This window comes from Actinia tenebrosa, unplaced genomic scaffold (genome assembly GCF_029948245.1).
Source record: "Actinia tenebrosa isolate PJP-AT-01 unplaced genomic scaffold, QUT_ActTen_1.0 PGA_scaffold7__59_contigs__length_16204524, whole genome shotgun sequence".
Taxonomy (NCBI): domain Eukaryota; kingdom Metazoa; phylum Cnidaria; class Anthozoa; order Actiniaria; family Actiniidae; genus Actinia; species Actinia tenebrosa.
In genome coordinates this window covers 13,823,666-14,079,203 of record NW_028292584.1, presented here as the reverse complement: position 1 = coordinate 14,079,203, position 255,538 = coordinate 13,823,666, and the positions used below count along the sequence as shown (strand labels likewise).

At 39.7% G+C, this 255,538-nt stretch overlaps 19 protein-coding genes, 1 long non-coding RNA gene, 1 other non-coding gene and 1 pseudogene across 22 annotated transcripts; 6 read left to right on the top strand and 16 right to left on the bottom strand.

Annotated features, from left to right (window-relative positions):
* Positions 1-12,115: 12,115 nt before the first annotated feature.
* Positions 12,116-18,092, bottom strand: LOC148905724 (cation channel sperm-associated protein 4-like). Its single transcript, XM_089040613.1, has 10 exons — positions 17,879-18,092; positions 17,283-17,400; positions 17,120-17,208; positions 16,433-16,475; positions 15,407-15,607; positions 14,936-15,098; positions 14,174-14,249; positions 13,683-13,741; positions 12,911-13,018; positions 12,116-12,288 (listed from the first exon to the last, which is right to left on the bottom strand). Coding segments are annotated over exons 1-10 (1,032 nt in total). The 5' UTR covers positions 17,881-18,092.
* A 444-nt stretch (positions 18,093-18,536) lies between these two features.
* On the top strand, positions 18,537-22,613 carry LOC148905723 (membrane progestin receptor gamma-like). Its single transcript, XM_089039970.1, has 3 exons — positions 18,537-18,610; positions 20,107-20,305; positions 20,742-22,613. The coding sequence occupies exons 2-3, from the start codon at positions 20,180-20,182 to the stop codon at positions 21,669-21,671; spliced, it is 1,056 nt and encodes a 351-aa protein (XP_088896096.1). The 5' UTR covers positions 18,537-18,610; positions 20,107-20,179; the 3' UTR covers positions 21,672-22,613.
* An 18,671-nt stretch (positions 22,614-41,284) lies between these two features.
* Positions 41,285-50,885, top strand: LOC116288065 (uncharacterized). Its single transcript, XM_031694777.2, has 10 exons — positions 41,285-41,739; positions 41,828-42,121; positions 43,530-43,775; positions 44,225-44,638; positions 44,835-45,008; positions 45,545-46,328; positions 46,812-47,131; positions 47,485-47,651; positions 47,936-48,331; positions 48,873-50,885. The coding sequence occupies exons 1-10, from the start codon at positions 41,679-41,681 to the stop codon at positions 50,166-50,168; spliced, it is 4,152 nt and encodes a 1,383-aa protein (XP_031550637.1). The 5' UTR covers positions 41,285-41,678; the 3' UTR covers positions 50,169-50,885.
* On the bottom strand, positions 46,473-46,554 carry Trnas-gcu (transfer RNA serine (anticodon GCU)). Its single transcript has one exon. It is a non-coding gene; the product is annotated as a tRNA-Ser (tRNA).
* Positions 50,886-52,040: 1,155 nt separating the features above from the next.
* Positions 52,041-54,223, bottom strand: LOC116288062 (cannabinoid receptor 1). The gene is made up of 2 exons (XM_031694773.2): positions 54,006-54,223; positions 52,041-53,519 (listed from the first exon to the last, which is right to left on the bottom strand). The coding sequence occupies exon 2, from the start codon at positions 53,512-53,514 to the stop codon at positions 52,486-52,488; it is 1,029 nt and encodes a 342-aa protein (XP_031550633.1). The 5' UTR covers positions 53,515-53,519; positions 54,006-54,223; the 3' UTR covers positions 52,041-52,485.
* Positions 54,224-58,107: 3,884 nt separating this feature from the next.
* LOC116288063 (galanin receptor 2a-like) lies at positions 58,108-59,513 on the bottom strand. Its single transcript, XM_031694775.2, has one exon. It carries the CDS (start codon positions 59,474-59,476, stop codon positions 58,211-58,213), a length of 1,266 nt encoding a protein of 421 aa, XP_031550635.1. The 5' UTR covers positions 59,477-59,513; the 3' UTR covers positions 58,108-58,210.
* A 4,287-nt stretch (positions 59,514-63,800) lies between these two features.
* On the bottom strand, positions 63,801-108,012 carry LOC148905716 (uncharacterized). Its single transcript, XR_016121706.1, has 2 exons — positions 107,983-108,012; positions 63,801-64,362 (listed from the first exon to the last, which is right to left on the bottom strand). It is a non-coding gene; the product is annotated as an uncharacterized LOC148905716 (long non-coding RNA).
* Positions 66,023-67,005, bottom strand: LOC116288064 (uncharacterized; annotated as a pseudogene).
* On the bottom strand, positions 69,941-70,918 carry LOC148905722 (neuromedin-U receptor 2-like). Its single transcript, XM_089040249.1, has one exon. It carries the CDS (start codon positions 70,916-70,918, stop codon positions 70,037-70,039), a length of 882 nt encoding a protein of 293 aa, XP_088896375.1. The 3' UTR covers positions 69,941-70,036.
* On the bottom strand, positions 71,901-72,779 carry LOC148905721 (melatonin receptor type 1B-like). Its single transcript, XM_089040247.1, has one exon. The coding sequence runs from the start codon at positions 72,777-72,779 to the stop codon at positions 71,901-71,903; it is 879 nt and encodes a 292-aa protein (XP_088896373.1).
* On the bottom strand, positions 75,240-75,830 carry LOC148905720 (melatonin receptor type 1B-like). Its single transcript, XM_089040246.1, has one exon. It carries the CDS (start codon positions 75,828-75,830, stop codon positions 75,240-75,242), a length of 591 nt encoding a protein of 196 aa, XP_088896372.1.
* LOC148905719 (uncharacterized) lies at positions 81,074-82,213 on the bottom strand. Its single transcript, XM_089039971.1, has one exon. The coding sequence runs from the start codon at positions 82,100-82,102 to the stop codon at positions 81,074-81,076; it is 1,029 nt and encodes a 342-aa protein (XP_088896097.1). The 5' UTR covers positions 82,103-82,213.
* LOC148905718 (neuromedin-U receptor 2-like) lies at positions 83,857-85,229 on the bottom strand. The gene has a single exon (XM_089039974.1). It carries the CDS (start codon positions 84,832-84,834, stop codon positions 83,953-83,955), a length of 882 nt encoding a protein of 293 aa, XP_088896100.1. The 5' UTR covers positions 84,835-85,229; the 3' UTR covers positions 83,857-83,952.
* Positions 105,486-106,361, bottom strand: LOC148905717 (melatonin receptor type 1B-like). The gene has a single exon (XM_089040245.1). It carries the CDS (start codon positions 106,359-106,361, stop codon positions 105,486-105,488), a length of 876 nt encoding a protein of 291 aa, XP_088896371.1.
* Positions 108,013-111,210: 3,198 nt separating the features above from the next.
* Positions 111,211-112,685, top strand: LOC116301392 (cannabinoid receptor 1-like). Its single transcript, XM_031710445.2, has one exon. The coding sequence runs from the start codon at positions 111,372-111,374 to the stop codon at positions 112,392-112,394; it is 1,023 nt and encodes a 340-aa protein (XP_031566305.2). The 5' UTR covers positions 111,211-111,371; the 3' UTR covers positions 112,395-112,685.
* Positions 112,686-115,991: 3,306 nt separating this feature from the next.
* Positions 115,992-134,236, bottom strand: LOC116301396 (beta-1,4-N-acetylgalactosaminyltransferase 3). 2 transcript variants are annotated; one of them, XM_089039961.1, is made up of 18 exons: positions 133,866-134,236; positions 133,666-133,748; positions 127,921-128,032; positions 126,753-126,910; positions 125,772-125,958; positions 123,718-125,405; positions 122,946-123,296; positions 122,381-122,436; positions 122,105-122,183; positions 121,570-121,591; positions 121,358-121,471; positions 120,994-121,043; positions 120,485-120,588; positions 120,285-120,357; positions 120,129-120,203; positions 119,589-119,667; positions 118,760-118,886; positions 115,992-117,529 (listed from the first exon to the last, which is right to left on the bottom strand). In XM_089039961.1, the coding sequence occupies exons 1-18, from the start codon at positions 133,993-133,995 to the stop codon at positions 117,178-117,180; spliced, it is 3,840 nt and encodes a 1,279-aa protein (XP_088896087.1). In that variant the 5' UTR covers positions 133,996-134,236; the 3' UTR covers positions 115,992-117,177. The 2 variants fall into 2 exon arrangements, with proteins under 2 accessions (XP_088896087.1, XP_088896088.1); XM_089039962.1 differs by lacking the exons at positions 133,666-133,748; positions 133,866-134,236 and adding an exon at positions 128,609-128,703.
* Positions 134,237-138,647: 4,411 nt separating this feature from the next.
* Positions 138,648-152,132, bottom strand: LOC116301398 (CCR4-NOT transcription complex subunit 11). The gene is made up of 16 exons (XM_031710453.2): positions 150,787-152,132; positions 150,519-150,624; positions 149,387-149,521; positions 148,317-148,430; positions 147,295-147,351; positions 145,975-146,087; positions 145,342-145,394; positions 144,917-144,996; positions 144,113-144,188; positions 143,292-143,356; positions 142,459-142,524; positions 142,228-142,307; positions 141,644-141,713; positions 140,753-140,857; positions 140,183-140,233; positions 138,648-139,120 (listed from the first exon to the last, which is right to left on the bottom strand). The coding sequence occupies exons 1-16, from the start codon at positions 150,822-150,824 to the stop codon at positions 138,998-139,000; spliced, it is 1,332 nt and encodes a 443-aa protein (XP_031566313.2). The 5' UTR covers positions 150,825-152,132; the 3' UTR covers positions 138,648-138,997.
* Positions 152,133-171,312: 19,180 nt separating this feature from the next.
* Positions 171,313-187,503, bottom strand: LOC116301397 (uncharacterized). Its single transcript, XM_089039963.1, has 17 exons — positions 187,439-187,503; positions 185,153-185,232; positions 184,539-184,782; positions 183,831-184,015; positions 183,190-183,333; positions 182,285-182,426; positions 181,822-182,132; positions 181,163-181,304; positions 179,548-179,854; positions 178,885-179,027; positions 178,217-178,398; positions 177,883-178,029; positions 176,859-177,000; positions 175,921-176,102; positions 175,123-175,266; positions 174,270-174,413; positions 171,313-173,261 (listed from the first exon to the last, which is right to left on the bottom strand). The coding sequence occupies exons 2-17, from the start codon at positions 185,222-185,224 to the stop codon at positions 173,229-173,231; spliced, it is 2,664 nt and encodes an 887-aa protein (XP_088896089.1). The 5' UTR covers positions 185,225-185,232; positions 187,439-187,503; the 3' UTR covers positions 171,313-173,228.
* Positions 187,504-193,004: 5,501 nt separating this feature from the next.
* Positions 193,005-196,366, top strand: LOC148905715 (uncharacterized). Its single transcript, XM_089039969.1, has 2 exons — positions 193,005-193,543; positions 193,627-196,366. Exons 1-2 carry the CDS (start codon positions 193,404-193,406, stop codon positions 194,684-194,686), a joined length of 1,200 nt encoding a protein of 399 aa, XP_088896095.1. The 5' UTR covers positions 193,005-193,403; the 3' UTR covers positions 194,687-196,366.
* A 26,516-nt stretch (positions 196,367-222,882) lies between these two features.
* LOC116301401 (nematocyst expressed protein 6) lies at positions 222,883-226,846 on the top strand. Its single transcript, XM_031710455.2, has 8 exons — positions 222,883-223,016; positions 223,268-223,441; positions 224,133-224,256; positions 224,824-224,915; positions 225,132-225,215; positions 225,713-225,855; positions 226,413-226,569; positions 226,709-226,846. Exons 1-8 carry the CDS (start codon positions 222,947-222,949, stop codon positions 226,810-226,812), a joined length of 948 nt encoding a protein of 315 aa, XP_031566315.1. The 5' UTR covers positions 222,883-222,946; the 3' UTR covers positions 226,813-226,846.
* A 3,776-nt stretch (positions 226,847-230,622) lies between these two features.
* LOC116301391 (lactadherin-like) lies at positions 230,623-236,389 on the top strand. Its single transcript, XM_089040612.1, has 5 exons — positions 230,623-230,641; positions 231,012-231,262; positions 234,360-234,459; positions 235,340-235,674; positions 236,249-236,389. The coding sequence occupies exons 1-5, from the start codon at positions 230,623-230,625 to the stop codon at positions 236,387-236,389; spliced, it is 846 nt and encodes a 281-aa protein (XP_088896738.1).
* LOC148905714 (cleavage and polyadenylation specificity factor subunit 3-like) lies at positions 235,298-243,855 on the bottom strand. Its single transcript, XM_089039973.1, has 11 exons — positions 243,786-243,855; positions 243,159-243,235; positions 242,404-242,478; positions 242,070-242,147; positions 241,218-241,326; positions 240,963-240,997; positions 240,035-240,193; positions 239,099-239,186; positions 238,748-238,793; positions 238,136-238,253; positions 235,298-237,857 (listed from the first exon to the last, which is right to left on the bottom strand). The coding sequence occupies exons 1-11, from the start codon at positions 243,847-243,849 to the stop codon at positions 237,768-237,770; spliced, it is 939 nt and encodes a 312-aa protein (XP_088896099.1). The 5' UTR covers positions 243,850-243,855; the 3' UTR covers positions 235,298-237,767.
* Between the last annotated feature and the right edge of the window lie 11,683 nt (positions 243,856-255,538).

Below are 255,538 nucleotides of genomic sequence, written 5' to 3'. Positions count from 1 at the left end.
CTGGTCCCATGGAGTAAGTCCTTTTGAGTTTGTCCTCCCATACGCGCCCCGTTATGAAATAATGCCAAAACAAGATGATCTTACGTCGTTAAAATCCACCGTCTTTCCGTCCACTTTGCGGTGATTGTTTAGGCTTTCTCCAAAATGAGACAAGTCTAGCTCAAAGAAAATGAGTGATTCTACTGGTAAATTGGATTACCTTTGGGCAGAAACTTGGACATAAGAGAAGACTTTCTCCATTGTTGTAACTATGAACTAAATCGCATAGACTTCGTAAGAGGAATGCGACTTTCCATTTCACGTCATATGTACTGCCGCTATTTATCGTGGTTATAGTAAGGCCCAGGAGTTCTACCAATGAACCTGTCCTTTAGATTGGCGCTCCCATTATTTTTCTTGAATGTCATTTCATGGGGCAATCCTGTGGTAAGAGTGTATCCATGCTTCGCTAGCATCCTTAGCCATGTTATTGGGGTGTAATGGGAATCTGGTTATTTTTGGTTTGGTGCCGGAAGTTCCGATGACAAAGCCATTAATTAAATTATACCAAGAATTATACAAAGAGCAACTAACCAACCGAACCTTACAGGCTTTGATGGGAGGATTCAAATACGTGGTAAAGTCATTCTTGTCGCTTTCCAAAAAGACGATCATTATATTAGATACGCCAAAGCCACGCCTCCGGCCAGCCCTGCGACTCCTACAAAGACCAATTCATGTCTTTTTGTTTCTTAGAAGGCTGGTAGTAATTCTTGAACTGAGGCTTTTTTCATTCTAAAGTCGGGGTGTGCTTGCGCATAAAGTTTGAAGGCGTAGTCTGTGTTTCGAAGTTCTTGTCTGCCTGCATTTTGTCTTGGTAGTTCTTATCCAACCAATCCCTGTAAGCTTGTCTTTTTTCATTCCAAGCTGCAACGTCCCTTTGATATTTCTCCAGCGCTAAGTCGTGTCTCTTTCTTTCGGCGGCACCGCTTTTGTCGCCTCTGACTAATCTATCCAAATATTGACCCGCCATAATTAGCTCCTGTAAATGCTAAAGCTGCAATGACTCCACCTGCGACTAAGCTAACCATTATACATTAGGTAGGTACTTTTCCTTCCGTAGATAATCCTTTACCATGATAGCCCCGCCAACGGCAGCGGTCATCTTAGCAAAATTAGCGAAGCTCTTGCTTGGGTCTTCAGTAAAGTCTTCTTTGAGCACTTTCTTACCTACCCAACCAATACCCGCAACAATAGAAGTAATGATAGCTGCTTCTTCAACAGTTTTCAACAACGCGGTCGACATTATATTACAAAGCGAGAAGGTTATTACTCCATTTCAGGGATATTGCTTTTTCTAACCTCCACAGGTGCGTAATGCGCTGGCTCCAACTTTACTTTTGGCTTTGCTGCCCGCCATTGTAAGTAAAGGCTGCCTGCCTGCTATAGCGACTCCTAACGCGCCAATGACGTACCCAGGATTAATGAAGGATTCCTCTTCCTCCACCTTTTCTTCTTTCTTTGCTTTGTTCTTCCTGTTCATCTCCGCGAGCTTCTTTCCGGCAGCAACTCTGCCTGGAGATTTAGCCTTGGTGATTCGTTGCTCCTCTTGGGGCTGCTCTACCTTCGATTCAGCTTCACTCATTTATATCTAAGGACTTGAAGGAATTGATAAGTAACTTAAGACGACTTGACTAAGTACTTAAGGATGACTTAACTAGGTACTTGAGGCGGTCTGGGTAATTCCCGCGAATGACTTGACTAAGTACTTGAGGCGACTTGATCATCAGCAAGTGCCGCCTGGAAGACCTTTTCAACGTCTCTGTCCTTCTTGAAGTCCTTCCAAGATGTTCCAAAGGAACCTAGTACCTCCTTCAAGTCGACATGCTGAGCTACGTGAAGTGCCGCAGAGGCGACTGCCATTAAACTTACCGCACTTCAAAGACAACCACCCGCAGGTTATCTTAAGTTCTTGGGCGATGACATAGTCATCGCTTATGTCCTTCCGTAGTTGCTCCACGTCGTCTATAGGCAGCGCAAGTCCAAGGAGTTTGGTGGCAAGTCGGATGGCGGAGTCTGCGACGGCGTCCGTGGTCTTACTTGCAAGGGCGGCCTCGTATCTCTTATGGAACTTCTTAACTTCCTCTTCTGACAGCTTATTAACCTGCTCATGGGTAAGTTCCTTACCTATCATTTCTTTACACTTCCCAGAAGACACAAGGATGTTGAGTTGTTCACTTAACTGCGTGGGGACTTCATCTATCAACTGCTCAATCTCCATATACATTAACGTCATAAGGAAACCTCAAAGAGAAGATCATCTTGGAATGTTGGTGCGTCTTTAGATGCCGCATGTATTCATGCAACTGTTCCTTGCTTATCTCACCGCCGTAGTCGCTTAAGATGGTTTCCAGGTCTGACTTGCTCGGAGTATAAAATACGACCAGGGAGCCTATGTTTTCCCTAAAGGGTTTAGAGACGCTGGTAAGCTGCTGCGAGAGTAACCAAACGCTGATATTGTCATGCCTACCGCTGAAAGCAAGCTTCACCAATTCGGAGGTGCGCTTTTTTACGTCATCCCCACAGGCAATGTCATCCAATATGAATAAAGTCTGTGTATCTTTAGGGAATTGCTTGTGCCAGAACTTAAGATGGCTGGATAACTCGTTGGGGTCTAAGATGTCCACAAAGAAGTCGTCGTCTTTCACTCCTATGCCTTCCCAGGTAACATTATTCCTGTAGGTGGGACATAATAGCACGATGTAGTCGAAGCGGTATCTAAAGGGTCCTAATAGCTGCTCCACGACAAATTGTGTCTTTCCACAGCTGGTGGGTCCTACTATCAGAGTGTTACAAGGTATGTGATCTGGGTTCATATATATATATATGGAACCAGTGGAAGCAATGCAAAGAATCGTAGCCGACGCAAAAGATAAAAAAGACACCATAGATCTGCAAAGAGAGGAAATAAATCGGTTAAAAGAGCGCGTGCAGGAATTGTACGACGAAATGTGTAGTCTGAAGCGCACAGAAAGGCTTGCTGCACTCTGGACGATGATAGGCTGGACTAGGGATTCCCTTAAGGATTTCATGCGATACCCTCTGTGATTATATATATGGACTGCATTACATCTGAATTAGCCGCTGACTGCATTACGCCTAAAGTACCTACTGAACCATCCGATGACTGCATAGTCGCTACCCCTCCAACGCCAAAGCCTCGTAAGAAACACAGCTGCCGTCACTGTAATGAGGTATTCTCTGAAGGAGACTTCGTTGGACATTGGTGTCCTGCGGATACTAAAGCACAAAGGACTTTAGAAGATGCTCGATGAAAAGGTCGTAAAGAAGGTCTTACTGATTTCCACCAAAGGAATTAGCATAGACCTCATTTTTTATTGTTATTTTGTTAAATGCTGCAAAGATGACATTGAAGGATAGTCTATTTTTTTATTGTTAAATTGTTAAATGCTGCACAGATGATGTCAAAGAATGGTCTATATCTTTCATCGTTAAGTTCCTACAAAGAATGAAATCTACATTCGTCTCTTACCGTATTTTAACAATTTAACAATTAAAAAAAAAATAAGATCTACGTAATTGTCTCTTGCTGACATTTAACAATTTAACAATAAAAAATGAGGTATATATAATGAAGTGCGTGCAATGTGATAGAGCTTTTAGTAGCAAGCAGCGACTGCAATACCACCTTTCCAAGAAAGTCTGTCAAAAGACCATCAGCACTGTTTGTGGCGACTGCGGTAAGGAATTGTCCACCGTACAGGCCCTACGATATCACCGCGAGCATAGAGTCTGCCTTAAAGGCCATTGCCACCGATGCGATGAGCCCCTCTTTGAAGAGAACTGGCATAAATACCACTGCCGACGTTACCACCTCGAAGAAGTCGTCTGTGAAACCCACGGCGATTTAGCAGAGCGATGTTGCCCCCTTGAAACCAGCCGGGCTTTAGTGCTGCGTAAAAAAGAAATAGACCAAGATTTCGTATGCTTTGACGACTACGAAGGAGTAAGATGGGAGAACCGAGAACACTGGGACGGCATCTGCGATAAATGTGGTTGTCAACGCAGCGGTCAACATATTTGGTGTTGCCTGTACGAAGGTCCCAAGCCTTTAGACCATTACCTTGCAATACGAAAAGAATGGTCTAATATATGATGTTACCTTACGTCGCAGCGTTCGCAGGAGGAGCCTTGATTACGATATCGATCGATTTCATGTCGGAAAAAATGAGGTCCGACGTAGCAGACCAATACCTAGAAGCCCATGAGGACGACTAATCACACAATGGATTAGCCTCCGCCTTTCTTTCAACGTCGAACTTCCATCGACCGTTGACTTTACCATAGCTACGTATGTGAGTGTACTCTTCGCCTTGCAGTACGTACCGTACGCAGTCAGGAGCCCATAAACTGTACTCTTGGCTGCCGTCTAAGAGGACCAACCTTAAACGGTTAATGTCCTCGAAGACGACGTAATTTTTTATTTTGTATGAAATGCCTTGTATTAATTCGCGCCAGTGAGTTTGTTCAACTATCATTATATTTATGAAATATCTTTCGGTGCGTTTGTAGCGTCTCCTGTGACTTGAAAGCCTTAACGCAGCCAGGACAAGGTATGCGAATGCCGTCGACGTAACGGTCGATTTCCCTGCAGATCAGATCGTAATCGTTGCAAACCATCGTAAGATAACCATTCATTTCATATTGCGTCAATACCGCTTTTTGTTTGTCGGACAATACGCCGTTACCCTTTGGCGTCTTCAGTTCCAGACATAACCCATTGTATTTTTTATGGGAGTTAAGAATTAGGATGTCGGGTTGACCTGCCTGGTAGCCCTTTTGCCAGCACGTTATCCTTTTACTGGTGGTATCTTGCAATTCCCCGAGTCCAGGTGCTAATAACAGCGTAGGGTGAAACCGGCGTATGTAATCGATGACCTTCTTATGTAAGTCAAACTCATTCTCGATCTTGAAGACCAACTTATTTGGACCATCCAACGAGTACTTTCCCGTCTTCCTTAACGTAGGTAGGACATCCTCGAAGACCCAATCTTGAAATGCCTCTGCTGTCGGTAGCTTGGAGCTAAATATTAACTGATACAAACCAGATTCCGTCACGTACAGGGATTGTGGGTGTGAACCAGAAGGGAGGCGATTCACCTCTATTCTAAATTCACTAAGCCTCTTCTTATGCTTATCCCGCACGTGGACTTTAATAGCATCTTTGGTGTCTGCGTAACCTAATGCCTTTGCTACCTCTTTCGCCTTAAAGTACAGCTTGTCGCTTTGCACTAGGCATTGCAGTTTAGTTTCGTTGTTTTCAAATACGCGGAGCATATTATACGTAAGGGATATTTTTATCCTTTCTTGGATGAGGGAGCGCAGCGCATTAATATGCAACACTCTTTAGCTGATTCATTTCTACACTCAACTGGGCGTCAGACACCACAAAGATGTATGCGTTGATCTTATCTGAGTCGCTCGCACTGGCGTTTAAGTCACGCTTGATTTCCAGGGTAATGCCGTCCTGGGTATTTACCAAACGCAATCCCTGTCCATGTAAATCCTCGTCGTTGGTGGTTCGCATGTCAATCCACAGCGCATACTTATTGGTAAAGAACTCTCCGGGTGCAACTTGATCCCCAAACTTTCTTTTTACTTCCCTGTAGATGTCTGTGGGCTTCATTCCCTGCGAATACACCTTATTTGGAACCCCATTAATGCTAATCCCGACGTTGGTAATGCCGGGGTTATGAAAGGCTTCAGAATCGCGCTTACCGGCTTCATAAGGCTTAATAAATACCAACATCAGCCCCGTAAGACTACGACGTGGTAAATTAATGCTCTGAGTAATTACCGCGTCTGTCTTATCCAGGAAACTAAAGGTTTTGTACATTACCGCGTGGTCGTACAAGAAAGCCTTTCCAGCACTGTATTCCATGCCAGCGCTGCGTGCTAGATCTTCGGAATGTATGGTTTCATACTGCAATTCCAGGTTGGTAATGGCATATGGAGGAATACTTCCCGACAACGCAGTGCTTAACCCGCCAATGATGTTAGTTATGTTGGCTAAGGTCACTTCAAACTGCAACTCACTCAACTGTCTAGGATAATAAACCCCGTGGCTGGTAATAGCCTCAAAGTCCAATGGTATTACGTATTTAGTACCATAGGCTGTCTTAATGGCCTTTGCATCTGCCACTGCGGTTTCTCCGCTGCCGTCAGTAGGTTGTGTCTTGGTAGGAGTCCTAACCTTACGTAAGATTGTGCTACCAATACCCTGCTCTATCTTTTGTGCCCTTTCGAATGCAGTCAACCACAGATCTTTGTAAGTGGTGTAAAGGTCATAGTTGTTTAAGTCTAAGAGGGATTCCCCGGCAAACTTTACTCGCATCTTTGAGACGATGTTGCGACCAAGGTTGTTAACGATAATCCTTTCATCTGCGACGGTAGGTTGCACCGTCAAATCAAACCTTAAAGCTAAGGTGCCAGGAACTAAGACTAGGTTATCTGTTAGTCGAGGCACACCTACGTACAGCGTTTCTCCAGGTCTAGCGCTGCTGGGGGTAAAGGTGACTCGGTGAAAGGTGCGTTCTGCTTTCAGTCCGCCGACCTGCTTAGGTAATATGTTGGGGTTTAACTTTGAGCTTATCATATATAATGGAAGTAGAAGGAACGGATTTTGATCCCCTTACCGAAGACGGTCAAGTTGATATCAATGACGAAGAATACGGCGCATGGACTAAAGGCGCGGATACCGACCCCCTAATCTACGACATGGCTTTAGAAAACAAGTATGGTAATAGATGGAAAAGCTTCAAGGCAGCCTTGAATCGCATGTGGCAATCAAAAAACCACGGCAGCCCCGTCCCTGAGTACTTGGAGCTTCAAAACATAGAGCGGCCTGAGGCAGCCGCGCGGGAAACCGTAGAGTGGGCAATGGAAGAGCTAACGCAGCGCTATTCCCACTTCGATGCTGACGACGTAAGGCTCACAGAACGCGGAAACAAAGTCCTCATAAGCGTTCAAGACCTGAGATTTCCTGATAAAGACCGCTGGACAAAACCGCAGCCCCTCTTCGACGAAAATGGCGAAGTTAGGGGTGACGTAGCAAGATTAAAAGGCTTCCAGCGTGCCACTAGAAGCATGTTAGAAAGGTTGGAAACCCTAAATGAAAGGGTTGCGTTAGAAAAACGCGCTGAGGGGCTGCAAGAAACGTTGGAGGAAAGGGAAGCAGAATACATGCGACAAAACCAACTACTCCTTGATGCTCAAAAGAGAGAACTTAACGATAAAAACCAAAGAATAACAGAAATGAGAGAACAAAAAGAAAATGCCTTACGTGAAAGAGATCAAGCCCAAAAGGCTTTCGAGCTCGCCCTGCAAGACCTAGACATGAGCAAGGAAGAAGCTAAAAACTTGCATATCACCATAACCGGCTCTTTGGAGGAACGGCGGCAGTTGGTTGCCGAAATCAACACTAAAGAGGAGCAAATCCGACAAAGAGATCAGGCCATTGAAGACCTGGAGGGGCAAATAGAGCGGCAGCAGGAAATAATCAATGACCAAACTCGTACTGAAGAGGAAAGGGAGGCAGCTCAAAAGGAAGTAGAAACCCTTCAGGAAAGAGTCGCGGAATTACAGGCGCAAAAGGACAACCTGGAAAAGGAGCTGGGGCTTACTACCAAGGAAAAGGTAAAAAGAGCCCTTTTGAAGTATGGCGTTCCGCTGGCATTTGCAGTCGCTATTAGCACCGTAGTAGGAGTTATCCTATCCGCGCTTAAGGCTACGGGCGCGGGCGTAAAGAAATTAGGCAGTGGGCTGACGGACTTAGGAAAAAAGATGGCAGCCGGTCTTCCTGGGCTGCTGGGTTCGGTTGTTTCCTTGGCACTTAGGACCGGCGGAGAATTGTTAAAGTTCGTGGGGAATAACATTTGGATATTAGTCGTCGCTATTGGGGTGGTCCTCCTGAAGAAGATGAAGGCTTGATCTTATCCTTCTCATCGGACGGTGTCCTGCTTTGAGGATAATGAAAGACGGTATTAGCACCGCCCTGGTAATTTGGAACCAGCGGCAACACACTCATGGTAGAAATGGGCTTATGACTCCAGGCTGCATTAGCGGGCCTGCGACCTATGCGATTTATCCCAAACTTGCCGTCATCAGAAGTGACTTGCAACTTAGCATATTTACAATTGGCTAGCATATGAAAAGTCACTGGCGTTAGGTCTTCAGTGGATCCAGTGTAGGGCTCCATCGAAAAATGGGTAACTTTCCTGGTGTTCGTTGAAGTTCGATAAGGAAGCAGGGGCTTATTATTCTCATCGATAAGCCTAAACCCCACATTCGCATGCGTATTTGCATTAATGCTAATAGTGCAAATGACCAATGCAGTGCCCCCAACCTCAACCCACAGTCCAACGTCATGCCAAGCGCCGTTGTCATATCCCTCTTCATCTAAGCGGTGGGTATAACGCGTTTCCCTCACGTATGGATTCATATATTACAGGGAACAAGTTCCCTTCTAGAGGCTCATTACCGTCAAAGTGCTGATGGTCATGTGGTTATAGACAGTATTCCTTTGATTTTCTATGCTATTTATGCAAACACTCCCGGTGTCATCTACTCTTATCTGCAGCTTTACCTTCCCGTGGCAATCAGCAACCATGTGGAAAGTCCAAACGGAAAGATTCTCAGAGCTATTCGTTGGCGGCTCTACTGAGAAATGCGTAGGCTCCCTGTTGTTTGTCTTCGCGCGCATGGGCTGTAATACTCCATTGTCGTCACAGAAACGAAATCCTACATTCGCACTGCTAACGGCCCCCAAAGAAATGCTGCATAATATCAACTTCTTTCCGGAGTAGTTCAAATCCACGGACATCCCCGTGACATCAACCCAAGATGCTTGGGTGTATTTTTTCTCGCCTGTGTAAGTCGTATAAACGCAATCTACTCCAGCTATGTAGGGGTTGTTCATCGCCATATATAATAGCTCAGACCAATGCTTGCAGCTGCTAGACCGGCTTTTAATAAGTTATGGTCATATTCCTCAGGTATCGCAGGTAGGACCTTCTTTGATGGTTTCTTAACTACGGGTAGCTTCGTTTCGTGTGACTTTTTTGGCTTCTCTACGAAGTGAGGAATGTTCCTAAGAGTGTCAGAGTTCACGTCATTCACCCCAAACTTCATATCTGCGGTTGCTTTCTGGAGTTTATTGTTATACCCCGCCACGGAACCAGTATTTATAGATAAATTACTAGGCATTAACCAACAACCCGGGGCTACTGCATAGTCCAACCTCGCCTTAGAATTTTGTATGGCTAGTTGGTAACGCTGTACGCCCTTGCTAATGTCGCCCTCCAAGATTGAACTTTCAAATAAGATCAAGGCTTCGGCTCGCGTCTCTTCTGCGGCGCCGGTATTTCCGATTATACTTGATCGGGTGTTTACCTGAGCTCCAAGGATAGAATACACGTAAGCTTCTATGCTGCGGTTTAAACGGGCAAGGCCGGCTTTGGTTAGTCCTTTACCTTCTGGGGGTATGAAATTAAGATATTGCTTTGTTTGCTCGTCGTTGGTAATTTTGATAATCAGTGGATTAGCCCCTGCATACTTACCGCCCTCGTCTTTGAACAGAGGTCCGTCTCTGACTTCCTTAGTGGTCTTAGCGTTTGGTTCAAAGAAGGTGCTACTGTCGTGAGTTTCTTTGTGATACCCAGTGTTCCATCGTAGATTCAACGCATGAACTTCCTTATCACTTAGCACATGTCCACCAATCCCCCAATAAGCCCAAATATGCCCCAGACCATTGTTAGCGCCGGCAGTGCATCGGAAATCCTTCCCTACAACGTCAAACTCCTTACAAAGTCTGTCATAAGCCGGCACGCTGTATTTATTATCTCTTGGATAAAACGTGGCATCTCCCGGCAGCGCAGTAACACCCATCTCATGTAGTATTCTTCTAACCGTGAAGTGAAAATGAAACATAAATATCGAATTATTCATCAAGCTTGCGCTTACACCACAGCCGCTAGTGGCACACCAAACCGCAAAGTTCAACTGCTGCGGCCAATAACGCATATTAGGACCACTTAACCATTCATGAGATTCCTTAGCGGTGGTATGAATAATGGGTACGTCTTTGAAGATATCCCGCACCTTTAACGGAAAGGAATGCTTGTTAGAAATCCGCATGTTCAGCGTTAGGTCCAAGCTTGGGTGTTTATCAAATGAAACTGCGGGTATCGGATAAGTACTGGTACCAAGCAATAATTCCTTTGACCAACTGGGTTCAACATGCGTTGGCGCTGGCGTTGGCTTATGCATTGGCGAATGCTTCAGTTGATCGTCTATTTGATTAACCAGCGTAGGCTTCAAATCCTCGTTGCTGTACATCCTAGAGCCGTTATAGTAAATACCATCGGGTCTTCTTTCGAACTTACTGGGGTCTGCATGTGGAAACATCTTCCTAAATGCTCTCCAATTCCAGTAATCCCGGTTGTCGTGATGTGGCTGCTCCTCAATATCATTCCCAAAAGCGTCGTACATTAGTATATATAATGGATGTTATACCATCAGCGCCTCCACTCTATCCTGATTTACCTACAAAACCCAATGAATTGAATGCCGAGAACTTCCGCTTGAATAAGGCAAATCTAATCCTCGCTTACTTAGAGGGTCAAACGAAGCACTATGAGGAGGTCAGGAAAAAGTATGCTAGAGCCCGAAGCATATTACATAAGATTGCGATAACTTCAGGATCCATATCTGTTGTGTTAACGGGCTCCGGCGTTGCTACTTCGCTTACTGGGCCGGGAATAATTGTTGGCGTTCCTTTGGCCGGCGTTGGGGCAGCCTGTGGTATCATTTCGGCTGTTGCTACGGGCATTATGAAACAGTTGTCAAGCAAAATATCCAAGCATGACACGACAATAGCTCTGTCAAGGGCTAAAGTAAATACGATCACTGACCTTGCCTCAAAGGCTTTGCGTGACAGAAAGATAGACGACGTAGAATTCTCGCTTATCTTAGCCGAAGAGGAAAAGTACGAGAAATTAAAGTCGGGCATAAGGAATAAAAAAACAGTCGTAAAAGATCTTTCCGAGGAATCTCGCAAAAAGATCTACCAAGAAGCGAAAGAAGAGCTTCAAAGAAAGCTTGCTCAGTAAACATCTGCTTTGAAAAGAGCGTGACAGGATTTCGTTTACATATCGAACGACAGTCTGGAAATTACGCGTAATCTTATGGCATAAGATTTATACCATAATACACGGCATGACCTTATTTAGTAAATTATTACGCGTAATATAAATTATTTAGCGAATTATTACGCGTAATATAAATTATTTGCATGACCTTATTTGGCGAATTATTACGCGTAATTTCTCATCTTATGCCATAAGATTCACTATCTTCTTGGAATCCATCCTAAGAGGGGGTGGTTGGGGTCGATTTCGTGAAATATTTCGTAGATTACGTCAGGGTAATAAGGAATATCCTTATCCAGCCGACAAAACATCCACTCGGCTTTTGTCATATCAGAAACCTCGGGAATAGACTTACCGGTAATTTCAGACAAAAGATAGGGAATAGCTTTGTAATATTTCCCTAGTTTTAATTTTTTCAGCGTTTTCCGTAGACTTTGTGGGGTTGGCTCTTCTAAGTGGTTCATAATTCTTTCCATTACTTCGTCGTCTAAATATACCGGCCGATGACCTTGAATGTGACTCATCCAGTCTCTGAAGTATTTTATTCTTTTGTATGGGGTCTTCTTACGGCCTCCATTAGCGTAATACTGCTCTTTGGTAGCATTTGGTACGGCATTACGAATATTCTTACCACATTCGTAACACTGTGCTGACGTGTCGTCTTCTATTTGCATTTTCTTGTCACAACAAATATACTTATTTGGTTTAGTAGGTACAAACTTGGGTTTCAAGCACTTTACACAGAAATCATAAACAAACTCTTTACATTCTTCGCACTCCATATATAGACTAACATATTTGCGCTGTTGCCCCCAACCACACTTGGAGTGGGTTGTTTCCGTAGGTGGATTTTTGACACGGGTCTTGCCCGTGTTGAGATTGCGCTGGAACCCCCATTCCCTATACTACTAAGGAATAACACGTGGCATGAAATGGGAAGACATTACGCCCAAGATAAGAGGCCTATTGCACTCGTTATAGTTCCTGTTTCTGTAAGCTTTTAAGCACATTACCTGGAATGCTCCAAATATCTCCATCCATCCATCTTGAGTTAGGCAAACAAATAAAGTAAACATGGCAAGTAATAGTCAAGGAAAATAAGCGGGCACTTTTCATTAAACGGGCAGTACCTCGGATGATGTACGAAATTTTCTTCCCATATTTACTCAGTATAACGAACCTTTATATAACGGACACCTCTATTAAGCAGGCACTTTTCATTAAACGGGCAGTACCTCGGATGATGTACGAAATTTTCTTCCCATATTTACTCAGTAAAACGAACATTTATTTAACGGACACCTCTATTAAGCGGACACTTTTCATTAAACCGCGGGCAGTACCTCGGATAATGTACGAAATATATAACGGACACATATTAAGCGGACACCAGACAAAGCCCCGAAAGTGCCTGCTTAATTTAGGGTTTCCAATGGTTATTTTCGGCCAAGAGGTCGTTTCTTTAGTCATGTTCGTCGATAACCATCTAAAAACGATAGCCACTACATAAATAACATCGCGTTTTTAGATCCTCATTTTCGCATCGCGATAGTTTGCACCACAAACGTAGCGCGCGCGCTTTCAAACGTATTGCGGGGGATTTCTTCAGAGGAAGTAAAACCAAAGAACCCCCTACCCCCCCCCCCCCCCCACCCCCAAATAGAATCACTGAAATCGTTATCAGGTTGGTAAAAGGATACCAGTTGATAGGCTACCGAAGTATTTAGGCACAGTGTCTCTGAATAGAGTAATGCCGATCACTGAAAACACCAACATGATGATGACAAGAAGAAGAACGATATTGGCCATGTCTGTAGGTACAATAAAAGGATTAAACCAACCACGGTGAACATCTGACTTCCCAGTATTGTTTAGATGAAGGGTAAAACAAGGCGGAAATATTGCAACATCACGAACCGGCGGCCATGTTGGATGTAAAACAATAAAATTCCTTTACTCTCGAAAAATGAATTCTTTGTAATAATGATAATAATAATGATAATATTTATAATGATGATGATGATGATGATGATAATAATAATAATATTAATTTAATACTTATATGGCGCAAATTCGCTTGTGAATATGATCAAATTTTTTGTCATGTTAAACATTAGTCCTGCCATCCAGCATGGCCGCTGTCACGTGATGGTGCCTCAGTAACCTCTAGATAAATATAGCTGCTGTACACCAGTCCTCCTCCTCCTTGTCTCCGATCACAACCAATTCAAAGAACAACCATTGTCTATTAAATGCTACCCTTGTAAAACAATCAAGGACGATGTATAGCATCCTGTTTTATCTCTGGTACTAATGTAATTACCGTCTGTATGTCAAAGAGCTAGTCTGCGTTGCTTTGCGAGCACAACCGCAGACCGCTAAGCAACGCATGCTAAGAAAGCCGCTTTGAATTAATAAAGAAACATTGATTAAAAATGGAATTAATTTTATTCCGTAAAAACGAACGCAACTTACCGGGAATGGACTGTAAGATTGTCTGTACCACAATCTGTAACCCAGGTAACGAACTAATACTGAAACAATACAAAAAAGGGTAATCAGTTTCAGTCCATCACCGAATGCGTGTGCATCATCAGATCCATAGAACACCAGCTTTACCTGAAGGAACACTGACGAAGATGTGGCTATTTATTCCTAACAATAAATCAAACTAGTGCGGTAGCTGCGTCAAGATAGATCACACTATTTGCCGTCGCGAAGAAATGGGGTTTAGGTGGACGCCTATCAATCATTCAAAGTGTTTCCATAACATTGTCGTAAAACAAAAATTTTTCAATGGCACGTGACTATGGAATGTTATGGAAACACCTTGATTGACGTCCAGCAAAACTGACCTAATTTGTTGCAAAGTCGCGAAGAAGATTCCTATTGAGAACGGTAAAACGAGATGTGGTTCTGATGCCAAGTATTACTTAACATATGTATATACTGTTAACCTATTCTACCTTCTCAGACTCCTGAACGCTCGGAGAACCCTGAGGATCCTAAGCACACCTCGACTTCCTGAATCTTTACTAAGCACTAATAACAACAGTCAATATTGTACAGTAAGTAATATCTATTCTTGATTGGAGAGAATGAACAACTTTTGGGGGTGTAGGGGTGTGTGTGTGTGTGTGTGTGGGAGGAGGGAATAAACTATATTAAGCTAAGCTTAAATTAACCGAATTTCTCTGGATTTCATGTTTATGGCAAAATGTCAATTGAATTTCTATATCATTCTCTTCTTACTATAAATTTGTGCACATTTACTAGTTCAGTCAAGATCACTCACTTGATGACAAAATCATCATTCAATAAGCCTGAAGCGAGATGACGTTTTACCCCCGTCTCTAGACCATAATCCTTTTCACACTGCTTTTGTTGTTTAATTATGACTATTGTTCCTGTATTCTCTAAGGAATCAAAAATTTTAATATGAAAGAATTTTAAAAACTATTATGGTATAGAGTTGGGGGTAAAACGTCATCTCGATCGCTTCAGGCTTATTCACAAAGATTTGTATTTATGTAAATTAGAAACAAATAGTCTATCGTATGCAATCTATATCATAAGTAAATGAGAATGAATGAATAGAAAATGAATAAAATGAATGAATGAATGAATGAATGAACGAATGAAAATATAAATAGAACAGTTTCATTACTATAAAATAGTTGAACCAAATCATATATCATAAAATAGATTTATTTAATAATGACACTCACAAGGTCCCAGCAGTAAGGAAGCCACAATAAAGAAGTCCAACACATTCCATCCCATTTTCCAGAACATGAAAAATCCATGGTACCACTTGAGTAGGATTTCACACACGAATATTGTCATTAGACACTGATCAAGCACAGAAAACAAATGATTGTACTCCTTTTCCTGCAAAACAAAAAACTTCAGTCATAAGGGACTGTTTGTTTTATTTCAGGGGGAGGTGGAATGGGATTTGATTGGTGACCTATTCCTATTCCTTGTTGCGTAGAAAAAAATTGCCCTTTCTTGCTTTCTTTTTCTCTATTGTAAATGTGGTGTGTGAATTGAATTTGACGTGGGGAGTACCCTCTTGTGGAAGATATCTTTGACCCCCCTCCAACGAATCCCAATGGCTTCCCCCCCCCCCTTCCATAGTAAAAAAAAAATGTCCTTTTTATGATAAATAAGTGACCCCAAGGTGAATATATACTCACCAATTCTTCATTTGTTTCCACAACAATCAGCAGACTGTTAAACAAAATGATCCCCAGAATTCCTGTCCTGAACAATTTGTTAGACAGGAATTGACCCACTAGTTCATTGGACACATACTCTTCAATAGCCTCTTCATCCATGTCTACTATGTCCCACATGTTTTCTTCATCATTTTCATTCTGCAGCAAAGGGTCTTCTTCCTGTATAATTTGAAAAATTATTATTATTATTAATAATATTATTAGTAGCAGTAGCAGTATAAGCAGCAGTATCAGTAGCAGCAGTAGCAGTAGCAGTAGCAGTAGCAGTAGCAGTAGCAGTAGCAGTAGCAGTAGCAGTAGCAGTAGCAGTAGCAGTAGTGTAATATAGTGCATACCATATCCCACAGGAAAAAAAAATGGATTCCCAAATTGGGAATTATTGGGAATTTCCTTGAATTTCCAATTCGAACACCAACGTTGGGATTTTTTGTTGGGAATTTTCTTCTAATACCCAATAGAAAAACAAAATTCCCAACCAACTAACATTGGGAATCAGTGCCACGTTCCCAATTTCGTTCTCAGGGAATTGGATGGGAATTCGTTGGGAATTCGTTGGGAATTCAAGGAAATTCTCAACAAATTCCCAATTTGGCAATATGGTTTTTTTCCTGTGTTCGTGAAAACCTTTGTAAGAAATTGCACAGCTTAGTAGCACAACTTAGACCCTAGACCTAAAAAACTTTGAACTGATTTGTACAATTTCGTCAGTTAACTTTTTTTTATACATGTAGATATAATTATGGTATGCACTCTATTAGTAGCAGTATGACTATTATTATTTCTTTTATTGTCCAAGATATTATAACGCATGGCAAGAAGAATAAGGACATCAGGGGTAGCATACTTGGCTCTCCAACACCTGGGGTCTGATTGATCATGCATCTTTACAGTGAGGATACTTGAACCATTAACCCTTAAAGGTTTTTTTTTAATATTCAAAATTGTTCAATGTGTCTTCACTAATATTTTTTTACCCAATAGTACCTGATTTTGTTTAGCATGAAACACTGCATGAAATTCTTTCTCTCTGGATGGCAAGAAAGAAAGCATCATTATCATTATCATCATCATCATCACTATCACTATCACTATCACTATCACTATCACTATCACTATCACTATCACTATCACTATATAAATCATATAAATCATAATCATATATATAATATATATATATATAATTTATTAGGTAGCAGCTGTAGTAGTAAGTGGTAGTGGTGGTGGTGGCCGTGGGGCCCGGGGGTACTCTTGCCCGTTTAGGGTAGGGATGTGCCGCTGAGCTCTCTGAACCCTGACCCTGTTCCAGAGTAAAATCACTGAAATTCATACCCTGTTCCAGAGCAAGATCACTGAAAACCATAACCTTTTCCGGTAGTGCGAAAATAGATACCCTGTTCCAGAGAGGAGAAAGCATGATTTCATATACCCTGTCCCAGAATGAGCGCGATTTTATATACCCCATTTTCAGAGTAGAATCGCTGAAAACCATACCCTGTTTGGCGGCACCTACCCGTATAGCAAATAAATAAAAATAAATAAATAAATATTGGCTTGGGTATGTTGGGTTGGGGGTAGTCGTTGTAGTAGCACTAATAGAAAAGATATTGAAATACTTTCGATATTGAATTTTATTTACAATAAAATGCCTTTCCAAAATGATTTTGTCAGTACCTGGCAATATCCTTGTCATCCTCTTCCTTTTGTAATGCTCCACCAAGAACACTTGCTACCTTGAGTCTAAGCCGTACTCTATCAACCGTCTGAAAAGATATCAATTTGCATAGAAAACTAGCCATGTTTATGGTATATTTTAAAGTTTGGGAAACAAACTTACACTTTTAAGTGATTTTCCAGCAGGCTGGGTTTTTTCACTCTCTTGAACTGTCGATGCCTCAGTCTCATTCTCATTTAATCCTTTTGAGGCTTTATTCATTATCACTACTTTTCCTTCCCTAACAAACAAAAGAAAACATTAATTAATTAACAGGCCTTTTTAGACTACATGTCATTCCCTTGAATATCATTACTTTGGTTAACAGTTGAACATGGAAAGACACATGAATATGGAAAAAATTCAAATAAAGAATCAATCTTTCTTCCTTTCTTCCTTCCTTTCGTCTTTCTTTCTTTGGAAAACAAATATTAATTTTGAAGCACTAGAATTTTGGATAATTTGAACTGTTTCTAAATTCCCAAATAACCAAAATCCCCTCTATTAAATAAGTCTTTATGTCATTTAGGAAATATTTTTTTAAGAAGTTGTTGTCGACATCGACGAAGGAAGGTGAGGAAAACTTCAAACTTTGAACTCGTGTTCCACGTTTTTTTCTGAAGACAGAACCTAGAATTATTGCAGGAAGTATGAAGATATAGTGTAGGGTAAGATATTATACCTCTTAAGATAAAGCAGGCTATTAATGGAGTACTTACATCTCGTATAAAAGTATTGAAGTCTTGTTTTGTTGTTGTTGTTTTGATGGAAAGACGACAATGAAAAATCAAAATGGCGCCTTTGGTAAGTCTGGCCAATCACAGGACTCGACACAGGGAGCCCGCTATAGATGGTTGAGTTGTGACGTATTTCCGGTTCCAACTGCTCACAAAAACTGCCAAAACAACGCCAAAACTGTTCTCAATAATTTAACCTCACCTAATAAAAAGAAAAAAAAAGAAAAAAAATAGGCAACAAATCCTGTCAAGAAAAAGTAAAAGCGATTCTTATTATTTTGCAAGACTAGGCAATGAAAAGATCAAAATGGAAAGATTGGCCAATTACAATATGCTTGGAAAAGTGATAGTTTGGAGATATATAATGATGTTTAGTCCCACTGCCGATAGCTTTATTATCTCCCTTCCGCCCAGCTATCTGTATTTTCAGGGTAGTTGGATTTTGCTGTATTATTAGTCCTTTAAGGAAGACACTTACTATGATAATACCAGTATTTTCTATGAATTTGATTGATCCTGATAATCAAAATAAGATTCATCTTGGGTGAAGTCAGCTGTCACAGGTACTTATAGACGCTAAATAAATTATGCATCGCTGTCAAAACCATGGAATTTAAACACCAAATTGTATGAAGAGATCTGTTGTCTCCTCTGCCGGCGTATATATCATCTTAAACGACAAAGGAAAGCTTTAAGTAATACTGTATTTCTAAGGTAAGGTTGAATTCAATTAATACCTTTGACGTTAAAAGAAAGGGGGATTATTTGCGCGGGAAAGTGTAGAGTATTTATGCACAGGTTCATTGGCTCATTATATTACCCGTAAACATGCCTCTTCGATGCTCTCCGCCGATCACTGTCAAGATCAGTTCGCCGGTTTTAAGATGACGACTCTTTAGAATAACATTAAAACTATATTTCTATTAATTTTGCTGATTTGTAAGGTTCTAACATCTCAGTTTTATCCACATATACAAACCAAAAATCTCAATCTTAAAAATATATAAATTTTGAGCGATAATTATTTTGTAAATGTAAAACAAGATCTTGAGTATATCGAGGGAAAAACAAGATACTTAACGTTCTTAACATTATAAAAAATACTCCTAAATATATAAATCCACTACTCATCATTATACATCATTATTTCACAAAGAAGTACCATTTTCTTTAATTTTTTTACCGAATAAAAGACTGAAATATAATGATGTAAATATTTTTTCGCTTTGTCCTCTAAATTTTAAAACACGGAGAGCCACGGGTAACGCATATATTTTTCTGCATCCATGTCGTGATAGGTCAGCATTTTCGACAATTTGTCACGCAATTCACTCTTCAGCAATCGTGCTCATTCGCTTCAAGAGTAAAATAGGATCTTTACTAATATTAATTTATATTAGTAAATTATTATTTCTTCAATGAATAGAAAACAAGTGATACCGAACGAAAGAATGTAAAAAAAATCTGAGCCTTGATTTGTTTCCAGGCCGGCCTTTAGAAGCTTCCAGAAACAAAGACTTTTAAAGATAGCATAGCAAATGAAGGGGAAAAGCGATCAAATAAAACATTCAAATCATTCAAATCAGCATGATGCTGTCGAGAAAGGATATGCTTTACTAGCTTTGTCGCTACTGATTCTTTTCTATTTACAAGATTTTTCTTCTTTAAATGTTGATTGTTTTTAATGCTCATTGCTTTTACTAACGTGAACGAAAGAAGGAAAATCTCGTTAATCAATTAAATAAATGACGCGAACAAGAAAATCTCATACCATTAAGCACTTTAAAAATGGAATTAATTAAGTTATATTTAATTTTTATAGCCTAAAGCTCATGATTTATCAAAATCGCAGTCAAGCTGTCACTTTCGCATTTCGTACCCAAACCCTCCTCAGCTTTCTAACAAAAAATAAATTTTTCGCTGAAAAGGGTCTGGGTAGGAGAATGTTGTACTCCCCCCTCCCCCTCCCCCCTTCCTCCCATTACCTTTGGGAAATTTAATCAAAGCATTAGTTAGTTTTACGCACTTGCATACGCTCTATGAACGTGCGCAGCCATTGTAATAGAGCAATGATTTCGTACGACTGTGAAAAGCTCATTACCATATGCGTGCTTTGCCGTGACGCAACCCTAGCGTTTTCTAGAATTTTGATTGGCAAGAAATAAATACCAGCAAGTTTTACATATATATTTCTGGAATTCCTCTTTCAGGCGCAGAACGACCCACACAACCTAAGCCGGCCTTTTATTCAGCGTTGGGTTAGATGATTCGTTGCTGAATAAAATGAATTTTCATGAAGATGCATATGGTCTCTTTATCTCGAAGGCTTTTCAGAGCTTCAGTGAATTGTTTCGATATGGTAGTCGAATGAAAAGCTTTTCAAAACAGATCACCTTCAAAATTTCTGAGGTAATCCTTGCATAGAATCCACTTTTAAAGTTTTGAACATTTTGAGGTAATATCACGTGATCCAGAAAAGAGGCTCAGTATTACGCCCAATACAATTGAAGAAATAGAAAACGCGCGTGCGTGCTGTGTGGAGTTATATAGCACTTGCGAATGAAGTGCTTCTCGACACTTCTCGAGTGATCTGCCAATCTCCAAGTGCTTTATGACTCCACACAGTACAGCAAGCAAGTTTTTTATTTCTTTTATAAAATACAAATTACAATAACGGTTATTTTACATAGGAATGACGCAACTGAAAGTGCGCGCGAGTGGTGTGTTTACTCATAAAGCATGCGCTCCCAATCAATCAAAACGCGAAATATATTTTAGAAAAACAATTATTGGTTCCCACAGATTAATCGTATTCTATTCAATCATATTTTTCTCTCTTTCTTAGGTTCCGTCTGACTACCACGATGACTACATCAGAACAGGGTACCGTCGACCAGGAATGTCCTTCCTGGAATGTATTCAAAGTCTTTTCCAGTGGAACAACGAAATGCTTAATGTCTGGACTCACTGCTTCACCTTATTTTTCTTTATTTGGAAATTCAGTACTTTGGAAGTGGATTTCTTGTTTGACAGTCGGTATTGGCCGTTATGTGCCATCGCTATTGGTGCGTGCATGTATCCTTCTCTTAGCTGTATAGCCCACACGTTCAGTAGTATGACCGTCCGTGTTCGTCATATATGCTTCTTCTGTGACTACGCGGGGATCAGTGTCTACAGCATAGGATCATCCGTAGCATATTTCGCCTACAGCATTCCCGACCATGTCAGAGGATCATTCCTAGGGATGCTTTACCGACCTATCAACGTTACCATGGCAATCTTCTGTTGCTATGTATGCTGCGTATCCAGGGACAAAAAATGGCAGTCGATCCAATCAACTATGAGGGCTCTCTCATTCGCTGTCCCTTATATATTCACCAGCTCGTTTGTTGTCTATGGCATTTTAATATCGTTTTATTCTCATTCCCTTTCGTTTCACTACTCCCAGTTTTTCTGGTGTACCCTTATGGCCGCAACGATGACGACGAAAATCCCAGAAAAATATATTACGGAGTACTTCGACGTGGTTGGTCACAGTCACCAGTGGTTTCACATATTTGTGTTCATAGCAACAAATAATCAAATTAATGCAGTTATCCTAGATATGACAGAATTGAGAAAAAATGATGCCATATGTGAGTGGTCTTTTGGGGGGAGTGTTGGACTTGTTTTGATGGTGATTCTAGCAAATGCTTTAATAGTGTGCTTTTTTTCTTATAGCATTGTAGCACTAGACTCTGAACCACTGCACGTTGAAGAAGACAAATCTTTATAACATAATTTCATAATATACAATCTAGTAATTTTACACTTTCTGAGGTGGTGCATTGGTACGTATGGGCATCTCGTCTCAAATCAGGTTTATTTGGATTGCAATTCTTAGTCCCAATCTCAATAAAGCATGAAAGAAAGGCCGGCACTGATGTAACGATTGCAGTCTCTAAATGAAGAACTGCAGCTCGAAATATCAGTTGATTACTTCCTTTACCTTTCCTTTGCTGTTGCTGCCATAGTGAGCCCAGCACGGACGGACAAATGCATTTACCTGATTTTTTTATTATTTTTATTTCATTTTTATGTAGAAATATCGCTACGACTGCTCTCAGTCGGTTGCTTGCAATTTCATAACAAGTTTTAAACATGTATAAAATAAATACCTATATGGAAAAAATATACAATTAAAAAGCAATGCTAATTTTGCAAGCAAATGTCTATTCTCTATACAGCATCGGCCTAATTCGCTGCACACGTTAGCCTTGCCATGATCTTCGTCCTGTAACGAGTCAAGTTAAAGCTAATTCTGGTAGAATTGAATGACAAAAAGGAAAAAACTGTTTTGCAAGCAAATGTCCATTCCAATGCGCAAAATCAGACGCCTTGCCATGATCTTCTTCTCGTAACATGAGCCACATCAAAGCTAATTCTCGTAGGATAAGATGGCAACATTTTGCACAGGTTTTCATCGAAACACGCAACTGCGTAACATTGTTTACTTGCATAAGACATCATAGCTAGGTCACACGATTTAATATCACAGCAGTGGTCGATACAATTTTTCATGTTCTTCACTCGTCCTAGCTTTCGAAAGTGATCTGATTTCAATTCAGCTTGGATTGAAGGTATAGAAGTTGTGGTATTACACTGATGACTTGGAACTGCTCCTTTATGAACAAACTCTCGCTCCCCAAGAGTAAACCAATGAACCAAAACTATCCGTAGGACGAAGAAAGACAACAGACATTCAATATAGTTTATAGTGGCTTCATCTTCTTTGATATTTGATATTAGTTTTATACATTTCTTAAGCCGACTAGTGCACGTGCGTATTTTAAACGAGTATGTGAAAGGCGTTATGTGGATAAATAAACTATTATTATCATCATTATCATCATCATCAACATCATCAACATCATCAACATCATCAACATCATCATCACCAATCATCAATCATCATCATCATCATCATCATCATCACCATCACCATCACCATCACCATCACCATCACCATCACCACCACCATCACCATCACCATCACCATCACCATCACCATCACCATCACCATCACCATCACCATCACCATCACCATCACCATCATCATCATCATCACCATCATCATTGTTATCATCATCATCATCATCATCATCGTTATCATCTTGGTCGATATTTAAAATTGAACCGAGTTTTATACTGTCATTGTAAGTACGTGAAATCTTAAATATAGTATTTTATATTGCTCAAAATGAAGGTAAAAGAAAAAAATAGAAAATGGGGATTGATATTCCTTGTGCCTCTTGCTGAGTAATAATTATCACTAGTAAACTTGTGGGCGTAGATTATACTTATAGGAACCTGTATTTTAGTAATAGTATTGCGGGGGGAAAATGCTTGATGATAATGGCTTATGAATGTTAGAGTGCAAACACTAGCTATATCTGTGAAACAGTACTTTGTGTGAACACTCTGTAATAAATGCCACTGATGGAACAATAGAACTTGCCCTGTTTTGAAATATTTACTACAAATTTAGTACTGTTTCACTGTGTATGTGTGAGCTCTGTATTGCATGGATGGCAATTTTTGATCGTCTAGATGGGTGGGGATACCCGGTTCGCTCTATTTTTATCACAACCAAATGTCAGATTATCGATGCCTACTTACAGCTATGGGATCAATTGGAAGATAAAATAAAGAAACAACACTAACCATGAACGAGAATAACTCGAAGATAGCAAGGCAACATTGGTTGGCTTCCTTATCAAGTCTCTGCTGTTGCTTTAGCCACAGGTTCACTGAATCGATACAAATATGTACTAAACTGGTCGTAACCAGTAGTATAGGGAATGGGGGTTCCAGCGCAATCTCAACACGGGCAAGACCCGTGTCAAAAATCCACCTACGGAAACAACCCACTCCAAGTGTGGTTGGGGGCAACAGCGCAAATATGTTAGTCTATATATGGAGTGCGAAGATTGTAAGAGAACTTTTAAGAAAGAAGTGGACTTGAAGAAGCATTTGAAGATGAAGACGAAATGTATGAGCAGTTATAATTGTGGATGTGGTAAGAAGTTTGAGACTAAGGTTAAATTGTTTTGGCATTGTCAGGATTGTGAGTATGACTACGACGATCTGAAAAGGGTCTGGAATTAGGTATAAGATATTTCCTATTATATAGATGGAATCCCAAAGCAATTTCGAAACGGTGTCAATACCCGGTAACGGTGAGATTGATGTTAGACAGTTTTGGCGTCAGTCAGAAAGGAAGGTCAAGAGAACGCTTCGAAAAGGCATAGAAGAATTAGGAGCCCTGAAAGCGAGTATAATGGTAGAAGTAAGTTTGTCAAAAGATGAGGCAACGACGACAGCAATGCTGCGATCAAAGTCACTGGTTATATTAGAGTCCACGAATCTGAATAGGTCACTCAGCGAAGCCTTAGAAGCAATAATGGAGTCGCTGTCTAACTACACGAAAGAAGGATCAGGTTGGACAGTGGAGGAGGTAGAAGGTATGGAGGTTAGCATGGCAAGGTACGTGCCAATACGAGGAGGAAGTTACGTGCCCCTACCGGTGTGGGTAGAAAGGAAGAAGGCTATTGTAAACGTGAAGAATGAAGACAATCGATGCTTTATGTGGGCAATACGATCCGCACTGTATCCAGCAGAGAAGGATCCCTGTAGGACAAGTAAGTATCCCACAGACGATTTAGAGTGGGATGGTGTGGAATTTCCCATGCAGTTGATAGACATCCCCATATTTGAGGAAATAAACGATTTAGCAATTAACGTTTACGGAGTCAGAGACCAAACGATAGTACCACTAGTGTTGTCAAAGAGTAAAGGAGAACGAATACACCTTTTCTACCACGGCGGACACTACTCATGGGTTAAACACATTAGCAGACTATTTTACAGACACACCAAACACAAAGGTAAGAAATACTTCTGCGATTGCTGCTTATTATCCTTTACCAGCGTTAAAGCTCTAAAGGATCACGACAAAATATGTCGCGGAGTCGAAGAAGTGGCGCAACGGATCCAGATGCCTACAGATAAGAACCTATCCTACTCAGACCATCAAAAGCAGATGCAGGTGCCTTACGTGATATATGCAGACTTTGAAGCATTGATAACTAAGGAAGAGCAGAAAAGTGGTGCTACGAATAAGGTGAGATTACACGAGATCTGCTCCTTTGGTTACATAGTAGTCAGATCAGACGGTAAAGCAAACCCTCCTGTGATTTACCGAGGTAAGAACGCAGCTAATAAGTTCCTAGAAGCATTGCGAGAAGAGGAGGGGGAGATAAGAGAACAATTAAGACGTCCAAAGAAGATGGAATTTACCAAAGAGAACCAGGAGGCTTTTACCAAGGCAAAGAAATGCCACATTTGTCAACATACGCTTCTCCAGTTTGGAAGACGAGCCAAGAAAGCGTGGGATGAAGATGGAAAGTATCTAGGAGAAGCTCATTTTAAATGCGGGAAGTATGCTAAGAAAGGTGAGAAGCCGGGAAAGCCCTCCACGCACTGCATTCACTGCCACAAAGCATTTGTTGAGGATTTCTATGTGGATAAGGTTAGGGATCACTGCCACATCACTGGTAAATACAGAGGAGCGGCTCATTGGAAATGCAATATAAACTTCAAAGTAAATCCAGACATGGAGATTCCGGTGTTCTTTCACAACCTCCGCGGTTACGACTCCCATTTGCTACTACAAGGAACAGACGGCTCCGACGTCAAATGCATACCCAACAACAAAGAGCGCTACATGTCCGTAACTGTGGGTAAGCTAAAGTTCTTAGACTCGCAGCAGTTCATGGCGGACTCCTTAGCAAACCTCGTAAAGCATAACACCAACTTTCCCATTTCCAGTCAATATGGCGCGGAAAGGAAAGGAGTCTACCCATATGAATACATGGATTCCTGGGATCGATTCAAAGAGTCCCTACCACCCAAAGATCGCTTCTACAGCACCCTAAACGAGTCCGGTATAAAGGATGAGGAGTACCAGCATGCGTTAGACGTGTGGGAAAAGTACTCCTGTGAGAACATGGGGGACTACCACGACATCTACCTAAGGTCTGACGTAGTGCTGCTTGCAGATGTTTTCCAAAGCTTCAGAAAGATGGCTATGGAATATTACGGATCGGATCCCGCTAATTTCTACACGGCTCCTGGGCTCAGCTGGAGTGCTTTGTTAAAGAAGACAAATGCGCAGTTGGATCTCCTAACGGAATACGACATGTATCGGTTTATGGAAGACGGTATTCGTGGCGGCGTATGCGGGCCCAGCCGACGTTACGCCCGCGCAAACAACCCCTTAGTAGAGCACGACCCAGAGAAACCAACCACATACATTTACTACCTGGATGCGAATAACCTTTATGGTTGGGCAATGTCACAGTACCTACCTGTGAGAGACTTCGAATGGGATCCAGTGAAGCCGATAGACTTCTACATGCAGGTAGGAAAGGAGGAAGACAAGGGTTACGTTTTAGAAGTGGATCTGGAGTACCCAGAGCGCCTGCACGACGAACACAATGAGTTCCCCTTAGCACCAGAAGCGATAGAGATACCATTTAAGCAGCTAAGTCCGCTGCAAAAGCAAATGTGCCCTGGTTACAAACCGTACAGGAAACTAACTATGAACCTGATGGACAAGAAGAAGTATGTGGTACATTACCGCAACCTGCAGTTCTACGTGCGACACGGAATGCGCGTAGAGAAGATCCACAGAGTCCTAAAATTCACGCAGGAACCCTGGATGCGCCCCTACATTGACTTTAACACGCAAAAGCGTACCGCAGCGAAAAATGACTTCGAGAAAAACCTCTTCAAACTGATGAACAACAGCGTGTTCGGAAAGACAATGGAGAACATCCGCAAGCGCGTAAGCGTAAAAATAGTCAGCACCAAAGAGGAAGCAGAAGCATACGTGTCACAGCCAGGCTTCGTTAGATACGTAGAAATGCTGAACTTCTACGTGATTCACATGAAAAGGGTAAACCTCTTACTAAACAAGCCCGTATACACGGGGTTTACAGTGTTAGACCTATCAAAGCTGCTCATGTATGAGTTTTACTACGACAAGCTAAAACCGAAATACGGTGATAAGTGCCGCCTCTTATACACCGACACCGATTCCTTGATACTAGAGGTGCAGACGGAAGACATTTACGAAGACTGTGTTCCCGACATCGATGAATACGACACCAGCGATTACCCACGCGACCACTTTCTTTACTCCCCTAAAAACAAGAAAGTAATCGGGAAAATGAAGGACGAGATGAAAGGAAAACCCATCGTGGAATACGTGGGGCTGAAACCCAAGATGTACAGCGTGCTAAAGCTGGACGGTGTAGAAAAGAAAGCTAAAGGCGTAAAAAGATACGTGGTTAAGAAGGACATAACCCACGATTCCTACTTAAAGGTCCTGCGTACGCGTAAGGAACAGCGACATAAAATGAACAGCCTGCGCAGCTATGGTCATCAGATACATAACGTCACGCAGGAGAAGGTGTCGCTGTCTGCATTTGACGGTAAGCGATGGATGTGTGATGACGGAGTGCATACGATAGCATTCGGACATCACACGATAAGCAGTTCTTCTTTGACGAACCCACGCGTGGGACCATCGTGAAGATGATACAAGATGGGCTGACCCTTCTTAGCTATTACGCTTCGGATCTGGTAAGTTTCCAAAGACCAATTAGGATCCGTAGCTCTTTTGGATCCTCCTTCTAATTCACCCGGCTCATAGAGATATCGGACTGTGACATCACCTAATCTCTTTTCCTGGGGGAAGACCGCCCTCGAACTTCTGACGAAGGACTTGTGTTCCACGTGTTTCTTTTTTATGACATCCTTGGGTTTCATTCCCGTAGCCCTGGCCGCCTCGTTGTTCAAAGCCGCGACGACCTGGGGGAGCCTCTGAGTCCATTCCCTGTTGCGTTTGGAGGGATCTTCCAGCTCTTTCCAATACTGGTACCCAAAGAGGCGCTCGGCCAGAGTCTTATTGAATCTTTCGACGATGCTCTGACCCCTGTGGTACTCTGCCTCAGCTCTCCTAATCTTGGTGTCGTGGTCTTTCAGGGTCTTAGTAACCACGCCCATAAACTCTGTCCCCGCATCCACTTGCAGCAGCTTGGGCCATTTCAAGACGCGCTTATAAATCCTACCTAGGGCTTCTGCGACTTCCCCAGAATCCTTGCTGGTTATGGGTTCGGCGTCCTTGTATCTGCTTGCGACATCAACTACGGTCAAAGCGTACCTATAGGTCTTTTTTCTTACCTTGTCGTGCAGGTAAGAAAAGCAAATCCGCCTGATGAACTTCATTGGGGGTATTTACGGTGAAGCTGGGCCTGGGAATGTACTTAGGCACGGGAAGATAAACCTGCCAGAGGGTTTGTTTTTTCAACCAGTTCTTAGCTGTTTCGTCTGATACCCTGGCCGCGGTCGCGAGTTTCTTGATAGCTGACGCTCCTCTCCAATAGCCTTCCGGCCCATAGTAAATCCTTTTGAGTTTGTCCTCTACGCGGCCCATTATATGAATTCCAGGACAAGATTGATCTTACGTCCGTTAAAATCCACCGTCTCTCCGTCCACCTTAATGGTGATGTTTATGCTTTCTACCAAATTAGACAAATCATAGCTTAAAGAAATGGGAGTGTATTCTACCAGGTCAAATGGATTACCTTTGGGCAGAAACTTGGACATAAGAGAAGACTTTTCTCCATTGTTGTAACTATGGACCAAGTCGCAATAGACTTCGTAAGAGGATGCGACTTTCCATTTCACAGGTATGGCTGTGTTGGTAATCGCCTTGCCTGAGACACCTAGTAAAGATCCCAATGCGTCGTATTTTCCTAGGGTTACCGAGAAATTGTTAGGAATATTATGTTTGAAGGTCATTTCATGTGGCAATCCTGTGGTGAGAGTATAACCGCGCTTGGCGAGCTCCTTAGCAAGGGTGATTGGTGTGTAATGTCCATCGGGTAGCATTACGCCTTGGTATTTGTTAGACCCCTTATGCACGGTGACCATACCATTAACTAAATTATACCAAGAATTGTACAAAGAGCAACTAACCAGCCGAACCTTATAGGCTTTGATGGGGGGATTCAAATAAGTGGTAAAGTTATTCTTGTCGCTTTCCAAAAAGACGATCATTATATATTAGACGCTCATGCTTCGCGTCAAGCAAAATACGCCAAAGCTACGCCTCCTGCCAGCCCTGCGACTCCTACAAATACCAGCTCATTGTCTTTTTGTTTCTTAGAAGGCTGGTAGTAATTCTTAAACTGGGGCTTTCTCATTCTAAAGTCGGGGTGCACCTGTGCATAGAGTTTAAAGGCGTAGTCTGTATTTTCAAAGTTCTTATCCGCCTGTATCTTATCTTGGTAGTTCTTGTCCAACCAATCCCTGTAGGCTTGTCTTTTTTCATTCCAAGCTGCAACGTCTCGCTGATATTTCTCCAGCGCTAAGTCGTGTCTTTTCCTCTCAGCGGTTAATTCTCCGCTTTTGTCACCTCTAACTAATCTATCCAAATACTGACCACCATAATTAGCCCCTGTAAATGCTAAAGCTGCAATGACTCCGCCTGCGACTAAGCTAACCATTATATGTTAGGTAGGTACTTTTCCTTTCGTAGGTAATCCTTTAGCATGATAGCCCCGCCTACGGCAGCGGTCATCTTAGCAAAATTAGCGAAGCTCTTGCTTGGGTCTTCAGTAAAGTCTTCTTTGAGCACTTTCTTACCTACCCAACCAATACCCGCAACAATAGAAGTAATAATAGCTGCTTCTTCAACAGTTTTCAGCAACGCGGTCGACATTATATTACAAAGCGAGAAGGAAAATCTAGGTCGCCACGGTACGTGGTGATAAATCTACTCCATTTCAGGGATCTTACTTTTTCTAACCTCCACAGGTGCGCGATACGTTGGCGGTTCTACCTTTTTCGTTGCCCGCCATTGTAAGTAGAGGCTGCCTGCAGCTATAGCAACTCCTAACGCGCCAATGAAGTACCCAGGATTAATGAAGGATTCTTCTTCCTCCACCTTTTCTTCTTTTTTGGCTTTGTTCTTTTTATTCATCTCCGCGAGCTTCTTTCCGGCAGCGACTCTGCCCGGAGATTTAGCCTTGGTAATCTTGGTATCTTCTACGGGTGGTTGTTCTTCGGTGCCACTCATCTTATATTAAGGACTTGACAAGTAACTTGATGACGACTTGACAATGACTTGACAATGACTTGACAACGACTTGACTAAGTACTTGAGGTGACTTGACAACGACTTGACTAAGTACTTGACAATGACTTGACAATGACTTGACAACGACTTGACTAAGTACTTGAGGTGACTTGACAACGACTTGACTAAGTACTTGAGGTGACTTGACAATGACTTGACAACGACTTGACTAAGTACTTGAGGTGACTTGACAACGACTTGACTAAGTACTTGAGGTGACTTGATCATCAGCAAGTGCTGCCTGGAAGACCTTTTCGACTTCTCTGTCCTTCTTGAAGTCCTTCCAAGATGTTCCAAAGGAACCTAGTACCTCCTTCAAGTCGACGTGCTGAGCTACGTGAAGTGCCGCAGAGGCGACTGCCATTAACTTACCGCACTTCAAAGACAACCACCCACAGGTTATCTTAAGTTCTTGGGCGATAACATAGTCCTCGCTTATGTCCTTCCGCAGTTGCTCCACGTCGTCTATGGGCAGCGCAAGTCCAAGCAATTTAGTCGCAAGTCGGATAGCGGAGTCTGCTACGGCGTCCGTGGTCTTACTTGCAAGGGCGGCCTCGTACCTCTTATGGAACTTCTTAACCTCCTCTTCTGACAGCTTATTAACCTGCTCATGGGTAAGTTCCTTACCTATCATTTCTTTACACTTCCCAGAAGACACAAGGATGTTGAGTTGTTCCTTAAGGTTACTTTCATCTAACTGTGTGGGGACTTCATCTAAGAGCTGCTCAATCTCCATATATGTTAATGGAATACGGAAACCTCAAAGAGAAGATCATCTTGGAATGTTGGTGCGTCTTTAAATGCCGCATGTATTCGTGTAACTGTTCCTTGGATATCTCACCCCCATAGTCGCTTAAGATGGTTTCCAGGTCAGACTTACTGGGTGTATAAAATACTACGAGAGAGCCTATGTTTTCCCTAAAGGGTTTAGAGACACTGGTAAGCTGCTGGGAAAGCAACCAAACGCTGATATTGTCGTGTCTGCCGCTGAAAGCGAGCTTCACTAATTCGGAGGTGCGCTTTTTTACGTCGTCCCCACAGGCAATGTCATCCAGTATGAGTAAAGTCTGCGTATCTTTAGGGAATTGCTTGTGCCAGAACTTCAAATGGCTGGATAACTCGTTAGGGTCTAAAATATCTACGAAGAAGTCGTCGTCTTTCACTCCTATGCCCGTCCAGGTGCGGTTGTTCACGTAGGTGGGGCATAATAGCACTATGTAGTCAAAGCGGTATCTAAAGGGTCCTAATAGCTGCTCTACCACGAACTGCGTTTTACCGCAGCCGGTGGGTCCTACTATCAGAGCATTGCAGGGAATATGGTTCATTATATATACGATGGACCCAGTGGAAGCAGTAAGAAGGATTACCGCCGACGCAAAAGATAAAAGAGACACCATAGAAATGCAAAGGGAGGAGATAGACCGGTTAAAAGAGCGCGTGCAGGAATTGTACGATGAAATGTGCGGTCTGAAGCGCGCGGAGAGGTTTGGTGCGTTGTTGACAATGGCGGGCTGGGCTAAGGAGTCCATTAAGGATTTCATGCGATACCCTCCATAGAATACAGTTCTCATTTTAATATATGGACTGTATTACGTGCGAACTACCTGCCGACTGCATTACGACCCCCAAACCATGTAAAAAATACACCTGCCTTCATTGTGACAAGGTATTCCCTGAAGGATCCTTCGTTGGGCATTGGTGCCCCGCAGATCCTAAAGCACAGAGAACCTTAGCTGATGCCTACAAATAAGTTCCAAATTACCCCTTATTATTTCTTTTATAATTTATATAAGAATAAAGACTCTATATAGCATGCAATGCGAAACCTGTCAGCGTACTTTCAGTAGCAAGCAAGGATTGACCTACCACCTCAAAAATAAGGTCTGCCTTAAGGAAGAGAAAACCCTAACGTGTTCCCTTTGTAATAAGATCATGAGTACCACGCAAGCATTAGATTACCATACCCAACATCGTGTCTGCCTCAAGGATCGATGCATTCGATGTCAACGGAGCATCACCGACGACTGGCATATTCACCGTTGTTTATCTTACGATCTCTCTGATGTCAGCTGCGAAGACCACGGCAATGTAGCCAGCCGCTGCTGCCCCATAGGTACCGCGGCTAGGTTAACAGCGTAAAAAAGGGTGATTGACGTTCACTTTATGAACTTTGACAAATACGAAGGCGTTCCTTGGGAAAACAGGGATTACTGGGATGATACTTGCAGTCGCTGCGGCTGTTGCCGGTCAGACCAACATATTTGGCAATGCCTGTATGACCCCACGGCAGCCAGGACCTTCTTACATTACATAGGCGTCTTTAAGAAGGCCGCCGAACAAAATGCAAAGGACAAAGCCACCCAAAAATGGTTTAATTAGTTAATATATATGTCATCTGAAACGATTGTGAACGCTATCCTTATAGGTCTACCTGTGCTCATGGCTGCTAGTATCGCGTATAATTACGCAATAGGCAAGCATGGTATAATCATGTGCCCCGTTTGCGAAGAGGTTTTCCCAGCAAGTGAGGAATTTCCTCTTATCAACGCCTATGACATTGATAGCTCATACGTCAAGAAAAGATCGAAATGAACATTGCAGGTGAGAAAAAATAGTTAATATCCCTTAATATATGTCGAACTTGTTAATCGTAGCACGTTATTCCCTTGGAGCGCTGGGTCTATGTCAAGCTACCGGTCTCGTGCGCGAATACGTAACAGGTAAATGCTCGTACTGTGCGAGGGACTTGCCTGAAATATCGATCAAGCATAGCGGAGAAAAAAAGTCGTCGCTCACACCTGCGCATTCGTAGGCGGAGCATTAATTTATTGGTCGCTTAATCACATAATGAATTAGCGTCGGTGCGGCGTTCGATGTCAAACTTCCATTGACCGTTCACTTTACCATAACTTCTTATGTGTGTGTATTCCTCACCTTGAAGGACATACCGCACGCAGTCAGGTGCCCATAAAGTGCTCTCTTCATTGTCATGCGTCAAGATTAACCTCAATCGGTTGATATCTTCAAACATGACATAATTTTTTATTTTGTAAGTTTGACCCACGGTCAGATTACGCCAGTGCGTTTGTTCAATGATCATTATACCTATGAAATATTCTTTGGTGGGTCTGCAGCGTCTCCTGCGTCTTAAAAGCCTTAACACACCAAGGACAAGGTACCCGAATGCCTTCCGCGTAATAGTCAATTTCCCTGCAGATAAGGTCGTAATCGTTGCACACCATAGTTAGGTAACCATTTACCTCGTATTGCGTTAATAACGCCTCTTGTTTAGGGGATAATACGCCGTTACCCTTAGGTGTCTTCAACTCCAAGCATAACCCATTATATTTTTTATGTGCATTAAGAACTAAGATGTCAGGCTGACCTGCCTGGTAACCTTTCTGCCAACATACTATCCTTTTGGAGGCCGAGTCCTGTAATTCTCCAAGACCTGGTGCAAGCAATAGGATAGGGTGGAACCGACGTATGTAGTCCACGACTTTCTTATGCAGGTCAAACTCATTCTCGATCTTAAAGACTAACTTGTTAGGACTATCGAACCGCCTTCCTATTTCATACTTACCTGTCTTTCTCAATGCGGGAAGAACGTCCTCGAGGACCCAATCCTGGAATGTCTCTGCCGTTGGCATCTTAGAGCTAAATATTAGTTGATACAACCCAGATTCGGTTACGTACAGGGAATTAGGCTGTGAATACGAGGGGAGGCGATTCACCTCCACTCTAAGTTCGCTAAGCTTTACCTTATATTTTTCACGAACATGCACCTTAATTGCATCTTTTGGACGTTCGTAACCCAACGCCAGCGCTACTTCCTTTGCTTTGAAGTATAGTTTATCGCCTTGCACTATGCATTGCAGTTTGGTTTCGTTGTTTTCGAATACGCGAAGCATATTATACGTAAGGGATATTTTTTTTTTATCAATAGGCAACGCTCTTTAGCTGATTCATTTCTACGCTCAGTTGCGCGTCAGACACGACGAAGACGTAGCAGTTTATTTTGTCACCGTCGCCAGCGGAGGCATTCTTGGTGCGCTTGATTTCCAATGTTATACCATCCTGCGTATTTACTAGACGTAAACCCTGACCATGTAGGTCTTCGTCGTTAATGGTGCGCATGTCAATCCATAACGCATACTTATCATTAAAGAATTCCTCGGGACTAATTTGGTCGCCAAACTTGCGCATTGCCTCCCTGTACACGTCTGCGGGCTTTATTCCCTGCGAGTAGACCTTGTTTGGAACTCCGTTGATATTCACACCGACGTTAGTAATGTTGGGGTTGTGAAAGGCTTCGGAGTCGCGCTTACCAGCCTCGTAGGGTTTGGCAAACACCAGCATCAACCCCGTGAGACTTCTTCGGGGGAGGTTAATACTTTGGTTAATAACCTCATCCGTCTTATCCAGGAAGCTAAACGTCTTATACATCACTACGTGGTCGTAAAGGAATGCCTTTCCGGAGCTGTATTCCATACCAGCGCTACGTGCCAGATCTTCGCTGTACACGGTCTCATACTGCAGCTCTAAGTTGGTAATAGAATAGGGCTCAACAGTCCCGCTAATTGCGATGTCCATTCCTCCTATGACGTTCGTAGTGTCCGCCAAGGTTACTTCAAACTGTAACTCGGATAACTGCCTGGGGTAGTACACACCATGACTCGTAATTACTTCGAAATCCAAAGGGATAACGTACTTGCTACCATAGGCGGTCTTTACCCTCGTCGCGTCTTCTACTGCGGTTGCTCCGCTGGAGTCCGTAGGCGCCGGGTCGGTATCGCTGCGAAGCTTACGAAGAATAACGCTTCCAATTCCCTGCTCTATCTTTTGTGCACGGTTAAAGGTCGTCAACCACAGATCCTTATACGTGGTGAACAGGTCGTACCTATTTAAGTCCAAAAGGGATTCCCCGGCGAACTTGATTCTCATCTTAGAGACAAGGTTCCTGCCCACGTTATTGACGGTATAGCGCTTGTCTGCGGTACTTGGTTGCACCGCTAGGTCAAACCTTAGCGCCAAGGTACCGGGAACCAATACTAGGTTATCCGTTAGACGGGGCACGCCCACATACAGCGTCTCCCCTGGCTTTGCGCTAGAAGGCGTGAATGTAACCCGGTGAAAGGTGCGTTCTGCTTTCAGTCCGCCAACCTGCTTAGGTAATACGTTGGGATTTAACTTTGAGCTTATCATATATAATGGAAGTAGAAGGAACGGATTTCGATCCCACCACTGAAGAAGGTCAAGTCGACATTAACGACGAAGAATACGACGCATGGACTAAAGGCGCGGAAACCGACCCCCTAATCTACGACATGGCTCTAGAAGACGCGTACGGTAGTAGGTGGAAAAGCTTCAAGGCTGCCTTGAATCGCATGTGGCACAAAAAAAACCCCGGTGAGTCCCCTCCTGAGCACATAGAACTTCGAAACATGGGTGAGCAGGGAGCAACCGCGCGGGAAACCGTAGAGTGGGTAACGCAAGAGCTACGAATGCGCTATTCCCACTTCGAGGTCGACGACGTAAGGCTCACAGAACGCGGAAACAAAGTCCTCATAAGCGTCAGAGACATGAGATATCCCAACGAAAACCGCTGGACCAAACCACAAATCCTCTTCGACGAAAATGGCTCGGTCAAGGTTAACGTGGCAAGATTAAGAGGCTTTCAACTAGCTACCAGAAGTGCGTTAGAAAGGTTGGGAGCCCTGAATGAAAGGGTCGCACTAGAAAAACACGCCGAGGAACTACAAGAAACGTTGAAGGAAAAGGAAGCAAAGTACGAAAGACAAATACGGCAGCTAACCGATGCTCAAAAGAAAGAAATCAAGGGCAAGAACGAAGTCATACTGCAATTCAAGCGAGAAGCTGAAACGGCTTTAGACGAAAGAGACCGAGTCAGACACGCCTTCAATCGTACTCTAAAAGACCTGGATATGAGCAAGGAAGAAGCTAAAAACTTGCATATCACCATAACCGGCTCTTTGGAGGAACGGCGGCAGTTGGTTGCCGAAATTAACACTAAGGAAGAACAAATCCGGCAAAGAGATCAGGCTATCGAAGACCTGGAGGGGCAAATAGAGCGGCAGCAGGAAATAATCGAGGACCAGGCTCGTCCCGAAGAGGAAAGGGAAGCAGCTCTAAAGGAAGTAGAAACCCTTCAGGAAAGAGTTGCGGAATTACAGGCGCAAAAGGAAAACCTGGAAAGGGAGTTGGGTCTTACCACCAAGGAAAAGGTAAAAAGAGCCCTTTTGAAGTATGGCGTTCCGCTGGCATTTGCGGTCGCTATTTCGAGTGTAGTAGGCGTGATCTTGTCCGCGCTTAAGGCTACAGGCGCGGGCGTAAAGAAATTAGGCAATGGGCTGACGGACTTGGGAAAAAAGATGGCAGCCGGTCTTCCTGGGCTGCTGGGTTCGGTTGTTTCCTTGGCACTTAGGGCCGGCGGAGAACTGTTAAAGTTTGTAGGGAATAACATTTGGATCTTGGTCGTCGCTATTGGGGTGGTACTCCTGAAGAAGATGAAGGGTTGATCTTATCCTTGTGTATTATGTCGGGCTTATCGTCGTCAGACCTTCGAGGCGTTCTCGACTGGGAATAAGTAAAGATAGTATTCACACCGCCTTGATAATGCGGTATCAGGGGTAGGACACTCATAGTATAAATGGGCTTATGATTCCAGGGTCTGTCGGGGGTGGCAGCGCCGCCGGCGTAATTTATCCTTACGTTGCCATCGTGGGGGAGAATTTGCAGCTTGGCATATTGGCAGTTGGCTATCATATGAAAAGTAACCGGCGTTAAGTCTTCTCCGCTTAGCGGAGGGGGCTCCGACGAAAAATGGGTCGGGCTTCTATTGTTAACTTTTTTTCTGTATGGTGGCAATGGGTGGTTATTCTCGTCGACGAGCCTAAACCCCACGTTTGCACCATTACCCGTGTTAATGCTAATAGTGCATATTATTAATCCCAAGCCACCGACTTCAACCCACATTCCGATGTCAATCCACTCATTCTTTTCGTCATATTCCTTTTGGTCTAAATGGAAAACATGATGGGTTTCCTTTACATGTGGATTCATATATTACAAGCTTAATACCGTAAGAGTGCTAATGGTAGCGTGATTATAGGGCTGGTCTCTTTGGTCATGTATGCTATTCACGGTGACGATTCCCGTATCGTCTACACGCATTTGTAATTTTACCATCCCATGGCAGTCGGCGACCATATGGAAAGTCCAAACGGAGAGATTCTCGGTGCTGTTAGGGTTGGGTTCTACGGAAAAATGCGTGGGCTCTCTATTGTTCGTTTTTGCGCGCATAGGCTGTAGTATGCCATTATCATCCAGGAACCTAAAGCCCGCGTTAGCATGACTGTTCGTACCAATGCAAATACTACAAAGGATTAACTTCTTTCCTGAGTAGTTCAAATTCACGGACATCCCCGTGACATCAACCCAAGATGCCTGGGTGTATTTTTTCTCGCCTGTGTAAGTCGTATAAACGCAATCTACTCCAGCTACGTAGGGGTTGTTCATCGCCATATATAATAGCTCAGACCAATGCTTGCAGCTGCTAAGCCGGCTTTTAATAAGTTATGGTCATATTCCTCAGGTATCGCAGGTAGGACCTTCTTTGATGGTTTTTTTGGCGGCACGTGCACCTTTTTTAATGGGTTTTCTACCTCTTTTTTTGGTTTCTCTACGAAGTGAGTAATGCCCTTGACCATGTCAGAGTTCACGTCATTCACCCCAAACTTCATATCCTTAGTAGCTCGCTGCAGCTTGTTGTTATAACCCACAACGGAATTAGTGTTGATGACCAAATTACTTGGCATTAACCAACAACCAGGCGACAAAGCGTAATCCAGTCGCACTTTAGACTGCTGCACCGCTAATTGATATCTCTGCACCGATTTAGATATGTCATTTTCTATTATTGCAGACTCAAATAAAGTTAGGAATTCTTGTTGCGTTTCCTGTGAAGCGCCTTGGGATCCAACAATGGGGTTGCGGGTATTTACCTGCGCTCCCAGGATGCAGTACACGAATGCTTCAATGCTACGATTAATCCTGGCTAGGTTCCTTAAACCTTTTCCTTTCATTAGCACGAACGGATCCCAAGTGCCGGGGTAGTTTGTTTGAATTCTAGTAATTAATGAATTATTACCCTTATCACCACCCATATCACCGAACTCTAACTCATTACTTGGGTATTCCTGATGCCCGTAGTCAGCCGGCTTCTCACCATTGGTACCCCAAACATAAACTATACCCAGCCCATGCGTCTTACCCTCCTTATAACGAAAGTCTTTTTGCTGTGGTTTGAACTCATTAATTAACCTTTCCAGGGCTGCGGCGTCATATCGGTTATTCATTGGATTAAATGCTCCATCTCCTGGTAGGGGTGCGTTAAGCTCCTTCAACAACCTCCTTACCGTAAAGGCAATGTGAAACTGCATAATTGGAATATGAAACATGTCCGCGGCAACACCACAACCTTTAGTGGCAGCCCAAATAGCAAAGTCTAACTGCTGTGGCCAATACCGCATGTTGGGTCCTGCTAACCATTCCCTGGCCTCTTTACCTGACATATGCTTCAACATTGTATTCTTATAGATATTTCTTAGTATTACGTTAAATGATTGTTTACCCACTGAAATCTTTAGGTGCGTTACCAGCTTTTCGAAGTTGTTTACACCACCTTCAGCATCGTAAAATGGGTAATCTTCCGTGGTTAACAATAAGTTTCTAGGAAAATTAGGTGCTTTATGCTCGGGTTTTGGTGGCCTTTCTTTATGAACGGGGTGTACAATCGTCAATTGCTGCACCTGATCACCTACTTGCTCCAGCTTTGAATGTTCCAAGTCTGCATTGCTGTACATCCTGGAGCCATTGAAGTAAATCCCATCAGGTCTCCTTTCGAACTTACTAGCATCCGCGTGCGGAAACATCTTCCTAAATGCTCTCCAGTTCCAGTAATCCCTATTGTCATGACGTGGCTGCTCCTCAATATCATTCCCAAAAGCGTCGTACATTAGTATATATAATGGATGTTATACCATCAGCACCTAAGTTGTACCCAGATATTCCCTATACTACACCTAACGAATTAAACGCCGAAAACTTTCGTCTGAATAAAGCGAACTTGATACTGGCTTACTTGGAAGGGCAGACAAAACACTACGAAAAAGTCCGAAAAAAGTACGTCAGAGCCCGGAGTACGCTACATAAGATTGCGATAACTTCAGGATCCATATCTGTTGTGTTAACGGGCTCCGGCGTTGCTACTTCGCTTACTGGACCGGGAATAATCGTTGGAGTTCCTTTGGCCGGCGTTGGGGCAGCCTGTGGTATTATTTCGGCTGTTGCTACGGGTATTATGAAACAGTTGTCAAGCAAAATATCCAAGCATGACACGACAATAGCTCTGTCAAGGGCTAAAGTAAATACTATTACCGATCTTGTCTCAAAAGCTTTGCGTGACAGAAAGATAGACGACGTAGAATTCTCGCTTATTCTGGCCGAAGAAGACAAATACGAGTACTTAAAGTCGGACATAAGGAATAAAAAAACAGTCGTAAAAGATCTTTCCGAGGAATCTCGCAAAAAGATCTACCAAGAAGCAAAAGAAGAGCTTCAAAGAAAACTCGCTCAGTAAACATCTGCTTTGAAAAGAGCGTGACAGGATTCTATTTACATATTGAACGCCGGCTGTCTGGTCCATATGCAAATTAATTTCACAAATTTATTTCACAAATGTGAAAGAAAATTGTGAAGGTTTTGATTGGCTGAAAACATATGACGTAATCGTTCACTATCTTCTTGGAATCCATCCTAACAGGGGGTGGTTGGGGTCAATTTTGTAAAATATTTCATAGATTACGTCAGGGTAATAAGGAATATCCTTATCCAGCCGACAAAACATCCACTCGGCTTTTGTCATATCAGAAACCTCAGGAATAGACTTGCCGGTAATTTCAGACAAAAGATAGGGAATAGCTTTGTAATATTTCTCTAGTTTTAATTTTTTCAATGTCTTCCGTAGACTTTGTGGGGTTGGCTCTTCTAAGTGGTCTATGATTTTCTTCTTTACTTCGTTGTCTAAATATACCGGTCGATAACCTTGGATATGACTCATCCAGTCTCGGAAGTATTTTATTCTTTTGTATGGGGTCTTCTTACGACCTCCATTGGCGTAATATTGATCTTTGGTAGCACAAGGCACGGCATTACGAATATTTTTACCGCACTCGTAACACTGTGCTGACGTGTCGTCTTCTATTTGCATTTTCTTACCACAACAAACATACTTATTTGGTGGTGGGGTAACAAACTTGGGTTTCAAGCACTTTACACAGAAATCATAAACAAACTCTTTACAATCTTCGCACTCCATATATAGACTAACATATTTGCGCTGTTGCCCCCAACCACACTTGGAGTGGGTTGTTTCCGTAGGTGGATTTTTGACACGGGTCTTGCCCGTGTTGAGATTGCGCTGGAACCCCCATTCTCTATACTACTTAACCTTATCACGTAGCTATTCTGAAGCCATAAGCAACACACAAGCTTATTCACTTGACTGGTTTATGACTTTGGTTTCATTTACGGCTGTCGAAGCACCATCTCAAGTGTGGTGTTTCTCTCTCCTCCCTCCCTCCCCCCAATCATTTTATCTTGTTTGTAGATCTTTATTAGGTTTAAATATAGTCAATCGGTTCTCAACGGCACGAACGGAATTATCGTCACGACGAAGTAGATCAGTTTAGATGGACGTCAATCAAGGCATTTCCACGACATTCCATAGACACGTTCTCTTTAAAACCTTTTTTTTTTTTTACTTTTTTGAACAATGTCTAGCGTACGATGAATCTATCTATAGTTTTCCATATACCTCGAGATGTTCAACCCACGACAAATCAGCACAGGTTAAGACTAAAAATGCGCTCTTCTCAAACACATACACACACAAAAATCTAATTTTCGAATATTTACGATCTTTTTTAATGAAACTCCTTCAGCGAAAAAATGAAAATGTACCTTGTAATGACACAGAACGTTAGACGGTTTAAATTTTGATCTCCATGGCAACTGGTTGTAAATCTTTGGTTCATGAGATTCTCAGCTTGACTTCTGTAAGATCACTGATGAATGACTTTTAAACTTAAACATGCAGGTGCTTCTTTGACCCGAAAAAAATAAACCTCTTGTTTTTGTTATGGTTCATAGAATCGAAGAATATTTTCCCTCTTGGATAGGCATCGATTATTTGCCACAAATTGTTGGTCATAAGTCCCAAATTTTGGTCTAGATTTTAGCACTTTTTTGGGAAATTATGTAGTATATGAAAATGCGCTATACCACACTGAGATATTTTTTCATTAAGGAGCTCAATTTTGCTAGAGATGAACTCTAGTTCTGAGTTCCGAATTGGTCTCAAAATGGGACTTTTCAACGTCCAAAAAAAGATCCAGAGCTTAGTATTGTTTATCTTTAAAATAACGATTTTTCTTGGAAAAAAATTGAAGCAAAATGCGTAGACAATGTCGACTCATTTTTATATTTGTTTTCGCTGTACTCGTACTCTTACCAGGTGAGTAGGATGAATCCACTTTTCTTTCACAGCTCATTAGCTTCCTTTTCCATCATGTGATGTCGTATAATATTCCCTTTATTTTAAGTCGATGGAATCATCTTGGACAACTGTTCGAGGTACATCACTATCTCCAAGCTATTCCTACCGAGTAAAGACATAGATAATTTCAAGAAAGGCTCTACAGAGATTCAGGCTTCTGACTGGAAAAGCTGTTTCTTGTCATGTTGTTATTTGTCCAGTTGCCGTGAGGTAGTTTATGGTGTACGGACTGGTTGTCTTCACGTCGAGTGTAGTGGGCCGTTTGGGTTTTGTAAATATCGACCTAATGAACTTATGGACGTCAGTATTCATGGGATAATTATCCGAGAACGACGTCTTGGTGAGTACGATCAGCACTCATGATGAGGGACATATCTCTTAATAGAGTGCATACTATAAATACGTGAAAAAGTTAATTAGCAAAATTGTACAAATTAGTGCAAAGTTTGGTAGGTCTACGGTCTACTGAGGTCTACTGAACTTACTATTGTGTGCAAAGTTTTTTCACGAATATATGGTATACACTCTACTGCATATATCTACCAATATAACTGTGCAAATTACAAAGTCACATTTACAACGCATTAAATCATATATATAATGTATTTTGCGCTATAGAAATATTTAAAAATGTCATTATTATTAATTTGAGTTTCTAAGCGTCAAACGACCCGCTTACCCAAAGAAATATTTAAATATTATCTAATTATTATGATTTAAATTAGTATAAAAGCACGAGTTATCAATATTTCGAATGCAGATGGGAAGACCACAATCAATGACAACAATATATATCGTACATGCAAGTTATAGACTCTTTACTTGAAATCTAACTGCAAGCAGTCTTTCTTTTTTTCCTCCGGTTGGTTTCTGAGCGATGATTATTAACTTGTCCGATATCCCCGGGGGAGGGGTGAGGGAAGGTAAAAAACGAAAAGAATTCTTCCCTCGGGCATATTCCAAGGGAAATGTTGCTACATGTTCCATACTTGATTCTTTTCTAAACTCATAAGCATAGCGTAAAGTAAAGGCTACAAATAGATAGATGCGTTTACCACTCCTGGGTGGACGGCTTAATGCCTAACAGGCCTTGCGACCCAATTGATAAGGCAGCCGGTTAGCACGGGCACTAAAGATGGTCGTCACCAGCGCCTTCAGCGGATCTTTTACGTCCGCCTTATACAAGGTTATATAGTGAAGACAGATGGGGCCTACGCTTTTAAGTTCTTGTCCGAGCTTAGTTTGTGCAAAGTGAAACAAAAAATATGAAAAACTACAATGACAATAAACTGTAAAATCGACCAAGAAATAAGGAAAAACGAAGAACTTACTTTTATGTGTGACGGGACTGACTGCGAGCACCAACTGACTAAGGATTAACATAAAGGGCGTATATAAATGCATTATAAACTCCTGTGGGACTACACTAACAATGACAAACTAAATACTTAGTGTTTGGCCAGCATTTGGAGCAGATAATGAGATTCAAATTTTTTATCAGCTGAGTGAAAGCCAGCAATAACGAAGAATAAAACAAAATCTATCGAGCATTTAGAAAAAGAATAAAAGAAAATTATGCAAACAAAAAAAAAAAACAACAACAAAAACACACACACACACACACAAAAGCGCGTAAATCAACTATCCAGACATAACAGGAAATAGAGGAATCAGAATTTTAATCTCGGCTGAACATGGTCAATATCTCTTTTTTTAGTTTAGCTGATAATTCTTCATTCTACCTTCAGATATTCCCCTTAGTGAACAACTCGACCAGCTTCAGTTCCGTAATGGTCCTTCACTTGTCACATCAGACATGAGGTTCACGCATGTGCAGCAGTGTGCTCAGTATGTTGAGCCGGTGAATGTTACAGGAGTCGCCGAATCCTGGGCAACCAAGCGATTCTCGCCGTTTTCATACCTGTATGGGATACCTCGTGCTGTTCCACCATTGGGAATGCGCTCGGCTGTGCCTCTTGGTGGACTGGGAACAGGTAAGGCGAAGAAGATTAATGTGCTTGTCTTAATATAATAGGCCATTTCACAGATCCCGTTACTCAACCTCAGCCTCGTCAGTGTGTAATTATTCTTTAGAATTTGACTACAGTCCGCAGTAATTAAAGGAATTTACACATCAATGAACAATTGAAACACTTAAAAATTTCACAGGTTGTAGGCAATTTCTAAAGAATATATTACACGCTGACGAGGCTGAGGTCGAGTAACGGGATTCGTGAAATGGTCTATATATTGTTGTAGTAGATGCTTAGAGATAAAGTCTAAACGTTTGTTATCTTACGGGACCCGATTTAGAGGAGAGGGGTGGTGATGCACGGTACCCACCTCCTCTGGGAGTGACACATTGGATTTTTGGCACAAATGTCAAATCGTCGAAAACTAGCTTGCTTTTTACTAGTAATATTTAACCTCGCTTTCTCAACAGGTTCTTTTGAGCTTCGGGCAGATGGATCCTTCACAGAGTGGACCTTAGAGAACCAGTCCCCTGGTGGTTCGGCCAAATTAAGTCAAGGAGCACTGGATCTAGCATTCATAGGAGTTCGAGTACAAACTGCTAAAGGCGTGAAAGCGTCTCTACTGCGGACGCATCCAGCTCATGGTCTTCCTAGTGTGGATGGACTTTCTTACTCTGGGGCATTCCCAGTGTCTAAGCTCGTTGTTGAGGATAAGGGGTTTTTTGGAGTACAAATGGATCTGTACGCGTATGGAAGCCTTCGTGCGAGAAATGCAACAGCGTCAGCACTTCCTGCAGTCTTCTTCACGTTGCGAGTTCGAAACCCAACCACAAACTCAGCAAATGTTTCTTTGCTTCTTAATCTTCCTTTAGGCGAGCAACCAGGCAAGTCAGTCCCATGCAATGAGTTATCAGTCACGTGTCATCCTCTAGAGTATCCTTCCTTTGTTTAACAGTTGCGCATGTGAAGACACATGTAGATACAACTCAAGCAAAGAATCTTATTCTCAAGAAAATGACACGTGGTATGAAATAGTGAAAATTTTAAAAATTTTGTTAACGTTTTGTTTCGTGGTCTCAGACACGTCAAGAGAAGGACATGCTTTCAAGGTAGTGAAAGACGTCAGCACATCTTCAATCTGTGCAGAGCTGTGCCAAGAACACTTACGCTGTAAAGCATGGTCACTAGAAAATGGATCTTGTGAACTCAAGGATATTATGCCGCTTCACGCATATAAGAGGGCGACAACATCAGGTAATCTTTATCATTATCTAAACAGTAATGCACTAAATTGAAAATAATATGATATAGCTAGAGTAAATGATTTAACAGTTAAACAATGTTTAATAGAGTTATCTACCTTGGACGTAATGTTCTTTTCCTTTGAGGACCACGTGTCATTCTCTTGAGAATAAGAATCTTTGTTTGAGTTGTATCGATATTCATATACATTTCTGTCTTCTGGCGTGCACCTGTCAAACAGAAAATTTACTCTAGGAAATGACACAGGAAAACACTACGCCCAAGCTGAAGAGGACTATAGACTCCTTGCATGTGACTTCAAAACAGCCCAACATTTGGGGGACAAAAAAGAAAAAGAAAAAGAAAAAGAATTTTAATCTCTGGAGAAATGCAAAAAACATTTTTTTATGTCCTCCAAATTGAACTGCGTCTAAATGTATTGCAAGACGTCTATACTATGGTTGATACAAAAACCATTAGGCAAATGGGGTGTCGGGTGTACGATTTTACACCCTATAAATACGGATTGTTTGTTTCTTTGATATAAGGGGTCAAAGGTTTTTGGGGATCTAGTCATGACAGATTAACGTGTGGGAGACCTGGACGATACCCTAACAGTGGTAGCACGACAATTATGTTGGTTAAAAAAGACAAAAACGACAACAAATACCGACGAGACAGTGTATACGAAAACCATGAGGACAGTAACAACAGCAATAACAGCAAAGAAGGTCGATATGGCAACACAGGGAACGAGGTAACTCAACACAACAGTAGCAACAAAAAACGACATGACGGTGATAACATGGTCAATACCCAGAGAAAATACTACAAAAGCGACAAAAGAAGAAAGAAAAACAACAGCAAAAATGACAAGGACAAAGACAGCAGCAACAACAACAAAAATGACAAGGACAAAGACAGCAGCAACAACAATAACAAAAATGGCAAAAACAACAGCGGCAACACTAACAACAACGTTGAACGGGAAAACACACACGGAGCACATAAAGAAACTAATAACAAAGATGAATACGAGTCAGAAAATATACAAAAGAAAAAACTAAATACTAAGAAGAGTAAGAAAGGAAAGACTAACATCGAAGATATAACATTTTCGTCCGCCGTTTCTAATGATATAAACGACATATGGAAACATTTTGAAAAATATGGTCATTTACACAACATGGTTGTCAAGGATACAGGTTTCCATGGTAGCGGAGTAGGTAGAATGATTTTGAGGCCTGGTGAAGAAGCTACCATAACACTAGTGATGGCATGGTACTACCCGTTTAGGGACCATGCGGGGGAGATTGTTGGTCAGTATTACGGGTACGTATGTATGCGAATATTTTTTCTTAAGTCAGATTCTTTTTGATTTATAGTTCACAATTCAAAGAAAGGAAAAAAAGATAACCCTAACATTGATTACACTAATACTTTTTTCCAAAACAAGAAGAAAAAAATGAAACAACGCGACGAGGATGGGATTCGAACCCACGCGGGAAAACCCCATTGGATTAGCAGTCCAACGCCTTAACCACTCGGCCACCTCGTCATCTTCTGTTTAAACTAACGTGAATATTAACGCCTATAAGTGTTGCATCTTACTTACTTCTATCTTTGAAAGTTTGATCATTTGCAAGCATAAAAAAGAGAGTCAAATAAAAAAGCCATGGCGGCCATGTTGGAGGGTTCAATCAGCTGATACAAGTCTCTTAACTGTATCCTCTTCTAGCTTCTTTACTAATTTAATTTAATTTTCATTTAATTTTCCTTTTCCCCCTTTTTTTTTTCCGTCATGGATCTTAAAAGGAATATTTTCAAGTCCAGTGAAGAGGTTGCCTCACATGCAAGACAGAATATAAAAAATGTTCTAAGCGAGCTGATTAGTTATCGTGAAAACATGATGCCTCCAAGAGCACCAAACTGGGATCCACAAGAAATATTTCACATAGATTCCTCGCTTCCTGATTGGCTGCAAGACATGCTTGTCAATAGTCTTAGTTACTGGCGAACAGGATTCTGGGTAGCTGATGGAAGATGGCGCCAGTGGGAGACATTTGATTGTAATGACGTTGATTCTGTTCACAATGATTTTCAGAGAGAACTGCCTTATGTTCTTTTCTTTCCGGGTAAGTAATGCCGAGCTAAACACCATATTGACACAACTGCATGTTCTGATAATGTAGTTTTCAAGTTCTATGTTGACTAGGAAGAACCTCGATTTTGTGTAGAATATTCTTGTGTTCCAATGAAGGTCTGTTAAGTTTCAGAGTGCTTGTATTTTTGAAGTTGTGTCTTCTTTAATTTACTGTTGGTATTTGTCAATATATTGACACTGAAAGAAGGTCAACCCTGAGTAAATGAGCCGTAAATTACGTATAATAATTTTTGTACATTTTACCTGAAGAGGGACCATTTTATGAGCCCATAAGCCTATGATTGTATCACTGCTTTGATGCATTCACATTCATGTCATATAAAGGTCTGTTAGAAAATGTGGTTCGCGCCTGGGCAAAGTCTCAGCTACCAAATGGAATCATCCCTGAAGCTCTTCAAGGACAGTTCGGTTGCTGGGCTAAAACGAATAAGCTGGACGCCGTGGGTGGTAGATTGAACATGGCTGATGTACACCCTGCATTTATTGCACAGGTTGGTCTGTTGTCTAAATTACCCTGCTGTAATAGTTCCTCGTTTAACCCGCGGGCTTGACTCAGTATCTAAGAGGCTCTTCGAAATTAGCACATCAATAGCCATGAAAACAAAGGAACAGATAAAGCACTAGGTTTTTTCTATTCCCAATGAGAGTGAGTGACAGGTGGTACAAGGGAGTAATTGCAGGTACGGTCTGGGGACCGACCTCTCCTCTGCTGCCTTCGAGCTAGAAAATTTCATATAGAATTGTTATGTCAATCTTATCATGGTGTACATGTTAGGTATATCACCTCTATATCTGGGCTGGTAAAGAACAACTCCTTCGGGATCTATGGCCAACAGTACGCAAGGCAACCCAATGGATGATAGACGAAGGAACGGATGGAACAGGGCTGCCATTGCGCATGACCAACACCTATGATATCTTACAGCTACAACAATACGATCATTCCTTCTACAACAGCGTTATGTTCTTGCTCGGGCTGAGAGCAGCAGAAGAGATTGCTGAGGTACAAAAAGATGTCGACATGTACTTTCTTATCAGGGAAGCTATTGCTAAAGCCTTGAAGAAAGTTGATCAGTTGTTTTGGGATGATGAGCGAGGATATTATCATGCTTGGTGGGACAGCAAGAAAGGCTCACCACCATGGATGATGGCAGATTCCTTATATGGACAAGTAAGTCAAATAAGTAAATGATTGTCAAATCGCTAATCAAAGTCGAGGCACGCCTGATACACAGATCGGATTGGCTTTCTAGCGCGTTGGGATAGACGAAGAAAACCGGAGAATTCGAAGAAAATCCTTGAATCAAGGTAGATAACTAACAAACTCCACTCCCATGAGATACGAAGTACTGGAATCGAATCTGAGGCCACAGAAGTGAGAGGCGAGTACACGCGCAACTGTGGACGACACCCTTGATTTCCAACGTTATGCTTGCCTCGGATTTAAGGTTATTCAAAAATTAACCCGAGTTATTTGAAATTACATGATTGTTCGAAAATTAACCCGAGTTATTCGAATTGCCCGATTATTCGAAATTGAACATGAGTTATTCGAATTTTCATGATTATTCGAAATTTAACCCGAGTTATTCGAATTTTCAGAACACGAGAGAAGTGTTAATTAAAAGAAGCACGACGCGTACCGTTATTTTGGATCGGAATGAATATTATTTTATAATAAACAAAATTTATCTGTGTTCTTTTACCTCTAGGTGTGGGCGTATACCTTAGGTCTGGGTAATCTTCTCGATCCTGAAAAGATGAAGTCTCATATGAACAAAGAAAATCTGCTAAACGACACCCCATATGGACTACGTGTAATGACAAATAACAGAGCGAACAAAGAAGATGACACAAACAAAACACGGCGCAAAAGGGATGTCACTGAGGAACAAAAACGAATCTTAGAATTCAACCAGTACTATGAGAATCTAAACCAAAATAGCTATAGGCCAACTAGCGAAGACTTAAGTTATGGAACTGAAGACTATCAAAGAACGTTAAATTCTATTAACAATGGGTATGGAAGGACGATGCATATTTATCAAAACTCGCAGTCACCAAATGTGTATCCAGTTTACCAATATCAAGATGGGTATGCAGTTGATCAAAGACGGGGCTTTCGTGCAATGACCGACTGGGACAAGTATTATCATTATATGGAAGAAGAAAATAGGCCGAGCATGAATGAATATTTGAGTACTAGTGGTAGTCCAGTTAGAGGAGAAAAAGAATCTGTTGCGCTTCAGTACGAGAACTTGGAATCTGTATCCTCAACGAACTTGGAAAGGAATTTGTATGCTTCGTATGTCTTCAGTAACGACGCTAAAGATAGTAACAAGGAGCTACCTTCGAGAAAGGTGAAGGTGAAAGAGGACGAAGAGTACGATAGCTCTTCACCCAGAAATATCATCAAAACTGCAGCAACACAAAAGCACGCGGAGGGAAAACCGTTTCAAAAACCTAACAATTCAAGCAACTGTTCGTTGCTAAGAAAACATTCAATCTATAAATCCATATGGATGGGAGCCAGTCCAGATTGGACATCTATGCAAATTCATTTAGGAATAGACCCATATAAAGCTTTAGAACAAACTAAAAAATCCTTATTACACTACCGTGATCATCTTAACGACCTATGGAATATCCATGGGCTGACTGCGGGCTCAGGGTATGGTTTGGACGGCCAGCCATGGTGTACATCGCACTATACATTTCATATGGTACTCTGGCACATCCCTTTTGCTCTTTCAGGACAGCAGTATTCAATTATTGAGAGGAGTCTTGTTTTTAATCCTAGAGTCAAAGTCCCATATGCATTACCATTTTTCTTGCCATATGCGAGTGGGACAATCGAGGCTGTCTATAGCCCTAACCGTAGGGCAGTATTATTTAAGGTATCAGTAACCCATGGTTACCTTATCCTCAAGTCGTTAGTAATTTCAGGTACTGTATGGCCTGGGAAGGTTCTTAAACTAGAAAAAGGAGAATTTGTAATTTGGTCATAGGAATGCATTCCGCTATCGCAATTGTATGGGAGAACAGTTTTCATACAGGAATCGGTTATCCCATATTTCAGCTTGCCAGCGGGAAAAAAAGGGGTTTGAAATTTATTCAAAATCTAGAAAGTAAATAGTTGCGAATCTAATTTTTCCCGTCATGGCTGTTTTAGCAGTTAACAAAACAACTTTACTGATGATTTTCTAACTCTTCAGCTTTGTAAACGACCGTTTTTCAGCTACAGTTAAGTGTCGTTCTCAAAATTAATTTCTTTAACAAATATTTGCAAAATAAATGATTTTTCCAATTGGAAAAAACTGAATTGAGTCTACAACCCGCTACGTTTTGAAGTGCACTAGAGGTACAGGGCAAAGGTACAAACCGGATACGTTTACCACTCCTTGCTGGACGGCTTGATGCCTAACAATGTAAACAATGCTGTATTCAGTAAGGTTGACTAGTTATCATGTCAACGGCTAAGATACACCTGCTGCCGCAGATCAATAGCTTTCTATGAAGTTCTTGTAAGCTTTAAGACCACTTATAATCCTAGCCACAACCATTGTTGGTTATAGCGGTTTCAAGATAGCCGCTTCATCAATTTACATTAAGTTACATTTTAGAATAGGAAGACTAGAAATAGGATCGACTTCCCAGCAAGATACGATGCAATAAGAAATGATGTTCTCGCAACGATCCGCTCGGATTATTCATGTCTAATTTAATTGAGAAATGTAAGTAAATAAATAAATAAATAAATAAATAAATAAATAAATAAATAAATAAATAAATAAATAAATAAATAAATAAATAAATAAATAAATAAATAAATAAATAAATGAATAAATAAATAAATACATAGATAAATACATAGATAAATAAATGGAATGAATGACTGACTGACTGAATTAATATTTATATTTTTTTGCCGAGCATAATTCGTATATAAATCAATACGTTAATTCAAAGCAAACTTTGTTTGCGCGCAATCCAAGCATGGATATATTTGTTATGTGCAACGTTTATTTGTATAAAGTAAACTACGAATAAAAACATTTAATCATGTAGCTTTATTCAGCAAGCCTTAATTCACCTAAGAACTAATCTAGCGCTATAAATATATATATGTAATATATGCATAAGTGGCCCACTTTATTTGCACAGATGATTTTACAATGTCAAATGTTTTTTTTTTAACGTCGAATGTATTTATTACAGCTGGCCATGGACTATTCGTGAGAAAGAAGAAAACTTCTACCACGCTCTATAAACAGTTATATTGCATGAAGTTAGCCGTGCCCTGACTTCAGCCAAGAGACTAAACACACTTCACATCGTATCGCAAAAATACCATATTTTTTCTCTTCTTGGTTAGTTAATAGCAAAAATCTACTTTAGATATCTACTAAGAATATATTTCTTGCAAGAAAAGGGGATTTTTATAGTCATTTAGTGCGTTAACTTACCTTTTCTCATCAAAAAAACTACCCGAATCCGCCATCTTTTTTCACATTCTCGCAGAGCGAAAATCCTGTAGAATACCAGCCACAATGGCGGATTTGATCGCGTGACCTAGCCTCTTAGTTCAAGTCGTCTATTCACCCTCATTAGGTCGTGATGGAAACTGTTACTATCTCAGAGGGTCACTCCGTTATTTCTCCCTTCGCAGGGTTCGAACTGTTAGTTAGCCATGCCCTGACTTAGATCAGCCCAGAGGTTGTTTCAGGGTTCTATCTGTGAGTTAGCCATGCCCTGACTTAAATCAGCCCAGAGGTTGTTTCAGGGTTCAATCTGTTAGTTAGCCATGTCCTGGCTTAGATCAGACTAGAGGTTGTTCTCAAGGGTTTCAATAAAAAGTTCAAGTTTTGTAAAACCTTTTCTTCATTTATTCATCTACATACTTTTTTACAAACGGTTGTTTGTTAGAGCCCTCTTTGTACTAAAGGGATACTGTTGATTACTGTACCACACAAAACCACGTCATACAAGAAGTTTTCTTAAGATGACATGTAAATCCCAAGCTACAAAAATTGCACTGAATAGCATAACACAGCCTTGCGATAATCAAAGTGGGGGAAAAAAGAATGTATACCCTTTTACGATCCTAAACACGACTATTTACAACCAGTGTAATCATTATTTATACATATATCTTTATACATATCTTAGAGTAAAATATAGGTGACTGGTGCTGATTTCTTTCAATATTGATGTGTGAAAATTGGCGAAATAACAAAATGGAAATGTAAGTTAAAGACCAAGTGATAAAGTGCTGCAAAGACAAGACACTGTTCGCTGTCCAAGTGAGGAACTGCAAGGAAGTCTTCAAGGATTTTCTCGTGTGCTTTGGGTCACAGCAACGATCTGCTTTGTATAAGTGTGGCTTGGTAATGACATTACTGGAGATGGTGAATCAATAATTATAGCACGAAATGAGTTTTTGTAATGTTGCAGCCTGTGGGCATATATTAGCGGATTAACCGCGCTGTTAATGAAGAGAAATGGAACGCACAGGCGTCTGCCTGCAAAGAACCATTCAGTATCGATGCAGCTGGGACATTCAATTTCTACGTACACAAAAACTAGATACGGAATCAAAGCTACGATCATGCACAATAATATAATAAAAGCAGTTGAAACGAGCTGCTGTTCAATCTTGAGATTCCGGATTTGACGCCTTACATCTGAGCTTTCAACAACGACTGATGCGTTCCTTTGGGTAACATTTTCTCCTGATTTGTTGGCATCGATTCTTAGGCGTCTTTTTCGGAAAATCACATAAATGGCCCCGTAGGTAATAGATACTGTTGCTACTGGGAAACTGATGTGAATGTTAAGGTCAAGGTTGTGGTAAATTTGGTCAGGGATTTTCGCCAGTTGTAGCATTGCGAAGACAAAGGAGTGGGTATAGATAACTGCTACCACGATGAAGATCTTTCTTTTTGTAACAGAATTTCGGTAGTAGTGTGGGTAGGCTACCGCGATTAATCTTTCCACGGACAAAGCAGCGACAAGAAGGAGGGCACTGTTAACAGTGAAAAAGTAGGCGATTCCAGAAAAGTTCCCAACCGCTCCTGGATGATTATTTGCGCCCATGGCGCACTCAAACTCATGAGCAGCGAAGGCGAAGTCTGAAAAAGCCCCTGTTAAAAAGTCAACGACAGCTAGTGCTCCAATGAAGACAGTCACTGGTCTACGAAGCACTTTTAGTGGATCTTTATACAGTACGTAGAGAAGAAAACCATTCCCGGCGCTTGTGAAGATGGCTAGAAAAAGAGATATCACTCCTGTTGATATACAAGTAGCCCGACGAAAAGTCTCCCCTACTTGGCTTGTTTGGTTGTTTGATACCATTCTCCCTAAAACAAGATTATCGAGCGACGTTATACCAAGGCTTTAATCGCAGATTTTTGATTTTGGTTGAATGATACAAGATGCATGCACAATCAAAAGGCTTAAATACTGAAGAAAAAGCTCTTGTTCAGATACTGGACTTCGAATGACCTCGAAATCCCTCTTCACTTGCAGCCAGTGTTATATAGTGCAGTTGATTGACAAGGACCAATATCTAGTTTATTAATGTTAATCTTCATTAAATATTTACTTGCAGAAATTAGTTGAATATACATGTACAGTCACTAATAGTTTGACATGCTACTGAAATTAATCTGAATCGGTTTATGAGTTTAATTGGAATTTTCACCTGCTCTTCTGTTTCAAAAACACTGTGGATCCGAATAACTGCGATCTAATTCTAGTTGGATTTACCAGGGTGGAAGGAGATTATGACACAACGTTATATTTTTACAACCCATTAGTCTAACTAATGCATTTACCACTCCTACCTGTAAATGGCGTAATATGTCTAAGAGGCTCTCCAACGTAATCGATAAGGCAGCCAGTATATCGAATTAGAATTAAGAGTTAGAACTTCAGTTGATAAATGAAGGGCATCAATTCATAGAATGAACTGGAATCGGTTTATTTTTCTGGAGGAAGGAAAAACCGGAGAACTTTTAGAGAAACTCTCGAAACACAGGAGAGAACCAACAAAGAACCTACTCTCTTCACATACGAAACCGAAACTCGAGCCCAGGTCTCCTTGGTGAGAGGCGGCGCATTAGGAGCGCACGGCACCTGTGCTTAAAAAACTGTTGCCACTTGAAGCTCTTTCAATTCATTGACTAATTACTATTGAATAAAGTATTATTTTTATCAATGCACTTTTAGAGCTTAGAATGAGTAATCAGTAAAACTTAGAATAAAACAAGAGGCTTCAATCAAGTACGCTATCGATAGACAACCAAACTTGAAGACCTAAGTGATGAGCGAAAATTTCGAATATTCCAGATATACAAAAAAGAAACTTATTCAGAAAAAATTATTTAAAAAAACTATCACTAGGGATAAAAAGTTAATGCTAAATAAATTTCAAATAATTTCGTAGAACTTTGTGTTGTGTATTTTTCTTCTTTTCAAACGGTTCAAACTAAATCCATAAAAATGCGAAACTGAAGAAAAAGGAATGACAATTCCGGCTAGGGAAAAAATAAGCGATAAAAATAGTTCGTTCGTTTTTCTTTCGCCTTTCTTTTCTTTTTTCTTTTTCTTTTTTTGTTTGGTTAAGTGACTTAATCGTTCAGTATAACAACCAGCAATTAATTATATTGCTTTCCGGCTATTATTCTTTTGCTCGTCAAATTTTAAAAATCCAATTTTAGATAGAGTTTATATTTAGCTTGAGTTAGGTTTTGAGGAGATTTTTGAGGAGGTTTTGAGGAGGCCGGAAATCGATCACCGAAAATATAGCGAGGTCAGGGCCACGTTTTGGCAATACAGTCAATTCAAAAAACGTTGTCGTCGACCGGCTCAAGCCTACGCGACTGGACCGAAAGGAATATGGGTAAAAATCACTGAAGCGGTTTAAATATTCGTTCTGAATAAATTGTGCCCGCTAGTAATAAGATAATAATGGCGAGAAACAATCCATCAAATGTCTTTGGGGTTAAGGAAACAAAAACAAAGAACTTATGATTCAGTTCACAATTTCGAATATATGAAGGCATTTAAAAAACGTCTCCTTCAACACTTCCCGCTCGCTTACGAAGGTTCGTGCTGTAAACAAGGCATAACTAGTCAGATAAAATTATGGAGTCATCTCGGCTTCAATGATTGCTACCCAGATTTCCTTTCGGTCCAGTCGCGTAGGCTTGAGTTGGTCGACGACAACATTTTTTGAATTGACTGTATACTTGTGGCATGCTAGAAGTTTGACACGTTAATAAAGTTTATGTATGTATCGTTAGACTGGTAGAAAGCATGACATTTGGCTAAGAGTCAACTTGTAGAACTTATTTAAATGTAAATGTAAACTTTATTTAGGTAGGTTGGCCCTTTCAGATAACTTGGCTGGAATTATCAATAATATTTGTTCCAATATCGAATCCTAACTCGAATCCCAACTCGAATCCTTACTCTGTGGTTGGTTTGTCTCAGACATCCCCATCGTAAGTTAATCACCCATCCCCTGATATGGAATTCACTGGCACATCTTCTGAATCTGTTTCAATTGACATAAGGAAGCTTCCTACCAATATTGGTGTTTTAATTCTTGTGGTTAGTAACGATCTTTGCATTAAATCCTAGCCAAAAACCTCTAATCAAGGAAGAGACCTAACAAGCTCTACTCTCATGAGAAGAATTATTGTATCAAGGAAAAAAAAGTAAATTATGCACGTATTAGTGGCAGCGATTGATATACAATCTTTCGTGCTTTTCTCCAGGTTCTACGGTCTCCCCCCCTCTACAAACATTTACTTCAAAATCCAAATTTAAACATGAACGAGGGCCACGGGTTTGTTTGCTACTGCCTATAAAGTGTTGTTATCCTCGCAAAAACAATTCAAGGGCAATTTACTGCAATAGGGGAATTGGTAGGCAAAAATAAAACCCCTTTTATTTAAGTGTCTAGTCGTCCTAGCGCTTTTTTGAGATAAAAATATGTGCCCAAGTAATTTTGATAATTCATTTAAAGTACACCTTACCCCTACAGGATGTCTTCCTAATTTGAACTCATAAAATGAATAAGAATGGAATAAGAATACTAATTTTTTAATATCTAGAGAATATCTAGCCTCCTCGAGAATTCGCTCAAAATGGTTGCTTATAGTGTAAGGTAAAACAATCGGTTGAAACAATTTTGGGCCTCATGATGGGCTATTGACTCATAGCCCATTCGAGCTCGAGCACTAATTGACATGAAACAAGAACTCAAGTCATACAGTTTCTTTCCCCTCTATTCCCAGCAAGATTCTTATTTGGTTAGCCATTACAAAAGGATCCGATCATCACGATAGTTTTTTCTTGCACTATTATAGATATACTAAACAAATAGTAATAATATAAGTTAACAATTTTAGAATTTGAATTACAGTCTATTTGTCAAATAGGTTTGAAGGTAATAGCGTATTTGCACTGCGCATTCCATCTGCGCATAACGTACTAAATAATAGAGTGCACTCTAATATTATTACAAAAAAAAAAAAAACATTAGTAAAGCGCAATACGTGTAACAATAACGATTTTAAATGATCAAACGGCAAGTACGTTGTACTAACTAGCCTATTAAAACAGAATTCTTAAAACGTTCGGTATTTGTTTAGTAGACGATTGGCTACTCGGTGTTCTAAACAGCAGAGAAGCTGGTTTTATCTTAGGTAAAAGAGATGATTAGGATATAAGTATATATGAGGAATTGAGGTGTGGTTGCTTATTTTAACGAAGACCTCTCAGCAGTAGCTCTATATGTATTTAGCATAAACCTAGTAGCATACTATCACGAATCCTGCAATCTGATTGGCTAAAGTAGATAAACAAATGCATGCTCAAGTTTCGTCGAAATCTCTGCTTGTTCTCTAAAAAATCTTTAAAAATCGATTGTAGAAAAGACAAGACTGTATGAAGGAAAGGAGTTGAGGTCTTGAACGGTACAGATAGGTAAAAACTGAAGAATTATGGCAACCTTAACACGAAAAAGCGGCTGTCAAATTTCACTGAGATTTTCATGTGCAAACTTACGACGGACAAACAACTGACTACTGAGATAATGATGGCATTTCAAAAGGATTTCCTCAAAGAAAAGAAAAAAAATCCAAAAGATAATTTATTCACATGTATTCAAGAAGAATTTTAAACGGTAAGAACAGACGAGACAATTAAGAAAGTGGAAATTAACTGACAAAAATCTTATATTAAACAAATTGTAAACATGGCACGGCTTTGAATGATCTGACAGTATTTGTAAATAAATTATTTCAGTTTATCACTCATTGATTAGAAAATGATCCCAAGAACTGATAAGGTAAAAAATATTGGAAAGAAAGTTTAATTTGACAGTAATGATAGAGACAAAAAGCTATAGAAATCATAGAGCAAGTTTAAGCTTTACGTTAATACTTCGGGTCGAGTTCACAAATATGAATGAAAACAGTGTCGCTGGTTGACCGTCGTTTTGTTCAGTAAAGTTTTCAGTGTCATTCTTAGTTTTCAATACTATATTATTAGCTAGTAGGTTTATGCTAAAACAATTAGACTACGAGGTCGAGTTTTCTATGAGTCAAATAGTCTATCATCGGACTATCTATGGACTCATAGAAAACTCGACCTCGTAGTCTAATTGTTAAATATGTATATATGTATATATGTATATATGTATATATGTATATATGTATATATGTATATATGTATATATGTATATATGTATATATGTATATATGTATATATGTATATATGTATATATGTATATATGTATATATGTATATATGTATATATGTATATATGTATATATGTATATATGTATATATGTATATATGTATATATGTATATATGTCCACTAAAGTACGTATTCATTAAACTTCGTCGATCGGGAAGACGATTTTGTTCGAGCATTGGAGTGGTGCGTCGAGGGGTTTTGAGAAGCACTGCAATTGACGTGACTTCATTATGAGAGACGGCTTTATGCATTCATGTCGTGTTGGTCAAAAAATATAGTTCAGGAATTCTTAGCTTGTCGCTTTGAATAGCTGGACGTTGTGACTTGCGCGGAGTGCGTGTTGTAGTGGACTGACACATCATTCCCCATCGGTATTACAACATTCGTTCTTCCTAATCCTATCCCGTTGCGCCTTGAACGGTTTTTCCATGCCATTGGATGCAATGTGGCCACAGGCGTCTGCCTCTTGTGTTCTATAGCTCTACACGGAGAGCTGTCAGTATTGTCTTTACGAACAACTACATTGCCTCTAAAGTGACCAGTAATGTAGTAACGAAAACGGCTGTCTCTAAGCATCTTCCTCAATCCGCCCATGTTAGAATAGAAAATAATGGGATTGACCACGGTATTCGAGAAGGATAAGAGAGCACTGCAGCGTCTAATAACAAAGTCATCATAATGTTTTAACTCTCCATCAGTAGCCATATAGATAATTACATAAATAACGTAAAGAAAATACGGAATAACATACGAGAAAATTAGCTTTACAAACATGCTAGTCTTCTTCAACCGCCATGATGTTCTGATATTCTTCTTTCTAAATAATTTTCTTTGAGATAAAAATCGTATGATGCGAATGCTAGTGACGACCAGAACTAGGCTCGGAATTATATATACTATTAAAGTGAAGCCCATAATTAGACTTTTATACAAGAGAACTCGTCGATCGTATTTACAAATTAAAGTATAAGTGTCAGCTCCGAGATCTTGTCTTATTACCTTGTATGTAGCGGTTGGGATTAAAGTCACGAATCCTCCGAAAATCCACGCAATAAATATCCCTTTTTTCGCATTTCCTTTAGTTATGGAAAAGAATGGATAGAATACAGCAATATATCTTTCAACCCCAATGACCATCAAGTTGGCGAGTGTTACCGTAGGGAAAAAAATCGTTAAGTATCTAAGTAATTTGCAACTCCATTCCTTTAGAGCCATTTGAGTAAATAATTGCCCTATAAAAATGGCTGGAATGGTAATAGCACACAAGAAGTCCGTCCACGCTAAACTTTGAACAAAATGGTCTGTCAATGATCTTTTAAATGTACCTCTTCTTTGTCTAATTTGACGCCTTCCTTGTCGCTTGCTGTAGTACAGAATTGTTGCGTTTGCGACGATCGCAAAACAACACAATAGGGACATGACAAGTGAAAATATGATTTTTTCACTACGATCAATGGGTGAAAATATGAATTTTTGGCGTGCTTTATCGGTGCTTGAGTTTGATGAGGAAAAAATTAGCGAGAAGTTGTTTTCCAAAGCCATCATTTTCTTGTCAAGGATGATTATTTAACGCCACGCTCGATCCAGCAGATTGATTGATATCTGTTAAAAAACGTAAAGTTCAGGAAGATCTTTTAAAAACAGATACTTTATTTACATGAAAATAAAAACAAGCGTTGTATCATTGTCTTTATGCAGAAGAAAATGGTGGCGAGGATATTCGGTGAATCTTAAACCGATATCCTCCTAATGCTGTTAAAACATGGGCAAAAAAGAGGGCGGGGGGAAAAAGGAAAAAAAACAAACACGTGAGAATCAAGCGGTAGTGTACTTGCCTCTATATTGTCTCAAGCTTTGATAAATAATATGATGAGAATTAGGATAAAGATGAAGGCTTCATGTCGTAAGATAGCTTCTTGTAAATATTGGTTTGTCTCTTGCATCACCTGCAACTATATCACTCACGAATGTTCACATCAGTTAATGATTGTGTTTACACGAAATATTATTGGCTAACTCATCTATATTTCACGATTTCGAATTAAGAAAGATCCGATTTAACAAGAAAGCCCTCAAGAAGTTAATAATTGGTTTTCTCTTAGTAAAAGCTTGTATAGTTTCGTTTGTTATATCCAAAGGTGAAAATATATCCGATGTCAGAAGTGATCTGGTATTATACTACATTAAGTTTTGCACACCACACAGCATTAGATAAGATACTAAATAATGTTTGAAATTCAAGGCAGATGGCCAATTAGCTGACTTTCTTGGCAAAACAACAAGACTTGCTATTATCCAGGTCCAAATTGCAAAGGAAATACAAAATGGAAAAGAAAAAAGCAAGCGGGAAAAGCACAATTTTAATATGAAAGGAAGAACCAATTAAAAAAAATTTTTTTTTAGTTTTATAGTGTTTGACTCGATCCTGTTAACATTGTTTTCATAATATTGGCTTGTAGATTTATATTTTGAATGTCTTTCTTGTTCAAGCTTTGCAGTTTTTTATTTTCATTTGATAAAGCTTTATTTAAAATTTTATTTTTATTCAAGTCTTATAAAGACCTGAAAGAACACGCTAGCTCTGTGCAGTGAGCAATGGCACGACTAACTGAGACATCGATTTCCTGAAACGGCCTCTAGGTTAATCTTAGAATTAGACGGTACGATTTTCGCCTACAACCATCGCATGCAACCTGTTCACGTCATACTTACGACATGAGTTCTGTCGTGTAATTCTGTCCTACAACTCACTCAAGTCTGATGTGTGCGACTACAAAAAAGTTGTAGAGTTTTAAAACGTGTTTTACAATCCTGCGATAGTCGTAGCGAAATTTGCACAAATTACCCTACCGTGAGGGAGTCTGTGGGGAAATTTGTGGGGGAGTCCGTGGGGCGATAAAAATGTCGGACAAAACAACAACAACAACACCGATTTTGCCAATAAAAACAAACCCACCAAGTGAGACGAAGACAAAATGAGATAAAGTTAATTTTACTGATGAAGAAGTTGATCTTTTAATCGGTCTCTGGAGTAAAGAGAGTGTTTTATTTAACTGTAAACACGCCGATTACTTCAAAAAAGATACAAGACACGTAGCGAGTTGTAGGTAAAATGTGGTAGGCGTGTGGATCTAATCTAAGTCATGTCGTAAGTATGACGTGAGCAGGTTGTATGCAATGGTTGTAGGCGAAAATCGTACTTTCTAATTTGGCCTTAAGACAGGGCACAGCTAACCCACAGATCGACTTGGAATTTATCTTGTCAGGTTTTGCGGATGGAGGAAAACCGGAAAACTCAGATAAAAACCCTCTAATCAAGAAGTACGAGTTGATTCTTTCATATTGTCTTAATAACTAATACATCAATTAATGCATCTTGGTCTCACAAAAGTATAATTGCTGATTTTTTTGCATACTCGGAAAAAAAACGAACATTTATTTTCTCACTTAAATTCTTCTAGAAAACGGACTGAAAGACGTGTATACGTAAAGGTTTTTTACTTGTGTCACGTAACACATCGAATATGCTCGTGACAAGTCTAGTCCTGTAAGACTAACACCAGGTCGAGGATGGCTACGCACATTACAGTGAATACAGGCACATAAGATATAAGCATATTTGTAAATATGTCTAGATAAAGCTTGTTGTGGGAGCCGTTCCCGTTCGTAAACACCATTACCAGGAATGGCTCCACTGACTACAGTGAGAAGCACATAAGATATTTAGCAATTATTCGCCGAAGGTGAAGTGAATAGCCTATACCAACTTGTGTATAACTTCTGTAACAAACAAGCAGAAACTTGCAGTTTGCATGACAAATTCACTCAAACCTTTTAGCAAACCTTTTAGGCCATACTTCGTTGCCTTTTTAGTATTGATAGGAATGGCAGTTACTTTCATTTTTTCAATTTCCTCATCGGAAATTGTAGCAAACCGATTGCCGGCAGATGCCATTTTGTTGCTGATTCAATATTCCGAGATTCAGAGGTGAATATCGTACAATATTCACCTCCAATTAACCAATGAGCGCACGCGTTCTTAGGAAGTACACAAGTTGGTATATGCTATAAGTCTATATACATGTAAACACATATATATACACCGAATCAACACATATATATATACACCGAATCCCTATAACTTTGACAATTTAGGGATATATAGTGTATCACCCTTTTTCCTATTGTCTTACCTGAATTTTCAAGGAAAGACAATATGAGGGGGATACATATACATGTATTTAGTATTTTTACACAAGTGAATATAGTAAATCCGGCTCGCTCATTGGTTACAATTTACGTCTTATGCTGTTATATTCACCTACAGGTGATATATACACCTACAGGTGAATATAACGCGCACGCGCAAGCGCACACTCGTTTGTCGATTTGTGCCGTGCTCAGAGATGAATAACATTTGAAATCAAAGGTAAAACCATGGTAAGCTCGTGAAGCTTTTTGAGTACCAATGAACTAAGATGATAACAGAGAGAATAAGAGAAAAATATCAAATGCCCTTGGCGGGAAACGATGATAACAAATGACACTTGATAACAAATGACTCTTGGTGACTCATTTGATTGAGGGTATTGGTATTGTGACCCGAGTAAGATGATAGTCGGATGTTTTGTGCAACCAAACTGTTGTCTTTATCAGTTAAATTATTGGCGACTGATTGGCTAGAATCCTTTCTTTTCCGATTTCTGGTTACGACATTTTTCTACGATTGAGCCGATTATCTGGACCGAGTCTAATCGATCCAATATAAGACAAACCAGGCTGTTTTCGAATTCTTCTTCCAACGTAATGATAAATAGAAATCTCATATCTCAAGGTCCAATAAAAAGAGCATAAAGTAAACTAAGAATACTCAAAATATGCTGCTGATTATGAAGTGATCAAAAATCCAAAATGGCTTCCTCTTCAAACAACGTGCGTGGATTCTTCCAGTGACGTCACTAGGCGAATACAATGGATTCCATGGTTACGGGAATTACCCAAAACGATTGGCTGAGAAGTGTTATCCGAAAAATGCGAAATCTAGCCACCACGATAGCTCTTTACAAACTAAAAACGTTACAAAACTCTCTCTCCGTTATTAATTAAATTCACTTGTGTTAAAGAAACTAAAACGACTCGCGTCTCGGTAAATATTCTCCGATATTCACTTCGCCTTCGGCGAATAATTGCTAAATATATCGCTAAATTGTCATCCTTATATACACATATGTGAAATACAAAATACTATATTTGTATTGTAAAATTAATGAATAATTACTTTAGAAGTCAGCTCACATGAATATCATGTAAACCCGATACAAACCTTACAATGAAAACGGTAATTAGATACAACGAATAGTGGATGTATACTGTAAATTGTTCACATCCATTTGTGTTCCCTCGAGGACAACACACATGAATCTTTTGAATTTTGGAAGGCACATGTCTCTGCATGTTTTGTGTGGGGTGGGAAGGTTGATGGAAGGCAACACGATTTGGGGCAAGTATGACAAGTATCGTCCTTCAAGAAAAAGAATAGGAAAAACGTTACTGGAATAAATACAAGCAGAAACGCAATGATGATAATTGTTTATAATTTAGATAGCTAAATCTAATAAACATCTTATCAACATACAGTCTTTAAGCAATAGAAAACTTTTTCCGTGTTTACATAGCCTGATAGCAACACGAGGGGAGGTTGGGAGAATTCGAGACAGTTATACAAACCCGAGACGTAGTCGAGGGTTTGCATAACTGTCGAGAATTCTCCCAACCCCCCGAGTGTTGCTATCAGGCTATGTAAACACAGAGAAAAAAGTTTTCTATTGCTTTTATAAAATAAATACTAAGGGAAAACATTACCACTTGCAAGAAAATAAATCTTTATTTGAATTTGATTCTCATATCAAAATACAAATTCTCCATACATCATGAACTTCGATCGTTAGCCAATCAAATTTTGTGTAATAAACGCCAAGGAGGCAAATGTGAAGCGAGAAAGAATCGCTAGCTATTTTAAACATTTATCATTCTAAAACTTTAAAACAAATACAAAGAAATGTCCAAAGATTGAATAGAAACCTTAATAAAAGATTTCAGAATTGATTATCTTTACGAAAGTGATCAAAAGTGGATAACAAGTGTCACTGTGAATGGAATTCTCGGTTGAAAGAAACGTGGTTTTGCTCAATTTGACAGCGAGAAAACATGGCAGCGAAGTTGATTGTTTCGTCTTGCCTCGAGAAGATATTTTGTGGAGCTGAAGAGCTATCGCTGGAAAAAGTTTGAAGCTGCTGACTGTTTCCTTGAAATACTTGTATTCTTTATTGGCGGTGCATTTAAATCATGAGAAAGCACGTCGCTGAACAACCGCAGCTGTCCTGACGGAGGACGTGTGTTGTAGCTCCTGAGGGAATTCTCTTTGCGGTGACCTACGAGAGATTTTTATGATATTACGATCAGAAAGACCTGCATTAGACCATAGGGTTATGCCTGTGGCCCTGACACAAGTCAAAATTTGGAACTTTGTCTTCAAAATACATTTTTGGGGGCGTTTTTTTCCTCGAAAGAAACTGTAAATTTTTAATTTTTGAACTTGTACCGGGAAAACACGAAAGTTGTGAGGTCACAACTGTGTTTACATATCCTCATGCAAACATGGCTATCAACCAATCACAGCGTGCGTACTATTTAATTTATTTTATAATATACTATATGACATGCTGTACGAACTTCCACATTTCAATAAAGTTGAATTAAGGGTGCTTAAAATGAGACAAAATCGTGCTGGATCCAGCAAAGTGATCGATGGCCTATGTCCCTGATAAATTGTTATTTTATGAGGGCTAAAACTATGATAGTCGTCATGACAGTTCATATACTGATTACCTAGTGGTTCTCAATGTTAAACTACACCTGATTTTTTCCAGACCACCTGACATGTTGGGGTGTATTTATTTTTAATTTCGACTATTTCTTAGTATTTCGATTGAATTGGATTCTTTTGATCCGTGAACATTAAATTATTTTTTAATATTTCTTGTTTCATTAAATACTGACATCAACACGAAGCTTGTCTTAATATGTTTGCCTTTAATGTACTTCAATGTGGTTTTCAATGCTAAATTACACCTGTTGTTTTTTTAATTTTAACTTCTTCTATATTCGATTGAATTGTATTCTTTTGATCTGTGAACATTAATTTAAAATTATTTTTTAATATTTCTTGTTTCATTAAATGCTGCCATCAAGATGAAGCTGGTCTTAAATGTACTTCATAATAACCAAGTCAAGAAAATCATCAAATCAATATAAAGATCAGGCGTCGCCTACTTGACTCAAGAATCATCAACCCGAGTAGCCTGTAGCATTGGTTCATTAATCAATCAGCTAAGGGTGACGTAAGATGATATTGGTGCAGTGGAAGAACAGCCACTCTGTGTAATCCACTGTTAATCCCATTAAATAAATAAATAAATAAATAAGTAGATAAATAAATAAATAAATAAATAAATAAATAAATAATAAATAAATGAATAAATAAATAAATAAATGAATAAATAAATAAATAAATAAATAAATATATATATATATATATCTATATATAGATATATCTATATATAGATATATATATATATATATACATATATATATATATACATACATATATATATACATACATATATATATACATACATATATATATACATACATATATATATACATACATATATATATATGCATATATATATATACATATATATATATATATATATGCCTTAGATCAGCTCAGTGTCAGTTGCCCCAGCGCTCGATGTGAAAGTTAGCCGAGCGCTCTTTCAGGGTATCGACAACGATGTACATATTATATCAATATTAAATTTAAAAAATCCTTTCTAGATTCCAGCTTTTAAATGAATACACGATTATATTTAAGATGGAGAGTTGCGTATCCATTAAATATAAAAATAACTTTTAAATTCCACTTGGAATTCAGTGGATGTAGAGCCACACTGTAAAAATGCCACCTTATTTTAAAATCCCTTTTATTTATTTTAATATAACGTAAATTTTCTTCGCATTGTACATTCCCTTGCTTTCCTTTATCATCAGCTACATTTATAAAACATATCCTTTAGTTCTTTTCTGAATTCAGGCATTCTCAACAAATATACAATTACATTCAAAAGAGAGTTCATGAGAAACAGGAATGATAAAGCTACATAAAGACCTGCGTCTTCATAAATGAATAACTTTTCATCTGTATTTATGATATTATAAATACTATCTGCTATAGTTTTTGGCAACCAAGTGGCTAGTGAAACGACAGTCACTATAAAGAGCGTTTTGCTTAATTTACTGTTCTCTTGGATTGTTCTGCAGTGACGAAACTTGGTGAAGAATTTCAGTTTAACCCAAATAGAGAGATATGAGAAGACAATACTGGCAAGTGACGCCGCGGGAAGAAGTATTATGCAACCACGTATATAGGGCAAAAATTGTTTGATATCGAAAAATTGGGGAAAATGATGAATAAGAAATATAGGTATTACTTGAGTGACTGTAAAAAACCACACAACTGCTATGACAAGGAAATAATGAGCTGACTTAGCAAGGCGATGATGAAATGGCCAGAAGACTGCAACCACTCTTTCAAGAGATATAACAGTTAGAGAAAGAATTCATGCAAAAGAAAACAATGCAGTTACGGCCATTAAAGTCAAGCTATCTGGTTGAGAAGAGGACAATATGAAAGCACCATGAACAATGCCAGAAATTCCAACCAGTAAATCTGCGACGGTCAAGTTCACCAGGAGGTAACTGGACTTCTTGACAAGAAATGTCTTCTTTACGAAAACTGCAAGTGCGATGGAGTTTGCAACTGTAATAGCAAACGCTAGAGGAAAGCCTGTTCGTACCCATAAATAATCCCATTCGTTATATATTTCCAAGTTTTCACTGGTATTCTTCAGTACTCCACTCAAAGACATTTTGACCTCGAAGATACGTCGTCAATACGCTCCTGGCTCAGTAGAGAAAATGGTCCTTTAAAGTCGAACAACATTGGTTTTTATTAAATCTTTACCTCTTACAGTGCTTCTCAATTACACGTGTGAAATCTCATTTTAGTCCGATGAAAATCTAATAAACATCTTATAAACATACTGTCTTATACTATATGACATACATTAATGAACTTCAAACTGACATCTCAACACAGTTATGATAATAATAATAATAACTTTATTTTGTATTGCGCAAATTCTACATAAATATTCAAATGCGCATCACAAACAACTGATAAACTAAATCATTATAAATTCAAATACATACGTGATTAGTAAAAGAACTCAATAAAAATATACATACAAATAAGAAAAATATCAATGCAAATAATTTCTAAATGAAAATGTCTTAAGCTTAGATTTAAAAGATGAAATAGAATTGAAACATCTAACTTCAAGGGGAAGATTGTTCCATAATTTAGGCCACCGAAAGTTTTCTTAGAATAAGATGGAGGATAACTGAGGAGAATGTCATGGTCATTTCCCCTAAGATTATCAGTTGAAGACGGCATCACATAGATAAGATCGATTAAGTAGCTCGCTGCCAATTGGTTGAGTACCTTAAAAACCAACAATAAGATCTTAAACACAATTCGTTGGTTCACTGGCAGCCAGTTTAATTCAAAGAGAAGTGGAGTGATGTGACAGTATTTAGGCATTGAAAATATCACACGAGAAGAAAGATTCTGGACTCCCTGAAGCTTTTGAATCTGATATTGTGGGATACCAAACAGTAGGCTATTGCCATAGTCTAGTCTGCTAGAAATAAAAGCATGCACCAAGGTCTCAGTACTTTTCCTAGATAAGTACTTTCTAATACGCCTGTTATAAATATAGAAGAAAGCAGAGCTACGTAACTTAGTTATGTGCTCACTTATATTTCGGCAGGAATCAAACAATACGCCAAGATTTCTAACGCTGGAAGTTGGAGATATCTCAACGCAACCAATTTTGATACCTCTAAGACATACCTTAGACCATTGATGCTTCGTACCAACTAAAAGCAATTCAGTCTTATCATCGTCGAGTTTAAGTTTATCCTCAGACATCCAAGACCTAATTGCAGCTATGCAATTTTCGACAGCAGAAAGAGCATCCATTTGTTCATCAATATCATTTGGAGAGAAAGAGAGATAAAGCTGAGTATCATCAGCATAAACATGGACATCTGGAAGATAACGATCAGTAATTTCAAAAAGTTTACTAGCATATAAAACAAAAAGCAGCGGACCTAAACAAAAGCCCTGAGGAACACCCCATTTCAGATCAAAAGTTTCAGACAAGACATCATTCACAAGTACTTTAAATGATCTTCCAGATAAATAAGATTTAAACCAACAGAGTACAGATCCATCAAGTCCAAACTTATACTGCAGTCTTGATATCAAAATACTAGCTATGATCAATAGTATCAAAAGCCGAGCTATACTAAGGTCAAGAAGCACTAATAAAGTGACATTGAAAGTTGAGGTAATGGTGCATAAAAAAAGACAAAATCGTACTGGTTGGTCGAGATGGCCTATGTCCCTGATAAAATTTTATTTTATGAGGGCTAGCACTATGGTAGTCGTCATGACAGTTCATATACTGATTAACTAGTGGTTCTCAATACTGACATCTCCTGCCGTTAGATCTAATTATGGAAAATTTAATTTAAGCTATATTGTTCCAAACATTTGGAACAACATTGATGAAAAAATCAAATCATTATCTTTCAAATCTTTCAAAGTAAAAATGAAAATTTCTTGTTTACAAAGATATTAATTTCCTCCAGAATCCCTAATAAGCATCATGTATATTTATAATTTATTCCATGATTATCTGTTAACTTTGTCATATTTTTTTCTGTATTGTATTTACAATATATATCTATATCTAATATAAAAAGATTCAATCATTTTTCATTAAAGATCGATAACAATTATATTACATCCATATTATATACCTATAATTATAAAATTACATTGAATAAGTATTTCTATCATTCTCTCAATTATCAATAATACATCTATATATTTTTTCATTATCTGTATGATCATATACTACTATATATGATTTGTACCTTATTATCATTTATAACTACGGCCTACTATATCTTAATTAATCTTAGCAGCTCCTCAGCTCGATTAGTCTAGCTATCCTGAGTAGCTATTACCAGTACCTGTTTTAATATTATCTTGTAAGTAAGCTTATGATAACAAAGCTCAATCATTCAGTATTAAACTACAGCTGTTTTTTTGTTGTTTTTTTTAAATTTTAACTTCTTCTATTTTTGATTGAATTGTATTCTTTTCATCTGTGAACATTAATTCAAAATTATTTTTTAATATTTCTTGTTTCATTATATACTGACATCAAGACGAAGCTTGTATTAATATGTTTGTTTTTAATGTACTTCAATGTGGTTCTCAATCCTAAACTACACCTGCTTTTTTTTTTTTTTTTTTTTTAAATTTCAAACTTCTCCTATTTTCGATTGAGTCGTATTCTTTTAATCTGTGAACATTAAATCATTTTTTAATATTCCTTGTTTCATTAAATACTGACATCAAGATGAAGCAGGTCTTAAATGTACTTCATAATAACCAAGGCAAGAAAATCATCAAATCAATATAAGGATCAGGCGTCGCTTACTTGACTCAAGAATCATCAACCCGAGTAGCCTGTAGCACTGTTCATTAATCAATCAGCTAAGGATGATTTTGGTGCAGTGGAAGAAGAGCCACTCTGTGGAATCCACTGTACATATTATATCAATATTGAATTTTTTTAAAAAACAGCAACTAGAAGTCACACTAGTAAATAGAGATGTTCCTTATTTCCTTTCTGGATTCTAGCTTTTAAATGACTACACGCATATATTTAAGATGGAAAGTTGCGTATCCATTAAATATAAAAATCAACTTTTAAATTCCACTTGGAATTCAGTGGATGTAGAGCCACACTGTAATAATGCCACCTTATTTTAAAACCCCATTTATTTATTTTAATATAACGTAAATTTTCTTCGCATTGTACATTCCCTTGCTTTTCTTTATCATCAGCTACATTTATAAAACATATCCTTTAGTTCTTTTCTGAATTCAGGCATTCTCAACGAATATACGATTACATTCAAAAGAGAGTTCATGAGAAACAGGAATGATAAGGCTACATAAAGACCTACATCTTTATAAAAATACAAAGTTTCATGCATATGTATGATATTATAAATACTATCTGCTATAGTCTTTGGCAACCAAGTGGCTAGTGAAACGACAGTCACTATAAAGAGCGTTTTGCTTAAATTACTGTTCTCTTGGATTGTTCTGCAGTGACGAAACTTGGTGAAGAATTTCAGTTTAACCCAAATAGAGAGATATGAGAAGACAATTGTGGCAAGTGACGCCGCGGGAAGAAGTATTATCCAACCTCGTAAATAGGGCCAAAATTGTTTGAACTCGAAAAAATGGGGAAAATGTTGAATAAGAAAGATAGGTATTACTTGAGTGACTGTAAAAAACCACACAACTACTATGACAAGGAAGTAATGGGATGACTTAGCAAGGCGATGTTGGAATGGCCAAAAAATGGCAACCACTCTTTCAAGAGATATAACAGTTAGAGAAAGAATTGATGCAAAAGAAAATAATGCTGTTACGGCCATTAAAGTGAATAAATTTGGTTGGGAAGAGGACATTATGAAAGCACCATGGACAATGCCAGAAATTCCAACCAGTAAATCTGCGATGGTCAAGTTCACCAGAAGGTAACTAGACTTCTTGACAAGAAATGTCTTCTTTAGGAAAACTGCAAGTACAATGGAGTTTGCAACTGTAATAGCAAACGCTAGAGGAAAGCTTGTTCGAACCCATAAATAATTCCATTGGTTATATATTTTCAAGTTTTCACTGGTATTCTTCAGTACTCCACTAAAAGACATTTTGACCTCGAAGATACACCGTCAATACGCTCCTGGCTCAGTAGAGAAAATGGTCCTTTAGAGCCGAACAACATAGGTTTTTAATACATTTGAGAAAACATCTTTACCTCTTAAAGCGCTTCTCAATTACACGCGTGAAATCTCATTTTAGTCCGATGAAAATCTAATAAACATCTGATCAACATGCTGTCTTATACTTTATGACATGCTTTACTGAACTTCGAACTGCCATCTCAATAAAGTTGAGTTAATGCTGCTTAAAAAAAGGCAAAATCGTTCTGGTTGGTCCATGGCCTATGTCCCTGATAAATTGTTATTTTATGAGGGCTAGCACTATGGTAGTCGTCATGACAGTTCATACACTGATTACCTAGTGGTTCTCAATGCTAAACTACACCTGATGTTTTGCCAGACCACCTGACATGTTGAGGTGTATTTATTTTTAATTTCGACTATTTCTTAGTATTTCGATTAAATTGGATTCTTTTGATCCGTGAACATTAAATTATTTTTTTAATATTTCTTGTTTCATTATATACTGACATCCACACGAAGCTTGTCTTAATATGTTTGTCTTTAATGTCCTTTAATGTGGTTCTCAATGCTAAACTACACCCGCTGTTTTACTTTATTTCAACTTGTCCTATTTTCGATTGATTGGTATTCTTTTGATCTGTGAACATTAAATATTTTTTTAAACATTTCTTGTTTCATTAAATACTGACATCAAGATGAAGCTGGTCTCAAATGTACTTCATAATAACCAAGTCAAGAAAATCATCAAATCAATATAACGATCAGGCGGCGCCTACTTGACTCAAGAATCATCAACTTTTAAAAATCAACTTTTAAATTCCACTTGGAATTCAGTGGATGTAGAGCCACACTGTAAAAATGCCACCTTCTTTTAAAACCCTATTTATTTATTTTAATATAACGTAAATTTTCTTCGCATTATACATTCCCTTGCTTTCCTTTATCATCAGCTACATTTATAAAACATATCCTTTAGTTCTTTTCTGAATTCAGGCATTCTCAACGAATATACAATCACATTCAAAAGACAGTTCATGAGAGACAGGAATGATAAGGCTACAAAAATACCTGCATCTTTATAAATATAAAAACTATGTATATGTATGATATTATAAATACTATCTGCTATAGTTTTTGGCAACCAAGTGGCTAGTGACACGACAGTCACTATGAAGAGCGTTTTGCTTAATTTACTGTTTTCTTGGATTGTTCTGCAGTGACGAAACTTGGTGAAGAATTTCAGTTTAACCCAAATAGAGAGATATGAGAAGACAATAATGGCAAGTGACGCCGCGGGAAGAAGTATTATGCAACCACATATATAGGACAACAATTGTTTGATATCGAAAAAATGGGGAAAATGATGAATAAGAAATATAGGTATTACTTGAGTGACTGTAAAACACCACATAACTGTTATGACTAGGAAGTAATGGGCTGACTTAGCAATGCGATGTCGAAATGGCCAAAAAACTGCAACCACTCTTTCAAGAGATATAAGAGTCAGAGAAAGAATTGATGCAAAAGAAAACAATGCAGTTACGTTCGCTAAAGCGAAGCTATTTGGTTGGGAAGAGGACACTATGTAAGCACCATGAACGATGCCAGAAATTCCAACCAGTAAATCTGCGATGGTCAAGTTCACCAGAAGGTAACTAGACTTCTTGACAAGAAATGTCTTCTTTAGGAAAACTGCAAGTACAATGGAGTTTGCAACTGCAATAGCAAACGCTTGAGGAAAGCCTGTTCGGACCCACAAATAATTCCATTCGTTATATATTTTCAAGTTTTCACTGGTATTCTTCAGTACTCCACTGAAAGACATTTTGACCTCGAAGATACGCGGTCAATACGCTTTAACAGAAGCTCAGTAGAGAATATGGTCCTTTAGAACCGAACAACAGTGGTTTTTAATACATTTCAGAAAACATCCTTACCTCTTAAAGCGCTTCTCAATTACACGCGTGAAATCTCATTTTAGTCCGATGAAAATCTAATAAACATCTTATAAACATGCTGTCTTATACTATATGACATGCTTTATAATTACTGAACTTCGAACTGCCATCTCAATAAAGTTGAGATAATGGTGCTTAAAAAAAAGACAAAATCGTGCTGGTTGGTCGATGGCCTATGTCCCTGATAAAATTTCATTTTATGAGGGCTAACACTACGGTAGTCGTCATGACATTTCATATACTGATTACCTAGTGGTTCTCAATGCTAAACTACAACCTTTTCAATATTATACTACAGCTGTGTGTTTTTTTTTTTCTTTTTTTTTTTTTTTTTTTTGTTAATTTAAATTTCAACTTCTTCTATTTTTGATTGAATCGTATTCTTTTGATCTGTGAACATTAAATTATTTGTTAATATTTCTTGTTTCATTAAATACTGACATCAAGATGAAGCTGGTCTTAAATGTACTTCATAATAACCAAGGCAAGAAAATCATCAAATCAATATAACGATCAGGCGGCGCCTACTTGACTCAAGAATCATCAACCCTGATTAGCCTATAGCACTGTTCATTGATCAATCAGCTAAGGGTGAAGTAAGATGATATAGACAAAGGGATGTGAAGGTTGTTGAAGAGAGGCTTCTGGACTTACTTATAGACGAACATGTCTCAAACTGTAAAGAGAACACACTGGGACCTTACTTTACCATTTCCATCAGATAAAAAGGAGGGAGCAATGAATAAAATGAAATTTAATACACCAAGCCAATAAGCCGTTTGGAGGTTGTTTGTGTAGGGGTAACACTGACTTTTCTCCGAATTTCTTGTAAGTAGATCGAGTGGTTTAGAATTGAGACCTGGCTTGGAAGACTGACCAAGTTAATTTTTGCATATTGCATGATCGAAAAATTTTCTTTTTATTTTACTTTACTCTTTTTTAAGGACGTACGAGCTCAACCCCACCCGCCTAACGGTCGGTCCTAAACTTTTTCAGTACTGTGAATCATTCTGTGACTTATTCGCGCTCTGGTTAAAGAAACCTAGAGGATGTTTCAGAGTTCGATGTATTAATTAGATGCCTTAGATCAGCTAAGAGTCAGTTGCCCAAGCGCTCGATCTGAGAGTTAGCCGTGCACTGTTTCAGGGTATCGACAACATTCGAAATTTTATTGTTTTATTTAGTCGACAAGCAATGGATGCAGCAAGATACAATCTGTACAAATTAATGCATCCATAAATCATCCATAATACTGTCGTACGAGGCAGGTATTGACATAACATATGGATTCAAAATGTACCAGCCAGTTCAACGAGTAGATGGTTAAGTTCACAAGAAGGTAGGTGGACTTCTTGACAAGGAAAGACTTCTTCAGGAAAACTGTAAACGCGATGGAGTTTGCTATTGTAATACTTTTTTTGAATAAAAAATGCTTTTTCCCCTGTTGTTCAAAGGTTCTTTTTTGGACTTGCTTTATTTCAGACATCTTTGTGAGCAGATTAATCTTGCATCGCATCGCGAATAGCGCGCCTAAAGTGAAAAGCCTGCTTATAGACAGAAAAAGTTTAATTTACTTCATTAGGCTTCAGTCAATTGAAGTACTAAAAGGTCATCGGTGCGAAATTTTATTAACTAGATGAAATTCGTTCATTTTCTGTGATGGATGTCTGCCATTTGATGACAGTTTTGATTAGAGTTTTGACAATCGCTTTATTTTAAGATAAATCAACGCTTGATTATATTTTGCTCATTATTGGTTTAATAATTCTAAATGATTAAACTTTGTCAATAGTCGTATTATTAAATTGTACATAATATATAAATATTATATTACGAAAAATATATGCCTTAGATCAGCTCAGGACCAGTTGCTCCAGCGCTTGATTTGAAAGTTTGGCGAGCGCTCTTTCAGAGTATGGACAACGATGTACATACTATATTAATATTAAATTAAAAAAAAAATTAAAATTAAAAAAAACCAAAAAACCAGCAACTTAAAGTCACACTAGTAAATAGAGAGACTATATTCACTAAGTTCATATTCCTCATTTCTTTCCTGGATTCGAGCTTCTAAATGAATACACTATTATATTTAAATGGGAGATCATGAAAGTAAAGCTATAGATCAAAGTACAATGTCCTGACCAGCGTCTTTATGTGTAAACAGAGTTTCGCATATGCATTAAATATAAAAATCAACTTTTAAATTCCACTTAGAATTCAGTGGACGAAGAGCCACACTGTGGAAATGCCACTTTATTTTAAAGCCTTTTTTTTTAATTCAATGCAAACCATTTTCTTCACATTGTGCTGTCCCTTGCTTTCCTTTACCATAAGCTACATCTATAAAACATATCCTTTAGTTCTTTCCTGAATTCAGGCATTCTCAACGAATATACGATTACATTCAAAAGAGAGTTCATGAGAAACAGGAATGATAAGGCTACATAAAGACCTGCGTCTTTATAAATAAACCAAGTTTCGTGTATATTTATAAAATATATATTATCTGCTATAGTTTTTGGCAACCAAGTGGCTAGTGAAACGACAGTCACTATGAAGAGTGTTTTGGTTAGTTTGCTGTTCTCTTGGATTGTTCTGCAGCGACGAAACTTGGTGAAGAATTTCAGTTTAACCCAAATAGAGAGATATGAGAAGACAATTGTGGCAAGCGACACCGTGGGAAGAAGTATTATCCAAATTATATAGGGCCAAAATTGTTTGGAATCGAAAAATTGAGGGAAATGCTGGATGAAAAAGATAGGTATTGCTTGACCAATTATAAAAAACCACACAACTGCTATGACAAGGAAGTAATGGGCTGACTTAACAAGGCGATGTTGAAATGGCCAAAAAACTGCAACCACTCTTTCAAGAGATATAAGAGTCAGAGAAAGAATTGATGCAACAGAGAACATTTCAGTTACGCCTATTAAAGTCAAGCTATCTGGTTGAGAAGAGGACAATATGAAAGCACCATGAACAATGCCAGAAATTCCAACCAGTAAATCTGCGATGGTCAAGTTCACCAGAAGGTAACTGGACTTCTTGACAAGAAATGTCTTCTTTAGGAAAACTGCTAGTGCGATGGAGTTTGCAACTGTAATAGCAAAGGCTAGAGGAAAGCCTGTTCGTACCCATAAATAATTCCATTCGGTATATATTTCAAAGTCTTCACTGGTATTCTTCAGTACTCCACTAAAAGACATTTTGACCTCGAAGATACGCGGTCAATACGCTTTAACAGAAGCTCAGTAGAGAAAATGGTCCTTTAGAGCCGAACAACATAGGTTTTTAATACATTTGAGAAAACATCTTTACCTCTTAAAGCGCTTCTCAATTACACACGTGAAATCTCATTTTAGTCCGATGAAAATCTAATAAACATCTGATCAACATACTGTCTTATACTATATGACATACATTAATGAACTTCAAACTGACATCTCAACACAGTTATGATAATAATAATAATAACTTTATTTTGTATTGCGCAAATTCTACATAAATACTCAAATGCGCATCACAAGTAACTGATAAACTAAATCATTATAAATTCAAATACATACGTGATTAGTAAAAGAAATCAATAAAAAATATACATACAAATATGAGAAAAATATCAATGAAAATAATTCCTAAATAAGAATGTCTTAAGCTTAGATTTAAAAGATGAAATAGAATTGAAACATCTAACTTCAAGAGGAAAATTGTTCCATAATTTAGGCCACCCAAAGTTTTCTTAGAATAAGATGGAGGATAACTGAGGAGAATGTCATGGTCATTTCCCCTAAGATTATCAGTTGAAGACGGCATCACATAGATAAGATCAATGAAGTAACTCGCTGCCAATTGGTTAGATTTAAAAGATGAAATAGAATTGAAACATCTAACTTCAAGAGGAAGATTGTTCCATAATTTAGGCCACCGAAAGTTTTCTTAGAATAAGATGGAGGATAACTGAGGAGAATGTCATGGCCATTTCCCCTAAGATTATCAGTTGAAGACGGCATCACATAGATAAGATCAATTAAGTAACTCGCTGCCAATTGGTAGAGTACCTTAAAAACCAACAATAAGATCTTAAACACAATTCGTTGGTTCACTGGCAGCCAGTGTAATTCAAAGAGAAGTGGAGTGATGTGACAGTATTTAGGCATTGAAAATATCACACGAGAAGAAAGATTCTGGACTCCCTGAAGCTTTTGAATCTGATATTGTGGGATACCAAACAGTAGGTTATTGCCATAGTCTAGTCTGCTAGAAATAAAAGCATGCACCAAGGTCTCAGTACTTTTCCTAGATAAGTACTTTCTAATACGCCTGTTATAAATATAGAAGAAAGCAGAGCTACATAACTTAGTTATGTGCTCACTTATATTTCGGCAGGAATCAAACAATACGCCAAGATTTCTAACGCTGGAAGTTGGAGATATCTCAACGCAACCAATTTTGATACCTCTAAGACATACCTTAGACCATTGATGCTTCGTACCAACTAAAAGCAATTCAGTCTTATCATCGTTGAGTTTAAGTTTATCCTCAGACATCCAAGACCTAATTGCAGCTATGCAATTTTCGACAGCAGAAAGAGCATCCATTTGTTCATCAATATCATTTGGAGAGAAAGAGAGATAAAGCTGAGTATCATCAGCATAAACATGGACATCTGGAAGATAACGATCAGTAATTTCAAAAAGTTTACTAGCATATAAAACAAAAAGCAGCGGACCTAAACAAAAGCCCTGAGGAACACCCCATTTCAGATCAAAAGTTTCAGACAAGACATCATTCACAAGTACTTTAAATGATCTTCCAGATAAATTAGAAAATTAAACGAGACTTACCTGTAAGGTGAAGTTTGATTGAAATTCTACGAGTTATTGGTCAGGAGCGGAGAAGTCACGTGAGATAGCACGCGGCAAGCAAGCAGTCAGTTTTTAAAAAATGCGAATAGACATTTCTACTCGTATTAGGGTAGGGTAGAAGCTGGAAATTATTATTGTCAAAGAAGGGTTGGGCACGTGACTTCTCCGCTCCTGACCAATAACTCGTAGAATTTCAATCAAACTTCACCTTACAGGTAAGTCTCGTTTAATTTTCTAATTCTACTTCGTCATTGGTCTAAGTCGCTACGAAGTCACGTGAGATTTTAAAGCAAATGGCTATGAGCATATTGTTATGCATACGAACCACACGTTTGCTATTACGAACATAAACGAAATTGGTTTAATTAACGTTAACTGATTTTAAAAGATTATCACCAAAGTTGTCTGATTTACGACTTGTAACTGGCTTACAGTAAAACTTCCTAAAAGTTTCAGCATTTGACCAACCGGCAGCCTCCATGATGGTGTGTATTGAGACATTGGCTGCTGTTGCTGCTGATGTTGAGGCTGACCTTGTGCTGTGTCCACTAAATTTAGAAGTGTCAATGCCAGAGTTCTTTAACACCTCTCTTAGCCAGCGACTGATGGTCTCAGAGGAAACAGGCTTAAATGGTTTACAATAACTAATTAACAATTGGTCGTGAGCGCCCCTTAGCAACTTAGTGCGCTCAACATACTCTCGTAAGAAAGTTATAACACACAGTTGGTTGTCCTCATCAAAAGCTTTGAGTTCCAGGCGACCAAAGTGTTTTCCTGGTTTAGAGGTTTTCAATAGTTCTCGTATGTGGAATATACATGTTGTTCCTGAAAGTGTCATCTGTGAGATATTAAGAGCATGTAGAGTTTGGCATCTTTGCCCAGACAGGAGTGCAATAAGCATTGTTATCTTGAGTGTCAGATCCTTCAAGTTAAGCAAGTGTGGAGGTGACAAGGTTTTTAAGTATTTCAGTACTGTAGATACATCCCAAATTTCTTTATATCGTGGAAAGGATGGTCGTATGTTGTAAACTCCTTTTAGAAACTTGGTTACCAATGGATGGTCACCAAAGGTACAGCCCTCGGGTGGTGAGATGACTGTCGACAGTGCAGAGCGTGCAGTATTAATGGCACTGTAGGAGAGCCCCTTTTCGTAAAGTTCGCCCAAGAAGTTTATCCCGTTCGTTACAGAGGACGAAATTGGATCAATTTGTTGTTCACTACAGTACTGTTCCCATCGTGAGAGGTATGATTTATATTGTTTCTGAGTTCCCGTTCGCCAGGCTTGAAGGATAATGTTGGATGCTGTGTCTGAAAGTCCCTGATGAGTGAGTCGTGTCCCGATAAGTGGCATAACAGAAGAGTCAGTGTCTTGTGTAATGGATGAAGCAGTTGTGGTTGTGCCGGTAACCAAAGAGTGTCTTTTTCCCTAGGTAAGATGACAGGAGATGCAATAAGCATATTAGCTAAGTATGGCCACCATGGTTGAGTTGGCCAGTGAGGTACAATTACAAGGCCTGTAGCTTTGTCCTCGTGTATTTTGCTTAGTACTTTTTGGATTATGCAGAAAGGGGGGAAGGCATAAAAACATAGCTTTTCCAATGATATATGAAATGCATTCACTGCCCATGCCCCTGGATCTGGGTGGTAGGAAACATATTTGTTGCATTTAGAATTTATTCTGGATGCAAATAAATCAATATCTGGGGTAATGCCCATTTTATCAAAAACCTTGGTGGTGATTCTGGGGTTTAAACTCCATTCAGTTTCCCTTCGTGTTTTTCTTGATTCTGCATCAGCAGATATGTTATCCTTTCCTGGGATATGGGATACAGTTAGCCAGATATTGTGTGATATGCACCACTCCCAGATTTCAATAACTAATCTGTTTATATCTATAGAGTGGCAAGTTCCCATTTGGTTTATGCAAGCAACTGCTGTTGTGTTGTCAGCCAACACTTTGATTGTTTTCCCTGTTGTTGTTTTTTCAAAGGACTTCAAGGCAAAAAAGACTGCCCTTGTTTCTAGATAGTTTATATGGCTTTCTGCCTCATCTGAGGTCCAGCTGCCACCTGTTGAAGTGCCCCCTTGTGTGCAGCCCCACCCCTTTTTTGAAGCATCAGTGGTCATTGTGAGCTGGGGTGCTTCATGGTTGACTGCATTATAGGCTGTCTCAACTGATTTAACCCACCATTCAAGTTCTCTTAAAGCTTCAGGTGAAAGAGACATTGGCCCATCAAAGTTTCCCCTATTATTTTTCAGGGCTTGTATTTTGTCTAACTCTAGCCACCTATAGTGTAACGGCCCAAACATTACACCTGGAAAGCTGGAGGTAATGAGACCCAAAACCTTAGCTACTGTTCTGATGGTTGGCTGGCTAGTGTCTAGAAGCCTTTGACATGCACTCTTAACGTTTAGTGCTTTTTCAGGTGTGAGGGAAATTTTCATGCAGGAGGAGTCTAACAGGAATCCCAAGAAAACAAGCCTTTGAGTTGGGACTAAAATAGATTTTTCTGGGTGTATAACAAAGCCTAAGCTGTTGAGTAGTGTAACTGTGTCAATAATGTTCTGGGCACATGAGTCATAAGAGTCAGCCTGTAGGTATGAGTCATCAATATAACCCACAGATAAATGTCCCATTTTTCTCAATGTGGAGTATGCAGGTTTAAGCAATTTAGTAAATTTTCGTGGGCAGGGCGCAAGGCCATTAGGGAAACATGTGAATTGATATAAATCACCTCTCCATTTAAATTTGAGGTATTTCTGGTATTGTTTAGCGATGGCAACAGAGTAATAGGCATCCTTCAGGTCTATAGATGCCATATAACAATTTGGTTTCATCATTTGAACAGCAGTCCATACTGTGTCCATCTTAAAGTGGTGATAAACAACATATTGGTTTAAGGATTTTAAGTTTAAAATCATACGCCATGAGCCATCCTTTTTTGGACGGAGGAATATAGGGGAAATAAATTCCCCTTTTTCATGAAAAGACTGCTGAATCACACCTTTCTGAAGTAACTTTTTAATTTCAGAATCAATAAATTGCCCTTCCTCAAAAGACCAGTTCGGTTGGAATGGAGGTGTAATGCGTATCGGAGTTTGTATAAACTCGATTCGTTGACCGGATACGGTCTCAAGAATTTCTGGATCAGATGTCAAGGTTCTCCATTTGTGGAGATGGCGTGAAAGCTGCCCTGCCTGAAAATTTTCTGTCTTTTTCCTGCAGTAATCCACAAGATCTGGTATCATCAAGTCGTATTCGCTTACCTGAAGTTGTGGTAATTCAACAGTGTCTACTTTTTGTGCTGTTGTTCGGCACTTTTCGTGCGGGGGTAGTTGTTGTGGCTGTATCGCCTCTTGTATCCCCGACTGGGTGTCGGGTTCCCTCGGCCTAAAAAAGGCTTGCCTGACTTTGTTTCATGCTGATAATTTCGCCTCTGGTTAGGGTTCGAGCTTGTGGTATTCCCAATCTTGTTTGCAGCTCTAATGTGAGTCAACTGTGTCTGCAGTTCATCTCCGAACAGCAGATCAGTCATCGGCACGTTGGCCGAGCAAAGGTCACTGTAATCCTTGTGTAAGTTTGGTTTTATTTCTTCGCGACGAAGTTGTGAGATTTCGAAGCTCGAGTGACCTAACAGTGCGACGGCATCAGTCGTCATGATCACTAGATCATTAAGCTCCTTGCCTGATTCAGAATTTTTCTTTAAATTGAGGAGAGATTCTGTTAATTTGACAGCTATGTGGCCGACCTTGGTCACGTTCGTTTGTAGGCGGGAAAGTTTGAGGTCTTTACCTCGGGCTGGCCTTGGGAGTTTGCTCCAGATTTCTTCGTTCACTTTTGGAACGATGACCTTACTACAATTAGAAGGTCTGTGATATTTATCACATTTTTCTTTCAGATGATCGTCGCTGAGCTTGTGGAGCCAGCTTGTATTAGCGACCTTTGCTAATTTTTCTGAGACCGGTTCGGCGGTTCGCTCGGTCTCATTTAGAGATTGCACAATGTCATCAAGCAGGCTGTCCTCGCCTTCGGTTTTCGTACTACTATTCTCCGAGTTGTTGTGCCCATCATTTAGTAGGGCTGCGACACTGGCTTCAACACCTGATTCAGGTGAATTTCGTGGCTTTTTTGCGGCAGTTTCTGCCTCATTTAGGCCATCTTTGTTGTGAAGTCGTTTGAGCGATTCGCCCATTTCTGTCATGTTGTCGTTCATTCTTGCTAATAAAGCCATAAGGGTACTTCCTTTTGGTGTTTCTTCTGTTCCATCAGATAGTTCGTCTTGTAGTGCAAGTATTTCTTCATCTGTTGAATTTTGTGCCATAATGATAAATATTCGCTAGAGGTTTGCTTTCGCAAACCTGACTGCTCGATCACCAAGCGCAACTGACTGCTTGCTTGCCGCGTGCTATCTCACGTGACTTCGTAGCGACTTAGACCAATGACGAAGTAGAATAAGATTTAAACCAACAGAGTACAGATCCATCAAGTCCAAACTTATACTGCAGTCTTGATATCAAAATACTAGCTATGATCAATAGTATCAAAAGCCGAGCTATACTAAGGTCAAGAAGCACTAATAAAGTGACATTGAAAGTTGAGGTAATGGTGCATAAAAAAAGACAAAATCGTACTGGTTGGTCGAGATGGCCTATGTCCCTGATAAAATTTTATTTTATGAGGGCTAGTACTATGGTAGTCGTCATGACAGTTCATATACTGATTAACTAGTGGTTCTCAATACTGACATCTCCTGCCGTTAGATCTAATTATGGAAAATTTAATTTAAGCTATATTGTTCCAAACATTTGGAACAACATTGATGAAAAAATCAAATCATTATCTTTCAAATCTTTCAAAGTAAAAATGAAAATTTCTTGTTTACAAAGATATTAATTTCCTCCAGAATCCCTAATAAGCATCATGTATATTTATAGTTTATTCCATGATTATCTGTTAACTTTGTCATATTTTTTTCTGTATTGTATTTACAATATATATCTATATCTAATATAAAAAGATTCAATCATTTTTCATTAAAGATCGATAACAATTATATTACATCCATATTATATACCTATAATTATAAAATTACATTGAATAAGTATTTCTATCATTCTCTCAATTATCAATAATACATCTATATATTTTTTCATTATCTGTATGATCATATACTACTATATATGATTTGTACCTTATTATCATTTATAACTACGGCCTACTATATCTTAATTAATCTTAGCAGCTCCTCAGCTCGATTAGTCTAGCTATCCTGAGTAGCTATTACCAGTACCTGTTTTAATATTATCTTGTAAGTAAGCTTATGATAATAAAGCTCAATCATTCAGTATTAAACTACAGCTGTTTTTTTTTTTTTGTTTTTTTTAATTTTAACTTCTTCTATTTTCGATTGAATTGTATTCTTTTCATCTGTGAACATTAATTCAAAATTATTTTTTAATATTTCTTGTTTCATTATATACTGACATCAAGACGAAGCTTGTATTAATATGTTTGTTTTTAATGTACTTCAATGTGGTTCTCAATCCTAAACTACACCTGCTTTTTTTTTTTTTTTTTTTTTTAATTTCAAACTTCTCCTATTTTCGATTGAGTCGTATTCTTTTAATCTGTGAACATTAAATCATTTTTTAATATTCCTTGTTTCATTAAATACTGACATCAAGATGAAGCAGGTCTTAAATGTACTTCATAATAACCAAGGCAAGAAAATCATCAAATCAATATAAGGATCAGGCGTCGCTTACTTGACTCAAGAATCATCAACCCGAGTAGCCTGTAGCACTGTTCATTAATCAATCAGCTAAGGATGATTTTGGTGCAGTGGAAGAAGAGCCACTCTGTGGAATCCACTGTACATATTATATCAATATTAAATTTTTTTAAAAAACAGCAACTAGAAGTCACACTAGTAAATAGAGATGTTCCTTATTTCCTTTCTGGATTCTAGCTTTTAAATGACTACACGCATATATTTAAGATGGAAAGTTGCGTATCCATTAAATATAAAAATCAACTTTTAAATTCCACTTGGAATTCAGTGGATGAAGAGCCACACTGTAATAATGCCACCTTATTTTAAAACCCCATTTATTTATTTTAATATAACGTAAATTTTCTTCGCATTGTACATTCCCTTGCTTTTCTTTATCATCAGCTACATTTATAAAACATATCCTTTAGTTCTTTTCTGAATTCAGGCATTCTCAACGAATATACGATTACATTCAAAAGAGAGTTCATGAGAAACAGGAATGATAAGGCTACATAAAGACCTACATCTTTATAAAAATACAAAGTTTCATGCATATGTATGATATTATAAATACTATCTGCTATAGTCTTTGGCAACCAAGTGGCTAGTGAAACGACAGTCACTATAAAGAGCGTTTTGCTTAAATTACTGTTCTCTTGGATTGTTCTGCAGTGACGAAACTTGGTGAAGAATTTCAGTTTAACCCAAATAGAGAGATATGAGAAGACAATTGTGGCAAGTGACGCCGCGGGAAGAAGTATTATCCAACCTCGTAAATAGGGCCAAAATTGTTTGAACTCGAAAAAATGGGGAAAATGTTGAATAAGAAAGATAGGTATTACTTGAGTGACTGTAAAAAACCACACAACTGCTATGACAAGGAAGTAATGGGATGACTTAGCAAGGCGATGTTGGAATGGCCAAAAAATTGCAACCACTCGTTCAAGAGACATAACAGTTAGAGAAAGAATTGATGCAAAAGAAAACAATGCCGTTACGGCCATTAAAGTGAATAAATTTGGTTGGGAAGAGGACATTATGAAAGCACCATGGACAATGCCAGATATTCCAACCAGTAAATCTGCGATGGTCAAGTTCACCAGAAGGTAACTGGACTTCTTGACAAGAAATGTCTTCTTTAGGAAAACTGCAAGTACAATGGAGTTTGCAACTGTAATAGCAAACGCTAGAGGAAAGCCTGTTCGTACCCATAAATAATTCCATTCCGTATATATTTTCAAGTTTTCACTGGTATTCTTCAGTACTCCACTGAAAGACATGTTGACCTCGAAGATACGTCGTCAATACGCTCCTGGCTCAGTAGAGAAAATGGTCCTTTAGAGCCGAACAACATAGGTTTTCAATACATTTGAGAAAACATCTTTACCTCTTAAAGCGCTTCTCAATTACACGCGTGAAATCTCATTTTAGTCCGATGAAAATCTAATAAACATCTGATCAACATACTGTCTTATACTATATGACATGCTTTACTGAACTTCGAACTGCCATCTCAATAAAGTTGAATTAATGGTGCTTAAAAAAGACAAAATCGTGCTGGTTGGTCGATCGCGATGGCCTATGTCCCTGATAAAATTATATTTTATGAGGGCTAGCACTATGGTAGTCGTCATGACAGTTCATACACTGAATAACTAGTTGTTCTCAATGCTAAAGCAGCAGTAAGGGGGACTCGCGGTCAATGTCAAAGATTTACCGGTTTTACAGGCGGTTTAAGGAAGGCGCCGGCAGCGGGAATAAGCCGCGCGATAAGTCCTTACTGCTGCTGTGTTGGGAATCAAAGATAAGTGTTTATAAAAATGTACGATATATATACGATGCATGAATATAAAAAGTTCACCAATGACTTCTGTATAATTTGCCTAAGATCCAAAGTTAACATACCTAAGCCCAAGGGTTTATGGTGTTGTGGTAAGCAAATGCAAATAGAAGACGACACGTCAGCACAGTGTTACGAGTGTGGTAAGAATATTCGTAATGCCGTACCAAATGCTACCAGAGAGCAGTATTACGCCAATGGAGGTCGTAAGAAAACGCCATATAAGAGAATAAAATACTTCAGGGACTGGATGAGTCATATCCAAGGTTTACATCCGATATATTTAAGCGACGAAGTAAAGAAGAAAATCATAGACCATTTAGAAGAGCCAACCCCACAAAGTCTACGAAAAACGTTGAAAAAATTAAAGCTAGGGAAATATTACAAAGCTATTCCCTATCTTTTGTCTGAAATTACCGGTAAGTCTATTCCTGAGGTTTCTGATATGACAAAAGCCGAGTGGATGTTTTGTCGGCTGGATAAGGATATTCCTTATTACCCTGACGTAATCTATGAAATATTTTACAAAATTGACCCCAACCACCCCCTCTTGGGATGGATTCCAAGAAGATAGTGGATCTTATGGCATAAGATGAGTAATTAGCATAAATCTTATGGCATAAGATTACGCGTAATTTCCAGACTGTCGTTCGATATGTAAACGAAATCCTGTCACGCTCTTTTCAAAGTAAATATTTACTGAGCAAGCTTTCTTTGAAGCTCTTCTTTCGCTTCCTGGTAGATCTTTTTGCGAGATTCCTCGGAAAGATCTTTTACGACTGTTTTTTTATTCCTTATGTCCGACTTTAATTTCTCGTATTTGTCTTCTTCGGCCAGAATAAGCGAGAATTCTACGTCGTCTATCTTTCTGTCACGCAAACCCTTTGAGACAAGATCGGTAATTGTATTTACTTTAGCCCTTGACAGAGCTATTGTCGTGTCATGCTTGGATATTTTGCTTGACAACTGTTTCATAATACCCGTAGCAACAGCAGAAATAATACCACAGGCTGCCCCAACGCCGGCCAAAGGAACTCCAACGATTATTCCCGGCCCAGTAAGCGAAGTAGCAACGCCGGAGCCCGTTAACACGACAGATATGGATCCTGAAGTTATCGCAATCTTATGTAGCGTACTCCGGGCTCTGACGTACTTTTTTCGGACTTTTTCGTAGTGTTTTGCCTGCCCTTCCAAGTAAGCCAAGATTAAGTTCGCTTTATTCAGACGAAAGTTTTCGGCGTTTAGTTCGTTAGGTGTAGTATAGGGAACATCTGGGTACAACTGAGGTGCTGATGGTATAACATCCATTATATATACTAATGTACGACGCTTTTGGGAATGATATTGAGGAGCAGCCACATCACGACAACCGGGATTACTGGAACTGGAGGGCCTTTAGGAAGATGTTTCCGCATGCAGACCCTAGTAAGTTCGAAAGGAGACCCGATGGGATTTACTATAACGGCTCTAGGATGTACAGCAACGAGGATTTGAAACCTACGCTGGTCGATCAGATAGACAATCAACTGAAGAATTCTGGTTATATCGAACATAAGCCCTTGCATGTCGAACCTAAACCTAGTTGGTCAAAGGAATTATTGCTTGGTACCGGTACTTATCCGATACCCGCGGTTTCATTTGATGAACATCCAAGTTTGGATTTGACATTGAACATGCGGATCTCTAACAACCATTCCTTTCCGTTAAAGGTGCGAGATATCTTCAAAAACGTGCCCATTAATCATACCACCGCTAAGGAATCTCATGAATGGTTAAGTGGTCCTAACATGCGTTATTGGCCGCAGCAACTAAACTTTGCGGTTTGGTGTGCCACTAGCGGCTGCGGTGTAAGTGCAAACTTGATGAAGAATTCAATATTCATGTTTCACTTCCACTTCACGGTTAGAAGAATACTGCATGAGATGGGCGTTACTGCATTACCGGGAGATGCTGCGTTCTATCCAAGGGATAATAAATACAGCGTGCCGGCTTATGATAGACTTTGTAAGGAGTTCGGTGTTGTAGGGAAGGATTTCCGATGCACTACCGGTGCTAACAATGGTTTGGGGCACATTTGGGCTTATTGGGGGATTGGTGGGCACGAGCTAAGCAACAGGGAAGTTCATGCGCTGCAGTTGCGATGGAACACGGGATATCATAAGGAAACTCACGACAGTAGCACCTTCTTTGAACCAAACGCTAAGACCACTAAGGAAGTTAGAGACGGGCCTCTGTTTAAAGACGAGGGCGGTAAGTATGCAGGGGCTAACCCGCTGATTATTAAGATTACCAACGACGAGCAAACGAAGCAATATCTTAATTTCATACCCCCAGAAGGTAAAGGACTAACCAAAGCCGGCCTTGCCCGTTTGAACCGCAGCATAGAAGCTTACGTGTATTCTATCCTTGGAGCCCAAGTAAATACCCGATCAAGCATAGTGGGAAATACCGGCGCCGCAGAAGAAACGCGAGCCGAAGCCTTGATCTTATTCGAAAGTGCAATCTTGGAGGGCGACATTAGCAAGGGCGTACAGCGTTACCAACTAGCTATACAAAATTCTAAAGCGAGGTTGGACTATGCCGTAGCCCCTGGTTGTTGGTTAATGCCCAGTAATTTATCTATAAATACTGGCTCTGTAGTAGGATACAACAATAAACTGCAGCGAGCTACTAAGGACATGAAGTTTGGGGTGAATGACGTGAACTCTGACACTATTAGAAGGCACTTTGTTGAACAGCCTAAAAAAGTGCACCATACGCGACCACCTAAGAAAGTGCAGCTAACAAAAGAAGTATACCGAGCGCCTAAAAAAGAAGAGGAATATGACCATAACTTATTAAAAGCCGGCTTAGCAGCTGCAAGCATTGGTCTGAGTTATTATATATGGCGATGAACAACCCCTACGTAGCTGGAGTAGATTGTGTCTATACGACTTACACAGGCGAGAAAAAATACACCCAGGCATCTTGGGTTGATGTCACGGGCATGTCCGTGAATTTGAACTACTCGGGAAAGAAGTTAATCCTTTGTAGTATTTGCATTGGCACGAGCAGTCACGCCAACGTGGGCTTTAGGTTCCTGGATGACAACGGCATACTGCAGCCTATGCGCGCGAAGACAAACAACAGGGAGCCTGTACATTTCTCCGTAGAACCAAATGCTAGTAGCGCCGAGAATTTATCGGTTTGGACTTTTCATATGGTTACCGATTGCCATGGGAAGGTAAAATTACAAATACGCGTAGATGACACCGGGAGCGTTTGCGTAAATAGTATAGAAAATCAAAGGGATGAAAGATATAATCACGCAACTATTAGCACCTTATCGGTAATGAGTCTCTAGTATATATGAACCCACACGCGAAGGAAGATTGGTTTCTTTATTATTTGAAGGAAAAGGTGTACTTACACAATGACGATTGGGTTGACACTGGATTGTGGGTGGAGGCTGGAGGTTTAGCATTGATTATATGTAATATTCACGTTAGCGTGAAGGAGGAACACGCCATTGGATTTAGAATCGTAGATGAGAATAATTATACGTTACCACCTTACAGGGAAAAAAAGAATAATAGAGATCCAGTTCATTTTTCATACGAACCCGGAGATACTCTAGATGATATGGCGTTGATAACTTTTCATATGATAGTTAATTGTCGATACGCAAAGCTTCAGATTAATACTTACGCGGAAAGCAATTTTAACATTTACATTTTGATAAATGCTGTTGCATCACAATCCTCTATACCGGGTAATTCTGCTTATAATCATAAGACCATTTCTACTATGACTGCCATACCGCTAGTTCCGCATTATCAAGGCGGTGCGAATACTATCTTTACTTATCCCCAGTCGAGGACGCCTCGGACACCCGACGACGATAAGCCTGACATAATACATAAGGATAAGATTAACCCTGCATCTTCTTCAGGAGGACCACCCCAATAGCGACAACCAAGATCCAAATGTTGTTACCCACGAACTTCAACAGTTCTCCGCCGGCCCTAAGTGGCAAGGAAACAACCGAACCCAGCAGCCCAGGAAGACCGGCTGCCATCTTTTTTCCCAAGTCCGTCAGCCCACTGCCTAATTTCTTTACGCCTGCGCCCGTAGCCTTAAGCGTGGATAGGATAACTCCTACTACGCTCGAAATAGCAACCGCAAATGCCAGCGGAATACCATACTTCACCAGAGCTCTTTTTACCTTTTCCTTGGTGGTAAGCCCCAGCTCCTTTTCCAGCTTCTCCTTTTGCGCCTGTAATTCCGCAAGGCGTACCTGAAGGGTTTCTGATTCCCTTTGAGCTGCCTCCCTTTCCTCTTCGGGACGAGTCTGGTCCGCAACTACTTCTCGCTGCCGCTCTATTTGCCCCTCCAGGTCTTCAATAGCCTGACTCATTTGCCGGATTTGCTCTTCTTTGGTGTTGATTTCGGCAACCAACTGCCGCCGTTCCTCCAAAGAGCCGGCTATGGTGATATGCAAGTTTTTAGCTTCTTCCTTGCTCATATCCAGGTCTTGCAGGGCGAGCTCGAAGGCCTTTTGGGCTTGGTCTCTATCGCGTAGGACATTGTCTCTTTGTTCTCTCATTTCCATCATATTTTGATTTTTGTCGTCAAGTTCTCTCTTTTGAGCATCGAGAAGTAGTCGGTTCTGTCTCATGTAATCTGCTTCCCTTTCCGCCAGTGTTTCTTGTAGTTCCTCGACGCGTTTTTCTAGCGCAACCTTTTCATTCAGGGTTTGCAACCTTTCTAACATGCTCCTAGTAGCCTGCTGAAAGCCTTTTAATCTTGAGACGTCGCCCCTAACGTCACCATTCTCATCAAAGAGGGGTTGTGGTTTCGTCCAGCGGTCTTTGTCAGGAAATCTTAGGTCTTGAACGCTTATGAGAACTTTGTTTCCGCGTTCTGTGAGTTTTACGTCGTCAGCATCAAAGTGGGAATAACGTTGCCTTAGCTCTTGCGTTGCCCACTCTACGGTTTCCCGCGCGGCTGCTTCCGGCTCGCCCATGTTTTGAAGCTCTATGTGCTCACGCGGAAACGTGTACTCGCGTGCTTTGGGATGTCTTAGGGCCTTTTCAATCCTATCCCTTAGGGAATCGTCGACTTGTTGGGTGGGAAGCAGCGGTTCTTCATCACCGTCGTTAATGTCAGCCTGACCTTCCTCAGTGGTGGGATCGAAGTCGGGGTCTGTTCCTTCTACTTCCATTATATATGATAAGCTCAAAGTTAAACCCCAACGTATTACCTAAGCAGGTTGGCGGACTAAAGGCAGAACGCACCTTTCATCGGGTCACATTCACACCTTCTAGCGCAAAGCCAGGGGAAACCTTGTACGTAGGCGTACCCCGCCTAACAGATAACCTAGTCTTAGTACCCGGCACCTTGGCTTTAAGGTTCGACTTAGCGGTGCAGTCAAGCCCCACAGATGAAAGGATTATCGTTAACAACGTGGGTCGCAACATCGTTTCTAAGATGCGCGTAAAGTTCGCCGGGGAATCCTTGCTGGACTTAAATAGGTACGATCTGTATACCACCTATAAGGATCTATGGTTGACAGCCTTTGACCGCGCGCAAAGGATAGAACAAGGAATTGGTAGTGTCATTCTACGTAAGGTCCGCACACCTACGAAAACGCAACCTACTGACGGCAGCGGAGAAACCGCAGTGGCAGACGCAAAGCGAATAAAGACCGCCTATGGTAGCAAGTATGTCATACCACTGGACTTTGAAGTAATCACGAATCACGGTGTGTATTACCCAAGACAGTTATCCGAGCTACAGTTTGAAGTAACTTTAGCAGATGCTAATAACATCATTGGTGGGCTGACCACTGCACTTACCACAACAACCCCATACTCTATTACCAACTTAGAGCTACAGTACGAAACGGTGTACAGCGAAGAGCTGGCCCGTAGCGCTGGCATGGAATACAGCTCCGGGAAGGCATTCTTATACGACCACGTAGTAATGTATAAGACGTTTAGCTTCTTGGATAAGACGGATGAGGTTATCAACCAAAGCATTAACCTCCCCCGAAGAAGTCTCACGGGGCTAATGCTGGTGTTTGCCAAACCCTACGAGGCTGGTAAGCGCGACTCCGAAGCCTTTCACAACCCCAACATTACCAACGTTGGCGTGAATATCAACGGCGTTCCAAACAAGGTGTACTCCCAGGGAATAAAGCCCGCAGACGTGTACAGGGAGGCAAAGCGCAAGTTTGGCGACCAAATTAGCCCCGAGGAATTCTTTAAGGATAAGTATGCGCTGTGGATTGACATGCGCACCATTAACGACGAAGACCTACATGGCCAGGGTTTACGTCTAGTAAATACGCAGGATGGCATAACATTGGAGATCAAGCGCACCAAGAATGCCTCCGCGGGCGACGGCGACAAAATAAACTGCTACGTCTTCGTCGTGTCTGACGCGCAACTGAGCGTAGAAATGAATCAGCTAAAGAGCGTTGCCTATTGATCCACTCGCTCATCCTTTTGATAAAAAAATATCGTTGGTATATAATGCTTCGCGTATTCGAAAACAACGAAACCAAACTGCAATGCATAGTGCAAGGCGATAAACTATACTTCAAAGCAAAGGAAGTGGCGCTGGCGTTGGGTTACGAACGCCCAAAAGATGCAATTAAGGTGCATGTTCGTGAAAAGTATAAGGTAAAGCTTAGCAAACTTAGAGTGGAGGTGAATCGCCTCCCCTCGTATTCACAGCCTAATTCCCTGTACGTAACCGAATCTGGGTTGTATCAACTAATATTTAGCTCTAAGATGCCAACGGCAGAGGCATTCCAGGATTGGGTCCTCGAGGACGTTCTTCCCTCATTGAGAAAGACAGGTAAGTATGAAATAGAAGGGCGGTTCGATAGTCCTAACAAGTTAGTCTTCAAAATGGAAAATGAGTTCGACCTGCATAAGAAAGTCGTGGACTACATACGCCGCTTCTACCCACAGATGCTCATAGCGCCCGGCTTAGGGGAATTGCAGGATTCTGACAGCAAACGCATAAAATGCTGGCAGAAGGGTTATCAAAGGGGTCAACCCGACCTCTTAATACTGAACGCGCATTTAAGGTATGAAGGGCTTTGCATCGAATTAAAGACGCCGAAAGGAAATGGCATACTCTCCGCAGACCAACGCAAGATAATTTCGCAGTATGACGCGAATGGTTACCTGACCATGGTTAGCAACGATTATGACGTCATCTGTCGTGCCCTTAGCAACTACGCGGAAGGCATCCGTATTCCCTGTCGGTGGTGCTGCAAACGCTTCAAGACTACGGAGACAAGGGCAACGCATTTAAGAATATTTCATAGATATAATGATCGTCAACCAAATACACTGGCGTGACCTGATTTGCGGTAAAGCATACGAAATAAAAAATTACGTCGTCTTCGAAGACATCGACCGTTTACGGTTAGTCCTCAAAGACTTAGAAGGCAAGGAATATTCCCTTTGGGCGCCGGATTGCGTGCGGTACGTAATTCAGGGCGAGGAATTCACACACTTACGCAGCTATGGTAAGGTAAATGGCCGATGGAAGTTTGACATTGAAAGAAGAGTCACTCCATCTCCTCTTTGTAGTTAAGCGCGTCTGCTAAAGTCCGCAGCGCTTTAGGATCCGCGGAGCACCAATGCCCCACAAAGGATCCTTCGGAGAATACCCTGTCGCAATGAAGGCAGGTGTATTTTTTACGCGGTTTGGGTATCGGTGGCTTACGAGGGGTAATGCAGTCGGCAGGTAGTTCGCAAGTAATACAGTCCATATATTGAAAGGGTAATTAGAATGCCTCCCAGAATGCCGTGAAGTAGGCTACCATATACTTAGGGGACTCTGCAAGGCCCCTTTAAAGGGGTCTTTATTTTTATTTATTATTATTCATTATCCTTAATAATAATAAATAAAAATAAGGATGGGATTTGAGACTCTTTGCGCAAACCCTACCTTACTATTAAAGGCCCCAAGAAATGCTATTTCAAAAGTGTCTCAGAATGTTAACAATAAGGTTAAATCTTTGTTAAGTATATGTGGAAACTATTTCAAAGAGTGTCTCAGAATGTTGACGTTTAGGTTAAATCTTTGTTAAGACACCCCGGAAACTATTTCAAAGAGTGTCTCAGAATGTTGACGTTTAGGTTAAATCTTTGTTAAGGCAGTTGAAGATATGTTCCTCTTCTCTAACACAACCACAACGATCGCACTCCTGCCTCCAATACTCCCTTTTAGTCCACGGAACGCCTTCGGCGCGTTCAAAAGAGGGGAAAGTACGGACTATCTTCTTATGGTAATCTATGCGATTCCTTAAGTAGTCCTCTTTATGCGGGCAGCGACACATCAAATCCGCACATTGGTAGCAATCCACGCCTTCCAAGTCGTAAGCGCGGGAGAGAAACCTATAATTCACTTCATGTGTTTTCCGGTGCGTCTGTAAACGTTGACGACTACTAAGTATCTTATTACAGAAACTACACTGTCTGGTTCGATTACAGACGCCCCTTTTCAGATGCTGCTGCATTTCAAAGGGGTTGGGGAATTCCTTATTACAGTCCTTACAAAGCCCACAAATGCGTTTATCCTGATGTTGTTGCATCTTTTGAACGGTGCTGAATTCCTTACCGCAATCCTTACAAGCGCGGCTAAGGGGTTTCTTTGTACAAACGCCGCGACGAACGTGGTATTGAAGTCTTTGTTTGGTGCTGAACACCTTCTTACACAACAAGCAGTCCATATATACTTAACAGTATCTTAGCCTCCATTTAACATCCTTAACAAAGATTTAACCTTATTGTCAACATTCTGAGACGCTTTTTAAATAGTTTCCACATATACTTAACAAAGATTTAACCTTATTGTCAATATTCTGAGGCATTTTTTGGAATAGCTTATGGGCGACTTAACAAAGATTTAACCTTATTGTTAACATTCTAAGACACTTTTTAAATAGTTTCCAGGCATCCTTAACAAAGATTTAACCTTATTGTTAACATTCTACAGGGGATATCGCATGAAGTCCTTAACGGACTCTTTAGCCCACGTTGCCATAGTTATCAGCGCGCCAAACCGTTCTGCACGCTTCAGGCCGCACATTTCATCGTACAACTCCTGCACGCGCTCTTTAAGGCGATCAATTTCCTCCCTTTGCATTTCAATGGTGTCTCTCTTATCTTTTGCGTCGGCGACAATTCTTTGCACTGCTTCCACTGGCTCCATATATTTTAGCGAATAAGTTTAAATATAAATGAACCCAGATCACATGCCTTGTAACGCTCTGATAGTAGGACCACCGGCTGCGGAAAGACCCAATTCGTAGTGGAGCAGCTATTAGGACCCTTTAGATACCGTTTCGACTACGTCGTGCTATTATGCCCCACCTACGTGAATAACCGCACCTGGACGGGCATAGGAGTGAAAGATGACGACTTCTTTGTAGATATCTTAGATCCTAACGAGTTATCCGGCCATTTTAAGTTTTGGCACAAACAATTCCCTAAGGATACACAGACTTTACTCATACTGGATGACATTGCCTGTGGGGACGACGTAAAAAGACGCACTTCCGAGCTCGTTAAACTCGCCTTCAGCGGTAGACACGACAATATCAGCGTTTGGTTGCTCTCGCAGCAGCTTACCAGCGTCTCTAAGCCCTTCAGGGAAAACATAGGTTCACTTGTCGTATTTTATACTCCGAGCAAGTCAGACCTGGAAACCATCTTAAGCGACTACGGCGGTGAGATATCCAAGGAACAGTTACACGAATACATGCGGCACCTAAAAACGCACCAACATTCCAAGATGATCTTCTCTTTGAGGTTTCCGTATTCCATAAAGATATATGGACATTGAGCAGCTCTTAGATGAAGTCCCCACACAGCTAGATGAAAGTAGCCTCAAGGAACAACTCAACATCCTTGTGTCTTCTGGGAAGTGTAAAGAAATGATAGGCAAGGAACTTACCCATGAGCAGGTTAATAAGTTGCCAGAAGAAGAAGTCAAGAAGTTCCATAAGAGATACGAGGCCGCCCTTGCAAGTAAGACCACGGACGCCGTAGCAGACTCCGCTATCCGACTTGCCACTAAATTGCTTGGACTTGCGCTGCCCATAGACGACGTGGAGCAACTGCGGAAGGACATAAGCGAGGACTACGTTATCGCCCAAGAACTTAAGATAACCTGTGGGTGGTTGTCTTTGAAGTGCGGTAAGTTAATGGCAGTCGCCTCTGCGGCTTTGCACGTAGCTCAGCACGTCGACTTGAAGGAACTTACGATGTCTTGGAAGGACTTCAAAAAGGACAGAGAAGTCGAAAAGGTCTTCCAGGCAGCACTTGCTGAGGTACCTGATCAAGTCGCCTCAAGTACTTAGTCAAGTCGTCCTTAAGTACTTGGTCAGGTTGCGCCCAGGTTATTTCCAAGTCGTCCTTAAGTACTTAGTCAAGTACTTATCAAGTCCTTCAAGTCCTTAGATATAAATGAGTGAACCAGAGTCGAAGGTAGAGCAGCCCCAAGAGGAGCAAAAGATTACCAAGGCTAAATCTCCGGGCAGAGTCGCTGCCGGTAAGAAGCTCGCGGAGATGAATAAAAAGAACAAAGCCAAAAAAGAAGAAAAGGTGGAGGAAAAAGAAGAGGAATCCTTCATTAATCCTGGGTACGTCATTGGCGCGTTAGGAGTTGCTATAGCAGCAGGCAGCCTTTACTTACAATGGCGGGCTACGAAGCCAAAAGTAGAACCACCAACATATCACGCGCCCGTGCACGCACCTGTGGAGCCGGCTGTTAGAAAAAGTAAGATCCCTGAAATGGAGTAGATTTATCACCACGTGCCGTGGCGACCTAGATTTTCCTTCTCGCTTTGTAATATAATGTCGACCGCGTTATTGAAAACTGTTGAAGAAGCAGCTATCATTACTTCCATCGTTGCGGGTATTGGTTGGGTAGGTAAGAAAGTGCTCAAAGAAGACTTTACTGAAGACCCAAGCAAGAGCTTCGCTAATTTTGCTAAGATGACCGCTGCCGTAGGCGGGGCTATCATGGCAAAGAATTACCTACAGAAGGAAAAGTACATTCCTAATGTATAAATGGCTAGCGTGGTCGCAGGTGGAGTTATTGCAGCTTTAGCATTCACTGGAGCTAATTATGGTGGTCAGTATTTGGATAGATTAGTCAGAGGCGACAAAAGCGGAGGTTTAGCCGCCGAAAGAAAGAGACACGACTTAGCGCTGGAGAAATATCAGCGAGACGTGGCAGCTTGGAATGAAAAAAGACAAGCTTACAGGGATTGGTTGGATAAGAACTACCAAGACAAGATGCAGGCAGACAAGAACTTCGAAAATACAGACTACGCCTTTAAGCTCTATGCGCAAGCACACCCCGCGGCATTAACGGGGTTAAGAAAGCCTCAGTTCAAGAATTACTACCAGCCTTCTAAGAAACAAAAAGACAATGAATTGGTCTTTGTAGGAGTCGCAGGGCTGGCGGGAGGCGTAGCTTTGGCGTATCTGCTCTAACGAAGGGGACTTGTCCCCTGTAATATATGATCGTCTTTTTGGAAAGCGACAAGAATAACTTTACCACTTATTTGAATCCCCCCATCAAAGCCCATAAGGTTAGGCTGGTTAGTTGCTCTTTGTACAATTCTTGGTATAATTTAGTCAATGGTATGGTCACCGTGCATAAGGGATCTAACAATTATCAAAGCGTAATGCTACCCGATGGACATTACACGCCAATCACCCTTGCTAAGGAGCTCGCCAAGCGCGGTTATACTCTCACCACAGGGCTGCCGCACGAAATGACCTTCAAACATAATCTTCCTAACAATTTCTCGGTAACCCTAGGAAAAGCTGATGCATTAGGATCTTTACTAGGTGTCTCAGGCAAGGAAATTACCAACACAGCCATACCTGTGAAATGGAAAGTCGCATCCTCTTACGAAGTCTATTGCGACTTGGTTCATAGTTACAACAATGGAGGAAAGTCTTCTCTTATGTCCAAGTTTCTACCTCAGGGTAATCCATTTGACCTGGTAGAATACGCGCCCATTTCTTTAAGCTATGACTTGTCTAATTTGGTAGAAAGCATAAACATCACCATCAAAGTGGACGGAAAGACGGTGGATTTCAACGGACGCAAGATCAATCTCGTTTTGGAATTCATATAATGGGCCGCGTAGAGGACAAACTCAAGAGGATTTACTATAGGCCTGAAGGCTATTGGAAAGGAGCGTCAGCTATCAAGAAACTCGCGACCGCGGCCAGGGTATCAGAAGAAACGGCTAAGAACTGGTTAAGAAAACAAACCCTCTGGCAGGTTTATCTTCCCGTGCCGAAGTACATTCCGAGGCCCAGCTTCACCGTAAATACCCCCAATGAAGTTCATCAGGCGGATTTGCTTTTCTTACCGCACGACAAGGTGAGAAAGAAGACCTATAGATACGCTTTGACCGTAGTTGATATCGCAAGTAGATACAAGGACGCCGAACCCATAACCAGCAAGGATTCTGGAGAAGTCGCAGAAGCCCTAGGTAGGATTTATAAGCGCGTCTTGAAATGGCCTAAGCTGCTGCAAGTGGATGCGGGGACGGAGTTCATGGGCGTGGTTACTAAGACCCTGAAAGACCACGACACTAAGATTAGGAGAGCCGAAGCTGAGTACCACAGGGGTCAGAGCATCGTCGAAAGATTCAATAAGACCCTGGCCGAGCGTCTCTTTGGGTACCAGTATTGGAAAGAGCTGGAAGATCCCTCCAAACGCAACAGGGAATGGACTCAGAGGCTCCCCCAGGTCGTCGCGGCTTTGAACAACGAGGCGGTCAGGGCTACGGGAATGAAACCCAGGGATGCCATAAAAAAGAAACACGTGGAACACAAGTCCTACGTCAGAAGTTCGAGGGCGGTCGGACTAAAGGAAAAAAAGCTACCCCGCGACATAGTGGTCAGATACCTCTATCAGCCGGGGGAACTCGAAGGTGGCAGTAAGAGAGCCACGGATCCTAACTGGTCCCTGGAAACGTATGAGATTTCGAAGTCCGTCACCAAGGAAGGGCAACCCGTGTTGTATTACCTAAATGGCCCAAGTCGCGGATTTGTCATGGAAGAGCTGCTCATAGTCCCCAAAGACTCAGAGTAGCGCAGCACCACGCGCCCGATTGCACTCTAGGCATGTCAGTCTTACATTGCCTCTACAATGGCCGCGTTTATTATTTATGCGATCCACGGAGAACTGCTGATCGTCATTTGGGTCAAACCTCCATAGTAGAGGTATGTTACATTTGGCACACCTTGCCCCTTTCTTATAGACGTCGTCCGCGCATAGGTCGAACGTCATATTTTTTTCTTCGTCGTGTCTTTTGTAGCGAAGGAGTTTCTTAGCAATGTTCTCTTTGGCTACGTCCTCTGGGGTGCGGTCGTAGCGCAGTTGCGGACCCCAGGCTCTTTTTAACTGCTTGGCATATTCTACGCGGCTTACGGCAGTGTAGATAAGGTTGCTCCAACACAGCCGCTGGTCTATGATCCATAAGGTTTCTTTTATGGTAAGCCCTTGCGCGCTGTGGACTGTCATGCAATAGCCTAAGCGCCAATCTGGATGGGAGGTTATTTTTTCCACCTTTTCTATGGGTACCCAGGCTTTATCGTGCGTTACAGCGTTCTGCAGTTGAACGTCGGTACCAGGTACCCAGACGTCTCTTTTTTGCATGCGGGTATCGTGGGGTTTGTAGCAAACAGGCACCAAATGACTAGGAAAGCGCTCCTGGTGTATTTCGAACAGGTCTTTCTGTATGCGAGACTGTGCCGCGCGCTTACTACTTAGCACCAAATCCTTTGGATGCCAGGCGTATAGAAAGTCCTCGTATTTCTTCGCTCGTATGTGCTTACGTAGTATCTTGTTTTGTTCCGCGTCGCTAAGGCCCCTTAATTCCGCCTTTAATTTACGTACTTGGTCTTTGCTGCGGTAGTCGGCGTTAATTTCCTCTGCATGGTCTACCATTCCTTTTAACCATTCGTGGGGCATCTCTCCGGCTATTGGAGGAGGCTGGCAGGGATCTCCGGCGAATATTACTTGACACTTTCCACGGAGGAATTCTACGAATTCTTTGAGGATTTCTAAAGGAACGGTGCAAATCTCATCCCAAAGTATCACCGGAGGTATGTCGTGGATGGCTTCTGGTACCCACTTTTGGCCATTCCAACGGAAGAAGCTGTGGTAGGTCTGCGCGTCGTAACCCATTTCGCAGATTTCTCTTTCCAAACGATGCGTTCGCGTTAGCACCTTTATCTTAGGAAAGAGTTCTAACACACGCGTAGTCTTACCGCTGCCTCCTGTACCGTAGAGGTAAGAGAAGCGTTGGTAGGAAATGGGGTCGGCAACCGAAGGCAGTGGCTCCCCGGTTGGTTCCACGCTACCGCAAAGATGTTCTCCGTGATATTCTACACGTTCTCTCCATGCTTTTATCTCCTCATCTTTAACGCGCCATTGACCACTTTCCGCCAACTCATCTTCGGTGTAGAATTCTTTCATCTTCTCTAACACTTCAGGCTTTACGTACAAGGAATCCGTGGCTACGCGCGGAACGTCCTCTTTGTCAAACCGTAGGAGCATCGCAAGTAGGTTAATATGCGCATATGCTAACATACTCGCACGCAGGTGGTAATATTGCGGCCTGTGGTCTTGGTAGTAACAAAGTGCATTCCATTTCTGTTCTTTCTGACCTTCTATGAAGTAGTCCCATTTCTCCACAGACACCATTGTTCCTTGTTCGTGGGCGCGCTTAATAAGGAAGCTTAACTCTCCTTCGTCTGTTATCAGGCGTCGCTGCATGTGTTTCTCGCCCTCCTTAGCGCCCTGCGTGAATTTTCCTATGACAACGCGTGCTGTGGGGTTGTGTTCTGGGAGCCATTGCGTAAAGGCGCCATGACAAAGTATGGCTTCATGCGCCGTGTATTTTAAAAGCTTGCGCTCTTCAAAGAACTTCAATAGAGGTACGGGTATCCATTCTTTCTCTTGTAGATGCTTCCCGTACCACGCGTAAATTATGGGATGTAAGTCTTTAGCCAACTTCCAAGACGTTAATCGTACGAATCCAGTTGCTGGGGCGTCGTAGTGACCGTCTAACGAAACGCGGAAGAATTGGGAGTCTGGATGTCCGTAACGGTCGTAATATTCCTTACAATCCCCTAGACCTTTAAAACTTGCAGGGTAACAGTGTTTCATATCCAGCGACACATACTCATCTTTGTCGTACTCCATGTTCCACAGACCACCGTGACCGTGTTCTACACAGGCTTTGGCTATGTCTCCGAACTCTTTTGGGGCAGGTTTCCATCCATTTCTTTTCTTTGCGGCTAAGAAGTCCAAGCTGCGACTGCTAAGGACCTCGTCAGAGAAGTCTTCCCCTAAGGTCTCACAGGCGCTTTGAATGCGCTGTTGTTCAATTTCGGGTCGATACAAAGTGCCGTCTTGCGTCATAAACTGACTTCCTTCTGAATCCATCAACCAAATGGAATTCTCATGGATTAACTCTGCCAATGGAGAATTCTTATAGACCTTCGTTTCCTTCTTTCTTGGGAATCGCAGTTCGCGCCAGGCGTGCCCATTGTGCTGGTAGATGACTATAGGCGCACCACGGCCCCCATATTTGTGTGTTCCGGAGTAAATAAAGCCGTCGGTGATATCTTTCACATGGATTCGCCTCTCCAGCGCCGTTTCTAACTTCTTGATGTTGTCTATCGACCCTCCGGTCCTATTAGTATTTTTTCCCCATTTCCTGATGGCTTCTCTTCTCTTTAAAGTCAGTTTACCGCCCCGAGAGGAGTCTTCAAAGAACTCTCTTACTAACTTCCCTACGCAATTACCGGGATGTCGCATCGGTTTCAACTTCTTAACGTCTGGCGTCTTTATCTTGTACGCACCGTAAATGACTACGGTAACAGGGTAAGCAACCTCGTAGAACAGCATGTCTATTCCTACCAATGCTCCCGGGCGCGTGTTTTCGTTTAAGACAAACAGGTCCTTCTTACCAGACGCCCTGATAGGATTGCGCCCCTTTTCTATCATCCACTCGCCGTCTAAATACTTTATGAACGTTAGCTCCAACCGGTAGTTACCTTCGGGTATTAAGTTCATTATTCTTTCAGCCCTTTCTTCTGTCATCGTCTCGTCCGTATCTCCCTCCATAAATGTTGTGAAGGCAAAGTCAGCATCCAGGCGATCCAACACCTGAGTTCGCAGTCGGCGCACAGATTTATTTCGAATGCTTGTGATGGTGTCCATCTATATGTAAAGGATATCTTAACCTCCGTTTGCGATATCTTTGATTCCCAACACAGCAGCAGTAAGGACTTGTCGCGCGGGCATTTCCCGCTGCCGGCGCCTTCCTTAAACCGCCTGTAAAACCGGTAAATCTTTGACATTGACCGCGAGTCCCCCTTACTGCTGCTGCTAAAGTACACCTGATTTTTTGCCAGACCACCTGACATGTTGGGGTGTATTTATTTTTAATTTCAACTATTTCTTAGTATTTCGATTGAATTGGATTCTTTTGAACCGTGAACATTAAATTATTTTTTTAATATTTCTTGTTTCATTATATACTGACATCAACACGAAGCTTGTCTTAATATGTTTGTCTTTAATGTCCTTCAATGTGGTTCTCAATGCTAAACTACACCCGCTTTTTTACTTTATTTCAACTTGTCCTATTTTCGATTGATTGGTATTCTTTTGATCTGTGAACATTAAATATTTTTTTAAGAGCCACACTGTAAAAATGCCACCTTCTTTTAAAACCCTATATATTTATTTTAATATAACGTAAATTTTCTTCGCATTGTACATTCCCTTGCTTTCCTTTATCATCAGTTACATTTATAAAACATATCCTTTAGTTCTTTTCTGAATTCAGGCATTCTGAACGAATATACAATTACATTCAAAAGACAGTTCATGAGAGACAGGAATGATAAGGCTACAAAAATACCTGCATCTTTATAAATATAAAAACTATGTATATGTATGATATTATAAATACTATCTGCTATAGTCTTTGGCAACCACGTGGATAGTGAAACGACAGTCACTATGAAGAGCGTTTTGCTTAATTTACTGTTTTCTTGGATTGTTCTGCAGTGACGAAACTTGGTGAAGAATTTCAGTTTAACCCAAATAGAGAGATATGAGAAGACAATAATGGCAAGTGACGCCGCGGGAAGAAGTATTATGCAACCACGTATATAGGGCAAATATTGTTTGATATCGAAAATATGGGGAAAATGATGAATAAGAAATATAGGTATTACTTGAGTGACTGTAAAAAACCACACAACTGCTATGACTAGGAAGTAATGGGATGACTTAGCAATGCGATGTTGGAATGGCCAAAAAATGGCAACCACTCTTTCAAGAGATATAACAGTCAGAGAAAGAATTGATGCAAAAGAAAACAATGCAGTTACGTTGGCTAAAGCGAAGCTATTTGGTTGGGAAGAGGACACTATGTAAGCACCATGAACGATGCCAGATATTCCAACAAGTAAATCTGCGATGGTCAAGTTCACCAGAAGGTAACTAGACTTCTTGACAAGAAATGTCTTCTTTAGGAAAACTGCAAGTACAATGGAGTTTGCAACTGTAATAGCAAACGCTTGAGGAAAGCCTGTTCGTACCCACAAATAATTCCATTCGTCATATATTTCCAAGTCTTCACTGGTATTCTTCAGTACTCCACTGAAAGACATTTTGACCTCGAAGATACGTCGTCAATACGCTCCTGGCTCAGTAGAGAAAATGGTCCTTTAGAGCCGAACAACAGTGGTTTTCAATACATTTGAGAAAACATCTTTACCTCTTAAAGCGCTTCTCAATTACACGCGTGAAATCTTATTTTAGTCCGATGAAAATTTAATAAACATCTTATCAACATACTGTCTTATACTTTATGACATGCTTTACTGAACTTCGAACTGCCATCTCAATAAAGTTGAGATAATGGTGCTTAAAAAAAGACATAATCGTGCTGGTTGGTCGATGGCCTATGTCCCTGATAAAATTTCATTTTATGAGGGCTAACACTATGGTAGTCGTCATGACAGTTCATATACTGATTACCTAGCGGTTCTCAATGTTAAACTACAACCTTTTCAATATTAAACTACAGCTGTTTTTTTTTTTTTTTTTTTTTTCAATTTAGATTTCAACTTGTCCTATTTTCGATTGAGTCGTATTCTTTTGATCTGTGAACATTAAATTATTTGTTAATATTTCTTGTTTTATTAAATACTGACATCAAGATGAAACTGGTCTTAAATGTACTTCATAATAACCAAGGCAAGAAAATCATCAAATCAATATAACGATCAGGCGGCGCCTACTTGACTCAAGAATCATCAACCAGATTAACTTATAGCGCTGTTCATTGATCAATCACCTAAGGGTGAAGTAAGATGATATTGACAAAGGGATGTGAAGGTTGTTGAAGAGAGGCTTCTGGACTTACTTATAGACGAACATGTCTCAAACTGTAAAGAGAACACACTGGGACCTTACTTTACAATTTCCATCAGATAAAAAGGAGAGAGCAATGAATAAAATGAAATTTAACACACCAAGCCAATAAGCCGTTTGGAGGTTGTTTGTGTAGGGGTAACACTGACTTTTCTCCGAATTTCCTGTAAGTAGATCGAGTGGTTTAGGATTGAGCCCTGGCTTGGAAGACTGACCAAGTTACTTTCTGCATATTGCATGATCGAAAAAAATTTTTTATTTTACTTTACTCTTTTTTAAAGACGTACGAGCTCAACCCCACCCGCCTAACGGTCGGTCCTAAACTTTTTCAGTACTGTGATTCATTCTGTGACTTATTCGCGCTCTGGTTAAAGAAACCTAGAGGATGTTTCAGGGTTCGATGTATTAATTAGATGCCTTAGATCAGCTCAAGTACAGTTGTTCAAGCGCTCGATCTGAGAGTTAGCCGTGCACTGTTTCAGGGTATCGACAACATTCGAAATTTTATTGTTTTATTTAGTCGACAAGCAATGGATGCAGCAAGATACAATCTGTACAAATTAATGCATCCATAAATCATCCATAATACTGTCGTACGAGGCAGGTATTGACATAACATATGGATTCAAAATGTACCAGCCAGTTCAACGAGTAGATGGTCAAGTTCACAAGACGGTAGGTGGACTTCTTGACAAGGAAAGACTTCTTCAGGAAAACTGTAAACGCGATGGAGTTTGCTATTGTAATACTTTTTTTGAATAAAAAATGCTTTTTTCCCCGATTGTTCAAAGGTTCTTTTTTGGACTTGCTTTATTTCGGACATCTTTGTGAGCAGATTAATCTTGCATCGCATCGCGAATAGCGCGCCTAAAGCGAAAAGCCTGCTTATAGACAGAAAACGTTTAATTTACTTCATTAGGCTCCAGTCAATTGAAGTACTACAAGGTCATCGGTGCGAAATTTTATTAACTAGATGAAATTCGTTCATTTTCTGTGATGGATCTCTGCCATTTGATGACAGTTTTGATTAGAGTTTTGACAATCGCTTTATTTCAAGATAAATCAACACTTGATTATATTTTGCTCAGTATTGGTTTAATAATTCTAAATGATTAAACTTTGTCAATGGTCGTATCATTAAATTGTACTTATTATATAAATATCATATTACGAAAAAGAAAAAAAAGAAAAGAAAAGAAAAGAAAAAAGTAAAAGAAAAAAACAAAAACAAAAACAAAAACAAAACAGTAACTAGGAGTAACACTAGTAAATAGAGAGACTATATTCACTAAGTTCATATTCCTCATTTCCTTCCTGGATTCGAGCTTCTAAATGAATACACTAAATAGGAAATTATGAAAGTAAAGCTATAAATCATATTCCAATGTCCTGACCAGCGTCGTTTTGTGTAAACAGAGTTTCGCATATACATTAAATATAAAAATCAACTTTAAATTCCACTTGGAATTCAGTGGATGATGAGCCACACTGTGAAAATGCCACCTTATTTTAAAACCTTTTTTTTTCTTTTTTCTTTTGATTTAATGCAAACCATTTTCTTCACATTGTACATTCCCTTGCTTTCCTTTACCATCAGTTACATTTATAAAACATATCCTTTAGTTCTTTCCTGAATTCAGGCATTCTGAACGAATATACAATTACATTCAAAAAAGAGTTCATGAGAAGCAGGAAAAATAAGGCTACATAAAGACCTGCGTCTTTATAAATGAATAAATTTTCTTGTATATTTATAAAAAATATATTGTCTGCTATAGTTTTTGGCAACCAAGTGGCTAGTGAAACGACAGTCACTATGAAGAATGTTTTGGTTAGTTTGCTGTTCTCTTGGATTGTTCTGCAGTGACGAAACTTGGTGAAGAATTTCAGTTTAACCCAAATAGAGAGATATGAGAAGACAATAATAGCAAGCGACACCGTGGGAAGAAGTAATATCCAAATTACATAGGGCCAAAACTGTTTGAAATCGAAAAATTGGGGGAATTGCTGTATGAAAAAGATAGGCATTACTTGACCAACTGTAAAAACCCACACAACTGCTATGACTAGGAAATAATGGGCTGACTTAGCAAGCCGATGTTGGAATGGCCAAAAAACTGCAACCACTCTTTCAAGAGATATAAGAGTAAGAGAAGAAATTGATGCAACAGAAAACAATTCAGTTACGCCTATTAAAGTTAAGCTATCTGGTTGAGAAGAGAACACTATGAAAGCACCATGGACAATGCCAGAAATTCCAACCAGTAAATCTGCGATGGTCAAGTTCACCAGAAGGTAACTGGACTTCTTGACAAGAAATGTCTTCTTTAGGAAAACTGCTAGTGCGATGGAGTTTGCAACTGTAATAGCAAAGGCTAGAGGAAAGCCTGTGCGAACCCATAAATAATTCCATTCGGTAAATATTTCCAAGTTTTCACTGGTATTCTTCAGTACTCCACTAAAAGACATTTTTGACCTCGAAGATACGTCGTCAATACGCTCCTGGCTCAGTAGAGAATATGGTCCTTTAGAACCGAACAACAGTGGTTCTTAATACATTTGAGAAAACATCTTTACGTCATTTAAAATACTCATTAATAATTCATAAGCTTATGGTCCAATTGGAGCCACCATAAACATCACGTGCATGAACCTTTATACCCGATAAAGTCCTCTTCATTAGTATTCAAGTGATTTTATATAAAGACACATGTGTCTTTATATAAAGACACATGTGATCTTTATATAAAGACCACTCGAATACTCATCCAAGTTTAGATGAAGACATAGAGCTTCATCAAGGTCATAGTCAACCCTAATGATCTTTGACTAACGTGCCTGTCTTTGCCTTGGCACGCAATATCCAACGTATGGGAGCTTCTATTGAATCTGGCTGCGCATGCCCGTGACGTCAAATCTCTATCGAAATATATAAATCCATGTTCGTGACGTGTATGGTGGCTCCAGTTGAACCAAAATCTTATAAATTGTTCATGAGTGTTTTAAGCAGTTCAAAAAACTCGTAGATCGTGTTTTATCAGATATAAAAGCACTCGGCTACGCCTCGTGCTTTTATATCTGATAAAACACTCCTACTCGTTTTTTAAACACTACATAGCGCTTCTCAATTACACGCGTGAAATCATGTAATTTGCCATCGTGACGAAGTAAGCTTTAGTATTGGGTGATTTCCAACAATGCCGGGAAAACTTTGATTGGCGTCCACCAAAACTTTATTACGTGTCGAAATTTGTTTTCAAGATTTCGCGCGTGTGATTGAGAAGCGCTGTAAAGAGCAATACCAGATGCTGACATACACCACCTATTGAGTCATATTCCTATTGAAAGATGGGTCCTTTGCTTTATGATTTTATAGACATATTTTTATTATTTATATGAGAAAGGGTCAGGTGTCATTAAAAGTTTTAAAATTGAGATTAAAATTGCAATCCTCAATATTGATATCTTCTCAGCGTCTCCAACACTCAACTTTTCCTATCTATGAGTGTGGCCCAGCGTCCCCTTGACTACCAATGTTAATCATTATCGTAAACCATAAAAATGTCTTACTCACTATCGAATTTATAATAAATGCAGCAAACAGTGGCATAACAAAAGAAATATCGCACCTCGGACTTTTTAACAGGTGTGAAAATGAATGCACATTGAAAACATTGCTTGACTGTATTGCTTCTGAAGACAGTCGTTGGCCATGGTTAATTAAAGATATGGAGACTGTTAGCTGGCGTATAATTCTTCTTCTCATCGATATACTATCTCCATCTACGCTATATCTCCAACACAATCCCTAAACTTTCTCGTGGAAAGTTTGCAGCTTCTGCAACAACTCTGTCGTCACGTCTTCAAGCGGCAAACGAAGTTGGTCAAAAAAGCTAATTTTAACGTTTTCCTTTAATTTACCACAATATGGCTTTCACAGGTTTATATTAATGTTATACGGATACCAAAAATGCAAAAATATAAAAAGTATTTTGCCATACTGATTTTTCATAACCAATAAAACTTATCCCGAAATAAAGCTATCGTTCCCGAGGCTATCGCCTCTATCTCGATATTTTGGTAAGCTTACCTCATTTGGAAGTGAAGATAGATTACTTTTTGGTGATTTTTCTGCCATTTAAAGCTTTAAAACGTCGGAAATATGAATCAAAACTTGCAGAAGAAACACTCGAGTTCATCCACCATCTTGGATTTAGCTCCGACACCTGGCCTTTGACAAAGGACGCCCAGAGCGATTTAACCACAGGAATCCCGCACAAACGAGAAGAGGATATGAGGTTTTTTCCTGCTAATAAAATTTTCTTGCAATCGAAGGCTGTAACATTTTCAATAATACTTTCTATAGACAAGAGAGAAAAATACTTGCAGAAAATTCAAGGGCAAAAGATCTCATCGTCAGATTTTTTTTAAAATTTGCATGATGAAAGAATATTATACTAGAACAGAAGTTCATAACTAGTTATGAACTTCTGACTAGAAGTAAAATGAGCAAATAAAAAATGGGGTCCCCGACTTTTTTACGGTAAAAACGCGCGAACAACGCAAACATGGAAAGCTCTAAAAAATATTTCATATTTTACCGAAAAAAATGATCGTATTCTTTCTTCACAGACTTCTAGAAAATATCCAAATAACTAAGTATCAATTGAAATTTGTGTTAAAATTTAGAAATATAAAATGTTATATTGGGCTACAAGCTAAAAGTGTGGAGCCTACGTGAATGAAATTCGATTTGATCCCATCGTCAGATTTAAAATTTGTCTAAAGTTAAGTATTCTAAAGTACTTTCAAAAAATAAACGAATAAAAAAGGGGGGTTACCGACTTTTTTTAGAGCTTAAGAAATTAAAGATGCTTTATTGATATTTTTTTCTTATCAAAACCTTGGAATGACGTCATTACTATGAGCGCGCGCTCACTTCATTCATGCGTAGAAACGATGCGCGCGCACGATACCCATGAAAGTCCTTAACATGATATATCATTAAAAAAAGTCCATATATCTCAAATAAAGAAATTTATCGCGAAATCGAAGGCCTATAACTTCGGTGAACGCTTATAGTTTTAATAATGTTTTATATTCATGTAAAAGATCATTTAATGTTTCCATATTCGTGAAATACCTCGGTGGTTTTTTTGATTACAGATTCATTTACTCAATGTGGACTTCAAGTCCGTTATTTTTAAGATATGGGTGTAGAAACGCAAACGGGCTGCGATTGACTATAAGTCGTGTCTTGATCAGTGTCTTGATAAGTGTCTTGATCAGTGTCTTGATCAGTGCCTTGATCAGTGTTTTGATCAGAGTCTGGATCAGTGTCTTGATCAGTGTCTTGATCAGTGTCTTGACCAGTGTCTTGATCAGTGTCTTGATCAGTGTCTTGATGAGTGTCTTGATCAGTGTCTTGATGAGTGTCTTGATGAGTGTCTTGATGAGTGTCTGGATCAGTGTCTTGATCAGTGTCTTGATCAGTGTCTTGATCAGTGTCTTGATCAGTGTCTTGATGAGTGTCTTGATCAGTTGGATCAGTGTTGATCAGTGTCTTGATCAGTGGTCTGGATCAGTGTCTTGATCAGTGTCTTGATCAGTGTCTTGATCAGTGTCTTGATCAGTGTCTGACAGTGTCTTGATCAGTGTCTTGATCAGTGTCTTGATCAGTGTCTGGATCAGTGTCTGGATCAGTGTCTTGATCAATGTCTTGATCAGTGTCTTGATCAGTGTCTGGATCAGTGTTATGATCAGTGTCTTGATGAGTGTCTTGATCAATGTCTTGATCAGTGTCCTGGTCAGTGTACATGTCTTGATCAGTGTCTTAATCAGTCTTCATCAGTATCTGGACCAGTGTCCTGATTGGTGTCTTGATCAGTATCTTGATCTGTGTCTTGATCAGTGTCTTGATCAGTGTCTGGATCAGTGTCTTGATGAGTGTCTTGATCAGAGTCTGGATCAGTGTCTGGATCAGTGTCTTGATCAGTGTCTTAATCAGTCTTGATCAGTATCTGGCCAGTGTCCTGATTGGTGTCTTGATCAGTATCTTGATCTGTGTCTTGGTCAGTTTCTTAATCAGTGTTTAGATCCGGTATGAGGACTCATGCACCTGACCAAATACGATGCTGTAATTTGTTGCGGAACTTCATAACTATTAATGATTCAAGAAAATCAGAAAGATTTGCATTTCCTCACAACACGTAGTCACTTGATTGAAGCCCCTCGTTGTGTAGTTTTAGTTCCTTTATTACAAAGCTTTTGAAGTGTTTTGAAAAAAACATAGCACTTCAATCTATGGTCATTTTAGTCAATGAATTCAAATTCTTCCAATTAAGTGGCATCCCCGTCCACGGTGTGTTTGAAGCTGACAAAAACTGGTGAATTTTCCAATTGAGGCAGCAAATTGCTTCGGAAAGATTTTCAATAGATGTAAAATTATTAGTACGTAAATAGGTACACGGAAGTCAAGCGTGAATAATCAACAAGCAGCCGTGAGCGGACTTATTTTTATTTGACTGCCTTAAAACCCTTCAATGCATATGAAATTAAAGGAGAATATTTGTAAAAGATACATCTTTTAGTAACTTCATTTAGAAAAAAATCGTTCGACGATTTTTTGAATGCCGCTTTCATCGATATTTTCTATCGCCTTTGAAAACAAATGGGGTCATTTAGCTTCATATCAAAAAATCCATAACGTTAGAAAGAAAGTCACAATTTAAATCATACTCAATAAGGACAGTGTCTATATCCGTACCTATATTCTAGCTACTAAAAATATTGAATCCACTAAATTAAAGTCCCGATTTTGAGGGTACCAGTTGACACGCTGGAAACAATAGTAAAAGCCCATGAAAATATTCATCGCGTAATATTTGAAAAACGCTCTCATACATTTTTTTTATACTGCAATATGTTGGGTGCCTTGATGAATACTATCGACTGGTACAAGTCGCTTTTAAAGTTTATGTCTCGTTTTCGAGAAAATAAGCGGTAAACGATCTCTATGATGTCATCATTACGTCATAATGAAAAGGCCGCTTTAAACTAATTTATCATTTTTGAAACCTTTAATCCTTTCATGACATTGTGTGAAAAGTGCTGGAAGATCGAATTATTCAAGACGAAGTTGTAGCCGTTTCAATGCGGCTAGGTGTGCCAGACAAAAACTACCCAGAGCCTCTTAAAGTTGGGAGTCCATAGCAGCATGGTAGCCACAAAATATTTAATGAAAAGTTGCATTAGTGGATAACAGGAAATTTTTAATTTTAACCATTTGGTCTTTTTTAATTGAATACACTATATAAGGCGGGCGGCCAGAAGGATTACGACGCTTTTCAAAGTTCAATTTCTCCTGCGACACCTCACTATTTTTAAGCCTTTTGATTGCAACTTTTGTGATTCAATCAATATCAAAAATCTGCGATTAAAGCCTTGGTAACGTCGCTCGATAATCTTGTTTTAGGGAGAATGGTATCGAACAACCAAACAAGCCAAGTAGGGGAGACTTTTCGTCGGGCTACTTGTATATCAACAGGAGTGATATCTCTTTTTCTAGCCATCTTCACAAGCGCTGGGAATGGTTTTCTTCTCTACGTACTGTATAAAGATCCACTAAAAGTGCTTCGTAGACCAGTGACTGTCTTCATTGGGGCACTAGCTGTCGTTGACTTTTTAACAGGGGCTTTTTCAGACTTCACTTTCGCTGCTCATAGGTTTGAGTGCGCCATGGGAGCATATAATCATCCAGGAGCGGTTGGGAACTTTTCTGGAATCGCCTACTTTTTCACTGTTAACAGTGCTCTCCTTCTTGTCGCTGCTTTGTCCGTGGAAAGATTAATCGCGGTGGCCTTCCCATACTACTACCGAAATTCTGTTACAAAAAGAAAGATCTTCATCGTGGTAGCAGTTATCTATACCCACTCCTTTGTGTTCGCAATGCTTCAACTGGCGAAAATCCCCGACCAAATTTACCACAACCTTGACCTTAACATTCACATCAGTTTCCCAGTAGCAACAGTATCTATTACCTACGGGGCCATTTATGTGATTTTCCGAAAAAGACGCCTAAGAATCGATGCCAACAAATCAGGAGAAAATGTTACCCAAAGGAACGCATCTGTCGTTGTTGAAAGCTCAGATGTCAGGCGTCAAATTCGAAATCTCAAGATTGAACAGCAGCTCGTTTCAACTGCTTTTATTATATTATTGTGCATGATCGTAGCTTTGATTCCGTATCTAGTTTTTGTGTACGTAGAGATTGAATGTCCCAGCTGCATCGATACTGAATGGTTCTTTGCAGGCAGACGCCTGTGCGTTCCATTTCTCTTCAGCAACAGCGCGATAAATCCGCTGATATATGCCCACAGGCTGCAACATTACAAAAACTCATTTCGTGCTATAATCGTTGATTCGCAATCTCGAGTTATATCACTAACTAGCCATATATGTATGAAACAAAAATCGGTTGTTCCGACGCAAAGCATACGATAAACTCCTTCACCTTGAAGCCTTCCTTCAAATATACAAATAACCATTCTTTTTCCGCATGCTTTTTTTCTATTTCTTTAGCAATTTTGGATCTGGATATTAACAATCCTTAAAATAATGTGAATGTAGTTTTTAGGCAAGCCAGCTAATGGGCCATCTGTCTTAAATTTTAAACATCCTTATATTTAACTTATCTATTGCTGTGTGAAGTACAAAATTTGATGTAGTATAATATCTATCCGAACTTGATAAGTTAATATTTTTTTGTCCGCCTAATTTTTCTAAATCCTTTAAAGTGCTTATAAGCCTTTACACAATATTTTCAGAATTGATTCTTTAAATAATGAATAGTTGATTGTGAAAATAATTCGTCATTTGAATGTCGGGTCTTTGAGATAAGAAGGTTTATATTTCCAATATGTTAATGATAATGACGTAACATAAGGGATTTAAGTTATTTTGTGGCAACTTTTAATATTGGACGCTGGACGTTTTTTGAAAACAAATTTGTAAGAACCTTTACGTGAGTCACGAGTAAAAGGGTGATGCTTTTAAAATACTGTATTCCAGAACGAGTGCAGTGTTGTATATTAAATGATCCCTTATGTTACGTCATAGTCATTAACATATTGGGAATATAAACCTTCGTATCTTAAAGACCCAACATTCAAATGACGAATTATTTTCACAATCAACTATTCACTATCTAAAGAATCGATTCTGAAAATATTGTGCAAAGGCTTATAAGCACTTTAATGCAATAAAGAAAACTATACAAGCTTTTACTATGAGAGAATCAATTATGACGGCTTTCTTTCTCGTTAAATGGAACCTATATTTATTCTAATTTGTGAAAAATAGATGAGTTAGCCAGTGATATTTTGTTGGTACAAAGCCAACACAGTAATAAAAGATGGCTAACAACAACTTTATTTTATCTCCGTTTTGAAGAGAAGATTATGCACCAGGTCAAGAGAGTACGAAGTACTTCATGCTCTCTTTACAAATGAAACGAAAATCAAACCATAGCAATCTACGACCTGTAGGTGGTTAACTTTTACCTATATAGAAATAGATTCACACCATGCCACACACACGAGTAATTAAAAAACAAAAACAGAGGACCAAAACCAATCAGTGGCAATTTCCGGCAATTCTACTTTCAAATGAAAATTTGTTTGATTTTTTGAAATCTTACTTTTATTTGCTAAGTTGAAACTCGAAATTCAACGCTTTTCATTTATTATATTTTGATTTGATAACAAAAGAATTTGACAGCGTTATCAACAGACTTTCGAACGATTTGGTCGAAAATTTTGTACGTTCATTCTCTTGATATTGTTGTTTGCACAAAACAATCTCACATTTCTCTCCGAAAAGTCTCTCTTCACTTCTGGAAAGGCATCACTTAGATATTTTGCTATCTCTCTGTATTATCTTTAACTAAGTCTGTTATCACGTTTGTTTGTTAGTTTCCATGTACTCCATAATGGCGCCAAACAGATGGTTGCAGCTCCCTTCCGCGAATTGACGAAGATCAAAAACATTTTACTCATATATTTTTCAAACAAAAGATTAATTTGGAAAAAGATCCGTCTTTTTATTAAGTTTTAAGAATATATAAAACTTCAAAGAAAGATACAATGTCGAATCCTCTTGTTGTTCATCACAGTTTAAAAGTACGGATGTCTTTTGTTTTTAAATGAAAAATAGGGTGATTTTTAAACTTGGTCAAATCAAAATAGAATAAATGAAAAGCGTTAAATTTCGTGTTTCAACTTAGCAAATAAAAGTAAGATTTCAAGAAATCAAACAAATTTTCATTTGGAAGTAAAATTGCCGGAAATTGCCACTGATTCAAAACTCGTCTAAATTTAATGATATCAATCTCAAGAGTTTAAATCAATAACTTGAAAGAAATGCTTGCTTCTTTTTAATGTTTGCCGCATAATTGACCTAAAGTTGGTATCTTGAAATTTTCTTTTAATTTAATTTATTCTTTGTCTTGACTTCAAAAATTCAAAATAAAAAAAAAAAAAAAAAAAAAAAGAAAAGAAATTCTGAGCTCTTGTTTCATATGGTTGCCTTAGATATTTTCATTTGCTTCCATTATACTTTGTAGCATACTTTGGGGAGATAAAATGTATGCTCGACGGAAGTTAAACGAGAATTATAAAAATGCACTTTAGTTATAGATCCTGAAATGTCTTCGTAAATATTCAACACCTATACAAGTCCTCCAGGCTACTAGTAATCTGCGCGCGAGATATTGTAATAAGAGGATGCATTAAGATTCATAGCTTGAAACATTTCACACCATATGTTTGAAGTTAAAGGTATGGTAAGATGATGATTTAGGCCCGTCCACACTGTAAATTTGAATCCGCAACTTTCACATCGAAACCGAAAAAAAAGTTTTCCGTCCACACATGAAAACGAATAAAATGTTTCGCGTCCACACTAGTCCGATCAGAGGCGGCAAAAACGCTTCATTGCACATCTGAGCATGTGCATCGAAGCTGAAATTGAGCCCGCGGTGAATTTTTAGCCTTCCCGCCATGTTACCATGACAATCATAACGTCATCGTATCCGAAAAATTTCGGATACGAAATGTTCTCCGTCCACAGTAATACGGCTAGCCGGCGCTTTCAAATTGTTCCATTCTGGAGACCGTATTTGTTTTCGGTGAAGAATTGTTCCGGATTCGCCCGGACTAGTGTAGACGATAGGCCTAACCGAATAAATAAAAATTCGGATTCAAATTTATCCGGTATAGTGTGGTCGGGGCCTAAGCTGTTAGTGGAAAAGGATACAAACACATGCATGAGTCAGAAAGAAAATAAGAATTTATATAGCGCCCTTTATATACCTATTACAAAAAAGACTAAACTAAACTTAGACTAAACGGAATTTTTGTGCTTTTATATTTTCTGGCTAAAAAAAAAAAAAATGCATTTCTAACTCAAAGGTTCACCTTCATATTCCAATCTAAAATGAAACTACATCGTTCGGCTGTCAATGTATTTCATTTTGCAGCGTGTTACTCGGTCTCAGATTTCAGATTTCAAATCTGCGACCGACTGCATTTTTTGAAATAGCTGTATTGACACTCTATTGCAAAATCATTGTCGGGGTCAAAAACAACAACAAAAAAAAAAAACGATATAAAAGCTTAGAAGGAAAGTTATTTTGCGAAATGCTGGATCGAGCATGGCGTTAAACAATAACAAATCATGAAAAACAGATGTAATAAATGAAATGTAATTAAATCACAAGACAAATAGTTTAAAAATATAAAAATAAAATATTGAATCTAATTTAAGAGTTCTGAACGGGAATAAAAGAAGTTCAAAATTTTAAGATATATTATTAATAATAATTGAAATATCAATAGAATGAATTAATATATTAATATTATCTCGATAGTATTTATGATTTATATAGGTAATATATGAAGTACTTTGGTATATTATTAATTGTTGATTCATGATTGATGAAATTGAATTGAACATTAACAATTATTATCAAAAATAATGAAGTTATTTTTCTCTATTGTTAGTCGCTTTTAAAAGAATTGCTGTAAAATTAGGTACTTTGCATTATAATCAATAATTTAATAATTCAATAATAATATATTATGTTCCTTGATAATTTTTCTAACGACGAACATATGCGATACCGGGTAATTTTCTAATATAAATTTTTCCACTGCATTATTTATGTTCCATTTTCCCGCGGGACACGCGATGTACGGGATTCTGATGAATCGTTCGGGTCGTATATTGATACTGTTTCATTTCTTATAGTACACTCAACAAAATTACTCGACTCTGATTGGTCGAGAGGAGTACAATTATAGCGTTAATTGTACTCCGTAGGAGTACCGAATTAAGTCGCTATGGCAACACGGCCAAAACAATGTCAAAACAATTATTTTCTATCATTTTGTACTTAAAAAGCATAAATAAAATTTTAAAGCCGTAAGAACTAATCTTTTTTATGAATTTCAGTTGCACGATGGACTGGAAATCGGCCGCCAAATAGACAAAGATGAACGGCGTCGCTTCGCATTTGTTACTGAAATTTTGTTGAGTGAACTATAAACAAAAAATCGCACGATCGTCTCGTACAATTTGGAATTAATAGACACTCGTAATGTTTTGAAAGTTCTTTAATTGTACTCGCCTAAAGGCTCGTGCAATTACAAGAACTTTCAAAACATTACTCGTGACTATTAATTTCCAAATTGTACTCGAGATCGTGCGATTTCCTATACTAATTCCTATCAGCTATTTTCATATATATAAGTTTACAAAAGGGAAAATGCTTGTTTTTTTTCGCGCTTCTTACGCCATACGATAGGATACGAATACTTTTATGCCATGCATTGGTATGTGTAGCTAATCCTGAATTTTTATGCTGATGATATACGGGAATTTTCTCTTTATCCCGCAGGATCACTTACAATATACAAGAAATTACTCTTTATCCCGCAGGATCACTTACAATATACGAGAAATTACTCTTTTTTCCAGCAGGATCACGTTCGATATACTCTTTTTCCCACATGACCACGTAACATATACGGGAAATTACTCTTTTTCCTGCATGACCACGTAGCATATACGGGAAATTCCTCTTTTCCCCGCAGGATCACATGCGATTCATGGTAAATTCCTCTTAATATCCCGAATGACACTTCCGTTTGTGACAATTTCGTACGTCCGGACGTTTTCTTTGAGACGACTATAAAATGACCTAACGCTCGTTGCGATCACTCACAATTCAATATTCTCTTTCTAACTCTACCTCTACGGGATTTTGGTGTCTCCTTGGGCGGTACCCACGTCGTACCCGAGATGGAGGTCGTATCGCTCTCGAAGGCCTCGGCTTCTGTTTCCTTAACTGTCTCTCCCGGTTAGCTCTTGCTACAGGCAACGGGCGACTTCTGCCTGAAATGGTCACGGATTCAGGTTTATATGGACTAATAATCTGATTCTTGTCGAGATAGGAAGCCGAGATGTCGCTCATCACGGTATCAGTGGTTGGGCTTCCCCACATTCCTTTTTTGGAGTGGTAAAAGTGATAGAAGTTTGGAATACGTAGTCGCTCCACTTCTATGTTTTTTAGGAGAACTCTGTTGAGAAAAGAAAAAAATAGTTATTTTAAAAATATTTTGTATGGTGTAAAGATTTTAGTGTCCAAGCTCTACGAGGCCTTTCCAGAAGCTTGGTATTAAATGTTCTTGGTATAAGCTTTGCACTTTGGTAACTACTTTCGGTAGTCAAGGGAAACCAAGGGTGGTGTAGTGGTACTGCAATCGCCTCTCACTTTCGAATTCGGGGTCTCACATTCGATTTCAGGACTCGACTTCATATGTGAGTAGATTTTGTGCGTCTCTCCCTTGATTAAAGAGTAATGATGAAAAGGTAAATTATACACCGTGAAAAGATGAAAAAACTTACTGACGTTTCGGACGCTAGTCCTCTTTTACTCCGACGAAGGACTAGCGTCCGAAAAGTCAGTAAGTTTTTTCATCTTTTCACGGTGTATAATTTACCTTTTCATCATTACTGTTTCATTAGAAACACCGACGCAGCTCGATTTTTTGTTGTTTTTTTTGTTTTGTTTGTTTGTTTTTTGTTTGTTTGTTTGCTTATTTGTTATCGCCTATATTTTCTTAATCTTCAACTGATTTTTTCTTAGCATCAATTTTATCTTTATGTCTTTCCGTCCCATTTATTTTCTTCTTTTTTTTCCTTTTTCTTATTTTTCCTTTTTTTCTCCTCAGAAAATTCATGACGATGTAACACTTCGGTTAATGCAAGAAGACGAGGACTGCAACAAAACAAAACAACAACAGACGACTTCTACAAATAACCGCAACAAGCATGGTAATCTCGGTAAGGATTAGAAATGACCTCGTAGAAATACCTGCTAATCCTCTCGTAATCCCATCCTTAACACAGGATTATTTCTTTAAGATCAACTAATTTTTTTTTTGTGGATACTCATATATATGGCTATTTCGAAAGGTGCTTATATAGCCTAAGGAGAAAGGTGATATGTGATAAATATGAGGCTTTTTAGTTCCAAAACCAAAAGACAGTATGGTTCTAAAAAAGTTTATTTTAATAAAAAAAAAAAAAAAAGCAAAACCTTGAGTAGGTATAATGTTGAGGTCACCCATCCAAATACTTACCCTCCTCACACGGCTCCTCAGAGTTTTTTCTAGTCTCTCCAATTTTTTCAGTCTCTCCGCAAAACCACACTAAATTCCAACTCAATCTGTGAGTTAGCCCTACCCTGACTTTGATCAGCCCAGTAGGTTGTTTAAGGGTATCGATAAAATTTATCCTTGCCATACCTGTCTAGTAGTTCCCAGTCTTCACCGCCCCAGCGCGTCCCAAATTCCCGATAATTCATACCACCAACTCGTGTAAAGTCAGATTTGTACATAGCAAATAAACCATATCCTTGGAGCTCCCAGAAACCTAAAAAAATAGAACAAAAATAAGCAATGACTCAATAAACTGTTATAAAGACTTTGCATCATCACGTGATGGCAGCCATGATAGGAGGCAGGAACAATTGAATCTAGTCTAATCTGATTTACATGAGAAAGAATTCATGTTCCCAGGGAAGAATGGCTCTATCGTTGTCTCTGTCTCATTTCATGGCTGAAATCACGTGAAGGTGCGATGACTACGGAAAGCAAAAGCTCATTGACGAAAACTAAAAGTTCTGGAAAAGGTAAATGAAATAAATATTGGAAGTTATAGTAATTTTTTGAATGGACCCCTTCTTGCTTGGGTGGAATGTTTATAGTTTCAGACCATGTGTCATTCCCTAGAGTATCATTTCTTTGTTTACCGGTTGCACATGAGAAGACACATGAATATGGATGCAACTCAAACAAAGAATGTTATTCTCAAGACCATGTGTCATTCCCTAGAGTATCATTTCTTTGTTTAACAGTTGCACATGAGAAGACACATGAATATGGATACAACTCAAACAAAGAATCTTATTCTCAAGACCACGTGTCATTCCCTAGAGTATCATTTCTTTGTTTAACGGTTGCACACGAGAAGACACATGAATATGGCTGCGACTCAAACAAAGAATGTTATTCTCAAGAGAATGACACTAGGAGTGATATGAGAAAACATTAGGTAAAGAGGTCTTTGACTCACCGTAAGGAACACTCGGTGTGAATCCACAATGTAGACGAGTCACTACAGGAGCAAAAGCCATTCTTCCTTCAATACAATGCTGACAAGAACAAAATCGGATTGTCAAAATGTAGAAGCCTATGATTAGTTTTCAGACGAACAAGAGAACATAAAAAATGAACGTGAAAATTTAATACTTTCAAAAATTCACTATAAATCAGACTTTTGTCCAATTGCAAAAAAAAAAAAAAAATCACAGTGTTTATTTAAAATTCAAGATCTTTTGATAACCAATGCGAAAAATTTGGGTTCAGTTTCACTTTAAGCAATTTTGGGTCTGGACAAATATTGTCTATTTGTAAAACAAAAAGAAAAGAAATAGGATTTACAAGAGTGGATCCAGTGGGGTGGATTGGGTTATCAGCCTTCCCACTTTAGACAAGGGTTATACAAAGAAGAAATATAATGTAACGCTATATACTGGACTTTCTACTAAGAAGTTACCCCCTTGACGTCATCCTGGTTCTAGCATGGGGTACCTTGGGAACAATCGACGGTTACCTTTCTGATGATGTCAATCATGTTGTTGGGTAACTCAAGATGAAGATCACACATAAAGATGATGTCGTTGGGATTCTAAAACGATATCAAACAAAAGTATATCAATCTAAACAAAGAGGTCCCACCACGACAAACCCTTCCATATTAGATGAGTACCTTGACTGCAGTAGATCCTGCCTGGATGCCAAATGCCCTTTGGAATGGACCTGACAATGAAATCACTTTGTACCTAAAACAATGAAGGAGAAAAGACGTGAGCTTCCATAGCATCCACTCTCCCTCCCCTCCCCCATCAACCCTGAACGAGCAAACAAGACCGAGAGTAATATCACAAAGATGTCAGTCATTATGCTAACCTAACAAGTGGACTGCGTCTTAATGCCTCTTGTACGTCAATATCATCGCTGCTGAAGTCCACGATTATCACGTTGAGATGAGGATCACGTGTCTTTAAATAAATCTGCAAGGAAAAATGTCAGAAATATGTAAGATTAAAGAATGGATAGAAGATGCAGAGGCTAATGTTTAAGTATACGGAAAAATTCAACACTCACTACCACTAAATTTTATTATTCCAAGCGGCTAGGGAGGAAAACCAGAGAACCTGGAGAAAAACCCTCGTGGCAAGGGAGAGAACAACACATCAAACCAACTCAATTCACATGTTGATTTTTATGGAGGGAGGTAAACCAGAGAACCTGGAGAAAAACCCTCGAGGCAAGGGAGAGAATAACACATCAAACAAACGTTATTCAAATGTGGTGTCCGCAGCAGAAATCGAACCCGCGAGTTGACCCTTGTGACTCACAGTGGTCTAAGGCAAGCCTTACAAAGATTTTAACAAATGTATAGAAACTTTTCTTACCTCGGACATATCATTGATAAAATACTGTACCCATCTTCCTTGGTTTTTAACTGTGGAGAAAAGTACGACAAAATAGACTTTTTGAGGGATTCACGAAGACAACATTAAAAACCTCGATCTTCTCTTGGATAGACCTCTTTACCTCGGGAGTATAATGTTTTCTCATATCAGACCGCGCGACACTCCCTTGAGAATAAGATTCTTTGTGTGAGTTGCATATGAAAGACACATGAATATGGATACACCTCAAACAACGAATCGTATTCTCAAGAGAATGACACCTGGTCTGAAATGGACAAACATTGCACCAAAACTAATTAGGTCTCTTAGTGCAGTATATCGTGCTATAATGTACATATTTTACCTGGCACTATGACATGTACTGTAGCATGGTGGTTGATCTGGAAATTGTGTGGTAGGCACAGGTTTTCTTTCCCGTTTTTCTGGTATATGTACTGGGACAGTCGAACCGACTTTTCTGGGGGAAAAAACGTTTTATCATATATATAATTTACAGAGCAACTTTTTAAAAGCACTTTATGTAAACTCTTTGTTTGGTGTTTGTCTTTGACTTACTTCTGTTTTGGTCCAAAAGTTCCTGCGAAGAAAGGACACAGGTTTTTATTATTTACGAGTATTAAAACGATAATTGATATACCTTATTCGTATGGTGTGATGTTATTTACATAGATTTCAGACCACGTGTCATTTCCTAGAGTATTATTTCTTAGTTTAACAGTTGCACATGAGAAGACACATGAATATGGATACAATTCAAACGAAGAATCTTATTTTCAAGAAAATGACACTTGGTATGAAATGGAAAAAAATTACACCAAAGGCTAAAATATTCTATTAACTACTATGAAAAGATTGTTGAGCTTTTCAATTTTAATGGATTACCATTCTAATAAAGAGTTTTATGGCAGCAATTTTGTAGGGCAGGAAAAGTACAATGCTTTTCAATAACGAGAGATTTCATTTCCCAGTGTACAAGATTCCTATTGTCTCTTAATACGATATGGCTACCAGAAAATCCTAAGTTGAATGGCCAAATAAAAGCGATGATATAGTCTGATTTGAGCGGTTGGTGAAGATAAAGAGCACTTACAAGTTCCATCAAATATCGGTCGCCATACAACACGTCGTGGTTTTCTTCAACGTTGAGTATTCCCCGAAGAGAATATTTGCTTAAAATCAAATAAAACCAAAATGAAAACAAGCCGATTGAATGAATGAATTAAGAAGGAAAGAAGAAGGAAAGAGGAAGGAATTCGAAGGAAGGAAGGAAGGAAGGAAGGAAGGAAGGAAGGAAGGAAGGAAGGAAGGAAGGAAGGAAGGAAGGAAGGAAGGAAGGAAGGAAGGAAGGAAGGAAGGAAGAACTTACTTGGATGTCTTCCTTGTCAGCTCTCTCATGTACCGGAACACAGCGCTCTTGGCAACCTGTTTAAAAACAAAGATATTATTGAGCTTTCATGCAGCCGGGCTTCATAAGACATAATACATTTACGGTTTCGCAGAATTATCGTAAGTTAGCGTACAGCCGTGAAAACAATACAACAAATAAACTAGATTATTTTTCACTTCGAATCGACGTGCTTTGCAGATAATGCAAGGGATTAGCTGTAGGTACAATCTGGGCTAGAACATCAACATTTTTTATTAGCAAACTCAAGGGTAGAATTCCTTAATTGCTGTTTGAATGTCTGAAGTCTATACGACGCCTCAGCTCTGCGGATGTCTCGGGGGTTAAAGCACAGTTAGGCCTCTCCGTAGAAATCTTTCGTTAATGTTACTTTCTTTATCGCTTTGGTATATTTGTGTGGTAATGGAGTGAATGGGGTTCTTGTATAAGGAGATAGCTCTCAGTCTCCCTCGGTCACATCATTCTGCATATCACAGGTAGCCCGACAAAAAAAAAAAGGAGTCAAAGTCAAGTGTCAATAACTTACATCCTCGTTGAGGAGAAGATTCCCATCAGACGCACACGTTGTCATGTTATGGTGATACAACAGGGGATTGTAGTTTAAATAGGGCGTCATCTCCGGTACACTCAAACGGATACCGTATCTACGGTATATCTGGTCGGATATCTGACGAGCTGACATCTTGTGTTGATAGATTTGGATGATAGCCTGCATTCGTCGTACATATTCCCTGGCGCTGTTTAGTCGAGTCAGACGTATGTCTTCGTACATGAAGTCGGGTAAGCTGTTATTTTTAACGGGGACTGTTCCTATTGGTCGAAAATAAAACCTTGGAACTGCATCTTGCGTATTTTGGGCGTGGCTCACTTGACCATCCTGGAGAAAAGAATAACGATTAAAGAAAATTAAAGACGTATTGTACGTTTCGTTTGATGAGGAAGTAAAATCGCACAACTTTTTTGCACACCGTTGTGATGCACAATAAATGCACAATGAATAGATGGATGGATGGATGGATGGAGGGAGGGAGGGAGGGAGGGAGGGAGAGAGGGAGAGAGGGATAGATGGATGGGTAGATGGATGGATGGATGGATGGATTGATGGATTGATGGTTTAATAGGCTAATGAATGGATTGATGCGTGGGTGGGCCGTTCGTATCGCTAAATAGAAGGAAAAATGGATAGATCACAGTAAAAGAATGGGTGGGTAAATAAATGATATGATAGACGGTATAGAAGTGCAGGAATGCATGGATGGGTGGTCTTCATGTTAGACAATGTATTACTATAGACATACCGCATTATCATCGTCATCATTTTTCTTCTCAGTTGCAACTGGATAAGATAACAGCTTCCTTCTAGTTCGCGACTTCCCTTGCAATCCATACATATCATTTTGCTTAGATCTTCGAGATTCTTCATCATTCCCTTCACGCCGTTTCTGCACAGTGCTCACCTCTCCGTAAGAACGTCTTTCTATTCGTTGCAAATTTACTATATCGTGCAAATTTACAGAGTTTTTGGGTTGATTGCCTTTCTCGCGATTTGCGCGTTTACTTCTAGACAAAACGGGCAGTTTGTTGCTTGAGAGAATAATTGTCTCCGATAATTTTTGTTTCTTTTTTACATTGGATTTTATATTTCTTGAATTATTGTCCAATGTGCGATTTCGAGATGACTTATTTCTCTTTTGTGAGTCTTGGAATTGTTTTTCCTTTGTTTTAGTAAATCTTGATTCACTATATTGTTTATGCCGACTTTGTTTTACCACTTTCTTTGAATCCAAAGCAGATTTTTTTGCTTCTTTCTTACGTGACAGAGAGAAATTCTTGACTGCTTCGAAGTGTTCTTTCAAAATATCACTCGTTCTCTTATTCATCCCATGGATTGTTTCATGCCTCGATGCTTTAGTTTTAATATTTGTTCGTTCAACTATCTGGTGTTGCAGCGGAACGGGGTGATTTCTAATCCCATTCAGTAATTGCTTACTTTCTTTGTTATCTGCGTTGTTTTCATTATGAGCGGGCTGAACTTGACTTGGCTGTGGCTTTCTTACAAGGTTATTCCGCACTCTATTTGCGTCATCTTTCTTGTCAACTCGATTATCTAAGCCGAACGATACGTTCTCTTGATCAGTTGCGTTAGATTCGTCCATTTTTAACACGTGTTCAATAGGATAATCCTCGGCTAAGTCGGAAAGCGTCGTGACTACCGAACCATTTCCGTCGGGCCCGAAAACAATTATCTTTCCTTCGTGAAACAAGCTATGATTGGTTAATGCAGGGACGAAAACGTTAAGCCTGTTGCTATGGGAATCAGTCAATCGTCTTGCTCGGCATTGGTCGTAAGGGATCATGTGTGTCAAAATCGTCAAGTCATCGGGATAAACCGCAGAATCGTGAATTAATTTAACTCCTTCGTACCTCTTGAGGGTAAAATTCACAAGATAACTTGGTTGGTACTCACAATTAGGTAAAACATTCTCAAAATCTTCCATTTCTACGAGTTGATGGGAACGATACTCATTGGGTACGCTGTTGGAGGCAAACTTGTGCAAATCGTGATTCAAAGCGACGCCCCAAGTGTGCGCATGTGGATGGGAAGGAACAGTTTGAGGAATGAATTGCGCATACTTAGTGACGTCAGGAGTTATGTATCTGTCATCAATATACATTGAAATAGAATCTCCCGAAATGTGTCGGAATTCTGATAATCCAGGGATTTTCCATCCTACAAGTATATGGTCTTCCCTAGCTCCTTGCTTGTGGAGTGCCTCAATGAAGTATCTTCGGCCCTTTTTTAGAAAAACTTCTTTCGATTGCTGGTTTGTGTATTTGGTGAACTGTCCAATGCTGGTTTTGTGGTATCCGTCGAGGCTTGTCCTGTTGCCTACCCAGGCTAGGAGTCTTACGTTTTCTGGGAGCTCATCTTTGCTCAGCCACAGCTCGGATGTGTCGTCTGAAGATAACGCAAACACGTATTTCCCTATAAAGAAAAACAGTATTTAATATACACTGAATCGCAATATGGCGAACAATATAGATAACTATTGTTCTGGACTGACTCAATAGACATTTGTAGCTTCGTTGTTTGTTGTGCACATTACAGACCATGTGATGCCACTCTTGGGAGTCGATTCTTTCATGTGTAAATATTTTAACATGTTCGTCATAAAAGAACAATTCTCAAGGGAATGTCACGTGATCTGAAATGGGCAATTCGTATACGAAGCTGAAGAGGTCTATTTCGACTCAAGTTTGAACTTTTGAAATATACGGTTTTAAAGATGAACTGTTTCCTTTTTTTAGTTTGTCGTTTCCCTCAAGACTACAGGGCCAAAGCACTTCCTACCTGTAAGAGGGGGGTGAATAAATCCAAATATCCGCTGACCATAATCATCTTCATAGTGCTGAACGAAGAGCCTGCTGACTGTTAGATGGAGGTCTGGGTACGAGGGAAAGAACCAATTTCTGCGTAAATCATGAATGGTGTTCCCACACCACGCCTGCCAAATATGTACATTCAGCTGACCACGCATCTGCAGACGTAGGAAAAAAACACACAGGTATTAGTGTTTGTGTTGTTAAAATAATATAGAATCTTCCAAAAATATCGTCTGTGATCATTCCCATAAGAATCAAATATCAAGATAACCTCAAATGGCCTCTAGGATGATCAAAGTCAGGGACGGTGAACCAGCTGCCTGACAGAATTTTTGCGAAGGGAGGAAAACCGGAGAACCGGAGAAAAACTCTTGAATCAAGGGAAAGACCTAAGAATCTCTACTCGTATGAGATGCCAGGTCCAGGGATCAAGCCCGCGACCCCAGAAGCGAGAGGTGAGTGCAATACCCCTACGCCACCCTTGATTCACTAATGTATGTGATGTTGAGTCCAGGAATTAAACCCGCGACCCCAGAGGTGAGAGGTGAGTGCAATACCCCTACGCCACCCTTGATTCACTAATTTATGTGATGTTGAGTCCAGGAATCAAACCAGCGACCCCAAAGAGGTGAGAGGTGAGTGCACTACCGCTACACTACCCTTGATCGTCCAACAAAACCTTTGCAAGACACCAATGCATGTGGGGTCTATACGACAAAACTCCAAAACCTCTTTTGTTGTAAACTAAAAAGATGGCGGCTTAACAGATCAATGTTACATAGCAAAATTATGAACCCCTTGTGTGTGACGTCAACGAAGCACAATTGGGAGGATAAAACAAAAGAATTTCACTCTCATAAGAATTGGAAAGCTATTGTTATGTTCTCCAAATTGAGCTGCATTCCGACGGACTGTAAGGTTTCTTTTGATCAAATGACGTCAATCTTACATTTGGTTTCCATGGAAAAGGCTGCCATTTAATCTGGTTCAATTGAGGGTGGTGTTCTTTATCACGTGATTTTTCGTTAGCATTCTTTGTAGGGGAATCTGTTGCTGTTTTTTCAGACTCGACTTTGGGAGTGCTGGTGGATGTTTTAGAGTTATTTTCTGCAGAAATCAAAAGAAAATGAATATGATTACAAGGAAAAAATATCTTTGTACCCACGATACGCATGAATATACAATGATATATTGAGCAGCCGAGAAAAGCTGCTTTTCACGAGAATAATGGAAAATTATAGAATAATCTATAAAATTAAAGAAACCAAACAACAACAACAAAATCCAGAAAAAAAAAAAAAAAAAAAAAAAAAAAAAGGGAACAAGTCAAAAAAGAAAAGAAAAAGAACGAGAAAAAAGAAATCAGAACAAAAAATCATGAAAAAGAAAGAAACAACGAAAAAAAAAAAAAAAAAAAAAAAATTAAGAAAAATAATAAAATAAAATAATAAAAATAAAAATAAAAATAATAAAAATCGATTCCACTTTGCCATACCCCCGAGACATCCGCAGAGCTGAGGCGGCGTATGGACTTCGGACCTGACGGCGATTAAATCCTTCTGCCCTTGGGTGTACGAATTACGCAAGAAAATGTTCTAGCCGAAGCATCAGGGGAGAGACCAGCCGGCCCCCAGACCATATCGGCTAATCCCTTGCATCTCTGCCACGCACGGAATCGGTTGAAAGTATAATGTTAAAAAGTCTAGTCTATTCGGTGCATTGTTTTCACGGCTATTGTTATGCTGATCTACCTGGAACCGTAGTCCAGTGGAAAAAACTTGGGCTTCCGAGATACTGAGTCAAGCCGTGTGAGGAGGGTAAGTATTTGGATGGGTGACCTAAACATTATACCTACTCAAGGTTTTGCTTTTTTTTAATTTTAATTTTTAATTAAAATAAACTTTTTTAGAACCATACTGTCTTTTGGTCTTGGAAAAAGCCTCATATTTATCACATATCACTTTGCTCCTTAGGCTATATAAGCACCTTTCGAAATAGCCATATATATGAGTATCCACAAAAAAATATTAGTTGATCCTAAAGAAATAATCCTGTGTTAAGGATGGGATTACGAGAGGATTAGCAGGTATTTCTACGAGGTCATTTCTAATCCTTACCGAGATTACCATGCTTGTTGCGGTTATTTGTAGAAGTCGTCTGTTGTTGTTTTGTTTTGTTGCAGTCCTCGTCTTCTTGCATTAACCGAAGTGTTACATCGTCATGAATTTTCTGAGGAGAAAAAAAGGAAAAATGAGAAAAAGGAAAAAAAAGAAGAAAATAAATGGGACGGAAAGACATGAAGATAAAATTGATGCTAAGAAAAAATCAGTTGAAGATTAAGAAAATATAGGCGATAACAAATAAGCAAACAAACAAACAAACAAAAAACAAACAAACAAAACAACAAAACAAACAACAAAAAAACAACAAAAAGCAAAAACAAAAACAAAAAAAAAACGAACGAACGAACAAACGGAACGAACGGAACGAACGGCAAGCTAGCTGGGTCCACCCTTAGCATGAGAATAAATTAAAGACAGAAGACTTGGTCGCATTCATTCTTTTCCTGTTTCTTTCTACAGATATTTATAGATATTTACGTGGAAACGACGAGACTGTTATACGAAGTAGACTATCTATCTTGACCTTCTTTAAGATAATTGACACTCAAACTTAATAGTATTCATACTGAAGCTTTTGTCGACAGATTTACAGCTGAAGGCCAAGGGAACAGAAAAGCCTTCTTGGTAAAAATTATCACATTGCTTTAGGTATTACAAATGGAATGATAAAAATGAGACAAACCTTGTCTGCTACTTGACCGAGATTTCCTCAAGGCGTCGACGAACACGTTATTCACGTGTATTTTATAAGTTTAGATAAGATATAAAGGATAAAAGTTAAAAATAAGCTCGAATGACAGCCATAAATTACAGTAGATTTAAAAATTTCTGGGAAATAAGGACTTGTTCAAGCCATCAGAAGTCGTTTAGGGTAAAAACCCTGTTTTTATCGAGTAGCTAACGCGACATTTGTGACTATTGTAGTCCGTACGTTGTGTTTCGATCCCTGGACCTTCGAATAATTTTTTTCCGAGGAATTTTTCAGTTTTCTCTCTTCTCAGATATAAACGATTCTAAATTCAGATAGTCCTCTTAGCCTCGGCCGCAATGTTTACCCATTTCAGACCACGTTTCATTCTCTTGAGAATGAGATTCTTTGTTTGAGTTGTATTCATATTCATGTGTCTTCTCATGTCTAACCATTAAACAAAGAAATGATGTTCTTGGCAAGTGTCTGAAATGGGGAAACACCACGACCAAGCTAAAGAGATCTAAAGAGATCTATTCTGTCCTAGATTCTGTCATACACTAGACAACAAAACGCGTCGGACAAAAGGCTTTTTTTCTGGAGTATCCCACGGGTATCGTCTTTCAGAAGTCCAAAATAAACATAACAAACGTGTATTTGAAATACTAAACCTCGTGTTTTAAATATCATTTAAAAAGAAAAGACAAAAATTTTCAAAATAATAGAGCATACACTTTAGAAAATGCTGTTGTTAGAAGAGTTCTGATTGGCTGGCTATCGAGTGTAAGACAAGCAATGATTGGTCTATCTGCGGTTCATTGCCAAGTTACATGTTATAATGGAGGACCGCGCCGTGAATGGAAGGGTGTCAATAGTGTAAATGGTGCCAATATTTTTTCCCGTATCTCAAGCGATTTTTATTCATTCGGTCAAAATCGAGCTACATCTGTCGCACTCAATAGTATTATAGAATTACATATATTAAAAAAATTTTTTATCACACTTGGTCAACAGTTATGAAACTCGGCAATAACTAACGGTTGAGAACAGATGTTTTGACAGACCGAACATTTGTAAATCGCGTGTAAAAGGATAAAACATTCTGATAGCTTATCAGTGACGAACGACACCAAAGTTTACGAAAACTTTTTCATGATTATTTTTTTACTGTTATCGTTATCTCTATATTATATACTTTTATTCAATTTTTTTACTTCCTTTCTGTGCTATCTTTCTAATTTTCTTTTCATTTGTTTTATATGTTAATAAATGAAAGTGTTGCTCTAGAAAATCGAAAGAAAAAGCACTGGAACATCCATTCTCTGCACACAAAATATAATTCATCGATGATGAAAAGCAATAAAACATCTTGCTTGATAAAACACTCATTGGAGAGGTCGGTTAGAATTGAAAATTTCAGATCGTCTTCTGAAAATTTGATTCGGTAACCAAAAACAAACAACTGTTTGAAGATATATGATGTTTGAATTAAACGTATATGAATTAAACACACTAGTTGTTAAGCTATGAGGCGGACCTTTCTCTCAGCTGGATAACAGGTAATTACAAAGTCATGGTTAGTACGAATTGAATTATTTTTTTTTTTCGTGGCTGATTTATATGTGGGAAAAGAACTTGGAGGTCGTTACTAATGTATTTGGAAGAAACTTGTGTACGACACATGCTGTTTGAAGAAATGAAAAAATTATAATGATAAATTAAGCTTAAATTATGCAATGTCGTTACGGAGTACTGGGGAAAAAATAAATTAAACGAAAACAAACGGAAGAGAGATTTGAGACAGAGAGAGAGAGAAAAAAAGAATGAATGAATGAGAAAGAAAGAAAGAAAGAAAGAAAGAAAGAAAGAAAGAAAGAAAGAAAGAAAGAAAGAAGAGAAGAAAGAAGGAGAAGAAAGAAAGAAGAAAGAAAGAAAGAAAGCAGACCAGGAAGGAGCAAGCTCTAAAAAGATGACCGCCCATTACTTCCGCCGTACCTTCCCTCTCCCTTCCTTCCCCCCTCCCGATTCCGCCCTTACCCTCCTCCTCCTGCCTCCCTCCCCTCCTCCTCCCCCCGCTCCCCGTCCGCCCTCACCCCCTATTCCCCTAAATCCCTCCCCCCCAAAAACCCAAACCCCCCCAAAGAAGAAGAGGAAAGATATAAGATATCACACGTTCGCAAGAATTTTAACTCCGATGTTGCCTTTAGATTAAACGTCCATACTATAGCATTGTATACAAATGTATCATGACCACGAGGCATCGTTGAAGCGCTCGATATTGAGTTCGTTCTGAGACAAGACAGGACAAAAAAATATATAACTCAGTTATGAAATTCGAACTTTTTAGGAATAAAGTATCATCTAGGTCGACTTCTAATTTAACTTTCAAACGTATTTGGTCAAGTCAAGTCAAAAGCGCAATTATATTTCCGCAATACAGTACAATACTTAAAGATGAGGAGTTCTAATAGAAAGTGAAATTGAAAGAAGTCAAAAGCTATTTCAGGAGGTTAGGAAAACAAATAGCAAAAGTTACATTTCAGCCATAAAGGAAACATAGAACCGCTGAGAGTCGGAAGAAGAGGTTTAAGTAAGATAAACAAACATTACTAGACATTAAATAAAATGAAATAAAAAATGTAAAAATAAAAAGTAAAAAAATCTATCACATAAAAAATAATATTTAATTTTTGTTTTATATTATATTATATTCAATATTTTACTTTCTTGCTTCATTTTATTTTATCGGAGATGAAACCACATCACATCAACTCGAATCCAAAATAAAATCAAATTAAAACTAAATATAAAATGAGAACCGTACAAATAATTCCACTTAAAATCTTCATCCCCACTGCTTCCCTACCACACGTAAAAACTGTTTTACCAATTTATTTTCCAGTTTTTAACCACAGCAGCAAAACACATATAATTCTTACAAATTAAAAGAAAGACCTACCAGAATTAATACAATAATCCCAGCTGTTTCAATAAAGACTCGCTCTATGGATTTAATGACATGATGCAGAACGCTTTGGGCGTATATTTTACACCACTCTTCCATTCTTAAACGTTCTGGCATAAAAAAAAAATTGTCAAAACTAGAAGATGTTATTTGTACAGCCTCCAGCTTATTCTTGAATAACATAAGATTTTCTTCGTTCCCCCAAAAAGACATTTACGTGTGAAATTTTTTTAGCTCGAGAAAGTAAGAGAATAGATAAAGTCGACACATTTTAACAAAAGGAAAATTGAAGGAATTTTTTTTTCAAAATTTTAAGTATCTATATTTTTCGATCACTTCCGTTGTCATGCCAACCATTAGTATAGTCGTGTTAAAATAACTATTTTTAGGGTTATTTAATTTGTTTTCTCAAAGAAAAAAAAAAAAAAATTCATTCCTTAGATATGATATTTCATGGAATAATCTTAATTTTAGAAATACATATTGTTAACTGTTTGAAAGTAGTTTAGACACCCAATTCACATGCGATTTTAAATTTGTCTAGAAAAGTAAAGCCCAAAGAGTGTAGCTAGATATATCTTGGTTTAAAATGAGGAAAGTTTATATAAAGAAAAATAAATTCTGGTCGTCTAGTTGAAGCATCGGTTTAAGGGATTATTTAAGTCAAACTTTTCTGTCTCCTATGCACCTGTGAACATGATTTCCTATGATCTACGATCATCTACAATCATTTACTATAATAATGCCCTACATTTTACTATATTTTCCTTTCCTTTGTATAATCAGCCTACCTATAAACACAGCAACACATTTTCTTTCCATGAAAGTGTCTCAGTCGCCATCAAAGATTATTCATAAAAAAATTTCACATTTCAACACGTGGAGCCTAATTTTTGAAAACCATGGAAACATGTAGTATTGACTTAAATATTTTGTTGTTAATAAATGATCAAAGACCGACTACACTATTTTGATAGAATTTTAGCTGTGGCAATAATTAAAGCTAAGAAAATGACTTTATTCAACAACAATCTTTTTTCAGATCGTGTAAATCATAGTTAATTAACTATGTGTAAATGAAGCTTTATTTAAAGCAATAAATAAAGTGAAATTTACTAGTAAAAACGCAAGTGTAAGAATTTTTTTACAACACAGTTAGAGTGCGTAACTTCCATAGCTTGGGTTAAAAGTGGAAGTCCAAACACTTTGAAAACAATCGTAAAAGTCAAGTTTCGAAGTAAATGGCTTGATTTATACATTATTGACACTAAATGCTGGAACTGTCATTTTTAATTAATAAAAACTATTCGAAAATAGACATTAGCAACTTTCTAAGCGACGTTGGTGATTTCCAGAAAAAAATATTCGAATATTCTTTCAATAAAAAGGGAAAATATTTCTTTATTTTTGCAAAACTAAATATCGTTTTATTTTTATATTTAACAGTATTAAGATCCAGTAAAACTATCCAATATTGATACTTTATAGGAAACGTGTTCGAAAGTGATAGTTTCAAGGGTTTCAGCATGAAAATCTCCTCTTGCGAATAAAAAGTGGGCTTTTCATCACGTTTAATTAAAACCATAAATATTATTTTCATCAAAAGCAAAAAAATATATTGCATACACCTTCTAATAATACAATTACATTCAAATTTGAAAAAAAATATAGTAGGTTATATTTCCATAATATAACCATATTACCTCACGCTATTTACCTAAACAAGCTATATCGTAGTTCAAATCAAAAGTTTCAATTGAAAATTACGTGGTTGGAAATAAAGATTTTAGAGGAACAAGCAATAATCCCCGACTACCATTTGCAGACCTCAAAAATCCTTATATGCATGTATAAGTACAAAATCTTCTATGAGATGGAATTAATGTTCAGCGTTTAAGTTATAACCCATTGAGGTAAAAATACTTATTGCTTTTGTATATTTCATCTCGTTATTACCACTTATTAGATTTGGAAAACCCCTGTTTTTACTGGTTTAAAATAATCGTGCGCTACAAAAGGTTTATTGTCTACGACACGTTGTTTCTAGTGACCCGTAGGTCGATATTAAAATAATACTAAATTTTACCTTCAAAATCCGATCAACATCAAGTTCGCGTTCAAGATCTAACAGCTCTGAGTCCGGTGTATACTCCAATCGCTCTCTAAAACCTTGAGGAATTTAAATTAGGGTAAAGAACGGAGTATTTAGTGTCAGATTTTGCGTAAAAGTACAGCTATTTAACGGCTGTGCAACTGAGAAGACACAGAGAGAGCACTATTACTTACCGCTAACTTGTCGTTTAATTCTACTACTATAAGATATCTCGTCCCACTCAATGAATATCACGAATGTCAATACTAAGAGTCCAACTGCTGAGAGTTGGACTAAATGTTTGATTCGCCTGACTGCCACCATTTACAAAGAACTCTTTATTTCCACGACCAATAAATCCAAGAGTCGTCGAGCCTTGAAGCAACAAGTTATCTTTACCAATGTAGCAAGAAGCGAGCATTTTATGGATCATCTGTCGTTTATCCATCCCATTTCGACTGAGTCTAGATGAATGAATCCTACTAAGGACTCCTCAAAGCCACAGACCACTTACGTTCACGAAGACAAGAAGTTTTATAAACATCATTTGCATAAATCCGGAATAAATGAATTCCGACTGAAACGTTCGGTTAGTTCGAAGTGGCATATCCGGTCTGGCCATATGTAGAGACCGGAAGTGATGCCAGCATCATACCGGAAACTCTACGACAACAACAACAACAGCTTCATAATTTTTCTGTGAATTCAAAATTTTTATCGATTCTGAGAGATATATATGGAATATCTTTGAGGTTTTGCCAAGAGAATGTAAGGAAAATGAATATATAGAACTATTGACAGGTGGTATGGTGCAAGGACCACCACGCCGATAAATGAATAGAAAACCTGTAGCATTTTTTCGATCTTCGTCCTGTCCTCGAGCCCAGCACTCCCACTTTGTTACGCTTAGCTGAACTTGTTCTTACTCTTAATTGTTTTTCTTTCGGTGATCGGTATTATCGGCAGATAAACGGTGTTGCTATGGGTACTAAGATGGGCCCTAGTTATGCCAATTTGTTTGTTGGTTATATCGAAAACCTTGTTTTTCAACAATATACTGGACCTAAACCTGAGTTTTTTGGACGGTATATTGATGATTGTATTGGTGCTACTTCTTGTTCGCGTAATGACTTAGATTCTTTCATCTCTTTTGTTAACTCTTTTCACCCTGCCTTAGACTTTACGTGGGAGGTTAGTGAAACATCAGTCACTTTCCTTGACATCTTGCTTAGTGTTAATGACGACCGTCTTAGCACTAGTGTCCATTACAAACCTACTGACTCTCATTCTTATTTACTCTACTCGTCTTCTCATCCTAAGCACACTCTTAACGCTATTCCGTTCTCGCAATTTCTTCGTCTTCGTCGTTTGTGTAGTGATGATCTTGATTTTTCTGTTAAATGTTCTGAGATGCGTTCCTTCTTCCTTAAGCGTAATTATCCTGCTCATGTTATTGATCGCGCCATTCGTAAAGTTTCTACTATTGATCGTACCACCGCTCTCACTCCTCACACTCGTCCCTCTAATGACCGCATTCCTTTCACTCTTACGTATCATCCTATTAACATTTCCATTAAACCCATTGTTAACCGCAACTTTTCTCTGCTTGACTCTGATACTCGCACTTCTGCTATTTTCAACAACCGCCCTCTCTTTTCCTATAAACGTGATCGTAATCTCCGTTCTTTCTTGGTCAAGGGAGTTCTTCCCTCTAACAAAGAACCTGGTACTTTTCGCTGTTCTCGTAAACGTTGTTATACTTGTCCTCACATAGTCTCTCACACTTCTGTTGTCGGTCCTAAATCAACTGTTAAAATCACTGACCATTTTGTTTGTACCACTTCTAATGTTGTATATTGTATTAAATGTACCCGCTGTAATCTTTTGTATGTGGGCGAGACTGGCCGCCGTCTTGGTGATCGCATTTGCAATCATCTTTATGATATTCGCAATAACGATCCCACCAAACCAGTTTCCCGCCATTTTAATCTAGCTAACCATTCTCTTTCTGACTTCATTGTTTTCGGTCTTTCTTTGCTTAACGGCAACAATGATTGTCGCAAGACCAAAGAAATGCGGCTTATTCACCTATTGGGCACTCTTAGTCCCAACGGGATTAATGAACGCTTTATTTTCAACTAACCTTTTCTTTTGTCTTTTGATTGTTTGTTTTTGTTTCCTTGCCTACCTTGCTCTCATTGGTTTCTTTTGTCTTATTCTATCATATATACACTCCTTTCTACCACTTCTTTCTCTTTTACTCCGACGAAGGACTAGCGTCCGAAACGTCAGTAAGTTTTTTCATCTTTTCACGGTGTATAATTTACCTTTTCATCATTACTGTTTCATTAGAAACACCGACGCAGCTCACACTAGTTTTTAGCTAGTTATATCTTTTTAGAAAACCTGTAGGTGTTCGTCCTAGTGGCCTCTTAACAATTATCTATTAAACCAATCGCTGTTGGATTTACTTCATTGAATGAATGATCGTGCTAACGCTTAAACCGTTTGTTAGATAGCATCAGCGAATTCAGACCTAACCTTTATTTGATCTTTTTTAATGGCGATGGAATCAAGAAAAAATTCAAGTAAAATAACGATCAACTGCAAACCCCATTAAAAAAAATTCTCTTTTTCAAATAGTTAAAACTAAATTAATTTGAAATTTGGATAAAATTAAGATCCAAGTTGTTCCCATTGATCCCTTATTTCTTACTGCGCATGCTCACTAATACGCAGTTAAAGAAATAAGGGTTCTGCCTCTAGAAAATTAAAAGTCCCCATAACATATGAAGTCAGATATTAAACTAGTCGGAGATTATTTGTTTAATGGATTTTTTTTGTATGTCGGAAAGCTTTTGCAGTTCGTATGATTTAAAAGTTAACCGATGACAGGCACCCAGCTGATCAATCTAGAGAGCGCTTTTTGTTTTTTGCGACCCGACAACTTTGAACACCAACAGTGCGGCACATTGCCTTAGTATATTTTTGATTGATACAAGCCAAAACCAGAGGTATCGAAGACTGTAAACATAAAAATACGCGCTCAGTCCAAGCCTACACGGTTCAAGTGTCCTCACTGTAAAGACTGGCCGAGTATTTTTAGCCCATGTCGATAAAACACTTGATTTCAACTAGTCACGTTCAAATTTCACCTTTAAATTTCATGTTCACAAGCTCTAAGGAGACGCGTAATATTGACTTCGGAATGAAGACATTATTAACTACTATAGTTGTGGTAAACCACCAAGTGTTTTTCAAAAACCGTACGGAATATTAAAGTGACTGGTGGCTCACGGAAGACACCGGGTTTTGAAATAAAGTCAGTAAATCGAAAATTAGATGATGCATTGATTACAAGAGGATATATCTGAAAATTCAGTCAACAAACAAGAGTTTGATTTGTAGGACTATAGGTGCTGGTTCCTTTGATGTCCATGAATATTTTCGTATTAAAAAAACTAGTTTTTTGCATGAGAATGATGTTGCGCTATTCATGCTAGCACCCAGACGGACGCAGGGCTCATAAACGCGCCGAGCGCCTGACACTATAAACAATGGAGGCGTTGACTGCCTTAAAAGCCGTTACATCATTAACAGCTGATCTCAATAGAACACATCATTAGCCCAACATTTCTAAAGGCAAAGCATAAAATACAAATTGCTCCCTCGTGGCTAAAATTATTTCAAGCACCTGCGCAAGCAGTGGGTGTGTGACGACACTAATAGTGGCTGCGTAAGAGACTATACGCGCAATATTTTGTATTCATCATGGCTTTAAATGGTCTTTAGTTTCTTAAGCCTAGTAGAGTAATCTGGACTGTTCTAATAATGTTTGTGAAGTCTTGAACTAGCCGTCTGACACATAGAAAGTCTTTACGATTGATATGTTGGAATGCTTACTAAACTTGTAGAAGTTTGATAATACGTAGGTAAAAATGATGGACAATTATTTGAAGGTGCGTACTGCAGGTGGCGTTGATGGTAGGGTGGAAGATGGAGAGGGATAAGGTCAAGCTCGATGTTCTAAAGCATGGACCAATGGTCCCGTCAGAGAAGTGTTGACATTTCTTTTTCACCATTGAGCATGTCAGACCTGTCGACATGCTCAATGGTGTCTGTAGTGACTATGGCTATACGGCAAATACGTTGCTTAACATAAATGTAAATAGTGCATTCAGTTTTTTAGTTTTTGATATGAACACGAATATGAAGTTACCGTACATGTATAGGCGAGACGAGGATACTAAAAGAGGTGAACAGTCAACAGCCAAAGGGGGTATGGCGACCACTGCTATATAGCCCGAGGCATTGAGTGAACATGATCTAGGTCTGGGGGATATTACTGCACAATATATATAGCCCGAGGTATCGAGTGGTGTTATGAGTACAATGCGATACTGAGTGATATACACTCAATTGAAGAATCGTTGTCGGGTTCAGAAACATAGAACATAGAAGCTGAGACTGAAATGGCACATGGGAAGAACGTTAGTTAGATGCATGTTGTGACCGGCGACCCGTGGCATCATCCACTGTTTTTAGTACGCGTTTGGCGTTCTAAACCGACTGCATGGATGGCGCAAATAAATTATAATATAATTATGTCATTTCCCATGTGTCGTTTCGGTCTCAGCTTTTTTTTTTTGTTCTGTTTCTGAACCCGACAAAGATTCTTCAATTGAGTGTATACCAGATACCGAGTTAGACACGCAATTTAGTCTCATTCGAATAAAATCAAAAACACAAGAAATGGCATATTTTCTCGAATGGCATTATGGGACGCGGAAAGCAGGTATCATTGATAGGTTACTCCACGATGCTTGAGCAAAATAGCAATCTTATTTATCTTCTTTGGGAGATGGACGTTGAATGTCAGAATGTGGTCGCCAATAACATACTTGATGGGCGTTTAAGGGCCAAGCTAAATGTTAAATGATCTTAAAAAAATACCGCAAGGCGGACGACAAGAAAACTTAAGTAAAATACATCTATTATCGATTAAGTCGAGGGAAACATCTCTCTTTTCAATATTATCTTTAGATTATCAAAGTTTGGCCTCCGGCTGCCACTCATTTTAAACAAAAAAAGTAAAGGCAAGATATTTTGATAATATTTTTGCTTTTGCTTTTTTGTAATATTTGCATTCAAGAATAGAGAGAAAATTATTTTCATTTACAGAGCCTGCGCATCTTATGATCACCGCTGATCATAACATTTGCAGGCTCTTAACAACATTTTCAGAGATTCCTTGTACTTTGATCAGGAGCAGAATAGTAAGTTGTATTTGGGTAGATTGGTAGTCATTCCAAGGAATGGAATGGTTTTATTTTGAAGGAGGTGAGCCAGTTTCTCCATCGTCGAGTGTTTTGAGGAGTCGAAACAAGCTGGCTGCTTCACGAATTCGACTAAATTCAATACAGAAAGCTTGTACTTCGATGAACAAATCCTGTCAAATAAATAATAAATATGATATCAGAATCGAAAACATACGATTCGTGCGTCGTAAGATCAGTGGTGCCAATGACATACCAACAGGGGTAGGGTAAGTCGATCAGGGATTGTTGAAAGGGTGCGTTCCACATGTAAAGTCTTAGGCCCTGGCTAAACAAGGAAACACGTTTCCAGAAACATGTTTCCCGCGCGCCTGTTCCCCGATGATTCCAAGTTTAGCCACATGTGAAACATTGCTACGCGCAACAAATTTTGCTTCCAAGACGCAAAAATGTTTCTGCTGTGCGGCAAAAATATTTCATGCTTCCAAGACGCTTGGAAACAATGCTTCCCAAAGTTTCCTCTTTTAGCCACGAAAGTCAACATTCTAAAAGTTCGTTACTTAGCAACTCTAGCTCTATCTTGAAAGTGCGCATACGCTAACCGATATTGAGCAAACATGTTCCCCAATGATTCCTGACAGTATTGCCACCTTTGGAAACATTTAAGAAAACATGTTTCTGGAAACATGTTTCCTCGTTTAGACAAGGCCTTAAGCTTATTGGTTTAGCGGAGGGCTACTACACTCTACTCACATGCAATATCGAAACTGGGAATAGAACCGGAGACCCCACGTGTATAGTAACTCACCTCATCCTTGATTGTTGTAAATAATAATAATGATGATGATAATGGTAAGAATAAGTGTTAATGATAATGATGATTATGATAATAATAACGTCTTTGTTTACAGAGGGTGACACGTGACAGTCAATTTAGCACTGATAGACCAAATTCAAAACTCGCACCGATGTGAGGCTTAAGTTGTGAACAAAGGGATCTGGCGTGACTCAAAGTAATCTGGCGTGATTCAAAAGTCACGAATCACGCCAGATTCCTTTGTTCACAACTTAAGCCTCACATCGGTGCAAGTTTTGAATTTGGTCTATAAACTTGTGACTCTCTATGTTTAACGTCTCTAAGAGAGTGGGGACCGTAATAATAATAAGTGTAAAATCGAGGTCTAACTATTACAGTGCAGATATTAGTAGAGAGTTTACAGAGATAAATACAGTACCTTAACATCGATAATTTTGTTCCTTATTAGTGATTGTAAAAACACACACACCTGTGGACAGAGACCAAACCATTAGCCTTAGACAAATATATTTTTATAACTGTTATATTGATGGATTGCAAGCAATTCCCAAGAGTTAAAAGACAAAAACATGGCGGCCATTGTGGTACCGTTAACAATGGATGCTAATGAGAAATATTTTGTTAAATGGCACCAACATGGCCGCGATGACGTAACGTGCAAACGAAGAATTATCAATCAAAGAAGAATATACGCTGCATGTATAAGGTTGGCTTTTCTGAATTGAACATGGTGTACTGTGGTCTAGCTTGGGCACAAACATTTCATCATTCCTTACATGGTTTTTGTTTTGACCCAAGCTTGCCCACAATGCATTATGTTCATCGGATATTAGCGTTATCACAGGGAGCCCAAGCTCAATTATAGCTGGAAGCACATATCTTACAGCAAACTTGTGTGCTTAATGACCAAATCGTGTTTGTTTTTCCTGGAATTTTTAAGAAGTGTTTGTATTTTGTGAGAAAATGTTGTATCAATGTATTTACTCACCAGTCGAACTAGTCTGTTTTGCATATATTTATCTTTGATATTCTCACATGTTGAAATGCAATTAGAAATGTATAAATGGACAAATTCCTGTGGTAGACCAACAGTCTGTGAGGAAAAGGATACTGTTAGCAGAGCTGATCAAAACCATCATTACATGACCGTTATCATGATCATGCACCCATGATCACCATTATATCATCCTCATCACCAACATGCTATATGCAACTATCAACATCTTTCTCATCAAAACTTCATCAACGCAATCATCATGATCAATATCATCATCACCATCATCATCATCATCATCATCCTCCTCCTCAAAGCAAGCCTTACCACCAACAGCATCCTCAACATCACCAACACAATCATCATCAATCGTCATCACCATTACCATCACCAACAACACCATCACTATCACCAACACAATCATTATCATCAATCGTCATCACCATTACCATTACCAGCACCAACAACACCATCATTATCACCAACACAATCATCATCATCAATCGTCGTCACCATTACCATCACCATCATCTTCATCACTCTCATTGTCATCATCATTGTCATCACCACCATCATATTCATTATCATCATCATCAACGTCACCAACACCATCATCATCAGGGGCAGATCCAGGTGAGGGGTGCAGGAGTGCGCACCCCTCCCTGGTTTGACTTTGTGCCCCTACTTCGAAGATAGCCAACACTGTTTTTTCCCTTTGCACCCCTCCCTGGGTTAACTTTGTGCGCAGCACCAGGTCTCCCTAAACAAATTCCTTGATCCGCCCCTGATCATCAACACCACATTCATCAAGGATCTACATACAATAAAACTGCTTCAAGTTATTCTCTAGTTAATCTTTAGTCTTAATAAATTCTTTTAACATACATTAGTAAGTCTGTTGACAACCTCCATTGAGTGTAGAGACATCTCCATATTAACAAGAACTGATAAATACCTAAACACAATAGAAAAAAGCATCACAATAAAGAGAACCATACTAATTCAAGAGAAGAGAAAATGGAATGAAGCAACTATGTAGCAAGTATTAAGGTGTATTTGTCGTTTGGAAAGTTCTTAAAGATTGATTCGTGTTTCTTCAAGCATTTTTTTTCTCAGATTTTCTTTTTCCGAGATAAATATGCTTGAAGAAAAATAAATCGAATCTTTGAGAATTATATAGCATTAATACGTGAGCTTGTAGCTTGAAGGTACACCCTAAGAGTTTTTGCAGTTGCCAATCAGAGCAATAGAATCAGTCAAAACCTTCAATTTTTTTAATCTTAAAAGATTGACAGCAATAAAAAGAAATAAAAAATCCCAACATTCAAGTCAAAACTATCAAGTTCATAATAGTTTCTCATGACAAGATATTTTGTCCCCCCCCCCCCCTCCTCGCCCTCGCCCGTCTCTCAGACACACACACAAACACTAAAGGTTTACATTGATTGAATGTAGATTTTAATACTTACTCTGTAAATTGGTTGGATTGCATTAGTTTGAGTAATACGTCAATAGCAATTATTGGATTGTTCTCTACTAGATCTGGTAGCTGCAATACAAGGAAACACATCAAATGTTGAAATATTGGATGATGTGAACAAATACTTTCATTTAAGGTAGGGGTGGGAGGGGAAGCTTTGCTATGCAGCATTGGAGACAGGGCAGGAATGTGTAAGATTGTCAACACATATCGTATCTACCTTAGCAGGAGAGAGTCCAATATGATATACCAATTTTGGGTCTTTTTCAAGCTCATCAAGCACTTGCTGTACAAAATAATAATAATAATAATAATAATAATAATTGATTGATCACAAACAGAAACAATTACTGATGCATTCTGGTCTAGACTGGGTATAAAATGTTTTTTAGCCATTTTAATAAATAAATTATATGGTGAATTCTGAAGCCGAGCTAGACAAGTATGCACATGGTTTGAATAATGCTTAAAAATCATCCACACCCTAAATCCATTGTTTGATGTAGGTTCTTAAACTTCTACGGAAAACCCAGATTCTTAAAGCCGGGGACTGGAATTGATATCAACAGGGGAGAGCGGAGCTGAATTATAAACCCGGGATAGGCTTTTAATTACACGGATATATTGTAAGCACTCTATTTCCAAAAGAACAAGGCAACAGTAATGTACCTCTCTGAATTCAATATAATGTAGTATTTCATGTTTTGCATCGAAACAATGGAATTTAGGGCTTAGTTGATATTTTAAACCAGTTCAAACGCACGGGCTCGGTTTTGCATTAGAATTCAAGACCTTGGACCTGCAGCCCTCTGTCTTGATTTCTAATGCAAAATCTCACCCTAGCATTTGAACCTTTATATAATAACTTCAAATATTATTAGGGAAGGTATTTATAAGATTTGCAATGTGTTGTAGTATTGAACACTACTTTGTCAAGCAGTCTTCATACCTGCTGATGTCATCAGCGTCATGCTCTGTTTACTTATACAGCACATTTCTTGACCAATCAGGTAAACAGAGAGAGATGGCAAGATGATAATAATAAATACATGCCTGTTGTTGATGCATTACTAAAGGTCCTTTAAAAGCCTTGGTCATCATCCTTCGCACCTCTCCACCTTAAAAGTAACCACATCTAATAAGAATAGATTCTACTTGTATAGTACACCCAATGAGATTATATAAAGTACCATGGATAGTTGGTATTTCTACAGCACTGTCTTTCACTGCAGTGTAGTTCACACCATCCCTGAGGTCACAGGTTTGAGTTCCAGCTGAGCCACACGTGAGTTAAGTTTGTTTGAAGGGTTGTTCATTCTCCAGGTTCTCTGGCTTTCTTCTTTCCATAAAAATCAACATGTGAGTTGAGTTCGTTTGATGTGTTGTTCTCTCCCTTGCCACAAGGGTTTTTTTCCAGGTTCTCTGGTTTTCCTCCCTCCATAAAAATCAACATGTGAGTTTAGTGTTGTGTGCTGGTTTCATTGGCCCTCCCTGTATACTCCCCTGGGGTGTCATTTCATCAACTTATGGGAAGCACCGGTGGCCAGCGCTGCTAATGCTCCGCCTCTCACCAATGCGGCCTGAGTTCGAGTCCTGCCCATCTCGATGTCATATGTGAGTAGAGTTGTTTGTTGGTTCTCTCCTGTGCTTCGAAGATTTTCTCCAGGTTCTCCAGTTTTTCTCCCTCCTCAAAAATCAACTACCGAATTCTAATTCGATCTTTGGGCTTTCACTTAGTTTGGAGCCTAGCTCTGTTGAGATTGTTCCACGCTGTGATACAACAGCTAAAGCTAGTAGATTTTTTTTTAGATTTCTAAAATATTCTAAAGCTAATTTTTTTCGAAATAATATTGAGAGATTATGATCTACAGTACCTGCACTATTCATGACACACATGGTACTATCCCATTCTATTGAAGGTACATATCCTGATGGATTCATCCACACAAGCTGCATATCAACAAGAACAACATAGTTACGCTGTTACAGTATATTACTGCCTGTCTCAGAAACAAGTCTCAGATACTTGTAATTTAACCCTTTGACTACTAAGGTCCAACCTCAGTATTCTGCCTGTGTTCCTAGAGCTATTCAGAAAGTTGACCAAAAATTGTGCTCACAATCATTTGTGTGAAGTTTCTGGATTTTGATTGAATATTCCTCAAGTATGACAACTGAACAATGGGATACAGTAGGGTATTTTCTTGGGTGAACATATTCTGATGAAAAATAAAATGATAATTTTCGGCCTGTTTTGGCCCGCTTAGGAAAATCAGCAGATTTTGTAATGGCCTGATTTTGCCTTTTTAGTAATCAAAGGGTTAAGGGCTAGCACCCCATATGTAGCAATTAATTTTTAGTTATTTTATAATATATATAAAATTTTTCTAAATATATTTTGATATATTTTTTATGTACATTAAAACATATAATATATTCAAGGTTCCTGCTGTGGTATTGAACCAAGCAAGTAACGATCAAAATTCAAGGAGTTTTTGAGGAGTTTAAGGAGAAGCACGAACAATGAATATCATATATTGGGCATCTTGAGGCCAATCTGTGCAGCAGTATTGGACATCTTGTAACTTCAAGGGTTGTAAAGTACATGCAATATGTATGCACATTCTCTCTCATTAGGTACATTATCAATTGTCATAACAACACACAACTCTACCTACCTCGTCTTCACATGAATACAGTGGGGGTGGTACTCGGGCATAAGTTGGTCGAAGACTTGATTCCGTGGGAAGTTCATTTCCTTTAAACAAAAAAGAAAACCACGATCATGTTGACCTTTATTTTATTACATCAGTGCATAAAGGGACATCTTTTGTCTAAAAAGACCTGTTACAAACTGAAAAACTTACAATGGCTTTAGATTGTTTTAAGAGTTAAAGGGCCGAAGTTCATTTTGAGATTTTGTAATATTTACAGTAAACTATGTTCCCTGCTACCAGGATCTCCCATGTTGATGATTCTTGACAGAGAAGATCTATACCAAGAATTGCCAACAAGTAAGACTCAAGAATCACCAATGATGGAGACTCTGCTAGCAGGGAATAAACTATGGCACTTGATGAAGAAAGCCTAATCAACAACTTACCTGTCACTAGCTTTTCTGTTATATTATTGGCAGTAGAAGAGTCAAACTCAACACTAGAGAAGACAAAAAATGGTTTAATACCAAATACTGTGATAATAGTTATACAATATTAATTTGATAATTGTGCTGGAGTGGTGAAGATGGTGAAGCTGATGATGAAGATGATGGTGGTGATGATACAGTATTGATAATGATGATGATGAAGATGATGATGGTTATGTTGCTAATGATGATGATGATGATGGACATGATGATGTTGATGATGGAGATAATGATGATGGTGAAGATGACAATGGTTATGTTGCTGATGATGATAATGATGATGATGACGGTGATGGTGATGATGGACATGATGGACATGATGATAATAATCATGGTGACGATGATGGTGATGGTGAGAGTGATGGTGAGGATAATAATACAGGAATTGTTCTACAGGGACCTTGAGGGAGGCCCTGGATAATATGCACTAAAGTATCATCCTTTCACTTCCCCTCATCCTATCTAGTGAATAAATTATGGAATATCCACATCGATTAATCCACTGGATAAGAATTCATCCATCAGATAGCACTATCCACCCTTCGCACAACTGGGCCTTGTACTATAACTGTGCTAACTTACAGTACATACCTGCTTCGCATATCAGGATCTGCTAAAACAGGAGAAAGTCCACAGCAACTAATCTCAGCTAGCTGTGAGTTCTTTTCTGTTAATGACATTACTAGGTTACTGATGTCAAGGTTCTTGAAAGGAAAAAAATCAAACATTAATTTAGTGAATAAAAAATTTTGAATGACAAGGCATTTTGGGTCTTCTAGGAGACAAAGCTTTGTTACAATAATGTCATTGATTGACATGTACTGTTCATTATGTGACACTTTGACAAGAGATTAATTTAAAAAATGGACAGTTCCACAAAGAAAATTTCTCAAATATTGTGGGGTCCTTATTTCAGCATCTTTGTTTTATTTTGACCCTGGGTGACCCTTGCAATTCAATATGGCCACTGCTACTCATTCCGTATATATCCCCTTGCAGCTTGTAATCTGTTCATGACTACTAAGTTTTGCCATGGTTATTTAGATTACATGGCGCGAGCAGCCACACACAAGAATACGTTAACCACTCGTTCGACTTTGAATGTAAAATGTGAAGTTAGATAGAATACTTTGAATCGAACAGAATTTGTTTTAGTTGAGAAATAAACATAAGGTCATATGGCATATGTAATCATAATTTATCCTCATTCCTTAAACTCAATAAGATTCTGCTAAAACTCGGCTACTGTTTCATGTCAAACAAGCAGTTGAGAATGCTATTTATGATTGCTCATAATATTTACAACATGTACAGTATGACCTCTTTGCTTTAGCTAGGTCCCTAAGGTTTGTTAGCCAAAACAAAGAAAACTGTATTACAAAAGAATATTCCACGCATACGAGCGGGGTCCACACTTCATGCATACATTAAACACACATGCACGAGCGGAGCCCGTGCGGGGAGCCCTTCCATTTCCCATGCATGGAGACCCTGAAAAACGTCTGGCCTGTACTGTACGTGTAACAAGCATCAGCATTGATAAATGGGTACGTTATCAGGTACCAGCCCACACATGTTGATTGACACTTGGCCAGCTACTGGCCAATGATAAGCTGACTGTTTCTCAATGCACTGCCAAGAGTCAACTGGTGACTTTTGGTCATTCAACAGTACAATATCATCATCTGCATCAGTCTCTTTCAAACAATTTGATGATAGACAGTCAACTCTTGCCTTGCAGACATCCCAATATCATGGACACCTTGCTATTGCGGACAAGAGCAAAATGCAAGGCAATAAATTCTGACAAAGAAATAACCATAATTCATTCTTGCTATTGCGGACGCTCACTATTATGGGAACCTGCTGTAACAAGACTTGACCCTTGTACTTAATGAACTGTTCAATTACCTGTCCTATTCCAGGGTAGTCTGTAGATAAAACTTGTTTTGGTGTTTTCTTGAAAAGCTAAAACAAATGCAACAAGATTTATTTGGCTCCATCAAATGAAAAAAAATACTCCTTTGGACAATGGACAAACAAATACTATGCGCTTGGTCCATACAAATGACCAAGAACCAAATATTTTTCTGTAGGGCCCGACCTAACTCAGTCAATAAGTATTTTATCATATGACACTCACAAAAAGAAAAGAAAAGAAAAGAAAAGAAAGAAAGAAATAGCAAATAAAAGACAAAAGAGAAAGCGTGCAGATTCGAGCAGGGCGTTACCGATTCATAAGGCCCTGCTCTCTCAAAGCCGTACGGCCCTGCTCACACCATTTTCCCGATGGTTTTTTTAAGAGCGCATGCCCGGGCAGATATGGGTCATATGATAAAGTATAATATTCACACACTCCCACATTGATTATTAAACTATACAATATGACTCTCATCTCACATGTATGTGTTATGGCAAGTGACCAAAACCAGTTGAGTGAAGCCAGAGAAAATGATGCATGGTCTGTCCATTTTCATCTTTTACAGTATAATAAAAATAATAATAAATATGTTCTTATATAGCGCATTATAGACTCTCAATGCGCTTAACAAATACCACGATGAAATGTCAAGTGAAAAAAATAGATTAAAGTTACAAATTGAACAAAAATGCTGTTAGTTTTCTCTTGAATATTTCCAAAGACTGCGATGTTTTTATATCTGGTGGTAAACAGTTCCATAGTCTGGGCGCTGCTACGGCAAAGCTACGCGTACCATATGACTTAGTACGATATGGAGGTTGTTTTAAAATTACTCCTTGTGTGGCACTCCTTAGCTTATGAGTAGGTTGGTGTATTTTGAGAATATCACTTATATAGGATGGAGCGATACCGTTTATAGCTTTGTATGTGACCGTTAAAAGCTTGAATTCAATTCTTTTGGTATATTAGTCACTAAATCCAAGAACAACTTTTTGATGCCAAATTTGCTTACCTCTTTTGTTGGATCAGTGACAAGCTGGTATAAAAATGCCTTTTCAACAGGACTGATTGGGGACATAAATGCTCCTTGTGTTGTCTTATTAGAATCTCCTTCAGATGGTTCACTCTATAATCAAGGTGGAAAAAGTATCACTTGTATGTTAATGTTCTACAAAGTAAAATGAAAAACCAGCAGAAGATAGCCTGCGTCACATCCGGAATTTTCTTCGTAAAAAGACAGACTTCAAAAGAAAAGGACGGATGGAACAAAGGCTAACAGAAGACTGTGAACAAATGGTTAAAATAAGACGGGAATGAGATATGAGTAAACACCTGTAGAGGATTAAAGAAATGGAAAAACAGGTAGAACAGCAGCAGAAGATTATTGATATCTGATATTGCATCAACATGTTATAAGTCCTAGAGGTGTTCATATCCAGACAAGTGCAATTTTGACCAGACATTATCGTTGATTATTGATCAGTTTTTTTATCAATAATACATGTAGAGTGCTTCTGTTGAACAACTGAATAAATTTAGTAAATTTAGTTAGTTATTTAGCATATGTCAACTAATTAAATAGTAAAAGTGCGCCAAATAACGGTCATGCTAATCCGGGGGTTTGTTTTACCAGAGAATGAGTGAATAGACATTCATTTGTATCATCGTTTCTCCCCCTGATCTCAGTAGCTGTTTACTCGTAGTTTCAAATTTAGGTGACGTCACCTAAAATAGTAAATAACTTATCTAATTTAGTTGACATCACCTATTCAACAGTGAGACTAAAAGCACTCTAATAACATGACTTTATTTAATGAGTGTAGAGTACATGTATAAATACCCGGTATACAAATTATAAATTATGTAAAAATTACTGATTTATAGAGTACAAACACTATAAGTGTATAATATAAATACCACTAAATACTGCTAAATTATGCTAATCCTATTGTTTTCTATTGTTTAATTAGCACTATTTACTACTAAATAGTGCAAAGTGTTGCACACTTTTAATGTTTGTACTCTACCCAAAAATGTGTAAATTAAATTAAAATTTTAAGGGATAAAATGGTTTATATTTACCAGTAATTGTACAAAGACTGGAGCAAATGGATTAACAGACACATTGTCTGTCTTATACATCTCATACAGAAGGAATATCAATATGATACGGCTATTACTGGATGCAAGTAGATCAGGATGCTGCAGTAACATCACCTGGTAAGATTAAAGACATCAAACACCTAAATCAAGAGGTCATCAGTTAAAATATATACCCATCAACTTTGAATGAACTAAAATTTCTCCTATAGTCAACATTAAGAGTAAAGACATAATAACTATGGAATAAGACGCATATACGGGGATGTACTCGGGTGGGTAATATGGCGGGGGTCCGACGGAGCTTCATATTGCAACCCCCAGAAAATACACAAACCTGAAATTTTACACCCAAAAAAATACATGGTTTCCAAATTTCTGACCCAAGACTTAAATACTTCAAAACTGATGTAATGAATTCAACAGGCTCTTCAAATGCATGATTTTGCATATAAAACGAAAAACAACTTAATGGATTGTGCCTTGCTGAAAAAAAAAATCAAACAAATAATTTTCTGATACAAAAATTGGACTTGGAGGTGTAACAACCCAAAAAAATACGGGTTTCACTTCGAGACTCAAAAAAAATATGTGGCTGGTTGACCCAAAAAAATATGTCGGACCTCCCAGTCATGTTACCCACCTGAGTACACGGCCCTGGGGTCAGAGCTCTTTGTAGAATGAGTCATACAACAATAGAATTTAATATGTGCATATGTCTTGCGGGGTATTCTATAGTTGTACCAGAAATTCTTATTAAATTACTCCAGATTACAAAACCCTTCACACAAAACCCTAAAATACAGTACTAAAATTTTCCAAAGCTTTCTTGAGCTCTAACCTTCAATCACTCGCTTCATAACCTTATTAAAATTTCTAACTTTAATAATATCTGGTTAAATTAGTTTCATAAAACTTAAATTTAATGATTATTAAGCTTATATTAATGCATTAATTTTAAAACTAAAATGCTATTCTTCATTGGATTTGAATCAAAGGAAATTTTATGCCTTGGGGATTATAATATTTCTTCGTAACTCGCTGTAAATATCGTTAAAAATGCAAACATCTGATTTAAAAATTAAACTTAAAGATATATTGACTTTTAACTTACCAACGTTGAACCAATCTTAAAATGATCATTTTTGGAAAAGCATTGATGTAAATGATGGGCAATGGAATCAAAGGACGTCAGAAGAAGCGATTCATCAGAAAGAATACTGTTTAACGTTAAAAATAAGCAATAAGTATATAAATAAATAAATATACGAGTTGAGATACAAAAATTATGTACAAGCAAATGTTACGTTGGTAAAGATGAAGTAACGACTTTTGAACATCAAATATTCAATGAATAAATAAAAACAAAATAATACAAATACCTCAGTAAGGAAGATAGTTCACCAGTTGATAAGGTCATTTTAAGAATTCTTGATTATCTTTTGTCAAATTGGTAGAATAAAGCAGTTTTTGTCAAGCATTTTTTAACACTTTCTCAAATCCACGTCCGCCATGTTCCGTTGTGAGGACGTACTCAGGCTCCTCAACTTAACCGCGTTTACCACAGGCAACCCAATAAGTCTTATTGATATCTTCACAGCTGCTCTCCTGAAGATAAGAATGATTGAGAGAGAGACTAGGCAGAGTATAATTGTCAAGGAAATTTGATTCAGTCGGCTAGTAGTCGTACCCTACGATAGTATAAATTAAGCTATAATAAATATTTATGTGATTAACTGTGACAAACTCAATCACCTGGACTGCGAGATGACTTGGGATACTAACAGTCCAGGTGATTGAGAGAGCGTTATGTCTAGATGGGATACTCTCAGTCCAGGTGATTGAGAGAGGGCTGTGCCTAGATGGGATACTTACAGTCCAGGTGATTGAGAGAGGGCTGTGTCTAGATGGGATACTCTCAGTCCAGGTGATTGAGAGAGAATTGTGTCTAAACAGGATACTAACAGTCTAGGTGATTGAGAGAGGGTTGTGCCTAGATGGGATACTCGCAGTCCAGGTGATTAAGAATATGTTTGAAGTGCTACTCTGACGAAAATCACTCAAAATTGAATTCAGCTGAAACTTCCTAAGAAGTCATACGTCTGCATACACTCAACATCGAACATCGCTCTATACATTTCTTCGGCGTAGTTTATGATCATAATATCTGTAGTAAAGGGAGAAAGAAATACCCAAACACCCCAAAATATCAATCATAGTCACAAGTAATATGAAATAAGCACATTAACCACCCTTTGGGCTTCATAGGAATAAAATAAATTAAGGATTTGTATGCAAAGGAATATATGTAGCGATGTTTGATCATCGCCAACTATTCCGGCCATGCGCCGCTCGCCAAGTCAGCGGATATCATGTATGAAATAAAACCACAGGAAGCCCAAGCTCTCTTAGGTTTTTGCTTCACAAAGTGCCTATTCTTGAAGAAGGATCTCACAAATATTCGTCTCAAATCGGAGCTTTTTGAAAGTAAAAAACGAAAGGTATAAATTCGTTCAATCGACCACAGATTCGACATCAGTAGTTTAGAATGTGTGTATTTTATGGATCGACCCCGGCAAATGAGGTAACTAGTTCTGATTTTGAGAAATCCTGTTTATAATATTTGACCTTTTGTGTTTTTCTTGCAATGTAACAAAGCACTTATGGCAAGCAGGCTGTTAAAATCTAACTATCGAGACGAAAAGGTTTTTCCAAACAAATTAAAGTATGTTTGGTAAAAATTAAATGCTTTAATGTTATATATTTTTCTTCTACCCCGGCAAGTGTAAAACTGTTTACACAGAAATTTATAAATCGAAAACTATCTTGACTCTCTATACATTTCTTTGTAAAATCTGACTTAACTAGCTTAACACTTTCAAGCGACACCGCTGCATTTGTACGCGGGCGCATGACCGGAATAGTTGGCGATGTGCTGAGTGTATGCCGTCACAGACTCCAAAAAAGTTATCGTAAAAATACCATAATTTCGTCCTGAATATCGAGAAACCACTTTAAAAACAGTGATTATTGAACCTTTAAAGAGTATTCTTAACAAGTTTCAGCTGAATCCAAGTTTGAGCGATTTTCGTCAGAGTAGCACTTTAGTCACTTTCACTATAACTTAGCTTCGTGATCTAATGTTTAGGTTTAGGATTAGGGTTAGGGTTTCGATTCTTGGTGTCTTCACTTAATTTTTTTTCTAAGTGAAGAGAACCAAAATTTCTATAAACTCCCACTCGTGTGTTCAGAAACCTATGACGTACTTTGTTAACCCTAGTCTCCCTCAATCACCTGGACTGCGAGTATACCATCTAGTGAATCACCTGGACTGCGAGTATGCCATCTAGTGAATCACCTGGACTGCGAGTATGCCATCTAGTTCATCACCTGAACTGCGAGTATGCCATCTAGTTCAATCACCTGGACTGCGAGTATGTTTTCTGTTCAATCAGCTGGACTGCGAGTATGTTTTCTAGTTAATCATCTGGACTGAGTAGTATAGGGAATGGGGGTTCCAGCGCAATCTCAACACGGGCAAGACCCGTGTCAAAAATCCACCTACGGAAACAATCCCCACTCCCAGTGTGGTTGGGGGCAACAGCGCAAATATGTTAGTCTATATATGGAGTGCGAAGAATGTAAGAGAACTTTTAAGAAAGAAGCGGATTTGAAAAAGCATTTGAAAATGAAGACGAAGTGTATGAGCAGTTATGATTGTGGATGTGGTAAGAAGTTTGAGACTAAGGTTAAATTGTTTTGGCATTGTCAGGACTGTGAGTACGACTACGACGACTTAAAAAGTGCTTGGTATTAGGTATAAAATATTTCCTATTATATAGATGGAATCCCAAAGCAACTTCAGCACGGTGTCAATACCCGGTAACGGTGAGATTGACGTTAGACAGTTTTGGCGTCAGTCAGAAAGGAAGGTTAAAAGGACTCTCCGAAAAGGTATAGAAGAATTAGGAGCCCTGAAAGCGAGCATAATGGTAGAAGTAAGTTTGTCAAAAGACGAGGTAATGACGACAGCAATGTTGCGATCAAAGTCGTTAGTGATATTAGAATCCACGAATCTGGATAGGTCACTCAGTGAAGCCTTAGAAGCAATAATGGAGTCGCTGTCTAACTACACGAAAGAAGGATCGGGTTGGACAGTAGAGGAGGTTGAAGGAATAGAGATAAGTATAGCCAGGTACGTACCCATACGAGGGGGGAGTTACGTACCGCTACCAACGTGGGTAGAAAGGAAGAAGGCTATTGTAAACGTGAAGAATGAAGACAATCGATGCTTTATGTGGGCAATCAGGTCTGCACTGTATCCAGCAGAGAAGGATCCCTGTAGGACAAGTAAGTATCCCACAGATGATTTAGAGTGGGATGGTGTGGAATTTCCCATGCAGTTGATAGACATCCCCATATTTGAGGAAATAAACGATCTAGCAATTAACGTTTACGGAGTCAGAGAGCAGACGATAGTACCGTTAGTTCTGTCAAAAAGTAAAGGAGAGCGCGTACATTTATTCTACCACGGCGGACACTACTCATGGGTTAAACACATTAGCAGACTATTCTACAGACATACTAAGCACAAAGGCAAAAAGTACTTCTGTGACTGCTGCTTGCTGTCATTTACATCCTTAAATGCCCTAAAGAAACACGATGAGATCTGCCGCGGAGTCGAAGAAGTGGCGCAACGGATCCAGATGCCCACCAACAAAGAGCTTTCATACGCAGACCATCAAAAGCAGATGCAAGTGCCTTACGTGATATATGCAGACTTCGAAGCGTTGATAACTAAGGAAGAGCAGAAACGTGGCACCACGAATAAGGTGGGATTACACGAGATCTGCTCCTTTGGTTACATAGTAGTCAGATCAGACGGTAAAGCAAACCCTCCTGTAATTTACCGAGGTAAGAACGCAGCTAATGAGTTTCTAGAAGCATTGCGAGAAGAGGAGGGGGAGATTAGAGAACAATTAAGACGTCCAAAGAAGATGGAATTTACCAAAGAGAACCAGGAGGCTTTTAACAAGGCAAAAAAATGCCACATTTGCCAACATACGCTTCTTCAGTTTGGAAGACGAGCCAAGAAAGCGTGGGATGAAGATGGAAAGTATCTAGGAGAAGCTCATTTTAAATGCGGGAAGTATGCTAAGAAAGGTGAGAAGCCGGGAAAGCCCTCCACGCACTGCATTCACTGCCACAAAGCATTTGTTGAGGATTTCTATGTGGATAAGGTTAGGGATCACTGCCACATCACGGGTAAATACAGAGGAGCGGCTCATTGGAAATGCAATATAAACTTCAAAGTAAATCCAGACATGGAGATTCCGGTGTTCTTTCACAACCTCCGCGGTTACGACTCCCATTTGCTACTACAAGGAACAGACGGCTCCGACGTCAAATGCATACCCAACAACAAAGAGCGCTACATGTCCGTAACTGTGGGTAAGCTAAAGTTCTTAGATTCGCAGCAGTTTATGGCGGACTCCTTAGCAAACCTCGTAAAGTATAACACCAACTTTCCCATTTCCAGTCAATATGGCGCGGAAAGGAAAGGAGTCTACCCATACGAATACATGGATTCCTGGGATCGATTCAAAGAGCCCCTACCACCCAAAGATCGCTTCTACAGCACCCTAAACGAGTCCGGTATAAAGGATGAGGAGTACCAGCATGCGTTAGACGTGTGGGAAAAGTACTCCTGTGAGAACATGGGTGACTACCACGACATCTACCTAAGGTCTGACGTAGTGCTGCTCGCAGATGTTTTCCAAAGCTTCAGAAAGATGGCTATGGAATATTACGGATTGGATCCCGCTAATTTCTACACGGCTCCTGGGCTCAGCTGGAGTGCTTTGTTAAAGAAGACAAATGCGCAGTTGGATCTCCTAACGGAGTACGACATGTATCGGTTTATGGAAGACGGTATTCGTGGCGGCGTATGCGGACCCAGCCGACGTTACGCCCGCGCAAACAACCCCTTAGTAGAGCACGACCCAGAGAAACCAACCACATACATTTACTACCTGGATGCGAATAACCTTTATGGTTGGGCAATGTCACAGTACCTACCTGTGAGAGACTTCGAATGGGATCCAGTGAAGCCGATAGACTTCTACATGCAGGTAGGAAAGGAGGAAGACAAGGGTTACGTCTTAGAAGTGGATCTGGAGTACCCAGAGCGCCTGCACGACGAACACAATGAGTTCCCCTTAGCACCAGAAGCGATAGAGATACCATTTAAGCAGCTAAGTCCGCTGCAAAAGCAAATGTGCCCTGGTTACAAACCGTACAGGAAACTAACTATGAACCTGATGGATAAGAAGAAGTATGTGGTACATTACCGCAACCTGCAGTTCTACGTGCGACACGGAATGCGCGTAAAGAAGATCCACAGAGTCCTAAAATTCACGCAGGAACCCTGGATGCGCCCCTACATTGACTTTAACACGCAAAAGCGTACCGCAGCGAAAAATGACTTCGAGAAAAACCTCTTCAAACTGATGAACAACAGCGTGTTCGGAAAGACAATGGAGAACATCCGCAAGCGCGTAAGCGTAAAAATAGTCAGCACCAAAGAGGAAGCAGAAGCATACGTGTCACAGCCAGGCTTCGTTAGATACGTAGAAATGCTGAACTTCTACGTGATTCACATGAAAAGGGCAAACCTCTTACTAAACAAGCCCGTTTACACAGGCTTTACGGTGCTGGATCTATCGAAGCTGCTTATGTACGAGTTCTACTACGATAAGCTTAAGCCAAAGTACGGAGACCGCTGTCGCCTCCTGTACACAGACACCGACTCCCTAATTCTAGAAGTGCAAACGGAAGACGTTTACAAAGACTGCCTCCCCGACATAGACGAGTACGACACCAGCGGTTACCCGAAGGAGCACTTCCTTTACTCTGCGAAGAATAAGAAGGTAATTGGGAAGATGAAAGACGAAATGTTAGGAAAACCCATAGTAGAGTACGTGGGTCTGAAACCAAAGATGTACAGCATGCTAAAGTTAGACGGCGTAGAAAAGAAAGCTAAAGGCGTAAAAAAGTATGTGGTTAAGAAGGACATTACGCACGAGTCCTACCTCAACGTATTACGAACACGCAAGGAACAGCGGCATAAGATGAACAGCCTGCGCAGCTATGGTCATCAGATACATAACGTCACGCAGGAGAAGGTGTCACTGTCTGCATTTGACGGTAAGCGATGGATGTGTGATGACGGAGTGCATACGATAGCATTCGGACATCACACGATAAGCAGTTCTTCTTTGACGAACCCACGCGTGGGACCATCATGAAGATAATACAAGATGGGCTGACCCTTCTTAGCTATCGCACTTCGGATCTGGTAAGTTTCCAAAGACCAATTAGGATCCGTAGCTCTTTTGGATCCTCCTTCTAATTCACCCGGCTCATAGAGATATCGAACCGTGACATTACCTAATTTCTTTTCATGGGGGAAGACCGCCCTCGAACTTCTGACGTAGGACTTGTGTTCCACGTGTTTCTTTTTTATGGCATCCTTGGGTTTCATTCCCGTAGCCCTGGCCGCCTCGTTGTTCAAAGCCGCGACGACCTGGGGGAGCCTCCGAGTCCATTCCCTGTTGCGTTTGGAGGGATCTTCCAGCTCTTTCCAATACTGGTATCCAAAGAGACGCTCGGCCAAGGTTTTATTGAATCTTTCGACAATGCTCTGACCCCTGTGGTACTCTGCTTTAGCTCTTCTAATTTTAGTGTCGTGGTCTTTCAGGGTCTTGGTAACCACGCCCATAAACTCTGTCCCCGCATCCACTTGCAGCAGCTTAGGCCATTTCAAGACGCGCTTATAAATCCTACCTAGGGCTTCTGCGACTTCCCCAGAATCCTTGCTGGTTATAGGTTCGGCGTCCTTGTATCTGCTTGCGATATCGACTACGGTCAAAGCGTATCTATAGGTCTTCTTTCTCACCTTATCGTGCGGTAAGAAAAGCAAATCCGCCTGATGAACTTCATTGGGGGCATTTACGGTAAAGCTGGGTCTGGGAATGTACTTAGGCACGGGAAGATAAACCTGCCAGAGGGTTTGTTTTTTCAACCAGTTCTTAGCCGTTTCGTCTGATACCCTGGCCGCGGTCGCGAGTTTCTTGATAGCTGACGCTCCTCTCCAATAGCCTTCCGGCCCATAGTAAATCCTTTTAAGTTTGTCCTCTACGCGGCCCATTATATGAATTCCAAAACAAGATTGATCTTACGTCCGTTAAAATCCACCGTCTTTCCGTCCACTTTAATGGTGATGTTTATGCTTTCTACCAAATTAGATAAGTCATAGCTCAAAGAAATGGGAGTGTATTCTACTGGGTCAAATGGATTACCTTGGGGCAGAAACTTGGACATAAGAGAAGACTTTTCTCCATCGTTGTAACTATGGACCAAGTCGCAATAGACTTCGTAAGAGGATGCGACTTTCCATTTCACATCATATGTACTGCCGCTATTTATTGTGGTACTAGTAAGGCCCAGGAGTTCTACCAATGAACTGTCCTTTAAATTAGCGCTTCCACTATTTTTCTTGAATTTCATTTCATGGGGTAATCCTGTGGTAAGAGTGTATCCATGCTTCGCTAGCTCCTTAGCCAGTGTTATTGGGGTGTAATGGGAATCTGGTATTTTTGGTTTGGTGCCGGAAGTTCCGATGACAAAGCCATTAATTAAATTATACCAAGAATTGTACAAAGAGCAACTAACCAACCGAGCCCTTTCCGCGCGGATGGGAGGATTCAGATAAGTAGTAAAGTTATTCTTGTCGCTTTCCAAAAAGACGATCATTATATTAGATACGCCAAGGCCGCGCCTCCCGCCAGCCCTGCGACTCCTACAAAGACCAATTCATTGTCTTTTTGTTTCTTAGAAGGCTGGTAGTAATTCTTAAAGTCAGGCTTCTTTAACACCACTGTGGGGTGCGCTTGCGCATAAAGTTTGAAGGCGTAGTCTGTGTTTTCGAAGTTCTTGTCTGCCTGCATTTTGTCTTGGTAGTTCTTATCCAACCAATCCCTGTAAGCTTGTCTTTTTTCATTCCAAGCTGCAACGTCCCTTTGATATTTCTCCAGCGCTAAGTCGTGTCTCTTTCTTTCGGCGGCACCGCTTTTGTCGCCTCTAACTAATCTATCCAAATACTGACCACCATAATTAGCTCCAGTGAATGCTAAGGCTGCAATAACTCCACCTGCGACCACGCTAGCCATTATATATTAGAAAATCACACCGTAGGCAGGTACTTTTCCTTCCGTAGGTAATCCTTTACCATGATAGCCCCGCCTACGGCAGCGGTCATCTTAGCAAAATTAGCGAAGCTCTTACTTGGGTCTTCAGTAAAGTCTTCTTTGAGCACTTTCTTACCTACCCAACCAATACCCGCAACGATGGAAGTAATAATAGCTGCTTCTTCAACAGTTTTCAACAACGCGGTCGACATTATATTACAAAGCGAGAAGGAAAATCTAGGTCGCCACGGCACGTGGTGATAAATCTACTCCATTTCAGGGATCTTACTTTTTCTAACCTCCACAGGTGCGTGATATGTTGGTGGTTCTACTTTTGGCTTCGTAGCCCGCCATTGTAAGTAAAGGCTGCCTGCTGCTATAGCAACTCCTAACGCGCCGATGACGTACCCAGGATTCCAAAAGGATTCCTCTTCCTCCACCTTTTCCTCCTTTTTTGCCTTGTTCTTTTTATTCATCTCCGCGAGCTTCTTTCCCGCGGCAACTCTCCCTGGAGATTTAGCCTTGGTGATTCGTCGCTCCTCTACTTGAGGGGTTTCCTCAGCCTTCGATTCTGCTTCACTCATTTATATCTAAGGACTTGAAGGACTTGATAAGTAACTTAAGACGACTTGACTAAGTACTTAAGGATGACTTAACTAGGTACTTGAGGACGACTTGACTAAGTACTTACGAATGACTTGACTAAGTACTTAAGGACGACTTGACTAAGTACTTGAGGCGGCTTGATCAGGTACCTCAGCAAGTGCTGCCTGAAAGACCTTTTCAACTTCTCTGTCCTTTTTGAAGTCCTTCCAAGATGTTCCGAAGGAACCTAGTACCTCCTTCAAGTCGACGTGCTGAGCTACGTGCAAAGCCGCAGAGGCGACTGCCATTAACTTACCGCACTTCAAAGACAACCACCCACAGGTTATCTTAAGTTCTTGGGCGATGACATAGTCATCTCTTATGTCCTTCTGTAGTTGCTCCACGTCGTCTATGGGCAGTGCAAGTCCAAGCAATTTAGTGGCAAGTCGGATAGCGGAGTCTGCTACGGCGTCCGTGGTCTTACTTGCGAGGGCAGCCTCGTACCTCTTATGGAACTTCTTAACCTCCTCTTCTGACAGCTTATTAACCTGCTCATGGGTGAGTTCCTTACCTATCATTTCCTTGCACTTCCCAGAAGACACAAGAATGTTAAGTTGTTCCTTGAGGTTACTTTCATCTAACTGTGTGGGGACTTCATCTATGAGCTGCTCAATGTCCATATATGTTAACGTCATACGGAAACCTCAAAGAGAAGATCATCTTGGAATGTTGATGCGTTTTTAAATGCCGCATGTATTCATGCAACTGTTCCTTGCTTATCTCACCGCCGTAGTCGCTTAAGATGGTTTCCAGGTCAGACTTGCTCGGAGTATAAAATACTACGAGAGAGCCTATGTTTTCCCTAAAGGGCTTAGAGACGCTGGTAAGCTGCTGGGAAAGCAACCAAACGCTAATGTTGTCATGTCTGCCGCTAAAGGCGAGCTTCACTAATTCGGAGGTGCGCCTTTTTACGTCGTCCCCACAGGCAATGTCATCCAATATGAGGAGCGTCTGTGTATCTTTAGGGAATTGCTTGTGCCAGAACTTCAAATGGCTGGATAACTCGTTAGGATCTAAGATATCTACGAAGAAGTCGTCATCTTTCGCTCCTATGCCTTCCCAGGTGCGGTTATTCACGTAGGTGGGACAAAGCAGCACTATGTAGTCAAAGCGGTATCTAAAGGGTCCTAATAGCTGCTCCACGATGAACTGGGTCTTTCCGCAGCCGGTGGGTCCTACTATCAGAGCATTGCAGGGAATATGATTCGGATCCATTATATATACAATGGACCCAGTGGAAGTAGTAAGAAGGATTGCCGCTGACGCAAAAGATAAAAGAGACACCATAGAAATGCAAAGGGAAGAGATAGACCGGTTAAAAGAGCGTGTACAGGAATTGTACGATGAAATGTGTGGTCTGAAGCGTGCAGAACGGCTTGGCGCGCTTTTGACAATGGCGGGTTGGGCTAAGGAGTCCATTAAGGACTTCATTCGATATCCCCCATAGATATATGGACTGCATTACGTGCGAACTACCTGCTGACTGCATAATCCCTCCACCGATACCCAAACCGTGTAAAAAATACACCTGCCGTCACTGTAATAAGGTATTCTCTGAAGAAGACTTCGTTGGACATTGGTGTCCCGCGGATACTAAAGCACGAAGGACTTTAGACGACGCTCGAGAAGAGTAAGAGGTCGCAAAGAAGATCTTACTAAGCCCCAGCAAGAGGAATTAGCATAGGTCTTTCTTTTTTATTGTTATTTTGTTAAATGCTGCAAAGAGGTCTCAAGCAAGGGTCTATTTTTTATTGTTATTTTGTTAAATCATCGTAATCGAAGAATGGTTAACATGATTATCTTTTTGCTGGTTTCAACGATGAGAAAGAATGATACCTCATCTCTTAATGGGGGCTTAACAAAATAACAAGAAATAATAGACCCTATCCTAAAACCCCTTACAGGGTTTAACAATTTAACAATAAAAAATAAGGTATATATAATGAAGTGCGTGCAATGTGATAGAGCTTTTAGTAGCAAGCAGCGGCTGCAATACCATCTTTCCAAGAAAGTCTGTCAGAAGACCATCAGCACTGTTTGCGGCGACTGTGGTAAGGAACTGTCCACAGTACAGGCCCTACGATATCACCGCGAGCATAGAGTCTGCCTTAAAGGTCATTGCCGCCGATGCGATGAACCCCTCTTCGAAGAAAACTGGCATAAATACCGCTGCCGACGTTACCACCTCGAAGAAGTTGTCTGCGAGACCCACGGCGATTTAGCAGAGCGATGTTGCCCCCTTGAAACCAGCCGGGCTTTAGTGCTGCGTAAAAAAGAAATAGACCAAGATTTCGTATGCTTTGACGACTACGAAGGAGTAAGATGGGAGAACCGAGAACACTGGGACGGCATCTGCGATAAATGTGGTTGTCAACGCAGCGGTCAACATATTTGGTGTTGCCTGTACGAAGGTCCCAAGCCTTTAGACCATTACCTTGCAATACGAAAAGAATGGTCTAATATATGATGTTACCTTACGTCGCAGCGTTCGCAGGAGGAGCCTTGATTACGATATCGATCGATTTCATGTCGGAAAAAATGAGGTCCGACGTAGCAGACCAATACCTAGAAGCCCATGAGGACGACTAATCACACAATGGATTAGCCTCCGCCTTTCTTTCAACGTCGAACTTCCATCGACCGTTGACTTTACCATAGCTACGTATGTGAGTGTACTCTTCGCCTTGCAGTACGTACCGTACGCAGTCAGGAGCCCACAAACTGTACTCTTGGCTGCCGTCTAAGAGGACCAACCTTAAACGGTTAATGTCCTCGAAGACGACGTAATTTTTTATTTCGTATGAAATGCCTTGTATTAATTCGCGCCAGTGAGTTTGTTCAACTATCATTATATTTATGAAATATCTTTCGGTGCGTTCGTAAGTTCTCATGCGATTTGAAAGCCTTAACACACCAAGGGCAAGGTATGCGAATGCCGTCGACGTAACGGTCGATTTCCCTGCAGATCAGATCGTAATCGTTGCTTACCATCGTTAAGTATCCATTCATTTCATATTGCGTCAATACCGCTTTTTGTTTGTCGGACAATACGCCGTTACCCTTTGGCGTCTTCAGTTCCAGACAGAACCCATTGTATTTCTTATGGGAGTTAAGAATTAGGATGTCGGGTTGACCTGCCTGGTAGCCCTTTTGCCAGCACTTTATCCTTTTACTGGTGGTATCTTGCAATTCCCCGAGTCCAGGCGCTAATATCAGCGTAGGGTAAAACCTGCGTATCTTATCGATGACCTTCTTATGTAAGTCGAACTCATCCTCGATCTTGAAGGTCAACTTATTTGGACCATCCAACGAGTATTTCCCCGTCTTCCTTAACGTAGGTAGGACGTCTTCGAAGACCCAATCTTGGAACGACTCTGCCGTTGGCAGTTTGGAGCTGAATATCAATTGATACAAACCAGACTCCGTCACATACAGGGATTGCGGGTGCGAACCAGAAGGGAGGCGATTCACCTCCAACTCGTTAAGTCTCTTCTTATGCTTGTCCCGCACGTGGGCTTTAATAGCATCTTTGGTGTCTGCGTAACCTAATGCCTTTGCTACCTCCTTTGCTTTAAAGTACAGCTTATCGCCTTGCACTATGCATTGCAGTTTAGTTTCGTTGTTTTCGAATACGCGGAGCATATTATACGTAAGGAATATTTTTTATCCTTTCGCTTGGCTCAAGGAACGCGAGCCTAGTAGGCAACGCTTTTTAGCTGATTCATTTCTACACTCAGTTGCGCGTCTGAGACTACGAAGATATATGCGTTGATCTTAGTAGCGTCGCTGGCGTCTTTGGTGCGCTTGATCTCCAACGTAATGCCGTCCTGGGTATTTACCAGCCGCAATCCCTGTCCATGTAGGTCTTCGTCGTTCGTCGTGCGCATGTCGATCCACAGCGCATACTTATCCTTAAAGAATTCCTTTGGGCTAATTTGGTCGCCAAACTTACGCGCGACTTCCCGGTACATGTCCTCGGGCTTTATCCCTTGTGAGTAAACCTTATTAGGCACTCCGTTGATGCTAACACCTACGTTGGTAATGTTAGGATTAAAGAACGCCTCGGAGTCACGCAATCCTGCCGTGTATGTCTTTGCGAACAGCAACATTATCCCTGTAAGGCTGCGCCTGGGAAGGTTAATGCTTTGGTTGATGACCTCTTCGACGTTATTTGTAAAGCTGAACGTCTTGTACATCACGACGTGATCGTAAAGGAAAGCCTTCCCGGAGCTGTATTCCATACCGGCGCTACGTGCTAAGTCTTCGCTGTATACCGTTTCATACTGCAGCTCTAAGTTAGTAACGGAGTATGGGTGGACGGCTGAGGAACTTACGTCCTTTCCCTGTAGGATGTTCGTAGTGTCTGCTAGGGTTACTTCGAACTGCAGCTCGCTTAGCTGCCTTGGGTAGTATGCACCGTGGTTCGTGATAACTTCGAAATCTAATGGAACGACATATTTAGTGCCATAAGCCGTCTTTATTTCGTCTTCTCCTGAGGCGCTGTCGGTTGCGCTTCTTACCTTGCGTATGGCATCACTGGCGATTCCCTGCTCTATCCTTTGCGCGCGGTCAAATGCAGTCAACCATAAGTCTTTGTACGTGGTATACAGATCGTACCTATTTAAGTCCAAGAGGGATTCCCCTGCGAACTTCACCCGCATCTTTGAGACAATGTTGCGACCAAGGTCGTTGACAACGTGACGCGCGTCCGCAGTGCTTGGTTGTATTGCTAGGTCAAACCTTAGCGCCAGGGTGCCAGGAACTAAGACTAGGTTATCCGTTAGGCGGGGCACGCCTACGTACAGGGTTTCCCCTGGCTTAGCGCTGCTGGGGGTAAAGGTGACCCGGTGAAAGGTGCGTTCTGCTTTCAGTCCGCCAACCTGCTTAGGTAATACGTTGGGGTTTAACTTTGAGCTTATCATATATAATGGAAGTAGAAGGAACGGATTTTGACCCCACCACCGAAGAAGGTCAAGTCGACATTAACGACGATGAATACGAGTCTTTACTACCTAAAACCAACGACCCCACGGAATTCCGAGGTAACATGGTGCGTCGGTTTGGAAAAAGAGCCCGCGCCGGCTGGATGGCTTTCCTAGACAAATACCGCACTAAGAACCCAGGCAAACCCATACCAGAATACATAAAGCTCGATAACATCGACTTTGGTAGTAAGACGATGATGAAACCTCCTAGGAGCAAAACCGCGGAAAGCAGCTTTGGTCCGGACGGCAACATCCCCGAAGCCCCCGGCGCTGCATGGCTTAGTAGGGTTCAGGAACAAATGGACGAATCCATGGAAGAAACCCCGGACGATTTTGATAGGATCAAGGAAGAATTCCCAAACTGGGATCCAAACAAAGTCCAAGTAATGTTTGACGCGGATAACGAATGGGGCAGGGAAGTCGTAGTAGCAAGGTTAAATAGGTCTAATGCTCATCCATATGTCATCAGGGACATAAATGGTAAATACTACGCAGATAAAAATATTCCTCCAACCCTTAGAAAGGCATTAGGAGAACCCAACTTACCCGAAAGAATGAGAGAAAATAGTGAGAATATTGACGAAGCCGTCGAAAGAGTTAAGACCATAATGCAGCGGCAACAAAAAGGTCTTGAGGCGATAAGGGAAGTAGAAGAGCTAAAGCAAGCGATGGAGGAAAGGGAAGCAGATTACATGCGGCAAAACCGACTACTCCTTGATGCTCAAAAGAGAGAACTTGACGACAAGAATCAACGCATATTAGAACTTAGAGAACAAAGAGACATTTCTCTTCGCGATAGGAACCAAGCCCAAAAGACCTTCGAGCTCGCCCTGCAAGACCTGGATATAAGCAAGGAAGAAGCCAAGGACTTACGTATCACCATAGCTGGCTCTTTAGAGGAACGGCGACGGTTAACGGCTGAAATCAATACTAAGGAGGAACAAATCCGGCAAAGAGATCAGGCCATTGAAGACCTGGAGGGGCAAATAGAGCGGCAGCAGGAAATAATCAATGACCAAACTCGTACTGAAGAGGAAAGGGAGGCAGCTCAAAAGGAAGTAGAAGCCCTTCAGGAAAGAGTCGCGGAATTACAAGCGCAAACGGAAAACCTGGAAAAAGAGCTGGGGCTTACCACCAAGGAAAAGGTAAAAAGAGCCCTTTTGAAGTATGGCGTTCCGCTGGCATTCGCGGTCGCTATTTCAAGCGTAGTAGGAGTTATCCTATCCGCGCTTAAGGCTACAGGCGCGGGCGTAAAGAAATTAGGCAATGGACTAACGGACTTGGGAAAAAAGATGGCGGCCGGTCTTCCTGGGCTGCTGGGTTCGGTTGTTTCCTTGGCACTTAGGGCCGGCGGAGAACTGTTGAAGTTCGTGGGGAATAACATTTGGATCTTGGTTGTCGCTATTGGGGTGGTACTCCTGAAGAAGCTAGGTCGATGAAGGGACCTTGGATTTCCTGTCCTTAGAATTGCTGCGCTCTTTCCGCGTCCTTGATTGAGGATGATGAAAGATAGTATTTGCGCCGCCCTGATAATTTGGGGCTAGCGGCAGCACGCTCATAGTGGAAATGGGTTTATGACTCCAAACCGCATCGATAATATTGCTACCCACGCCAATGCTGTTTATCCTTGCGCTGCCCGGCGTCGACCCATCGTTGCTACCGTCATCAGGAAATATTTGTAACTTAGCATATTTACAATTAATTACCATATGAAACGTGACCGGCGTCAGATCTTCTCCGCTAAATTTGTTTGGCTCCATCGAAAAGTGGGCCGCTCTTCTGCTGTTCGGGGAAGTTCGATAGGGGGGCAAAGGCTCGTCATTCTCATCGACAAGCCTAAACCCCACATTCGCGCTCACTCCCGTGTTAATGCTAATGGTACAAATGACTAACGCAGGACCTCCAACTTCAACCCACATTCCCATATCAAACCACTCATGCCTTGCGTACTCCTTTACGTCTAAGTAGTGAACGTAATGCGTTTCACTTAAATGCGGATTCATATAATTTAAGAATCACAGATTCTCACAGGCTTAACACTGTAAGAGTGCTGATGGTCGCGTGATTATAAGGTCGATCTCTTTGATCTTCTATGCTATTTATGCACGCCGACGCCGTGTCATCTACGCGTATTTGCAACTTTACCTTCCCATGGCAATCAGCAACCATGTGAAAAGTCCAAACCGATAAATTTTCAGTGCTACTCGTCGGTGGTTCTACCGAGAAATGTGTAGGCTCTCTGTTGTTTGTCTTCGCGCGCATGGGCTGTAATACTCCATTGTCGTCGCAGAAACGAAATCCTACGTTTGCATCACTCGCCGTACCAATGCAAATACTGCATATTATCAACTTCTTCCCTGAGTAGTTCAAATTCACGGACATCCCCGTGACATCAACCCAAGATGCTTGGGTATATTTTTTCTCGCCTGTGTAAGTCGTATAAACGCAATCTACTCCAGTTACGTAGGGGTTGTTCATCGCCATATATAATAGCTCAGACCAACACCCGCGGCTGCTAAGCCGGCTTTTAGTAAGTTATGGTCGTATTCCTCGGGTATCGTAGGCATAACATGGGCCTTCTTCGATGGTTTCTTAACTACGGGTAGCTTCGCTTCGTGTGACTTTTTTGGCTTCTCTACGAAGTGAGGAATGTTCCTAAGAGTGTCAGAGTTCACGTCATTCACCCCAAACTTCATATCCTTAGTAGCTCGCTGCAGCTTGTTGTTATAACCCACAACGGAATTGGTGTTAATAACTAAATTACTTGGCATTAACCAACAACCAGGCGACAAAGCGTAATCCAGTCGCACTTTAGACTGCTGCACCGCTAATTGATATCTCTGCACCGACTTGGATATGTTGTTCTCTATTATTGCAGACTCAAATAAAGTTAGGAATTCTTGTTGCGTTTCCTGTGAAGCACCTTGGGATCCAACAATGGGGTTGCGGGTATTTACCTGCGCTCCCAGGATGCAGTACACGAATGCTTCAATGCTACGGTTAATCCTGGCTAGGTTCCTTAAACCTTTTCCTTTCATTAACACAAATGGATCCCAAGTGCCGGGGTAGTTCGTTTGAATTCTAGTAATTAATGAATTATTACCCTTATTACCACCCATATCACTGAACTCTAACTCATTACTTGGGTATTCCTGATGCCCGTAGTCGGCTGGCTTCTCACCATTGGCACCCCAAACGTAAACTATACCCAGCCCATGCGTCTTACCCTCCTTATAACGAAAGTCTTTTTGCTGTGGTTTGAACTCATTAATTAACCTTTCCAGGGCTGCGGCGTCATATCGGTTATTCATTGGATTAAATGCCTTATCTCCCGGTAGGGGTACGTTAAGCTCCTTCAACAACCTCCTTACCGTAAAGGCAACGTGAAACTGCATAATTGGAATGTGAAACATGTCCGCGGCAACACCACAACCTTTAGTGGCAGCCCAAATAGCAAAGTCTAACTGCTGTGGCCAATACCGCATGTTGGGTCCTGCTAACCATTCCCTGGCCTCTTTACCTGACGTATGCTTCAACATCGTCTCTTTAAAGATATTCCTTACTACTACGTTAAATGATTGCTTACCCACTAAAATCTCTAGATGCGTTACCAATTTTTCAAAGTTGTTTACACCACCTTCGGCATCGTAAAATGGGTAATCTTCCGTGGTTAATAATAAGTTTCTAGGAAAATTGGGTGCTTTATGCTCGGGTTTTGGTGGTTTATGAACGGGGTGCACAATCGGTAATTGCTTCAGATGATCGTCTACTTGCTTCACCAGCGTTGGCTGTAAGTCCGCATTGCTGTACATTCTGGAGCCGTTATAGTAAATACCATCGGGCCTTCTTTCGAACTTACTAGCATCCGCGTGCGGAAACATCTTCCTGAAGGCCCTCCAATTCCAGTAATCCCTATTGTCGTGATGTGGCTGCTCCTGTATATCATTCCCAAAAGCGTCGTACATTAGTATATATAATGGATGTTATACCATCAGCGCCTCCACTCTATCCTGATTTACCTACAAAACCCAATGAATTGAATGCCGAGAACTTCCGCTTGAATAAGGCAAATCTAATCCTCGCTTACTTAGAGGGTCAAACGAAGCACTATGAGGAGGTCAGGAAAAAGTATGCTAGAGCCCGAAGCATATTACATAAAATCGCGATAACTTCCGGCTCCATGTCCGTGGCGTTAACAGGCTCTGGCGTTGCTACTTCGCTTACTGGACCGGGAATAATTGTTGGAGTTCCTTTGGCTAGCGTCGGCGCCGTCTGCGGCATCGTTTCCGCTGTTACAACAGGCATTATGAAACAGTTGTCAAGCAAGATATCCAAGCATGACACGACAATAGCTCTGTCAAGGGCTAAAGTAAATACTATCACTGACCTTGTCTCAAAGGCTTTGCGTGACAGAAAGATAGACGACGTAGAATTCTCGCTTATTCTGGCCGAAGAGGAAAAGTACGAGAAATTAAAGTCGGATATAAGGAATAAAAAAACAGTCGTAAAAGATCTTTCCGAGGAATCTCGCAAAAAGATCTACCAGGAGGCAAAAGAAGAGCTTCAAAGAAAGCTTGCTCAGTAAACATCTGCTTTGAAAAGAGCGTGACGGGATTTCGTTTACATATCGAACGACAGTCTGGAAATTACGCGTAATCTTATGGCATAAGATTTATACCATAATACACGGCATGACCTTATTTAGTAAATTATTACGCGTAATATAAATTATTTAGCGAATTATTACGCGTAATATAAATCATTTGCATGACCTTATTTGGCGAATTATTACGCGTAATTTCTCATCTTATGCCATAAGATTCACTATCTTCTTGGAATCCATCCTAAGAGGGGGTGGTTGGGGTCGATTTCGTGAAATATTTCGTAGATTACGTCAGGGTAATAAGGAATATCCTTATCCAGCCGACAAAACATCCACTCGGCTTTTGTCATATCAGAAACCTCGGGAATAGACTTACCGGTAATTTCAGACAAAAGATAGGGAATAGCTTTGTAATATTTCCCTAGCTTTAATTTTTTCAATGTCTTCCGTAGACTTTGTGGGGTTGGCTCTTCTAAATGGTCTATGATTTTCTTCCTTACTTCATCGTCTAAATATACCGGCCGATAACCTTGGATATGACTCATCCAGTCTCGGAAGTATTTTATTCTCTTATAAGGTGTTTTCTTACGACCTCCATTGGCGTAATACTGCTCTCTGGTAGCATTTGGTACGGCATTACGAATATTTTTACCGCACTCGTAACACTGTGCTGACGTGTCGTCTTCTATTTGCATTTTCTTACCACAACAAATATACTTATTTGGTTTAGTAGGTACAAACTTGGGTTTCAAGCACTTTACACAGAAATCATAAACAAACTCTTTACAATCTTCGCACTCCATATATAGACTAACATATTTGCGCTGTTGCCCCCAACCACACTTGGAGTGGGTTGTTTCCGTAGGTGGATTTTTGACACGGGTCTTGCCCGTGTTGAGATTGCGCTGGAACCCCCATTCCCTATACTACTGGACTGCGAGTATGTTTTCTGTTCAATCAGCTGGACTGCAAGTATGTTTTCTGTTCAATCAGCTGGACTGCGAGTATGCTATCTAGTTAAAACAGCCTATAAGTAATTAAGATTTTTTAGAATGCTTTGTGCCAAGAATTTAATGCTGGTTTAAAATAAGCAAAGAAGAATAAAATCTCATTTTTGAAATACTGAATATTTTGACATCATCTTTACAAGCTTTCCGTAGTAATTTTTCGGTTTTTAAGCAAACGGACGCTCGTGGGATTAAATAACTTTTAAAATTACGTAGCCACCTTAAAAAATAATTTCAAATGAAATCTTGGCAAGAATATTTTGAACTCCTATTTAGATGAAAAGCGAACTGCGGCAAGTTTTGTAATATTTGGTGACTAGATGATGCAGTGAAGACCACGAATATTAGTTGCAAGTCGAGGTTGGAATTGCTGCGCGTGATAAACTATAGTTTTGCTATGCGCGCCAATTCCAACCTCGACTTGTAACATCCATCCACACGCCCCTTGTGGAAATCAGCTTCAGTTGACTGGGGAAGCGTGTTTAAATAAAGTTAACCTACCTACCTACCTACCCTACGTCCTGGTCGACGTTTGGTACCTTCACTTGTACAGGTGAATAATCCATGACCAAGCAGGGATGAGTGGATAAGGAACAGCCAAGAGAAAATTGATAAGAAACTCATTACTTGATTGTAATACAAAGTCAAACAGGGATGGGTCGATAGAACAAGGCTAAGAGAGGCTTGCACTTTCTAATGAAAAGCGCCAAATGTTAAGAAAGTCCGTCCCGGTCGACGAGATGCGATAGTTGAAGAATTGGAAATTTGTATGGACCTCGTGAAAATCAATGGTAAAAAGTACAATCTGACGACTTTGAGAAGTGAACTGACAATAGCCATCTCGGCTGTTCAAAGATATGAACAGTTTTTCAAGTTACTTCGCTAGGTAATAGAACTGTCACACCTCCATAAAAAAATGGCCAAAAACCGTACATAAAACTCGTTTAATGCGCTTGACATTTGCCGAGAACGTGCACTTGCCAACGAAATTTGAAATGTGTATAATAGTGCAGTTTTCGTATGACTGTGAAATGTTCACGGCACGAACACGGTCGTGACACAGCAAGGGATACGCCAGAAAAATCACATTGCACGAGAATTTACTCTCCATCCAATCAAATATCCGGAACACGGCACAAACACGGTGCGGACACGGTCACGCCAAGATCACGGCACTTTTAGACCAATCATATTGCGCGTGAAAAAAATCAGCCAATTAAAATCCAAGGAAGTATCACGGTCACGGCACGTCACGCTTACGGCACTGAGCTTTTCACAGTCATACGAAAACTGCACTACTAACGAAAATAGACCCAATACGATTTACGAAAGGTAGATTAAGGAAGAGGATACGCAATAACGTAGTAAAACGTGCACTATTCAAAATCAAAGAAGACGAACAAATTGTTAAAAAATTGCATTTTGTATCCGAAATAAAGGTTTTATTTTTGCAAATCTATAGCTTGTAATCATTGCTATGATATTTAAAGTGACCTTAGCAACAAGGAGGAGATGGGTTGAATTTATGCATTAGAGCGTAACTCAAACTACGAAAGATTCCTTCCTGCAGGCGCATAACTCGAGCTCACGCAACTTTTCTTAATGACTTCAAGTTAGACGCACTGTGTGAAGACGTCAAATTTGTGAAAAGCGCGTAACTCGAAGCGCGTAACTTGATGAATACCCGTCCTCGTTGCATGATGGCGTCATTTTACTCCCACTACCAAAATACTCCGCAAAAATTCTTTCTTATTCAAGTTTGTCATTTCTCATGAGAATATTTAGTAAGATAGTTGCTGCTAATCCATAACTGAACAAAAGAAAGTGTGCCGGGGATTATGCAGGTTGTCGTAATGATGCCATAAAGCAAGTGACCTATGAGGAGTTTTGATACCCTGATAATAGGATATCATCAAATACAGCGCAACGTGCAAACGTACGTATGATCACATCTAATGTATTTACATACTTCTTTGTAAGGGCTTTTTTCTTGTCAAACGAGCATTTGTACCCCTTATTTGGTAAAACCAGACAGCTTCACTTCGTTACTTTTCTTTACTTGATTCTGTTTTTGATATTGACAGGTCTTGTACCTGGTCTGCTTTTCGAGAATGTCCCTGTAATAGAGGTTAACCTCATAAAGTACACTAGTTTTATCTTAATGAAGTTATTTTTCCATTCTTATTTTTATTTTTACGTACAATGTTATATTTTTTGCACATGTTTTTACGTTTAATTATTTCAACATTTCATGAGGTGGTCACTTCGCATGGGTCTCGTGTCCCGTTCGTGACTTTCCTTTAAGGGTAACTATTAGTTTTTCTATTCAATACATTATAATATTAGTTTCCCAATAAAGCTGTTGTAAAAAAAAGAATAGTAGTATGGGAATACATTAAATGTCGTCATACTTTTGCGCTTTGCGATGTAAATAGAAACATTATCAATATTAAAATCAATATCAACATTAATCGCGATTTTATTTTGATTATTCTATCACAAGAAATGAGGGTTTTTTTCAATTTAAAATTTAAAAATCAAAGACAAAGAAAAAGGATGATTATGGAAGCCATATGATTGGCTGTATTTTTAACAAGGGTGTGTGATAAAATTAAGCACGCACTCTTAGGAATCGTTCAGTATTTATATAAGCAATTTGAAAGACCTTTTCTGAAGCTTGGATCGGGTGAAAAATCAAGGTCGAAAAATCCCAACTGATTCATTTCTGAATCAGTCATGGATAGGGTAGCGTTAGCGTACTCACCTCTAAGGGTTGTCTCGAGTTCGATTCCTAGTCTCTGCATTAAATGTGAGTAAAGATCGTTAGGCCTTTCCCTTGATTCGAGGGCTTTTCTCTAGGTTCTCTGGTTTTCCTCCGATCCCTCCGTAAAACTTAACAACCTAAGATTTCTAATTCGATTTTTGAGTAAACCGACTTCTGACTTTGATCAGAAGGTTGTTTCAGCATATGAATGAAATTTGAATTAAGTTTTTTCCCCTCAAAAACTACCCCTGTGTTAACCTTAAGCTGTTCTAGCCAAACTGAAGAAGTTGAAACAACGAAACTAGTTTTTAAAAGCTAAAATACACATAGTGCGTATACTAAGACAATAATATTAAGAGAGTGAAAATTCACTTTTGTTTCAAAGTTAACTTTTAGAACTCTCTAGAATAATTGGTAATTACGAGTTCCTTTTCATTTGATCTTTTCTTGACTTCCCGCTTCCCACCCTTCTGAGATAAACAACGAACGATCCCTAAGTCGTTTCTAGCAGTACTATTCAAATGTTTATACGTTTTCCTTTTGCTGCCCTTGTGGGTTGACGAAACAATAGGTTAAAACGCTGTAACAGTCATGTCACCAATTCCCTATCAAATCAATGCAGTTTACATCAGTCGAGGAATCATTAAAACACTCATGAATAATTCATAATCTTATGTTCCATTGGAGCCACCATACACGTCACGTGCATGAACGTGATAAAGTCCTCTTCATTAGTATTCAAGTGATTTTATATAAAGACACATGTGTCTTCATATAAAGACACATGTGATCTTTATATAAAGACCACTCGAATACTATGAGGATGACTTCATCAGGGATGAAGTATGCATCCAAGTTTAGATGAAGACATAGAGCTTCATCAAGGCGATAGTCAACCCTAAAGATCTTTGACTAACGTGCCTGTCTTTGCCTTGGCACGCAATATCCAACGTGTGGGAGCTTCTATTAAATCTGGTTGCGCATGTCCGTGACGTCAAATCTCTATCGAAGTATAAAAATCCATGTTCGTGACGTGTATGGTGGCTCCAGTTGAACCAAAATCTTATAAATTGTTCATGAGTGTTTTAAGCAGTTCAAAAAACTCGTAGATCGTGTTTTATTTAAAACACTCCTACTCGTTTTTTAAACACTACTTAGTAAAGCAAACTTATTATGTTATGTAAATTACACACTTTATTATAGCGAGTGGAAAATGTAGGTCTTGTCGTCCTTCTCGCCAAACAAGCATCCAGGTTAACATGAGATGCGCACTCACCGCCATGGTTGGAGCTCTTGTCGATTGCCGTGGTTCAGGTCAAAAATTACTCCTTGTCTGAGTTTAATCTATAGATAATCTATTTATTGCTGATATTTCCCCCAAGTTAAGTTCATTATTTCATTAATACATGATTTTGTCTTGCCATCAAGCAACTTGCTCAATTATTTGGTAGGTATACCTTGGAACTTATTACATATATGACCTCTTTCCCTCATGATCTACGAGAAAATAGCTCATTTGGCCTTCGGCCTCACGTCCTATTGGCTCGTAGACCATTTATAAGGGCTTAAGAATTTATTATTAAATAGTGCATCATAAAGTAGAAAATACTTACATTTACTGCACAGCCGTAGACCTCGAACCTCATGCAAAGAAATCCATGCCAAGTAAGTGGCCTTACACGAAGAAATCTGGCGTAGATAGCTGGAAAGATATGGTGCTCACGAATCGTGTGCTGGTCGAAGTTTCCGGGAAACACCTAAGGAAATATAATAACATAAACTTTTATATATTTTAGTCAATATCTTGCATCTGATTGGCCGAAATCATTCAGCCAATCCCTGATAACGTAAGAACTTGACTAAATGTGTTTATGTCTCAGGGTTCATTAAACCTAAGGTCACTGCAGATATTCAAATATGTTTTCTCTACTATTAGTGTACTTACCCTAGGGACACTGTCATGGTGGTAGATCAAAGGAGCACTCTACTATTAATGTACTAACCCCAGGGACACTATCACGGTGGTACATCGAAGGAGCACTCTACTATTAATGTACTTACCCCAGGGACACTATCACGGTGGTACATCGAAGGAGCACTCTACCATAAGTGTACTTACCCCAGGGACACTATCATGGTGGTACATCAAAGGAACACTCTACTATTAATGTACTTACCCAAGGGACACTATCACGGTGGTACATCGAAGGAGCACTCTACTATTAGTGTACTTACCCCAGGGACACTATCACGGTGGTACATCGAAGGAGCACTCTACCATAAGTGTACTTACCCCAGGGACACTATCATGGTCGTACATCAAAGGAACACTCTACTATTAATGTACTTACCCCAGGGACACTATCATGGTGGTACATGAAAGGGGCACTCTACTATTAGTGTACCTACCCCAGTGACGCTATCATGGTGGTACATCAAAGGAGCACTCAATATTAATGTACTTACCACACGGACACTATTATGCTTGTATACAGCCCAGTGTTGAGCATTATAACTATATTCAAGGTTGTAACTCTTGACCCAGTGTGCAACATCCTGTCGTCCTTGCGTTGCGATTTTGGTTACTACGGTTGGTTCATTAAATTCAATCTGAGAAATAAGACAAATAATTGATCATTTTTGGTTAATTTTTTCCCAGACGTTTTCCTAATTCACAATATCCTAAAACTTTTTTTTGATTGCTCGATAGGATAAGACATTTTGTGGTACTATTACTTTCTTTGCTTGGTTTCCTTATTTCTAGAAAGTCAGACACCAATCACAATTATAGAAAATTAATGGTATCAATTGATGATGGGTAGATTAACTCAGTGGAGTTTCATTTTGTACGCGTAACTCACTTCTTCCGTTGTTGCAAGATCGACAGTTCTTTTGTGTGTGTGTGTGTATATATAGTTTGAGATATATCAGAGGCAAGAGAGAGACACACTCGCGTTAAATCGTTCAATATCATCTTATAAAATCAATATAAAACAGCAATAAGTAATATTCGCCGAAGGCGTAGTGATCGTCGAGAGAAAAAACGTAAGTTTAGGTGAGTATTCACCGCCATAATTAATCACTCAGCCGAGGCGAATAATTGTTTTATTTCCGTCGTTGACCGTACGATATTCAACCGTTCTTGCGGTGAAATGTACAAATGCTGTATATATAACGCCTAAAGTGTTTTGTCCACAAGAAAGGCACATTAAAAAATGTTAGTTTTTTTAATGAATGCAGTGAAAAAGAGTCATTATAGGATACCTGAATCCATTGCTTTGCATTGGAAACCTTTGCGCACCATGCTCCATAATTTGCTTTTGTTTTGACAAGATTAAGTCGTCCAAAATGAGCTGCGTAAAGCGCTGAATGGATTGATGATGCAGTAAGCTCTGCATTTAGAACGCGACCATCTTCAACACCAAGTGGCATCAGGCAGTTGTTGACTGATAAAGAAAAAGAAAATAAATATTGGAAACATGAAATTAAGCGAGTAACAGCGAAAGTAAAAAAGCCCGACTTTTTTCTCTTTACACAAAAATTAACTTTTATAAATTGGGTTGCTAGACATGTTAGGCATATTACGCCGTCAACCCAGGAGTAGTAAATGCATCTAGATTAGATTTATAGTCTCTGATTCTGTTAGGCCTTCCGTGAAGTTAGGCCTTTCCTTATCGTAGTCTGATATTCTCTGATTTTGAGCTACAGGAGACTCTTAATGAGGTAATGGGCAATACTGGGTTGTACTAGAGGCAGCAAAAGAATATTCAAGGATAGTGACTAGCCTCGTCACCAGGGTACTCTAATCGCTATTCGGCATGACATCCCGCACGTGCCTCTAAGACGAGAAGCCCGGCCCAAATCCTCGCGGATTTTGGTGAATTGAGCGGTTTTACTACAGAAGCAGATCAAGCAGTCTATGGTCAATGAAACAATGAAAAACGACTAAGAAGAGTTTTGTAAAGAAATAAATGCAATTCCTCTATTTGGGAAGATAGCTCTCAGCTTTTTTGCCAGGCTACGTGTCGGCTGTGAAGCGTCCGCCATCTTGGATTAGGAGAGCCGATGAAGTAGCCTGGGGATAAGTCTTAAAATATTCGTAAAATATTATTTCATTTTGCACATATATAGTCAGTGGCCCTTTCTCAGATTCCTGGATCCGTTTCTGTTTGCTATTATTCCCCGTCACTTACAGCACTTACCCATGTAACAACCATACAACTCAAACCGCATGCTGATATGCCCAACCCACGTCAGTGGATGAATACGTATGAACTTGGCATGTATCGCTGGCGAGAAATGGTTGAATTGAAGACTGTTTTTGTCTGCATTTCCACCAAATACCTAAGAGCAATAGGAAACGCATTCATCAGTATTCATGGGACACAAATGAAGCGGGAAGTAATGGTATTCCAGTCACAAAAAACTTTGTGCTGTAAACGTAAATAATAGTAGTAATAAGCAATAAGGGGTTAAAGAAAGTACGAATAATGGTATTGTTCACACTTATATTTGGCGAAGAGATGTCATGGATATTGGGAAGTTTACCAGGAGGTGGTTCTAGAATATTGAAAAGGGGGGGGGGGGGCAATATTGATCACTAAGGCACTAAGAACAAAATGCAGCATCTCCTTCTTAGATAAAACTACCGTTGTCCTCGAAATTTACCAAGGGGGTGGGGTCAGGGTTCAATCTGTGAGTTAGCCGTGCCCTGACTTAGATCAGCCTAGAGGTTGTTTCAGGGTTCAATCTGTGAGTTAGCCATACCCTGACTTTCATCAGCCCAGAGGTTGTTTCAGGGTTCAATCTGTGAGTTAGCCGTGCCCTGACTTAGATCAGCCCAGAGGTTGTTTCAGGGTTCAATCTGTGAGTTAGCCATACCCTGACTTTCATCAGCCCAGAGGTTGTTTCAGCGTTCAATCTGTGAGTTAGCCGTGCCCTGACTTAGATCAGCCCAGAGGTTGTTTCAGGGTTCAATCTGTGAGTTAGCCGTGCCCTGATTTAGATCAGCTCAGAGGTTGTTTCAGGGTTCAATCTGTGAGTTAGCCATGCCCTGACTTAGATCAGACCAGACGTTGTTTCAGGGTTCAATCTGTAAGTTAGCCGTGCCCTGACTTAGATCAGCTCAGAGGTTGTTTCAGGGTTCAATCTGTAAGTTAGCCGTGCCCCTGTCAAGCTTAAGAAGTTCTTTCAGGGTATCAACAAGATATTAACATTAGAACGTACCTCCACATGACCATCCTGGAGTCGATAATAAGTCCAGTGAGAGCCGTCAAAGGAATAAGAGACCTTGTAGCTCTGAACATACTGCAAGGCATCTTGTCTACCTTGTGTCACTATCTTGGTTACAGTCGACGGACGACCAAGATCAACCTATAAGCAACAAATAATGTCCATCGCAATTGAAAATCATTCAAATGTGTAAACTCAAGGAGGTTAGGTGGAGAGGTGGTTAGTATGAGGTGTAGGCACTGAGGGTGGTCACTATCCAATAATGATGTCTGTTTGTCTGTATTATTTGTCTGTCTGTCCGTTTGTCTGCTAATGTGTATTTCATTACCTGTAGCCACTGATTTACATTGGCAACCTTTGCAGCCCATGCTCCTTTCCTTGCTCCTGAAGCCACGCTGTTTAATCGTGAATATTCTGCCTTGTAGTGGTTGCTAGCTATCGAAGAAGCCGAGAAAAACTGACCAGGTACACGACCATCCTCGACACCAAGAGGAACAAAACATGAACCTTCTGGATGGAAATCGAACAAAATGAAATTAGTTTTTTCTATGGATGTTAGGCAAGTAAATGTCTTGAACCTTACTAAAATAAGATGACTCTTAATCAGGTGAAATCATTTTCCATTTCAAATCGCCAGAGAAAAAAGATTTTCTGGTTGAGTTTTATCAACATTAAATAATGTTTTCAAGTGCCGTTAAGAAAGCAAAAAAAAAAAAAAAAAAAAAAAAAAAAAATTAAATACGCATGTTAATGATAAATGATGTGGAATAGATTATAAATTACTTCAATTGTATACTGTCCCGTGGGGAAAAAAAAAAGTAAATTCCCTCGTAATCCTTGTAGTACTCTTTAAAACAGACACTGTGTAGTTGTTTGTGGGACAAGATTTAATTTCACTGTGAAAACTATTGCAACGGTGATTGGTTCGTTATTGACTGAGTCGGAACCATCAGTACCTTTTAATGATATATGAATTATAGGATTCTTAGTGTTTACCTCCCGAACATCCATAAAGCTCCATTCTTATTCCAACAAAAGCATTCCACGTCTTGGGGTGAAGGCGAACAAAACGAGCAAATAAAGGAGGGTAGAATGGATTCCTAATGATGCTGAAATCGTCGTTATTACCGGAAAATACCCGTAAAAAAAAAGAGTTCGAATTCTTAGGAATTGACCTCCTCGGCTTGGGCCAAATGTTTTAATTTCTCATTTCAGACCACGTGTCATTCTCTTGAGAATAAGATTCTTCGTATTATTTGTATCCATAAGTATGTGTCTTCTCATGCACAACCATTAAATAAACAAACTATACTCCAGGGCCCGGTTGTTCGAAGGGTGGATAGCGCTATCCGACGGATAAATCTTATCCAGTGGATAAATGTATTGGATAACAGCATCGATTTATCCACTAGTGAATGTAGCTCCATCTGGATGACGGGACAAAACAATAGGTTCCAATTCTCAGGAGAATGGAATTCTTTTGTTTTGTCCCCCAGGTGGAGCTGCTTTGACGTCACATGCAAGGGGTCTATAGGAGATACGCCCAGGGAATGGTCTGAAATAGAAAACCTCCATGGAAAATATTCATGGATGCCAGAGTATGATAGATTAGGATTCATCAAATTATGCGTGTGTGGTGAGTGTTTCGTTATCCATACCTTGATTTGACTGTTGTCTCTAACATATGTCCAGTGTGATCCATCAATGCTGTGGGAAACCCAATAACTTTTGACGTACTGATTCGCTTTAGGTCTCCCTTGTGTTGCAACTGAAGTCACTTTAAGAGCCCGCACAAAGTCAACTTGTATGTATTCGTTTGGAGTGGACTTCTTTGGCAGCCAGGCTGCTGGTCCGTTAAGTCTGCCTTTGTCTGCTTTCCAACTATTACTATGTATTGTTGATGCCGACATGGCAGCGTTGGGAATCCTATTATCTTCTAGTCCCAAGGGAAGATGACAGCCAGGCACTGAGACAGAAAAGACAGAGAGTTAGAGTTTAAAAATATTATCAATGGCCGAGCATAGGTATTTACAGTAGGGCTTTCTAAATGTCATTTTTGAATTATTCTTGAGAAAAATTTAATCCGTACAACTAAGGCCAAATTGCACTGCCGGCAGGTCCGAAGTCTAAACGACGCCTCAGCTTCTGCGGATGTCTTGGGGTATGCATTAAGAGCAGTGTTTGTATTTTGGAGTTTATCATAAAATTTCAGTCCGAGGACGAGGGTTAGAACCCACCCATTGCATTCAGACTCTTTTATATTAATCTTCCCTACATGGTCTTGTCGCCAAAAATTACATCGTCTTGACCAACTAGGTTTTAGGCCCCGTCCACACGTATCCGGAAATATTTGTATCCGCAATTTTTTTTTTTTTTATTTTTTTTTTTTTTTTTTTTTTTTTTTTTTTTTTTTTTTTTTTTTGCGGATGCGAAAATGTTCGCGTCCACACTCAGCCGTCCACATCCGGAAATTTCTTGATCCGCCCTGATGCACGCTAGTGCCTAGTCCCTTTGACGGATAGCTTTTCTTATTGAGCATGCGAAAAATTGTATTTACGTCAGCGTATTCTAAAATTTGGGGATACGACCGTCCACACGTACCCGTATTCGGAGCGTATTCGAAAATTTCCACTCTGGAGACTTTCCGGACAGGGATACAAAGACTTCCGGACAAGCGTGGACGCAACCCGAGTCCGCAAAAAAAAAAAAAAAAAAAAAAAAAAAAAAAAAAAAATTGCGGATCAAACCAACGCGTTTAAATGACATTCCATAGGCACGTGCCCTTGATTGAAAACTTTGTGTTTTCCGACAATGTCATAGAAACGCTATGATTAATGTCCACCAAATAATAAATAATAATAAATAATGATAAATAATGATAAATAATAAATAATATTGAATAATAATTGATAATGAATAATAATAAATAATCGATAATGAATAAATAATAATGAATAATAATGAATAATAATAAATAATAAATAATAATAAATAATAGACCTCTTAACCTTGGGCGTGATGTTTTTACATTTATGGCCACGTGTCATTCTCTTGAGAATAATATTCTTTGTTTTAGTTGTATCCATATTCATGTGTCTTCCATGCTCAACCGTTAAACAAAGAAATGATACTCTAGGGAATAACAGGTGGTCTGAAATAAGAAAATTAAACATTACGTCCGAGGTAAATAGATCTATTCGCTCGTGTTATTGGGAAGAGTATGATATGACATTGATTTATTACAAAAGCAATAGAAAAGAGACATTTGACCTACTTGAATTACATCCATAGACCTCTACCCGCATTACAATGTGTCCTTTCCATGTACGAGGCTTGAATTCAATAAAACGAGCTTCGATACGAGGGTTTAACACATGAGACACGATAGTATTTTGGTCGGCATTACCAGAGAATATCTAAAATGGTGAAAGATGAAAAATGAAAAAAAAAAGAAAGAAAAAAAAAAGCATCTCCTGTCGGTAAAAGATCCTGAAAAACTGTCCCAACATTTGACCCAACATTTGACCCAACATTTTGACCCAACATTTTGACCCAACATTTTGACCTTTGCTTATGAGTAGAAAATCTGGTTTAAAATTGATCTATGACCATGAAATTTTGTAAAGTTTTTTTTTAAAAGTTTTGGTTTCTAGCTGTAAACGTTCGTCAGGAATGGTTAATAAAAGTAATAGTAACAATACGCCACCATGCACACGACGTTAGAATTCTTTGCGCAACTTATTCAGCAGTTTATAAATTTCGAGATATCTCAGCATTTGCCTTGTACCTTTTTTGGGAGACTTCAAGGGGGGTTTTTAAGAATTTTTTTGTCATTTAAAGATTTCACCTGCCCCTTCCTCTGCTATACATTATGAACGCAGCCTTAGTTACTGAATCAAGACCACGAGGATTTTGCTTCCATAAGAAAAATACCTTATCAACACTATTCTGCTTGTAAGTCACCCAATGAGTACCATCAAGACTGTAGCGTAAATAGTAACTGGTAACCCATTGACCGACATTAAACCTTCCTTGAGTGGCAACTTTGGTCACACTGGTCTCCTTGCCCAGGTCAATGCGCAGGTATTGGTTAGGGTTGTTATGTCTGGAAATCCAGCCGTGCGAATTGAGGTTTAGGCGCCCACGATCTGCCTTTGTTGCTGCACTATTTATGGACGATGCGGTCATGGCACTGTCTGGGATTCTTCCATCTTCTATCCCGACAGGTATTGCACAGCTATGAACTAATAGGCAACAATTAACTTGTTTTAGTATTTTTACACAAGTGAATATAATAAATCCAGCGCGCTTATTTACGACTAGGACAAGTGACCCTAGGTAGAGTGGAACACAAGAACACTAGAATACTATTTTTAAACCCAAGAAGTAAGATTACCTTTTCTGCATCCGTACAACTCCACGCGTAACGCTGGTCGGTTCTGTGCTGAAGTGACGTGGAATTTGATGAAACGAGCCTTGATTGATGGCGTTAGGTTATGACTAACGATGGTGTTACGATCTGTGTTGGCAGAAAATATCTACAGAAAACAAGAGATTATCATTACTAATTGAACCACACCATCGAACAACACACATGTCAATATGATGACTTTTCTTATACAGAAATGTTATTCATGCCCTATAATTGGTCAATTTGTGGTCTATAACTGACAGGACGGACCTCGTACTCGGTTAATAAGAGCTACTAAGAAATAATGTGAATCGTCCTTCAAAGTAATCTCAATTTAAGGAGAAGCAAGTGAGTTAATGGACCATATTACTTTTGGCTTACTTTTTTCCGTTTACATATACCTAGCAATGGGGTTTCATCCCTTTAGAAGAAGAAAATTTACGGTATCATTTGAGAAATTATATAAAATGCATGCAATTGAAACACGACACTTATTCCAAAAGTGCTTGAAAATTCAAACATTACGTCCAATTTGAGTACAATGACCCATAATTTATTGTCATTCTCTATAGAATCCAGAGGCGGATCCAACCAAAATTATAAGGGGGGCTTGTCCGAATTTTGACGAATGACACTATAGAACTTGGAAAAAATACTTTCTATTTCACTTCATGAAATTTAACCAGCTTCCTGAATTGCGGATACAGCTCCCCTTTGCACCCCCCTGGATCCGCCCCTGGTGGTCGTCAATCAAGGCGTTTCCATGACATTCCATGGGCACATATTTTGGTATTTTCCGACATTGCCATAGAAACAATGTAATTCGATTGACGTCCACCTAAAGCCTATTTTGCCTAAAGGATGCCCTTAGCAATGTTGTTGCTACTCACTTTTTTGTAACTGTTTGCTTTGTATTCCACCCAGTGAACATTATCAACACTATAACTTAGTGAATAGAGTTTCGTCCACTGGTCTGCATCTTGTCTTCCTTGGGTGGCAACCCTTGTTACTTCAGCCAAATCCCCTAAATCGATCTTTATTTGAAAAATCACAGATAGATGAAACGTTATTTTAAAAAAATATATATATATATAGAAAACTGACCTCCCTCTTAACCCGTTCCCTCTTTTCTCTCTGAATCCATGATTCTAATGATTCAAGTGTATTCTTGTACGTTAGGATGCATTTGATTCGATATTTCGTATCCATTACGTTTATAATCATATTATATTGCAAAGTTTTTCGGCCATATTGGCCATCTTCAGTTCTAATAATTATTGATGCCAAAATTACTGCCTTGACTACAGACTCATTGGATGGGTTTTGCTTCGTTTAACAGCAAAGCATTCATAAAGGTCAACTGTAATTTAAAGAATTTGCAACTTGAATAATTTAGATCAATGAAAGCTCAAGGTGCAACTTTTTATGGTATCTATGAATAGCTGACTAATAAATGAGACTACATTGAGTCCGTGGTCATCAAGAACAGCGGTAAACCGTCATTATTAAGTGAGAAAGAGGACACGTGTACCTGAAGCCATTGCTTGTTATCGTTCTTGGTAGCCACCCACGCTCCGTAGCCTGATGCACCTATTGACACAGTATTCAATCGACTGCGAGAAGCACGAGTACCAACAGCCGCTTCTGAAGAAGCTGTGATAGCACTATCAGGGATACGGCCATCTTCCATCCCGAGAGGAAGAGAACAGCGATGCTCTGCAAAAATTAATTGAACATAATAATTATCGTTAGAGCAAATGGAAAAGATACGATACTGACTTACAGCACGTACACTATACAACATACCATTACATTGAAAGGGCTTCCTGTAGGAATGGTTATCGTATGAGTGGAAAACGTACGGCACTGACTTAAGTAACACCGTACGACATTCTAAGACATTGAAATGGCTTCCCATCAGAATGTTTATCGTATGAGTGGGAAATGTACGGTACTGACTTGCAGCACATACACGGTTCGACATGAAGTAGCATTTAAATGGCTTCCCATAAGAATGGTTTTTGTATGAGTGAGAAACGTACGGTACTGACTTGCAGCATGTACACCGTAAGACATGCCGTAACACTGTAATGACTTCCCATATGGCTATTTTATGAGTGAAAAACGTACAGTACTGACATGCCTAACATATGACGGCAAAATATGATCCGAGTAACTTACAGCCCGCCACATGTACACTTGATTTCCAATTACAAAACAAATGTCTTTATGTCCTTACTTTCTTCTACAGAATTGCCAATTTGACGTTTCGCTGATTTTGATTGGTCTGATTGAACATTTGACTCTTGACCATCATCCTCTGGGACTTTTTCCTTTAAGTCTTCTGATTCAATTGCATTCTCCGATTGATCATCGATTGCCTCATTTGAGTCCGCCGACTGATCGTCAGATGAATCGGTAAGGATGCTCGTTGATTCCATTTCTTGAAAGTTTTCTTCTATATCTTGAATTTCAGGGGAAGCCTTAAATACAGTGATAAAAATTCAATAAAATTTTCTTTACCAAGACTTAAAAAGTGTATATTTAAGAGTATCCCTAACCATATTTAAGAGTATCCCTGACCATATTTAAGAGTATCCCTGACCATATTTATAAGAGTATCCTTTTTTTCAAATAACCGTATTTAAGAGTATCCTTTTATTCAAATAACCGTATTGAAGAGTATCCTTTTATTCAAATAACCGCATTGAAGAGTATCCTTTTATTCAAATGACCTTATTTAAGAGTATCCTTTTTTCAAATGAACGTAATTAAGAGTATCCGTGACCATATTTAAGATTATCCTTAATGACATTAAGAGAGATTATTTACAATATTTGTATCAGTACTCACAGAGCTGATCGCCGCGTCTACTCTATAAAGCAACAATAAGCCCATGCACCATAGCAACAGCTTCGCCATCATTACAGAGTCTGCAATCAATAAAAATAATGTGTTAATAAAATGGGTATGTATCATTATCTTGGGTATACTTTTCTATGGACAGTACTCCCCCCCCCCCCCCCCCCCCCCTCCTCCCCCCACTAGCTTTTCACATAGGAAAAATTCAAATGTTCTCCTACATATAATATATGTATGTTATTTACATGACAGTTTAAAATTAACTACTCTATCACGCTGTTTACGAAGAAATGACTTTTTTCTGTCTTGATGTTATCTCCAATTCACTCCCCCCTCGGCCATGCATTCCTTCCATCTTAAATTAAACATTTTGTGAGCCGTATCAAAGCTCAACTCCTACCGAATTCCCCCCCTCCCCCTCTCTGCCATCTCCCCCCCCCTCCCCTCCCTCCCCCCCACCCCCCCCCCCCCCACCCCCCGCCCCTCCCTCCTCTTCAAGACGAAGCGCTGTAGTTGGTCCACCTAGGAAACTATTTCGTTTTAGATTGACAGCTTGACCAAAATAGACCGTTTTAGCTTCAGGGTATTTTTCTCATTTCAGACTACGTGTCATAAACTTAAAAACAAGCTTGTTTGTTTGAATTGTATCCATATTCATGTGTCTTCTGATGCGCAACCGTTAAACAAAGATTTAAAGATGTAGGAAATTAAATAGCACGTTATCTGAAATGGGAACACGTGCCATTCCTAAAGTGGTACATTGCTAACGTTAGCTAACGACCCATTGCTCTTATTCCCTCATAGCGCTTTTAAAAACGGTAAGCGTAAAATGCAGTTATTAAGTTTCTGTTTGAATTTACTTTGCCTAAAAATAAGTGTTTTTTACGCGTCCTTGGTTTTATGAGTCATTAAAAAACAAAAAAATAAAAAGAGCTGTCATCCGTAGACAAAAGGGGTCAGCTAAAGGAATAAATGTTCATCTAGCAAACACGTAGCTGAAATATTATTTTTCTTTAGTTTTATCCCCTTGCACATTCTTATTATGTTTAAAAAAACGTATTATCCCCTTGCACATTCTTATTATGTAAAAAAACGACGTATCGTGGTCCTATGCATGTCGGCTTTCATCTTATGGGTTTTTTTCGGTTTTATCTGAAGCAATGAAAAGACAACATCATTTGTCTCTTTAAGTCATGCATTATAAGTCAACTAGAACAAATGGACTACAGCATGTGATACCTCATATTTGTCTTATTTTAAAAGCATGGAAATCAAGTGCTAAATTCCATGTGTATTCGATTCAGTTTTAAGCTGATTGCAGCTCATCGCTTGTTTTAATTGTCTTCAATAAGAGGGGACTGGTTTTGTTGTGTGATTGATTGACTACCACATGTGGCGTTTGTGAAGGAATGTACATTCAGCAGCAAAAGATAACTGATTACGAGAATTATACTTTGCTAGAGTTTTTGTTCAAACTATTCTTTAAACTGTACTTTTTAATCAAAAAAAAACAACAAACAAACAAACAAACAAACTAGGCTAGCGATAAGAACTAAGCAAAGTACAATTAAAAAAATAGAAAGAACAACAGCTATTAGATTTCTTCAGCAGTTGCATTACAATTTAAAAATGGCAAGAAATAAAGATATAGAATTTCTCTTCGATGGAAAAGTCGATTTCGAAGATTTCACTCCAAATTCCTGCGAAATAAATTGATTTTTTTTTCTATTCGCATAAACTATGATCAACAGGTATTTTAGCAATATTAATTAAATCTGTGTTCAAGCATTTTATACGTGAATAAATATATTGGACTTCCCTAAATCTTTACTAATTTGTTTTAGTAATGAGTGAAAAATCCTACGATCAAACTGATCCCTTTGGGTGAAAGAATACTTTGATATATTCTGAGATATGGGTGCGGTCTAGTTAAATGCATTTAAAGGCCATTGTATTATCAAAACACCTCGCAAAAATATATTGTAATTGAAATAAACTGCTGCTATGATACCTAGATATTTTATCTTCTGAATTCCAAGATGAAGAAAATAAATTCAAAACATGTAGAAGAAAACTAGACATTATTAAATCGAATCGTTCAAGAACCGAGGCCAGAATATACAAGCATCAATTATGTTTGCCATTTTATAAATTCTTCTCACATTTCGTGATTTTCAAATTAGAGTTGCGCCAAACAACATTGATAATAGCTGCAATGAAGGTAATGAAGGAAAATAAAGTTACAGTACAAGTGATATTTAAGACTTCATTCTTTACCTGTTGTCTGGAGAGGAGCTTGAGATGCTTCGGTGTTTTGCAGAAGTGTTTTTTAAACCAGAATCAATGGTCTTTAACAATCATGAAATCATGCGGAAATGGTTATTTTTTTCATAAATTTCTCGCACGGATAACCAGGATGGTAAATGGAGGGAGGGGGGAGTGGGCATCACGTTTTACGCATTGATATTTCTAAGCTTCATGCGCAGGTCACAGGCGCAATTAAGAATCAAGTTTTAACTTTTTAGGAAATAAAATCATTCAGAAATCAGATAAATTCAAAAAAGGTTTTATGCGTTACAGCAAACTGGAATCCAGATCTGCAGGCAAAAGACATTTCAATGAAGCCAAAATTTTATGAAAACTTTGTTCCTCCAGTTTTCCCATATTCACAGAGAATGGTTTGCAATGTCTGTCATGCACTTAGCTCGCAAACCAAAGAAATCTTGGAAGCTTTTGTATCTTTGCTTCTAACAGATCTTACTCTCACGTATGAATTGTCCTTTTAGAAAAAAAATATATAAGGAAAAAAAGTTAAGAAAAAAATATTTCAAAAGGTGGGATTTGAACATTAGTTCACCAAAAGAAATTACAAAAAAAAAAAAAAAAAAAAGGAAAAAAAAAAGAAAAAAAAATCGATTCCACTTTGCCATACCCCCGAGACATCCGCAGAGCTGAGGCGGCGTATGGACTTCGGACCTGACGGAGATTAAATCCTTCTGCCCTTGGGTGCACGAATTACGCAAGAAAATGTTCTAGCCGAAGCATCAGGGGAGAGACCAGCCGGCCCCCAGACCATATCGGCTAATCCCTTGCATCTCTGCAACGCACGGAATCGGTTGAAAGTATAATGTTAAAAAGTCTAGTCTATCCGGTGCATTGTTTTCACGGCTATTGTTATGCTGATCTACCTGGAACCGTAGTCCAGTGGAAAAAACTTGGGCTTCCGAGATACTGAGTCAAGCCGTGTGAGGAGGGTAAGTATTTGGATGGGTGACCTAAACACTATACCTACTCTAACAAGCTTTTGTTCCTAAATTTTCTTAATCTATCAAGAAAAAATGAAAAAGAGTTTGAAGCGTCACCATAAAGATAGAATACTTTAGATCAATTGGAATTCGTTAGAAATCTGTGACTGGATCGCTTAGACAAACACGTCGATTTTAAGCAAAACTAGAAGCAAAGGAAAATAGCTTAGAGTTTCTCTACAAAAAGTATAATTCAATTTCTTTTAATTGAGAAATTTTCTAAACTTAAAAACTTCATTTGCGTTAATCAAAACACTTTCGATTGTGGATGTGTTTTCAGTGAATGTGAAAAAGTTGCTCCCTCATGCATGGTCTCGTGATGATTCACACCCAGTGAAAGGACCTTTGAAGCTCAAACTCCTAACCTATATTTGTTCGTGAAAATTACTTTTTAACTATTTTGTCTAAATTTATTTTTGTTTTGCGTTCATCAAAACATATAACTTTTTGATTTTGGAAAAAAATGTTTTTAGGATATATTTTAAAATGTCACTCCCTCACGATTAGTTCACATCCAGTGAAAGGACCTTTGAAGCTTTTTATCATTTCTTGAATCATACTCGTACATTGAGTCTCTATGTATTTTATTAATAATGTTTTTTTATTGATGACCAAAATAATTAACTTTTAGAATTTGAACAAGGTCCTTTCAATGAATGTGAAAAGTCGCTTCTTTATACATGGTCTAAAGATTAGTTCACATCCAGTGAAAGGACCTTTCAAGCTTTTTATCACTTCTGGCACCATATTCGTCCATTTTATTTCCTTTTAACTATTTTATTTATTCATTCATCCATCCATCCATCCATCCATCCATCCATCCATCCATCCATCCATCCATCCATTCATTCATTCATTCATTCATTCATTCATTCATTCATTCATTCATTCATTCATACATTCATTCATTCATTTATTTATTTATTTTCTGCGTTGAACACTGAAAATATACAACTTTTCGAAAGTTTGAAGTTTTAAGATAATTCTTTTTGTTCTCTATTTAGATTCAAAAAAACTTGATGAACGAACAAATATCATTTCACTTTACTCGAACTTTTTACTAGCAAAAAAGACTGATTCCTTTAATCGAGAAAAGGTAAAAAGGCCAGTCTACAGGTGTAATTCTCTCAATTTAGAATAAAAATCTGCTTTCTAAGTTGAATGAGAACAATTATAGAAATAGGGTTGGGCTCCCTGTGGTATATTCAACACTGCCGAACCACTTGGCAGTCCATACATTTAAATAGACTTAATAAACACACACAACTACATAAATATATATATATTTCTAAAGACACATAATATTCACTACTCACGATTTCTTTTTTCTCTTGCATAGCATTGGTGTGGAAATAACGCACAGAATATCCATCCCTGGAATAAAGAATTTCCTTTAACCGTTACGGTATCTGTGTAGCTGTACGACCACTCTCCTTCTGTTTTAGCATGTTATCTGGCACGACCACAAGCCCGACGGGTCTTATAGCGTCTTTTATTATTTCCTTTTTGATAAAGAGGAAAAGAAATGCCAAGATAAGCGGAAATAAATTCACAGATTCTCACTGTGTACCCTTTACCGTTTCCTTCTCTAAAAAGCCACATTTGAGCTTAATCTATAGCAATAACTATGTCAAAGTAATTTTTCTGGTAATGTTAGATTTTCCAACTCAATTTTAAGTCAAAATACTAAAGCAAAATTTGTTCTCGATCCGACATTCCACCTGAAAAAAGTCCAGTGCAAGGAGTAAATCCAGATTGGGATTTTCCACAATTTTGGATTTTAGCACTTAAAATACCAAATTCTAAAAGAGCAAGTGAAATAGGTATCAATGGTGTCATTTGTTTGGTTTTTGTCAAAGAAAAGGATATATTTTACGAGCATCAAAAGTACCAACACAAAGCCACCTCACGCCTTTCCTCACCCTCACACCTTCCCTACCCCTCTCGGGACTAATTACTACGATTATACTTTTGGCGGTAAAAACCTCTAGTTGACTATGCAGATTGAAAGATTATGCACTGCTATTTAAAATAAAAGTACACGAGATGGATAGGAAGAACCTATAGAATGATATAATTCCGGGGTACTCCATGAGAGAGCAACACTGATTTTTCTCGACTCTACTGCATCGAACAGCTTGTCGAAGGGGATAGAAAGTGAGGTTAAGCATTGGATTGGTCTGTACCTTGAGTTTTTCAAAGTCATACATGACCTACCCTTTATGATTTGTTCATATTCAAGTGGTAAGAACTGGAAAAAAATCCCTTTCAAATGGTTTTGAAAGTGGAGCCGAATCAAGATACCACGGAAGACTACATTCCGGGCGGAGAGGGTACCTCAAAAATGCAGTAAATGTATGTAAATTGGCCTGTGAGGTGGCTGTGAAATGCACTCTACGCCCGTGATGTAGTCGTTTCCTCAAAACACATTATTTAATCACAAGCTAAATCCTGTTATTTATCCTTTCATTTGGTTGTATCATGAAGTAATCGTCATGAACCTAGGCTGATGAGGAATACAATACAATAGTTTTATACTATAACTTTATTTTTTTACAACCTTTTACAGTTTTCCAACTACGGCCCTTCAAAAAAGTATATATAAATAAATATGAAATGATATATAGAATAAATTCTAGAATACTGGTTGGAAACAAATATAACTGGAATTAACAAATTATAAATAAACATTTACAGAGAACAAATACCATAGTTTGATCCGCGTTATTGCATGGATTGGGATGGATTTTTTAAAATAAATGGAATTGTCGGCTATTTAGTGTTTTGGAATCCTTGACCTACAGTCAATGTCGGATGGCGCTTATAACCGGAAGGGGCTGTGATTTGTGTTAGCAGACAAGTGAGGTTATAACCAGGAGTGCTTATAACTGGAAGGATATTTGTGTTAGTAGACTAGTGGGCTAATAACTAGAGGTGATTAATAACAGTTATAAACAAAGAATCTTAAAACATAGAGTCTGAATTCGAAAGGCATTACAACCAAGTTAAAATATGTCTTCTACATCATACATTAAAATTCTAGAATCAACAATTACCGGTGAATTAAATGACAATTTGCCCGTTGCCGGGCAACAGTAATTTTGATCACGAGGCTCCTTCTTAGCCAATGAGAAATGAGAGATAATAAACTTTGACAAACTGAGCATAAAAAGTAAGCATAGATTCAAAAAACAGCATTTAGCCCGTTTTCTAAAAATACGATTTCAGTTTATTTGTCGGTGTACAAACGGAAGTCAATAACATATAACTCAAACTGGATTTTACCTTGTACGTTTGGCTGTAAATCATTAAAATAGAAAGAAATCACAAAACGATTAAAAGAGAAATATATTATCCTTATTTTGCTCTTTTTCCTTCTTTTGCTTCATTCGTCTTTCGTACCGCATTTTGGCCTCCTTCTCTATCGGCGTAAGGTATTCAAAGCGGCACTCGTCAGGTCTGTAATTCTCGCGGCATTGTTTTTCATCACCTGAAGTTTTGACATTTTTTCTCTCGATCGTCGAGTGTGGAGATGTAGGTGATGTCTGTAAAGTGTACCTCATTTCTTTGGGGTTAATCTTCGAGCTACGTAACTTTCGATTAACCGTTGGAGATCTAGATGTACTCTGGAGCCCATCGCTTTTATAATTCATTTTATACCAACCTAATGAAGAAAAAAAAACATCGTTATCATTATCATAATTTTATAACACGTAGCAAATCATCAGAAATGCGCATAAAAAATAAAAAAAGAAAAAAAAAAAAGAAAAAGAAAAAGAAAAAGAAAAAAAAAAAAAAAAGAAAAGAAAAGAAAAGAAAAAAACATGCTAACCGGAAAAGTATTTAAAAAATTACCTTCTTTCTTTTTTGCAATGTTGGCGTATCCAGAGCTTTGAGGTCGTTGACTTCGGGGGAAAATATCATCTACGAGCTGCTGATCACCTCGGGACGGAGGAAGATTCGAAGGCCTTGGAGAAAGTACGATAGTTTCTTCTTCGTTCGATCCAAAAGAAGAGTTGTCAGTAACGAGTTTTTGAAGGTGACAGTTGCTTTTAACCTTATTTTTCTGCATGTTGTCTTATTTATGTTTCAAAATTGTCCTTCCCGGTTGCCACAGCGATACTCAAAGCTAATGATCAGAAAACCATTTCATTCCCCTTTATTTGTTATAGGGGCGGGGCTTTGAGACATGTCTATAACGAAACTTACAATCTGATTGGTTGCATTGGAATTTCTTTTAAAACATGATTGGCTGCTCTAAAATAAGCATGTATTAACGCATTAGAATCTTAATTTCAGGTAATACTTCATCCTAGATTATTTGTTAGACCTCATTAAGAAACGCACGCTTTTTCTTTGATAATTGGAAAAATAACTTAATGTTTTTTATCGTCATTAAGGCAAGTAGTTTGGTAATTAACTAACTGAACTCTTATTGGTTACTTTTGCCACTCCCTTTTATAGAAATATCTTAGGTGGTTTTAATCATTCAAAATTTTGAATGATTAAAACCACCTAAGATATTTCTAAAAGTCAACAAAAGGAAACTGACGCTCACGCCCCCTCCTAAATCACGGTCAAACACGCAATTTTGAACATTTTTTTGTACATTTTGTTGGATATATTCATCTCTTCTAACAATATAAAAAAGGTAGCAACGGAAAACGATAGAATAACATCTCCTTTCAATGTTTTTAGTTTTCTGGATCTCGTAGATTATTTTTTACCCCGGTCAATTTGGAATTTTTGATCATCGGTGAGGTCAATGTTTGTATGGCTTTCCTCGTATTTCAGCACACGTACGTGCACAAAAACCCCTATAAATAGCTCCAAAATCAACCAATCAAAAAGGTAGCAGCTGAATTGATTAGTATATGGAAAAACCCGCATTTTGATGTAAAACAGACCCACATTCGTAAGGATTTTACGCGGTCAAAATGAATTCGAATGTTATACTTCTTGCCTCTCTCGTACTGATTCTCTTCGCTGCCCCTGCTGTCGAAGCACTTGGAGAGCAATCTTCCGAAGGAGGTTCGAAAGGAGCAGAATTTCCTCATTTTTTCCACGAAATCAATAAGTAAGTAGCGTTGGAATTGATTTCTGGAAATGCGCGGGAATACTATAGTTTTAATTATATGTTTCCTAATTTTACAATTTCAGCTTTCTGATTTATACATTGTCGAAAAAAATACAACGCGATGGTGGAGAAAGCTATGAGTCGGCATTGAAGACTATTGTTGAAAAGGTTCTGGACGAATCGGGTCTTAAAGGGATCACCGTCAACAACAGAATTATCAGTGCGATCAAAACTCAAATTTACAATTTACAAGCAAAAGTTAAAGCAGCACGGTTAAAAGGCGGTGGCAGGTTGGCAAAGAAAATTTTAGACTCGTGGAAAAATGGAAAGACCTATCGGTTCAAAATATATTACAACGAGTTAGATGTTGGAAAACTTAAAGAGGAAAATAGAGAATTAAGGAAAACAAAAAGAAAACTTGAAGAATCATTAGTCCAAGAAAAGGTTAAAAAACTACACGAAGAAAAACTCACGGACGCCTTAAAAAGAACAGAAAAACAAAGGAACTATTATAAGAAGCAATTCAGAGCAATAGCGCTAAAAGTTGCCAGAAAACAAAACAAAGTGAGAGGTCCAGAAAATAATAAAACTTTTAATGAATACTCCCCACAGCAAAGGACAAGAATAAGATCTAGTTTGAAAGAACAATGCAAGACAACACTATCCTTTCTTGGCCTTTATAATTTTATGGCTACGAAAGTTGAAGTTTTTAATCCTGATACCGGAATGTTTGAGACTTTTGAGCTAGCTAACGAACAAGATATAGATTTTACTAACGCCCCAACAAAAGAATTGACTAGTGATGACATCAATGAACTGAATACCTGGTTATATATCAAAGACAAATTCAATCTTTCCAATGAAGCATGGAATGAACTTGCTCAAAAATCCAAGGAAATTCCATGTCAATATAAAATGGTAAAGAGGATGCAAGCATTAAATGGTCAATGGGAAGTGAGGCCAACCCCTGGTGATGCTGAAGGTATTCAGATTGAATTTGCTAAGAGTTTAGAAGAGCAAATACAAAGGCTACAGAAACAGGGAGAACTGCTGGAAGGAAATACCATACAGGTCAAAATCAGTGGTGATGGGACTAATGTTGGAAGGACTTTAAAAATGAAAACATTACTTATACGATTTTAAACGAAAAAGATATTGCTATGGGAGAGAAAGGTAATTATATACTAGCAGTCATAAAAATACAAGAAGATTATGATAACTTAAGAATATCCCTTTCTGATCTTACGAATGAAATGTCTAAATTAAAAGAAATTACTGTCAATAATATAACATATAACATAGAATATTTTCTGGGTGGGGATTGGAAATTTTTAGCTTTAGTTTGTGGGTTGGGAAAGGCAAACCAAGATCATGCATATGCATATGGTGCAAGTGCCCAAGAATGGAAAGGCATGATACTACTAAAACATGGTCAATTAGTGATTCAAAGCAAGGAGCAAGATCCCTTGATGAAATATCTAATCATGCCAAGTCTAAAAAATTTAATTGTAAAGCTGTTCCTCTCTTCCCTTTTATTCCTATTGATCATGTAATTATTGATAACTTACATTTATTCTAAGAATATCAGATAATTTAATTGAGCTACTGATTAGAGAACTCAGAAGGCAGGATGCAGTTGACAAGCTAAAAAAATTTCCAAATGGATTTCAAAGGGATAAGTACAAGCACATGACAGGCTATGAAACCTTTCTAAACAACATTGGAATATCATTTTCATGGAAAATCAACAAAGATACTAAAAAATTAGAATATAGAGATCTAACTGGCCCTGAAAAACTTATTTTATTTCAGCATATTAACTTTTCTACACTTCTTCCATTTTATGACAAATGTAATGATCTTGAAAAACTCTGGATTGATTTCATAGAAATCATAGGGGACCTCAAACTTACATTTTCATCTGAGGAAAGCATTATCAATTTGAAATGCAAAATCAGAAATTTCTTCTCCTTATTTCTCTCTTTGTATCAGGCAAAAGATGTGACACCCTATATGCATGCGCTGTATGCCCATGTTCCTGAGTTCCTATCACTGTACGAGAATCTCGCATATTTTACACAACAAGGGATGGAAAAATTTAATGACACTGCTTCAAAAAATTATTTTAGATCTACCAATCATAGAGGTATTTCTGCTCTGAAACAACTCTTTTTAAAGAAAAACAGAATTCACTTCCTTGAAGCAGAAGGCTGTGAGAGAGTTAAAGCCACATATCAATGTAAAAACTGCTCAAAAAGCTGCCATAATATTAAGACTTGCACTGAGAAATGTGCAAACTGTGGCTTTCAAACTTGTTGTGCACATCTTGAGAGAGTAAATAATGTATGGACAAAAAAATGCCTAATTGCACAATAAAATTTTTAATAGGTTATTCACTGGGTATAGGGTATTCACTGTGATGATCAACATTCTAACACAACAGTTAATGTGCTAGATATTTAAACATACCTTGTATCAAAAATGATGTTCTGAATCTTCATTAATATAAATCAAAACATCAATGTAGAGCTATATTGCAATCAAAACAACAGTAAAAAATATTGCTTCTTCAGACTATTATATTGCCTCTAAAAAAATATGTATATATTAAGCATAATCTAATACCAAAATTATTAATTATTGGCAAAGAAATGTATTTTTACTTATTCCATTGTTGTTAATTCTTATCTATAATTATGTAATTATGTTTCATCAAATATTTTTTCTCAAGTCATTTCTAGTATTATGAACTAAATGTACTGTAATTGTAACGATTTCCATCACCACGAACAAATGTAAATACAATAAAATTTCTTTCTTCAATCTCAGACTTCACATATTGATCTCCAATTAACTTATATTCTACTATAGGATTAGATTTTGAAAGCCAGTAGCGAACTGTTCCTTTAATTACAAAGGCAAAGTCTCCATTACCATTAAAAATGCGCTCATCCCACTTTTTACCAAGGAAATTGTCAATGGGTCTGTTGGATGGTAGCCCGTAAATAGTCTTTTGTCTTTCTTTAATACCTCTTACTACTGTGGCAAGTCCTCCTTCAAACACATCTGGCTCAACCCTAAGCTCTATGCGTACAGCTGGATCATCCCTTCGACCAGAAAACAATTTTCTCTTGATTTCCCGATATAATTGTCCATGGAATATTTCTTGTCTATCTCCAATTGAATCTGCGGAAGGTATATTCAGCTTTTCATGACGAACAAAGGGAAAGCTTGCTCCATCTCCAAAAGATTTTCACTCGTCATACTTTGTACTATACCCAACATAGTGGATTTTTATTCGCTTCTTTGACTTATCTACCTCAGTTACTACCACGTCATAAAGATTATTGTCTTTCTTTGACGATTTTCTTTGCTTTGAAGGAAAATCCGAGGAAAATTCCTGCATATACCTCACTGGAAATTTTGACTCACGTTTTACACGAGTCGTGTCCGCCATTTTGAAAATCCATATATGGGATTGATTCGCATGCGCAGTACATTAAAATGCGTCCGCGTAGGCCTAGGCGCTAAAAAGAGCAAATGTTCATAAATGTATGGAATAAGTTTGATATGCATATTTCTCCACCTTTCTTTTGACCCCTACAGTAAGGCCTTGGAAAGCTTAAACATGCCGTATATGTGGATGTTTACCAGGTAATATTTTCATTATCAAAAGCTATATGTATTTTGTTTCATCAAATGGCCATCATAATGTGGTTTTGAATATAGTGTATGATATAAATAAAGTGTTTGACGTCATTCGAACGTAACAGCAATATAGATGGAAAATACAAACATCAGTATTAAATAAATTGTACATTAGCTTGTTGTTTGTTAACAAACAAACAAACAAATAAACAAAAACCGCCTACCTAGTAGTCAGTAAGTCACTGACTTTTACGTTTTCATTCTCTCTATAGCATAAGCACTTAATTCATCTTTTTGGGCGCTAGCCATCATCGCGTAGTCACATCACGGTCACCATAAAGTTCGGCCATTGTTCTCGGATTTCGGTACGAATTAATGTCCTGACTTTCAAAAAATATCTACTTGATTTGTTTGGTTTGCTCTCTAAATACAAGCAAAATAACAAATGACACAATCCAACACCATTTATACCACGTGATGGCTAGCGCCGAAAAATTGAATTGAGTTACAGGCATTCAAAATAGCGGAACATAAACAGATAATGCATGCATAGCTGGTACGGACAAACTTTTCTTAAATTTTTTCTGGCGACATTTTAAAAAGCTTGTAGTTCGGGTTCTTTCTTTGAAACATGTTCAAATTTGCCAGACTATTAAGATGCTTTCTCAAATGACTTTTCTTTTTTTTTTTTTTTGCCAATTAGCTTCAACATTCGCCTAAGTTCACTTATTTCCACTTATTTGAGAAATGGGCAGCGAGACGAGCAAGCGTTATAAACTAACAACATCGCTGATTTTTCAACAAAGGAGCAAAAACTCGTCAGGTAAAAATGTAAAGGTATAATATATTTTACTTCGATAACGCGGGGAGTGGTAGTTGCCCAATTCTCATGAGCCAGGGGCTCTCGTTTATGCGTTCGAAGGTGCCCTATTTACCCCCTCAGACTTGGAAGAAACGAAGAAACTTGATAGTCAAATTGGGAGTCAAATGACGCTATGATGGCGTAGTTGCGTAGTAGGGTGCGCAGTATCTTCATTTTTCTATATTAGGCAGCCACCTTAACGTTGTAGGCTGAAACAACACTTGTAAAATTCTTCTTTTAAAGTTATCTGTAGTTTGATCTAGTTTTTCTTTTAATTCGGATGCAATTGTGCAACTTAAGTAAAACTGTTTTTCTTGAGCGCGCGCGCTCTAGGTCCGATGACGTAGAACTTGCTAAAGGAAAATTTTTGTACTCATAAATTTTAATATTCAAACTGAAAAAAAATCAAAAATTCTGAGTTGAAATTTCTTCAAATTTTGCAGAGGGATGTAGTTTATGTTTTCAAAAACTTAAGGCGGAAAAATTTTTTAAATTCTGTAAGAGGGAACTACTCCAAACAAATTTTATTGATGTTTACGACTTCCCTCTTACAGAAAGTTGAAATGTTCCGGTTTTTTAAAAAATTCACCATCTGGTCCCTGAGTTATGGTTTTTTAAAATAAACATTTTTGATGGCAGAGCAAGGGTTCTGATGTTGTCATAGCAACGTCTGACGTCATTTTTTTATGTTCATTGTGATCTTTGGTTTATAGTCTTTGGCTTTCCAGGTTTACTTGCTGTCATATTATAGCCAGAATATTTTTTTCTAGTTCATAATGTGAAGGCACAAAACACTTTCCAGCCTCCTTAAGTTAAATTTCGTGAATTTCATATACTTATGATTTCGTGACTTTTACTGATTTCTCATGATTTTATTCTATTGGTAATCTTTGACTATTCTAATTAGGTTTTTCGATGATTTTCATATTAAGATCATAAGCACCGCAAACTGGTACCCTTACCGTAAGTTATTAACCAATCACAGCGCCTAAAATTAACTTGTCTTATAATACACCGAACCTGGTAGTTTTCAGTCCGAATGGAATACGGAATGTCCGTCCAAAAAATTCGAATTCATAAGACTTTTTAGTAGTCAACAATTTTTTTAAAATGCAACTATAGAATGCATTGATTCTATAAAAAAGATATTTACGATTTTCAGTGGCGGACCCAGAGGGGTTCGAAGGGGTCCACGGAACCCCCCTTAAAGGTTTGATCTTTTAGATAGTAGAAAAATGTCTTACATAAATTTTGCTTAAAAGCATCCACAAAGATAATGTCGAACACGTATGATAAATATTTGCTGTAGTAGTATAGGGAATGGGGGTTCCAGCGCAATCTCAACACGGGCAAGGCCCGTGTCAAAAATCCACCTACGGACAATCCCCACTCCAAGTGTGGTTGGGGGCAACAGCGCAAATATGTTAGTCTATATATGGAGTGCGAAGAATGTAAGAGAACTTTTAAGAAAGAAGCGGATTTGAAAAAGCATTTGAAAATGAAGACGAAGTGTATGAGCAGTTATGATTGTGGATGTGGTAAGAAGTTTGAGACTAAGGTTAAATTGTTTTGGCATTGTCAGGACTGTGAGTACGACTACGACGACCTAAAAAGTGCTTGGTATTAGGTATAAAATATTTCCTATTATATAGATGGAATCCCAAAGCAACTTCAGCACGGTGTCAATACCCGGTAACGGTGAGATTGACGTTAGACAGTTTTGGCGTCAGTCAGAAAGGAAGGTTAAAAGGACTCTCCGAAAAGGTATAGAAGAATTAGGAGCCCTGAAAGCGAGCATAATGGTAGAAGTAAGTTTGTCAAAAGACGAGGTAATGACGACAGCAATGTTGCGATCAAAGTCGTTAGTGATATTAGAATCCACGAATCTGGATAGGTCACTCAGTGAAGCCTTAGAAGCAATAATGGAGTCGCTGTCTAACTACACGAAAGAAGGATCGGGTTGGACAGTAGAGGAGGTTGAAGGAATAGAGATAAGTATAGCCAGGTACGTACCCATACGAGGGGGGAGTTACGTACCGCTACCAACGTGGGTAGAAAGGAAGAAGGCTATTGTAAACGTGAAGAATGAAGACAATCGATGCTTTATGTGGGCAATCAGGTCTGCACTGTATCCAGCAGAGAAGGATCCCTGTAGGACAAGTAAGTATCCCACAGATGATTTAGAGTGGGATGGTGTGGAATTTCCCATGCAGTTGATAGACATCCCCATATTTGAGGAAATAAACGATCTAGCAATTAACGTTTACGGAGCCAGAGAGCAGACGATAGTACCGTTAGTTCTGTCAAAAAGTAAAGGAGAGCGCGTACATTTATTCTACCACGGCGGACACTACTCATGGGTTAAACACATTAGCAGACTATTCTACAGACATACTAAGCACAAAGGCAAAAAGTACTTCTGTGACTGCTGCTTGCTGTCATTTACATCCTTAAATGCCCTAAAGAAACACGATGAGATCTGCCGCGGAGTCGAAGAAGTGGCGCAACGGATCCAGATGCCCACCAACAAAGAGCTTTCATACGCAGACCATCAAAAGCAGATGCAAGTGCCTTACGTGATATATGCAGACTTCGAAGCGTTGATAACTAAGGAAGAGCAGAAACGTGGTGCCACGAATAAGGTAGGATTACACGAGATCTGCTCCTTTGGTTACATAGTAGTCAGATCAGACGGTAAAGCAAACCCTCCTGTGATTTACCGAGGTAAGAACGCAGCTAATGAGTTTCTAGAAGCATTGCGAGAAGAGGAGGGGGAGATTAGAGAACAATTAAGACGTCCAAAGAAGATGGAATTTACCAAAGAGAACCAGGAGGCTTTTAACAAGGCAAAAAAATGCCACATTTGTCAACATACGCTTCTTCAGTTTGGAAGACGAGCCAAGAAAGCGTGGGATGAAGATGGAAAGTATCTAGGAGAAGCTCATTTTAAATGCGGGAAGTATGCTAAGAAAGGTGAGAAGCCGGGAAAGCCCTCCACGCACTGCATTCATTGTCATAAAGCATTCGTTGAGGATTTCTATGTGGATAAGGTTAGGGATCACTGCCACATCACGGGTAAATACAGAGGAGCGGCTCATTGGAAATGCAATATAAACTTCAAAGTAGATCCAGAAATGGAAATACCCGTATTCTTTCACAATTTAAGGGGTTACGACTCCCATTTGCTACTACAAGGAACAGACGGCTCCGACGTCAAATGCATACCCAACAACAAAGAGCGCTACATGTCCGTAACTGTGGGTAAGCTAAAGTTCTTAGATTCGCAGCAGTTTATGGCGGACTCCTTAGCAAACCTCGTAAAGTATAACACCAACTTTCCCATTTCCAGTCAATATGGCGCGGAAAGGAAAGGAGTCTACCCATACGAATACATGGATTCCTGGGATCGATTCAAAGAGTCCCTACCACCCAAAGATCGCTTCTACAGCACCCTAAACGAGTCCGGCATAAAGGATGAGGAGTACCAGCATGCGTTAGACGTGTGGGAAAAGTACTCCTGTGAGAACATGGGGGACTACCACGACATCTACCTAAGGTCTGACGTAGTGCTGCTCGCAGATGTTTTCCAAAGCTTCAGAAAGATGGCTATGGAATATTACGGATTGGATCCCGCTAATTTCTACACGGCTCCTGGGCTCAGCTGGAGTGCTTTGTTAAAGAAGACAAATGCGCAGTTGGATCTCCTAACGGAGTACGACATGTATCGGTTTATGGAAGACGGTATCCGTGGCGGCGTATGCGGACCCAGCCGACGTTACGCCCGCGCAAACAACTCCTTAGTAGAGCACGACCCAGAGAAACCAACCACATACATTTACTACCTGGATGCGAATAACCTTTATGGTTGGGCAATGTCACAGTACCTACCTGTGAGAGACTTCGAATGGGATCCAGTGAAGCCGATAGACTTCTACATGCAGGTAGGAAAGGAGGAAGACAAGGGTTACGTCTTAGAAGTGGATCTGGAGTACCCAGAGCGCCTGCACGACGAACACAATGAGTTCCCCTTAGCACCAGAAGCGATAGAGATACCATTTAAGCAGCTAAGTCCGCTGCAAAAGCAAATGTGCCCTGGTTACAAACCGTACAGGAAACTAACTATGAACCTGATGGATAAGAAGAAGTATGTGGTACATTACCGCAACCTGCAGTTCTACGTGCGACACGGAATGCGCGTAGAGAAGATCCACAGAGTCCTAAAATTCACACAGGAACCCTGGATGCGCCCCTACATTGACTTTAACACGCAAAAGCGTACCGCAGCGAAAAATGACTTCGAGAAAAACCTCTTCAAACTGATGAACAACAGCGTGTTCGGAAAGACAATGGAGAACATCCGCAAGCGCGTAAGCGTAAAAATAGTCAGCACCAAAGAGGAAGCAGAAGCATACGTGTCACAGCCAGGCTTCGTTAGATACGTAGAAATGCTGAACTTCTACGTGATTCACATGAAAAGGGCAAACCTCTTACTAAACAAGCCCGTTTACACAGGCTTTACGGTGCTGGATCTATCGAAGCTGCTTATGTACGAGTTCTACTACGATAAGCTTAAGCCAAAGTACGGAGACCGCTGTCGCCTCCTGTACACAGACACCGACTCCCTAATTCTAGAAGTGCAAACGGAAGACGTTTACAAAGACTGCCTCCCCGACATAGACGAGTATGACACCACCGGTTACCCGAAGGAGCACTTCCTTTACTCTGCGAAGAATAAGAAGGTAATTGGGAAGATGAAAGACGAAATGTTAGGAAAACCCATAGTAGAGTACGTGGGTCTGAAACCAAAGATGTACAGCGTGCTAAAGTTAGACGGCGTAGAAAAGAAAGCTAAAGGCGTAAAAAAGTATGTGGTTAAGAAGGACATTACGCACGAGTCCTACCTCAACGTATTACGAACACGCAAGGAACAGCGGCATAAGATGAACAGCCTGCGCAGCTATGGTCATCAGATACATAACGTCACGCAGGAGAAGGTGTCGCTGTCTGCATTTGACGGTAAGCGATGGATGTGTGATGACGGAGTGCATACGATAGCATTCGGACATCACACGATAAGCAGTTCTTCTTTGACGAACCCACGCGTGGGACCATCATGAAGATAATACAAGATGGGCTGACCCTTCTTAGCTATCGCACTTCGGATCTGGTAAGTTTCCAAAGACCAATTAGGATCCGTAGCTCTTTTGGATCCTCCTTCTAATTCACCCGGCTCATAGAGATATCGAACCGTGACATTACCTAATTTCTTTTCATGGGGGAAGACCGCCCTCGAACTTCTGACGAAGGACTTGTGTTCCACGTGTTTCTTTTTTATGGCATCCTTGGGTTTTATTCCCGTAGCCCTGGCCGCCTCGTTATTTAAAGCCGCGACGACCTGGGGGAGCCTCTGGGTCCATTCCCTGTTGCGTTTGGAGGGATCTTCCAGCTCTTTCCAATACTGGTACCCAAAGAGACGCTCGGCCAGGGTCTTATTGAATCTTTCGACAATGCTTTGACCCCTGTGGTACTCTGCTTTAGCTCTTCTAATCTTAGTGTCGTGGTCTTTCAGGGTCTTAGTAACCACGCCCATAAACTCTGTCCCCGCATCCACTTGCAGCAGCTTAGGCCATTTCAAGACGCGCTTATAAATCCTACCTAGGGCTTCTGCGACTTCCCCAGAATCCTTGCTGGTTATGGGTTCGGCGTCCTTGTATCTGCTTGCGATATCGACTACGGTCAAAGCGTACCTATAGGTCTTTTTTCTCACCTTGTCGTGTGGTAAGAAAAGCAAATCTGCCTGATGAACTTCATTGGGAGCATTTACGGTAAAGCCGGGCCTGGGAATGTACTTGGGCACGGGAAGATAGACCTGCCAGAGGGTTTGTTTCTTCAACCAGTTCTTAGCCGTTTCGTCTGATACCCTGGCTGCGGTCGCGAGTTTCTTGATAGCTGACGCTCCTCTCCAATAGCCTTCCGGCCCATAGTAAATCCTTTTAAGTTTGTCCTCTACGCGGCCCATTATATGAATTCCAAAACAAGATTGATCTTACGTCCGTTAAAATCCACCGCCTTTCCGTCCACTTTAATGGTGATGTTTATGCTTTCTACCAAATTAGATAAGTCATAGCTCAAAGAAATGGGAGTGTATTCTACTGGGTCAAATGGATTACCTTGGGGCAGAAACTTGGACATAAGAGAAGACTTTTCTCCATCGTTGTAACTATGAACCAAGTCGCAATAGACTTCGTAAGAGGATGCGACTTTCCATTTCACATCATATGTACTGCCGCTATTTATCGTGGTACTAGTAAGGCCCAGGAGTTCTACCAATGAACTGTCCTTTAGATTGGCGCTCCCATTATTTTTCTTGAATGTCATTTCATGGGGCAATCCTGTGGTAAGAGTGTATCCATGCTTCGCTAGCTCCTTAGCCAGTGTTATAGGGGTGTAATGGGAATCTGGTATTTTTGGTTTGGTGCCGGAAGTTCCGATGACAAAGCCATTAATTAAATTATACCAAGAATTGTACAAAGAGCAACTAACCAACCGAACCTTTTCCGCGCGGATGGGAGGATTCAGACAAGTGGTAAAGTTATTCTTGTCGCTTTCCAAAAAGACGATCATTATATTAGATACGCCAAGGCCACGCCTCCCGCCAGCCCTGCGACTCCTACAAAGACCAATTCATTGTCTTTTTGTTTCTTAGAAGGCTGGTAGTAATTCTTGAACTGAGGCTTTTTCATTCTAAAGTCGGGGTGTGCTTGCGCATAAAGTTTGAAGGCGTAGTCTGTGTTTTCGAAGTTCTTGTCTGCCTGCATTTTGTCTTGGTAGTTCTTATCCAACCAATCCCTGTAAGCTTGTCTTTTTTCATTCCAAGCCGCCACGTCCCGCTGATATTTCTCCAGCGCTAAGTCGTGTCTCTTCCTTTCGGCGGCACCGCTTTTGTCGCCTCTGACTAATCTATCCAAATATTGACCACCATAATTAGCTCCAGTGAATGCTAAAGCTGCAATGACTCCACCTGCGACTAAGCTAACCATTATACATTAGGTAGGTACTTTTCCTTCCGTAGGTAATCCTTTACCATGATAGCCCCGCCAACGGCAGCGGTCATCTTAGCAAAGTTAGCGAAGCTCTTGCTTGGGTCTTCAGTAAAGTCTTCTTTGAGCACTTTCTTACCTACCCAACCAATACCCGCAACAATGGAAGTAATAATAGCTGCTTCTTCAACAGTTTTCAACAACGCGGTCGACATTATATTACAAAGCGAGAAGGAAAATCTAGGTCGCCACGGGTGATAAATCTACTCCATTTCAGGGATCTTACTCTTTTTCGTCTCTACAGGTGCGTGATATGTTGGCGGCACATGCACGGCCTCCCACTTTACTTCTGGCTTCATATTCCACCATTGTAAGTAAAGGCTGCCCGCTGCTATAGCAATTCCTAACGCACCAATGACGTACCCAGGATTAATGGAGGATTCCTTTTCGTCCTCCACCTTTTCCACCTTCTTTGCTTTGTTCTTCTTATTCATCTCCGCGAGCTTCTTTCCCGCGGCAACTCTGCCCGCAGATTTAGGCTTGGTAATCTTCTGCTCCTCCTGAGGTTGTTCTTCGGTACCACTCATCTTATACTAAGGGACTTGAAGGACTTGACAAGTAACTTGATGACGACTTGACAACGACTTGACTAAGTACTTGAGAATGACTTAAGGACGACTTGACTAAGTACTTGAGGTGACTTGACAACGACTTGACTAAGTACTTGAGGCGACTTGATTAAGTACTTGAGAATGACTTAAGGACGACTTGACTAAGTACTTGAGGTGACTTGACAACGACTTGACTAAGTACTTGAGGCGACTTGATCAGGTACCTCAGCAAGTGCTACCTGAAAGACCTTTTCGACTTCTCTGCCCTTCTTGAAGCCCTTCCAAGATGTTCCAAAGGAACCTAGTACCTCCTTCAAGTCGACGTGCTGAGCTACGTGAAGTGCCGCAGAGGCGACTGCCATTAACTTACCGCACTTCAAAGACAACCACCCGCAGGTTATCTTAAGTTCTTGGGATATGACATAGTCATCTCTTATGTCCTTCTGTAGTCGCTCCACGTCGTCTATGGGCAGCGCAAGTCCAAGCAATTTAGTCGCAAGTCGGATAGCGGAGTCTGCTACGGTGTCCGTGGTCTTACTTGCAAGGGCGGCCTCGTACCTCTTATGGAACTTCTTAACTTCCTCTTCTGACAACTTATTAACTTGCTCATGGGTAAGTTCCTTGCCTATCATTTCTTTACACTTCCCCGAAGACACGAGGATGTTAAGTTGTTCCTTAAGGTTGCTTTCATCTAGCTGCGTGGGGGCTTCATCTATGAGCTGCTCAATGTCCATATATGTTAACGTCATACGGAAACCTCAAAGAGAAGATCATCTTGGAATGTTGGTGCGTTTTTAAATGCCGCATGTATTCGTGCAGCTGTTCCTTGCTTATTTCACCGCCGTAGTCACTTAAAATGGTCTCCAGGTCAGACTTACTCGGAGTATAAAATACGACCAGGGAGCCTATGTTTTCCCTATAAGGCTTAGAAACGCTGGTAAGCTGCTGGGAGAGTAACCAAACGCTAATGTTGTCATGTCTACCGCTGAAGGCAAGCTTCACTAATTCAGACGTTCGTCTCTTTACGTCGTCCCCACAGGCAATGTCATCCAATATGAGTAAAGTCTGTGCATTTTCTCGTTGAGCCTCGAAAGAGGAGAATTGCGTATGCCAGAACTTCAAATGGTTGGATAATTCATTAGGGTCTAGTATGTCTACGAAAAAGTCGTCATCATTCACTCCTATGCCTGTCCAGGTGCGGTTATTCACGTAGGTGGGACAAAGTAGTACGATGTAGTCAAAGCGGCATTTAAAGGGCCCCAATAGCTGCTCTACTACGAACTGGGTTTTTCCACAGCCGGTGGGTCCCACTATTAGAGCATTACAAGGAATATGATTCGGATCCATTATATATAGATGGACCCAGTGGAAAGAGTGCGAATGATAGTCGCCGACGCAAAAGATAAGATAGATACCATAGAAACGCAAAGGGAGGAAATAGCCCGGCTAAAGACGCGTGTACAGGAGTTGCACGACGAAATGTGCAGTCTGAAGCGCGCAGAACGGTTTGGTGCGATTTTGACGATGGCAGGCTGGGCTAAGGAATCCATTAAGGACTTCATTCAATATCCCCCATAGATATATGGACTGCATTACATGCGAACTGCCTGCCGACTGTATTACACCTGAAGTGCCTGCAACGACGGAACCAGTCGCTGCGCCTCGTAAGAAATACGTCTGTCGTCACTGTAATAAGGTATTTTCTAAAGGAGATTTCGTCGGACATTGGTGTCTCGCAGACACTAAAGCACAAAGGACTTTAGACGACGCCCGGGAAGATCCATGCTAACTCCCCAGCATGAACCTTCAGTCGTTAAATGTCGTAAGGATAGGCCTTCGTCGTTGCAGGGAGGCCTTAAGGTAATGTCTATTTTTTATTGTTAAATTGTTAAATCTTGCAAGAAGGTCGTAGGATAGATCTTAATTTTTATTGTTAAATTGTTAAATGTTGCAAGGAGGTCGTAGGATAGGTCTTAATTTTTATTGTTATTTTGTTAAATTATTCTGTGAGAATACCTTAGAATAGACCTCATTGTTAAGTACCCAAGATTTAAAAAATCATTACAGGATTTAACAATTTAACAATAAAAAATAGATATTACCTTAAGATCTCCTTGCAACATTTAACAATTTAACAATAAAAAATAAGGTATATATAATGAAGTGCATGCAATGCGATAGAGTATTTAGTAGTAAGCAGCGGCTGCAATATCATCTTTCCAAGAAGGTCTGTCAGAAGACCACCAGCAGCACAGTTTGCGGTGACTGCGGTAAGGAACTGTCCACCGTACAGACCCTACGATATCACCGCGAGCATAGAGTCTGCCTTAAGAGTCATTGTCGCCGATGCGATGAACCCCTCTTTGAAGAAAACTGGCATAAATACCGCTGCCGGCGTTACCACCTCGAAGAAGTCGTCTGTGAGACACACGGCGATTTAGCAGAGCGATGTTGCCCCCTTGAAACCAGCCGGGCTTTAGTGCGACGTAAGAAAGAAATAGATCAAGATTTCGTATGCTTTGACGACTACGAGGGGGTAAGATGGGAAAATAGGGAACATTGGGACGGCATCTGCGATAAATGTGGTTGTCAACGCAGCGGTCAACATATTTGGTGTTGCCTGTACGAAGGTCCCAAGCCTTTAGACCATTACCTTGCAATACGAAAAGAATGGTCTAATATATGATGTTACCTTACATCGCAGCGTTCACAGGAGGAGCCTTGATTACGATATCGATCGATTTCATGTCGGAAAAAATGAGGTCCGACGTAGCAGACCAATACCTAGAAGCCCATGAGGACGACTAATCACACAATGGATTAGCCTCCGCCTTTCTTTCAACGTCGAACTTCCATCGACCGTTGACTTTACCATAGCTACGTATGTGGGTGTACTCTTCGCCTTGCAGTACGTACCGTACGCAGTCAGGAGCCCATAAACTGTACTCTTGGCTGCCGTCTAAGAGGACCAACCTTAAACGGTTAATGTCCTCGAAGACGACGTAATTTTTTATTTTGTATGTGATGCCTTGAACTAATTCACGCCAGTGAGTTTGTTCAACTATCATTATATTTATGAAATATCTTTCGGTGCGTTTGTAGCGTCTCCTGTGACTTGAAAGCCTTAACGCAGCCAGGACAAGGTATGCGAATGCCGTCGACGTAACGGTCGATTTCCCTGCAGATCAGATCGTAATCGTTGCAAACCATCGCAAGATAACCATTCATTTCATATTGCGTCAATACCGCTTTTTGCTTGTCGGACAATACGCCGTTACCCTTAGGTGTCTTCAGTTCCAGACATAACCCATTGTATTTCTTATGGGAGTTAAGAATTAGGATGTCGGGTTGGCCTGCCTGGTAGCCCTTTTGCCAGCACTTTATCCTTTTACTGCTGGTATCTTGCAATTCCCCGAGTCCAGGTGCTAATATCAGCGTAGGGTAAAACCGGCGCATGTAATCTACGACTTTCTTATGTAAGTCGAACTCATCCTCGATCTTGAAGGTCAACTTATTTGGACCATCCAGAGAGTACTTTCCTGTCTTCCTTAACGTAGGTAGGACATCCTCGAAGACCCAATCTTGAAATGCCTCTGCTGTCGGTAGCTTGGAGCTAAATATTAACTGATACAAACCAGATTCCGTCACGTACAGGGATTGTGGGTGTGAACCAGAAGGGAGGCGATTCACCTCCAACTCGTTAAGTCTCTTCTTATGCTTATCCCGCACGTGGACTTTAATAGCATCTTTGGTGTCTGCATAGCCTAATGCCTTTGCTACCTCCTTTGCTTTAAAGTACAGCTTGTCGCTTTGCACTAGGCATTGCAGTTTAGTTTCGTTGTTTTCGAATACGCGGAGCATATTATACGTAAGGGATATTTTTTTTTTATCCTTTCGCGAGCCTAGTAGGCAACGCTTTTTAGCTGATTCATTTCTACACTCAGTTGCGCGTCTGAGACTACGAAGATATATGCGTTGATCTTAGTAGTGTCGCTGGCGTCTTTGGTGCGCTTGATCTCCAACGTAATGCCGTCCTGGGTATTTACCAGGCGTAATCCCTGCCCATGTAGGTCTTCGTCGTTCGTCGTGCGCATGTCGATCCACAGCGCGTACTTATCCTTAAAGAATTCCTTTGGACCAATTTGGTCACCAAACTTACGCGCGACTTCCCGGTACATGTCCTCAGGCTTTATCCCTTGTGAGTAAACCTTATTAGGCACTCCGTTAATGCTAACGCCTACGTTAGTGATGTTAGGATTAAAGAACGCCTCAGAGTCACGCAATCCTGCCGTGTATGTCTTTGCGAACAGCAACATTATCCCTGTAAGGCTGCGCCTGGGAAGGTTAATGCTTTGGTTGATGACCTCTTCGACGTTGTTCGTGAAGCTAAAGGTCTTGTACATCACGACGTGATCGTAAAGGAAAGCCTTCCCAGCGCTGTATTCCATACCAGCGCTACGTGCTAAGTCTTCGCTGTATACCGTTTCATACTGCAGCTCTAAGTTAGTGACGGAGTATGGGTGGACGGCTGAGGAACTTACGTCCTTTCCCTGCAGGATGTTCGTAGTGTCTGCTAGGGTTACTTCGAACTGTAGTTCGCTTAGCTGCCTTGGGTAGTATGCGCCGTGGTTCGTGATAACTTCGAAATCTAATGGAACGACATATTTAGTACCATAAGCCGTCTTTATTTCGTCTTCTCCTGAGGCGCCAGAGGTTGCGCTTCTTACCTTGCGTATGGCTACGCTTGCTATTCCCTGCTCTATCCTTTGCGCGCGGTCAAATGCAGTCAACCATAAGTCTTTGTACGTGGTATACAGATCGTACCTATTTAAGTCCAAGAGGGATTCCCCTGCGAACTTCACCCGCATCTTTGAGACAATGTTGCGGCCAAGGTCGTTGACAACGTGACGCGCGTCCGCAGTGCTTGGTTGTATTGCTAGGTCAAACCTTAGCGCCAGGGTTCCAGGAACTAAGACTAGGTTATCCGTTAGGCGGGGCACGCCTACGTACAGGGTTTCCCCTGGCTTAGCGCTGCTGGGGGTAAAGGTGACACGGTGAAAGGTGCGTTCTGCTTTCAGTCCGCCAACCTGCTTAGGTAATACGTTGGGGTTTAACTTTGAGCTTATCATATATAATGGAAGTAGAAGGAACGGATTTTGACCCCACCACCGAAGAAGGTCGAGTTGATATTAACGACGAAGAATACGACGCATGGACTAAAGGCGCGGAAACCGACCCCCTAATCTACGATATGGCTCTAGAAAACAAGTATGGTAATAGATGGAAAAGCTTCAAGGCCGCCTTGAATCGCATGTGGCAATCGAAAAACCACGGCAGCCCCGTCCCTGAGTACTTGGAGCTTCAAAACATAGAGCAGCCTGAGGCAGCCGCGCGGGAAACTGTAGAGTGGGCAATGCAAGAGTTAAGGATGCATCATCCCCACATTGACACTGACGCGATAAGACTCACAGAAAAAGGAAACAAAGTCCTCATAAGCGTCAGAGACCTGAGACAACCCGACAAAGACCGCTGGACGAAACCACAGCTCCTTTTTGACGAAAATGGCTCGATCAAGGTTAACGTGGCAAGATTAAGGGGCTTTCAAGAGGCCACCCGAAGCATGTTAGAAGGTATGGAAGCATTGAATGAAAGGATTGCGCTAGAAAAACGCGCTATCGACCTGCAAAAAACGTTAATGGAAAGGGAAACAGAGTATGAAAAACGAATACGGCAGCTAACTGATGCTCAAAAGAAAGAAATCAAGGGCAAGAATGAAGTCATACTGCAATTCAAGCGAGAAGCTGAAATGGCTTTAGACGAAAGAGACCAAGCCCGACACGCCTTCAATCTTGCTCTAAAAGACCTGGATATGAGCAAGGAAGAAGCTAAAAACTTGCATATCACCATAACCGGCTCTTTGGAGGAGCGGCGGCAGTTGGTTGCCGAAATCAACACTAAAGAGGAGCAAATCCGGCAAAGAGATCAGGCCATCGAAGACCTGGAGGGGCAAATAGAGCGGCAGCAGGAAATAATCAACGACCAGACTCGTCCCGAAGAGGAAAGGGAGACAGCTCAAAGGGAATCAGAAACCCTTCAGGTACGCCTTGCGGAATTACAGGCGCAAAAGGAAAACCTGGAAAAGGAGCTGGGGCTTACCACCAAGGAAAAGGTAAAAAGGGCCCTTTTGAAGTATGGTCTTCCGCTGGCATTCGCGATTGCTATTTCGAGCGTAGTAGGAGTTATCCTATCCGCGCTTAAGGCTACAGGCGCGGGCGTAAAGAAATTAGGCAATGGACTAACGGACTTGGGAAAAAAGATGGCAGCCGGTCTTCCTGGGCTGCTGGGTTCGGTTGTTTCCTTGGCACTTAGGGCTGGCGGAGAACTGTTGAAGTTTGTGGGTAACAACATTTGGATCTTGGTCGTCGCTATTGGGGTGGTATTCTTGAAGAAGATGAAGGGCTAATCTTATCCTTGTGTATTACTGGGGGCTTATCGTCGTCGGGTACCCGAGGTGTTCTCGACTTGGGATAAGTAAAGATAGTATTCGCACCGCCTTGATAATGCGGAACTAGCGGAAGCACGCTCATAGTGCTAATGGGCTTATGATTCCAAATAGCATCCGGCGTAGGTTCGGTTGCCTTACCCGCAGCATTCATTCGGGCAATGCTGGGCTTGGCGCTGGAGGCAGTGGCATCGCTGGGGCGAATCTGAAGCTTCGCATATTGACAATTGGCTATCATGTGAAAAGTTAATGGTACTAGGTCTTCGAAGCTATATAGGTTAATCTCAGATGAAAAATGGGTTGGGTGCCTATTATTATTTTTCGTCCTGTAAGGCAACAATGGGGTGTTGGTCTCGTCAACAATCCTAAATCCAATATTACATGAATACCGCTCCGACATACTAATAGTGCATACGATTAATCCTAGCCCCCCAACATCCACCCACAGTCCGGTGTCGTACCACTCGTCGCCCGTGTAGTCCTTTTCCTCTAGGTAATGAAGAAACCAGTCCTCTTTCGTGTGTGGGTTCATATATTTAAAGACTAAGCACCGTAAGAGTGCTAATGGTCGCGTGGTTAAAAGGCTTATCTCTTTGATCCTCTATGCTATTCACGCAAACGCGCCCAGTATCGTCTACACGCATTTGCAGCTTTACCTTCCCATGGCAATCAGCAACCATGTGTAAAGTCCAAGTCGTAAGATTCTCAGCACTGCCGGGGTACGGCTCTACGGAGAAATGCACTGGCTCCCTGTTGTTCGTCTTCACGCGCATAGGCTGCAGTACGCCATTCTCATCCAGGAACCTAAAGCCGACGTTGGCATGGCTCTCTGTGCCAATGCAAATAGTACAAAGGATTAACTTCTTTCCCGAGTAGTTCAAATTCACGGACATGCCCTCAACGTCGACCCAAGATGCCTGGGTGTATTTTTTCTCGCCTGTGTAAGTCGTATAAACACAATCTACTCCAGCTACGTAGGGGTTATTCATCGCCATATATAATAACTCAGACCAACACCCGCGGCTGCTAAGCCGGCTTTTAGTAAGTTATGGTCGTATTCCTCGGGTATCGTAGGCATAACATGGGCCTTCTTCGATGGTTTCTTAACTACGGGTAGCTTCGCTTCGTGTGACTTTTTTGGCTTCTCTACGAAGTGAGGAATGTTCCTAAGAGTGTCAGAGTTCACGTCATTCACCCCAAACTTCATATCCTTAGTAGCTCGCTGCAGCTTGTTGTTATAACCCACAACGGAATTGGTGTTAATAACCAAATTACTCGGCATTAACCAACAACCAGGCGACAAAGCGTAATCCAGTCGCACTTTAGACTGCTGCACCGCTAATTGATATCTCTGCACCGACTTGGATATGTTGTTCTCTATTATTGCAGACTCAAATAAAGTTAGGAATTCTTGTTGCGTTTCCTGTGAAGCGCCTTGGGATCCAACAATGGGGTTGCGGGTATTTACCTGCGCTCCCAGGATACAGTACACGAATGCTTCAATGCTGCGGTTAATCCTGGCTAGGTTCCTTAAACCTTTTCCTTTCATTAACACGAACGGGTCCCAAGTGCCGGGGTAGTTTGTTTGAATTCTAGTAATTAATGAATTATTACCCTTATCGCCGCCCATATCACCGAACTCTAACTCATTACTTGGGTATTCCTGATGTCCGTAGTCAGCCGGCTTCTCACCATTGGCACCCCAAACGTAAACTATACCCAGCCCATGCGTCTTACCCTCCTTATAACGAAAGTCTTTTTGCTGTGGTTTGAACTCATTAATTAACCTTTCCAGGGCTGCGGAGTCGTAGCGGTTATTCATTGGATTAAATGCCTTATCTCCCGGTAGGGGTACGTTAAGCTCCTTCAACAACCTCCTTACCGTAAAGGCAACGTGAAACTGCATAATTGGAATGTGAAACATGTCCGCGGCAACACCACAACCTTTAGTGGCGGCCCAGACAGCAAAGTTTAACTGCTGCGGCCAATATCGCATATTGGGTCCTGCTAACCATTCCCTGGCCTCTTTACCCGACGTATGCTTTAACATCGTATCCCCATAGATATTCCTTACTACTACGTTAAATGATTGTTTACCCACTAAAATCTCTAGATGCGTTACCAATTTTTCGAAGTTGTTTACACCACCTTCAGCATCGTAAAATGGGTAATCTTCCGTGGTTAATAATAGATTCCTTGGAAAATTAGGTGCTTTATAAACGGGCTTATGAACGGGTGTTTTTGGGTGTAATTTTTCCAATCCCTCTTCCAAATCCTTATTGCTGTAAACTAAGTCATCATACTCTTTGAAGTAAATCCCGTCAGATCTGCTTTCAAACTTCGAGGTTACTGCTTTGGGATACAATTTCTTAAATGCTTCCCAATTCCAGTGGCTGTTATGTGGTTGCTCCTCTATGTTATTTCCAAAAGCGTCGTACATTAGTATATAATGGATGTTATACCATCAGCACCTCCGCTTTATCCTGATTTACCTAGGGAGGGACCTAACGAATTAAACGCCGAGAACTTCCGCTTGAATAAGGCAAATCTAATCCTCGCTTACTTGGAAGGGCAGACAAAACACTATGAGGAGGTCAGGAAGAAATACGTCAGAGCCCGGAGTACGCTACATAAGATTGCGATAACTTCAGGATCCATATCTGTTGTGTTAACGGGCTCCGGCGTTGCTACTTCGCTTACTGGACCGGGAATAATCGTTGGAGTTCCTTTGGCCGGCGTTGGGGCAACCTGTGGTATCATTTCGGCTTTTGCTACGGGTATTATGAAACAGTTGTCAAGCAAAATATCCAAGCATGACACGACAATAGCTCTGTCAAGGGCTAAAGTAAATACTATCACTGACCTCGTCTCAAAGGCTTTGCGTGACAGAAAGATAGACGACGTAGAATTCTCGCTTATCTTAGCTGAAGAGGAAAAGTACGAGAAACTAAAGTCGGACATAAGGAATAAAAAAACAGTCGTAAAAGATCTTTCCGAGGAATCTCGCAAAAAGATCTACCAGGAGGCAAAAGAAGAGCTTCAAAGAAAGCTTGCTCAGTAAACATCTGCTTCGAAAAGAGCGTGACGGGATTCTATTTACATATTGAACGTCAGTCTAGAAATTACGCGTAATATAAATTCAGTGAATTATTACGCGTAATATAAATTCAGTGAATTATTACGCGTAATACGAATTATTTGGCGAATTATTACGCGTAATATGAATCATTTAGCGAATTATTACGCGTAATATAAATTATTTGCATAACCTTATTTGGCAAATTATTACGCGTAATATAAATTCATCGTATGAATTACGCGTAATATGTTATTGTCGCCTCGGAATCCATCCTAACAGGGGGTGGCTGGGGTCTATTTTGTAAAATATTTCGTAAATTACGTCAGGGTAATAAGGAATATCCTTATCCAGCCGACAAAACATCCACTCGGCTCTTGTCATATCAGAAACCTCAGGAATAGACTTACCGGTAATTTCAGACAAAAGATAGGGAATACCTTTGTAATATTTCCCTAGTTTTAATTTTTTCAATGTCTTCCGTAGACTTTGTGGGGTTGGCTCTTCTAAGTGGTTTATAATTCTTTCCATTACTTCGTCGTCTAAATATACCGGCCGTTGACCTTGAATGTGACTCATCCAGTCTCTGAAGTATTTTATTCTTTTGTATGGCGTCTTCTTACGACCTCCGTTGGAATAATATTGTTCCCTGGTAGCACAAGGCACGGCATTACGAATATTTTTACCGCACTCGTAACACTGTGCTGACGTGTCGTCTTCTATTTGCATTTTCTTACCACAACAAATATACTTATTTGGTTTAGTAGGTACAAACTTGGGTTTCAAGCACTTTACACAGAAATCATAAACAAACTCTTTACATTCTTCGCACTCCATATATAGACTAACATATTTGCGCTGTTGCCCCCAACCACACTTGGAGTGGGGATTGTCCGTAGGTGGATTTTTGACACGGGTCTTGCCCGTGTTGAGATTGCGCTGGAACCCCCATTCCCTATACTACTGCTGTTATAATGTTTAATTTACCTTTAAGTTCCGTTACTAGATAGTAAATTAGGTGATTAGAGCCAATTTTTTTGTCAAACATCGACTAAACAAAAAAGAATTATACAAAGTTTAAGAAACGAAACCCCCCTTTGAAAAATCCTGGATCCGCCACTGATTTTCAGCAATCGATGTCTTTTCTAGTAGATCTTTGCTGTATATCGAAACCACATTTTAGCTTGTCCTGCATAGCAACAGTAACTAGGGAGGTAGAACAATGAATGCGGGATCGGTGTATAATGGATTACTTTGATCCCTATAGTAACCACACTAACACATGGTTGTTTGCCATGGATACCAGAAAACTATTTGGGTACCATAACAACATAATAATGTGCTCGCGTTATTACATCAAATAAATCTCGGTCTTTTTCCTTGTACTCGTCTGTAGGTCTTTGAGTCAAAAGCCATTGTTTGTTTCATTTTAATCTATTTCAACTAATTAGCACAAGTTACCGCAAATTGATTGTGTCAATTACCGAGCTTTTTCGGTAGCCTGAAATCCGCAGCATAAGTATATTCGTTTTTCTTCTCTCGTCCCAGTTGAAAATGGTATCGCTTACAAAGCACCACGACCACATCGAAGCAGACGATGCCTCGATATTCGAGCCGACTGCTCTAGAAATAGAAGCAGCGCAGAGACATGACAGAAGGAGGAAACAGAGACAACAGGAAGCTGGAATATGGCACAGTACTGAAACAGAGATAGGACCAGAACAGGTAGACATTTTTCTTTTAGAAAACGACCATGCTGCAGCAGTACAACCTTCGTTTTTAGAAGACTGTCTGAACCACAAAAATACAACAGATACGAATGGTACAAGAAAAGAAAAGAGCACAGCTAAGGAACCGCCTGCTAGGACGACAGGTCGACGAAAACCCAAACGACGTGAAGCAATCGTGCTGGAACCAGATACCGATTATCCTGGAAACAAATCTGGGTAAGCTATTGCATTGTCTAACGAGGAAACGTTGTTTATACTAAGAGATTTCTTTTTGGAGGAGTCAAGAGTGCGGGGTGGTAAAACGCTCGTCTTTCACCTCGAAGTCCGGGGTTGAGTTGGCGATTCTCTTTCTGATTCCAAGGGTTTTTTCCGGCCCTCCGGTTTTTCTCCGTCCTCTCCAATCAACCCTAACTAATTCAAACTGGTTAGAGCTGTGCTCTGGGGAAATAAACGGACTGTATAGTGGCTGCCAGAGGCATCTTCTCGTTGCTTTCGGTTCGCCCAACTGAGCTGCGCCACTGTTGTAATACTTGCGCTATTAATATAAAATTTACTGCGTTTTCGGAGAAAACGAATTGCATTTATTTTCTTATCAAAGAATCCTCCGAAACGTGCTCAGTAAAATGAACTCTTGCAAAAGCTTCTGCAGTCTCTCTCTTTCTCTCCACAAAGAAAACCGGGTATTCTATAGTTATTTTCTTTTAAAATGATTTACACTCAATTGCAAAATCATTGTCGACTTTAGAAACAAGAGAACATAGAAGCTGAAAAATATTTAGAAAAACACAGCGGTATGGCACGAATTTAAGAAAGCCGGTCTATTTGATTACGTTATACACACACACACACACACACACACACACACACACACACACACACACACACACACACACACACACACACACACACATACATACATACATACATACATATATAAATATATACATAAATATATATATATATGTATCCCTTATGTTCCGCTCTCCTCCATTAGCCCCGATGTTCAATCATACTGATAGTTGTGATAACACTAGAGAAAAACGTTTGCGCATGCGTGCACTTCACCACGTCTTCTAAGAATATTGAAGAGTTTTAGTGAGAAAATAAATGTTTGTTTTCTCCAAGTATACTAAAACGTTCGAGAGTATACTTTTGTCAGACCAAGATATTGTATTAACAAACACAATATGAAAGAATTGCCCTTAAGTTTCAAGCATGGACACTACTTTTTGGCATTTGGTGAAGTCCAATTTATCAGGCATGTTTCAAAGTCAAATTTACTTATGTTGTGTCTAATTTGCATACGGATTCAGAGCATTCACAGACGTTTTTCACTCGTGTCGTTGTGATAGTTGTCATGATTAATCTTATTGATACCATTGTCTCGGTTGTCCCCGTGATTAGTGAAACATAACTACATCTCTAATATCAAATTCATGGTTTTAAGGTATATATATCGTTAATTTTCAGACGATCAGCAGAACTTTGTCCTAAAGCCAAATCAAAGGGTCAAGCACCCAATGCATACTCAAGCATCGACTGCAAAGGACCTTTTAAACTACCTGTTGCAGCTTCCACTCCTGTTCATCGTTTTGGAGGAAGACGTGCTGGGATTTGTGATGCGATTGATAATGCTGCTGCAGCCCGTATAAAACGTAGAGTACTAAAGAAGCGAATGCCTGACGTGCAAGATTGCTTATTGGAATAAAAAAAATTCAAGTGATCAAAACCTATGTGTATTACCAGGTTTTGGACCACATGAGTTGAACACGTTCACCGAAAGTAATTATGGGTCAACTATTTTTGATTAGCATTTTCTTAGCAGAGACTAAGTACAATAGATAAATCTTGACTTTAGCTACGTTTTTGAGTGTTGAGCATGTGTGCCCGTGCTAAGTTTATATCAATAAAAAGAGAGCTAAATAGAATAATAAATCATTAATTATCCCAAAAATTCCATTTACTAGCCGTGAGAAGTGTACAAATTTCACTTTGTCGGTTAATGCAAAGTTTGTGGCGCTGAAAACCCCTCGTTTTTGGAAATTCTTGAAAGTTTGACTGTTATAAGTGTTTTAGCCTCAGTAAATAAAGTTGGATTATTATTATTGTTATTATTATTATTATTATCATTATTTTTTTTATTTTTTTATTATCATTATCAATATTATTATATAGACACATTTGTTTTACTTTTGAATAATTATTTTAATTTTCATGTATATATATACATAATTCCTTATCTGAATCAACCTCAACATGTAAATATATTTCTAGACTTGTAAATAGGTATTATTATTATTATTATTGTCAATAAAGTTTATAATTTAAATTATCATCATCATCATCATCATCATCATCATTATTAATGTTTTCCCATTTCAGACTACATAAGTGCCTTAATTGGACTGAGAGATTCCCCCATTTTTCTAAAAATACCTCGGAAAATGCACAATTTCACTGATTAATTAATCCCGGTTGGTAAGATGGAGGATTCCATTGATTGAGATAATTAACAATTAACGGAATTCATAGCTTCCTGCGAAAAAATATTTTTTATAGACGTTTTTTTTTAACTTTGTGTTTTCCGACGGTGTCATGGAATGTGTTTTACTACAGACATTACAATGATAACCTTAATAAAGTTCAACATCATCATTTCATCATCATCATTATCAACACTATCTTCATTATTATAATCATTATCCATCATCATCATCAACACTATCATCATTGTCATCATCATCATCATCATCATCCATCATCATCATCATCCATCATCATCATCATCCATCATCATCATCATCCATCATCATCAACACTATCATCATTGTCTTTATCATCATCATTGTCATCATCATCAACATCCATCATCATCATCATCAACACTATCATCATTGTCATCATCATCATCATTCATCATCATCATCATCATCCATCATCATCATCATCAACAACAAAAAAATCATCATCATCAACATTATCATCATCATCATTATCATCATCATTATCATTATCATTATCATTTCGTCCGTGTCGCAATAGATTAGCGCGCTGGACATCGAATTCTAAGGCTATGGGTTCGGGTACAATCGGGAAGTAAAAAAAAAGTAGGCAAACTAAAGAATTTACAACTTCAACCATACAAACGCATTGAATTCCACACTTGAATATTCTTTTAAAATATTATGCGGGTTAAAATTTGCAATTAGTTGGGAGAAAATATATTCTGTATAGGCTCTATGTCGCGGCTTAAAATCGAAACGTTTTGTATCGCATTCCAGTATTTTTTGAATTCAAAAATACTTAAGAAATAAAGGAAAGCGATCCTGATTTGCTTCAGATTCTCACTACCTTACAGTCGTCTCCCTAGCAACGGTTTCTGGAATGGTCGAGAAGATGGACGCTCGACGTTTTCTAAAACTTTGTTTCATCAACATTCCACTATCATAATGATCTTATAAAAGAATTGTTTTCCTTGAACTGTTTACAGGTAATTTTTCTTTTTATACTTCATTCTTTAAATCTTAATTCACCGTACATTTTCCCGCCATGTGCACTTTTGTTCAAGGACATTCAAGTTTACAGAACAAGCTTTAAAAAAAGGACGGTTTTAAAAAGCTTCAAAATTTTTTTAACTTAAAAAGGTTATTAAGATTGTATTGAATAACGAAAGTTTAGTTGGACTAAATTTATCATCCTACTTCGTAACACAAATCGTCAATGAAAGAATAACTGATTCTACACATCGCTTGTCGTTAAAAAAATTACTAAATCGAATTATCTTCGAAGCGTAGCTTGAAAGAAAGCAAACTTATACGTTATTTTTCACTCACCTGTAGAAGAGAGGGGAAGATATATAGCTTGTAATAACCCTTATCCTTGTACCACATGTTCAGGAAATAATTTGTGCCATAAAAGTTGTAAAAGAGGAGAAAAAAAATTTTTTTTTTCAGAGATGTTGACATGTGAACCTTTGCACTCAGAAACCAGACTTCGATACCAAAAAAGTGCTATTTTCTCTGTCAATCAAATGCTTTGAGCCAATCACGTGAGGTCATTCTGACTCAACAATATTTTAATTCTTTTTCACGTACCAATAAATACACATTTGTAATCTTTGTTTATACAAAATAATTTGTACACATTAATAATTCGCAAAAGTCAACTTTAATGTAAAGAATGTGCAACTTGAACAATGGCAATGTTCTGAAATCCTGCGGACTTTCGATAGTATCTGTAATTAGTAGAATTTAATTAGATTTGAATATAAAGTTTATCGCGCTGTGATTGGTCGAGCTACAAGTAATTCTGTGATTTTGAAGTTTTCCAAAGTTTGCTATCGCGGAAGTATTTTGATATTAAATATTAATATTAAAATACTAAAACGTTTTTTTTTTTTCAGTATAAATCTTGAATTTCGTTTTTCTTTTTTTTCTTTCTTTCTTTTTTTTTTCAATTTCTTTTCCTTCTTGTAACACAGGTAGCCCAAGCTTGGTTTCTGTGGTGTCCTGTTAAAAGGAAATTTATGGGGATTTATCAAAACGTTCAATGAAATCATTGAAACGTGAAATAAAGCCTCGAAATTTTACCCGATCATTGAGAAATAGCACTTCTTTCGCTCTGTGTGGTTATTTTTTGAATTTAGCCCGTTTTAAGATTTTCTTTCCCCCTTATTTCTTACTTCTCAAGTCTAAAATTATACTAAAACGATTATTCCCCTCAGGGTCATAGATTAAGGGTCAACGGCAATTAATAATACTAAGCCGGACCATGGCGACTTAGATGGGATGGACACTCCTAGTATACACTTATTTCAATAAAGGTAGTCACAACTGAAAAGCTACAAAGCTAAGACCGACAAGGATTATGGGTAGATACATTTTACATGTTTCAACCGCTTGATAACTGTGGATGTACTTGAGATCTTTTACTAGTTACGAGTTGACCTCTGAGCATCCTCAGCTGCTGCAGTTTTTGTCAAAAGCTTCAATTGTTGGATATGAAATATTTCCCATGATTCTCAGCGATCACAGCTTTCTAGGTTTTTGTTGACAAACTTTATTGAAATAAGTATAAATCTAAATCAGGTGAAGGGATACTCCCTTCACCTGATTTAAAGGTATCCATTCACCTGATTTAAGAGTATCCATTCACTTGATTTAAGAGTATCCATTCACCTGATTTAGGAGTATCCCTTACCTGATTTAGAAGTATCCCCCACCAGACCCTTAACCTGATTTAGAAGTATCCCTTAAAAGTCAATGTTTAGGTTTTACAAAGGCATTTGGTCAAACAGAATAGTTTTTGTTGTATGTTTTTTAAAGTAGGCTAAAAAATTGAAATACAGCTGTTTAACCATTAAGTACTCTGCCTCGGGTTTTTTCCGCGTATCTTTGTCAGGTTTCTTTTTGTTATTTACTAAACTTTTGCCTTCGAGGTATTTGTGGCTCATGGAAGAGAAAATTCCTGTTTCAACGCATTTATTTTTTATTTCCTTTGAACCTACTTTGTAGCCGTTCTTTTCTATTAAAAAAAAAAAACGTTTTCTTTTTTTGTTTGTTTTTTATTCTATAAATTGTCTAATATTTGATGCTCTCCTTAGTTGTATTTTTGGACAAAAAAAAGCTTTCATTCATGGAAGCCTTTGAAGAAACTTATGCATCGTCTTGGAAGCCTTATCTCTTTAGATTGTTATGGTTATGTACATGCACTTGCTTGGGCGTGATTTCGCGATTCCTGGTTCTCGATGATTTCGCATCTAAAACGTCTAACACCTATGCAAACACCAACGACACTACCTTTACTGTGATGTTTCGTGTCTTCGCTCTGTTTTGAGTCTAGACTTTTTATTTGCGAAGCTTGCAGATGTTGTATCGCCTATATAAGACCCTCTCTTACCAACCAATATTAGAGTGAACAACTTACTTTTACTCTATGCTCAAAATGAAGTGGATCTTGATAATCGCTGTTCTTGTTGGCTCAAGTTTGGCTTCAAATCCTGAAGGTAGCTATTACAAATATATTCAGTCATTTTTTTGTTTGTGTTTGCCATATACACGTAGCAAAGTGTTTCACGGGAAAGAAGCAAAGGAATTGAAAAATATCAACAACCACAACAACAACAACAACAAAAAAAAAAAAAAACACACACACACACACACACACAAAAACGCAAAATACAAGCTGTTTATTCTACAAGTAAAGGCTTTATGTAAAACGAATTTCTAAAACAAACATCTTCTTGAAATTCAACAGAAAATGAGAATATCAACGATCCAGATCTTTTTGAGGGAGATATGTTACTCACTCCTGAACAGAGGCAGGCTGCTCTGAACGGAGGTGACGTTGATGCGGCTGTTGCACGTGGTTCGGTGATAGGAAGACAGTGGCCAGGAGGTCTAATGCCTTATGAGATTGATGACTATCTAGGTAGGTGACTAGTACCTCATTCACACCAAGGCTTAAACATGTTTAAAAGTGCATAGTTTAACTAAACAGGTTTGGAAAACTATCTACGAACACAGCACAATCTTTGGTGAAATAATGCATGTAAACTTCCTTTGTCTTGCTCTAACAATATTTTAGAAAGTTTCATTATATTATAGGTTTCTAGTTTCTCAATTTTTTTTCCTAATGAAAACATAGTTTAACTAAACACGTTTAGGTGTGAATGGGGGTATAGAACTTTTAGAATTTTAGCAACCTTTGAACAACCTCTGGGCTTATCTACCATCCAGCTAAGTGGCGAATTTTGTTTCAGCCAATCACATGCAGCGCGTTTAAGCTGTTTTGCAACCGGCACTCATTCCTAGGCTACTGTAACCCAACTTTTGCGTATTTTTCTGTTTTCTTCTGACTAAGATATAATATACGTACGTGCCTACCAGGAGCAGAAATATAAAAAGGCAGAAAAAAACCATTTTACTTTACCGCCACGTTTGCTTTGTTCTTTCAAGCTCAAAAAATGCCGAGGGCCGGTCATTTTGTCAACCATTGCTTTGCGCGCAGCGTTCAACGCTCTGCAGCTAGATAGGGGCAAGACTAACTGAAAAAAGCAGGGTGTGGAGTGATACATATATACGTATATATATAGCAATTGTTTCTTATTTGTTGATATTAGCCAATAATCAGCGAGCAATGCAAATGATTGACGCGGGAATGAGGGAATGGACAACTAAAACCTGCATCCGGTTCAAGAAGCGAACCAACGAGCAAGACTACGTGTTTTTCAAGTTCAACCCAGGGTAAGATGATTACCAAAATTCAAACTTTTTCTGTCAATAACTTAGCGATGGATAACTCACAGATTTAACCCTGAAACAACCTCTGGGTTGATCAAAGTCCGAGAGCAAAGTTAACTCACAGATCGAACCCTGAAACAAACTCTGAGCTTATCAAGTCAGGGCATGGCTAACTCAGAGATGTAATCTTGAAACAACCTCGTGTTAGCGAGCGTGTTAGGTTTTGCAGAGAAATGAAAACAGGAGGACCCCGAGGAAACCCTCAAATTAAGGGAGAAAAAGTTATTTTACAACAGTTTCCTACTACCTTTTCAACTTAAAACTGTTTCCGCTGGGGCCTGAACACGGGACCTTGTACATGTTAGGCACACGTGAGGACAACCAACATGGAGGGATTTTGAGTAGTGGTTGCACTTCAAGAACGCAGTTTCTCCTACTCATTTTTTTTTTGCATGTTTTAAGGAGCTGTTGTTCAATTTTTTTTTTCTTTCTTTTTTTTTCTTACTTTTTTTTTCCTTTTTTTTTTTTTTTTTCTCGAATAAGGTTACTAACTTTTGTGTTTTTGCGAAGGTGTCGTTCGTACGTTGGGAGGAGAGGTGGAAGACAAGATATAACATTATCTACGGGATGCTGGAGAGTGGGAACTGTAGCACATGAGATTGGCAAGTGCTTATATACTTCGTCAAAAAAGAATTCAAATTTTATCGATACCATTTTGGGCTAATCTAAGTCGTCTATCACCCATATCTGATCCTTTGGATCCAACCACCTTCTTTAAAATAGGTTTAACTTATAGATATGAACTCACTTTTTAGCCAATCGGAGCATGCTTTCTCGTGCATGAAGTTAATTCAAATCTTTGTTTGATACGCATATAGGGCATGCTCTAGGTTTCTATCACGAACAGTCGAGACCTGACCGTGACAACTACGTCACTATTCTATGGGACAACATTAAAGAACGTAAGTAAGATGGCGTTGCTTCGCTACAACTAACAGATGGGTTCTGTGCATACAAGTAGCCATCACTGCTATCGCCTTGGATATAAGTGAAAAACGTTTATGCCTGCTCTAAATCCGTATGCAAATTAGTCCAAAACGCCTTTTTCGTATTGCAAAAATATGCAAACTTGCCACATAAATAGACTTTAGAAAATTCCAAAAATGTTAAGTATAATTTCTTGAAACTTAAGGTAATTTAGTTAATATGTTTATTTAATATAGTTTTATCGTCTCACAAAAGTATGCTTAAGAAATTGTTTTATGTTTGGCGAAGATAAATGTTTGTTTTCTCAAATAAAGCGCTCACACGTGAATTCTAGGAAAATATGCTAAAATGCGCGCATGCGTAAAAGTTTTTCTTTAACTTCGGGTGTGGTAGCAAGTGGCAAAACACTGTATCTTATCCTTGCATTTTTCCCTTATGTCGAGTTAACACTTTTTATTCTCTAATGCATTAGGAAACAAGCATAATTTCAATAAGTACACCAGGTCAAGGATCGATTCTCTTGGAACTCCATATGACTATGGATCGGTGATGCACTACAGAAAGACATCGTTCAGCAAGAATGGCAATCCAACCATTCATGTAAAGCAATCAGGGGTAAGATTGGAAAACTTGATAAACTTCTGAAGAATTTTCAAATTTTATGGATACTCTGAAACAACCTCTGAGCTGATCAAAGGCAGGGCTAGTTAACTCACAGATTGAACCCTGAAACAACCTCTGGGCTGATCTAAGTCAGGGCATGGTTAACTCACAGATTGAACCCTGAAACAACCTCTGGGCTGATCTAAGTCAGTGCACGGCTAACTCACAGATCAAAAACCTTGAAACAACCTCTGGGCTGATCAAAGTCAGTGCACGGCTAACTCACAGATTGAACCCTGAAACAACCTCTGAGCTGATCAAAGTCAGGGCACGGCTAATTAACTCACAGATTCAATTGGAATTTAACCTGTCGGGATTTGTGGAGAGAGGAAAACCAGAGAATCTGGAGAAAAACCGCAAATCGAGGGAGACACCTAACAAACTCTACTCACATGTGATGCCAAGTCCAGGAGTCAAACCGGCCCCAGAGGGGAGGCGAGTGCACTACCATTATACCACTTTTGATTCCATAAAAAGGGTCTTATTTTGATTTGTGAACACATTTTAAGGTTTCAATCGGTCAGCGAAATGGCATTAGCAGCATGGACGCAAAGCAGATGAATCTTCTGTACAAGTGTAGCGGAGGAGGAGGAGGAGGAGGGTCTGTCACTCGCCCTCCAGTAGTGACAACACAACGACCACTTCATACACAACCACCGCCACCAGGTATGGTGTTACTCGATACATACTTGAGAGTTGTACGTACGTAGAGAGTTACAAACGTAGTGTTAGGGCATGTGAGTGAGAAGTACGTGGGCAAAACTGGAAAGCATTGATTCTAATTTTTTTCATCCATTACAAAAAGGTGGTTGCCGTGACGACAACGCAGCATGTCCTGGGTGGATCAGTCTCTGTAGCTCACACTCAACCGTGAAGGCTCTGTGCAAAAAGACATGTAAAGTCTGCTAATAATGGATATAATACAACTTGCAACAATCAAAAGGTATGGTGATCGTCAATAAGGTCCCATATGGGTCAAGGTGGTGGGTAAGGACTAAACTCGAGAAAGGTCATTCATGAGTGATATGTTCCTGAATATGGATCTTTTCCTGATACGGCAGCCATCTTAAATTATGGGATGCTCATGGAACAAACGTAAAAAATTATTTCAAATAATTTCACTCTTTGGTGTTTTACATATCGTTCCGATTAGCAGCAAATTCATTTTTTTTAGATGCGTTTCACATTGGATAGTGATATAAGAAGACACCCTGACGGCTGTGCTGTCCATACATTTTCACTAAAATCAGCCCCCCCACCTTGCCATACAATGTCACTATTGAGCCCCCCCCCCCCCCCCCCAATCAAAAAACTGCTCCGCCGTCCCTGCCAATATTTGCTCCCTCGGCGTCCCTTAATCTCTTACTTAAAAGATTAGAATTCAAGATGGCCGCCGTATCAGTAAAAAGTTCTATTGCAGCAATAGATGAATACAAATATTAACATCAACATTATAATATATATCACTAATATCAAAGATATCTTTTAAACTTGAATGCCAACAACACTCTAAATTGTTACCTTTTCATTTATCGAATTTCAGAGAAAAACAGACGAAAATGTTCTTAGCGAAATCCAGAAATCCATGTGTAAGAATTAAAATCAGCAAATAAATGTTCTCAATCAACAAAATGGATTTTACTTTAATATGTGTCCATTAAGGAGGTTGGAAAATGTTTTGTACCTTCACATTATGAACTAAAAAATCATTATGGCTATAATATGACAGCAAGTAGTAAACCTGGAAAGCCAAAGACCATAAACCAAAGATCACAATGAACATGAAAAAATGACGTCAGACGTTGCTATGACAACATCAGAACCCTTGCTCTGCCATCAAAAATGTTTAAATTGTGATGAATTTTTTAAAAACCGTAATATTTTAACTTTGTATCGTAATCTGCTTTTTGACAAAAAAAGAAAAATTCTGTAAGAGGGAATTCGTAAAAATCAATAAAATTTGTTTGGAATAGTTTCCTCTTACAGAATTTTTATAATAGTAATAATTATTATTTTTTTGCTTCATAATGTGAAGGTACAAAACACCAGCCTCCTTAAACAATAAATATCTATATCTATATATATATATATATATATATATATTTTTTTTTTTTCTCATCACGTACAGTGCTCCTCAACGGCACGCACGGAATCGTCCTCGTGACGAAGTAGGTTTTGGTGGACATTCCATAAGCATGTACTCTTGAAGCTTTGTGTTTTACGAATTTGTCATGGAAACACTTTGATTGACCCATATCCCTTTCGGTCCCGTTGCGTAGGCTTGAGCTGGTCGACGACAACGATTTTTGAATCGACTATACACTCAAGTGAAGAATCGTTGTCGGGTTCAGAAACATAGAACATAGAAGCTGAGACTGAAATGGCACATGGGAAATGACACAATGATATTATAATTTATTCATTTGCACCATCCATGCAGTCGGTTTAGAACGCCAAACGCGTCAGTAAAAACAGTGGATGATCGATGCCACGGGTCGCCGGTCACGGCGTGCATCTAATTAACGTACTTCGCATGTGAGTTTTCGGTCTCAGCTTCTATGTTCTATGTTTCTGAACCCGACAACGATTCTTCAATTGAGTGTATACAAGTATATCACAACATAGTATAATGCATGTATGTATGCATGGTGACATCAGAAACTGAGTGCACTTTATAATTATATCAACGCAATAGAACAAATCGCGATGCGATACAAGCCCAATATTTGAATAACAATCCACAGCTTTCCACTTTTGTATTCCATTCTTTTCGTTTATCATATTTTAGGTTTTTGATATATCGAGAAGTTGTCCCGTTGATATCGAGTGAAAATTTAAAGCGACAGAGCAAAAAACAGCCAAGGTATATATCATTTAATACAAAAATATCCCCATACATTTTCTTTTGATTTTTGTTGCATCTAGCATGATTGATTCCAGTGCGCGCAAAATGTTTTAGAGAAAACATAAGGAGATCACTGGAACTTAAATTACTACCACAATCTCGATGCTTCTGACGCCGGTTGCATTTCCAAGTCAACAAGGCTAAATAGATATGTATTTCTGAAAATAATAAGAGAAATTAAAAATTTATTCGTTTTTGACGTCTTTAATCTTAGATATAACGTAGAACAAAATTTCTTTGGGACCTTATATCAAATAGAAAACTGAAAAATAAAATATGAAGAAAATCTTTAATTATATCTTGCTCCTTATAATTGTCATCCAAGCTTTTCAGGTTTGCCAAATCGGTGAGTAAGATAATGGTTAATATATCGTTTTTGCATTTAAAGTTAAACTGTTTTTAAAAAAACCTTCCCCATTCCTCTTCGACCTAAATCCAAATTTTATCGAACCCTAATACAACCTCTGGGCTGCAGACCTAGCTCATCATTTACTCTCAATGCAATAATATTATTTATAGTTTACCTTGAAGTGATTTCGTATCACTTCATTAATGCGACTTTTATTTTACATGAAGACAGAAAGATAATTTCAACTTTGGCAACACCTTGCGATTTTGTAATCTGAAGTTAAACTTTTACAAATCAAAAGGACGATCTTTTTCCCAGCGTTGCGCAAATAGAGCAACAACAAGGTCTCTTGAGTAAAATCCTGAAATTTTTGATTGCAAATAGTCTCGTGTAACATCGCTGTGATTGTGGATCGTCGTGGATTCGATCCCGGAATCGAAATTTAATTAACATGTGAGGAAAGTTGCTTGTTGGCTCTCTCTACTGTGCACCGAGGGTTTTTCTTCGGATTCTCCGGTTATATCTCGCTGTTTTTGATAAATTTAAATTAAATCAAATAAAAACTATATCAGTCTCTTGGTAATCTTTAGATTTAAAATATGAGTGTTCACGCCAAGTAATTTTCCCCAGGTTAAAGCTGGATTGGATTCCGTTTGTATTTTGATAATGATAACGATTTGATATGAAAAAGTATGCGAGCCAAAGTTTGGTAATCCTACAAAATCAAACTAGGTCCTCATTATTAGTAATACATCTTTATAATTTTAATCTTAGTGTTATTTAGTATTTAAAAATGTCAATGTGCGATAAACTCAAATAAAAAACTGTATTTGAAGAGCAAAAAATTCAAAAAATATATTATTGTTTTTCATGATTTATTCAGTAATGTATAAAGGGATTTGAAAGCACGACACACCTGGACTTATAAAGAGGTCTTCAATAACAAATGCTAGACAAAATATCATATATAACTATTGAAGTTTGTACTTGGGCTTATGACTGAAATATTCAACGCGTTTATTCGTAAGGAAAAAAATAAAAAAACTCAAAAAATATATTATTGTATTTCATGATTTATTCAGTAATGTATAAAGGGATTTGAAAGCACGACACACCTGGACTTATAAAGAGGTCTTCAATAACAAATGCTAGACAAAATATCATATATAACTATTGAAGTTTGTATTTGGGCTAATGACTGAAATTTTTAACGCGTTTATTCGTAAGGAAAAAAAATAAAAGCTTTTAATAAGGATCTATGAAAGTCCAGGCCTCCTCCCCAGGCATTTCCTCGTTGTCATTCCCCCTCCTCAGTCTCTCGTCTCTATAGTTGGTTCTTCTCAGCCATGTAATTTACGACAGGGATCCCAGCAGAGAATATATGGGGTGGCATGCCCCAAAGCTCAGATTATATGCAAAATATAAATGAATTAATAATAATAATAAAGGATTCAGTTTCAACCATATGAATCTGCATGATCAAAGTAAGGGCCCTAGATCAAAGATCAAATTGGAATTTAGCTCGTTAGGCTTAATGGAGGCATAGTTAATAGATATTATTAACTATAATGGAGGGAAGAATCGAAAACCGTAGAACCTGGAAAAAAAACCTTGAATCAAGGGAGAGACCTAACAAATTCTATTCAAAACCCCAGAGATGAGAGACGAGTGCACTACTATTGAATTTTAACCATTCCCAAGAGATTAAAATAACAAAAGACACGGCGGCCATGTTGGAGGATATAATAAAAGAACTCATTGACACTTCTTTTGTTAAAGTCCTCAAACATGGCCGACGTAAAGACCATCAATATTACGCTACTCTATATTCTTCATGATTGATTTTTATTTCAGTTGCAGCTGCCTCGTCTTGTGCCCCAAAAAGAAAAGAGTTTGGTCCGGCAATTTATGATCAAGTTCTCGTCGGCCCAGTCCTCCACTCGTTCATATCAGATGGCGAAATACTGTGTCAGTTTGCATGCCACATAAACGATCATTGTGATAAGTACAACTTCAATAACCAGACAGATGAATGCGAGATGCTGGGAAGCAGGTTTACATATACTGTAGAAAGACGAAATGGCTGGATGTTTAAAACCATCAAGGTACAGTACTTTACTAACGGTAATGGTTAAACATTACAAGACTTGGTGAAAAAAAAAGTTTGACAAATCACGCACTTTCAATATTTCATGTTACGATAAGCTATTACAAAACTAAAGTAATTGGTTTATTGCAAGATTTTCATGCATGGGAGCTTAACGTGAAAATATAATGGATGGAAGATGAAGTGTTTTCATCTACCGTACGTATTTCAGGTAGTGAGGTATGGTGCTCCCTCTAATCAAGACTCGTATTATCACCATCATTCTTTCGTTCTTAAAGGCGTTGAAATACGAGACATAAAAACCTCCAAGTTCGAAAACAATGTTGCTCGTTTTACATCCTATCTATCCAACTTGTCACGCAACAAAATCTTTTGTTGCAAGTTGGGAAAACTTGTTGATGTTGTAGAACGTAGATTTGTTGTTCGTTTTTCATCATTTGTCCAACTTGCCACTTGTTGTTTACAAATAAAACGGGTCAAAATCGAATGGATCCAATTATCGAATAAAACGGGTCAAAATCGAATGCATTCAATTATCGAATAAAACGTGTCAAAATCGAATGCATTCAATTATCGAATAAAACGGGTCAAAATCGAATGGATTCAATTATCGAATAAAACAAATCGAATGGATCCAATTGTCGAATAAAACGGGTCAAAATCGAATGAATCCAATTATCGAATAAAACGGGTCAAAATCGAATGGAACCAATTATCGAATAAAACGGGTCAAAATCGAATGGATTCAATTATCGAATAAAACGGGTCAAAATCGAATGAATCCAATTATCGAATAAAACGGGTCAAAATCGAATGAATCCAATTATCGAATAAAACGGATCAAAATCGAATGAATCTAATTATCGAATAAAACGGGTCAAAATCGAATGAATCTAATTATCGAATAAAATGGGTCAAAATCGAATGAACTTAGGTATCGAATAAAATGGGTCAAAATCGAATGAATCCAATTATCGAATAAAACGGGTCCAAAATAGAATGAACTTAGGTATGGAATAAAATGGGTCAAAATCGAATGAATCCAATTATCGAATAAAACGGGTCAAAATCGAATGGATTCAATTATCGAATAAAACGGGTCAAAATCGAATGAATCCAATTATCGAATAAAACGGGTCAAAATCGAATGAATAATTTATCGAATAAAATGGGTCAAAATCGAATGAACTTAGGTATCGAATAAAACGGGCCAAAATCGAATGGATCCAATTATCGAATAAAACGGGTCAAAATCGAATGAATCCAATTATCGAATAAAACGGGTCAAAATCGAATGAATCCAATTATCGAATAAAACGGGTCAAAATCGAATGAATCCAATTATCGAATAAAACGGGTCAAAATCGAATGAATAATTTATCGAATAAAACGGGTCAAAATCGAATGAACTTAGGTATCGAATAAAACGGGTCAAAATCGAATGGATCCAATAATCGAATAAAACGGGTTAAAATCGAATGAATTCAATTATCGAATAACACGGGTCAAAATCGAATGAATCCAATTTTCGAATAAAATGGGTCAAAATCGAATGAACTTAGGTATCGAATAAAATGGGTCAAAATCGAATGAACTTAGGTATCGAATAAAACGGGTCAAAATCGAATGAACTTAGGTATCGAATAACACGGGTCAAAATCGAATGAACTTAGGTATCGAATAACACGGGTTAAAATCGAATGAACTTAGGTATCGAATAACACGGGTTAAAATCGAATGAACTTAGGTATCGAATAAAATGGGTCAAAATCGAATGAACTTAGGTATCGAATAACACGGGTTAAAATCGAATGAACTTAGGTATCGAATAACACGGGTTAAAATCGAATGAACTTAGGTATCGAATAACACGGGTTAAAATCGAATGAACTTAGGTATCGAATAAAATGGGTCAAAATCGAATGAACTTAGGTATCGAATAACACGGGTCAAAATCGAATGAACTTAGGTATCGAATAACACGGGTCAAAATCGAATGAACTTAGGTATCGAATAACACGGGCTAAAATCGAATGAACTTAGGTATCGAATAACACGGGTTAAAATCGAATGAACTTAGGTATCGAATAACACGGTTAAAATCGAATGAACTTAGGTATCGAATAACACGGGTTAAAATCGAATGAACTTAGGTATCGAATAACACGGGTTAAAATCGAATGAACTTAGGTATCGAATAATACGGGTCAAAATCGAATGAACTTAGGTATCGAATAAAACGGGTTAAAATCGAATGAACTTAGGTATCGAATAATACGGGTCAAAATCGAATGAACTTAGGTATCGAATAAAACGGGTTAAAATCGAATGAACTTAGGTATCGAATAAAACGGGTTAAAATCGAATGAACTTAGGTATCGAATAATACGGGTTAAAATCGAATGAACTTAGGTATCGAATAAAACGGGTTAAAATCGAATGAACTTAGGTATCGAATAAAACGGGTTAAAATCGAATGAACTTAGGTATCGAATAAAACGGGTTAAAATCGAATGAACTTAGGTATCGAATAAAACGGGTTAAAATCGAATGAACTTAGGTATCGAATAAAACGGGTTAAAATCGAATGAACTTAGGTATCGAATAAAACGGGTTAAAATCGAATGAACTTAGGTATCGAATAAAACGGGTTAAAATCGAATGAACTTAGGTATCGAATAAAACGGGTTAAAATCGAATGAACTTAGGTATCGAATAAAACGGGTCAAAATCGAATGAACTTAGGTATCGAATAAAACGGGTTAAAATCGAATGAACTTAGGTATCGAATAAAACGGGTTAAAATCGAATGAACTTAGGTATCGAATAACACGGGTCAAAATCGAATGGATCTAATTAAACTTGCAAGACTAGATTTTGATGCGTGACAAGTTGGATAGGTAGGATGTAAAACGAGCTACATTGTTTTCGAACTTACACCGCAACGATGTTTCTCGACAAGTTGGACGTTTTTGTGACTCCTATTTCAGCGCCTTAAGCTTTTTTGGAGCATTGTTGCACTTTGATTTTTTTCAAATGTGAGGATCCGACTTGTTTAACATCTTTTTGCGGTTTGTGTCTGTTTTTGCCGACAGTGTGAAGATAATCCCTGTAATGGTTTCCCGTGTTATCACCATGAAGGACCAGTTTGTACATGCGCTTTCGTGTGGATGGGCAGACACTGCGAAGTTAGAGGTAATACAGTCAATTCAAAAACGTTGACGTCGAACGACTCAAGCCTACGCGACTGGACCGAAAGGAATATGGCTAAAAATCAATGAAGCGGTTAAATATTCGTTCTGAATTAATTGTTCCCGCTAGTAATAAGATAATAATGGCGAGAAACAATCCATTAAATGCATGTCTTTGGGCTTAGGGAAAGAAAAACAAAGTAGTTATGATTCAGTTCACAATTTCGAAAATATGAAGGCATTAAAAAAACGTTTCCTTCAACACTTCCCACTCGCCTACGAAGGTTCGTGCTGTAAACCAGGCATAACTAGTCAGATAAAATTATGGAGTCAACTCGGCTTCAATGACTGCTACCCAGAGTTCCTATCGGTCCAGTCGCGTAGGCTTGAGTTGGTCGACGACAAAGTTTTTTGAATTGACTGTATGTGCGACGTACTACGATCCAGATCTATTCCAATCATTCATTTCTCACCTCTGGGGTCTCAGGTTTGATCCCTGTACTCGGAATCACGTGCGAGTAGTACAGTTTAAGTCTCTCCCTTGATTGGAGGGGTCTCCTCCGTGTTTACTGGTTGGGATTTTCTCCCCTCGTATTGAATCGCAGCACGCTAAATTCAGTTTAATTTGATCTGCGGGCTACCCGTGCCCTGTCTTAGATCAGCCCAGAGGTTGTTTCAGGGTTCGATCTGCGAGTTATCCGTGCCCTTACTTTGATCAGCCCAGTGGTTGTTTCAGGGTTCGATCTGCAAGTTAGCCATGCACTGACTTAATCAGCCCAGAGGTTGGTTCGGTGTTCCGACACTAGTAAAGGCTGCAAAACAAACAAAAAAAAAAAAAACACTACACTTGCCCAGTTTTAATGTCATTTTCTTGTTACATAAAGCATTGGGCATGGAAGATAGAACCATCCTCGACTCACAAGTGACTGCATCGTCGACTTATAAAAACTCGGGGCACGAACCACATCGTGCTCGTCTCAATGCCTTTCCCATAATGCCGTATAGTACAGTCATAGATGTCGCTGCTTGGTGTGCTGGAGACCTCAAGGGTGACGAGTATTTGCAAGTTGATCTGCTTCGTGTTGTGACAATTACCATGGTTGCGACCCAAGGAAGGCCGTATAAATACGATCAATTTGTAAAAAAATATCAACTTGGGTACAAAGAGGAATTAGGTACTAACGTGTGGAGGAAATACAAAGAGGGAGGAATCGTCAAGGTTTGTGTAAAAATAAAATAGATAAATCTATTTTTTGTGTCCAGTGCTTCCAACGCTTTTGCGCTAACTGGGACACTTTTCACTTACACACACTACCACCACTACATTCGATATTGACCCCATGCATGTGACGTCAAAGGAGCTGGATCTGGAGGACAGAACAAAAGGATTCCAATCTACTGACAATTGGAGCCTATTGTTGTCCCCCAGATTGAGCTGCATTAAAAAGTGCTGAAGGGATCTATTCTATGCACATAACACTAAACTAACATGTTTCACAAAACCTCATCACCAACTCTTATTTAGATGCTTTTAAATCAGAAATGTTAAAGGAAGTCATATTCGATGGCCATGATTTTTTCTGCAATTCATTGATTTTTTCAATTAATTTCTTTGAACAAGAATATGTTGGGGTAATCAATTTCTGATTGCAATTTCATTTGTTCGCGAACGTCATTAAACAAACTGAATTTACACGTTGATTTTTTTTCGGAAAACTGGAGAACCGGCTGCGAAAAATGGCGACATCAGCTAGCGATTTTTCTGACACTTTGTTGGTTTTTACTGATTACAGGAATTCCCTGGTAATAGTGACATGGACACTGTAGTCCAACATCAGCTGTCGGAACATCTTAGAACACAGTTCGTACGATTTATCGTCTTGGAATGGAATAATTATATTGCAATGAGAGTAGAACTGTATGGTAAACCTTGAAAACTGTAATAAAGACCTTAAGGCCCCGTCCACACGTGTCCGTCAAAGGGACTAGGCACTAGCGTGCATTAGGGCGGATCAAGAAATTTCCGGATACGTGTGGACAGTGAAAACGATTCGAATACGCTGTGTGGACGCGAATATTTTCGTATCCGCAAAAAAAAATTGCGGATACAAAATTTTGCGGATACGTGTGTCCGGAAGTGTAAATAATTTCTCTTTGGGGTGTAATTGTTCATTGGAGATTTCATTCAAAACATTGTCAGTAAAGTCAACTCATCCACAGGGAAGACAGACTTTGAAGGCGCGCAACCCTCAAGTGAAATTATTCATATTTCCAGTTAACGACGCCGTCGTAGATTTTGCAAACCCTACTATATCAATGGCAGTGATAAACTATGACAATCTGGGACTTAATGACCCTAGAAGTGAATAACGTATTAACCATTCCGAGGTTGAGAGAAAATTGGGTTGTTTGCATTACGGTGCATTGTAGGTATGCAATGGACGCCATCTTGGAAGTAAGCTCCCTAAACATACCCACAATGCACTGCAATGTCAACTCCACCCAGTTTATCTTCAACCTCGGAATGTCCAATATACATGCGTACATTTCAGTCCGTTTTCAAAGAACAGTCCCTTTCACAGTTCCCTGCGCCATCTTGAAAGGTAGCTGTGCCTTTGCATTGAATCGAGACGAACGGTGAGTTTGCAATGACAGAAAACCTTTTTCTAACACCTTGGACAATTATTCACGTCTCTATTATTGCTAGCTCAATGTTTGTCTCGTTTCAATACAAAGGTGAGGCTTCCTTTCAAGATGGCGCAGGGAACTGTGAAAGGGACTATTCAAGAGCGTTTTAGTTAGAGTGGAACTGTATGGATCTTTTTCACTCGACAACAACTACATTGCATGAGACTGATGCATTATGATCATAAGGGATGATTTTTAACATAAGCTAGTTTTAAGTATTTATAGATACTAGGTAACAAGTGGCGGAGACAGCTAGCTGCGATGACACCTATTAGTCCCTCCGACCTGACCATAAAATATCATACAGCATTTTCGTTTGAGACGTATATGACCATCAAAACTGTCAAACTAAAGACATGATGCACAATTTCGCCTTTAGATTTTCACCTTGGTTTACTTTCTTTCTCACTTTCTTTCTTTCTCTTTCTTGCTTCCTTCCTTCCTTCCTTTGTTTGTTTGTTTTCTTTTCTACAGTTGCATAGAAAAAAACTGTACACTGACTCCCTTGTCTAGCAGAGAGCATAAACATTACGCTCTACTTATGATCAACAATAGATCCCTTTTATACAAATGAACGCTAGTTTCCTACCGAGCTAACCACCAGTAGGTCTAGAACGTCTTTTTCTAGCTGTAACACGGCGTGAACGCAGAATGGAGACGTTTTACTACATGTGTTACATGATGGTTTAAACTTTCATCGCTACAATCTACATCCTACAAAACAGAACGACTAAATGTCAATTTCACATTTACATAATGAGACGGATGGATGGTTAGATAAGTAGATAGACGGGAAAATGGATGGAGGGAAGGATGGAATTGAACTGATGAGATGTATGGATGGATGAGACAGATGGGATGGTTAAATAATTAGATGAACAGATAAAAGGATGGATGGATGGATGGAGGGAGGGAGGGAGGGAGGGAGGGAGGGAGGGATGGATGGATGGATGGATATATAACAGTATGTAAAAATAGAAAACACTACTTACCAATGTGTCAAGGTTGATTACTGCTTTATGGTCATCAAATGTCACTATGATTTCATCACCGAGAGCAGATAGTTTAACGTACTCTACTCCATATGTACCTTGTAGAATAGTGATGAGTCTGGAGCAAAAACATAGCATGAATACTAGAAAAGGTATATAAGAAAGAAGGATGGAAGGGAGGGAGGGAGGGAGGGAGGGAGGGAAGCAAGGAAGGAAGGAAGCGTGGAAAAGATGCAATCTTACAGATTATATAAGAAGGAAGGAAGGAAGTAAGGACGGAGGGAGGGAGGGAGGGAGGGAGGGAAGGAAGCAACGAAGCAAGGAAGGAAGCAACTAAGCAAGGAAGGAAGCAAGGAAGGTGGAAAAGATGCAATCTTACAGATTATATAAGAAAGAAGGAAGGAAGGAAGGAAGGACGGAGGGAGGGAGGGAGGGAGGGAAGGAAGCAACGAAGCAAGGAAGGAAGCAACGAAGCAAGGAAGGAAGCAACGAAGCAAGGAAGGAAGCAAGGAAGGAAGCAAGCAAGGTGGAAAAGATGCAATCTTACAGATACATATATATTTTCTGTAGTGTTATTTACTATTGACTGTACATGCAAGGATAACATCTTACTTTTCGTGAAATGTGTTTACATCAATCTTTTTTAACTGTGAAGCGGCTAGGAGAAAAAATAAATAAAATATTCAGCATGAAACAAAATGTAAAAAGGACAGAGACACTTGGTCAATCTGATAAAGACACAATAATAACATACAATTTCCATATTTACTGTAAACAAAATTCCATTCATCGTACACCCATTATTAGAGGTACAACTCTATAGACTCCTTGGATTGAATTCCTAAAGGAATTGTTCTGGGGGACAAAACAAGGCCGTCTTTTCTTATGCAAAAAAAAAATCCATTGTTTTGTCCCCCACAACAATTCCTTTAGGGACTCAGTGCAAGGGGTCTATATTCTTACCTTGTGCAGCCATAGGGTTTGACTCGACTTGAAGAATGACAGCCAAGACAGCATCAGCATACATATCATTAACAGAGTTGGCCATCCACTGGTTAATAAAAACAAACATTTTGTCAAACCCGGAAACGACCTCTGGGCTGATCAAAGTCAGGGAATGACTAACTGACAGATAGAACCCTGAAACAACCTGTGGGCTGATCTAAGTCAGGACATGGCTAACTCACAGATAGAAGCCTGAAACAACCTCTGGGCTGATCTAAGTCAGGACATGGCTAACTCACAGATCTAACCCTGGAACAACCTCTGGGCTGATTTAAGTCAGGGCATGGCTAACTCACAGATCTAACCCTGAAACAACCTCTGGGCTGATCTAAGTCAGGGCATGACTAACTCACAGATCGAACCCTGAATCAATCTCTGGGCTGATCTAAGTCAGGGCATGGCTAACTCACAGATCAAACCCTGAAACAACCTCTGGGCTGATCTAAGTCAGGGCACGGCTAACTCACAGATTGAACCCTGAAACAACCTCTGGGCTGATCTAAGTCAGGGCACGACTAACTCACAGATTGAACCCTGAAACAACCTCTGGGCTGATCTAAGTCAGGGTATGACTAACTCACAGATAGAACCCTTAAACAACCTTGGGGCTGATCTAAGTAAGGGCATGGCTAACTCACAGATCAAATTCGAATTAGCTTGTTAGGTTTAGCGGCGGGAAATTGGTGAATCCGAAGAAAAATCAATCTAGAGACCTTACAAACTCTACTCTTATGTGATGTCGAGTCCAGGAATGAATCCCGAGACCCCAGAGATACGCTGAGAATTTACCCCTTCAGTAATGAAGCAATATTTTGTTATGCAAAAACTATTACATTCTTACAACATGGCTGGCTTAAACCCTTTCCTGACAAAACATATTGACTAGTTATTTACCTCGATAACGACACTGCTTTTTTCCTGTATAACAGTGATGGCACCAAAAACACGGACTCCTTGTTTGCCTTGCAAGGTAAGGTCATCTAAACGACCTGCCAGGTTCTCAAGGCAATGCTTTAGAACTGGGAAAGAACCATGAAACGCCACGGATTGTTTCTGTCAAAGAAAAAAAGAATTATCAGTCAATTATTTAGTCTCAAAGAGGGTTTTTGCACTAATTTATACCTCTATTAAGCGACCAACCTCTATTTAGCTACCAGTTGTCAAAGTCCCAAAGAGGATTTTTGCACTAATTTATACCTCTATTAAGCGACCAACCTCTATTTAGCAACCAGTTGTCAAAGTCCCAAAGAGGGTTTTTGCACTAATATATACCTCTATTAAGCGACCAACCTCTATTTAGTGACCAGTTGTCAAAGTCCCAAAGAGGGTTTTTGCACTAATTTATACCTCTATTAAGCGACCAACCTCTATTTAGTGACCAGTTGTCAAAGTCCCAAAGAGGATTTTTGCACTAATTTATACCTCTATTAAGCGACCAACCTCTATTTAGTGACCAGTTGTCAAAGTCCCAAAGAGGATTTTTGCACTAATTTATACCTCTATTAAGCGACCAACCTCTATTTAGTGACCAGTTGTCAAAGTCCCAAAGAGGATTTTTGCACTAATTTATACCTCTATTAAGCGACCAACCTCTATTTAGTGACCAGTTGTCAAAGTCCCAAAGAGGGTTTTTGCACTAATTTATACCTCTATTAAGCGACCAACCTCTATTTAGTGACCAGTTGTCAAAGTCCCAAAGAGGGTTCTTGCACTAATTTATACCTCTATTAAGCGACCAACCTCTATTTAGTGACCAGTTGTCAAAGTCCCAAAGAGGGTTTTTGCACTAATTTATACTTCTATTAAGAAACCACATACGAACCTGGGTTAATACACTAGTTGCGAGTTCTGTGTAATCTGCAAAGCAACAACAAACAAAAAAATCAACATCTAAATTGGCCTATCGTATAACTTATAAATGAGCCAATACCGCTTCAAAGTAAACCAATGGGCGTTCCAAGAAATTTAGGTTATTTCATGGTCAAAGAGGCTAGAAGTAGCAGAAGATATTAGAACTTCACCAAGGAAGTTCTTAGGGGAAATTTAAAACAATTTAAATTAAATTAATATCTTTTACTTTGTAAGTCATCAGGAGCGATCAGGTGATAGTTGAAACCTCTCTTTATGAGGATTCCTGACATCTGTTTATTGTGTTCGGGCTTCTCTCTCGCCATCTGACCCATTACCTGTTATAGTGAAGCAAAAAAAAAAACCCTCAGAAGTTCACATTTTTACCGATATGCTGAACAACCTCAGGGCACGAATAACTCACAGATTGCATTGTCAAAGCACACAGCACGCACTCAGCTCCCTTATAAAAGAAATTAAAAAAAACTTGCTTGCTGTGCTGTATAGAGCAGTTTTCGTATGACTGTGAAAAGCTCACGGCACGAACACGGTCATGACGCGGCAAGGGATATGCCAGACCAATCACATTGCTCGAGAATTCACTCTTCATCCAATCAAATGTCAGAAACACGGCTCCGAACACGGCGCGGACACGGTCACGCCAATGTCACGGCACTGTCACACCTATCACATTGCGCGAGGAAAAAATCCGCCAATCAAAATTCTAGAAAACGTCACGGTCGCAGCAAGGCACGCATACGGCACCGACGTTTTCACAGTAATACGAAAACTGTTCTAACTGCACACAGCACGCGCGCGCGTTTTCTATTTCTTCAATACAACAGCCAAAGCTAACAGATTAGATTTGAAGATATCCAATGCAAGGAATACTGATGCACTCTAATTACATGAAGTTTGATCGCGATTTACTTAAACGTAATAACACCTACTTTCGTATGACAAAAACATGTTTTTTGTTCCCGATAAGTAACTTGCGGTGTTTGCCAGCGTAAAACATAGGTTATACAGAAAAAATGCAACAGAGAATAATAGAAAAAAAGTTCTATCTGTTTGTGTTTACCTTGGCCATTTTTTCTCCTCTGAAGTAAAGTTCCACACTCTGACAGTTTGGTGGATTGTGAACTACAATACTGAGCTCCTGAAAAATGAGCGATTGAAAAGTGATCAGGCAGAAATGATACTTTGTTTACTGCAAGACTGGAAGCCGCCTACCCTCAAGAAATCAACCAATCAGGTTCTTCATTCAAAATATCTCCAAGCTAAAAATAGCATCAAACTGTGCACATGATGGTTACAAGGCTATATAGGTAGGATTCCTTCTCTTAGTTCATATTCTCTTGAGTGTGTCCATTGTGAGTCGACTACTAAAAAGCTAGTGTTTTGGTTATACTTACAGAATCATCTTCATACTCTCGAATAAGCGCAGCCTTCAACCGCCCCATTTCGTTTTTCTCGCCGTGAACGAGGATCTAGAACAGACAATTGAATAAAAATGTAAATGGATATAAAAACAGTGGAGACCATGAAAGTAATATTTCAAAGCCGACAATGAGGACTGGATGGCATTTCAGGTCCAAGAAATTAGTTCCAGTCCGAGGTGCAATTATTCGACTTATTCCTAGGACTGAATTAATTTTGTTCCAGTTACTTTAGACTGAATTCAGTCCTTCTAAAAAGGACTTGTGACCCAAAAAGAGACCATTGATTGGCTGGTTTCCTCATGAGTTATTAATGATTATGAGGAGCTTCCTTGAACTCTTCAACAACAGGGGTATAATGTACCATCACATCAAAGTAGGGTTTTGTGCACATCAGGCCAGGGGTTTTTCCATGCCAACAATCTATCTTATGTAAAACGTATATCTTACAACCATCACTTGCTGTAAGGTGCTCTTTAGTGGCGGTGGCTCCAAATGCACTACATGTAGCACTATATTGATTCTTAGGGATGGAGGAAAGGGGGAAGGGAAGGAAGGAAGAAAGCAGAGAGAAGTAAGGAGGTAGGAGAGATGAGGTATGGGGGAGTAAGGAGGAGAGAAGGAGGCGGATGAGGAGGAGGAGGAGGAGGAGGTAGTAAGCAGTAATTATTATGGAAGGAATTAGGATGGATGGAAGGAAGGAAAAAATGGATGGAAAAACGTTTACATACAATGTTTGGTGGTTTGAGTGTTCTAATGAATTCACTGGTCTGTTCATAGTCCGTGTGCGCGGAAAACGAGATGTAGTCTATAAAATAAAACGAACATCAATAAAATTTGTTTGCCTTCTGGGCTGACAGGAAGCTATTTGAAGGTGCATTTAACTTGGGCGTATCGTTTTCCCATATCACACCATATGTCATTCCCTAGAGTATTATTTCTTTGATTACTGGTTGCACATGAGAAGACACATGAATATGGATACAACTTAAACAAAGAATTTTATTCTCAAGAGAATGACACGCGATCTGAAATGGGCAAAACATTACGCCCAAGACAAAGTGGTAAAAAACTTGTGATTGAAAGCAAAAATATAATTATTATAAATATGATATATATGAAATATATATTTGTACTGCGGTCGTAATGTATCAAATTGAGCTGATCCTCGCAGTATATGAAGCAACTTATGCAGCTGCAAATTAAAAGACTCAGAAAGTCTCTCAGAGAGTCTTGAGCGGGATAATAATATAAAAATAATAAATAATAATAATAATAAATATAATTCCAAGAGGAGGATGTAAATGTAATGTTTGTAAACAATGTGGTGTTACAGTCTAACATTCTAAGCGACTTACCCACAGAACATTTTCTCTGTATCTTCTGTCCTGTCATGGTTGTGACCTCTTCAGGCTCAGACATCAAATTCTGTTGGGAAATAATGATGAATTGTAAAATAAAAAACCAATAAAAATATCAAGCAAGCGCCTTGATTGACGTCCACCAAAGACTACTTTGTTGTGACAAAGATTCCGCGTGAGGTTTTGCACCATCACGTGTCGACAGCCATGTCAGATGGCAGGAACAATACAATTGTTTTACATGAGAAAGAATTCAATTCCCAGAAGCAAAGGGATTTTATTGCTCTGCCATCTAACCACAGGCAGTCCAAGCAGGATAATGGGTGAGTAGTATAGGGAATGGGGGTTCCAGCGCAATCTCAACACGGGGTAAGACCCGCGTCAAAAATCCACCTACGGAAACAACCCACTCCAAGTGTGGTTGGGGGCAACAGTGCAAATATGTTAGTCTATATATGGAGTGCGAAGATTGTAAAGAGTTTGTTTATGATTTCTGTGTAAAGTGCTTGAAACCCAAGTTTGTACCTACTAAACCAAATAAGTATATTTGTTGTGACAAGAAAATGCAAATAGAAGACGACACGTCAGCACAGTGTTACGAATGTGGTAAGAATATTCGTAATGCCGTACCAAATGCTACCAAAGAGCAATATTACGCCAATGGAGGTCGTAAGAAGACCCCATACAAAAGAATAAAATACTTCCGAGACTGGATGAGTCATATCCAAGGTTTACATCCGATATATTTAAGCGACGAAGTAAGGAAGAAAATCATAGACCATTTAGAAGAGCCAACCCCACAAAGTCTACGGAAAACGTTGAAAAAATTAAAGCTAGGGAAATATTACAAAGCTATTCCCTATCTTTTGTCTGAAATTACCGGTAAGTCTATTCCCGAGGTTTCTGATATGACAAAAGCCGAGTGGATGTTTTGTCGGCTGAATAAGGATATTCCTTATTATCCTGATGTAATTTACGAAATATTTTACAAAATAGACCCCAACCACCCCCTGTTAGGATGGATTCCGAGAAAATAAAAATGCAAAACTGGCGTTTATTTTGCCAGAAACCCCACTGGGGAATGCATCGCGCAGAACACCAAGCTATCCCCAGTGGGGTTTTTTGCATTTTGGGCTTACGGGGCTTATTTCATCCCGCGCCAGAGGCCCTCTAGTACGTACACATATATCTTTCTTACGACCCACCAGAGGGTGAACTCCGGACAGCGTCCCGAGACACCCCCTGACTTTTCCAATCGCGAAACCCCCCATCGCGGGGTTGAATCGCACTTTCCACCCCTCCCCCCACGGTTGCTGTGAGTGTGGGGAGGCTTTTTTTTTTTCACTCACAGCAACCGGTCCAAATGCGTCTACAGCGAGGCTCGAACTCGGGACTTTAGGCCTCCCCAGCTCCAAAGTCCCACGATCACGAGCGAACGCCAGACACATCTGGACGCTTATGTATGTGAAAATTATTATATTTAATCTGCATAATTTCTAGACTGACGTTCGATATGTAAATAGAATCCCGTCACGCTCTTTTCGAAGCAGATGTTTACTGAGCAAGCTTTCTTTGAAGCTCTTCTTTCGCTTCTTGATAGATCTTTTTGCGAGATTCCTCGGAAAGATCTCTTACGACTGTTTTTTTATTCCTTATGTCAGTCTTTAATTTCTCGTACTTTTCCTCTTCGGCTAAGATAAGCGAGAATTCTACGTCGTCTATCTTTCTGTCACGCAAAGCCTTTGAGACAAGGTCAGTGATCGTATTTACTTTAGCCCTTGACAGAGCTATTATCGTGTCGTGTTTTGATATTTTGCTTGACAACTGTTTCATAATGCCCGTAGCAACAGCCGAAATAATACCACAGGCTGCCCCAACGCTGGCCAAAGGAACTCCAACGATTATTCCCGGCCCAGTAAGCGAAGTAGCAACGCCGGAGCCCGTTAACACAACAGATATGGATCCTGAAGTTATCGCAATCTTATGTAGCGTGCTACGGGCTCTGACGTATTTCTTCCTAACTTTTTCGTAGTGTTTTGCCTGCCCTTCCAAGTAAGCCAGGATTAAATTTGCTTTGTTGAGCCTAAAGTTTTCAGCGTTTAATTCGTTAGGTTCCTTAGGAAGTTCAGGATAAAGTGGAGGCGCTGATGGTATAACATCCATTATATATACTAATGTACGACGCTTTTGGGAATGATATTGAGGAGCAGCCACATCATGACAACAGGGATTACTGGAACTGGAGGGCCTTTAGGAAGATGTTTCCGCATGCAGACCCTAGTAAGTTCGAAAGAAGACCCGATGGGATTTACTTCAACGGCTCCAGAATGTACAGCAATGAGGATTTGAAACCTACGCTGGTCGATCAGATAGACTCTCAGCTGAAGCATCCTAAGATCTTACCGCATAAGCCTAAACCCGTGCAAGGTTGGTCAAAGGAATTATTGCTTGGTACCAGTACTTATCCGATACCCACGGTTTCATTTGATGAACATCCAAGTTTGGATTTGACATTGAACATGCGGATCTCTAACAAGCATTCCTTTCCGTTAAAGGTGCGAGATATCTTCAAAAACGTGCCCATTAATCATACCACCGCTAAGGAATCTCATGAATGGTTAAGTGGTCCTAACATGCGTTATTGGCCGCAGCAGCTGAACTTTGCGGTTTGGTGTGCCACTAGCGGCTGTGGTGTAAGTGCAAACTTAATGAAGAATTCAATATTTATGTTTCATTTTCACTTTACGGTTAGAAGAATACTGCATGAGATGGGCGTTACTGCATTACCAGGAGATGCCACGTTTTATCCAAGAGATAACAAATACAGCGTGCCGGCCTATAACAGGCTTTGTAAGGAGTTTGGTGTTGTAGGGAAGGATTTCCGATGCACTACGGGCGCTAACAATGGGCTGGGGCATATTTGGGCTTATTGGGGGATTGGTGGGCACGAGCTAAGCGATAAGGAAGTGCATACGCTGCGGTTGCAGTGGGACACTGGGTATCACAAAGAAACTCACGACAGTAGCACCTTCTTTGAACCAAATGCCAAGACCACTAAGGAAGTCAGAGACGGACCTCTGTTCAAAGACGAGGGTGGTAAGTATGCCGGGGCCAATCCACTGATTATTAAGATTACCAACGACGAACACGCAAAGCAATACTTTAATTTCATACCTTCTGGAGGTAAAGGACTAACCAAAGCCGGCCTTGCCCGTTTAAACCGCAGCATAGAAGCTTACGTGTATTCTATCCTTGGAGCTCAGGTAAACACCCGATCGAGTATAATCGGAAATACCGGCGCCGCAGAAGAGACGCGAGCCGAAGCCTTGATCTTATTTGAAAGTTCAATCTTGGAGGGCGACATTAGCAAGGGCGTACAGCGTTACCAACTAGCTATACAAAATTCTAAGGCGAGGTTGGACTATGCAGTAGCCCCGGGTTGTTGGTTAATGCCTAGTAATTTATCTATAAATACTGGTTCTGTAGTAGGATACAACAACAAACTTCAACGAGCTACTAAGGATATGAAGTTTGGGGCGAATGACGTGAACTCTGACACTCTTAGGAACATTCCTCACTTCGTAGAGAAGCCGAAAAAGTCACACGAAACGAAGCTACCCACAGTTAAGAAACCATCAAAGAAGGTCCTGCTTACGATACCTGAGGAATATGACCATAACTTACTAAAAGCCGGCTTAACAGCTGCAAGCATTGGTCTGAGCTATTATATATGGCGATGAACAACCCCTACGTAACTGGAGTAGATTGCGTTTATACGACTTACACAGGCGAGAAAAAATACACCCAAGCATCTTGGGTTGATGTCACGGGCATGTCCGTGAATTTGAACTACTCAGGAAAGAAGTTGATAATATGCAGTATTTGCATTGGTACGGCGAGTGATGCAAACGTAGGATTTCGTTTCTGCGACGACAATGGAGTATTACAGCCCATGCGCGCGAAGACAAACAACAGAGAGCCTACACATTTCTCGGTAGAGCCGCCCGACACCAGCACCGAAAATCTCTCGGTTTGGACTTTTCACATGGTTGCTGATTGCCATGGGAATGTAAAGTTGCAAATACGCGTAGATGACACGGCGTCGGCATGCATAAATAGCATAGAAGATCAAAGAGATCGACCTTATAATCACGCGACCATCAGCACTCTTACAGTGTTAAGCCTGTGAGAATCTGTGATTCTTAAATTATATGAATCCGCATTTAAGTGAAACGCATTACGTTCACTACTTAGACGTAAAGGAGTACGCAAGGCATGAGTGGTTTGATATGGGAATGTGGGTTGAAGTTGGAGGTCCTGCGTTAGTCATTTGCACCATTAGCATTAACACGGGAGTGAGCGCGAATGTGGGGTTTAGGCTTGTCGATGAGAATGACGAGCCTTTGCCCCCCTATCGAACTTCCCCGAACAGCAGAAGAGCGGCCCACTTTTCGATGGAGCCAAACAAATTTAGCGGAGAAGATCTGACGCCGGTCACGTTTCATATGGTAATTAATTGTAAATATGCTAAGTTACAAATATTTCCTGATGACGGTAGCAACGATGGGTCGACGCCGGGCGGCGCAAGGATAAACAGCATTGGCGTGGGTAGCAATATTATCGATGCGGTTTGGAGTCATAAACCCATTTCCACTATGAGCGTGCTGCCGCTAGCCCCAAATTATCAGGGCGGCGCAAATACTATCTTTCATCATCCTCAATCAAGGACGCGGAAAGAGCGCAGCAATTCTAAGGACAGGAAATCCAAGGTCCCTTCATCGACCTAGCTTCTTCAGGAGTACCACCCCAATAGCGACGACCAAGATCCAAATGTTGTTGCCCACAAACTTTAGCAGTTCTCCGCCGGCCCTAAGTGCCAAGGAAACAACCGAACCCAGCAGCCCAGGAAGACCGGCTGCCATCTTTTTTCCCAAGTCCGTTAGTCCATTGCCTAATTTCTTTACGCCCGCGCCTGTAGCCTTAAGCGCGGATAGGATAACTCCTACTACGGTGCTAATAGCGACCGCAAATGCCAGCGGAACGCCATACTTCAAAAGGGCTCTTTTTATTTTTTCCTTGGTGGTAAGCCCCAGCTCCCTTTCCAGGTTATCCTTTTGCGCCTGCAATTCTGCGCGACGCACCTGAAGGGTTTCTGATTCCTTTTGAGCTGTTTCCCTTTCTTCCTCGGTACGAGTTTGGTCCTTGATTACTTCTTGCTGCCGCTCTATTTGCCCCTCCACGTCTTCGATAGCCTGATCTCTTTGTCGGATTTGCTCCTCTTTAGTGTTGATTTCGGCAACCAACTGCCGCCGTTCCTCCAAAGAGTCGGCTATGGTAATATGCAAGTTTTTAGCTTCCTCTTTTGTCAGGTCTAACTCCTGTAAGGTGAGGTCGAAAGCCCTTTGGACTTGGTCTCTTTCGCGTAGGGCATTGTCTCTTTGTCCTCTAATTTCTATTATTCTTTGGTTTTTGTCGTCAACTTCTCTCTTTTGAGCATCGAGAAGTAGTCGGTTTTGCCTCATGTAATCTGTCTCCCTTTCTTCCAACGTTTCTTGTAGCCCCTCAGCACGCTTTTCTAGTGCAACCCTTTCATTCAGGTCTCCCAACCTTTCTAAGTCGCTCCTAGTAGCCTCTTGGAAGCCCCTTAATCTTGCCACGTTAACCTTGACCGAGCCATTTTCGTCAAAGAGGACTTGTGGTTTGGTCCAACGGTTTTTGTCGGGATATCTCATGTCTTGAACGCTTATGAGGACTTTGTTTCCGCGTTCTGTGAGCCTTACGTCGTCGGCCTCGAAGTGGGAATAGCGCTGCGTTAGCTCTTGCGTTGCCCACTCTACGGTTTCCCGCGCGGTTGCTCCCTGCTCACCCATGTTTCGAAGTTCTATGTACTCGGGGGCGGACTTACCCGGGTTCTTTTCGTGCCACATGCGATTCAAGGCGGCCTTGAAGCTTTTCCATCTATTACCATACTTGTTTTCTAGGGCCATGTCGTAGATTAGGGGGTCGGTTTCCGCGCCTTTAGTCCATGCGTCGTATTCTTCGTCGTTAATGTCGACTTGACCTTCTTCGGTAAGGGGATCAAAATCACCTTCTACTTCCATTATATATGATAAGCTCAAAGTTAAACCCCAACGTATTACCTAAGCAGGTTGGCGGACTGAAAGCAGAACGCACCTTTCACCGGGTTACATTCACGCCTTCTAGCGCTAAGCCAGGTGAGACGCTGTATGTAGGCGTGCCCCGCCTAACGGATAACCTAGTATTGGTTCCTGGTACCCTGGCGCTAAGGTTTAACCTAGCAATACAGCCAGATACCGCAGACGCGCGTTACGTCGTCAATAATGCAGGTAGAAACCTTGTTTCCAAAATACGCGTAAAGTTCGCCGGGGAATCCTTGCTGGACTTAAACAGGTATGATTTGTATACCACGTACAAAGACTTATGGTTGACTGCATTTGACCGCGCGCAAAGGATAGAGCAGGGAATAGCAAGCGCAGCCATACGCAAAGTAAGAAGCGCAACCTCTGGCGCCTCAGGAGAAGACGAAATAAAGACTGCTTATGGTACTAAATATGTCGTTCCATTAGATTTCGAAATTATCACGAACCACGGTGCATACTACCCAAGGCAGCTAAGCGAACTGCAGTTCGAAGTGACCCTAGCAGATACTACGAACGTCCTGCAAGGAAAAGATGTAAGTTCATCAGCTGTGGATCCTTATTTCATCAAGAACTTGGAGCTGCAGTACGAGACGGTACACAGCGAAGAGCTGGCTCGTAGCGCTGGCATGGAATACAGCGCTGGGAAGGCTTTCCTTTACGATCACGTCGTGATGTACAAGACCTTTAGCTTCACGAACAACGTCGAAGAGGTCATCAACCAAAGCATTAACCTACCCAGACGCAGCCTTACAGGGATAATGTTGCTGTTCGCAAAGACATACACGGCAGGATTGCGTGACTCTGAGGCATTCTTTAATCCTAACATCACTAACGTAGGCGTTAGCATTAACGGAGTACCTAATAAGGTTTACTCACAAGGGATAAAGCCTGAGGACATGTACCGGGAAGTCGCGCGTAAGTTTGGCGATCAAATTAGTCCAAAGGAATTCTTTAAGGATAAGTACGCGCTGTGGATCGACATGCGCACGACAAACGACGAAGACCTACATGGTCAGGGATTGCGGCTGGTAAATACCCAGGACGGTATTACGTTGGAGATCAAGCGCACCAAACATGCCAGCGACACTACTAAGATCAACGCGTATATCTTCGTAGTCTCAGACGCGCAACTGAGCGTAGAAATGAATCAGCTAAAGAGCGTTGCGTATTGATGCGCTGCGCTCCCTCATCCAAAAAAAAGAATGAAATATCCCTTACGTATATAATGCTTCGCGTATTTGAAAACAATGAAACTAAACTGCAATGCATAGTGCAAGGCGATAAACTTTATTTCAAAGCAAAGGAAGTGGCGGCTGCGTTGGGTTACGAGCGTCCAAAAGATGCAATTAAGGCGCATGTTTGCGATAAATACAAGGTAAAGCTTAGCGAACTTAGAGTGGAGGTGAATCGCCTCCCCTCTCATTCACAGCCTAATTCCCTGTACGTAACTGAATCTGGGTTGTATCAGTTGATATTTAGCTCTAAGATGCCAACGGCAGAGACATTCCAGGATTGGGTCTTAGAGGAAGTTCTCCCTACCCTCAGGAAAACAGGTAAATATGCAATGGACAAACGCTTTGACAGTCCTAACAAGTTGGTATTCAAAATAGAAAATGAATTTGACCTGCATAAGAAGGTCGTAAACTACATACGTCGATTCCACCCTATCCTACTGCTCGCACCAGGTCTTGGAGAACTACAGGACTCAGCTAGCAAAAGGATAGTATGTTGGCAGAAAGGGTATCAGGCGGGGCAACCCGACATCTTAGTTCTTAATGCACATAAAAAACATAATGGGTTATGCTTGGAGTTGAAGACACCTAAGGGTAACGGCGTATTATCCTCAAAACAAGAGGCGTTACTCACACAATACGAGGCAAATGGTTACCTAACCATGGTGTGCAACGATTACGACCTTATATGCAGGGAGATCGACTATTACGCGGAAGGCATTCGTGTACCTTGTCCTTGGTGTGTTAAGGCTTTTAAGACGCAGGAGGCGTTAAGGACTCACCAAAGAATATTTCATAGATATAATGATAGTTGAACAGACACACTGGCGTAATCTGACCGTTGGTCAAACTTACAAAATAAAAAATTATGTCATGTTTGAAGATATCAACCGATTGAGGTTAATCTTGATGCATGACAATGAAGAGTGCACTTTATGGGCACCTGACTGCGTGCGGTATGTCCTTCAAGGTGAGGAATACACACACGTAAGAAGTTATGGTAAAGTGAATGGTCGATGGAAGTTTGACATCGAACGCCGCACCGACGCTAATCCATTATGTGATTAGTCATCCTCATGGGCGGTTAAGTATTGGTCTGCTATGTCGGACCTCATTTTTTCTGTCATGTAATTAGTATGGTAAATTAAGGCTCCTCCTGCGAACGCTGCGATGTAAGGTAACATCATATATTATTCATTTTTCCATGCTTTTCTTACAGCAAGGTAATGGTCTAAGGGCTTGGGTCCGTCGTACAGGCAACACCAAATATGTTGACCGCTACGTATACAGCCACATCGGTTGCAAATGCCGTCCCAGTGTTCCCTGTATTCCCATCTCACGCCCTCAACGTCGTCAAAGCATACGAAGGTCTGGTCTATTTCCTTCTTACGTCGCGTGAGCACCCGGGAGGTTTCGTGGGGACAACAACGTTCGGCTAAGTCTCCGTGGGTTTCACAGACGACATCTTCGAGGTGGTAACGACGACAGCGGTATTTATGCCAGTTCTCCTCGAAGTGAGGTTCATCGCAACGGAGACAACGGTCTTTGAGGCAGACTCTGTTCTCGCGGTGATATCGTAGGGCCTGTACAGTGGACAGTTCCTTACCGCAGTCACCGCAAAGGGTACTTACGGTCTTCTGACAGACTTTCTTGGAAAGATGGTATTGCAGTCGCTGCTTGCTACTAAAAGCTCTATCACATTGCACGCACTTCATTATATATACCTTATTTTTTATTGTTATTTTGTTAAATGCTGCAAAGAGGTCTCAAGTAAGGATCTATCTTTTATTGTTATTTTGTTAAGCCCCCATTAAAAGATGAGGTATCATTCTTTCTCATTGTTGAAACCAGCAAAAAGATAATCATGTTAACCATTCTTCGATCGTGATGATTTAACAAAATAACAATAAAAGATAGACCCTTACTTGAGACCTCTTTGCAGCATTTAACAAAATAACGATAAAAAAAGAAAGACCTATGCTAATTCCTCTTGCTGGGGCTTAGTAAGATCTTCTTTGCGACCTCTTACTCTTCTCGAACGTCGTCTAAAGTCCTTTGTGCTTTAGTATCCGCGGGACACCAATGTCCAACGAAGTCTTCTTCAGAGAATACCTTATTACAGTGACAGCAGCTGTGTTTCTTACGAGGCGTCGGAGGGGTAACGATGATGCAGTCAGCAGGTAGTTCGCACGTAATGCAGTCCATATATCTATGGGGGATATCGAATGAAGTCCTTAATGGACTCCTTAGCCCAGCCCGCCATTGTCAAAAGCGCGCCAAACCGTTCTGCACGCTTCAGACCACACATTTCATCGTACAATTCCTGTACGCGCTCTTTTAACCGGTCTATCTCTTCCCTTTGCATTTCTATGGTGTCTCTTTTATCCTTTGCGTCAGCGGTAATCCTTCTTACTGCTTCCACTGGTTCCATCTATATATGAACCCAGATCACATGCCTTGTAACGCTCTGATAGTAGGACCCACCGGCTGCGGAAAGACCCAGTTCATCGTGGAGCAGCTATTAGGATCCTTTAGATACCGCTTTGACTACATAGTGCTGCTTTGTCCCACCTACGTGAATAACCGCACCTGGGAAGGCATAGGAGTGAAAGATGACGACTTCTTCGTAGATATCTTAGATCCTAACGAGTTATCCAGCCATTTGAAGTTCTGGCACAAGCAATTCCCTAAAGATACACAGACGCTCCTCATATTGGATGACATTGCCTGTGGGGACGACGTAAAAAGGCGCACCTCCGAATTAGTGAAGCTCGCCTTTAGCGGCAGACATGACAACATTAGCGTTTGGTTGCTTTCCCAGCAGCTTACCAGCGTCTCTAAGCCCTTTAGGGAAAACATAGGCTCTCTCGTAGTATTTTATACTCCGAGCAAGTCTGACCTGGAAACCATTTTAAGCGACTACGGCGGTGAGATAAGCAAGGAACAGCTGCACGAATACATGCGGCATTTAAAAACGCACCAACATTCCAAGATGATCTTCTCTTTGAGGTTTCCGTATGACGTTAACATATATGGACATTGAGCAGCTCATAGATGAAGTCCCCACACAGTTAGATGAAAGTAACCTCAAGGAACAACTTAACATTCTTGTGTCTTCTGGGAAGTGTAAAGAAATGATAGGTAAGGAACTTACCCATGAGCAGGTTAATAAGCTGTCAGAAGAGGAGGTTAAGAAGTTCCATAAGAGGTACGAGGCTGCCCTCGCAAGTAAGACCACGGACGCCGTAGCAGACTCCGCTATCCGACTTGCCACTAAATTGCTTGGACTTGCACTGCCCATAGACGACGTGGAGCAACTACAGAAGGACATAAGAGATGACTATGTCATATCCCAAGAACTTAAGATAACCTGTGGGTGGTTGTCTTTGAAGTGCGGTAAGTTAATGGCAGTCGCCTCTGCGGCTTTGCACGTAGCTCAGCATGTCGACTTGAAGGAGGTACTAGGTTCCTTCGGAACATCTTGGAAGGACTTCAAGAAGGACAGAGAAGTCGAAAAGGTCTTCCAGGCGGCACTTGCTGAGGTACCTAGTCAAGTACCTGCAAGTGACTTATCAAGTACTTAGTCAAGTCATTCGCGGGAATTACCCAGGTCGCCTCAAGTACCTAGTTAAGTACTTATCAATTCCTTCAAGTCCTTAGATATAAATGAGTGAAGCTGAATCGAAGGCGGAGGAAACCCCTCAAGTAGAGGAGCAACGAATCACCAAGGCTAAATCTCCAGGCAGAGTTGCTGCCGGTAAGAAGCTCGCGGAGATGAACAGGAAGAACAAAGCAAAGAAAGAAGAAAAGGTGGAGGAAGAGGAATCCTTCATTAATCCTGGGTACGTCATTGGCGCGTTAGGAGTCGCTATAGCAGCAGGCAGCCTTTACTTACAATGGCGGGCAACGAAAAAGGTAGAACCACCAACGTATCACGCACCTGTGGAGGTTAGAAAAAGTAAGATCCCTGAAATGGAGTAGATTTATCACCACGTACCGTGGCGACCTAGATTTTCCTTCTCGCTTTGTAATATAATGTCGACCGCGTTGTTGAAAACTGTTGAAGAGGCAGCTATCATTACTTCCATCGTTGCGGGTATTGGTTGGGTAGGTAAGAAAGTGCTCAAAGAAGACTTTACTGAAGACCCAAGCAAGAGCTTCGCTAACTTTGCTAAGATGACCGCTGCCGTAGGCGGGGCTATCATGGTAAAGGATTACCTACGGAAGGAAAAGTACCTACCTAATGTATAATGGTTAGCTTAGTCGCAGGTGGAGTCATTGCAGCTTTAGCATTTACAGGGGCTAATTATGGTGGTCAATATTTGGATAGATTAGTTAGAGGCGACAAAAGCGGTGC

What these genes read in the sequence shown, in the direction of transcription:
- LOC116301396 (XM_089039961.1), bottom strand. Translation starts at nt 133,995, where the DNA reads ATGGTGGCAGTCAGGCGAATCAAACATTTAGTCCAACTCTCAGCAGTT. An exon ending in TATTCACCCCCCTCTTACAG is followed by an intron (nt 125,406 to 125,771) that starts GTAGGAAGTGCT and finishes TTTTCTTTATAG; the next exon opens with GGAAATACGTGTTTGCGTTA. An exon ending in AGACGCAGTCCACTTGTTAG is followed by an intron (nt 120,358 to 120,484) that starts GTTAGCATAATG and finishes TCATTGTTTTAG; the next exon opens with GTACAAAGTGATTTCATTGT.
- LOC148905717 (XM_089040245.1), bottom strand. Translation starts at nt 106,361, where the DNA reads ATGTCTTTTAGTGGAGTACTGAAGAATACCAGTGAAAACTTGGAAATA.
- LOC148905714 (XM_089039973.1), bottom strand. Translation starts at nt 243,849, where the DNA reads ATGTCTGAGCCTGAAGAGGTCACAACCATGACAGGACAGAAGATACAG. An exon ending in CACTCAAACCACCAAACATT is followed by an intron (nt 242,479 to 243,158) that starts GTATGTAAACGT and finishes TGTCTGTTCTAG; the next exon opens with ATCCTCGTTCACGGCGAGAA. An exon ending in GTAAACACATTTCACGAAAA is followed by an intron (nt 238,254 to 238,747) that starts GTAAGATGTTAT and finishes TTTTTGCTCCAG; the next exon opens with ACTCATCACTATTCTACAAG.
- LOC116301391 (XM_089040612.1), top strand. An exon ending in CAGACACTGCGAAGTTAGAG is followed by an intron (nt 234,460 to 235,339) that starts GTAATACAGTCA and finishes TGTTACATAAAG; the next exon opens with CATTGGGCATGGAAGATAGA. An exon ending in AAGAGGGAGGAATCGTCAAG is followed by an intron (nt 235,675 to 236,248) that starts GTTTGTGTAAAA and finishes TACTGATTACAG; the next exon opens with GAATTCCCTGGTAATAGTGA.
- LOC116301397 (XM_089039963.1), bottom strand. Translation starts at nt 185,224, where the DNA reads ATGATGGCGAAGCTGTTGCTATGGTGCATGGGCTTATTGTTGCTTTAT. An exon ending in TAGACGCGGCGATCAGCTCT is followed by an intron (nt 184,783 to 185,152) that starts GTGAGTACTGAT and finishes ACTGTATTTAAG; the next exon opens with GCTTCCCCTGAAATTCAAGA. An exon ending in ATGCAAAGCAATGGATTCAG is followed by an intron (nt 175,267 to 175,920) that starts GTATCCTATAAT and finishes CTTATTTCTCAG; the next exon opens with ATTGAATTTAATGAACCAAC.
- LOC116288063 (XM_031694775.2), bottom strand. Translation starts at nt 59,476, where the DNA reads ATGATGGCTTTGGAAAACAACTTCTCGCTAATTTTTTCCTCATCAAAC.
- LOC148905721 (XM_089040247.1), bottom strand. Translation starts at nt 72,779, where the DNA reads ATGTCTTTCAGTGGAGTACTGAAGAATACCAGTGAAAACTTGAAAATA.
- LOC148905715 (XM_089039969.1), top strand. Translation starts at nt 193,404, where the DNA reads ATGAATTCGAATGTTATACTTCTTGCCTCTCTCGTACTGATTCTCTTC. An exon ending in TTTTTCCACGAAATCAATAA is followed by an intron (nt 193,544 to 193,626) that starts GTAAGTAGCGTT and finishes TTACAATTTCAG; the next exon opens with CTTTCTGATTTATACATTGT.
- LOC148905720 (XM_089040246.1), bottom strand. Translation starts at nt 75,830, where the DNA reads ATGTTCTCTGTTGCATCAATTCTTTCTCTGACTCTTATATCTCTTGAA.
- LOC148905723 (XM_089039970.1), top strand. Translation starts at nt 20,180, where the DNA reads ATGAATTTTCATGAAGATGCATATGGTCTCTTTATCTCGAAGGCTTTT. An exon ending in TCACCTTCAAAATTTCTGAG is followed by an intron (nt 20,306 to 20,741) that starts GTAATCCTTGCA and finishes TCTCTTTCTTAG; the next exon opens with GTTCCGTCTGACTACCACGA.
- LOC116288062 (XM_031694773.2), bottom strand. Translation starts at nt 53,514, where the DNA reads ATGGTATCAAACAACCAAACAAGCCAAGTAGGGGAGACTTTTCGTCGG.
- LOC116301392 (XM_031710445.2), top strand. Translation starts at nt 111,372, where the DNA reads ATGGTATCGAACAACCAAACAAGCCAAGTAGGGGAGACTTTTCGTCGG.
- LOC148905719 (XM_089039971.1), bottom strand. Translation starts at nt 82,102, where the DNA reads ATGGCACAAAATTCAACAGATGAAGAAATACTTGCACTACAAGACGAA.
- LOC116301398 (XM_031710453.2), bottom strand. Translation starts at nt 150,824, where the DNA reads ATGACCTTATCAACTGGTGAACTATCTTCCTTACTGAG. An exon ending in AACAGAAAAGCTAGTGACAG is followed by an intron (nt 144,997 to 145,341) that starts GTAAGTTGTTGA and finishes TTTTGTTTAAAG; the next exon opens with GAAATGAACTTCCCACGGAA. An exon ending in ACAAAATTATCGATGTTAAG is followed by an intron (nt 139,121 to 140,182) that starts GTACTGTATTTA and finishes TTTATTTGACAG; the next exon opens with GATTTGTTCATCGAAGTACA.
- LOC148905724 (XM_089040613.1), bottom strand. An exon ending in TGGAAACAAATGAAGAATTG is followed by an intron (nt 15,099 to 15,406) that starts GTGAGTATATAT and finishes TTTGTTTTGCAG; the next exon opens with GAAAAGGAGTACAATCATTT. An exon ending in ATACTTCGGTAGCCTATCAA is followed by an intron (nt 12,289 to 12,910) that starts CTGGTATCCTTT and finishes CTTGACTATTAC; the next exon opens with TTGCCATGTTTACTTTATTT.
- LOC148905718 (XM_089039974.1), bottom strand. Translation starts at nt 84,834, where the DNA reads ATGTCTTTCAGTGGAGTACTGAAGAATACCAGTGAAAACTTGAAAATA.
- LOC116288065 (XM_031694777.2), top strand. Translation starts at nt 41,679, where the DNA reads ATGCGTAGACAATGTCGACTCATTTTTATATTTGTTTTCGCTGTACTC. An exon ending in ACCCTGCATTTATTGCACAG is followed by an intron (nt 47,652 to 47,935) that starts GTTGGTCTGTTG and finishes TGTACATGTTAG; the next exon opens with GTATATCACCTCTATATCTG. An exon ending in CAGATTCCTTATATGGACAA is followed by an intron (nt 48,332 to 48,872) that starts GTAAGTCAAATA and finishes TTTTACCTCTAG; the next exon opens with GTGTGGGCGTATACCTTAGG.
- LOC148905722 (XM_089040249.1), bottom strand. Translation starts at nt 70,918, where the DNA reads ATGTCTTTTAGTGGAGTACTGAAGAATACCAGTGAAAACTTGAAAATA.
- LOC116301401 (XM_031710455.2), top strand. Translation starts at nt 222,947, where the DNA reads ATGCTCAAAATGAAGTGGATCTTGATAATCGCTGTTCTTGTTGGCTCA. An exon ending in AACTGTAGCACATGAGATTG is followed by an intron (nt 224,916 to 225,131) that starts GCAAGTGCTTAT and finishes ATACGCATATAG; the next exon opens with GGCATGCTCTAGGTTTCTAT. An exon ending in TTCATGTAAAGCAATCAGGG is followed by an intron (nt 225,856 to 226,412) that starts GTAAGATTGGAA and finishes ACACATTTTAAG; the next exon opens with GTTTCAATCGGTCAGCGAAA.